This window comes from Vanellus vanellus (assembly GCF_965231255.1).
Source record: "Vanellus vanellus genome assembly, chromosome: 18".
In the NCBI taxonomy this organism is placed as follows: Eukaryota; Metazoa; Chordata; class Aves; order Charadriiformes; family Charadriidae; genus Vanellus; species Vanellus vanellus.
Genome location: NC_138923.1, coordinates 3,880,387 through 4,124,179, shown reverse-complemented (window position 1 = coordinate 4,124,179; position 243,793 = coordinate 3,880,387). Strand labels below are relative to the sequence as shown.

The 243,793-nt window shown below is 46.6% G+C and overlaps 1 protein-coding gene across 1 annotated transcript; it reads right to left on the bottom strand.

The window, feature by feature from the left end:
• Positions 1-389: 389 nt before the first annotated feature.
• PAPPA (pappalysin 1) lies at positions 390-182,574 on the bottom strand (the record flags this gene model as incomplete). The annotated part of the gene is made up of 22 exons (XM_082492634.1): positions 181,776-182,574; positions 155,314-156,382; positions 129,248-129,393; positions 124,701-124,994; positions 120,340-120,532; positions 113,694-113,815; positions 107,194-107,701; positions 88,901-89,029; positions 87,186-87,277; positions 73,759-73,955; positions 54,032-54,145; positions 53,485-53,620; positions 49,668-49,881; positions 40,159-40,327; positions 33,549-33,732; positions 30,754-30,964; positions 29,976-30,147; positions 26,474-26,621; positions 23,475-23,584; positions 16,627-16,698; positions 12,924-13,022; positions 390-497 (listed from the first exon to the last, which is right to left on the bottom strand). Exons 1-22 carry the CDS (start codon positions 182,170-182,172, stop codon positions 390-392), a joined length of 4,884 nt encoding a protein of 1,627 aa, XP_082348760.1. The 5' UTR covers positions 182,173-182,574.
• Positions 182,575-243,793: the final 61,219 nt, after the last annotated feature.

Here is a 243,793-nt window from a genome sequence, read left to right as displayed (position 1 = left end):
ATCATAATCTCTCACTCTTTCTCTCTTTCTCTACTTATTTCTATAAATATGTGTACATAAATAGCTTGTTTCTCGCCTTGAATCTAGATATGAACTGTTCAAATTAGGTGGGCATAACATGCTGTTTTGATACACGAAAATCTTCTCGACTTGACTCTTGGTTGTTTGTTTCTTGTCATCACTATTTAAGATATAGTTAATACATAAACCCCTACTTTGAGTTCTCCTTGGACAAAAATTAAAGGCAGACTGGTTGAATTCTAAGGGTCCCTGGTGCAGAAATGCCATCCAGTTGAGCAGCTAAATGTTAAAAACGATACCAAAAGGGATGTGGTGTCTCTCCTAGCCTGCCTTGAGCAATGTGGTCCTCCATTCCACGTCACTTGGCATTACCCAAGACTGAAGCCACGGAGGTCTTTCTGATTGTGTTCTTGGGCGTTGGGGTCCCGGCAAGCACACTCTCCTTGTAGGTCACAGGACATAGGGAAGGGAGTAACCTGGGGAAGGAAACCAAAGACACAAAGACATGAAGGAGGGAACACACTTACAGCACGCTGGAGAACAAACAAGACCTCTGGAGTGGTTCAGAGATCAGTTGCAGTCTTCAGCTGTGTTATTCTTCTTCTGTGATTTATTTTAGTGCTGAGCTGGTGGTGCACTGAGGCCCCAGGTGAGCTACCTGTCCATAAGAAAGGCTGTGAAAAATGTAAAGAAGGACCTGTTCAATTCATGCAGCTACTGGTCAGCAGATACTCCCTTAACAGTTCGTATCAAGCACATGAACATAGCTGGCTGGGGAGACATGTACTTCTCAGGCAACTCTGGGGCTTTTTGGGGTACTTACCATGATGCTTAGATCCCATTACGCTGCCAACCTCTTCTGAAAAGCTGTCATTACCCCAAAAGGCTACAAACACTAAATGACAGCAAAGTTACAAAACCCTCATCTCCCATGACCAACTCAAACGCTCACCAAACACAACTGGGTCCAGCAGGTCCCAACTCCAGCCTCCCTGTAGCACTCCTACACCCCTCCAGCTTCAGGGTTTTGGTTTTACTTCTGGACCACAATCTCCCCTCTGTAGGGTACCATTCTGCAGTAGGGGCCTATGGCTTGGGTGCTGCTGCCGTGCATTAAGTCCATTTGTGCACTTAATTAGGAATGCTCTTGGTTTCAATTCCTCGGGGCAGGAACTGAACCAAACACGACCAAGCAGGTCACCAGGAGAGAGACTTCTCTAAATACCCGTTGTGTTTAAGGTCAAGAGATGCAGCTAACGGGCACTGAGGAACAGCAAAGGAATGCAAGTAAGAGACTGCTACGTGCATGATCTGTCATCTGTCCACGATCTCTCTGGAGAAGCGTGGGAAGGAGCTGAAACAATAGCCTGCAGTGCCTGGCTAGCGGAAGTTGATTTTGGCCTATTGCATCACGGTATTTACATGAAGAAAGACGGGTGGCGGTGGAACAGCGTCTTGCTTGCCCTGAAGTGAATTCCCAAGAATTTCTCCCATCTGCACAGACTGAGCAAATGACCTCATTCCCCTCCTTTACACTCCTTCCGAGACAGTGCCACAACCTGTTCAAACGTTGCCGGCGCAGGCTGCACACGCGCGCTCCGTCTGCTTCCCTCGGCTTTGCTGCCACATGTTTGCTCTCTCTTTCATAAACACTTTTCTCCGGGCTATGAAGCCTGGGTCTGCCTGTTCCCTATGTATCAGCAACAGCACATCTAGGAATGTGGACCAAGCACTGTGCGTGAACACAAAGCTGTCATTTCCACCTAGAACTTCCACACGTGTCCTTGCACGTCCATCTCCAGCATGCCTTTCTCCTGACGCACACAAGAACGGGATGGAGGGGTGTGGATCTTTATTTCACAACTGGAGAGCCTAAGGCAGGGACATGCTGACAGAGACATTAAATAGCCAACGCTCATCACCAAATCGGGGTTTAGAGAGTCCCCTCCCCTTGCATTTGACTTCATTCCCAGAAGACCTGACGTTCCAGGTAGAATAGCGTGATGACTCTTCATCAAGCCATGGCCTTGCTGACTTACGAGCTGAATAACCAACCAGCAAATAATCTGAATCTACAATTGTGCAAATGTGGAGGCTGCAAAGAGAAGAAAGAGTCCAAAAAGTTAAAAGCAATCAATTCAAATAATTGGAAACTAAAGAAGTTTATAAACTGCAGAAAACAATAGGAGCTTAAGGGTCACTGGATCCAACAGAAGCCAGCCAGAGCAGGACTGTCTCATATCACAGCATTACAAATATTCTTAGATAGGAAAACAGAGACGTCTGCAAACAATGGGGTTTGGGGAGGAGGCTGAGGAGGGATTGTTTAATGACTGAATTAAAATACTGGAAAGGAAAAAAGACAAGACACATGAAGAAAAAGTTGACTTTTTGTGTCCATTGTAGAAGAAAACATTTTGGTTTTGATGATCTGCTACAGTTCAAGTCTGACCTTTCCCTCCAAGACATACAAATAAAAAAGACTATTTCAGAGCAAAAGTTGTGTTTTGAAAGAAAACCTTATTTCACTTACAAAATGCTCACACAAAACATTTAAATATGTCTGGAGTTTTCCCCTATCTTTATTTTTTATCCTGAATCATTCAGTTCAATCTGAATTTGGCAATGATTTTGACTTTAAGAATCCTCCCTGTTGTACAACAAAGCTACTGGTTGGAGGCGAGACCTGGGAACCTGATTCTTTCATTTGTCTTGATCAAGCTTTTTCCTCTCCCTGGCCTGGATTCACTGCGTTTGCCTGTAACAGTCTAACAAAGGTGCTTAAGTAGCCCCTGCATTTAAAGGAGAGAGATGGGCTCACACAGAAGGTGGATACACATTTTGCATCGAACACGGGACAACCACACACCCAACTCGGGCGTTTCAGTGAAGCGGTTGAAACGAGCTGTGACACCCTACTGCACTTTGTCTCTGCTGCTGTCCATGCATAAGTGGGACAGTGAAACTTGCTTCAGGCATGGAGATTCCATCAACGCTACCATTTCACTCATGGGAACATCAGAGCCAAGAGAAAAAGCCCCGTGTGACTGTGCCTCCAAACTACCAGCTCATGTTGCCCTAACCCACTCTGTGGACTGTGGCCTTAGGAACCCAAACTGGCATGAGTTTGATGTTGCCTTGAAGTGATCTACCTTCTTCATTCCCTCTTCTCCCATTCCTCCTTGTGAGTCCTTCGTCTTCCCTTTTGCTTTCTTACAGGTCACTGTAAGAGTGTGCTCAGCACTGGAGCAACCTGAACACGAGGTGCACGCAAGAGACTAGATCGCTACTACATTGCAGCCAATTTCTGGGAGAGGGAGCCACTGGAGAAGAAACGTCTTGCTGTGTGTTGTCCTCTAGAAGCCCACTGGTCTCCTAACAGCGGTCATGGACAAAAGGGCAGAAGCTTTCCCTCTGGGGCAGAGCTGTGGCCCCACGAGTAGACAGTTTTGTGGCTCTGCAGCAGTCACAGCAGTGGGTAGCCTGAGCATAAGAGGGTTTCTTCCTGATCAGATTAGCCTTATTCACTTTATGTCCCTTACAGAGGTTTTTTATGCAATTTGATTTTTACAGTGCTATTGTCCAGATAGATTAATTGTTTTGTCTTATGGCAGTGAGCTCCAGAGATCAGTTTTCTATTATGTGAAAAGGCAGAGGTTTCTATGGGTAATGAGCACATCCACAGTCATATTAGACAAGACAAAATTCTCCAAACACTTTGCAATAACACAGGGTTTCCACTTTAAACAACATCTACAACAAATACACATTTGAGTTCCCCAAGGACCTGATTTCCATAGGTATTTGGGGAGTCAAACCCACACATAGCATCTACTGGGATTATCACAAGTACCCAACTCAGATAAGCCATAAAACCCCTAAGAAAGAAGGACTGTCTTTTGCCTTGGGCTCGTACAGCGACAGCCCTCTGGAGTACAGAGCCATGAATAAAGCTGTTGGATGTGCTAGAAATAATAAATGCTGAACCTTTTTCTGGATGATAGCCCATTTAGGTGTGGAGCCCAGATATACATACTCCAAGATTAACTGCTTCTTTTCTTTTTAAATAGGTCTGTGAAAGCCCAGCTCATTAACAGAATATATGACCTGCACTGAAATTTCCAGATACACCCATTGTAAAGCCAGTATTAAAGAATCAGCTCTTCTTCCTTCCACCTGCCAAGTCCTGCATCCACCCTACATCCATCTCCCCTTGTAGGAAACCTGGCTAATATCTAGGAGGGCAGGGAGAAAAAGCTAAAAATTAAGCTGGCTCGGTCATTTGATGAAGTAGTGCAGGATATTGACTCCTCAGACTAACTAAAATAGGTTGAAAAAGGCACAACTGAAGAACACAGCTCCGCACGCCTACACGCCCCCCCTACACACACATATCTCCGGGAAATGATCCAGAACAGAGCCACGGTGTGGATCCACAGCACTTCAGGGGAATGTGGGTCACACCTGAACTGCACCAGACCACAGGCTATCTATCCAGCCCAGAAGGCCAACTGTATCCTGCCGTGCATCAGAAGTGTGGCCAGCAGGTCAAGGGAGGTGATTTTGCCCCTCTACTCCACTCTGGTGAAACCCCACCTGGAGTACTCCATCCAGCTCTGAAGTCCCCAACATAAGAAGGACATGGACCTGCTGGAGCGTGTCCAGAGGAGAGCCACAAAGATGATCTGAGGGCTGGAGCACCTCTCCTATAAGGACAGGCTGAGGGAGTTGGGGCTGTTCAGCCTGGAGAAGAGAAGGCTCCGGGGAGATCTTATTGCGGCCTTCCAGTCCCTAAAAGGGCTCCAGAAGAGCTGGGGAGGGACTTTTTCCAAGGGCATGTAGTGATGGGACAAGGGGGAATGGCTTCAAACTGGAAGAGGGGAGATTTAGATTAAATATTAGGAAGAAATTTTTCACTTTGAGGATGGTAAGGCACTTGAACAGGTTGCCCAGAGAAGTTGTGGAGGCCCCATCCCTGGAGGTGTTTAAGGCCAGGTTGGCTTGGAGCAACCTGGTCTGGTGGGAGGTGTCCCTGCAGGGGGTTGGTACTCAATGATTTTCAAGGTCCCTTCCAACTTTTCAAGGTCCCACTCCATGATTCCATGATTCTATCATCTTCAAGAGAAAACAGACACAACCTAAATCACATCTGTCACCCCAGGAGCGTGCACTGCATGACACACCATGCTCTGAACCAAAAGGAGGAATTGCAGCAGGCGTAGGCTTATGGTCTGGGCAGGAGGCTAGCATGGACATCTGGGGTGTAACGCACAGGAGATCTGAGAGACCTCCACCTCGACCAACTCACCACCCATGCTGCACAGCATATGAACCCATACTGCCATTCTCCACAAAGGGATGGGAGCTCAAAGCGTCCTCTCCCATTAGGTCATGAGACCTTGGATAAAACCCAAGCTGCCTCTTGGAAGCAGGGTGGCATTTGTCCCTGATGCCACGCTCCTGACTGTGGGAACAAAGACAACGATACCACAAACCAGTGCAGAACTGGGATCTCGGTCGTGAAACGAGTGAGAGGCCACAACTCCTCGCTACATGGCACCTATCTAAAGAGGCTGGTGACATCCCAAGACAGACCCCCGCTGAGAAAGGCCAGTCTACAGGGAACTGGTGGGAATGTTGACAGGAGAAATCCCAGACAGGTAGAGGGAGGGATGGGAAACAGCTCTGCAAAGGGCCGGAGCTCATCCCTCACACAGGCTCATATCGGGCTGACCCGGCTGTACCTCCCATCCAGCGCCCTTTGGGGGGGGCACAGCAGCACCGGGGCGGGCAGAACCAGGCCTGGGGAAGGGCCCGGCTTGGAGGCGGGTGGGAAAGCAGGGGAGGAGGGCTGCAAAGTGTTGGGAAACAGCCTGTTGTTAGATTTCAGCCTTGAAGTGTTTGCGAAATCTCCCAGACAAGCCTAACTGGAACGGGGAAGGCGGCGCTGCAGACAGAGCCGCTGCGGGCGAGCGCGGCCTGTCGAGATAAGCGCGGCCGGCCGTGCTGAGAGCCGCGGCCCCGCGCCTCCGAGACCCTCGCAGCTCAAACGCCGGGGAGTATTCTGTTCCCTGACAAGGCCCTTGTGGGACAAAAAACACATCTTGTAAGGGTCTTCTCAGTTGTTTTCGGCATTGAGGTCACCGGGGCTGTTTTGAGATAACGGGAGAAGAGCGAGCCCCCTTTTAACTCCGGGGGCTGGTATGCAGGTTCACACCTAGGGCACCGCTCCAGAGGGCCTGGGAAAGGCGAAGCTCGCAGGAAACCTCCTCTCTGTGCAGCACATACAGCTCTAAAAGTTTGAATTGTCATTAACTGCCCCGCCATAAAACAGGCTTTCCTCCATCGGAGCCAGCCAGCCCGGTGTAGCATGACACAGCTCCACTAAACCCAACAGATGCTCCTCTCCCTCCGTCGGGTATAAATTGGGAGCAGCCTCACCAGAACCGGGGGAAGCAGGATGGCCCAAAGCCAGCGGGGATCCCTGGGAAAGCCCTGCCCGCACGTATCCCCACCGGCCCACCGAGCCGAGCGGAGCGGAGCCGAGCGGAGGGAGCCCGTTTGCCAAACCACACCGAGCTCACTTGCTCAGCAATCAGCTGCGCTTCCTACCCTCGTGCTACCGATTGTGCAAACATGAATGTAATTAGTCTAAATAATCACCAAAGATTTAATAGGAGCCAGACCACCCAGAGGCCAAATAGCTGGCGGTGGAGCAGGGAAGGTTTGTTCGCCGGTTTTTGTAACACTTGCTAATGAAGTGAGGTCGGATAGCAAAGCAAACACCCTCCACTAGCACGTCCCCTGGGAACGCTGCATGTTGTGGGAAGCCCCACGTCCCTTGAAGCCAAGAACGTTCTCTCAGGACAGGCAACATGTGCTACTACCATCACTGCTTTTAATTTACCGCCGCCTGGAAAGCCTCTCTCAACGATTATGAAACCAAGAGCCCCAGAATAAGCTCCCACCCCAACCAACCATGACTGAAAACGCTCCTCACGTGGCAAACAGCGAGCTGCTCAGGCTGCGACCCACGGCTCATGGGTGAGCGAGTTCCCCCGCACGCCCGGGTGACCCAGCGCGCTTGGAGCACGCGGCAGCGCTCAGCCGCTTCCAGAGGCATGAAGCAACACTCCGCATTGTAGCCTGCCTTCCTCCGCGCTCACCCACCATTCATTGTATCTCGCCCGCTAATTACAGAGCTGACAAACACACCCAAGCTGGGGACATTCAAGTCGTTGGGAGCAGCATCGCGGCAGGAACATCAATTCTGGATAAGCAGAATTTCCTCAGCCAGGGAGGTCACTCAGACGGCTAATTGTGCGAACTGCTTCAAACCCACGTTCTGCCAACGGAGCAGGACCCGACATTCCCTGAGGCAGGTCTGAGGTGCAGTTAGAGAGCTGGGAGAAGACACCTATTTCTCCAAAATACCGCAAAGTTGTTACTTCTGTTTTCGTAGGGGTAAGAGTGCAGCAGACCCCCCCTTTCCGGGGAGACAGGGACAGCCTTTGGAAATCCCTGCTGGAGCCAGCAGCAGCCCCTCAGTTCAAAGCTCCTTTCTTTAGGCCTTGAATTCTCGGCCACAAAGTCTCTGAAGAGGTTTTGATAACTTGCCTATCTTTTAGATAAGCAAAGCTTTGGATGAATCCCACACAGTCCTCTATCTACTGCAAGTCCTCATTTGTTTTCCGCCGAGGCACTTGCTGGTTTTCCTCTCCAAGGTGTTGGACAGAAATGTCAAGAGGCTGAAGGGGCGGCATTCGAGATGGGAATTTTTGCCAGGATGATTTTTCTTTTTCTTTTCTAAGTGCTATGGGGCAAAGCCGTTGAGGGAAAACCCAAGTGATAACTGAATGAGATGGGGTTTTCTCACGGGAGCAGTAGGTTTACTCCTTATGTGATGAAAAGGAAAGGCAGAGAGGAAAGACAGATGACAGGTTGCCCTTTCAAACGGTTTACGTTGCGGGAATTTTAAAACGGCAAATTTTATTTAAATTTGCAGGGACAGGGTTGCGGGGTCTACAGCTAAGCAAATCTGCGAACGGAGCCTCAAGAGAGAGACATTTCGGATTTCTGCAAGGCCTTTCTAGACAGCCTTGTCCAGGGAAAACTTGTAAAAGGGAAGGGGAAGAGAAAAGGAGCGAAGGAGAACAGTGACTGGAGAGAAGACTTCCTGAAACAAATCAGAAAGAAAGAGCCATAGCCTCTCTCCCTGCAGCATCGCATGCCCCAGGCGTTTCTCACAGGCAGCCACCAGCCCAGAGACAGCCAGTTATGCCCAGGTTATTTATTTTTCTCACTTTGGCAGAGTCACGTATTTACTGTTTTAAAAAAGAGCATCTTCTTTTATCTGCGGCAGGATACAAAGCAAGAAGCAGCTTCCTAGAGCAGCCAGGCAGAAGGGAGCTGGCAACCTGTGCTGGGTCAGGAGGGTAGGAAGATTAAAAGGAGATGGGATTTTGCTTTGTCCTTCACGGAAGACTTTATCCCCTCCAGATACACAACAGAAGCTTTCCCTCCCTCGGAGGTTGGCCGGCAATGGCCTTCCTGTCTCTGAAAGCTGCTGCTGGGTCACGCACAGGGCAAGCCGCGAGCAGCGCAGCCCCGTCCTCTGCCCCAGCGGCAACCGCTGCCGCCGGCCCCCCGCTCCCCGGCACCCCAACCTGCCCGGGGCTGCCCCGTCGGGCGCCGCAGCACGCGCGGCGCTGCGTCCTTGGGTGGCACTCATCCCCACGCCAGCCCTGGCTTCTTGCCTGCTGCAGGGGGGACGCTGAGCAATTAGCGCACAACAAATAATTAAGCTGATGAATGTCGCTTTCTCCCGCTTGCTGACTGCAGTTGCCTCGAATTTATGCCCAGAATATGACTGCGTTTATTCGTTGCCGTTTGTAGCATTCAAAAGAGGTCTTTAATGATTTCTTTTAAGCTCTCTAGCCTGATTGTGAATAGTGTGGGGCAAATACTCATTATTTCCTATCTAAGCGGCAGCGCTGATTAGTCAGCGGTTGGTCAGATAAGTCACACCGCTCTGTTCCGCTCTCGCTGCAGAAATGCACAAGGTCGTTTGCTGCTAATGCTCAAATGCAAAGGCAAAATGTGGCCTAAGCAAATGCTGCATGGAAGTCTCTTGTGCATTTTCAGGGCAACAAAAAAGTCTCACGTTAAGTAAGAGGGCTCAGAATTAAAGTGAATATGGGTTGAATAATTTTGCTTTCATGTAGCCTGGTTCGCAGCACTGTGTGCAGCTGAAATTGCTTTTGGGAGGGTAGTGGGATTGCAGTGAAACTGAAGTCTTGACAGTTTGCGGACATTAAAGATCTGAAGCCAGCTCTTACTTGACTGTTAACTCCTGAATCTTCACATGATGCAATGTTAATCTTCAGCCCTTTCCTAAAATAATGTGCGGAGTTGCTATGTTCTGTTAAATGTGAACCATGTGTCACCTCAGCAATGGCTGCAACGGTGAAAAGATGATAAATCTAAAGCTTGTAAAATGTCCTGTGACATTTTGGGAGAAAAACAGGTGTTGCATAAATGTTAGACATTTATGGGTAAACTTGCAGGGGCTTTAAAAGACTGACACATCTGCCACATAGTATGTAACCCTGAAAGAAAAGGAGCAAAGCAGGCTCTTTCATGTGTCTCGCTCTTTCTACAACTGTATGAAAATACATCCTCATCTGGTATTGGAATTAACAGAGCTGGACTTGCCCCTCCCTATGTCTCCTCCAGGTTTTTGGCTTTTACACCCAATGTGTATTTTAAAACTGTGCCTTTTTAAGTAGGTGGCAAACTGTGCTGGAAGGATTTGGTATGTGGAGTATTTTTATTCAGCTCCCTTTTCTCTCACCTTTCATTGTTTTTCCCTTTGGAATATCTCCTGTAACGCTCCACTCATAAACCTCTTCAAAGGGAAGGCTCTATTTGAACAGCCTTGCCTGAAATCTGGTCCCAGTCAAAGGCCTCAGACGGGAAAATAACTCGCAGAGCCGAGACCCGCGGCCCCACGGCTGCTGCCGCAGGTGTCGGCAGCCGCTTTGCAGGCAGGGAGAGGTGCTGCCTGCCGCCTCTTTGCCTTTGACGCCGCAGCCCCGCCGGCTGCGTTATTAGTCCCCCCTTTACCCTATAAATGTAATAAAGTGGGACTTAGCGTCTTGCTTTTGGCACGGAAGGTCCAAGGAGAAGGTGGTTTTCTCACTCCTCCTGAGTGCCTTGTTCAGCCCCTGGGATGCTGTTGGTGTTTTGGGGGAGAGGAGAGGCTTTTGGAAGCTGAATGCCTGCCGAGGAAGCCATGGGGTCTGCGGTTCAGCCCTCGAACTGTGTGATGTCTAGGATGGGGGTTTCTAAAGAACAAACTAGGGCAAGTCTAATTCCCCCGGTCACAAAGATACAGCTCCCAGTGAAGTCAGTGGAAGCAGACTTCTCTTCAAAATGCTTCAGAACCTCCCTCTCCATGGGGGAAATGCATCAGGCGTGCGACCAGCTGCCCATCTCTGAACCACCTGCCCTTTGCGTCGGGCAGTTTTAGCACAGAAACCAGTAACTGACTGGGCTACAAAGCGCTTTCCCCCTCCTGGGTGGTCACTTCGTTTCTGGGTGGCAGCGAAGCAGCAGATATTTTGAGCGTGACTCGCCTGGCTGGTAAGTGCTCACGACTCTGTGCAGATCCCACTCTGTCTCAACTCCCTGCCCAGCAATAAATTCTGCTCCCAAACCTTAATCCTACCCCTCTCCCCCTCAATTCGGCACTCACATCCCTTGTGTTTCAGTCCTGTCCTCACTCCATCAATAAGTTGTGCCCTTAGCTCCTGTCCCGATAGTGCTGGTTTGGGTCGGTCCCCTCTTGGCCACCTCACTTCCATTCCTCTGGCGCCTCTTGGGATTTTTCATCCCCTCCTCTCAAGCCCGGAGGCAGTGAGATAAAGTTTCCCAGGCAGGCTGTTGTAGGAGGAGAATACCTGCGCCATGCTGAGCTACCGGGCACTTCCAGCTCTGCCCTCCCAGCAGAGGCCAACAAGCAAGCTGTGCCTGCCCTTGGGCCGCTCCTCCCAAGGAGGTGGAAAATCAGCCAGAAATTAGAATCTCTTCTTGGAGACACACTGAAGATGAGCCGCTGCCTCTCACCCCGCTCCTCTCTGCAGCGGTCGTTGCAGCAGGGAGCCCAGTACGGGCTCTCCATGCCCTGCTCCACCTCTGGGGACCAGAGGAGCTCACCTGCCCCTGCTTCCCTTCCAGCATGTGGCCCGCAGGGAGAATTGCAAAAGTAACACAGCAATACAGGGGGAAATTTGTCCAAAAAAGCACAGTTAGGAAAACTACCTCTTCCCCCACCTCCTACACAGCTGAGAAATGAACTCCTTCCACTTGCCAAGACATGTCCACTTCCCTTCCCCAATGTTCCCAGACGGGCCAGAGACAGCTCGCAGTGCTGTTCTGGTAAGAGATCGTTGGCTGAACCAAGGAAAAGGCGGCTCCAGCCAAGGCTGTTTTAGAAAGGACTGTTCCCTGCAGAGAGGTCTTCAGTGCCTCAGCTGCGGCAGAGAGAACCTTCTTCCTTGGACGGGTGAAATGGGTGATGCCATATGCTGAGCACAAGCTCCCTCTCTCTGTTCTCAAGTTTTGTTATTTATTAATATATATCAGATACTTAACATAGATGGGTTTTCTTCATTCTGATCTACGCTCAAATCTTGAAGACAAGCTAGAAATCTCACACGGCAGAGGCTAAAATTTCCTTTCCTTTCTTTGGGAAAAAAGTTCAGACTCAATCCTGGTTAGAAACATATGAAATGTTGTACTGCTTCAAACTGCAAGCTCCGTCGCTCACCTCCTGTCTCTAACAGTGGCCGGAAATGGGTGTTAAAGAAGCACACAAAAAGGGGCTGTGTGGAGAGATCCTTCCCCTGGTTCAAGCAGTCGATGGTTTAGATATTCCTGAGCCAGAAACTGCATCCAGATCACAGTGCTCAATAGCCACCGACGGAGCTAACCTCCACGAATATGCCTATTCTCTTTTTGACTTCAAATATATTTTTGTTCTTAATAATACCTTCTGGCAATACATCCTATCATTCAAACACACACTGTGCGAATAAGCACTTCCATTCACTGGTTTGGATCCTGCTTCCAGGTAATTACCATGTCACCCCTTCATTGCTGTGTGATAAGACACAGTGGATTTTATTTTCCCAAGCATCCTCCCTGCATTAAATAATGTTTTTATAAATCTCCGCACTAACCATGCCCACTGTCTCTTTGCAGGATTTGCAGGTGCTGATCTATGTGGTGTCTGTGCAGAAGGTATTTCACATCTCTCTCAGCCCTGCTGCCCTGCTCCGCACCTCTCTCTGTCCCGCTCTGTCCCTTTGGAGATGGCATGGGCGGTGAGCCACGCACACGTGGGTGAACACGCATCAAATAGGGACCTACAATGATGCTTTTGTTTTGCTCTCTGTTCTTTTCCTAATGACTCCCAACCTTTAAGAGTGTTGAGGGTGGATACCAGGACGGGCAAATATACCTTTCTCAGTGTTTCTGTGTGAAGGTCTCCTGAGCAGTAGGCGCAGCTTTTCTGATGAACATGCCTCGGGGTTTTGGAGGGAGCCAGCCTTTGCCTCTAGAGAAGCTAGGGTTTATTTACAATAAGAATTAACGAACGCCTCGGACTACTACTTGCACAGATCTAAGGCAGCTTATGATGGGAAACGCATGTGCATATCAAAAGAGGACTTAAAAATGAACCAACAACAACTCAGTGCCTATGGTGAGCTGATGCCTGGACTGAAGGTCCTTCTGAGACTTTGGACCTTCCCTATTCCAGCAAAAATAATTTTTTTTTCCAGGCACAAAGGAGCACTCACCAAGGAATTCCCAGTGAAAAGAGGAAGCGGCATCCCTACCTTTTTGGTCTTGACTGTTGAGGCACAGCAGTCCCCACCATCATAGTTGCAGAAGGCGCGGTTGTTGATGGAGTCACAGTAGTTGTCCCCCATGAAAGGCTGAAAAAGGCAAAAGCAGGAAAAGATTGAAAATATGGACATGGATAAAACCTGTAACAATATGTCAGAAGGAAGACATGGACACTTGAAGGAGCTGTGTAGTTTGTAACATTACTAACTGCCCTGAAAAGTAAGAGATAATTATTCCCCTCTCCCTTCAAAGCAGACAGAAATAAAAGGACACTAGAAGGAAGGGAAATGAGCCCTTGTTGGCTTTTCACATCCCACATAAGATGATGCTCCAGGAATATTAATTTGACTAGGCCCAGAGACAGCATCAAGGCATCTAAAACTGTGGCACCTTTTGATAATTTTAAGCTAACCTTCCAAAACTATGTGGGATAAGAAGGAGGTTACGTATAGCAGCAAAATCGGCTTGCTTTTAATAGCTGTACTTTCCACCACAGTTCTCCTAACTATGCAACAAGTGTCAGCAATGAGGGCACAAAACATATCACAGAGAGAAATGGAAAGGGTCTGAGCTCAGCACAGGGACCGCGAGCTCTCGTTCCCCGACCAGCAGCGACTGCGTGTGACCTTGTCCACGACACATAATCTCCCTCCACTCCACAGCTCAGATCTGGGATAATGGCAATTATTCAGAGGAACGTTGTAGAGTGCTATTAAGTAAAATTCATCAATCACCTTGAAAAAGAAAATGTGGTCACTAGTCTGTGCAATGTGATCACTAGTCCATGTGCTGCACAGGACCTGAATAATAATCACCTCTCTGAAGAAAAGGCTCGAAGTCTGGTTTTTCATTAAGTGTTGGAGCCCTCTTGGCCAGCAAGCACAAAAATCTTTCTTGGAAGTCAAAAATGTGCCTGATGCTGAAAAAGGCCCGTGCCAGGTATGAGAAACCCAGGCAGCACGGAAAGCTCAGAAAAAATGGACACTCAGCAGAGAGCGCAGTCATATCTCTGTAACACTTCTTACACGCACAGGCTCATGGGGCCATTCCCATTTTATCTGCTCTTTGGAAAATTCATTTATTCTGCACTGTGAAAAATACACCAGGGACTTTCCTACACGAAGGCATCATCGCAGAGCGGGTGGGGAGGCATGTGGAGGTTTCCTGGGAGGATTTTGCAGCAATTGCAGTACCGGAGTCTCCCTGATGATCGACACCTGACCGTGCTCTCCCCAGAGCGAGCCATGGCCACGCTCATCAGTGTTGAGATGGACACTGCGGAGTGGCGCAGACGCTGGATTCTACTGATGATGTTTTGCCAAATTTAAGTATTTCTATCAGAGTATAGGAAATCCAGGCAATGATGGCAATATCGGACCAGAGCAGGGCTACCGGGAGGTGACCCACTCATTGCGTGGCACTTGTTTAGCTACATGCAAATACTACAAATGCTGACAAGAAACCAGAGTTGCAGGGTGAGGCTCCTACCCCTGTAAACTGCCTTGACTCCATTGGCTTCCACAGAGATTAACTTATTTATACAGGCAAAGACTTTGACTTGCAACTGCCCTTCCAATTTAATTAATATGCTAAGACTTAAAAGGCAATCATCTATAAGTAGACGGAGAGATATTTTTTTATGCCAATCTGGTCATGTTCAAAAACGTGAACTTTGCCCAACCTCCCAAGACATTTTGTAGGCTTCTCCGTGTTTCCCTTGTATTGCCCGGCTCAAGAAAGGCTCGCCTGTCATTCCCCATGCCTATGCCTGTATTCTACCCCTATAAACACTGGAAACTCAGTAAAAGAAACTTGTGGAAAAATTTGCCATTCACTCGCTCTGGCACAGAGTAGGCAAGTCAGTCTTTTGGAGGAGAAGAATGGGACAAAGAGCACCTATTCTGATTTGGTACCACTATCCTCATGTCCCAAGGGAGACCTTGGAGGCCTGGCTGTGGAGGGTGAGGTCTCTAGAGGTCTTCATGCATATCTTAGTGCTCCTGTAATTTTGGAGGACTACATGGGTAGTCCAGAGGGACCAGTTTTCTACTGAAACACCTAAGGTAGCCGCCGCGAAGTACGGGGCTGACTCATAAACCTCTATTCCTGCCACTAGGGAGCGACAAAAAATCACATTGCAGCAGTAGTCTGGGTTACCTCTGTGATCACCAAGCGCAAAATAATGCCCCGCTTACAGCCTTCTATTCAGGGAATCCTCCCTAATGCCAAGGATATTAATACATTAGGGATTGTATCAGCTTAACGGGCCAGTATTATTGGCCTACTGGCTTATTAGCCCCAGTTTCCATAGTTTTGAAAAAAGGCTTGGTGAAGATGCTGTTTCTTCTTAAATCTTAATGTCAGAGAACAAGCACTGACCCATTCGTGGATCCTGGAAGCATCATGCTCTAAAAATGATGCTAGAGGCCATTATCAATTGTCTGGGCAAAGCCTTCCGAGATGATAGATTGCGATGCAGTGACACTGCTGAATGAATGATGAAAAGAAGAAAGTTCCTATTGATGCAGAGGGGTCTGGCAATTAACAATGATGGAAGGGAAGAAAATGCTGAGAAAAAGCATGTCAGTAATAATGGCTTCTGGTAAATTATTACATCATTGCAAAGTTTGCCTCAGTAACAACTGTCCTTAAACAGCAGGAGAATGGGTACCCAATGGTGCATCAGCACCTGAATGGCATTTCTTAATGGTCGCGGGATGTTATTTTAGCTCTCTTTGGAGAATAGGGGCGCCCAGCCAGCCTGCATGAATGTAATGCGTGAGATGGCTTATGACATTCAAAGCACTGACAGCAGAATGCTTTTCATTTAGGGAACAACTAGACAGAAACTATTACATTGTTGGAGAGTTATTACCCTCTTGGGCTCAACATTTGTATGCGAAGGAAACCTGTCTTTCACTTCAAGACAAATCACGTCGCACAGCAATGTGGTCTAGGGTTTCGTGTCAGATTTAGGAGTTCTGTGCCATGTTCTGCCACTCCGGGCAAATAACTTCAGTGCGCTTGTAAAATTGGGTTACTGGGTGCTGAGAGTGCAGTCAGCGCTGCAGAAAGTCAGGAGATGAGGGGTCAAGACACAGCTCTTCCACTGCCCGTCCACGTATCCAAAGCAGCCATCTATCCCTCTGCCTGTGAGCTACCTCATTTCTAAAATGGGCATGAAGCTTCCCGGCCTTACAGAGGCGCCAGAAGGATGAACTTCTTGACATGGCTGAGATACTCAAGGGCTGGCCTGATGGAAACCGCATGAGCACCATGACCCAGAGAGAGAGGTGCTCCAGCCCTGTGTAACCACTGGAAGCATCTTAAGACTTCTCAGACTTTTCAAAGACTGTTGCCAGCAGAAACAATGTCCTTCAAAATAATTGTTGTTTTTTTTTTTTTCAAACAACACACAAGACTGTAAAAATGTATTACAGATGAATACATCTTTTTTTTTTTTTCTGGTTCAGACAGTTGTGCACAGTGGAGGGATGTGCGAATTGCTCACTGTCCGGCTGTGCTGTTCGCCCAGTGGTTTCACTTCTGCCTCTGTTGGGATAGGATAAGCAGGGCAAAAGCCTGTTTGCCCCACTTGAAAAACAGCATTTACAACCCAGGTAACTGCAGTGACTGTTACCGTAACATTTAGGAGAGCAAGCACGGACCACCTGAGCTACCCCGAAAGCTCACCTCGCAGCCTTTGACACAATGAATCAGGGAAGGGTGAGGGTACCACTTGAGCCCCGCCGTGCAGACAACGCTCTGAAGAGGAGAAGAAAAAAAAAAAAAACACAACACAAAACAGGTTAAGACAAAGAAATCAGTGTACAGAAAGTCAGCGTGCTGGCTCCTATGGCTCTCCTGTACTTAACCAATGAAGTTCAGTTCCTAACACCTCTTGTGTTCTCAGGACCTGGCTGTCCTCCAGGTATTTACAAGAAGTGTTGGACTTGACACTTGCAATAACAGAACATTTGAGATTAAAATAATATTTAAGGTTCTCCTGAAATGTCATGTCCAATATTTCACTCATGGTGGGGGAACACGGCAGGGAAAGGCAAAGGCACAGGTCCACTGTCTTGCTCTTGGGTAGCGGGGAGACATTTTAGGAATTAATTGGGGGATTTCTTTGGTCCTGCAAAACGTTGTTCTCTTTTGCTACCCATCGTATCTGAGCTTCTTGAAGATGCTAAAGGTGGACTTGAAGGTACTTTTTTGCACCATCCTTTAGACCTTAAATGGAAGCACCTCCCACTACATGCCATCAGAATAACCCCCAGAAAGGACAGCATCGACTAATATGTTATATGAGCTTCATAATAATGTCTGTATTTATAATAAATTCTGGAGTGCCTACTTTGGGGTAAAAGTGATGATGAGCCTCCTCAATGATGACACACCCAGGGTAGCCATTGTTTGCTGTAGACATGGAAACTTAGATTTTAAGAGTGGTTGAAAAGTTTGGCCAGTCAGTGGAGATGGTAGTTCAATACCACGGAGGTCTAGGTGGTACGACTGCCATCCATTCACCAGGACATCAGGCACAGCGTTCATTTTTGGGTTGTCATCCATGGATGAAACACTACAAAGTCCAGTTGGGCAAAATGAACATAGAATCGTTATGGCTGGAAAAGACCTTTAAGATCATCAAGTCCAACCATTATCTAACTCTACCAGGCCCACACGTAGGCACTTGCCCAAGGGCAGGGGTCGGGGTTGGAGGGAGGCCTGGGGAAGGAAGGGATTAACATTTGGGAAGACCTGACGCACGAGCCATCCCTTCCCCTGTTTATTTGAGGGCTAATTTAATCCATCTGCAAGGGAACCTCAGCATGTTTTTACAGTTTCTGTCATTTGAGGCTTACCTGGCGTGTGCTAGAAAAAGGACTTTTATACTATCTGACTTGGGCTGTTTATCTTTCCGATGCTCTCGGATTTTCCACTATTAGTCAAGCCCGGCTTGCCCCACCTGCCTCGCAACAGGGCCCGTCTGTGTGAGCGGAGAAGCGGCCGGGCGAGGGGGGGGGACGTTGTTTATCCCCCGGGAGGAGGGAGGCTGCAAGGTGCGGGGGCCCTGCGGTGTCACACATTCCCCCAGAGCACTCTTGACAGACAGCTGGAGATTTCCAGGCTGTTGCCTGCCACAATGTGATGGTGAGATGTTTTAATTTTTTTTTTTTTTTCCCCTCTTCTGTTTATTGCACTTCTGAGGGAAAAGAAAGGAAACTTTTCTAGGTTTCAAAATAAACAAGGGCAGTCAAGAGACTGGGAGGGGGAAGAGTAAAGGAAGCAGTTCAAGAGCGTATGAACCCAACAATTAAACCAAAGTAGAAAAACTCAGGCATTTGCCTCCCGTAGCCAAGGCCAGCCAGACAATAAGTAGAAGCAGCGCACTTCCAAAGAGCATCTCACATTCCCCTGGTAAGAAGCAGCAATATTTACAAAACCTCTCGATACTGTGAATGTGTGTGAGCACGTGGAGCTGACAAAAGGAGCTGAACAGCTCTGAAACAGGCTTTTAAGAAAGGAGGTTTCCAAGTGAGAGAAGTCCCTTGCAGAAGATGCACTGACTACTTTCCAGGTATTAAAAACGCAGCACCCTCCCTTAGAGGAAGGGATGGAAGGTGAAGTCTCTGCTAGGACAGTGCTCTCCTCTCGCTCAAGGTCATCTCAATCCCAAGGGCTGCACCGCCTCCGGGGAAAGGGAGTGCAGCCCCCGGCCGCTCTCCGTAGCGCAGGAAAGCCAGCCGCCCTTGTGCTAGACCGATCACTGGGTCAGCGGGACGCCCACATTGCTCTTGAGCAGCACCTGCCCATGACTTAGTCCCAGTTCCTTCGTCCTCTCCTGAGATGATACCTTGCTAGGCTAGCGGAGACCATCAGCTACTCCAGCTGAATTCAATCCTTCTGCCATTCACGGAGCTGGAAGCAGAGTATGTTCAGGAAAGGGCCCTTGGCCACGGCCCTGACTTGGTCTTCCTAACCCCAAATTCCCACCACCCAGCCTGTTTGTACCCTCAAGCTGCTGCTGTGGGGTGCGTGGTGCAGCAGGACAGGAGAGGGGCTGTTCACAGAGGGAGCACCTGGGCTGGAAAATTAAGAAACTGGGGATGTTCCAGGTTGTTGGGCATCATTCCTGCCTCTTGCAGTGCTACCAGGCACAAAGGTGCCATAGGGCAACTGAGATAAACAAATGTATAAAAAGCAAGCAAGGAAGGATATGGGATATATGGGATACACTGCGGGATGTGACCAGGATCTGATGGCATCAGTGCGCGCGAAAAGGAAGGGGGACTTACAGGGCCAACAAAGGATGCAGTAAGAGGTGGATGGAAGGACCACATGCGACACCCGCCAGGCGGTGCACGGGGATAATGCCCATCTGGCCACTGCCTCTGTGAGCCCCATCCCTTCCCTGTGCCGCCACATGCTCCGAGCCGCTGCGGTGACATATGCCGCCCTCATGGCCCCGGCTCCCCTCGTCCATCAGCTCCTGCGGCACAGCTGCCCTCCCGCGCGGGCCGCGCTGCGCAGCCGGGCGCATTGACTTTGGTCCTGTCCCCATCCCAGAAATGCCATCCAGCTCCAGCTGCGGTTTGGTGGCTGTGACTCCATCTGCTGCGAAGGGAGAGGAAGCCGGGACGCACTCCCACAGTAGGTAACAAAGAGCCAAGAAAGCAAATCAAGCTGTCATTTTCTCCTTGTGAGGGAAGACCTAGTGCCTCCGGTCACGCGCTTCCCTCCCATGGTGGGACTAACACAATGATGTCAACCATTTGCGGGCTGCGGAGGGGATTAGGTTTCCCCAGGAGAGGTGGGTGGAGAGCTCTCCTCCACCTTAGATGGGTCGAGTGTCCCCCAGGGCTAAAGCCCAGGGACTGGCATTTACCGGTCTCAGCTAACTCTCTCCTCAGGCACTAAACGAACATGCCAATTAACCGTGGGCTTAATGCCGCGGTGGTGAGGGGATCGGCCGCTGCTGCCGAAGGAGGGGAGACACGGCGCTTTGGGGCTGTTTTCTCTGTAGCCACAGACGGGGTGGGAAGTCCTGCCTCCCCGGGCGCCGAGCCCCCGCACTGCAGTAAGTCACTCCACTGCTCCGTGACTCAGTTTCCCCACCTGCAAAATGAGCTCACGGAAAGAGGAGAGAGGAAGGAAGAAGGAAAACTGCAAAGCTTAAATGAATGGGGGAGTATTTAAGGAGAATTCCCCTTAATGACTTCTGGACATCCAAAATCCCAGGGCTTGCAATGCCTACAGGAAAACACGACGCCAGCGGTGGGGCAGCGTCCCAGGCGTGCGGAGGGGCCACGGCCACACTCAGCCCCACTGGTAGCCAGAGTCAGGGCATGCCGACCCTTTCAAGGCTATCCTGCGCTTGCACGTGTTTGCACAGCATTTGGCCCATTCCCGCTCAGCACAAAGGCAAGGACCCAAATTCAGACAACCTCAGAAATTAGGTGTCCGCCCTGTTTCTCTGCAGTCAAGGGGAAAGAGCTGTCAAGCCATCTTTCTGAGACATTTCACTTTTTTTTCTCTCCACTGCCCACATCGTCAGCCTCGGCAGCTCTATCTATAGGTGTCTTCCACAGCTCGCTGCCCCTTACCCGCGCACGGTAAATGGGAAATTGTGCGAAAAGCGATGGTGGCTCCCAACACGGTCCGCTGCAGAACAACAGACACACAGAAGATTTCAGGTGATTTCCCCCCCCCCCCCCCCCCCCCCCCCCGCCGAAAATACTGATTTGGAAGACACTGCCAACTTGCACTGATTTCAGCAAACTGTTTCAGACCCAACAAAGCGACTCAGCCTAAACCAGTTGTGAAAAACACAGTAACATTTAGGCATTATTCAAAATGAAATATCTGTTGTTGTTGTTCCTTTGAGAGGACACTTAATTTCTAAGTTTTGGTTTTTTTTTTTTTTTTCATTTTCATTAAACAAAAAGTTTTAAAAAATCCTTGGAAATGAAATGCCAAGTTATGTTCAAACCAACATGTTTTTTTCTCCAATTTTTTGGTTCACCAAAAATCACAGCAACAAAAAAGTCCCTTTGATTAGGAGAAAACTTTTTTTTTTTTTTATTTGACAGAACTTCCAGCGAACCAAAAAATCAAGTGATTTGCACAGCTCTGCTCTGAACAACCCTCAGAGGAGGGACGGCTCCCCCTTCCCACTTTGCTTCCATAATATCTGTTGCTTGAGCAGCCACACACAAATCCTTTCTATTTTTTTTCCCGGCTCTCCCTTTGTTTTATCTGCTCCTGTGCTCTCAAAGGTAAACTGCAGAGATCGCTCCTGCCTTTATCTGCTTCTCATCCTGCACTCATTTGTACATTATTTGTGCCTGAAATTAAGTAACTAAAAGTGTTTCCTTTGCGTCATTCAAGTACTTTGAGATCCACAAAGCCTCGCCGTGTAAATGCAACCAGCTGCTCCCTTTACTCGTATGGCACAACAGCAAGCTGTCACTGACCGTAATTAGAGACACATATTATTAATGATATATAACACATTGCCATGGGGACCTTCCCCAAAGGCATCCCAGTCCCTTCTCTCCAGGGTCTCCCCGGTCCCACCAGCAGCAGCGTTTCCCCCAGCGGCACCCCGCGAGGCACCGCTCCCTGTGGGTGACATCCCCTTATCTGGAGAGTTGAATAAGATGGATGTTTTACAGCTACCAAAAAAAAAGCCCCTCCGGCGTGTCTCGGCAGCATCCCGCTCGTCTCCTAAAGGCTCCCCTCCATCTCCCGACACAAGTTTTCAAGCCCAAATCTCACCCTCTAGTTACAAAGTGTTTGTGGCGTCGAACCCGTATCTGTTCACAGCCTAAAGCTCTTGCAAGATCCATCAGGGCAAAAAAGGTCTTATTTACCAGTGTACTCTTGGAAACCATGATTTCTCCTCCATCCCTCACTCCCCTCATCTCCCCCTTTACTACTATATGTTTTCCCTGCTGCCTAATGAGCCCTCCAGAGACCTGCAGGTATAAAACTCGTTACAGCTCCCTCTGTGTACCCGCATCAATAAACGAAGGAGCACAGCAGAGAACGGGAGGGAAGCTGTCACTTTATTTCACCATGAATTACAAACCCACTTTAAAGCCTAGCACTCGGGAAAGGGCCAGCGAGAAATCGCCCCTAACACAGAGACAGGGGGTTTCTTTATGTTTCATGCCAGAAACTTGGCAAAGCCGAGGCTTAGGCAGTAATATCATCTCCGTGTCTGGAGTGAATGGGAAGCTGGGAAGGACACTGACAGCTTGTCGTATTCCCTGGACTTAGGTCCCCCACCCCTTTCCAGGATTTATTCTATTGCTCCGTGTGAAATAGTGAAGTATAAAGCGGCGGAGATTTTTGGAGCGGCTCGCTATCCACAGCCAAGGCCAGATTTCAAAACCCCCAAACCCACGGTACGTATTTAGCCATGTAGAGAAGCAAATAAACTGTCAGAGCTGCTCAGGACATGCTGGGGCTGCGTTGGCTGCTTGTTCTCCTTCTAAATGGAGTTCAAGAGTGTAAAACGGACTCCTGCAAAGCCAGGGCCAAGTTTGGAAAAGCCAACAGTGTTAGCTCAAGCACCAGCAGCAGCCGGCAGCCCGGTGACATGCGACATGCCGGCGTCTTCCGACCGGCACTTGGGCACGTCCGGATAAACGCCTACACCCGCTGAAACACCGCATAGGCACAAGCGCCCGGTCACACACATTTCTAGGCAGGAGGGCGCAGTTGTGTAGATGGCACGAGGGTTTTCAGAAAGAGGGAGATGAGTGATGAGTGCGTCTCCCACCGGTACCCAAGCGCAGGCACGAAGCCAAGCGGCGCCTGCACGTGTGTGCAGGGGCGAGCGTGCGCGCGAGGTGCTGTACGCGGCACGTCCCCCGCCGCACAGACCGCCGCGGGTGTGCGCTGGAGGGTGCACAGGAGAGAGTGCCGTGAGCGGTTAATGCTGCCTGTGCGTTTGCAGCGGGCAGGAGGAAGAAGTGGTGACCTCTGGAAGGGGCTGTGCTGAGCCGGCATCTCTCGCATGCGGGCGAAGGGGCGGGGGGAGGACTCAGCCAGCTCTGCCGGTTCGGGAAATGAAATACCCTCTGTATCAGCTGCTTTTGTCATCCAAAAGCAGTGCAGAAAAAATCCAGCCCTGCCACCCAAAGAATGCAAAATACTGAATAGGAGGAAGAAAATAAAACCGGGCCAGTGCCCTTTCTCTCACTGTCCATCGCATCTTCCTGTGTAACGAATCGTGTTTCCAGATCAGACCCACTGTGGGTGCTGGGTGGATCTGAGCGCACCGATGTGGGGCCTTTACCTTGAACTAACTTTCACCGGTAAATCGCAAGAGAGAAAGCAACTTGGAGAGAAAGCCACCACGTTACCAGAACAACATGCAAAGACACGACAAAAATGAGGAATTCTTTTCTAAAGGGCAGAATTCCCCGGGTATTCGCCTCATTGAATGAACCCCGGGTAACGCCGTTCACTCACTGCACATGAACATGCAACAAGGGTTGTAGTTAGTGAAACCGTCAGGCACTGACCTTCACTCTTTGCGGGTTCATCCAGTGCTGGATGTCTTGCACAGTCTCGTTCACGCGCAGGAGGATGGGCTCGTGACTGTGATCCAGACATGAGGTGGTACACTCCGCGCCTGCACGGAACACAGAGAGGATAAAGCTAAAGCATAAAGCAAGCAGCTTCTGACCCTTTCAGCATCCTTCCAGCTGAAGGACAGGATTAGGGCTCGTTTTTCCTAAATTGCAATTAGCAGTCAACCGTAACTATCACATATCTTCTAGCCGCACTTAAAATGCTGAGTACAACCCTGCACCTCAGCAGGAGATCGTGGGGGTGGCGGATATTCCAGGGCCTTTTTGTACGAGCTGCATATCTAGGTATTTCTCTGGCTATTCACTCCAAGAAGGGGGTCAGGTTTTGCGCTTTCAGATCATCAAGAAAACGCGAAGGTTTTTCCACTTCAACTGCTCTTTCAAGCAATGGGCCTGATTAAGCAGAGGCTGTAGAACTCATCTCACCTATGACATGACAAAAACCTACCGTTTGATCTGTCAAATTTACAGACCTTCAATAATAATCTTTCGGAGGGTGACCAAACCTAATGATATTGCAGACGGGCTATCACCTAAGTCCCACAGTTGGTGAGATGTATGTAGAGAGGTAATGATGGCTTTGTTCACACATAAACCTGCTTTTTCTCTGATTAACTGTCATGCCCAGTGGGAATCCTGTCCTTTCTTTATTAAAACATGCTGTGATACTCTGCAGCAATATCCCAGAGCCCTGTGGTGACACAACCGTAAGCCCTAGCGTGTTGGACCATTACCATTTCCCCCCTGGAAAATCACTCTTGAATGGCACAGCTGCTGCAAACATGTCATTAGGATTTCTGCACTCCAATCAGCGCTGGGGGAGGAATTAATCTCCACACTGGTTTGGAGAGCTGAACCTTTGGCTCAACGCACACCTCAGCCTGGAAGGGCAGATTAGGTGTCTGAGGAATTACCGAAGGTGTGTGGGATTCATAGTGACCACGACTGGATGCTATTATTTTCTCCACCTGCTTCTGCCTTTTCACGTACTCCCACACGGAGGAGTCGGCGGAAGCAGAGCAGACCCGTGTTTTTGAGCCAACAAGACGGGGAGCGCTTGGGCTTTGTTTTGCTTTCCCAGCGCCCGTGGTAGCGGCTCCGTGGGACCTGCTGGATGAGGCCCGTTGACACCAGCCCCGTTGCGTGTGAGTGGAAGGAGAGTGCCTTCTCGGAGGGACATCCATCAGGCTTCCAAAACCATAAAGAAGAGAAGAAAATCCCAACAACCTGATCCCAAAAAGTGGTGCTGGGTGAGCCTAACAAAGTGTGTGGTATGTCTCCATCTGCTGAGGACAAGAGCCAACGGCCGCTGTGCCCTCGCCGAGCTCTTCCTCCCTCTCCAGCTAGAGCTGCACTCTCGTGGAGGATCTGACCCAGGAGTCCCTCGCCTCCATGACAGCTGCGTGGTCCCAGCCCAGGAGCGGGCCCACCGGACCTTGCATCTGGGATGGGCAGGGCTGGGAGAGGGCCGAGGCGCCCGCTGCGGGGGCAGCTGCAGACCCTCCTGCTGGCAGCACCGAGATGCTCCTCTCCGAACCAGGAATCGGTATTTCTCTCCTTGCAAAAATCTGGCCGGCCGCGGGATGTAACCTCGTCTCAAGGGTAAAACGCCTCGCCACATTAAGAGTCGCTGCAGCTCGCTCGCCGCTCGCTCTCCCGCGCGCCGCCACGCCATTTACGCTTACGGAAAGGAGCGGGTCGGAATTGTTTTGATATATGATCTGTAATTGGCATCATTACAGAGCGGTGATCTCATCCAGGTCGTGTTCTCCTCCCCGGGGAGGGAACACAAGGAGGCTCGTGGTCCCTCGCATGGCTGCGATATAATGAGGGAGCCGCGCAACGAGGAAATTTCTCCAAGTTCAAAGGGATGGGGCGGAGGGAGGAGGGGGTGGCAGGGGCTGGCAGCGGGGCTGCAGGAAGGGGCCTCGCAGGTCTGCGCGGGCTGCAGCCAGTGCAGCTCCTCCTGCAGCCCTTACAGCGGGGAGACCTCAAAAGCAGGGATTGAAAATACAATACAGCGTGTACAGTTCCGCGCGGAGTCTATCCCTCCCTCTGCCTGGGTGACACAGAGCAAAGCTGAGCGCGGGAAGCGCCCCAATGCTCATCACCCCCTGGAGAGTGACCAGGCACCCAAGAAAGAAGGGGGAAAACTTGGCAAAGCTGAGGCTTAGGCAGTAATATCATCTCCGTGTCTGGAGTGAATGGGAAGCTGGGAAGGACACTGACAGCTTGTCGTATTCCCTGGACTTAGGTCCCCCACCCCTTTCCAGGATTTATTCTATTCCTCTGTGTGAAACAGTGAAGTATAAAGTGGCGGAGACTTTTGGAGCGGCTCGTTATCCACAGCCAAGGCTTACAACAGCTCCTAAACAACCATCGTACCAAAGGGGATGCTCAGCTGGTGTCATATTCTTTCAGGAGAGACCTGAACTGTCCTGGTGCTGCACTTCCCTGCCAGGTTCCTGCCTTTCCGCCTCTGGGGGGGTCTGCGTGCGCGGATGGTTGAAGGAGAGGGACATTACAGAAGTGTAAGAGCAAACGCAGGTACAATCTCTCCCTATATTTCGAGGACTGGACGTGTCTCTGGCATAATCTGCCACACTGGCTGCCCACTGAAACCAGCCGGCCAAAAAGGGACACGATGAAACTGGAAGCGCTGCAAGGAGCAGGCGCTCAGAGCACGTTTCGTGATGCTTGGCCTCTCAAACCTTCATGTTTCCTAAAAGCAGTTCCCCGAAAAGCCTCCTGTAGCAGCCTCTCACTCAGGCAAACAGGTCCACGAGGAGAAAGTGACTTCAAGGACTGCAGGCTCCTTCCTTCCTCCCTCACATTCCCATCCTCTTCCTCGTCTCCCGTCCCACCCGCTCCCCGCTCCCGTCTGAGCTGCGTCCCCCCACGGCAGACGGCCGGGGCTGATGCTCACAAACCTATGCCGTAGCCGCCGGCGCACTGCAGCTTCAGGTGGCTGTTGAGCTGCGTGGGCAGTGCGCACTGGCCCTGCATCTCCCTGCAGAGATGAAAGGAGCCGCTCCAGGTGCCATCCTTCCGGCAGTGAATCACGTTGCTTCCACGGCCCTGGGAATGAGAGAAGGAGATAACGAGGATGGTCACAAAAACAACGGCAAGGACAGGCTGAGCGGGGAGAAACGGGCAGAGCTGAGCTGGGAGCAAAGTTCTGCTGGAGCTGGAGGAGCCGCCGGTTGGGACTGCCAGCCCCGGGGGCAAGGAGAAGTCTTCCAAAGAATAAAAAGAATGAAACCTGCCTTGCATACAAACACACTGTGTGCAACGCAATGTCTTTACAAGGCCCTTGCAAGGTCTCTTCCTTAAAATAAACCCACTCCGGTTGCGATAAAGGTGCATTCACCCCATTTGTCTTCTTTCTTGTTGTTGAGAGGTTTGTGTTGAATGCAGACAACCTTTTCCCTCTTCCCATTTTCTAACTAGTTGCATCATCTTTGTCTCGAAAAAGGAAGAATCCCCAATGGCCATCGGAAGGAGGAAGGAGAGCAGGGATGCTTAGCAGGGCAGAACGTGCTCTTTAGAGCTTGGCTGCCTTGAGTGACAGCGAGCGAAGAGGCTGAGACAGACACGCACGGAGGCAGGTGGAAAGGAGAAAAAAAAAAACCTCTGGTGTGAGAATGGGCAAGGAATAGAATATGACATTTCTCTTATAGAAAAGATTCTCTGTATGATACTGAAGAATGAATACCAAAGTCCGAGGGGAAATATCATGCCCTTTAGAAACAACAAAGGAGTGCACAGGCAATCTTTTGTCAGATCTATCCTCATGGCATTGGGGATTTCTGCGCAAGCTGTTCTGCAGGATCCGCGAGTCTAACTGCCATGGGGTAATGGGGGACATTCAACAGGAGGATGTCTGGTGTGGCCGGGCTCCAAACCTCCCGCCGGGGGCCGTGCTGGGTGGGGGAACCATGCAGGATCTCTGCTTCTCCTCGCCCGTTTTACATGCCAGGCACGTTGCCTGCAATCAACGCACCTTGCTCTCGGAGATTGCGCTGGATATCTTTGGGGATCCTTTACTGTGCTGTCTATGCTGGGCTCTCAGCAAGGCTGCCGAACTTTTCTTACGAGCTCTTCCCCACGACCCACACCCGTTCTTGCACAGCACAAGCCCCTGGTACTGGCGTGAAAAATTGCGCAGCCTTCAGTGTTAGTCTTGTCCTTAATATCCTAATGCTTTCTTTGCTCAGCTTTGTTGATGAACACGATGCAAAGTGAGATGCAAAGTGGTCTTATCAGCAGACTACTGCGTGGGACCTGCTTCCCCTTCTCTAGACATCTGGCCATTGCCAGAAGTAATAAGCAAATCATATGAAAGGATAATGGACCAGATGGACTCAGGGTGTGATCCAGCTTGGTGACTCTCACCTAAGGGCCAGTTTGGCAGAGACTGATTAATTTAGATCTGACTGTTCATATGATTTGTGCACAATATTCAGAAATGGAAGACCCTTGCTCTGGGTGCCAGGGGAGGTACCTGCTTAAATGACCATTACGTTCCTGGTGATTAAGAGATGCCATATGTACAGCTGAGTAATGATCTTTCAGCGTGGTGACAAATTCAGGAAGAGATCGCTAAGTGATAATTGAGCGCAATTTGCTGTTTTAGCAAGTGTGGTGCGCTTCCATTGCAATTTGCATGCCAGGGTTCAAACATGATTTTTAAAGGTGAGCCACAAAACCTGATTTATGTTCCTGGAGCTGACTCTGCCCAAGGGTACTACTGTATCGTTTCTGCAACATACTCAGAGATCCCAGGATATCCATTGCTATAGTAACATACTGTCCATCACTCCCTGACCTGCAAAATCTCCTGTGAAAATCCCCGCTGGGTTTCTTGCTTGGATGCAACGTGCATTATCACCTTATATAGCTGAGAGAGACTTAGTGGGGTTTAATCCTTAAATAATTAACACCTCTCAAGTGGTTCTGGCTTGTACCATGAGTCCTCCCTCTTCTTCTGTAGTCTATTTTCTGGGATATCTGGAAATACCTTTCTCTGCAAATCCCTTTCTCAAGATGTTATCTGCTCCTTTGCTCAAGGTGCTTTCGCAGCTGGACAGTCACTACACTCTTCCTTACAGTGAATAGAGACACAGCTGTATCTCTCACTTTCCAGAGCTCACTTCATTATTGCTGTAACCCCGACTCCACTGCTTGCTCCTCTTCACGTCCAGCTCATTTAAAAGCAAACACGATGCCGTTATACCAGTTCTCATTACCCCGGTGGCCCCAGTTTCCCTGCGTGTCAGCGATGGTACACGTCTTCAGCCCTGCTGACCACCCTGAGCAAGTGGTAGATGCACAAAGCCACAGACGCCGTACCCCAGAGCTCCCACCCAAACTGCACCCCCGTGTGCAACTTCTCATTTCACAAGGCTCGTAGCCTCATGTGAGTCTTATACAAGGAAACCTTTTCCAGATGCCCTGATACAAAACTCTGCCTGTGGTCCCCATGAAGAGGGTGGGCCAGCCTGGCAGGGAATGGGGACAGCAATTGGCTTTTAACGTTTGGAGCAGGTATCAGAGGTGTCTTTCAGATCACTGGCCCTAGGGCAGCGTTGGTCCCTTTTTAATATGTCCTCAGAATCTGGAATGATATTAAAAAGCCTTTGACAGAGCACTCTGCTCTCTGCAGTGCGTGTAGTAGCAGCAGCTTCTACATCCCCACTTTCTCTTCCCAAGCGTATTAAGCAGCAGCAGCACTTCTGGGAGAAGTTACTTATCTTACAAACTATAATTACCTTTGCTGAGGAAAACTAAGCATTTCAAACAAGATACCGAAGGCCAGACCTTCCCGTATCAGTGAACACAGCTCCTGGGAAGTCAAAGGCAACATGCTGATTTATGCCAGATGAGGATCTGACCCCTAATGCCAAATGACACCTTCACAGCCAGAAAAACATGAAAGGTTAGAGACAGTTCACCTGAATAGTTGCAATCCCTATCAAGTTAAATTATCATATGGCAAACATACATATAATGATAATGAGAAAAAGAACTGGGGAGAAAAGCAAGGTAAAATGAAATGAACAACCAGGACAAGAGCAAGTAACTCATACCCTACTTACTTTCATTCATTACTCCTTATTTTCTAGCTACATCATAAAGACACTGAGGCAGATTTTTCAGCCACTTATTGTCCGGAAACAGCAAGTTACTCACTGCTGGTCCTCTAGGGGTAATAGTTAATACCATTACTACTATCCTAAAAATAATATTTCCAGGCTCTTTGCAGTAGTTTCCTCCCTCTACTTTAATGATGTATTTCCCTTCTCCATTTCCCTGTCTCTGGTCTCAGAAGAGCTCAATGGCACTCAGCCCCTCCAAGATCAGGGCCCTTAGGGAGCATATGATAAAACCATGCTTGTATGGGCTGAGATAATTCGGGTAAGAGAGACTCACCGACTGATTGTCATCATCTTCGCACTTGATCCGGCATTCGCTGTTGAACTGGAAACCGTTGGAGCACTGGTAGAGCCCATGAAACTTGGAAGGTGGAGGGTCACAGGTAACGGGCACGCAAGCGCCCGGCAGCCACGTGCCGTCTTGCGTGCACTGGATCTTAAATGCTCGCCTTTTTGTGCAGAAAAAAACAAGACCATTTAGTGAGTGGCTGAGTCAGCTAAGAGCCCCCACAGCCTCTGAGCTCTGCTAGCAGGTTGCAGGGGATGGGTGTGCTTGAGCTTTTAACACTCGGGGAACAAGTCGTGAATCTGCGTCATGAGGTCTCTGAGCAAAAATAACAATTATTTGCAAAGCCAACATTGAGCTGCCCAGCCTAAACTCCTCTTTTGGCCTTGGACACGTCTCCTAAAAACTCAACTTCCCACGTTTGTGGGCTGTGGTTGGTTTGAAGTGGGTTTGTGCAGAGTCAGAAGTGTACGATAGCACTAACCCTTTCCTGCAGAGTTTCAAAGGGGACTCCCCAGGCTGCATATCAAAGGGGTATTTCTAAGGTAAGGTCTGTTTTTTGAGCACTGGTTAGGATTTTCAAGGAAGCCTAAGTGAGCTAGGTGCCTAAATCCCCTTGAAACCGCACAACTATCTGCATGAAGGAGTTGCTCAGTGATATTCATTACAGCACATAGAGTCTGTTATAAACAGCCCATCCCTTTCCCAAGATCAGTTTAACTCATGGCTCTCTGAATCATGCCGCCTGCACGGCATTACTTTCACGTACTTTCTTGCTCTTCTGGAGGATCCGGGGACATGGTAACCTGGTTTGCATTTGTACTTGCAAAACGAGCCCACTTTGTGCTTATCTTCTCGGCAACGAGTAGTCTGGAGATCCGCATTGGGGACGATGGATGGTGCTCGACACATCAGCTCACACAGGGCCTCCGGAAAGGACCACAGCCCATCCTCCATGCAGGTCAAGTTGCTGTTGTTTCCTGAGAAGAGCAGTGAGCAAAGTTAACAACATTCAGCAGGAATATTTTTTTTCAAAATGTCGTTACACCCATAATACACCAAAAGCCACCTCAGCTGGTTTGACAAATTCAACTGTGGATGTCCTATGCATTTTCTCTTTCTAGATGATGGCATTAAATCATTAAGGACTGTTTTCAGATGACAGGCAGACAGTGCTTATTTCAGGAAATGCTATAGCATAGGGAAAGCCACACTGGCTTTGTAATCTTTTGTATTTCTCTTACTTATTTTGTTCTTCTCTCAAAGGAAGCTTGGTTCATACATCAACCCCCTCCTCTCCAAAGTCATGGCATTAACAGAGGGTTTGGTGCCATTACATTCTTCATTCTGCTTCTGTGTTATATCTCTTCCCTGAATCTGTCTTTTTTTTTTTTTTTTCCCCGATTTTGAGCCTTTTGGAGCAGCATCTGTTAGCATTAGAGTCACTACTCCAGCACAATGAGGAGCCATTCTCAGCTGGGGACTCTCAGTCCTTGGGGACTAGTGTGATAAATACGATTCATAATACTCATTAGAGACCCATTTTCCTTAGGAAGCTTTCTTGGCCAGCACCTCAAAGGTAAAAGGTACAATAGATCTATTTGCCTCTGCTATGACCTACTTGACTTCAGAAGGTTAAGCTAAAAGTAGCCTAGTCTCAGTGTATTTTACATTCTTTGTTATTTTATGCTGTATGTTGAAAAGGAATAAGCTTTTCCTAAGAAACAAAGCACAGCTATGAGCCACTAACCCTTCAAAAATCCCTAATACTCTATTGAAATCCCCAAGCATTGCTGCAGGAACTCTTCTCAACCCACAAGGCATATTTTCAACAGTACGCCAACTTCGGAGTTATCCAAAATAATACTGACAAACTGCTAACCCCAGAGCAATGCCATCGCTCCGAGAGGGAAGGAAGAGAGCCGGGGCATGAGGCTGGAATTCAGAGAAGAAGAAAACAAAAGGCTCTGGAGGGCTCAGGAAGGTATGTGGAGGAGCCCTCCTGCCCTACCCACAAAGATAAGAGAAGCCACGTTAAATCAGCCCTGGCTTTCTCTCTGCCCTCCCCAACTGCAGATGATTGCAGAGGTATTTTGTGCAGAAGGGAGCTCTTTTCTAGAGCACCAGCATGCTCCTCTGCTCTGAGTCATGCAGCAGCTCTGCAGACCAGCCGTGGTGATATCATACTTGCCACTGCAAAGTGATAAGCTGTGACATTACCAACAGTGGCTGTCATGACGTCAGTGATTGAATTAGGCATGAGTCACTCGAACGCCGTTCTCCAGAAGCTTAGTGGCAACATCTATTAGTCATCACTGATGGCTGTACACCAAATGGTGCCTTTACCTCACAGAGCTTCTGGACAAAAGTGAAGTGCTACGCACCACAGCTGCACCCCCTGACCTGGGGGTTGGTTATCATCCCTCCAGTGACCCCCACCCGAGTCATCAGCTGAAGCTCATGCTGGTCATGATGAATACCACCATCTTCGCTGCCCCCTTAAAAACATTCCAGGCATTTTCAATGAAAACACATCTCTTGTTGAAGATGACCCTCTAGCGCATGAACAAAGAAAGGGAATTCTTTGACAAAAAACTGTGTGTTGGCTGTTTGTGGTTACCCTCCTAAGTCAGAGTTAAAAGAATTAAGCAATTTGGTTATACATGAAGAAATCAACGTATCCTTTCACTGAAATGAAGAATACTTCCCGTGCCTCACCCAAGGTTTGCAATGAATCCTTGCAGAAAAGGTGATACTACATGTACAAAAAAAGCTTATACAGCATTTTTACCCGAGTTGACAACAGCAGTTAAGATTACTCCACTGCAAGATGACACATTAATTTGGCTCTAATGTTCCTTCAAATTAACAATGAGATCCTTCCTTGTTTCCTGAGGATCAGATCAAAAAGGGTAATGTGCCAGTGAGCAGAAGAGTTGATGGTGCTGAGATGATGGGGATGCTGGCAGAAAAGCAGCAGGGAAAAAGATGGGTGAGAAAAGGAAAGAAGGCAGCAGAGTGTGTTATTTTTAAGAAAAAGATAATGTACAAAGTCCCAAACAAGAGGAGGAGAGAAAGGTCAGAGGTAGAGCAAGATGAGTGTGGAGAAGGAGAGAGGTGATGGGTGGATTAGGAAAAACAGTGATGGGGGACTGTGCCCCTGGGACATGGGACTTTTCAATCTTCTGCCTTTCCAAATACATGGAGGAGGCATGGAAAGGAGACAGACACAGAAAACAGAGAAGACATGGGAAAGAAGATGAGAGAGTTCAATTTGATTTATCCCCATGACTTTACCATGTTTTGGTTGTATGGAAGCAATATTCACTGTCATTACTGCCTGGCCAGCCATGATCAAGGAAAGGTCAAAGGAAGGTAATAGAGAGATGCAAAGGAACTTAACTTCTAACATAAATAAACCTTCCCATAGAGTCTCATAATTCTTCATACTTAAAATATCATGAATAATTCTAAAACAACAGCAACAGTAACATATATTACTAGGAACAGTCTGTGTTAGTTGTGCAGCTATCCCCAGGTCTCCGCACAGACACTGTCCAATACCTTTCAGAAGAGCAGGAGGTCGGCAAGTGAAGGAGCATTTCTTGCCAAAGGTGGTCCCCTCGCTGCAGTTGAAGGTGGCAGGGTAGACGTGGTACTGGTCTGGGACACCGCAGTCCACGGGCTCGCAGGTCACCTGCTTGTTCCACTTCCCATCCGCGCAGGTCATGGTGATGCTGGACTCCGTCTGGAAAAAGACACACGCCTACAGCCTCCACAGCCAGTGAGGGAGAGATCAAAACCATTTCAAGCCTAGTAACAGCCATTATTTTGGCTCACAAGTTAAGCAAAGCTGGGCCTGGTCACTACCATCATCATTTGGACAGCAGGTGTTAAAACCAGTAAGGTCCCACAAGAAACAGTGTCAGAGAACCATGATGTATTTCCATCACCTCTGGGGTGACACACCAAAGTGCTTCAATACAAAGAGTGGAGCACTACAAATAATCTGAACTCTTGTCTGCATCGCCTCCCGAGATGAGCCGGACGCCTGCTGCTCTGCCCTGTGGGCAGAAAGGAGTGGGCAGGGCTGAGCTGTCTGGAGCTGACGGCTACCCCCGATCCCTGTCACCTCTGCAGTGACACAGCCGCTCCAAGGGGACCCCCGTGTGCTTCTGAGCAGTCGAACTCACTCTTGGGTTGGAAGTAAGCGGCAACCTGACATGAACCCATTTGGGACTCCCATCCGAGGCTCTCCCAAGAGGTGTCAGTCACCCTCGGACTGGTACCACGGGAGGTGGCCTGGGCCATGTCAACCTCGTGTTCAGATACTGACAGCTGCTGCTGTGGCTTCTACTGTCAGAGTGCCCCGCGGCTCCGAATGAAATCAGGGCCCTGCTGCCCTGGCACCGGGGGCATGCACGCCTGAGAGACAGACTTTTTCCTGGAGGAGTTTGCAATGGACAGACCCAAGCGCATCCTGCCCATACGTTCACTTGGCACTTGAGAGGTCGAACACAGAGTCAGTGCCCGTGCTCTGACTTCCCCGATGTCACTCTACCGTCACAGCTACACCGAAGCTACCCTTCTATGGATTTGAGGAATAATCCAAACAATGCAGCAGATTGAAATCCTGAAGTGTTAGGGAGAGAGAAATAAAAGGGAGGAGGTAAAGGAGCCATCTGTCCAAAGCTAAGATGAAGAATTTACTGGGTGACCAAAGGACAAACAGATGTTGGCAAAGAGAAGAGAATAAACAATATATCCACTTTCTAATTAAAAAGGGAAAAATTTTAAAAACTTGAAGTGAAGAATCTTTAAGTAGGACTCTTCCCTCCATGCCAGAATAAAGAAAGGGACAGAGGAAAAAGAAATGTGAGAAACCCAAACAGGAAAAGGGGAAGATACCAGCGAGGAATCTGACCAAGCCGTACAGCAGCGCTCCTCTGCCTCCAGGGAATATTTTATTCAGGGCTGGTGCGCTCACAGGAGATCTGCACCGCCGACCATTGATCTGGGTTTATAAAAGGAAGGGGAATTTTTCTAGCACACATCAAAGGGACCTGGATTCCCTTTTTGCAAAAACACCCTAATGGTTTCAGCAGAAGTTCAGACCTGTCTCCCTTTGATATATGGTTGCATTCAGAATGGAAAAAGCAGTCCCAGAGCTGAGAAACTGGACACTTCCCAAGTGGGCACAAAACCCCTTTTCTAGACCGTAGAGTTTATTTAAACAGGGAGCACTGATGATGGAAAAAAATGACTTTTCTACAAATTTAGAGTAGCACATTCTGGGATTCTCAGACCGCTCAGGTGAAGTGACACTCTGTTCTCATTCCCAATCATTTTGCTCCTCAGTGGCTATTAATTCTGCCTTTGTTGCTTATCAGATTATCTGCTCCATTAAAAAGTATATGCATATTCTGTAGAGAGCTGATGAATGAAGATGCCTGTGCTTCCAGGAAGCTGCGGCGTGATGGCCACAGGAGAAGGGATGATACAGCGTATTTCCACGCCTTCACAACACATACACGCAGCAGCATCACCACCACACCTGCACTCCAGGCTGGGCTGCTCCAGCATTCTGCAAAGCCTCCGTTTCTCTTACCAGATGCTATCATCAAATAACAGCCCGGCACCATGGCTGCTGGGCACCTCGACAGCAGGACGGTAAACATAAAATCGAGCTACTGGTGTCAGGGGCTATCCAAAAGTTATGGAAAGGACGTGGGTCTTGCACTGTATCTTTCTGGATCCACGCCGAGCACAAGGAAGTTCTGTCAGTGATAGGAGATTCAACTCAAAGAATTCAGTTATTAGTGTTGGTGTGATCCAGTTTAGGAATGAATGATTGCTCCTACGAGCTGATACCGGCGGCTGAGACACAGTATGGTGCACAAGGGAGTTTCTCTAATGACAGGGTTCTACATCACATGTAGCTCTACATAAATAAACAGTGCAAATTCAGAATCTGGATAAAAATAAAACAGAAGCAGTATCTGTGTATGACAGTCACACCTTACAGGAAATGGGCAAGAACATTTTGCCCGAGCTAACGCTTGGGGGGGTATTTCAGCTGCCGCCGTGGTCTTTGTTAGCAGAAAGTTGCAGGACAGTACAGCCGCTGGAAATGCAGCGCGCCTGGGGTCACCCCTCCGGGGAAGGGATCTCTCGTTAGAGCCATACTACCACTGCACTTTATTTCTGCCCCTGTTCTAGACCTTTACGTGGAAAAAAAAAAAAAAAAAACCAACAAAAATTAGTCTCTCCAAGTTTTCATCTGTTTTTTTCCCCATGGAACTTTCCCAACAAAACCATTAGCCAAATCTGGAAGAGTCACCTCCTGCCAGACCCGTATGGCTTTTCCTCTCCCCGGCGCACCAGCGAGGCCATTCCTACACAGAGAAGCCGTGCCCACGTGGGTAAGACCCGGGCTGCTCAGCTTCTCCCGGCAATTTGTTCCACGATCTGCACGATGGAAGCTGAGGTTTTCAAGGTCAGACATAATAATGGCAGATTTTAAAGCGTGTCTATCACGCCACCACTTCAAGCAAGAGGAGCACGCGCATGTCTGCAGCAGAACGTAACAGAGAACATTCCCCGCAATGGAGGCAAAGACCAGTGCTTTGATTGAAAGCACAGAGGACAACCCTACCGTGGAAAGTACTGCAGATGGCACCCACCAGCTTTCAGCTTCTCCCTCTTGCAAGGTCCCAGCCGAAGGTGGACGGCTGCGGTGCGCGGGGGCAGGAGGACCCCAGGCTGCGGAGCAGGAGCTCGGCTCCCCCCAGCGCCACGCCGCACCTCGCCGGGGGGGGGGGGGTGCGGAATTCCTCTCGACTCAGCCTGAGCGGTGCTGCCTTCGGACCCAGCACTGGGTCTTTGTGGCAGCATCTGCGTCTGCCTTTGCAGATCTCCCACCCGGAGCCTGAGCAGGCACGTGCCTGTTTCGCCTGTCTGATCTGACAAGGTCACCCAGCTCACAGCACTCCATACCAAGCGCTTGGCTTTCTCATCTGGTTTATTAGCTGTCACTTTGGGCGCTTTGGGCTGCTTTGACTGGCATCACAGCAACCGCTTCCCTTCACGTCCTGCCTTCCAAAAGAGGCTTACGCAAGGAGGGAGGGCGGGCGAAGAGAAAAGAGGGGAAAAAACAGGGCCTCCAAAGATACAGTGCGCGGTACAGTGAAGAGGATGCACACTTAAACAAATCCGGTGCCAGAAAGATTTGTTTCTTGGGACTTTGAACAGCTTGGGAGAATCTGTGTCTCCTTCCTGCTGCCCAAGATCCCAGCCGGTTCCTTCTTCAAGCGATGCTTCACGTGTGAAGTTTCCTCTCCTTAAAAATGAACAGCTGTGCCCTCCCCTCTAAGTATTCTTCCACTTCTGCCCACTACTGTGTCTCTAATTGAACCCACATGAGCCGCGCTTTCTTTTCCTGGCATGATTGATGATGCCTTTGCACAACATTAGGGAGCTGCTGGGTTTTAAATAACACCTCTTGACCAGAGCAGCAGTGGTGGTAGCTTCAAGGAGAGATGACAACAAGTAACTGAATGAGCGGGGCTTTCAGCGAAGGACAAGGGGGAGGAACGCAGCGAAAGACAAAGGGGGAGAGGAGAAGAAAGAGCTACGGAGTTGTCGGGGGGGGGTGGTGGGAAGAAACCAGCGGAAAACGAAAACATCCCGAGATCTTCTTTGTGAGAAAGATACATGAAAGATTTTGCTCCATCACTACGCAAACCATTTTTGTTGTTGTTGTTGTTGCCGAGTTCTCAAGTGAGGATAAGAGAGAGCCCAAGAGTCTGTAAACAGCTCAGCTTATTTTTTTTTTTTTTCAAACGGCAGTTTCTACTGCACATAGTGCTGACGGTTTTAGGATTTGGTGATTTTATGGAGTTTTAACAGAATTTGGGAACGGGAGCTTCTCCGAGTGTGGAGATGAATGAACTTTTTGCCCTAAGACTGATTAAAATGGTGGCTTCAGAAGACACAGAGGCCAGAAAGTGCAGAAACTCTTACGAAGATTTTCAAAGACCCCTTAGATGTAAAAGATTGATTTGAAATGTGACTTGTGCTCTTACATCTCTGAGGTGCTTTTAAAAATTTTGCTTTTAATTTTCTGTTCACCCTTTTTTTCTGCCTTTCAGTGAAATACGGAAGACAAACGCGGTTCCGATGCTAAACCAAGGTGTTTCCACTGCTCCGTCGATCATCTTCATCAGCATGCAGTGGTCATGGGCCACCGATGTTCAGTCTGCTCTTTGAGACATTGCACCTCACCTCAGGCTCCTTCCTACCCAAGAGTGTGAAACATTGGCACGTGCAAAGCTGCTTTCCTTCCTCCTCTTCCTCGTGCAGCCCTCCCCACTGTCAGCTAAATGAGAAAAAAATAGCTCTAAACCCTGAAATCAGTCAATCAAGCCAAACGTCCAACTAAATGACAAGAGTGAAACAACCAACAGCTTTGTGCCAGGTTCCTCAATCGCGGCAGAAAGTCCCTCTGACCACAGATAACAACTCACATGCCCTATCTCATCTCCAATTCCTTGTGATCGGAAGAGGAGCTGAAGCTGGGAAGCAATTGTGGAAGGAGCACAATGTGATTCAATACAACACAATACAAGGAATCCAAACCACAGATTCGGGACTTTCTCGGATAATTCATTTCTTGCCTACATGTTCCACAAGTTCTGGCTTGAAGCACCTGACACAAAGAAATAAAACAAGACCATACCGAAAGAAACTGTCCGTTCCTTTTCAACAGATCTCCAAAGCACACGAATAAACTTTTAAAGTATGTGTTTAATGTGCTTAGCTGAACATGGATATCTTTAAGATGCTCCACTCCTTCCCTGATTTGAACAGTGAACGCACAGCACTGAGCCAAACAAAGCCATTGGCCTCAGGGGTTTTATCAGTGGAAAAAAGACGATGAAGTGCAATAGTAGACCAGGGCGAGAGGAAGCGTGTTGTAATAGGCAGTGAATCACGTTAGCTAAGGGTGCTAAAATCCTCCGCTCCTGTCATATGAGTCTGATCAAGGCTCTGAAACCAAACTTCTCAGAGCAAAACCATATACAGTTGGCTGAGTCTCCCCGAAAGGTACGTTTTGCGTTTAAATAACACAGCGCTGGCGAAACATGTTTAGGCTGTTTTATTTGGTTTGGGATTCCTGCGTGCTCAATGTACAGATCCCTTCCAACTATTTCCTGGTTCAGCCATTCAGGCTCGTTTGAGAACGTGTTTTGTGTTCTGTAAAAATGCTCAGCTGGAGCTGGGGTTCTGGTGCTGATGCCAATTAGGATGGAAGAGGCCCAGCTCGCGGGGTCCTGTATTTGTTTTGTAATTGAGTTGAAAGGGCTGACTCATTCCCCTCCGCTCTGTCTCCCCCCTCCGCGAGCTGATGAAGAACGCAGTATTTCCCAAATACGCGGCAGGCTGTGAGCGCGGCTGCCTGCCCCCGGCCCTCCCCGGCCCCGCACGCGTTGTGCCGCCCCGACAACACGCGAGAAGGTGCCGATGGGGGCAACCACCCCCCACGCCGCGCTCGCGGGATCGGGCAGCATTAGAGATGAGAGCACAAAGCGGGGTGCCTGCCCTGTACCCACATATCCCGTGCGCCCGGCTCCCAGCGGCGCGCCAAGGCTGGGCCACGCTGCACATACACCTTCTCCGCCTCCCCCAGCACAAAGGACCCGCGGTTTTTTAGTGTTTAAAGAAATTGATAGTTTTCCTCACTCCCCCACTCACTGGACTGGAACGCTGCAAAGGAGTTATGACACTGTTAGCCTCAACCCACGGAATACAAATGAGATATTTTGCCCAGAAACTGGTTGTGCAAAAAAAACCCAAACACCCCACCCCCAAAAAAACCAACCCAAGAAACACTGTTTGGCTGAGTAGAGCCAGTGAGATCAGAGAAGGCCTGAACACGTATTTAAACCTTTTGGGTTGAAAACATCTATATTTGGGGAACATCTGAGATTTGGTCACTGTCAGTACCTCGTCCTACAGCCCCAGACGGCTCCCATTCTGATGGGAAGTACTTGGATAAGGCCTCGTCCCCAGGCCGGGCTGAGATTTTGGGGTTTAGGCTAGGTTATTTCTCAATTTCTCCACATCTGTTTGCTCATCCCTGCCTTGTGGGTCATACAAAACCCACAGAACAAACCTGGCTCTTGCTGAGATCATCGTCTCGCTGGACTTGCAAAATGTAGCCCGTCTTGCAGCTCACGTTGCACTGGGCACCGTTGTACCACCCGCCGCCGGCGCAGTTCAGCAGCGCGTTCTCGATCTCCAGCTTTTGGCAGTCGGTGGCTTCGCAGGAGTAGTGGACACAGCTAAGTGGGAGACAAGAAGTGGTATTTTTATTCAATTCAATTCACTCCACAAGAGCGAGCGTGTCTGACTATCAAACTCATCACTTGTCAGGCAGCAGGCACACAGACTGCATACCAAACCCGACTCGGCGAAGGGCTCCTCACCAATGAGCGCACCCTCTAGTTATGTCTTCCGAAGGACAGGGACAGTAGTAAAGGTGATGACAATAAAAGCAAATTACAGGTTGTGTGGCAAAAGGGAAGAGCCTGCCAATTCTGCAGAATTACTTTCTCTTCTGCAACATTTGACTGCACTGTGGCCTTCTTACTCCTGTACCAACATCCATCCATCCATCCATCCATCCATCCATCCATCACATGAGAGCGCTCTCCCTCCAAGCGCAGTCCTTACGTCCCATCCAATTTTAAATCTCTGCTCTACACCGCTAGTGAAAAGTGTGCGTGTGTGTACATGTGAGGAGGGGTTTCTGTGATAAGACGCTCTTATCTTTGAGAAACTCGATTGAAATCAACACATTCATTTTATTCCACTTCACGAGGAACACTAAACATCAGCTGTGTAGCTGTGTTGATAAGCTCTTATCAAGCTCAGCCGCGTGCTGTCATTTCAGATCTCTCCAGTTGCTGTCCTGCCATCCATAAAATGTTTCCCTGGATAGAAACTGTCTGCTCTCCCCACAGTAAATTATTGTAACTGTTAGCACAACTTGTAAAAAGAGGGTTTTGTTTTATTTTCGTATACACAGAGATGTCTGGCTGACACAAAATCTTTCACCATCTCTGACGACGTTAGTCAAACATTATAGGACATGTTCAAATGTGAGTATGGGGCAGTCCCTCAGCTAAAGGGCAATGAAAACGCTGAGAGTCTTAAAGCACGAGGGTAGATTTAGACTAGATATAAGGAAGACATTTTTTAGAGTGAGGGTGGTGAGACACTGGCCCAGGTTGCGCAGAGAGGTGGTGGATGCCCCATCCCTGGAAATATTCAAGCTCAGGTTGGACGGGGCTCTGAGCAACCTGATCCAGTTGAAGCTGTCCCAGCTCGTGGCAGGGGCACTGGACTAGGTGGTCTTTAAAGGTCCCTTCAAACCCAAACCATTCTATGATTCTATGTGCAAAGACATTTTGCTGGATGAGAGACACAATTTCTGGGGATAAGGATTCCTACAAGGTGATATGACTCTGCTGAAAATTAAAATTAATTTAAATTAAATACAGTTAAATTAATTCTGAAAAACCTTGACTTATTTCACCACCTACGTGGGTAGGGAAGAGCCTGAAACACAGAAAATTACAGAAAATTACAGAAAGAAGGGAAAGCAATGCATCAATACACATATTTTGAAATGGATTACAGGCAAGCTATTCCCGTCTCCTAGAAAAAGGGTTAACAGCCAGCAAAACGCCATCCACTTTAGTAAGCACAGGACTTAGCATGTACATGGTGTTTTGCTGTGTTCAAAGCATTGTGCAGACATTATCTAATTAATTTTCATGACACCCCTGTGAGACACCTGGGCTGGTATTGTTATCCCCATGTTACTGATAGAGAAGCACATCTGCACATGTCTCTACTGAGCTCTAGATCAGATTAGACGACAGTATTATGTACCTCCACAACTCATTTCTCTGTCCCGGACTAGTGCTATATGGGAAGTGCCCGCTGCTTGTAATTTAAGGTTGCTCGTTCAGTGACGGCCCTTCCCTGGAGCGCGATGAGCCATAAACAATTTCTACATTCAGAAAGATCTTATTTCCTCATTGTGCACAAAGTATTGCCGTTGACAGGACCGAGGAAGGAGAATTCCACCTCTCTGTTGGCCAACTCCATGCCCTTGGATGCAGCAAACAGCACCCCGTCTATCAGCACTACAACTGTGACACTCGTTACTGCTGCAGGACGGGCGCTCCGCTGCCAGAGCTGGCCTACACCGAGTGATCCTGCCTTCAGGAGGACCCACCCCCTCCCACACCAAGGGTTTCACGCATGTTTTCCAGTCACCGCAACTCAAAGCCTGACAGACAAATTTAAACTGGCATCGATTTCACTTTGCACGGATCAATAACGCTACGGATGAGAGGGTGGAAGAACAAGTGGACAGTATATCCCAGTGCCCAGGGGGTCTCCTCTCGCAGAGAAATGAGGTGAGGAGAACAGCTATGTGCAATTGTCTTACAAATGCCCAACATGAATCACCCAGGAGCGTGAACCACAGACCACAGACGTACTGCGGCTGCCCGAGCGGAGCAGCACCTTACTGTTGACCTCACAGCACTGCCAGTTGACCAAGTCACCAATTAACATTAGCAAGAGTGTCTGAACATGGATGTTGAGTGAGAGTGTAAATGATGACGGACGTCTTGTCAAAGCCTCCCTAGGTGTCCCAGTTCCATGTACCCATGAAGGCAAACCGTCGGTTCTCCCCCCTCCGTGTTTCAGACGCTGAGGCTGCAATAGGAGTTCCTCCCGTGCCAGGGCTCCAGTGACGAGGAAGTTGACTCAGTGAGGAAAAAGCGAGCACCATTGCCAAGCCATTCTCAGAAGTACATACTGAGAACCTTGACTGCCCATTGCAAAACTCCCGCAAAATCTGAAAGCCGTTTTGCACTAAAGTCGGAAAAATAAAATAATAGCAGACCTATTTCATTTAATATCTTACGCGAATCAATGTGCTACACATCACTGCAGCACTGAATTCAGCCTTGAATGGCTTCAGAGGGAATGATGAGCCTAAGAAAACCTTTGCAATTTGCACAAAGGGAAATCTGGAGGAACGTCACCGCAGTAAGTGGCATCGCTTTTCATTTTCATCAATGTAAAGGAGAAAAAGAATCTGGTTTCTTGAGTTCATATCAGGACACCAGATGAGCAAGCCTGGGCTTAAAAGTCCTACAGAACTGAAACGCCACAGACAAAGGCATTAAGAAACACTTATTGTGATGTTCTTCTTTCTGTTTACAAGTCCCCTTGTGGTCTTCTTAAATGGCCAGGGAACATTTTTAGCCACCCCCTCCAGGCTCCAGATTATGCCTCGGTTAGCAGATCATCTGGGCAGCTCGCTCTGTCTGTAACTCTATATGAATGACTTCAGTGACAAACAATACAACCATTCACTTTTTGTAAAAAAACAACCACTGCCACCAAATGTTTCCAATTTAAATATTTCTGGTTCTCTAGCTACTGGTTCCAATTTGGTATCAGCTACTGTCAGCCGTAAATCCCAATGAATTTTGAAGTCACGATCCTGAATTGAGTTCTGCAAATGCAGAATTAAGAAGAAGAAATTAATATCTCCAAGTAGGAAGTTTAGACAAAGAACCCAACACATCCATATTACAGAATTGTGGGTTACAGAAGCTCTTAGCACGGGTACTGCCATTTAACAGCGGTTAATCATCACATGCTCCAGAAACTATGCATTCCTTGGGAAAGAAACAATATAGAGTATCTGAGAATGAAATCCTGGCATGGGACAGCTTATCCCATACTCTTGCAACCAAAATAGGGTGACTTCATCAAAACCACCTATTTCAAATCATCCCTGGTCTATCCTGCCTCCCCAAATGCACCTGGGAATTCCTTGCCAGAGGATGAGCTGGTCTCGACAAAAGCTACGCCAGGGACCCAAGGACCACTCTAATAATGTACTGATAGGCATGTAATGAACAAGTGTCGGTGCCTGGGATATTCCCTGCCCGTGTTTATTTTACCAAGTCCACCTCAGGATTCACCTGCTCCTGTTTTCGTGCCGGCAGCGTAGGATTTCCTAAAGCCACGTTTTCACACCAAGCTGAGTGCAAGGAGCAGTGGGTTTCTTGCACACTTTCCGCTGTCCGCAGCGTGTTAAAAATATAGACTAAGGCAGACCGTTTCGATGCCATAAAAAGCTCCGAAGTGAGTTAGTTTCACATGTAGGCTGAAGTTCTGAGCCAGTTTTTACTTTATTCAAATCCATTCTGCCCATCCCTAATCTAAATGAGCTCAGTCATTAGCCTCTAAATCTTTATTTCTCTGTGCCAATATTGGCCCCAATTCAGCAAGGCACTTAAAGATGTGCTTAACTTTAAAAGCACGGTTAAGTCCCACTGATAGATTTGACTACAGGGGGATGTAAGCAAATAGCTAAGGGCTTTGCTAAATTGGGGTCTTAGTGACACAATCCTAGAAACATTTGTATTTTAACATGTTTATAGAGAATTCTAACAATTAAGTGGAGCTCTTCCTTCCTCACATAAAAGCAATCCAGGACTTCCTCTTTCAAAAAGCTTACAGCAGCCAAACTTTCTTTTCCTAACCCTGGGGTCAAGCACTTTTCCAAGAAGTCATCTTAACACAGTGCCCTAATTATTTCTTTCCTTCGTGATAGCTCTGACACATATACATGCAGAGGTGAGCATAAAACCTCATGGTATACGCTTGTTATGAGAAGAGTCACAACATTATCTATCGTACATAGGAAAAATTTCCTTTTCCACCGTTCAAGCCAGCCTGGGCTGCAGATCCGAAGCACTTTGGTTTTGTTCTATGCCACCATACATACAACTCACACAGAGGTAACCTTCTGAGGGTGTTTCTAACACATTTACCCTTACAGTGGGTTCATCTTCTCCTCTGTAGAGATTCCCCTAAAGGCAAGAGCAGGTTCTCTCTCTCTCTAATCCAAAGATATATGCACCATATTGAAAAGCAAAGGCGGCATTCCTTGTTGTAGAAATAAGAAAGTATGAACTGCAAAGAAGAAGGTATCATCTTCTTCAGTCTTCAGCTAAAACACATTGGCCTCCTCGTACTAACACAACGTCTCAAAGAACACCCACCCCAGTCCTCAGGGCTCGATGGGGGCTGGTGAACCTGTGCTGACTGTGCCACGGGAAGACGGAGGAAGCCCCTTCCTCTTAAGTGTTTGCCTTCAAATCTGGTCCATGAGAGCTACCAAAGAGTAGCATCACCCATGGTCCCTTCGGCGATCTCACTGCCATACCGTTGGGCCTGACTCCGATAACGATCACAACAAAACCTTAATTCACACTGCTAGGGTGAGGAATGCGGCTAAACCCAGAGATTTACAGAAAACACTTGATCCAACCCCAGGATCAAGTTGTGGGGGAAGGAGAGGCACGAGCCAGCACGTCCCCTCCGCTGTCCCCACCACTGGCAGGACAACACTCTCCCTGGGGACTGGCTGTGCCTTCGGCCCGCCTGCACCCCGTTGTGTGAGATATCCCTGCCTGGGGGGGGGCATCTTGAGCCCATAAGGCTCTGAAAGCCCCTTGGCCGTGCCAGCCTGGCCGCGGGGCCGTGTGCCCGGGCGTTAGCAGCCCCGCGGGTCTCCCCGCCGCAGCCCGTCCAGGCAAAACAAAGCAAACGCATCGCCTTCCACTTTAATAAAAGCCAAATGATGCCGTTTGCCAATTACCAAAATGGGGCGAAGGTTAAAAACCCATTGAATTATAACACATGTCACGGACCAAAGCTTCTATGATTAACAGTTCTGTGAGAAATTCATTAATTTCACCAGAAGCAAACTGACAGAGATTGCGCTTAATGACAGAACGCAGGGCAGGGGAACGGCAGCTGAATCGGGAAAGAGAAAGCTGCATTAAATCACAAAAAAAAAGGAGACGAGGAGACCCTTTTCTTCCACCCTCCCCCTTATAAAAAGGAAAAAAATAACTGGAGTTATAAAGGGCGGTTGCATTTGTTCTGCTGCCGAAGATTTATCTTCATCAATTCTTGTTGGGGAAGCTGACAGCAGGAGAGAAGGAGACAAAGCGAAGAGCTGGAGCGGGCTACGTCTCCCTGGGGCTTGTGTGGGGCAGCAAAGGCGAAGCTCGGAGGAGGACGGCTCTCCGCAGAGGCCGGGGCGAGGACAGGCGGTGGCGGAGCGGCCAGGAGTGGGGTTTGGTCCCCAGTGCCGGTCCTCCCTGGCTGCCAAACGCCCAGATGTGCACGCTAACGGAGGAAGGTAAACCCCAAATCTCCCCTGCGGAAGCAATTTTGCAGCCCTAACGGTGAATTTGGACCAAGGTTTAACCAAACAAAGCAAAGGAAAATCTTTTTGCCACACCAACTGGAAAGCACGAGGAGCTGCACAACATGGGAGAGCATGGGCAGCCGGAGCCCGCGCCAGGGGAGGGGAGGCTTGTCTTCGTTATAAGCCTGGAGTTAATGGCGGATATGAAAGCTGGAAACTCCTGAAATCCACAATTCTGACAGCTGAATTGGGGCGTCTACCTGGGTTTTCACACCTCCTGCCTGCAGTCGCCAGGAGAGGAGCAAATGGCACCCGGTGGGACGGAGGAGGGGACAGGTCTCATGAGTGGGAAAAGCAGCACTTCACAAGGACTGCCTCGCCGGGGACGGCAGACCCCCCCAGCTGGTGTCTCCTGCACCCTAAAAAGGACAAAAACCTGATTTCTGAGGAAGCTCTGCCAAAGGCAGCCCCAACACACCAGGCTTTCTCGCTGCTCGAGTGGCTGCGGGGTGGGAAATCACACCTCTGCATCCGCACACCCCATTTCACCGTCCTCTCCACGAGGCCAAAGAGGAAATAATAAAAGTCTAATAATTTGAGCTATAAAGCGCAAGAGAAGAACTAACTGGGCCATTCTATCTGGTCTAAGGATGCAACGTGAAAATAAAGCGTGTCGCTTTTACAGCACATCTCCAGCAGTGAGGTAAACTTCTGCTGAAAACAAAAAAGAGCCTGTGGTCAGCTGCAGCAGAAAAAACAACAACTGGAAAAATACAACCGGAAAGTACAGAGGATTTTTTTTTTCAAACCCTCCATAAATGTCTTCAGAAGGATAGAACGGATTTTGAAAAGAGCTAACAATGACTGAAGACAACCACCTATAAAGTTCGATGGGACTTCTTCTCTTCTAAAATATTAACTGTAATACATATTTTAAGAGAGAAGAGTGAGTGTGTGTTTTATTTTCGGTTATTAAGTTGTCACTAACCCATGGGAGTGATCCACTCACCCTCAAAATAAGAGCTGTGTTAACTTTTAAGGGCCAATATATTTCTTTTCCCTCACTTATTTAAAGTCTGCACCCTTGCCTAGAAGTGCCTGTATCTGGCTGTAAATCCTCTCCAAACAAAATAATTCTCCTTAAAGAGAGAGAAATAATCTCTCTTGTAGAGAGAAGCCAAAAAGCAGGCAAAAATATCCATGTTTACCTAAGGAAAATGAAAGCGGTACAATTGATGCTTACACGTAGGAAGGAAAGTTCCTTTAAAGATCAAATAAATATTTTAAAAATCATATTAGGCATATGCAACCAGTGGGGAAAGGGGAGAAGGGAAGGATGGGCAGTGTGGGACTGGTGCTCAAAGAGGGTCTTGATGGGGAAACCGTGAGCATGAGAGGCAGAAAACCCACATCCAGCTTCTGAACTGGTTGAGAATAAATTTTAAAAATCCCTCTCTTCCTATGTTCTTCCTGGATTGGGTAAAATAACGGAGGAAAAAGATGGCTGGGGACAGCAAAGGCATCACCTATTCCTGGCCACACAGCTTAACGCACAACTTTCTCTACATCTTGGATACCTGAACTGCTTGGAGTTTCTTGTTCAGAAGAAGAAAGCGTATATGGTCACCTAAAACGATCCCACCACAAGGCAAATGGGAGATTTTCCATTATAGCACTGTCATCAATGGGGAAAATCCCACTGGTTTCAACTGGCTTTAGATCAGGGCCTTATTTCAGGGAGTTTCTAGTTCCTTGGCTGACATGGGAAACTTTATGATCAATCCCGTGTTGTAACCCGCAAGACCTAAAACGTTACCCTGAACGCGCGAGGCTCTGAGGGAAGTTTCTGAGAGCGAGGGGCTGAGATGGTTCAGTGCATCGCGAAAAGAAAACAATGCCAAAAAAAAAAAAAAAAGAAGAAAAAGAAGAGGCAAACGGCGGGTGCTTCTTCTTCAGGAGATTTCTAAAGGTTAGTTTGCCGGGCTGCAGAGGCGCACTGAAGCTTTGCCTAAGGGGAATGCATTTTTTATTAAGGAAATAACTTTCTAAACACAGAGCACTTCTAATTTCATAAGTGAACAAATGCTTCAATTCCTACTGAAAACTTGAGAGGGAGGAATGTGGTCCTGCGTCTCAGCCCTCTCGAGCTCCCTGTTGCTTCTCACCATCTCCTTCCAGTGGGTCTTTCTCGCTCTTTTTCTGTCCCGCTTCTGCATTGGGATTTGGCCAAACTTCCACAACTAGACTCCTCATCTGAAACCTGATCCTGCTGTCTTTGGGCCTCTGCATTTATACAACCTATTGCACAGAATGATCAGACTCCTTGAATCTAGGTCAGAACACACTGACTGGATTGATTTAGCTATAGATATGCGCCTTTCTTGGTTTTTTTTATCTTATTTTCCCTTCCCTCTCCCCCTTCTCACCCTCCTGCCTTTCCTGGAATAAAAGCAGCTCCTAAAACCAAGCCAGAACATTATCAAAAAACCTGACAGCTTGCTTAGGAGGCTGAGCAGAGGTTTGCTGGGATATGCAACTTGTTTTACTATTGCTGCTGCTACGGTATGACGACTGCTCACAACTTTGAATTCACAAAGGAAAAAAAAAAAAATGATTCTTTCAAGGGTTTTGCTAAATTCTCCCCTCTTCTTTTCACTGCCTCGCTGAAAGGATCCATGAAGCTGCCGCACCAGAGGCCACGAAAGGTCACAATCTCTGTGGGATGCTGTAAAGCAGAGGCTGCGAGGGGTTGGTGGTGATCTATTGATGTGTCTGTAATAACAACAAGAATAAAACGGTAGCCATAAACCTTTCATCCTGGGGGGTCCCACAGAGCTTTTCAGAATGTGGGCCGGATCCGGAGAGGTACTGAGGGCCCTCACGCAGCCCTAAAAGCACCACGACTGCCGGTGGCCAAGCACCCGCCGCACGGGGCCAAGCACCTTGCAGGATCCGGCCCTGCCGGGGCACAAGCATCACTTTGTCTCCGCGCAACCGCTTCCGTGGGAGGTCCCTGTAGCACTTCAGCAGCACAAAGCGGTTTAGATTGAAGCCGGTGTGTGAGTGGCGAAAACGACACCGTCCTGGGGAATGTACGGAGAGTTAACTGGCCCCAATTCCAAGCTTGGAATAAAGGAGGGAGGAGAAAGGAAGAGGAAATAATTCACTAACAGTATCCCATGCGGGTTAAATGTCCCATCCATCCTGATCAATGAGAACACTGCCGGTTTTTTACCAGCGACACAAAAGGGTCAGCAGGGTTCAGCTGCGGTGCCCCTCCTGCCTCCTCTTAACCCCCGGCGCAGGCGGCGGCGCGGGGGCGGTGGGTGGCGAGGCCGAAGGACGCAAGCTGACAGGCTCACCTCTGCTCCGCCGGGCTGTAGGTCTGTCCTCGCTGGCAGCTGCTGATGGTGATGGGGTCGAAGTTGTGGAAGGAACGCAGGGCCACCCCGGAGATGGCCACAAACTGGGAGCTGAAGCTAATGAGGACAGCCTGGGTGTGATAAAAAGGGTGACTGAGGTCATGGATGACGGGGATAATCAGGGGATTGTTCCTGCAGCTCAGGACGTGGACACCTGCCAGAGGAGAGACAAGATCAGAGGAAGGGTCAGACTTAACACAATCGCTTCCCGAAGCCGTGGGCACTTCAGAAGCATTTCACCCATAGGAACGGCCCTATAGAGCTGAAAAGTTACGGTAAGCTGCCTGGAGGGGCTTCCCAAATCGCTCCGGAGAGCTTAGCAGAGAAGTATATCCCTCCAGACAGCTGAAGAAAGGCGGCCATTCTCTCCGCAAGCGCGGCAGGCTCTCAGGGCCGTTTCTTTAGACCACAGCTACGTTTCTATTGTGCCCCGTTAAATCAGGAGCAACCATCACGGAGGAAGCGGAGTCGCACTATTGTAAAACCGGTCTGAGAGGACAGTCGGAGCCTTTATACCGCACATCAAATGGTGCCGGCAGGCTGGGTGGCTTTGTGCACCACGGGCAGGGCACCAGTGCCTTTTTTATAGCTGTGCATGTCATTAGCACTCAGCGTAAAACTTTTTTTGCATGAGCTTTACACTAAATGTGCCCAGTTTTGATATTTTTTTGATGGTTTTCAGCCTTAGGGTATCTTGTTCTTTGCTAAAAAAGGCAAAGATGGTCCTGGAGAGAGAAATGAGGGTGATGGACCCACTGAGGATTTTAGAGGTGATTTAATTTGAGAAGAAAATAATTGTGTCTTGGGAAAATAAAAGTGTTTGAAGAGGTTGAGGTGTACAGAAGCACTGGAGAGGTGACGAGGAGACGTCTTAATCCCTCTTCTTCAGCAGAGAAGGCACTCTGTGATAGTCGGGAAGAAATTCCCACTTTCGAGTAGAGACAACCTGAATTCAAATGGGCCAAATCCATCTCAGAGGTAACTCAAAGGACAGACAGCTGTCGGCTGCCCTCAAAATTCATTAATTGAGATTCCCGGGCTGACGGCTGCCTGCAAAGCCCTGCCTCCGCGGCTCCGTGGCATCGCTCCGAGGAGCAGCTTGGCCCCAGCTCCATTCGCTTCACTGGAGCTCCCCCAGCAACGGCTTTGGCCCAGGCCCTTTGGCTACCCCGATACACTTACGAATTTGAAAATAAAATAAATTCTATTTGCATGTTTAACTGGCTCGGGGATTTCTATTATTTTTTTTTTCCAGTTCAGGTTTCTTGACTCAAAAGGGAAGGAATAAAAAAGTTTTCATTTTTCTCCTTAGAAAGTGATTTCCTGTGAATTAAGACAGACTTCTGACCACTCTCTTTAAACAGTTATCTCCCACCCTGTACTTTAAAAAAATCTTCCTGTAATAAAAAAATAAAATAAAATAAAAAAGCAAACCTCGCTTTGTTTTGGTCTTTACCTGACCCTGAAATAACCTCCCTGTCTATTTGCCTCCCACAGGTCTTTTGATATCAGCTCCTTGTGGAACGGTGCACGTTTCTCACTTACAAACAGGTGCAGTTAATACTCGAAATCCCGGGTTCCCAAATTCCTTGGAAGTTTCTGCCTTCTCTGATGGAACGCCAAGAAAGACCTTATGGTATGAGGCTGTTTATTCACTTCAATTTCATTCCTTGCACTCAGGTGCTGTCCACAACAAAACAGACCCTCGGAGCTGTGCTGCAGTTGCTGGTGCTTTCTGACCCAGACGAGGTAAACGGGGCTGAACAGGTCACGTGCATTTAATTAACCTGCCTTCATACGCAAAAACCCACTCAAGATAGCCCAGGTGCCCACAGCAGGGGAATTAGAGCCATCTCCAGGCTCGCCCCCGTCTCTGCATCCACCTATTCCACGCTCAACAGCTCTTGCAAAGTTCCCAGCGGCTGAACCCCAGCGTCTACAAGGGCTCTGCACTAACAGCGTGGAGGCGTTTGGCATCCCAACCTCTCCATCTCCTACCGAGACTCAGAAGCAGCTTCTCATTATCTTCCGGGAGTCCACACGGTAAAAACGCGCTCTGATCAAGGTGGGAAACTGCACTTCTGGCCAGACTGCAGTTTGCTCATGGGAGTGTCTTTAGCACACCGGGGACCGATCAAGCTTTAATTTATTGCTACTTCCTTTTGGACGTGCTTTTAGTTTGCCACTGACTTCTGCTTAAGGCTGGCTGACCGTCTGCAGTCAATCCTGCACCCAGAGCATGCCAAAGTTTGCATCTCAGCTGCAGTTCCTAGCTTGCCATGGTGATAATTCAAACACACCGAATACGATATCCAGGAAAAGGACTTAATGCTGCACCCAGAACTCAGACAAAACAGGGACTGGGAGCTCTGCCTGAGTGAGAACTGCTGGGTAACCTACCTACACCTCTCCTCTGCTCCAGGCCAGCCTCTTCTGAAAGGGTCAGAGGGGCTTTTCCACGGTGAAGGCAGCATTTCAGCTGTGAAGATCTCCAGGCATCAGTCTGAGCCATGCCAAACTCATGTTGCAACTTCAGCGAGGATTTCAAAACCTAACCCTTGGTTTCCTCTTTGCTCCTCTTTCTTGTTCTCTTTCTCTCACAGTCTGTCTGTCTGTCTCTATAAAATGTCGCAGGAAGTATTTGTTGGCATGCCAGTGTCTCCATCATTTATTTCTCAGAGGGAAAGAGCTATGTGCCACTGTTTTGCGAAAGAAGGAGGATAAGACGAAGCCCAGGGCTCGGCCAAGCAGGGAACTATCCTGACTCAACCTGCACAACCTGCTATGAGTTTCGGTTCGTTCTCGGACAACAGACACCACGCACACTTCCTTTCTTTTCCTCCACACCCCACCAAATTCTCTATTACTCTGCAGAGTCATCCAACACCTGGCACTTGTGTGTGTCCCTACTCCTTCTCATCACTGGTAGGAAGTTCATTTGAGTTTCAGCTTGTCAAAATTGCAGAGTTACGGTAAAACAGAAAGCTGGGGGAAGGGGGTTATGTTTCCTTAAAGACTGCTCTCGGGACGACATGGCCAGCTTTCTTCCCAGTGGAAAAAAGGGCAGGGGACAGCTGGAAAGGGATTGTGCAAGTCCTATCCTGACACAGAGTTGGGAGCTAGGGTGAGCTCCTTGGTCCTGGAGCTTAAATGAAGCCAGAATCCAGTCACCAGACACAACTTCCCCTGGTTCAGGAACCTGTGCCCGGGGTAGAGGCAAAACCGGTCTACGCTGGTGCTTCAGCCCAAGTGGCACGTCCACAACCTCTGTCGAAAGCATCTGCAAGCAGCCCACAAGGGCCCTGGGGTTAGGCCCTCACCGAACTTTGCACGGAAAATTTTAGCCATTAAATAGCTGCGGAACCCCCCCTGCAAGCAGGACTACACCTCGCGAAGCAGAAGCGTTTGCTGCGCCAGCGGGGGCAGGTCCCCCTCTCCCTGCCCCCAGTGCTCCACCTCTATCACTGTCAATGTCTCTCCAGGGAGGTGCTGTGCGTGAAGCATTGACGTAGTGCTTATTTTAATGACTAAAGAGGAACTAATCGCTTCTGAACACATAGTGAACAGGTATGGAGAAATGTCTGTATAAAATTATGCATCATTTTCAATAAACTCTAGTGAAACTCAGGTCTTGGAGCATTAAGCAAGCACTTTTTTTCGTCTGATCCTGGAAAAACTGAGCAGGAGTATTGGTCAATTTGTGAATGAACAGATTAAGCGAGCAATAAGGAGGGAGTTGAATAAAATACAGTCTTACCAAGATCATGGCTTTGCTCTTTGGTGTCAAACAGCTGCACCCCGATGGTCTCCTGCTTCTGATCCAGGTAATAGGTCCCATCAGTGACCAAGTGAACTAGGACCGCTGCAGCGACCATAGGCTGGGAAAAATAAGCCTGGGAAAACAAAAGCCCCACAAAGGCTGAGGTGGAGAACTGTGGTGGGCTTTTAAAAAAACCCCCAAGAGTCAGCCCAGGACTTTTAAAATAACAATTCCCGTCCCAGGTCACACAGAAGTCTTCTCTTACAATCTCTCCTACACAAACTAGATAAACTCGAGGCAAACAGCCCTGCAGCTGGAGGCTGTAACCTCTCAGAAATTCAATAGCCTCGTCACAGGAGGGGACTTCACCATTGACTCTCCAGACAGTGCTCAGAGGCTTTGTTTTGATATTTTGCGCTAAACATACTTCAAAGAAAGGAGCAGCTTGGCCCGGGGAAGGCTGTCCCATGATATTTTGCCTGTTGGAGATACGTCGCACAGGCAGGCAAAGAGGAGACTTCTGAGGGACACGTGCACTTCCTACCTTCAGCCAGAAAACAGTCTGCGTCATGTGGGAGTACTGGAAGTTGGCCGTGCAGGGATACCAGGCATACTGAGAGACACCATCGTTCAAGTCAATCACCTTAGTTCGACACGTCTGTGGGAGAAAAAAGAAACACCAAAACAGATGTAGATGACAGTAAGGAAGGATTACGACTGTTTAAAGTGGGGAAGAAAGTCCAGGTGCGCTGCTATAATACACAGTAATGACGTTCCTAAATACCATGAGGTTATTCACAAGTTGAGTTTCCACCTCAATAAGAAAAATTGAAACACGAAAAGGAGCTAAAGACTCAGAGCAGCTGGATGGCCGCCAACAGTTTCCTCCTAATTTGGTACGAGGGCTTTGACAGCATTCAGAGCAACTTTGCTTCCACCCAAATGGACCACCCCTCTTCCCACTGGAGTCAAAGGGATGATCACTTCCAAACATACCAACTCAGAGCACAGACAGCCTGCAGATGCTCTCCACAGTACTCGAGCAATGTCCTATTTAAACCTGCGTGTTACTGTAACCCCAGGGAAGCCACAGATGGTCATGTAAACTTGGAAGCAAGTGCAGCCAGGAAAGGCCTGTCTCTACAACCCAATTTAAGCAAACTAGTTTCTTGTTTCGTTCACTGGTTTCTGTAAGTGGAATCACCCTCTTCCTACACCTACAGCACTTTCCATGGCAGGCGGCAGTGGGATTATAAGCGAACTGCTCTTTTCAATAAAGAACACGTAGATGAATCCCAAGTGCTGGCATGGATGAGAAGCTCAAAGAAGAAAATGCTCAAATTTAAGTACCAGAGAGCCTTGCAGTGCCATCAGTGTTAAAGACGTGAAAATGAAGCTGCAAGAAATGGCAGGATTTACCCTGAAACCACACTGCTCAGTAGAGCTGCTTCAAGAAAGAAGCATGCATGACCAGAGCCTTCATTCCCCCGACAAACCTGAGCTAGGAAATGCCCACCATGCAAAAGGCTACAACCGCGTTAGAAGGCTGCTCCCAGCTGAGGCTCTCGGGGCATGCGAAGGGTACCTGTTAAGGTTCGCAACACTTCGGTGAACTCAGTGACTGTCATTCAGAGTCACGGGGATAGAGGGAATTCCTTGTGGCCACGCGGTATAGGGGCAATGGAGCTACGAATGCGACCCAAGAGACCAAACCATCTCCAGCAGTCGTGCTAGCCACGGGACAGCCTAGGGCTCGTCACGCAGACCACCTGCGCTAGGTGCTAACCGGAGCCGTGTACTCCTGGGGACAGTATTAGATTTCGTTCCAAGACCAGAGCCTGAACTGAGCAATCAGGTGGTGACGTGCTGTCAGTAAAGCTGCTCCCATAAGCAATTTCCCTGATTATTAAAACAAAGAGAAAAGTCTGAAGCAAAACAAGAGAATTAACAGAGATGTTTTTAACCATTCAAAATCCTATGCCCACTCGGTAGCTCTGCGTGGAACTGCCCTGTGGGTCTCGGCAGACAAAGTCTGGGCAATGCAAAGAGAGCGCGGGATGCCTGGGAAGGAGAAACCAGATTGGCTAAAAGTGAGGTAATCACCTCTATAATCTGCGTCCCTCAAGATCCAGCACAGAGGAATCCATGGGCAAAACATAAATCAGCTTTAATGGGCTGGAAGAAGATTTTTAGTTTATTTATTTTTTAAAACAACTGGGACCAAGCTTCATTGAGGCTAGCCAGTGGATAGTGTTACATTTTACAGCAGAGCAAGGCTTTACATAAACTATCTTTGGCATTTGAAATCCAGGCCAGCAATTCGACATGTACCATTTCGCAATGCTCCCTTCTTGCATTTTCAGCAGCCTGTCTCTTGTTGGGAGCATGGTTTTTATTTTAATACCTCTCCAGCTAGGGAATTTATTTTACCCACATCTGCAATTTATATGGTCAGAGAGCTCTTTGACATGAACAAAGGTCTCATTACTTTTATATGATTTTGTTCTCATTCTTATATGTCCTCCTGCTCTGTTGGTCCAAAAAGGTGGTTGAAAGAAACAAAAGTACTGACGTTTGGTGCATTTTAAGTGCCACTTAATGGATGAGTGAAAACCTGTATTAAGAAATCACCCAGACCTTCACTGAGAGTTTGAATCAAACCCAAAATAAACCCCTGCTGAGGTGGGTTGGAAATGTCTGATAACTTTTAAATGCCTTGTTTGATTTGTGTGCGTGTGTGAACTCCAGCACTTTCTGCTTCTGCCTGAGAATATTAGCAAAAATCTTCACATTGCATAAAGAGCCTGTGGTCGGGACATGTGCAGCTGAGGTGTGCGGGCTCGGTCGACTGGTCTGGTTTGAACATGTTAGATAAGCTTCCTCCTGCTGAGGCTGATCCATCGCCACTCAGACAAGTGTTTCAAAGCCCTGCTGGGGTAAAAAGTTCCTTTAGGAGAAGAGTATAATTGAGAAGTGTGGGAGAAGTCTAACAGACACAACATTAGGAATGGCTCAAGAGCCTCTTCTACTCTAGCTGCTCTCTTGTCTACTCTGCTAATGGCAAAAAAAGTTCTTTAAGATTTTGTAATAACGATCTGATCAGATAAACAGTCCCTATCACCTACAGACTCCACCACCTCAATAGGCTCTAACGCACGTGGTAAATACATCCCCTTTTCAATTCTACCCAGTTATTGAGTGTCGCACCACAACTGCAAAGTCTGAGAACCATTTGCTGGGAGAGTCTTTCACACCTCTGCTTTTAAGGCATCCCTAGGAAATGACAGCAGCGTGAAGGCACTTATTACTGCAGTACCATCGCTTTTAAGCTTCCAAGTTCCAATGGCCTGGAAGGCAGAGCATCAACTCCCCTCGTGGCTACAAATTCATAGGAATTCATGCTTATGAGAAATAAATTATTTCCTAACAGCCTCCAGTTTGCTACAGTGATGCAAAACAGCAGCTAAAGCACCTGACAGCTGTGCAGGGAAGAAGGGAGAGATGTACTTTTCATTTCAGGGTGTTACCAGACACTAAAGTATTTGCTTTGAAGAATGACGGCATCACGCAGGACTCAAAACTGTGCTCACTGGGGCTCATCCAGGTTCTCAGACCCACACAGCAAGTGGGATCCGCAGGAGCTTAGTATCTGCTCCAAAGTATTTGGGGACTATTTGTGTCTACTTACTGGAAGCCCATGTCATACCCCTCCCTAGGAAGCTGCTTTCAATTAAAAGAGCTGATGTCTGTTCCTCTCGGAGGTTCTAATCCAGCTCGTCTCCCACCCACACGTTCTGTACACAAACATCGAGAGACAGAATGAACAAGGCCAGAGAGCACTGTGGGATCTTCCCACCAGAGGGAATGCCTGGAGGATTCCCTTTGACTGATTTATACAACCTCTTGTCAATCACAGGGACAACATGTTCTTCAAACCGCCTCTCCTGTTTCCCTTCTTTTACTCGAGGGGACCGAGGAATGTGTCAGCAGAAAGGGAAAAGTGATATATCGGGAGCGCGTAGTTCGTTGCCACATCTAAAACGCATTTACTATTGCAATCAACTCCATTTCCTCATAACGTTTTCCTTCAAAGTAATATGGGACAATTTGCTGAAGAGCAAATTTTGGAAGGCCCCCTCGTGAATGATTCCCAGCCATCCCATGACTCCGGGCAATGCTAAGTTGTGCTGATGGGGTCCTGTTCCAGACGAACTACAGCTTGAGGATCGCTGATCCTGTGGACCGGGCACCAGAATAGGTCTCAACCTGACTGTGCCCAGTGCATGGCCCCAGTACAATGTTCTGGGCAGCACTGGGCTCCTCCGGGCCTGAAGCCCCCATCTGTAAGACCAGGATGATATTCCCTCACGCCACACGGGTATCTCGAGGGTAAAAGCCATTAGCCACAAAAAGGTGCTCAGATGTTACAAAGAGGAGGGGCGAATGAGCACGCACACATGTGAAGGATATTCCTCCCCACGGGAGTGGGTTAAACACAACCAGATGCCATCCCGCTCCGTCCTTCCCATCGAGCAAGCACAGCCAGACACCACAGGCTTTGCATTCACTGGTGGTTCTCATCTCTCACATTGTAACATCAAAATAATTCTAAGCGCAGAGAGGCCAAGCTGCCACGTAAACGCGGCTGCTGCCCCGCTCAGCTCTGGCATAGGGCTGACGCCGCGGTCGGAGTGGCCGTGCCCGTCTGCATGCCCACGGGCGGCTGTAAACAGAGCAAATCTCCAGTGCGCGGATCTGTCTGCTCCCCAAATCCCATCTGTCATCCCGTGGTGGGGCTTCCTTCAGACCGTATCTTCAAGCCAAGTATGGCTGTGAAAAGCCATGGCGAGCACTTGTCCATCAGGCAGTAGGGAGCAAGCTCCTTCTGGGGGAGGAGGGTGGAAGCGGTTATCGCACCCCAACCGTGAGGCTCTCTACTGGGGACCATGCTGCTGCCGCTTCTGCACCGAGACAGACAACGCTGAGGGCTTCTGGGCCGAAACGGGCTATACCCTGTCCCATTTACAAAACAGCAACCACAGAACAAGCAGGTCTGGGATCTAATGGTAAAACCCACAGCACCATCTATTTGTGGAGCACACAACGTCCCAAGTGAGGTCGTGCAAGTGCACGGAAATACTCACGGACTGATATGAAACCTGTGGAGGCAAAAACAGGACATGGTCTGTTGGTTGAAGATCCAGCTAAAGAACAGATTTCCACCATAACACTGAAAGCTAATTAATCTACAATTTTTAGCCGACTGCTCTGCAGAATGTTATTTCTATTTAACTCAACACACGCCAGAGAATCCCAACCATGACATAAGCAGCACTTTAACACATCTCTTACAAATGAAAACTTTCTCTCTCCATTGCCAGACATGGGGTCTGGCAGTCACCCAGACCTTTTATTCTTCAATGTTATTGTTCTTGCAGACCTAAGGTTAATCTTACCCAAGGATGAGAAACTATGGTGCAGTTGCTAAATATCAGAAAGGTTCCTGCTTGTTTATTGCCCAATATTATAAGGCAGCTTGACTGCCACATGGACACCACCCAGTTTGCCGACTGTAGCACAGACCTCCAATCTGTTCTGAAAGCTGTTGCACTGCTCTTCTCATTTAGGCTGGGAATTGGGCTGGAGTTACAGACAAAATGAAATTGCCCACATTAGTGAGCGCTGAACCATTAAAAAGGGCATCATTTGCGTTCCAACAAACACCTCAAAAATCAGCCAATTTCTATGATCATTTCAAACCTCAGGAGCCCCCAGAGCTCAGACAGGAATTGTACGCACAGCCTCACTCAAGGGACATCAGAAATTCTGCTCTGGGTTTGCTTCTAGATTCTGGTCAGAAATGCTTCAGTGTCTTTACTGGATTTGTCCTGTCAGAAGGTGGGAGTCAACAGTTGCCTGCCCAACTATGAAAGTCAGCATTGGGTCATTTCAGGTTGGCTTCTAAAACTTAAGGAAAGCATTCAGAGCCGCTGCTTCCAAACTGGTACATATATTACATTTTTATGGGCACTAACAATGAGTTTAAAATGCCCCGATGTGTAAAAATAAAACCAAAACCCAAACCCGAGATTCAGCAGCACAGGCTGTAAGCATAAGATGATGACAGAAAGTTGTGTCCTCCCTCTTTCAGTAGCCTTCTTACCTTCTCGTCTGCTGCTTCTTCCTCAGCAGCAACTTTCCCTTACCCCTGATGCTCATAAACTGCAGCTTCTACTCCAAACCTCTCCTTGTCCTCTGTGTCTGCTCACACAGTTTTCCTGAGTTTCATGCTCTTCGTCTGCTTTTCCCTGTTTTCATTGGGGTACTTAAAGATCTGATGGCAAAAGATGAAAAACGGCAGCGCGTCCTGCTCCGGGACAAAGGCACACAGGCAGGTGATCAACAGTAAAGCTTTATCAACTGGAAGCTGATAAAACTTCTGGGGTCACACACTGATGCTATATTACTCCCAGATTCAGTTGGCTCAGAAGTAAGAGGAAATCTCATCTGTCAATTTTACCCGTGTAATGAAGAACAGGATTTGGCTGTGGGATTGGGAAGCAGATTACGTCTCCTGCAGGATGAAATAAAGCCCCGTTGCCAGTTGCTACGTCCACTCTCAGCACAGCCACTTCCCCTTTGACCCTGGAGCAGCCCATGGTGTCCGGACCTTGCCGCCAGCGTTCAATTAGCGTGTTCCTACAGCCCCCGTTTTCAGCTGAAGGTTGGGCTGGATTTTTTAGTAATTGGAAAGTGACCTTTATGGGTATGAAAACACCGCAGCTGGTATGACATGGCATCAATAGTTCGCTCGCAGTGTGACATGATGATCAATTCCTCTACTTTACAATAAAAATGATAGTGCTTATTTCCAAAGGGAAATTTCCTCGGGCAGAGTTTTGGATGTAACACTGGGCTGTGCTTCAGAAGTGAGTGGGAGATACAAGGGCTATTTTGTTTTGTCATCTAAGTTGGTTTAGTTTCAGGAAAGCGAATAGGAGCTACAGGGATTTCCACTAGATGATGGCCCAGATTGCATGTGCATTCAATGTGTGTTATTAACTTTAGCTTTCTCAAAAAATGCAGTTATTCCACTTCCAAAGAGTCTGCATGAACAATATATTTCAATTTTTAAATCATGCAGACCTGCATTCTTTGAGCTTTCTTTGAATTTCTGTTATCTCCAGATTCAAAGCAAACTTCATTTAAAACTGGTGAGTTCAAATACAAATCACATAAAACCATAAACTTCACATGGTATACCTGAAAAAACTGTAAATCAGTTCTGACTGGCCCTATCCCAAACCCACATCGGCTTTGACATCCAGCCAGGTGTAATCAAAATATCTAGGATGGACCTGTGGAAAAAACTATATGAAGTTTTGATTTTACAACAAAACCCTAACCAGATGATTTTTGCACGGTTCAAAGGATCGCCCCAAAGACATCAGTTGAGCCGGGGCCAGAAACTACAGAAAAAGAGTGAGAAAAAGAAGAAATAATTACGCTAGTGGGATTTAATAATCAACTTTTGCACAAGCCCACAAGTAAACACCAGCATTCGGAGCTCATGGTTGCAATTTGTACTTGCCCCTGCTTCTTCTGCCATTCAGCACCGCACGCCGAAAGGATGCGAAAGCAAACGATGGCTCCAAGTGCACAGCAACGCAGAACACAGTCTCATGTGAAGCACATGAAAGCGTAACTGAGCAATTTGCCATGTGCTCCTGTTTATCCACATCAGATGTTTGCTATTTCTTCAACACAGCGGTAGGACAAAGACGCTGCTCTCAAACAACAGCATCTTCCACCCCAGCACTGCCAGGAGCTTTCCGAGGAGGCAAAATTCTTAGAATTAGCCCTGAATCACATTCTGCTATCACGTTCAAACTCACAAATACATCTACCAGTAGAAACAGCTGCCGAATGCAACCCGCTAGACAGACAGCATAAAGCAACAGTGCCCAAACAACACCTTATACCTTCAGTTTTGCAAACATCAGCCTCATTAAAGCTAAAAGACATTTTCAATCCGCAGCAAAAGCTCCTGTCTACAACTTCCACGTTGCTGCTCACCAAAGTGTGAAGGCATTATAGACTGATAAGTGCTTTCACAGACTGTATATCCATCCACTGGAGAGCGAGGTTAAACAAATACAGTAGCCAGAACATTATTGTTGGCTGCGCACTCGGGTTCCCGAACTGCCTGTCTCTAACTTGAACCGGCGAGGTCCACTACAGCGAAGCTCGCACAGAACTGCGGGCCAAGGCTGGCCGTGGGGGTGCTGCGGCTAAGGAAAACAATCCCATCCCATAAGCTTTTACCGCTGATGAGTAGAGCAAAAGCTTCTTTTTTTTTTTTTCCCCCCTTTGACTGGAGCGTTTCATTTGGGAGGAGCTGGCATCAGAAAATCACACTGTCAAAGGCACAATGTGTGCCGTGCGTTAGGAGGACCTTAAATATATTTTTATTGTTATATTAGTGGATCCAACTCACTGGATTCATTGTAGTTTTGCTGCTTTGGCACTCCAGCAAGGCAAAGCAGGATTGGGCTTGTTACAATCCACTTGGTAACATCCCCTCCTTCCTTCCCAAAGCCGGTCCTATAAGTGTGCTTGGACAAAGAAAGCACACGGCTTGTTAGAGAAAGCCCCAAAGCAACAACAACAAATCCCTAAAGAACTTCAGCTCAATGAGGAGTTCTCCATCAGAATAACACACTGGCTGAGGTGGATAGAGATGCTTAGAAGCACTCGGGCAACACTTCTGATAGAAAGAGAAACAAATAGGGAAAAAAAATAAAGCCACATCTTTTTTAGCTATCAAGGAGAAAAAAAAAACCCACGATGCTTTCGTTTCCAGCACGGTAGGAGTAGACCCTAAAAGTCCCTGTACCAAACGCCACCTCCCCTGAAGCGCCCCAAGCGCACACGGGGCACAGGAGCAGCTTCCACGAGATGTGAGACAACGCAGGTGCTACCACGAGCTCTGAAGATCGCTCGCTAAGCTTCGCCTGCGGCTGAAGCAAACAGCCGTGCAGTGGTTAATGTCAGCTCTGACCACATGATCGCATTCAGGAAAGGTCAAAAGAGTGATTTTTCATTTAAAAACATCTGTGTGTTTAAAGAACAAAACTTTCTCATGTGCAGAAAACCAGGGGTTTCCAGCGCTTTTATTTCCAGAGTTAAAGTCATGCTTTTCAGCTTTGTTTAGGGTTACGGACCATGTAAACACGCTGTGTAAACCACACGCAACCCTCATCACACGGCGCTTCCGCATGCAAGGATAATTGGGGGTGCAAATCTCTCTCTCCCTGGCTCCTTTTCCCTCTCCAAGCAGCTCAGCTTCCCACTCCGCACTCCCAGCGAGCCGGCCAGACACCCCCTTCTTCTCCTTCCCTATATGAAGACGTACACATGCCTCTAATCCTAAGGGTACGAGTCTGCTTGGGGCTGTCAACAGGCCTTAATTGGATACATCCAGGGAGATGATGCATTGGGAAGAGGCCCTGAATTTAACAGCGAGAGGGAAGGCTGCGGCCGGGCTCCCGGGGAGTGCGGCAGGGGCAGCCCGGAGGAGAGCCACCATGAGCCGTCCTGGGGAGACGACTATGGTTACACCCCCGCTCTCAAAGCCTTTCCGTTTCCCATCCAACTAGTCGGCACTACGCCGGCGTGCATTAATTAAGATTAAACCCTGCGGCTTGTTTTTCTTAATACCTGAAGGCACGGCTTGTGGTATGCAAATTGGAAGGTTCCCCCTTGCTTCGCCGGGCTTTTCCCACTGAAACTGCAGAGTAACGAAACCACCGCCATGCAAACGATTCCTCTGAATGAGTTGCACCATCCAGGGAGAGTCCGTAGAGCAGCAGCCGGTCGCTTCCTCCAGCCCACGTACATCTGCACCCAAGCAAAGGTTTGGCTGCAGGTGTCTGGGGAAGCCCGTCGCTTCCCTCTAACCTCCTAACAGCCCTGGTTGCTCCAACAAATCTCAAACTCCAACAAATTAAGCCAAAAGATCACTTGAAGCCTTTCATCCTTGACGTCCCAGGCTAGTAGGGGAGCTCACAGAAACTCCCAGCTGCTCCCTGAAGAAATTACCGTGGGGACTGAATTATGAGCATCATCTGTGGGAGGAAGCTCATGGCTCCTTCAGCCTCACTGCATCCCGGGAGCAGGCTCCGGGAGGACAGACCGAAACACAGGGGATAGAGGAAATCACGGCTGCTCAGTCTCATCCTTTCCCACCACAAACTAGCACTGGGAAACAGTTAAATTTCCATACAGTGAGGCTTTCCTCTTCCAGCAGGTAAAGGTCACAGTGTAAACGCAGTGCAGTGCACCAGAACAGATCTGCTCTGCCAGAAGGGCAGAGTTTCCAAAGATATGTGGTTGGAGAAAGTTGGAAAGAAGGTCATCTCTGCCCTGTGCTTCAGCTTCTCCTCTCTACAAAGAGGCCTGTCTTCTCTGAGGGTGACGATGCAAAGGTTAATTACCAAAAACTGGGAAAGCAAGATCCACTGCCCAAAGTGCTAAGTGTAAGAATTTTGGTCCAATGACCAAAATGGATAAGCAGAACTTGATGTTCTCCTGAAAGGAGGGCTTCCCCCAGCGTGTAGGTACATGTGCCGGCAGATAATAGCACCGATCATGCAAATAACCATTTACTGGCACTAATTACAGTTTGCAGCCGGACCCTGAGGCTACGGTGGAAACCCAGGCCTGGGGGAGCCCACTTACCAGACGGGTGAATCATGTCTTCTTATCAGATTCACCAATGTAGTCACCTCAGAGGAACAGTGATCCTCCAACTTTACAGGCAGTATTTCCAAAAATGAGCACAGATTTGGGGTTCCTTGACAGTTATGGCTCCGACTAAGGCGGCAAGACTCAGGAGAGCTTTAGAGCAGCTCAAGAGTTGATCCAAGTGGTCCTCAGTTTTGTTTGTGTTCTTGTTGAAGCAGATACTTATTTGCAGGTGGGGACAGAGGGATTGACTCAAGAGACCTTCAGGACTCTGCTGGGTAAGCACCATCCTCCAAAAACCATGCCTTTTAGAGACATCTCAAGATGAAGACCCTAAAATTGACTGGCATTCAAAATACGAGGTCTCTTATGACAATGTGGGCTAAAATGCCTGAAGTACTCCGCACAAGTACTGCAGACAATCCTTCATTTAAAAGAAAAAATAAATTCTCCGCTCCTGGCATGAGAAAGTTTACTTTCAGGCTTAAAGAAATGATCGTGTGGTTTTGGGGATGGCATTCCGTTCTGCTGAAGAATAGCACCCTGCCTGCCTGTATATCTGTGGCTTTGTAGCTGCGTTACAATCCTGGAGAGCTCTGTTTACATATTTTACATGTTTTCTTGTGCAGAACATGAAACCAAATTATATAGTAAAGGCCATTACGGCTTCGCTCTCGCACCCTTTTCCGTCCTCTCCTTCCGATCACTTGTTTTAATTCCATCCAAAATAATCGACTGGGTATTTTTAACTGCGCTTGATTGCCCGGCAATGCTTCAGGCAGGTTCATTTGCTGTTGCACAGGGAAATCATGCAAAAGCTGGTGAAGCTACATGCCAGGGGGGTAGGGAGAAGAGGGCCGGGGCGGGGGTGGGATGAGAAATGCCGAGAACCCTTCATGCATGAACAAAGCAGACGTGTCGATGCATTTATGCAAAAATCATTCTGCTCTGAATGGAGAGGGACCCAAGACAAACAACCCGGATGGGATGCAGGAGAGCTATCCCACGCTCATGGCTGGACATGCTCTGCATCTAAAGGCTTGTGAGCAGCGACAGCAGACGGAGAGACTGGCAGGTTGAGGGGCAAGGGCCGAGGAGGGGGGTCTCCTTTCAGAAGAGTGCATGCTAACGAGCACCGCCGCTGCCGTGGGGTCCGGCTTTCCAGCTCGCTGACGCCGGGGGGTCCAAGCTGTTTCCTCTTACCGCGTGTAATCTGGGTGGGTGGCTGGGTGTACAGCAGATATTATCATAAAATGGTGAGTTACTTCCTAAAGAAGCACATAATCCGTATTATTATCCAAGACAATATTCCTTTCTTGCCTTTCTTCTCGCCTCTAGCAACAACAAATGGCATGGAATTCGGCTCTCATTTCATTAGTGGTAAATGTGTCCTGGTCCTAGGAAGATGGGACCAATTTCCGGCACCTGAGGATTTTTGGTTTGACCTTCATCTCTGAAAAGGTCAGACTGAACCTCTCTGAGACTACTGATGGCTGCTTTGCTCTCTGCATCATCCTTTGTTTCTTTTATCTATTTTCTCTACAGTACACAAAGGGAACACAGTGTACCAGCCCCTGGTACTCACTGTTCTGTTTCCCTTAGATGACTTGCATATGTGCTCTTGAAAAATTATTCTAAAAACTAAGGGGGGAGGGGAGTGGAAAGAAAAAAATATCCCTTGAGTGTTTGGCAAAATTGCTTGGAATCTCCTCTGACATCTCATTGTGTTCTCTCTGTCCTCCCCTTACACAAATCAGCCAGAGGCTACGACATCAGCCGTGGGGTCTGCTGGTTTACTACTGCCAGGAGCGGAGGAACACTGGGAGACGTGGGGATGGAGGGGTGAGAGGGAGGGAATCACCGTCCGTCCTAGCAGGGAGCAGGCAGCCAGGTGATGGGCAGCATCCCCTTTTCTCCAGCCAGCTCTGGATTGACTGTAAGGGTAATGCTCTTTCTTAGCCATCTCTCGGCCACTGAGTCGTCTTCAAGCCAGCCCTACCTAGAAATCCAATTTCTCGTTTTATTTTGCTTCAGAGACCTCCTCAGAACACTGAGATCATTCCTGAGCGGGAGCCGTGGCACTGATGTTAGCACACATCTTTGTAGCATCCCTCAACTCGGTGTGGACCCTTCACGTGGACCACCTCCTCCAACGAGGGAAAGCAGCAATGCAAACATGCGAATAAGGACCAGTGGAGTTCCTTTGGCAAAAAGGTTGCAAAATCCAGCTTTGCCACCAAGACAGGTGGGAAACAAGGTTTCTAGCCATTAAAGCAAGGAGTTGGTGGGACAGTGTTCCAGTCCTTTTGTACTGGGAATGAACAGCCAAACTGTGCTGGGATAAAGACTGATTAATTCATAAATGGGATGATGTGAGGTGGCTGACAGAGCTAAAATGCAGATTTAATGACCCCAAACCCCTTCCAGGTCTCTGCTCTCAGGCAGCGACTCTCAGCAGGTCCCGAACCGTGTTCCTTTTATCCAAGATATGAACATTTCCCTTTTGAGACGTCCTGAACTTCCTAGTCCTGAGGAGGTCTAGGCTCAATAATGCCCAGCGCCTGCCTGAAGGATACTGAGGTTTAATCCTCAAACAGTAGCTTTACCTTTCTGGGCTCTGGTTTCCACCTCTATTAAATGGGACAGAAACCAAGCAGCGTGGCTGTGATAAGGCTTAATTAATCCCTGTATGTTGAAAAAAACATGAAAAATATCATCACTTAAGCCAAGGAAGGAGCCTGCATTTGCCTGATGGTCAGGGCCAGGCTCATGATGCAATTCTCCAGCCTTCAGGCAAAAGACCAAATTGGCCAGTCTGTAGTATCCGGGGGAAGGCTGAAATAAAGACAGAGTTTTGGACCCTCTTGAACTAACTTTAGACTTGGAGACTCCGTAACCTAAGATGAAGCCTTTTGGTGGATCAGCCTGTACTGGAAATGAGCTCAGATGCATACAGCAAACCTACGTTCCTCTTGCGACAGCCTGCGCACAGTGTCCAGTTCATCTTTTTCCAGAACTGGTCTCCGATCACTCATGGTTCCTCCATTAATGGTTTTTCTTAGTGGGATTCTGCCCTCATCCTCCAGAGATTAGCGGTTCAAAGCCTGGCTCGGCCATAAATAACAAAGACATTTGCAAAGCAAATCATCTTATTAAAAATGGGGATTTTTTTATCCCTCCAACCACAACAAAACTCTTACCGTTGAAGAGCAACAGGACTTGGCTGTGAATTGGGAAGTTCAAAAAGGGCCACTTGCAGAGCCGACAGACAGACACCCTCCCTCTTCTCAGCAAGATCACCCCAAAGGGAAGGAATGGCTTCTCCATTAAAAGTTGCAGGTTTCCGCTCTTCCCACTCCTGTTCAAGATTACTCTATTTGTTGGCTTTGCTGGATCTTTGGGGAATTATCTTCAGCGTTATATTTATTAGACAGAATAAAACTGTGTGGCAGAGAACTTCATCATCTTTCTCTTCAATTTTCTTACGGTATTTTCTTACCACTCTTGGAGCCCTTGCTCTACCATGTCATTTCTTCTAGTATTCAGATTATTTTTGTGCTCCTGTCTTCTCCTTTTGTGGGCAACTTCAGACATACTGCAATTCTAGACATCTTTCTGCTGCTGGTGGAAGAATAGGTTAGTTGCACTGAGTATGGATGAGTGCAATTGTGGGAACTGTAATGGGGGCAGGAGGGGGCCTCTCTTTGTGGGAAAGATGTAATAAGAATCCTCTTCCACAACTTCTTACTCCATAGCAGCCCCTGTGGGGTACCCAGAGGAGAACAGGGTGTGTTCGTCAGTCCGGGAATGAAAACGAATCCCAGGATCTGTCTGTGCCCAACAGCCTTGGGAAAAAGTCCCCTTTCGGTTAACTGTGCCTGAGCTACACGCTTTTTTTCTGTACAGGGGAAAAAGCAAGCTCAAACAATGGCATAGGGAGAAGAAAAAAAATAGAATAGAATCATAGAACAGTTTGGGTTTGAAGGTTTAAAGATCACCTAGTCCAGTGCCCCTGCCACGAGCAGGGACAGCTTCAACTGGATCAGGTTGCTCAGAGCCCCGTCCAACCTGAGCTTGAATATTTCCAGGGATGGGGCATCCACCACCTCTCTGGGCAACCTGGGCTAGTGTCTCACCACTCTCACTGCAAAAAACTTTTTCTTTATGCCTAGTCTAAATCTACCCTCTTTTTGTTTAAAGCCATTACCCCTTGTCCTATCGCAACAGGCCCTACCAGAAAGTTTGTCCCCATCTTTCTTATAAGTGCCCTTTAAGTACTGAAAGGCCACAATAAGGTCTCCCCGGAGCCTTCTCTTCCCCAGGCTGAAAAACCCTAACTCCCTCAGCCTGTCCTCACAACAGAGATGCTCCAGCCCTTAGTTCATCTTTGTGGCCTCCTCTAGACTTGCTCCAACAGGTCCATGTCTTTCCTGTGCTGAGGCTCCAGAGCTGGATGCAGTACTCCAGGTGGGGTCTCCCCAGAGTGGAGCAGAGGGGCAGAAACCCCTCCCTCGCCCTGCTGGCCACACTTCTGATGCAGCCCAGGATGCGGTTGGCTTTCTGAGGTGCCAGCACACATTGCCGGCTCACACTCAGCTTTTCATCCACCAGTACCCTCAAGTCCTTCTTGACAGGACTGCTTTCAATCCCTTCATCCCCCAGCCTGTATTGATACTGGGGGTTGCCCCAACCCATCTGCAGGATCCTGCACTTGGCCTTGTTGAACCTCATGAGGTTCACAGGGCCCCACTTCTTGAGCTTGTACAGGTCCCTCTGGATTGCATCCCGTCCCTCAGGTGTGTAAACCGTACCACTCAGCTTGGTGTCGTCCGCAAACTTGCTGAGGGTGCACTCAATCCCACTGTCTATGTCACTGATGAAGACACCAAACGGTACTGGTCCCAGTATGGACCCCTGGGGGACACCACTCATCACAGATCTCCATCTGGACATTGAGCTGTTGACCACTATCCTCTGGATGCAACCCTCCAACCAATTTCTCATCCACCAAACAGTCTACCCATCAAATCCGTACCTCTCTAATTTAGAGAAAAGGATGTTGTAGGGGACTGTGTTAAAGGCCTTAGAGAAGTCCAGCTAGATCCGTTGCTCTTCCCTTGTCCACTGATGTAGTTGCTCCATCACAGAAGGCCACTAGGCTGGTCAGGCAGGACCTGCCCTTAGTGAAGCCATGCTGGCTGTCCGAATCACCTCCTCATCCTCCCTGTGCCTTAGCAGAGCTTCTAGGGGATCTGTTCCATGATCTTCCCAGGCACAGAGTTATATATGTAACCGTATATTTGTGGCTACTCGCTCAAAACAACTTCTGCACAACTGGGAGGAAATGCAATGAAAGACATATAGCCACCAGGGGACTGGCCCTCTAAATCACCAATGCACACACCAACTTCCAAGTCTTGAGCACCCATTGCTGTGACAGGTCACAACAAGGTCAGCAATAAGCCACCTAAAGATCCATTAGTCCCTTCTTAAAATTCTCTATTATAAAGGCCCAAAAGGAAACTCAGATGAATCAGTTTTCCAGTGCCACCAGCACGGGGATAGGAGAAATGGCATCTCCAGCTCCTGCGGTTGGTGTGCACCCATCTGCCTCTGCTCCTCTCGCCCAAGCCACGGAGCAACCCTCCTGAAACAGGCCTGTCAGAGGCTTCCTCCAAAGGCACATCTGTATAGAAAACACATTTTAGTGAAATATTCAAATCCTTCCTGCTCAGTACAACCTACTCTAGAAAGAGAGAGTAATATATAAGCTAATGCTCTCACCCAGTGTAAACTGTGATAAAAACAAAATTGGTGTGCAATAAGAGCATGGAGATTGAGTCGACTAAGGCCATTGCAAGACCCTGGATTCTTGAACCCTCCAGGACAGCCAACCTTTTACAGTGACCTAATCCACACTGCAAGTTCCTGCTTAAAAGTCCTCACTGATGCAGCCTCACCAGTGATGATACAATGGGGATTGTCAGGGCAGACCACAAGTTGGCTTTTTAAACTCATGTCTTGTCAAGCCCAGGTGACTTAACTTGGCATCAGGAGGCCATGCCCTACCCCCTCCTGCTGGTAATGAGGAGGTTGACCCTAGTTGGGTACAAACCAGTCAGGGAAATAAGTCTCTTGGGACTTCCAATAGAGAAAAAATTGCAGCTATTCACAAAAGAGATGAGCCGAAGCACCCTTTGTCTGTCTGTTTATGCCTACTGGATCTCTCCTTCAGCTAGTATGAATCTGCCCAGTGCTACTGCCTTTTTGTAGCCTTTGCCAGCACACACCAGCTGATGACTTAATGCTAGCATCAATAATCTTTAGCACAAGAAAGGCCCCGAGAAATAAACAGTGCTGTAGAAAACCGCACACAACCAGTACATCAACACTGATAATATTTCACAGACGGCGAATGGCAAGGAGAGGCTGTTTACAAACTCACAGCGAGAGCGGTAGGGAAAAGAGCAGCCCAAGAATAAGCAAAGCCCATCTTGCCGAATTCCTCCTGCAGTTTGACAACAGGTACCGAGCAGCATCTGCTTCAAGATCTGCGGAGGGCGCCAGATTAGAAATCAAACCGTAAAAATACCCTGCATCAGTGCTCGCATTGCTCTGCTGGTGCAATGTTGCTGACTGGTCCCCTTTGGCTCTAAATATGATGCTGTCAGTACTGAGAATATTTCTTAATCAGCACTGAAGAGTGGCTGCCAGGAAAGTAGAAGTGGCTGTCTATCAGTCTTGCTTCTGCAGAAAGAGCGATTGTTTAAAGGGGGGGGCTGTTTGACCTTTGCATTTTTCAAATGTGTATCTCTTCGCCAAGACTGTGTCATTCTTTGTAAGCATTTTGTTGTTCAAAACAAACCTTATACTGTGAACTTTTTTTTGCCTCCCTTAGCATGTTGCCATTCAGCAGCCTCATACTAACAAGTGAGGAACCAGCAAGTAAGATCCATCTCAAAATAACAAGCAAGCGTGGGCACCCTACTTCTAAGGAACAACCAACTCTGCGGAAACGGGCAATGTCTAAGGTGAACTCACCAAACAGGTGTGGGATGGTCAATTGGCAGAAGCAACCCTACAATAATAAGAGTGTTCTCTGGCTTGTGCTCATAAACAATCCTCCAAGAGCAAACAAGTGCCCGCAGGCAGATAATACTGAGAAATACCCCAAAACCGAACCAGCCTGCGATGCCTACTCCTCAGAAACAGCCTGGGCAAAACTATGACAGTCATGAGGAGAAACAGGTGTTGAGATACCTAAGGACGGGAAACATTTTAAATCAGGAAGGACACGCTTAAAATGCTTTAAAGCACCTTAAGGGCGCTGGGGCAATTATAAGAAACAGGGATGGCTAACAAACAGGCAGCCTATGTATTCTGTATATTGCCGTGCACCGCACTCAAACATATCTTTCATGGCATTCTTGATGAGAAGCCAACACAAATGCCACTCTGATTAATCAGGAAACTACCCAGCAACAACACGAAAAGTTTGCACAACGCCAGCAAGCACACAACCTACTCTGAAAGATATCTGGGTGAGGAAAGGTGCTCCTTTCATCAATACAAAACACCCCCAAGGCTCAATGCTTGTGCAGATAATGAAGCCAAACATGTTTACACACCAGTGATCATTACACGCAGTGATTAGAGGAGATCTGAGGTTAATTTTCATCTCTGCTAGCTAACAGACTGATGACCTGCTGCCCCATCTAACCTCTCCGAAGTGACAAGTCAGGTGCTTTCACGAGCCGAGGAGGCTCTCTTGTTCCTGGGGAAAACAAAGACTTTCTCAACATATATGATTAAAAAGGTCAATGAACCCCATGCACTCAAACTGGTGTAATGGGACCAGCTGAGCTAAAGCAAAAATTCCTTTTGCTGGAAGTAAATAGCACACTGTTATCTCCCCAGGGGCCAGGCAATAACAGGAGGCATGTTCCCATTCACTCTGCCAGTGTGCGATATGCTGGTGCTCTGCCTATAAATACAACAGCTTCTTTTTTTCCTCCCCCCCCTTTTTTTTTTTTAACAAGGCTGTGACAACTTCATCTCATCTGGGTACAACAGACATGCCTGCGTTGTGGCTACACAGCAGGGCGTTCTGCTGCGTGCACTCGTGGCGGTGTTTCTTCCACCGCAGGCCCATATGTCACCTACTGCACGGCGCGACTGGGCTTCCACCAGCGCGTTAGGAGAAAACCAGGGCAGCTCTGCGTAGCGGCTGCACGGGGACGGAGTGCTTGGGGACATCCACGTAAAGCAGCACCTGAACTGCAGATGGTGGGCTTTGGACCGTGCTACAGCCCAGGGAGCTCCAACGAGAAAGAAGTTACGGAGGCACTGGTAGGGGTCCAGAGGAAAGTTCCTTTTACAGTGTGAAATAATAAATGAGACCATGACAAAAAGGCAATGCTGGGCTCGGGATTCTGTCTTGGTACTATGCCAGCTAAGCACGCTTTGTGCATTTAAAACTGACCTGGTCATTAATTTGTTACAGACTTGTGCAATGTGAACAAGGCCAAGTCTCTTGGATAAAGACATTTTCTCTCGCAAGCCAACTGGAAATGCTTTGCGTTTACTATTCGCGGAGAAATCTGCTGGTCATATCTGTGACACGGCGTTCCTCTCGGCACTGCCCACTCAAGACACCTCCCAGATAATTAGACTGTAAGAACAACTTTGCTGCATCAAACCAGAAGTCCACCTAGTCCACTGCTCTGTCTCTAGCAAGGGACAACGGTGGATGCTGATGAAGGAATATATGAAGCAGCTCTTCTATACGATGATCCTTTCCCTGCTGTATCCACTGAAAACCCAACAATAAGCACTACGGGCTTTCCCGAGTCAGTGGGTTGCCTCTGGACTGTTGCATCTGCATCGTGTACAGCTCTGTTTTCCAGGAATTCTGTCTTTCTGAACTCATTTGGATCTAATTATCTCAGGGAGACAAAATGTAAAGTTATGGTAACTGGAGCTATTTACGCTATGAAGAAGATATGTAAGAAGCGGGTTAAAGCTAATGAATGGCTTCGCGAATGGATGGGACCTTTCTCAGAACAGAACGATAGGGTGCTTTTATGAAACTAGGAGACAGAAAACACAAAACTATTAAAAAAGAAAGAATACCCTTTTGTATTATTCGGCATTAGCCTTCAGAGTTCATTGCCACAAGATAGTACTAGCGGCAGAGAGCCTGTCTAGGCTTTTAGGTGATGAAAGTTAGTCGAGATGACTCCTACAAAGTAGGTAACTCCTACACTTCATTCAGTTTACTGAATAAAGCAGGCCAAGACTTCAGCCAGTTTTTAGTTGGATGATCGGAAATGAATTTCAACTTATCACTACTAACCAGGCTCAGAAAGAGGAAAAGTGCTGTCAGGAGCTTCCTTGGTGAAGTGGTGAGTTACCAGGCAGGGGTAACATCACACACGAACACTGACCATGTAGCTACGCTCGTGAACGTTGCTCCTTGCTGGACTTGGCTTCGCAAGAGAGGAAATGGAGTATGCCTTTCCTTACCTGGGTTGCTGCCGGCTGACCGATGACCACCCATCCGGGACACTGCTGGTCACTGTGATGTGAGACGGAGACATTGGAAGCCCACTGATCGAGGAAGCCTTTGGGAGTGTAAACGCCACAGTCTTTGATGCTGGTCATTCGCTCAAATTCCTCACATACTCCATCACCGTCATGGAAATAGCACCTGCTGGGTTCATCTGCCAGGAGAAAGCAGAGAAGAGAAATCGCAAAGGACTGGCTACACGTCAGCAATTTAGTTGCTAGGACCTGTTAATATCTGTGGTTGTGTATCTGCTGGACCAGGTCCCTGGGAAGTGAAAGCATTGGTCACTTCTAGGCAACAGCAAGGTGATTTTAAGAAAGCCAAGCAAGAACAGTCAACTTTTGTACTGGGCATCTCCCCCAGAATATTTCATAATGTAAGGGATTTTCTGCTTATTTTCATTTCTCTCCATTTAAAAGCATGGAAACAGAAGAAAGCGGGGATAGAAAATACATAGAGAGACAATGTGGGTGTTGGCATAATTCCACCAACTTGGATGGAAAAACGCCAACAGAGGGTCTGGTCTACAATATTTCCCTTTTTGTTTTTAAAAGATATCTGCAAAACAACAACAACAACAACAACAGCAACTGTGAATTTCGGGATTGCAAAACCTGCCAAGTTCACAGTTGTAGTGACCAAAGGGCCAAGCAGATCTGTTTATCCAAAGAGCAGATACAGTACACGCAGTGTGAGGGGAAGCTTCCCACATACACGCATAGCTTCAACCAACACGACTCCGATTTGACCTGAAAGGATCAAAAGCAGCAGGAGACTTTATTATCCTTGTCCATTTATTCTGTGGCTTCTCTAATGAGACTGCCAACAAAGATGCCAAATTTTTGAGGTTGTTTCTGTAACATTGGCCCATTAAAAACTGAACTGAGATCCATCTACTCTTTTCAAACAGACTGCATAGCAATAATGACTTTCAGTCATTAGAGTACTCTGTGAAATGGAAACCTTTGACCTGTTGGTATCCTATTTTGTATTGTATTATCATTGCCAGTCCCCAGAGGTATCCAGTTCTGACAGCCTGTTGTATTTTTGTCTGGCAAATAAGCCTGCTGAAAAAACGGTAGGAAATTAGCCAGAGCTGCTAGCTGGACCGATGGAAACGATCCCTAAGGAGAGTCCTGTCGGTAGCATTGGACTATCTCAAGCTAGGTGTCAGAAAATCCAACGGCTGCTCAATTTTGAGCTACTTCCAAACTACTAAATCCCCTGTTTATTTTTCCTCCTAGTTTACACAGTGAAATACCATCACGAGCCAGAAAAAAATAAGTTTATTGCAATTCAATTATTTAATGACTTTCACTCCTTTTCCCCTCCCTTCTTCCCAATTCCCCGTGCAAACTTCCAGGTCCTTAAGAGAGTGTGAGTTTGAAAGAATGGAGAAGTCTACCAGGGAAGAACATCGTTATGGTTTCATTTCACCACGACCTCTGCGGCCAACTTGTGTACGTGGATGAGTGTGGGGAACTGTGTATTTGCTGGGCCAGTACTCTGAGCTGGCGAAAAGGAGCCAGCACGAATCTGGAAGCCATTCAGCGGTATGAGTGCAGCGATTATTCCCGGGGTGGCCAAACTTCTTGACCCTACATGTCACATCTTAAAATCTTCATATGGCCGGGAGCCACCAAACATATACCACACACCTCGAGGAGCTGGGAGGAGGAGCGCTTGGGAGAGTGCTTCACAGACAAAAGATGACAATGGCTCCCCGGGGTGTCCCATTACTCGGGTGGATGTGCAGATGGGCCCTAAGGCAACCCAGCAGTGCTGGCCCCAGCGGCCCCACTGCCTTGCCTCCTCCCACGGCCGGATTGCCCAACAGCCCCGATGCCAGCAGAGCCCTGCTGCTCCTCATCTGATAGTCACCCAGCCGGGAACTGGTCATGAACCCTACGTGCCCCGAGAGCCCCAGTTCGGACATCCCTGTAACATACCTTGTTTCTCTGCAGGGATTACTAATGCCGGCACAGTGCTACACCAGCGCGGCTCCCTCGCCCCTGGGAGAGACACGCTCGAGGAAGGGGCAGAGCCAGCGTGTAACTGGGACAGGCGTGGAGACAAGCTCTTGGTTCCCTCACCTTATCCTTCTGCATCTCTCGTTCCGCTCCTCTCTCTGTAGAGAGGTACCAAAGCGTGGGCAAGCTCTCTGCTGAGCCCAGGAACAGCGGGATAAAGCGACGCGGCTCGCTCGCCTCAGAGAACTATGTCCCAGTTTGAGCGACAGTCTCAGCAGAAATCTCTGAGAAATATTCAGCTCTGGGAAGACTGTGGTCAGCAATCGAAAATCCTCAAAAACAAATCCCAAACACATGAAAATATGTATTTTTGGAAAAAGACTTTCCTTGTTGTTTTATGAAAAGGAGCTTATTTCTGTAAAAAGGGGGAAAAAAAAAAAAAAAAAAAGAAAAGACCTACCATATTAAAAAGACCCAACCTTCAGCCTATAAACACATGCACAGTCAGATATGCACTTACAGTGAAGCACCGGCACCCAAATGCATCCTGCTCCACACCCACGCCGACGGAAACACTGACACACAAACACATGTACGCTCTCTTTACACATCCCCAGTGCCGCCGCCCCACTGGTGCAGACTCATACCCAGAAACTCACAGCCCAGTTTTAGGCGCGTGTGTTTAGGCAGTGTTTCCCCAGCCTTCCTGAAGCACTGACTTATTTTCGCGACAGGCACTGAAGTAAGCACAACATTTATATAGCAGCATACTCCTGCACTGGCTCCAAATGTTCCCTCCTAATGCGATGATAAACGTAATGGGCTTCTGATAAGATCATGTATTTGGGATAAAAGAATACTCAAGACCTACTCCAATCCGATGACTTAATTCATACTCACATGGATGGGAAGGCAGCCTGTGACTTGCTGTGATCCAGGCCAGTGTGTGATCCTAACAGAGGCTAATTTGTTCCTGATTATGCTTAAGACCCCAATAAATCTGTCTGCTCGGAGTCTGCAAAACCCGAGGGAGGAACCGAATGGAGAGACTGAGATGTCTGAATTAAATGGAGACTGCCTAAATGATTAACAAAGTCTTACTGAACTGCACCGTCATGCGCCTTTCTGCCGTGCCGCTCCTGGAGTGCGGCAGCTCCCTGCCCTCCGTGGCAGCACCGCAGCACCCTGCCCTCCATGGCAGCACCGCAGCATCATGCCTTCCATGGCAGCGCCGCAGCACCCTGCCCTCCATGGCAGCGCCGCAGCACCCTGCCCTCCATGGCAGCACCGCAGCACCCTGCCCTCCATGGCAGCACCGCAGCATCATGCCTTCCATGGCAGCACCGCAGCACCCTGCCCTCCATGGCAGCACCGCAGCATCATGCCTTCCATGGCAGCACCGCAGCACCCTGCCCTCCATGGCAGCACCGCAGCATCATGCCTTCCATGGCAGCGCCGCAGCACCCTGCCCTCCATGGCAGCGCCGCAGCACCCTGCCCTCCATGGCAGCGCCGCAGCACCCTGCCCTCCATGGCAGCACCGCAGCACCCTGCCCTCCATGGCAGCACCGCAGCACCCTGCCCTCCATGGCAGCACCGCAGCATCATGCCTTCCATGGCAGCACCGCAGCACCCTGCCCTCCATGGCAGCACCGCAGCATCATGCCTTCCATGGCAGCACCGCAGCACCCTGCCCTCCATGGCAGCACCGCAGCATCATGCCCTCCATGGCAGCGCCGCAGCATCATGCCCTCCATGGCAGCACCGCAGCATCATGCCCTCCATGGCAGCGCCGCAGCACCCTGCCCTCCATGGCAGCACCGCAGCATCATGCCCTCCATGGCAGCACCGCAGCACCCTGCCCTCCATCACAGCACCGCTGCTCCCTGCCCTCCATCGCAGCGCAGGTTCGCTGGTGGGATGGCACCTTGCACAGAGGCTGAGAGATTCGGTACCCACTCGCTTTTGTGTGCTTTGAAAAACGACGGGGGAAAGTGGCTTTGCAACCCAAGTTTCATTTTAAGGAAGACCTGCAAGTCCTACTACTGACACGCCGCCCCGAAGCGTGCAACGCCATGCTCCGAGGGGAGCGCTGGTGAGAGGAGGGGAAGACTTTTCTTGCCCGTGAGCTTCCTCCTGCTGGGTGATGGCAAAAAGAGGGTCTTTTTTGAATCCTTCCCAGACACTGGTGAGGGGGCTGATGGAGGGCATCAACCTACAACAGCCAAATGTGGCGCATCACTGGGTGGGGTGCCGAAAAGAAGCAGAGGTTCTCCCTTCCAGCAGCAGCTCTGACTCCTGATCCTTCCTGCGATCTTGGATGCTCGGCAGGTTACACGTTAGGCTTTACATTTTCATGAGCAAAGTGAAGAACGACCAGATTGTTTCTTCCTACGATTGCCCTCACAAAATAAAAACTAACAGGCTTCTTCCCTTTCCACAGTGGTGTGAACACAGCTCAGTTAAATCAGTAGAGTCCTACAGGCTCAAAGCCGGGGAGGGCAGTGTCAGGAGCGGTATATTTCTAGGAAGCAGTAGCTAACATCTTTATTTCCATAATGGTGCAAAATGCCTTTTCCGCTCTCCTCTCAACTACTGTGACATGAAATGCATCCAGGGCCTCGGTAATGTGAGCTAAATTTTGTCTCCGCAGAGATTTATAGGCTCCCAAGACCTGGTGAAGGTCATAGCGATGCATTGGTCACATATGGCGTGCAGCATGGACTACGGTCCTCAACACCGTGGACTTCTCACTTCAAAGCTGAATCTGATTTGAAGGAGATATGGAAGAAGGGAACACGAAGGAAATCTGATTTGTCCTCAAGGAAAAATGCATTCAAAAAATTAAAAAGCCGTTGCCTGGAAATCCAGCTTCAATCTAGAACAGTAAAATGTCTGCAGGCGTAGCACCTGGCAGCAGGAGACAGCGTCTCTGGGGGACTGACAACAGATGCTGACGGATCCTGAGCTGAACTCGTGGAACACGTATTCATTCAGGCAGCCCAAGCTCCTTTTCCATGACAAAGTTCTTACTGAAGGCACAAAAATGTTGGGGTCAAACCAAAGTCCCTCTCTTGCCCTTGCTTTGGGAAAAGGCAGTCTCTGGTTCAGCGAAGGTTTCTGTGACGTCTGGGAATCCCTGAAAGCTCTGTGGCAGCCGTCAACCCGGAGAAGGGGAATTTGTTGGGGAAACAGACTGGAAAGCCGTGGTCTGCTTACTATCGCAGCTGGGCTTCAAGATCCAGAACGATCTTGGGGCTCTTGTGTGTTGCACCAGAAAATGACACAAACTCCATTTCTCTTTGCTTCTTCAGCTGTCCAAGCGCAGCAGCAAAAGGCAGCCTTTTGTATCGAAACACAACCCCCTCCTCTGGGGTTCAGAAATGAAAGGATGAACGAGGTAAGGCAGAGGATTTAGGGAGCACCTGGGAAGCGCCTGCCAGACCGGGTCTGGATGAGCAGGTACTCCCCATCACAGTCACCTGCTCAGAGCCAGGTTAGAAAATCACCGCTGAAATGAATGAAATCTGGTAGAGAACAGGAAGCAGACATGCAGGATATACACTTATCTGTGATAGGCAGCCTTCCACCTCATCAAAAAAAAAAAAAAAAAAAAAAAAAGAGAGAGAGAGAGAGATAAAGAGATCCAATTCAGAGCAGAGGGCTCATCCTCCAACGAGGCTTTTCGTGTCCGAGCCGCATGGTCAAAGTGCTGGGGACAGACACTCGGGGCGGCTTCCTGTTTTCAGCTACAACCCAGTGATTGGCATCGGCATAGTCTTCTTTTGTGCAATAACTACTATTTTTTTAAAAGGCCAGACCAAAAAAAAAAAAAAAAAAAAAGAGTATTTTTAAGCTCAGCTGTTTGCTTAGGGATGTTTCCAACTATAACAACCTCATGCCACATAACTATTTGTCCGAGAAAAAAAAAAAAAGAAAGAAAAAAAGGGGGGGACAAAAATGCAGAAGCATTGTCTCAGAGTAACAAATTCTTGGAACGGAGCAAGCTTTGCATTTTAACCCCTGGAAGGTCTGTCCAGAGGCGCGCAGGCCTTTTCGGCCACGGCGAGGACCACATCACAGCCTCACCGAAGTCAGCGACTTCTGCAGGAGCATGATTTTACCACCGCGTCACTGAATCGGCACCTCCAGCACCGCTGTTTGCATTCACAGATGAGAAGAAACGTATCCAGAGGTTTCTATCACAAAAGGAGAAACAATTCCACTGCAGATCACATGAACCCGGCGGCTGAGCGATCGCAGAACCTGCTCCATTTATTTCTATGGGAGTTTCACCTTTGGCTTCAGTGGGAAGAGAGTGAATAACATGGCCTGCTTCCAGGATATCTGCTAATCTCTTCTTTAATATTGAAGGAGCCAGAGACAGAGATATTTCCTGCTACAGTAAAATATTCGAGAGTTATTTTCCTTCCTGGATATGCTGATTTGAAAAGAGGAAAATCATTACACAGAGCTTGGGCAGACCTTTCCGAATAAAGTCGCATATCAATAAATTGTGACGTTTTCCTTCAATGAAATAAAACAGACACCTTGGAAATGAAGGCAACGCCGGTGTTGCAATCTACTGCGGAACATCCAGGGGCCTCCGCGCAGGAGGCTTTTTTCTGTACAATATGACAATCGCGTCTGAGCATCTCCTGAACCGAGCAGGCGGGCATAATGCATTTGCGGAGCGCGGCTCCCTGGTAATTCAGCTGCTCCGTGGAAATACATTCCTGGGCTTGTTCTTTGTCTGGCGTGACGCGGCTCATCGGTATGATATAGCGGTCGGCGCACAATAATTATGCAATTGATCTGCGTGCTGCAGACAGATACAATTACAACTCCCCGGCAGAGCCCGGCATGGAAATTTGATATTTCACCTCCAAGAACACGAGCCTCTGTCACTAAAGCGAAAGGATATTTTCCATCGCTGGCAGTGGTAGTCAGACCTTATCTGCTCTGCGGCTAGCCAACAGGAGCCAACGCGGCCGTCCCCCCGTCCCGGCAATCAGGCGTGTTATAAACGCACGACAACACGCGCCCTCTTCCCAACTAATCTCCTTTCCCTCCCTGGGTGGGAAAATAAATCAGAAAAGCCGTGCGGAGAAAATTTCAATATTCCCTCAGACTTACAGGGGTTTATCAGCTAAAATCGGAGACCGCTTGACTGAAAAGTCTCGAGGCTTCTGCCACACAAGGCAGACACCGCTACGGCCCCCTTACAGCCCTTCTGGACCCCCGGCCCCCGCGCTTGGGAGGCTGGGAAGGAACCCCAGAGAAAAATCCCAGTGGTGCCATTCCCCGAGGAAAACAAACTGCTTGTTTGTGCGTGTGGTCGGCTGGTATCGCAAAGGAAGGTCTTGTGCTCAGCATCACCTTCTAAGCACCGCGAGCTGCTGTTGAGTCACAGAGGATGCTCTAAGGAGGGAAGCACGCCCGGCCGTGGAAGCCTCTCTGATCCACGGAGAGTAATGCGCGAGGGATGCAACAAGCAAAGGAGTCATTCTTCTGTCGGGCTCTCATTGGAGCTGTGTCCTAAAAACCAAAGCTGGATTGAGCTGGGCTGGAGTCACTGGCCTAGGGAAAAATGCAGGCAAATACCACTCCAGCCCACATTCTCCCCCACAAAAAAGCATCTGTCCTTTGTGTTTCGCTGCCTGAGATGCCTGCGCTCCCCGCTCTGCGGCTCAGCTGGCCCTGCTAAGATTGCGCTATTAACGATGACAGTCTGAAAATCACTTTAAGAGACTTTATGACGATGCTGTGATTACTAACTTGCCAAATGAGTGCTTAGACATTTCAGAACATGTAGCCACACTCCCATGAGCTGCAGGAAACAGCTTCAAAGTATTTGCCTTAAGCTGAAGGACTCACACAAATATCATCCGAATAGCCCCGCTCGGTAAATTCATTGCTATTTGCTACGAAATTCGCCTCGAGAACCTCAGCTTCTTTATCAACAGCAATTCTCTTTCCCAAGCTCCTTGCTCCATGCTTTAGTCTTATTGCTGCCCTGTGAGGTGCCGAGTCTCTCTTGCAAGGTGGCTGGGTTTCTCCCGTGCCGTTGTTCTCCTGAAAGCCCTCGGCGGGGTCAGCCAAGGCCTATTTAACGTGGGTGAAAGGAGGCGAAACCACCATTAGCTGCTGTGTGGGGCCGCGGCTTCGGCAGTCAAAGCCGTGTTCCTGTGCCGGGGTATGAGGAAGGGAGGGGGAGAGGATGGGAGCGCGGCGCGCTCGCAAAGCATGCCCGCAATGAATATGGATGGTCATCCATCAATTTATTTTAAGCACATTACTCCTCTGTCAGAAAGGGGGAAAAAAGGAAAAAGAAAGAAAGGAAAGAAAAGACATATAAAATTAGGTTTGTGTCACTCATTTAACACTGCAATTTCCCTAGAGGATTATGCACCAAACAGAGATAGCAAGCTCATGAATATTAATCATTTCCCTGAATGCAATGCAGCCCGCCAAACAATAAGATTAGGAGAAAGTGCTATGCTTAATTTATGGATAATGGGAGAGGTAAAGGATAGAGCTCCCACAAAGGTAAGGCTCACAGCTGGAGGGAGAGGCCGAGGAGGAGGAGGAGGAGGAGGCGGACAGATCCAGATTTGTAAGGCAGCAAAAAAACACTTGAGGCCAAGCAGGGGCGAAAGACAAGGTGTTTAAGGACCATTGGCAAATTAAAATCATACCTCTCCCTGAACAACCACTGGCGACTAATGCTTCAAGCATGCCACAAACTGGTGGCAAATTCAAGAGCTAGATATACTTATTTTCTCTTTTCCTCTACTCTGTGCCTCTTCTTTGTATTTTACATCCCCGAGGCCCCGATGCAACAAACCACGGAGACGTGTCTCTAACCTGAAACATCCGCATTCTTCAGCGGGACCACTCGCACGTGGACGTCAGCGGGAGCGCTGCCCTGTTTTGCTGTGAAAAGGCTTTAGCGGAGAGTCCCTTATAAGCAACATAGATAAAGTGTAGCAATAATAACCCAAATAAGATGCGACTGCAAACCCCGTAAATTACCCGGCAAACTTAAGGGTAGATAGAAGTTCTCGAGCTACTTCCCAGCTGTGTTTCAATGTGTCTATCAGCCTTTACTCATCTCTTTTCATATTACCTTCTCTCCCCCTCCCTTCTTTTTTATTGATCTCTGCATCTTTTGTATTACATCCTTCTCTTTCTTCAGCACCGGCGAGCTAAATCAATGCATAATGCACATCACACTCAACAAAAGGAATGCAAATGAAAGCAGCGCTCTTTTTCAATGTCCGTACATATATCTCGACGCATGTGTACACCGTTGGTGTGCGGGAGAGCGCGTACCGAGGAGGAGGTGCTCAGCTGCTTGTTAGACACCCATTTCTCAACGCTCCGGTGGGAACGGATCAAGTCCTAAAAAGCTCTGGGTTCCCACAACTGCAAATCGTAACTCTTATGACTGGGGCCTGTTTTACACACGACACATCGGCTTGGACTTGGCCAAGATCCGCGGTAATCGCAAAAATCAGTTATCCCGGGAGTAATCAAGAGCAAGGTGAAAGAAAAGCAGCCAAGAGGTAGGAGAGGGGAGCATCAGTCACAGCGGACACGACTTTGACTCGCCCGTCTCCCACAAATCAAAAGGCAAAGTGAAACTTCCCCCGCGGGACCAAATTCTGTGCGGAGGAGATAAAATATGCAAAAGCCGCTACGCAAAAAAAGGGGGGGGGGAGGGGAGGGGGTGTTAAAAAAAAAAAGTAGAGATGATAAATTTCAGGATGGGGAAGGGAGAGTGTACCGCAGAACTTAAAAAAGGCGCACTGCCAGATGCTTTCATTAATTAATTAATTAATCTCACTGTCGCTCTTCAGCACGTTGCAGGAAGAAAACGCTATTAATCTTATCTGTTTTCTGTTACTCGGCTTTGTGTTCGGCGAAGGCCAGGACAGCCTGACAGTAAGACCACACAGTCTTCTCCCCTGCCTCCCTCCTTCCTTCCCCCGCGCCCCTCCTCCCGGGGCACAGCAGATTGATCCACTCTTATCTGATTAGAGAGGAAAGGAGGAGGGAAAACAAAACCGAGAAACCAAAAGGAAAAAAAGGGTCTAATTTTATTACAGGCACTAGCGCAAAGTGTCTTGAGAGCCTTGTGCCATGTATTCAAAGGGAAGTAGGACCAATTAAAAAAACCTCATAACCCTCATGATCCTAAAAGGCAAAGGGAGCAAGAGAGGCCGAGGGACACCTGCAAAGAGGCTGCCTCCGTCCTTGGAGACAGCCAGAACACGGCCCTGAGCAACATGCTCCAAATTTGAAGCGAGATCTAACTTTGAAGTTGGCCCTCCTTGGACCAGAGACCCCTTCCAACCTAAACGATGCTGTGATTCATGGCTCTAAATCTAAAGCTTGATGGTGTTTGTGGGCTCGGGTGTGTTTCTCTTCTACCAAGTGAGGCGAGTCGCGTGGTCTCTGCTTCAGAAGGAAGAAGCCCACTCGGGCTTCGCTATCAAAGCTCCTGCTATGGACACCCCCCCACCCCCCCGACACCCCTTCAGCCCTGCCTTCGCAAACAAAACGTTTAGTGATTATTTTCAGCCCCGTGGGACCCAATCCTGCAGACAATTTGTCGCAAGCGCTGCATTCACTGTTGCGGTTACATTTGCTGAAGTCTAAAGAATGCCTTGTGGTAGTTCCGAAACATGCCTGGAAGGAAGCATTCCCCAGATCAAACCCTGAGGCCCCCAATTCAGCAAAGCCTCCGAACATGTGTTTGAGGCTCTCTGAATTCTTCAGTGAAGGGGAGCGATTCCCGGGGCTCTAAAGAGCTACATAACACAACGAGAACATCACTGCAAAAATAACACTGTCTGAAATAATTACTTGTTGTCCTACAGGATTATAACATGTGTTAGCCTTGTAAACATGGAAATAAATTACACTTCTTGTTTTGTGCTCCTCAAAGAGGGACCCAAGCATTCTGTATTTTCCAAGAAAATTCCCCACCAGTCTCAAAGACGTCTTTTGTTTGGCTAAAGGCAGAGGATCCGGTCTTGATATTATTAGATTATGGAGAACGCTGAATTTCTGCTCTTTTTAATTGTTATTTATTAGATAATACGTACAGCCACAGCTGATATGTACAGCCACTTGCTTCCTCGACTTCTTTATGTTTTCTGGTGAGATTTTAATGCTTGGTATGTTAAAACAGAATACAAGTCAGCACCATTCATCCGTCTGAAAGCTTAGCCAGCAATTTCCCTTTTGCTCTTAACGTCCTAATTCTTGGGGGTGCAGCTCCCGTAAAAGCCAACAGGGCTTGTTTCACTGGTGTTACCTTCTCTGAACCTTTCCGAGGGACTCGATGAAGGCAGCGCTTGCCCCAAAACGCCCGCAGCCGATCCACCCTCGCAGACCCTGCGTGCACACAGAGGCCGTCACCGCCACAATTGTAAAGGCACACAAGAAACCCTTTTCTGAGGTCTGGGTCCACGCACCTTTCCACTGATTCAGTTCATTTGATTCACCTAAGTGAACCCCCACATTCAGTATTTCGTGAACGACTGAATTTGATTTCATTCGCTTTTGTAATCCAGGACCTGTGCAAAAACACGAACTTCCAAAGCCCATGACAACCAACCAACCTCTTACCTCTGGAATTCCCCTTTCCCTTTCAACACAGGCAAATCTGAAAAACCACTTCCTATGTAAGGGCGTAGAAAAATCTGTGTCTGTGTTTTAGTTGCTTCATTTTCTAATCATATCTCTGTCAGACAGGCTTTTTCCATGCTCTTAACCAGCCCTGCTGCTGACACCAGAGAGGAAGATGTACACAGGCTCCAGCGCTCACCTGGCAGGACACCGCAGTGCGGCCCAAGGCTTGGGACTCCCCGCTCTTAGTCCTGTCCATGGACTTACTTGGAGCATGATGCAGTTCCTGCCCAGCCCACACAATCCCGTTTCCTTGAGAACCAGTGTAGACAGGACCCGGGTCGTGTCCTAACGTAACACTGGGAAGTGGTCTACTTTGGTCCAGACCTGGACCAAGGAGCTCTGACCTGCTGCCGAGCAGGGCGACACAGATGCAGTCATACAGCTCCAACCCAAACCCTTGCTGGAACCGGCCTCGCATTATGCCTGAGTTTTGGAGAACCCAAAACATTTACATAAGTGTTTATCTCACTTTCAAAATATTATGACTAATATCTTCCAGTGCTGGAGGCTCAAAGGCAGCAAGGAACTTCAAACACAAATGTAACTTCAAGACCACCAATTAGCCTCAACCATAAACACGCTCAGATTTCAATAGAGCAATTTACATATGCAAATATGTAAATAAGTACATCGCCAAATCAGGCCTCAAGTCCCACAGCCTGGGATGCTGAAGTAAAAACGTAGCCATTACGACGAGACAAGCAGTCTTCAGCTCACCACCCATGGAAACATGGTCCCTGCGAGGTCCTTTATATGCTGCTCCAGGCACAAAAGATAATTGTCCATTTGCCAAAGAGAGTAAATTTCAGTCTCGCCAACGTTAACTTATCTGCTTAGGACTGATGCCCTGAGCTGAAGGCATGGGATCACTAGATGGGACAACGTATTTGCTTGGTCAGTCCAGATAAGGAATCTCATAAAATCTCTTGAGGAAAAGCTGACCCTTTGTAACCATTAACTTGGGTTTCAGAAGCTCTGCATGTTTCATCCTTCCCCAGACCTCACTGAGCCCCGTTTGGGAAATGCAACCCTGCAACGCAGGGCTACCCCACAGAAGGAGCAACATAAATCGGTCTCCTTTTCCCTCCTCTGCCCCCAGCATTCCTAGAGAGCTTAATAAATATGTAAAGCTCACAACTGCAGCCCTGCTATCCCCGATAGCTCGAGCATCTTCCGGCCATTGTGCTTACAGGTTTTGCTAATCAGAGCAAACCAGGCTTGCAAATGAAATCTGATTAAGTAGTTTTCACCTCTGAAAAAGGGGATTAGCTGGACCTTTGATCCTCAGATATTGATTTGCAACTCAAAGGAGGTGTGACCTCAGCTGGACTTGCTTCTGGTCTCAGTCCCTTCCCCTTTCACTCCTCCTCCTGTTTACCAGAAAAAATCAGTTCATGTCTTCTCACGTAGCCAGATCTAAAGCCTATTGAAGCCACTGGAAAACCACCCACTGACTTCAATGGGCTTCGGATCAGTCCCACAATGGCTGACTTAGCCCTAAGTCCCAGGCTGTTTCAAAGCCAGCAGAACCAATTTCCCATCCAAATGACCAGAAGCTGGGAAGATATGTTCGCCTTTCAAACCTACAAATTCCACCTTTTTTTCTCTCTTCCATGACAACTCTTCAGCTAGAAATGCTGAAAATACTGTTGATTTTTTCCTTACGCTCTACGTAGAGCTACTGCCCACCGTGAGTGGAAGGGCCAGACTTACCGATGCAATTAAAGGATAACTCCTGCAGGCAGAATAGGGAGCAGCCATCACCGTTGATCTTATTCATATCATCGCATTCTTCCCCCAAGTCTCTGTAGGCAGGGCACACACAGGCAAAAAGGAGTCAGATGGCAAATGGCATCACCCCAACAATCGCCGCAACCCCTCTGCAGAACCCCAAAGCCCCGAGATCCAGTACGGCGGGGCTTTGTGTGCTGACCCTTAAAATCCCTCTCCCCTTCTCCTCCAGCCCTGACTTTCATCATTGCTGGTTCACAAGCTTGCCTGGCCATCTCTCTCCTGCACATGTGGATACCGCTCGCTGTTCTCTGATGAGGATATGAGCAACTTCCTTCATAGCTGGTGTGGCTGCAACTCAGCAGGTGGGGAAAAAGAGAACAGGAACCTCCAAAACTCTTTGTATTAAATCTGGAAGGGCCAGACTGTGACCCCAGCATGGGAATAACGAGGCAGAAAGCCTGGCGCTGGCCCACTCCAGGTGACAGCACTCGGAGGAGAGCGGTCCACAGTGAGCAGGTGGTGTCGGGGACAGGGTCCTGCCTTGCGCCAGCCCGCATGGCCGCAGCGGCGTGTGGGGAGAAGAGTGCGAACCAGATGAGAAAGGGGCTGCCACAGCTGCAAATGGGGCCACAACCAACCAAGCTGTGTCACAGTCTGGTTCCTGCTCGCTCCTGAGGCAGCTCAGCTATTGTTCGACGCTTGCTGCAAAGCCACAAGTGATGTTTGAGGAATGTGCAAACATAACAGTAGGAGAAAAGTTATGGAAAGCAAAATTAATCTGTCTTTCTCCACCTCTCTCTCCAAGACTGCCCTGGATTCATATGTCGTTTGATTGTTCTCTTTGATTTCCCTCCCTATTGGGCCTCATCCTGCAAATACTTGCTGCCAGGTGTATCATCTGACAGAGCTGTACTATGTGATTGCTGATCAGCATTATTTCAAGAAAATAATACTGGCTGGATTAAGCACTTGCTTGTTGTTGCTTCCATAGTTTAAATAATTAAATTATCTAATGCCAGGAAGCTTTGAAGCAGGTGGCCTTCAGGGCCAACATAGTAAAAGAAGAAACCCGAACATCGCTGTGAATGATTGTTTTACATTCTCAGTGGTCTGGGGCTTGGCAGCCGGCGAGAGGGAGGAGCTGATTGAGAACGGGCGATTCCCAGCGCTCTCCCCTTTGAGTTCAAATCTGTCACCTCCAAACACATCCCAGCTCCGCTGGTCAGGCAAACCAGAGGCTGCAGCAGGAACCCGGCCCACCACGCGGCAGGGGTTCTACCCTCTCCGCCGGCTGCCAGGCACAGGGGACTCCACCTGCAAGGACAGCACCAAAGGCTGCCTGAATTCTTCCAGCACTTGCTTCAGCTCCATATAGGAAATGTCATATACATGTATAAAGATACGGATACACCAACAAACAGCACAAACAGCATATTGCGTGCTTTCACATCGATCCCGCTGTCTGGACTCCATTATCTGTATCTCTGTCTGTATCTACTGGTGCCAGGATAGCAGGGCCTAAGTTCCAATTAAATGTCATCATCCTGGTAATCATCAAGCACATGAGTCATTATCTACAGATGAGAGCCGGCCTAAACTAAGGAGACATCAGAGGTCATCAACTCCTTTCTAGTCTCAGATTCTGGCTGAGGAGATGTGCTCAGATTTATCTGTTTGCTCACTCCAAGACTTACGTTTGGATAATCCCGTCTCCACAGTATCCACTTCCAGAGATATACACGAGCGCGGGGGAAGGCTCGCTCTCCTCCGTCCCGGAAACAATGATGACCTGGTATGTGTACGTGGTCCTATCGCTCAGTTCCCTGCAAGACAAAAAATATTAAGTGATCGGTACAACAAAGGCAGTAGAAAAGGGCAGAGAAGAAAGTACTGAAATGGGGGTTAGCTGCCAAAAAAAGCAAGTTTTAGTTCAATCAGGTCCTCAGAATATTCCTACCTCATCTTGATGGGCTTAATTTTTGGTTGGGTGTCTTTTACTTGTGAGCGCAATCAGCGCTACCTACGTCCACACTTGATTTATGCCCAACCCTGAAAGAGGCGCAACTCTTGACTATTTGACAGCTAAACTGTTTGCTGCTGACCACAGTTTGGTGCGCTGCTGCTTACATCTATACCCGCTGGAGAGACGGCATTGCGCTGACGCCATGGCAGAGTATCATTCCTCACCACGTGCAGCGGGATATGGTCGGAGCATCACCGACAGTGACAGTGCTGCAGCACTTGAGAAACCAGCCCTGCGCTCCTCTGGGCTCACCCATGGATGCTCCTGCTCCATCCCTCCCCGGCAGGGACGGCGTTACCTGCAAGTTTGGGGCATAGCTCATTTAAGGAACTTAAAATACCCTGTAAACGCTGATTACTTCCCGAACAGCCCTGAGCTCAACCCAACTGCAGCTGGAGCCGGTGGGAATTTGCCTATTGATTTAAGACAGAGTTGGAGTGGGGATGTTTCAGGGAGAGATAAATAAATTATCCACTTTGCATATGGGTATTAAAATAGTAGAGTTAAAAAGAAGGTTTCTTCCTCTCCAGGAGAGCACAAAAAATAGGACCCATACCACAGCACGGGATTGCAGTATTAGCATCGAAATATTCACAGAAAGAATTAGCAAACTATTACATATTTATGCAAAGCCATAATTACCTAAATCCTGTGCATCTGTAAATGAGCAATAATTTTTTATATGCAATACAGAAATAATATAAGCCTAATATAAATGTTTAGCTCTTTTACAATGTCTTTTACATTATCAGAACGCAAAACGTTCCACAAAGAAACTCATTACCATTATCCTCATTGTGCCGATTTGTAAAGCCACGGAGCGGCGAAGGCAAAAGGATTTGCTCGAAGTCATCAATCAGGCTAATTGCAGAGCCCATAACGCAACCCAGCTCCTTCCTAACCCACGCCAGTCCTCTACTTACTACGCTCATATTGCCCCAATTACTGGCAGTAATATACCTGCCTTGTTGTCACAGGAACTTGGTCAAAAATCATGTATTAATGAAGTGTGTTCTACGAAGAGATCTGTCTGCTACACAGAGCAACAAGGCCATTGAAGTAGGTATCAATGGACCGTAGTTACCCAAATCTTCAAGTTCGCGAAATAAGTATCTCCTTACAACATTCATTAAATTAACAAGCATGACTTAAAACTCCAATATCACACATTCTGTTTTACAACAAAGCCGTTTCTCATGGACACCGTGCCTGCAAAATAACTGTCACTGGAAGAACTGCATGAGGACACCACTGGGATTTCACTCTTTGGTACCACACTTGAAGTGGGGAGGGAAACTCCGTGGGACGAAAACACAACGCAGCCGGCTTCCCCGTTGCTTCGTCACCTGATTCCTGTGGGCAACAGCCTGTAGCTCCTCTTAGCTACATTTCAGAGTTCATGTGGCACAAACAGTGAATTAATTCACCTACAGATTGGAGAGACATCTACCCAGATATTGGTAAGAGTGTTTATTCAATTAAAGTGAAAAATTGCAAATTTCTGCCTTGGGACCTGTATAAAAAAAAAAAAAAAAGAAAGAAAAAAGTAATAGGAAGTAACTTAAGTGGCCAAACACACACTGATGGTTTCCTCTAGATTTCATTCCCGGAAAATCCACTCATTAAGACAGGAAGTTTCTGATATATACTGATGAAATCAAGGCAGAGGGAAGCTTTGATTATTAAAGAGCAGTTATTTCTCAAGTTCTTTCTCAAAACCATTTGTAAAATATTTAAGATTAACAAGTATACTTGCAGAAATGTGGATTTTGTCACTGGGGATCTGCTAACCACAAAAAAGTTCAATTCTTAGAAAAGACTGTTAACAAATGAACAGCTTGGGCAGCTATAACAGCTACAAAATAAATAAATCCACGCTGCTTTCTGATGTGCCGAGATCATAAGCGCGAGTGAAAAATAGGAGTCTCCAGATTCTGATTTTTTTCTGTGATTTCCACCACCAGCTACAGGTGACGGGGAGGGATTGGGCTAAGAGCAGAAAGTGTGCCTCGGCAGCGTGTTGCAGCGTGGGGGAGTGTTTGTGTCTGCTTGTGTGCACATGTAAGCAAACGGAAAACAGGAAAAGTTCACATTTGTTTATGTACAGGGCGGGAAGTTGGCAGAACATAATGGAAGAAGGCATAGTACTAAATTAAGCACGGGAGAGAATATGGTGTTTTTGAATTATTAGGTGACTGGAGATGAATGTGTATGTGGGTGAATAAGACAGAAAACTGGACACGAAAGTTATTAGGTGGGGAGAACCCCGGTGTATTTAACGGTATGGATTGTGAATGCAAAACTGCGTATGGGGAGAGACACCGCGGACGTCGGAGAAGGGTGACCGCTGGCTTCGTGGCGGTGGGTTTTGGTCTAATCCTGTCACCTGCTACACACTGGCAAGAGGAGATTCCCAACTGCAGCCTGCTGCTCAAAAATGGAAAGCTTCTGGAAAAGTGGTACGTCCTAATGGGCACATGATCCTATAGTTTAGTGACAGGGGGGAAAAAAGGTCATTTCTTCCTAAAATAGGTGGTGAGCAAAATACCTGACTTCTTACACATCCATTTAGGTATTTGCACCGCCTGTCATCCCTTACTTCGGTGCAGCTTGGGTACAAAATAGCTATTAAGTTATTTATGCTCACAATACCCCATGAGCTATGAACATAATATCCATGTCTTAGGTTAAAACACAGAGAAAGGGCAGAGAAATGCCTGGAGACATACGGTTCCTGTAACGCAACGCCAGGACCAGGGGCGAGCTCTCCAGTCCCACACCGCAGCCACGGGGCCAATCCTCCCCATCCTCACCTCGCCTCCCCTTTCGGACAGCCCAGCGAGAGCGACCTGGAGACTCACAACCTTCCCCGCGCTGGGGACGGCAGAGAAGCCCCGGGCTGTCACAAAGCCCCAGGCTGTCACCCCCAGGGCAGCACCGACAAACCAGCTACGCCCAAAGGAGATCAGGAATGGGAGCCCGTGTGCTCCAGAGGTGTTCTCCAGCGTCACGCAATCAGGGCCGGAGATGTGCCTCGACTGAAGCACCAGAAAGCCTCCTTAGAAACTCAAAACTCAAGCCATCACGCTTTCAGCTCACCCCGGCTCGATGCAACTCATGGCAAAAACCTGATTGCAGCCGACTGTCTGGATGTGGCGTTTCACAAGTCTCAACAACTGGAACTTGAGATACTTCTGTCCTCCTGAACTGTTAAATATATCATATCGGCAGCAACCGAGAGCTTTAGCATTCCTTCACAGTACCCAGATTTCGGAAAAATACAGCTGCTAAAAGGATGGTATGTGCAATACTTTGAGCAGTAATCCAGTACCATAGTGAGGGAGGGAGGCAGGAACGCAGGAACAAGGGGGAAAAAAAAACCTAAAAAAAGGATTTATTCTCTCCTATTTAGTTATGGGGCACCAAGGTCGATATTACAGACTGTATCTGGAGATGTTGGCAAGACAAGCTCAGCTCGGAGTGGTGATAAAAGTGAGATTTTTGACCATTTATTTTCTCTCCTGCCTTGCCTCAGAGCTGGTGGCACACTCCCAGCAATAACGTGCTCTTCCCGCTCTGCTGTCAGGCAGGTCCGACGCATGCCGGCTTCATACGATGCTACTTAAGGAAGTGAGACCGAAGAACATCTTTAACATTAAGGATGTGAACAAACACTCCTTTAAATTTATATCTATGGTCTTTTAATGACCTTTTCGAGAACTGAGTAAGCCGCATTGATCGCTGCAGCTTCCGCCCGTGGGGAGGCAGTCTTATTAAAAAGCAATGACTCAAGCCCTCTGCTTAGAGGGGGAATTAGGACGTGCCGTGTGAAATACCACGAGGGCAACTTTCCTGTCTGCTGTGGCGAGTGACGGATCCAGGGTCAGAAATATAAAACCCTCTAATTCTTTTCCTGTTTTTACTGGGGAGGCTGGGCAGTTGAGTTAATCTTGCTGCGGCCCCCAGGCAAGGGACCTCTGCTTTCAGTTTGGGTGTTCCCGGTAAAACTTACGGGAAAAATTATACCTCTGGGAAGTTGTTTTCTACTCGGACCAAGGTGGGTTTAATGGATCATTGAATTTACAGTAGCACCGCGCACGCCCTTGAGTGCCAGCAGACCTGCAAGGGCTGACGCTGCCCCAACCACATCTGCTCTGTGCCCACGGAGGGGCTTCAGCAGCTGAGGACACGGAACACGCTCGAGATGCAGTGAAAGCACCGAGGGAAAGCAAACATCTCTCCCTATGACAATGGCACGGACGGTTTTCCTGTTACAAATAACAGCAGGGAGGGGTTTTATGCAGTGAAGACTTGTTTCCAACAAAATGGAAAATATCCTTAAGGCTGATCCCAGCTTCTGCCCTACGAAAACATAAATGGCCAGAAAGCAACGAAAGCAGACAGCGTTCCTGTTATTTAAGGACGAGATGACAGAGTCTCAGGCATCCCCAATTAAATTACGGCTGTCACAGGCACTGTCATGTGAAACAGGTGAATTCCACACCTCAAACCTCCTCACCCATCTTCCTTTGACCTTAAACAGCCACCAAACTCTCGAGCCAGAAGACAACATTTCCCGGTCAGCTCTCCGTGGCCCAGAATGAGCCCCAGTCTGCCTGCAACGTCCCCGTTTCCCTCTAACACTGTCACCTTTGCTCTTCTTCCCTAGCAAGGAAGCCTTGCCAAGCAACACAGGAAATCTGCTGGCAGCGAACAGCAGCGACCCGGTATCTTGACTTGTTGCAATGCTCCGGATCAGCTGCGCAAGGTGGACTGAATACAACCACATGCGGAAGAGCTGAAGGTCTACACCATCTCCTGTCCCGTCCTCCACAGCCTGGAGCTGTCCAGTCCATCCCATGGGCCGCTCACAGCCACCGAAACACCCAACATTACTTAAAGAGGTCCTGAAATACCCCAATTATCCACCAACTCAGTGAAGAAGCGCCGCACTGCTCAGACATGTTTAGAGCCTTCCAGTGCTGAGCACTGAACCGGGGCTCAACGTTTCTACATGGGAGGAACAACCACTGCTCTCTTCATTGCTGCTTCGAGAGCGGGTCATTAAACTGCACTGGGTTTTACCTCTCGGCAATGCCACTGGGATGTTTCCCCCATTCTCAGGTGTTCCAAAAGCAATTGATAAAGAGCAACCCAGGGGATGAGGTCGCTTGAGGACAAGCTGAATAGATCTGCTCCCCAACTCCCATCCTTTTTCCTGCATCGCCGTTGACTGTACAAATATGAGCGTTTTCTACTTTTATCTCCTCTCTCGCACACGCTCCCCCTCGCCTTGCCTTTCCTTCTTTTAATAAAAATGGCATGAGAAGCACGGCAGAAGATAATGAAGAGAATTCCTGCCCAGCTCTGCAGTCGGGAGAGAGGAGGGGCGGGATGCTGTAAACAAAAGAAGGACGTCAAAAATCCCGGGCTCTTGCGACGGGCTGTTTTTTCAGCTGCGGTCCGATCTCTCGCTGTTTGGATAAGCCCAGCGACATGGCAGGTGCAAAGGCCTCAAAACAAGTCTCCTGCCTCTCTCTCAGATGCCGAGCTGACTCAGAAGACATCAATGCCGAGGAAGCGGCCTTGGAGAGGTTCTTCTCTCTGTCCATGACGAGATAGGTCCCAACAGGGGCGGTGGGTTTGCTCTGTGCCCTCCGGCTTTTTTATGATTTGTTTACAAGCAAATCGGAACGGGGTAGTTGAAGTTGGATGAGAGAGCAGGGACTGTACGGCGGATTTCTGCTCCCAAACCCCACTTAAACCTGAACTGGGTATTTCTGAGGAAGAACAACAGAGCAGCCAATGACCAGAACAGATCATCCCAGCTGAACACCTGGTGGGGTACGGGTTGTACCGTGAGGTGGCTCTGCTCTCTGAAGCCCAGTGTCACCAATCAAAGTGGTGGCACCAAGACAATGCCCACACTCAACTTTTGCTTCTGACTGTATCAGGAAGGGATTTCTACCTGCACCTAAACCAACCACATTACCCCCTTACGCAACACCATGGAGGCCCCATGTATTTGAGACTGAAGTCAAAGGTTGAGGGATCCAACCTATTAGCAAAAGGAAAAAAAAACTTTCAGAGAATCCCAGACCAGTCAGGGTTGGAAGGGCCCTCTGGAGCTCCCCCAGTGCCACCCCCCGCCAGAGCAGGGGCACCTCCAGCAGTGGCACAGGACACATCCAGGCGGGTTTGGAATGGCTCCAGAGGGGGAGACTCCCCCCCTCTCTGGGCAGCTGTGCCAGTGCTCTGCCGCCCCCACAGGAGGGAAGTCCCTCCTCAGGCTGAGATGGAACTGCCTATGGTCAAGTTTGTGCCCGTTCCCTCTTGTTCTGTCACTGGGCACCACTGAGAAAAGCCTGTTCCCATCCCCCCGGCACCCACCCTTGAAGGATTGATAAGCATTGATAAGATCCCCCCTCAGTCTTCTCTTCTCCAGACTCAAGAGCCCCAACTCCCTCAGCCTTTCCTCATCAGAAAGATGCTCCAGTGCCCCCATCATCTCTGTAGCCCTTTGCTGGACCCTCTCCAGCAGTTCCCTGTCCTTCTGGACCTGGGGAGCCCCGAACTGGACACAGTGCTCCAGATGTGGCCTCCCCGGGGCAGAGCGGAGTGGGAGGATGACCTCCCTCCACCTGCTGGCCACACTCTTCTTGATGCCCCCCAGGATGCCATTGGCCTTCTTGACCACCAGGGCACATTGCTGGCTCATGGGCATCCTGTTGGCCACCAAGACTCCCAGGGCCCTTTCCACAGAGCTGCTCTCCAGCAGGTCAGCCCCTAACCTTTGCTCCATGAAATACTTCTACGAACCTAAGTCACCACCAACTCGCATAATCACCATAAAACCAAAACAGGCAATTGGTCTACAGCTCTGCTCTCGCTTACGCTGGTGTAAATCTCAAGTAACTTTAGAGGCTTCAGCAAAATACTCCAGGTTTAAACCACTGCAACTCGGCTGCTTGTGTGTTCCTCTGAATTGCAAACGTGTGCGCCGGCTGCTCAGACCAGCTCCCTGCCTGCACACGACGGGCTGGCGCAGGACTACCCGCCTGGCTCCAGCATCCCTGCTCTGGAACACCGGTCCTGCTGAGGACCTTAAACACATTTTGTTTTGAACATTTGTTTTTTACACAGACTGCTCTCTTCTGTCCTTCGTGCAAGAAGGTTTTCAAGTAGCAAACATATAGATATATATGCAACTGATCATCTCCAGCAGACTTTGATATAATCATTCAAGTATTTGCCCTGGTACCAATTTAAAACACGGTAGCACATTTAATAAAAAACAAAGTTTGCAGCTAAGGCCTTAAAGATATTTCTTGTTTTTTTTTTCTCAAAAGAAAAGGAAAATTAAATGTCAAGAGTCAATTTTCTACTTTCATGTTTAAACAAAAAAACCCAAAAATAATGAATTTTTAAGGTGGATGATATAAATGGAGTATCTAAATGAGATTGGGTTCCAAATCCTGGGATAAAGTAAATCCTAGAGGCCCAGGGCCTCATGGGGGCATTTGCACTAGACAGGCAATTTCACGGCAGCGCACAGGTTATGTGTCAGAGCACCTGGTTGCCATTAGAAGCAGAGAAGGAGGGGGAAAATCCGTTGTGTTTGCTTCTGCACCGCCGTGATCGGACCTGAAGCTGAGACGGGAGCGCTTCTCAACACGAAGCCCAGATGCGGCCACCAGAGGAGGGGAGGCTCTTAGCTCTGACTGAGGAAGGAAAGATCTGGGATATGAGATGCAGAAAGCCCCATTCCCAACCGCTGGAAGCCAGCACTTCTCCATTGATTTCATGGGAATGGTGTCAGTATCCACCACCTGAGGACAGTGCTCCGGTGTACCGGCATGGCAGGGAGAAAACAGGCAGGCAGGTTAGGACAGGTTAATTGCTTTAAAGGCCATCATCATCACTGGCGAACCTTTGCCTGTTGCATTGCGCCTCTCGATGAGCACTGCCTGATTACTCACACTGTTAACGACATCCCGGTTGTGCCATGGCTTCTCCGCGCAGGACCACTGGTGGCAGCATCCACGTGGGCTCCAGCGCTGGCTCGGACCACACTGCAGGAGAAACGCCTGCACAGGGTCTCGGACCCCAACAACCATCCCTCACCCTTTGCATGGCGATTATTCATTGCTGGGACTGGGAGCACTTTGGCTGCTGCTCTCTTCGCCAGGCTCGGCTCTCCCCGCGGGCAGAAGGCTCTTCCCAATTTAGGGTCATCAACTTGGCAGAATAACGTTCTTCAGCTTCTCCAAATCCAGACCCGACCTCTAGGATTTCCTTTCAACAGGCCTGAGCCAAGACTCGATTTTCAGAACTTAATACCATCCCACTTCCATGTAATCCCACCAAAATGGTAAACAGAGCCATGGGAGCAGACGCTCGCAGCGCCCAATCCAAAGGCTCCCGAAGCCAGTGGAAGTTATTATGTACATTTTCAGTAGGGCTTAGATTGGGCCCCAAGTGAACACAGATGTTTGCAGATTTCTCTGGTTTCACCTCTACCATCCCTCCTCGCCGAAGCTCCCCTTTGGAGGGTAAGGGCACGGGGGCTGCGGCCGTCCCGGGGCACTGCGGTCGTCCCGGGGAGCTGCTCCTCGGGAGGAGGGAGGGAGCCTGTACGTCCACGTTGCATACGCAGGAGAGAGACGTATGTGCTCTCACGCACGCCGTGCAGCGAGATGGGCGAGGAGATGAGGTGACTATTCCAAAGGAACATTTTGTCATTTCCCTCCTTAGGGGCTCTGTGTTTTGCCTTAAGCCACTTCAGATTATGAGAAATCCTACTAGCTGGTCTCTAGTGGGATCTTTAATGGTTTAATAACTGAACATTACTGAACATATTTCCACTAGCCTCTTTCTAAAATCCCATCATGAGCTAATTTCCTCTATTGTCATTACATCTGCAACTGGTCTTACATTTTAAAAAAAATCTGTACCACTGTGAATAAATTATCTGGTTTACTGCACTGAGCTCTCAAGGCCACTATTTTTAGTAATGGCTGATAATTTGGGGTGTCCAATTCCAGGAACCCTCTCTGGGGCACAATTTGCAGAGAAGAACGAGCTTTGTTTCCACCTTGCCCCTCCTCTCACAAAATGCTCCAGGAAAATGCTGGAATCGGGGCATCAGCGCGGAGATGCCCAATGTCACCATACATTTAAGAAGATCCCAGCCAGAAAGACTAAGTTTGGATGAAGCAATCCCACAATGGGTGCCACGCAACGCTGCACCTAAAAGGCTTCTGTCTTGTCTGTCGCTGTATCCAACAAGGTCTTAAAGACAGCACAGGCATCTTAGCGTTACTGCAGCGTTGTTTTCAAAGACTTGCCTGTTCAAGTGTAGCTCCAAATTTAACAGAGACTTGGAATTTATTTCCTAGGAAAGTATATTAAAATAAAATGCCCAGGAAATGATCAGGCCAATAGTTCAGTAAAAGTAGCTGAAGAAAGCTGTACTGGCTGACACTGCTGATAAAAAGGTAGGTAACACATTTCTGCTTCTTCTGCGGTATTTGAGGCTCCCTCCAAGTTTTACAAGAGAGTTATTTTTAAATTGTTGCATAACACATGTCTGTCCAATATTTCTTTCCTCAATCAAGCAAAGAAAATGCATTTGTTATTCCTGGGAGATTTCTGGTGCTTCTTATCTTATTTAGAGCCCAAAATAAAGATGCACACAAGAAGGCAAACATCAGAGGGAAATTATTATCCGTGAGATAATGCACAGCCTAATTTACCACATATCTGAGACTGTCTCACCTGCAATAAATTATTTTGCACAGCAGGAAAAGTCCCATTTGACCTTCTTTTTTTTTTTTTTATCCTGCAGCGTAAAACTCTGCTACAACTTCTAGGTCGCGAGTTCAAATTCCACCCTGGCTGGGAGTGATTAAATATATCAATTTCTAATAGTATCTATTTGGTTAATAATAGGACAGCAGTTAATGTTCAGTTTTTCAGGGACACTCGCATATGGCTAAATTGTAGTGTATGGTTCTGATCTCTCTACAGCCTCTGCGTATGACTCCAGAGGTACATTGGAGGTGTGAATCCCATGTAGCGGCAGTCCCGGGGGAGTCCCCGCCTGGGGCAGAGCCGATCCCGAAGCAAACTGTCATTCCCCAAAAGGAGCAGTCCCCCTTTCCTGGCTCTTCCCATGCTCTCCGAGTCATGTCTGAGAGAGGCAGCCGGGGCTCACCCAGAGCAATGCCACCCTCCAAAGATGGCTGAAAAATGCCTCTGGGCTGCCCCGTGTCAGGATCACAAACCCATGAAGAGAGAAACCCGCCCTTACTACCTTAGTCTTGCATCATGTGCGGCCGAGCCAGAACAGGAGCTACGCATTTTGTCAAGTGCCAGCTATAGTTACGGCATTACATAAGAAACCGCAACAGTGAAGAATCACATATCTATCACTACAGCTGGCACCAAATGGCATCTTTGCTCAGGCTTAGCAGCAAAGCTGCCTACTGAATGGGCACGGACCGTCAAATTGTTCTTTCTTTTCTCCAGGGCAGGGTTAAGGCAATTTGGCAGAGGTTGGCAAGGGAAAAAATTGCTCTATCTGTTCTGTGTGGGGGGTCAGGAAGCAGGTTTTATTCTTTCGCAAAGATAACCTGGCACCTTTAACGAAGAAAGCACGAAAGAAGGAAAGCCATCAGAATGTGGCTTCCAGCTGTCAAGTCACATCAGCCAAGTGGAGATGCATAACCCCTGAGAGCGGCGGCACCGCTAGCCTCTAACATCTCATTGTGAGCTCTTTGACAGAAGGCACCTGGCGTATTCCTTCTGTAGAGCGCCCGGCACGCTACTGGCGGCTATAAATAATAACAACCGCTACCTTGGTATTTAGCAGCACAACATATGTGAAGGAAAGATGCAGGAACAGTAGATGGAGGAGAAGCAGTTTTTCTCTTCCTGGCTACCCAAGCTCTTGGCGTAGAGTAGGGGTACACATTCCTACCTGGCACAGGGAGCAGAATCGTCTTCCCCGCTGCCACACAAGCTGGAGGTGAGGCCACACTGTTTGGGAGAGGGAAGAACTTCCCCAGGGTGACGTTAGCGATGAAGATGCTGCTGGGTGGAGAACTCTCCATCCCACCAGCACTTCACCTCAATTAGGGTCAGATCATAGAATCATAGAATCGCTGACGTTGGAATGGACCTTTAAGATCACCAAGTCCAACCATTAACCCACCCTGACAAAACCACTTCTAAGCCATGTCCCCAAGTACCACGTCCACCCTTTTTTTAAACACCTCCAGCGATGGCGAATCCACCCCCTCCCTGGGCAGCCTCTTCCAGTGTTTGATAACCCTTTCAGTGAAAAAATTTTTCCTAATATCCAATCTAAACCTCACCTGGCATGACTTTGAACCCATTTCCTCTTGTCCTATCGCTTGTCACCAGGGAGAAGAGGTCAGCTCCCACCTCACTACAACCTCCTTTCAGGCAGCTATAGAGAGAGATAAGGTCTCCCCTCAGCCTCCTCTTCTCCAGGCTGAACACCCCCAATTCCCTCAGCTGTTCCGATGAGTCATTCAGATGAGCCTATGACCAGCTTCCCCCTCCTGGAATGAAAGGTGTGGGACAGGCAATCATCCCGTATTTTTCTGTTCTTTCATCATGGGAGGTTTCCAGGTTCATTAAGCAGGAACAGGGCAATCAACACTGGCTGCATGAGGAAGGAGCTGACATAGACAAGGCCAGAGAGGGCCTCAGAGAGGTCTGAAGATGGATGATGCTTGCTAGTGGGTCACCAGCACCTCCACTGAGCTGCAGGAAGGCTACACCGTCCTACACCAGCTGAACATTAAACTTTGCCAAAACTGACCACAGGAAGCTCCGATACACTCAAAGCTCTTCACTGACGCGCAGAGGCTTTCAGGCAGTGCCAGTGCCAGTGCCAGCACCAGCACGGCCGCTAATCCAGCTGGGACACGAGGGTCAGGGAGGAACAACTGAAACTTTACTCCTTAATGCAAGGACTCTGGATGAAAAACTAGGCAAGAACTAGCAGTGCTAGTACTGTACCTGAAACTGGAAATTCTAGGGGTAAGAGAAACCCGGTGGGACAGAAGGGTGTTTGCTTCTTGGGAAAGCTCCAAATAGCTTTGTCCACACAGAACTGCAAACTAATGAGAGGGAAGCTCTTAGGAATGAGCAAGAAAGCATGAATAAGAGTAAATCTGTTCATGTTGAAGCTTGGTAAAAGTGGTTTTACTGGAGATGAGCTGTAAACTTTCATATGGATACAGATAGGGATCTCTAATATATTACTAGAGAGAAATAATATGCAGAATTGTGTAATTATGGGAAAGAAACCTAGTTGCAGACTGGAGAACAAATGCTTTTAATAGTGGCAGGTCTCTGGTACTGCTAGGCGTGAGAGCAGGCACTAAAAACTAAGGGATTCAACAAGACATAACACTATTTTGCATTTATTTCTAGTAGCTGTAATAGGTAGGATTGAAAGAGAAATTTGAATGGAAACGGAATTTTGTCTTTCACTTCAAGGTTAACTAACGAATATTTCCTGTAAAGAAAGATCTAAACTCCAAAAGTCCAAGTATCCACAGACAACAAAGAATTGGTAAATAGGCTCAGTCAGTGCAGAGAAAGATGGAACTATAATGTAAAAATGACTCATTTACAGGACTAGATGTCTTGAAATGGTGCATATGTTGGTATAAGACAATATTATGCACGTAGGATCAAGAAATTCAGAACAAGCTTTTCATTGTAAGTGAGAGGGGAAGCAGCAGTTGGTTGTATTTATTCAATTGCAAGACAACTAGGAACCGTCAGTGGGATGTATCCACATAAAAAGCATACAATGTCCCTGCCGCATCAAGGCAAGGCATTTCCAGGGTAGCTGGATAAGTATTCGTGCACAAGGACATCTGGAATACCATATACAGTTCTAAAGCCTGTTGGGAATCCAGATGCGTAGCATGCCGATATCACACGGACAACCCAGCAGCTCTCGCAGATAAATCTGGGCATGTAAAGTGCTTTCTTTACATTTCTGTCCTATCTTAGATACTCCCCAGTATTTCCTGGCATATCAAGAGAGATTTGGCATGGTAACTGTGGAGGAGGGGTGAGCAGAAGATGGTGATAATATGGGCTTCAGCTTTTGGTGTCAGGAGAACATCCACCCAGAGATCTGTATCTTGTTTGGGTGGAAATATGGTGTTAATTATCTTCATGACAGATGGATCTGGCAATTCATTTCAGCTGCTTTAGATCATACATTCCTCTGGCTGGTAGACCTTCAGAAAATAGAGAAATAGATCTTCAAGATGAAGGAAGGAATGCCATAATAAGGACAGATGTTGCCATGAAATTTTAGTGTTGCATTCAGCAGGGACTTCGGTTTACATATCATCATTGTGATATTCACAGTTTTCCAGTCCTGTGTTCAGCTGGGCCTGTGTCATGTAAACACAGTCTTCCTGTTGAGTTCAGGGGCTAAAAGGCACACCAATAATTGGCTGTAATGAATTATTGCTCATTATGAATAGCCACTGCAGATTCCCCAGCCTCTCCGATTGTTTGTATTTGTAGGAATTTACCGAATATTTCATATACAGACTAAGAACTGTTTTCCATCTCCTTCAACTGCTCATCATCTGGGGTTTCTGACAAGTCACTCATCATATGGCCTTCTGATTGGATACCAGTAACAAAAGACAAATGCATCAGTAACGCCAATTTTGAAACAAACAATTGTTTTGGATCAAGTACATGAAACGCTAAGGCCCCACGAACAGTGCCAGAGCAGCCCTCCAACCACCTGCAGTCTTGATGATGGCAATTTCTCAGTCATTCTGCAATCACCCCGAGAAGCCCCCGTGAGATCTGCACTGAATGGAACTCCTGATTCGAAGAAAATATTTTAAAATGTGGTACTTACTTAAATAACAACTTAAACAACAACTGTACGCATATGACGACCAGTGCCTTCCAACCATTACCAAGCAACATAAAAGGTTTAGCCATAGAACGTAGGTGTAAAATAGCCAAAACTGGAAAGAAAACCATACTCCCTACAGGAGAAAATGCAGATTTCTCTCTCAGTCTCTCTTTTTTTTCTTTCTGTTTCAAGTACGAACACAGTATCTCTAGGCGTCGTTCAGGTACTAAAGGTCTAGTCGGTGTAGGAACGGCTCAGATGTACATATCACAGGAGAGCGTACTTGCTTCTCTCACTGATGTTCCGCTCTGCAAAACCAAAACTCGTCCCAGGGCTCCGTGCTGGGATTCTTTCTAAGGCTATTTCAGTCAATGCCTTTGTCTTGAAAAAGCCTACAGGTTAACACCACAAAGATGACCTGATCCATCGCCGTCCATGACGTTTTGAGGTTTCCTACAAAGTTTGTGGCAGAAAAGTTGGGAAGGTTTCCAATTCTACGAAACTTTTCCAGTTATTCTGACAACTTTCCAAAACTAACCTCGGCGTCTCTCGGCTCAGCCGGCCAGAGGGGTGAGCGCAGATCTCGCCAGCACAGCCGGCTGCTCACCGCTCGCAATTTGGCTGCCGAGAGTGCAACAGGGAACACGGGCTGCTCACCCCAGGCTGTCCCCGTGGGAGTGACACCTTAACTGTCCCTGTGACATTCTCAGGAGAGCACCTCGTTGCGGGCGCTCTCTTCTCACTGAGCTCTTAAAGAATCAGTAGTTGCTACAAAGGAATGCAAAGGCAACGACTACTTTCCAACTGCAATGACGTGAGCGTAAAAGCACGATAGTAAGGGCAAAGTGAGGGCAAAACAATTACCACATTCACCGTCGTGGCTATCTCGCACATTATTTCTAGAGAGCAGCCAGAGTGAAACCCTCTACGTAGGAGCAGAATCCAACCTTTGGATTAAATTGTGAGCTGAGACTTTGAGATTTCCAGATGAGGCTCTTTCCTTATCGCTCGCTGCGGTGTGAAGACTCAGCAGTTCTGTGCTGCACCTGGCCTGACCTCTTTTTTTTTTTTTTCCCCTGATTTATTTAGCTTTCTGCTCTCTTCCTAGGCTCTGACTCTATTTCGTATCACAGCTACCAGCAGTTCTGGCTGATCACACTCAGTAGAACTGAGTGTATCTTGCCTGGTTTCTGTAAGGTCCAAGGATAAGGTCCTGTCCCTTAGAGATGTTTGCTAGCCTCAGCTTGAGCCAAGAGCTGAGATTAAAACCCAGCTTGAGAACAGAAGGTCTGGCGTTATTTTGCATTTCTTAATAAAAGGTTTCCACTGTTCTGGTTATTTACTCTCCTCTGCGGAGCACCCAGTGCTGAGTAGGCACGGGCTATCCATTAAAGGCTGTCTCTCCTCTCAGCTTAAAGAGAAGTTCCCTCTCTTTGATGGGAAGAAGGTAGGAGAAATTAATTTTTCTTTCAGCATCGCCACACCTGGGGAAAGGATCTTGCTCACAGATAACAGTGCAAGCAAATATTTTCTTTGGGAGAAAAAGAGAAAGCGAAGATCAAGGTCAGAGGAGGCAAGAGTAAAGATATGCGACTGCCTTCAAAATAACCTTCCATAGAACATGTGGGGGGGTCATTTTATTTAATACGGAAAACATGCAAAAGCCTAAAGGAGGGGTAACTGGCTTGGGGCTTACAGAGAGATAAAGGGGCTGCAAAGTCTGGTTGCACAGATATGCCGAATTCCAGCTGTACAGAATGAGACAGGCAGATGCGAACAGGTCGAGAGAGAGACTGCATTTACCTCTACACCTACACATCCCCAGGATCACAGCCCAACACCTCTGTCCCTAGCTTCCCGGGAGCATCCGCCCTTCCTTCCTGCTTACGGAGTATAAGAACTGTAGCTACTCTTTGCACAAGGTGCTAACGGAAAACTCATCTTGCTTTTGCCTCTACCACATAACCACAACCCCATGCAGATTTTCGGCGAGTTTGCTGTGTCTCAAGGTACGGCCCAGCCACAGCCTGGACGTACCCATCAGCCTACCAGTCTGCGCGGCCCCCATCACCAGAGCGGGGATCGGTCTTGTGCACGTAGGCATATTAGGATAAAAAAACCACCCCGCTTTTCAAGATTTCAAACGCGCGCCAAAGCCCTGAATCAAACCCAACTCCAAGCGCTTAAGAATCTGCATCTTTGACTCCTCATCCAGTGACTACAAACTTCATTTTAGTTTTTCAAGCATCTCATCGAAGCTCTCTGGCCGGATTTTCCCTATAGTTCCTGGGAAGACACAGATGGCCTGTGGCCAGCTAGATGAGAAGGTTGGGTTAGGTTGGCCGTGCCAGCCTCCAGGAGCATCCCTGTCTGTCTACTGATCACAGGTAGAGCCCAGAAAGACTAACGTAAATTTTATGTCTGATTTTTAGCTGGCTGTGTAACTAGGTGAGACATACCGAGAGGTACAGTAACGTTATCCCACGTGATTTATTCAATGACGCACAGGAAAATTCTCATTAATCCCTGGGTACTGATTTAATTATTAGAGCACCCTTTTGCTACAGCTGGCTATAGGCGAGAAGTCACCCACAAAATCATAATAAAGGACAAGGGAATAGAATTCAGAATACAAGTTATGGTTTGGGGCTTTTTATTTTTCTCCCCTTTTTGTTATGAACTCAAAACTGGACCTGTGTCTGTGGGAACTTGTGCCAAGGTATGCAAATATTTCAAACCAAACCAGTCCCATTTTCCAACGAGAGTGGGCCAGGTTTCAGGCAAAGATGCTTTCACAGCAAAACCATGGGAAAATTCACCATTTTCCACGTTCCCAATATGCCAATATTCATCCCATGTTAATTGCCGGCGATTGTTGGAACAAGGCTACAACCCCAGAAAGCACTTAGGCACATGCTTAACTTTCAGCACACGAGTAACCTCAGTGATGTCCTGGGGTTTTGTTTTTATATTCACTATTGTTAGTTACCTTGAATTTTTAAATCCGTAGGGACATTTTTCATCTTCTGAGCTGTATAATTGGGCCATGAAAGGGATGGTAGCTCATGATTACTGAATTGTTAATTAATCATTTTTATTATATTTAAATATGCTTTAGAAGACCATAATGATGTATGCTTCCTTGATATTAGCTGTACTAATTAGATCATCTTTTCTAAATTAGAGTGTAGTTTTCTTAGCAGGTTTCCTTTTATCTGGTGTTCATTTTTCAAAAGAGCTTCATGTTGTTCCCACAGATGAGTGAATCATTTCCAGGGAATCACGTTATGCAAAAGATGTTTTTCTTGCTGCTGTAGAATGCCTATGGGTAGATCATGGATCTCCTGAAATCGTTAAATATTTTGAAGTTGGACTTTCCTCAGCAATCACGCGTTCCTTGACTAGATGAGCATAACCGCAGCTGGGACGAAACTCAGCCCCTACATCCAACTAGCGCATCCGGCACGTTCGCTCTGTCAGAACAATGCCACTCCAACACAACTTGTTTTAGTGACACACGAAAGCAGAAAACGAAAGTGGTTGAAATACATTTATATACCTGAATGTGCAACTGTATTTTTTACATCGTTTCTTTAGTAGTTAATTGGTGCTCCAGCACTGAAAGCCATTCTGTCTCCCTCTCCACTGAAACATGACTTTCAAAAGATTTCTAAGGAAATGATGACTATGTTACTCTAGAGGTTATCTTAAACATTTAACTTATCATACCTCAGGTAGCTTGCAATACCCTTTCTGGTTAAGGAAAGCCGGAATTTCATGTCTCTACACAACTAGTCCAGAAATTTCTCAAAAATTACCCATGAAATCCCAGGCTGTATCCCCTCAGTGTGATGCTCCTGGTTCCAGAGAGAAACTATGGGATACTCTCTCTTGGTAATACTTGGTATGTCTCTCTAGTTCAAAATCCTAACAACCAATTGTGATGCTGGACATTAACAGGATGAGATGAACGGGTTATTGTTTTTCTCTGAACAAGTCTATTCAGCTCTCTGGAAAGCAGTACTTACGTGTCGACGAATCTCCTGCTGAGGTTTGAGATGACAACTGGAGATCCAGACTGGAAAGGAGGGTCCCGAACTACTTTGTACTGGATGGGTTTGCAGTCCGCGCAGAGCGCGCTGTGGGGGACGGAGCTCAGCATGGCGGCATCAATTTCCAGGTGCTCATCCAGAGTGTAGATCTGGATCCCATACACCTCCTCGCCCACTTGTCCCGCATCCAGCTTTATGGTCAACGGGATGTCGCAGAAGACGTTCTGCGGACCGAGAGAAATGTTCTTCCCGCTGATGGTGAGCAACTTGATGTCATTCACCGCTCCGCTGGAGTCCCAGTCTGGGGAAACAAATGTCACCCAGACTGTGAGGGACTCTGGAGTCAGGGGATAACGAAACTCCAGCTGCAGGTAGCAGCCCTGAGGCTCGGGACAGGCCGGGGGCACCGTGTGTTGGTTGACGGCCGAGTTGGGACTCCATGTCCTGACGCTGGATTTACAAGGCTGCTCAACGTCAGGGTGCCCTGGGAAGAGAGAAAGAAGCGAAGACAGGGCCCAAAAAAGTTAGAGGACATGCGCTATCCATGGCATCAGTCTTGAAAGACAAATTAGTGGCGGAGAGCATATCTGTCCAGGAAACTCTTTACTTGAGCAGAACAGGCATGGCCAGCACGGAGATGGGGGATATAACTCCAGCGTCTCCTGGCTGGGTGAGAGAGATGCAAACCCAGTTTAAGTGCTGGACGGGACAATACACATTGTGCCAGTGCGTCTGGTCCTGTATTTCCTATTTCTAGTGCCTTCCCCTGTGCCAAGCGATGATATTTTCTACCCTTTCCACTCAGTACTTTACCTGATAAACAGAGTCCCTTTGCCTTCAATTCACCTCCTATTTATTCCCTCACCTCTCACACTAAAATACAACATTTTTCTCTTTAACAAGGACAAGAAAAGAGCTTTTGTCGATTCCAAGAAGCTGCTGCACTGTGCTGTTGGGGGGCAACTCCTATACCATTTACAGGCTAATCTAGCACGTTGTGTAAGACCCCTTTTTTTGGAGGCACATGGAGCACAGGTCTGAGCTGGCTCTTTGCGCTTCTTGTGATGAAACAACAGGCACTTGTACTTTTACATTTCTCACCGTTGGCTATGTTCAACTACATGGGAGGTATTACTAAAAACTAATGAAAGCCACAATGCTTGCTGGGTTCCCAAATACTATGGTAACATTACAATTTGGCACGGAGTCACGGACTGCAAGATCCAGAGAGGTCAGATGGGTGGAACAGTTGGTAACAGAAACCAGTGAGAGCTGTAAATTCCCTCTTCCTTCCCAAATAATGACACGAAAAGGGAGCAAGCAGGACAGAGAGAAGGCAAAGTACAAGGAAGAAGAAAGGGAAAAGTAAAGATAAAGAAAGGTAATGAGGGGAGAGGAATGGAGAAGGCAGAGGAAAAAAAAAAGAGAGAGCGCAGCTGTTTGCAACCAAGGGAGAAGGCAAGATAAAGCACTGGGCAAACATGAACAAACAGGGCATCACTACTAATTTAAAGAGAAAAGGGCAATGTGTGAAGGTTATTCTTATTGTCTGTGATCCAATGAAGTGTTAGAAATGTGCCTCTTTTGTCAAGGATAAACAGCACAGGGAATTCTCCCGTTCACACCAAACGCAGCCAGATGCAGAAGAGATTTCCTGCTCTCTCAGGCAGTCCTCCCCGCGATCTGACGCGATTGTCCTGCAGATGCACAACTTCTAATGCCTCTCCCTCACCCGCGCATACCCCATAGCCCTCCTCTCCTCCTCGCATGCCACGGAGCACCGGGAATGCCACTAACCTCAGCATCTGGAGAGACCGCAGCAGCGATATGCTGTGAAGAAAGCCAGAGTTTTCATCTAACACGCTCAAGTTTTTTTCCCCCCTGGCAAGACTGCAAGTACTGTGTGTAATCATTTTGAGTAGCGAATACCCTGTTTGACTCACGTTATCTCACAACATTCGCTGCCGTCCACATGCGCTTGGCCGGGCCCTGCGATGACTTTCTCACAGACTCACAGCGAGCTCCTGCCTGCAGCCCTAAGAAGGTGGTTTTAACCCTGGTATCTGAGAGAGCTTTGGAAAGATGTGTGAATCTTATCGCTGCCATCTTGCAGATAGGAAAATGGAGTCGATTAATGGCTCGCAGCTTAGTACGTTTTCAAAAGTGATCTCCACTTGGGTTCCTGCAAATTCACCTCTGCCAGTTCAAGGCCTCTGTAAGACTTAAATAGTGAACAAACCCACACGTTTTGGTAGACCAGGGTGTGCTCCCTGGGGTCACATGAATTGAACCCAGCCTCCAGGGAGTTTAATGCACATCATCGCCCCAAAATGGGAGCTTGATTGTAGTCATCCAGAGACCAAAAACCTCAATGAAGTTGAAATAGAGAGTCCCTTTCTTGAATATCATCAGACACTTAGACCTGGGCAAGACACATTCATTTAATTGTGGAAGAGGATGGAGACCTTATTCCATGGAACTCTAGATTTCTAGAGATGGGTAAACACTATGAAACACTATGAAAATGACGAATATTTGTATATAAAAAGTAATGGTGTAGCAGTCATTCTGTCCCTGCGCACTCAGGTTCTGAAATCCTTAAGCTTATGAGATCAGCAAGATGGGTTATAGAACAGCACCTCATACAACACTGTGCCTTGCCTAACGCAAAATGCAAATGTGAGGTTTGGGAGGAGCAGTCAAATCCCAACTCCTGGTTAGAGAGCGAGGATGGTAGGCTGGGAGGGAGGTTACCCCAAAACGTCGGCCACAGCCACGGCCACAGCCTGGTGTGTCACACAGTCAAGCGAAGTGGCAGGGACGAATGCCCTGATACACGGACAGGGACGTGACCCGCTTGTGGCCAGCTGGGATCAGCAGCCTCTCGGGATGCGGTCGCTGTCACAACTACAACTCACCTGCCACATTTCTTATGTGGTCAAGACAAAGGGACCATCCAGTGGGACTCTAATGTCCAACTGAGACAATTCCACTTGCAAATATGGAATGTATCACTCTCGAGTGAAATGTTGGCCACCGGGAAAGGCAGGGCACTAGAGCAGCTTAAGGCAGCAACATTTTTTATTATATTCTCACACTTCTTTTAGTCAATAGTGTGTCAGGCGGTAGGAACTGCCTGATATATGCATATATTGCATAGTAAGCAAAGGTACTTACTTGGGTTTGAGCCAAAAAACACCTTTAATATATAAAAGCCCCCTTTGGCCGAGTTGCGGAGGTGCTGTAAGGTTTGTTTATCTAGCTGGTGTTGCTGGTGACAATCCAGGTAGGTTAGAGCTGCCTTGCTCTGTGGTGAAGGCAAAGAGTAAATCAGAACTGCCTGATCGCCAGCGCCTTCCCACAACGGCTGCCGAGGAGCCGACAGCCACTCACGCAAAGGGCACAACCGGCTGGGAAAGGGTCACAAAATATGTCAGCCCGGGGGGTCGGACCCCACCATGCTGGGCACAAGCAGGACACTAGGAATCGCGGAATCACGGAGTTTTCAGAGTTGGAAGGGACCTCTAGAGATCATCTCGTCCCACTCCCCTGCCAAAGCAGGATTGCCCGGAGCACATTACTCAGGACTGCATCCAGGCGGGGCTTGAAAATCTCCAGGGAAGGGGACTCCACCACCTCCCTGGGCAGCCTGTGCCGGTGCTCTGGCACCCTCACCATAAGGAAGTTTTTCCATGTATTTGAACGGAACTATGTTCTAACTTGTGCCCGTTGCCCCTCGTGCTGTCACTGGGAACCACTGGAAAGAGCCTGGCTCCATCCTCCTTCAGCCCACCCTTTAGATACTTGTACGCCATAATAAGGTCTCCCCTCAGCCTTCTCTCCTCCAGGCTAAAGAGTCCCAGCGCTCTCAGCCTTTCCTCATAAGGGAGATGCTCCAAGCCCTTAATCATCTTAGTCGCCCTACTAAGGATAGGAAGGACACTGTCCCCGTCCCCACGGCAGAGTTTCGCAATGGGCACGGCTCACACGTAGCTCGGACCACAGCTGGCGTCAGCTACCTGGGGGAACTGTGCGGCGTAACAGTGCTGTGAGACCTCAGGAGAATGAAATCAGAGCAACCAGGTTCAGCGTTGCTTCAGAGACACATGAGAAATGTGGTTTTCTGGTAAGAAGCTGGACGAGTACTATGAAACATTTTCCATGAGTGTCGTCTCAAATTTTAAAATGAGTTCATTTTGGCCATGCTTATGCCTCTTTTGTATTCACTTTCCACGAACATTCAAGCAGTGGAGATTTACACACATGAACGCCTGCAGAAAGTGAATTTAAAGCTTGCATGCTTGAGTACTCACAGATAGACAATTAAAAGAGCCAGACAATGATCTAACTGTGCTATTTGTAACTCAGACCAAGCGCAAGTAGGCAGAGATCCTGAATGTCAGGGAGCGTGGTAGCAATGACAGAAAATTACGGAGCAACAAATACCATACGCTTGGTATATTTTCTACCCTAAAGTGGAGACAACTTATTAACGTAGTAAGAGGATAGGATTCCCAAATTTTCGTTCCAGAGAAATGGCACAACAGCAACCAAATGAGGCAGATAAGGATCAGACTGCACCCTTCACAGTTAAGAACATGCAGGCACATACTGTAAGAAGAGGAAATTAAATGCAAAATGCAGCCGAGTAATAAATCTTAGAGTAGCTTAGTTTCTCTAGGAATGATGCCGCTGGCAAGACGTGTGAGATCTAGAAGTTTTCAAATCGGAGCTCGTTGGAGAAATTTTGATGGAACTGCATATCTCAATGGAATATGCAGTTCGTTCAAAATCAAAACACTTTGCAAAATTGGGTTGATTTGTCCAAAATTTTATTCTGGAGAGAAAATGGGAAGAAAGTTCTAACAATATCGGAACATTGCGTTTTGACATTTTTGGAAGAAATCATTTCACTTTTGCACTTTGAAACACTTTTCAGTTTGATATTAAAAGTTGCTCTTGCCCTAGATTATATACTAAAAGGGGATATTTTAAAATGTCATAATTTAACCGAAGTTCATGAAAGAGGAATTATATGAGCTAAACAAAACATTCTGGCCAGCCTCAAACACTTCTTGTTTTTTAATTTTCCTTTGTGGAGAATTTCAAAAGTTTGGGGTTTTGTTCCAAATGAAACCAGGTTTCAAAGTCTTGTAACCCTTGGCTAAGGGGAAATTCCACCTTCCACCCTGCACTACTACTGCAAGCGATCCAAACTTCACCAATCCAGTCTATTGATAATCCACTCATAGCCGGAGCGCTGCTTCCCAGGATGGAGCTCTTCAACACCATCCACCCAAGGGGTGGGCGCCCTCTGCCCCGTGCCCGGCAGCCTTGGCCCTTGGATGCCCCAACTGATGGGGTGAGTTGGAGTGAACCGCAGCTTCTCTTGGGCTGATGGGTGCGCGGGGCAGAGGACGCTTGACTACACGTCTTGTCCCATCGCGCAGTGGGGACGCAGCTTGATGCACACGCTGACCTTGGGACTAGGGAGGGCTCCAGGGTGCCAGCACTGCATAAGTCACCGTATTAGCTCACGATCTTCCTTGTAGAATAACTCCCACGTACTCTAGCCACAGGACATGGAAGTCCTTAATGTAACGAGTTATTTGTATATAAGTTTGCAAAATCCAGGGATTGGCCTTTGAGTTCACTGAGCCCACCTGCATGTTCACAGTGAAGTCTGTGCCCGGAGTGTGCTGCTGTCAAAGGAACAGCTCGTGAGACACAGCCTGAAATAATATTCTGCTCTTTCCTAACCGTAATTTGTGATTACTGACCTCTGCCTGGCATAATCTTAAATATGCTCTACCACATCCACCTGCTTACGTAATGGAAGGTACATATGGAGGAGAGTTAATGATGGAGATCTAATGGCACTGTACGAGCAGCTCTGCAGGCCGTGCTCCCTCCAACGTGCTCTGGAGAGGAGCAGTAAGTACGACTTTGCAAAACACCCTGAACTAGACTGGGCTTGACGTAGTCACCTGCGTTCATGCTGCAGAGTACTTGCCCAAAGGGCAATCTCCTTTCAGCCTGTCTGCTGGAGCAGCCCGTTACTATTCAATGAAAGCGAAGGCAGCAGAAATCAGGCCCAAATAAATAACATGCAATTCTTCACTTTTGGAGTTGGAGTAGAAGGAGTAAACAGCTCCCCCGAGGAGTTCATCTGGCAGATGTGAATGGTCAGCGTTTCTTGGCACTCTGCTGCTTTCTGAAATTCAGGTTCAGCTCCCGGAATTCTTTTAACTCATGGGCAGGGTCAGGACACGGGGGCCAAAACACAGGTATTCCGGCCAGCGGCATGACTTCAGGGCACGGTGCACTCATCTGCCCTCTAGTTTTGTTCGTGCCACATACAGGTATAATCGGTCACTCTTTCCCAGATTTTCCCACTGTCTTTGTGGCTCTCCTTTTGCTCTGGCCCCTCTTCCCTCCCCCCCAGCCCCGTGTTTGTCCCCAGCCCTGTGACTCACCTTCTGCTTCCCGCGGGCTCCAGTGCCCGGAGGGATCGCAGGGCATCGGGGAAGAGGCGCTGAAGGCGTATTGCACCAGGACTCTTCCTTCCGCGCACAGATCACATGCTGATCCCACTTCTCTAGGAGGCCAGGAAAACAGGAAAACACACCAACTTAGTAACAGCTGAATGAGCTGCTTATTCAACTATATTAAAAGCAATAAGACTTAGAATTCAGTTCCACTTAACCCTCTTCTGCCAGCACTGACAAGAGTGCTTTCTGATGCTGACCGTCTGTAGGTCCGGGCTAACGGCCTGCGAGGACAGCGTCTGTGAGCCCACCACCCACCACAGAACGACAGCAACCCGTGAAACCACGCTCAGCTGTATCTCCCCGCTCCCCGCCCCGCACTACAGCTGGATCTAACCCCCACAAAAGAAAATACACATTGCCTAGTGGTCAGAACAGAGAAACCGGCCTCAGGAGATTTCAGATCTATTTCGTCTCCCACCATGGATTTATCGCTGGAACTTGTAGTATCTTAAGGACTGTGAAGGCCTTGGGCTCAGTGGTGATTAGAGGAGAGGGTAAAGTCCTGGGCTCTGAGAACATCAGCCAGAGCTGCTCTGCGAAGCACGGCTTTGCTGAGTACACAAGGACCGGCTTTGGGAGGTGTATCACAGCCCAGATCATTACAAGCCTGGAAAAAGGGTGGGTTATGCACATACAGAAAAGAACGCGCCCCAGATCCTGTTCGCAGGGGAAACTGGATTCGATACAGAGCAGCTTTGGCACCAGCGGATGGCTCTTTCTGAACTGGAACGTCTTATGGCTCCACGCCATCAGACGGCATGACGTGGCATTGAGAAAGGCACTTCGCTGCCCAACGCCAACACCGCTTCACCTCCACAATACATCTAATACCATCCACTGTCAATAACGTACTATCAGCAGAAGTGGTTGAATGGGAAAACCCAATTAAACACTGATTCACAAATATTTTCGCTAATACATTCACGAGATCAGGGTTTAGGCTGATCTAGACTGGAGTAACTCTAATAACTTCCATAACATTGAGCTGATTTATATCAGCTGAGAATGCAACTCGCACGGTTCAGCCCTCCGCTCCTTGGGGTCACAAAATTTGGAACCGTGTATGACACAGAACGTGTGGTTATTCATCCCAGTAAGTTACTTATTATTCAGAATTCATTGTTCTGCTTTAAAGAGCTCTGCCCACTCAAAATGAAAGGAAAACATTAATTATCTTAATGATTAAATGCACCTAGGAAAGGACAGAAGTTTTAAGCAGACAATTTGTGTGTAACAGTGCACTCCCTAAGCTACCCAAGTAAGTACAGATTGAGTCATCAATTATTATAATCAGCTATGCAAATTTTAACCATCTCCCCTTGCGCGATTTATTTCAGCACTGCTTTGCGAAGGGCACTGTGATCCTCAGGCAGGAGTTATTTTGGCTCCTCGGGGAGGACCCCGGGACTGTGAATTTCCCCTCCCAAGCTGCACCCTCTCCTCTCCCTTTGGCGTCAGGGCCGACACACGCTCAGCTGTTCCACAGCTCAGCACCTCCTATTTGTTGACAGGGATCTATGTGAAAGTCAACTTTCTGTTGGCTTAATTAGGCGGAAGCAGGGATCGTCGACGGGGGGGACTTGGAATGAAATCAGTGGTAAAACTCGTATCCCTTTCGGTACGGCCCACAGCCACCGCTCCACAAAGAGACGGTGGACGATTGAACCCGCAATCAGTGCAGAAAGAGATGCACCTGCCGAAAACATCTAAGGAATAAAATGTGGCAATGGGATAGAACAGAGGAGAGGAAGGCAAAGTGCCCTCGTCTGCCTTGCACGATCTGTAGCGCCGGTAATGAACGAATTGGGGCGTGTTGGGAGTAACTTCTCTCCCCGTCTCACTTCACCCACCTGCGCTATCGGCACGACGCTGCCTCCCTGCTGCATTCCTCAGCTGTCTTTTCGGCAGCGGTTTAGGCGTCTAACTCAGCTTGCCTCAATAATATATGCAAACAAATTCAAGAATCCAGAATAAAAGGCACTGAGAAATCAAAGTGTGGAATTATTACTGTGCAGTTGTTTTTCGGACACATGCATCAACCGGCAGGAGAGAAGTCCCTGCAATAATAATCTTTCAGTTTCTCTACAAAGAGACTCCTGCATTAGCGCTTGGTCCTGGATGAGGACAGGGCTTTGAAAGCCAAGTTTCCACAATTAGGACCGCTTTTTACTCAAATTAGCAGCTATACGATTTCATCACAGGCTGCCATGGTGGAAAAAACTGTAGGCTTTATGGACAAACATTTCCTTTTACCAGCAAGGACTTGGAGGTAAGAGAAATCACAAGGAGCATCATGTGGGAAAGGCTATGAGCAAACTTTCTCTTTTTACTTTTCCAGTTTGGGAGCCAAACTCAACCCTGATGTAACTCCACTGCCTGAAAGGAGTTACACAGGGGATGACTCCTGGGTTAAAGTTTTTGGTCTGCAGACTCTCGCACACAAATCCTACAAACAGCCACGAACGTCAAAACTAATTATGGAATCGCATTTACAGGCTTATGAAAATCTGCGCCAGATCCTTACACCTTATGTAGCCATTGACATCAAGACAAAATGAGCGTAAATTGGTTCAAAACACTATTAATTAGGAACGATAGCGTATCTGACACATTATACACTGGTGCACATGACTCCCCAAAGTGCAGGGTAATGGAAAATCTAGACTTCTCTGTTTTCTAATAAGCCAAGTACTGGGGAAATTCCAGCTTATGAAGTTCAGAGTGCAGGAGGAATTCATTCCTGCAGCATGATATTTCAGAAGTGTATTCAAAATCTAAAGATTACTAGTGAAAAACAGACAATTCTCTTGGGGGCCAGCGCCAGTTCAGCGGGCAACTCAAAACCACGAAAAATCTGTCATTCCTTTCAGTAGAGAGTGCCTGTTTTCAAGCTGTAAGTATCTCCTTACTTGAAATTCAGAATTGGTGCTCTCCCCTCCGAGGCACTGAAACTTTCCAGCAGGGTTTAAGCAAGCGAATATCAAGCCCAGCCATCTAGACCTGGGACACCATACTGACCAAAATATTTGCTTGCTAAGAAGGAGATAGCATCAGATTCATGGAAATTAATGCAGTCACCTCAATGAAAACTTGGAAGAGCAGATGCATTCAAAGTTTTCTGTCCAAGCAGAATTTGCCGCCGAGCCCTATTACAATAACTGTTTACATCCTGCCTACGCATATCAAACAGGCGGCGCATGAATGGATGCTTAGCGACAGCAGATGAACGCATCTAATAGATGCAGCCAGGAAATGAATAGAGTTTTCTTTTTCTCACTTGTTTTCACTTGTTTTGTTGGCTCTATTATTATTTTATTATTACATGTTATTATATGCGCATGCAACATTTTTTACGCTTCTTTTTTTTTTAATGGGAGGATGGAGAATGGGAAGTATTCCAATGCCGTGTGCAGTAGCTACAAGAAGAAATGGTGGTTCTCGCTACATTTGGTTATTAGAGATGTTTAGAAGCTCAAACAGCTGTTGGAGTTTAGGGTCAAACACACGTTGGCAAATTTATGTGCAGGTAAATGACTCTCTAGAGCAATATAGCAGTCATCAATTAAACACACTAAATAGACAAGGAGGGTCTGACAGGAAGAAGAGTTTACTTCTGTGCAGCTCACGCAGCTACTCTTGCCAAGGTGTGAGGACGCTGGAGAGCCAACCCCAAATTTACAAGAACTATGAGTTCGCTTTACTCTCTGTCCCCAAATCCACATAATTAATCACGTAATTCCTAGAACCGAGGGCCTAAAGGAAAACCAGCTAATACTGTGGCACCTGTGACGAAGTTGCATCTAAGCAGGGAAAAGGCACGTGGTCTTTACTGCCATGCTTCACCTCCCTCCGACCGCAGACCTGTCCGGACCTCACCCTCAGGTGCAGCCAGCCCGGAGTTACAGTTTTAAACACAAGGCTAAATTTTTCCCTTCCCAATGTTCATGAAGCGGAGGTCACTGCCTATGCACAGCTCTAGGGAATAAAAGGGACAGAAAAGGAACTTGCGTTACACCGAGCATGTCCACAGTAGCACTGGAATTTGGAGCAGGAGCCAGCTTTTGAAGTGAAACTCTTCATCTTCCCCACTTGGAGCACTCGGAGCAGTGCTGGAGCGTGGAAACTGGACCCTGTTTTGCCCGAAACCAGAGCGGAGACGTGTCCCAGGACCACACCTGATGTGCTCCGACAGCTGATGCCATGAGGCCAGGCTAGAGCTAGGCTGGAACAACCCCCCAAAACCCCTACAGTGTTGACGTCAGGTCTTCATTAACAACTGTTTTGCGCCAGAGATCTACTTATATTGGGCCACAATACTTGCTAATGTAGCCAGAGCCATTCATCCTTTGAAGGCCCTTTTACACTGTCAAAACAGCATGGAAGGGGCCTCTGTGCATTAGAAACCAGGCCCAAGGCACTCAGCGGTTGAGTATCAGTCTTCTGTTCTTTACATGAATAGTCCCATTGAAGTGAATGAGTTTATTCATTCAAGTGAGGCAAGTAAAATTTGGGCCATGGTGTGCACTTTGTGTAAAAATATCTGCAAAGATTTACAGTATTCCCACACACAGATAAGATTATCCCTGGCCAATTTTACCTCCTACTTGTCTTGCACAGTGACCCAATTTTACAAATTGATACAGGCATGTATCTCTAACCGAGCAGCGCTGGACACACGGGTACTGGAAGTTCAGCACACCAGCTTTTCCAGTATCGGTCACTATAATACTACCATCACGCTTGTTTTGATTAATATTTCAGAAATGCGGGCATGTTTTAGACGGGATCATTTATATGTTTCAGTGATGTTCTTAAATGGTCACAGCATCATTTCTGTATCCGTTAGCACTGGGAATCTCATTTTAACAAGGAATTGGACTCAAAGTATTTGAAGCTGTCTCTTTAAATCTCTTCAGTAATACTGAGCGCACAGATTTGAAAACCCAAAGGACTTTTTTTTCCTAGAAAATCACTATTTATTTAACATATGATAACTCTGTTATGAAATTTTAGATTTAGCAGGCTATCCCCTGTACGTCATTTAAGAAGCAACTAACTAGGGGTTATTACGAACATATTGATTGAGTTATAAGAAATATGTAATAAAGACATATTTGGTTACATCACAATTAACTCTGAATCAATGTGTTTTAAGAAGCAGATGGTATTTATTTAACACATAATACGTATCTTCTGAAATCTAAATTAAATTGGAGAATCTTAATTTACCTAAAAATGATTATGGGCTAAAAAAATCTGAATTAATTTTCAGAACTTCACGTAAGTCCTCTTCACATGTAGGGAACAAAAGGATTCAGTTGCAAAACTGCAACTAAGGCAAACACTGCTCAGAGCACAAGACTTTATCAACTCCTAATATGATTTGATTACCCTCCCCGTATTAATCTGCAGTAAAGGTGGAGAATCTCATCTGAGGAGAAAACAACAGCTATCTGCCTACTCAGATAAAGTGCAAGCTGGCCACCGCGATGGCCACGGTGTCCTAGCAGTGCTGGAAGGAGCTTCAGCCCTGAGGGAGGCAATGGTTTTCAAGGTGCTCCCACTGAACAAAGCAGCGGTTGCTGAGACAGCTCTTTGGGTGCTAATATGCTTGTAAATTCAGCCTCCTGTGATATGCACTGCTACGGTCCTGAAGGGCACTGGAAGTTTGTTCTCTCTAAAATAGCAAAGCAAAAAGGGGAGAAGAAATGCAAACGGGGAAGGTGAGTTAACGGTAATGCGAGAAGGTCAATCATTTAGGAAGTTCTCTGCTGGGACTCCCACAGCTCCGGCGGCTCATCCAAGTGCTGCATAAGAGTATTTAGATGAACTACCCAGCTGCTCAGGTCATCCTGGGGGAGAGCTGCTCCAGCTATGAACTGCAAAGTGGTGCAACTCGTGTCCAGAGCCCTGTGTTCATGTAATCGTTATTGATACCACGCAGCTGTATGCCTACCAGACACGAGCACACACATACTCTGACCTACACACTCTACTCAGGGTGCAGTAAGATGCCCCTGCGTGATACTCAGAGTTTGGGGTCTTTGCCTTGCTCAGCTCCCATCTCAGACCTGCAGCTCAGGGCAGGAGGCAGCACTGGTCCCTCTCCTCGCACATGCCACCTCCTCACCCTGGGAGACTCCGCTGCCCCTGAGCTCTGTGTCGCTAGAGGAGTAGAAACAAGATTCGCCTTGTCCTTGCAAAAGAAACGTGCGGGACAAGGAGGGGGAACGTGCGGGCAGAGCCGAAGCCCACAGGTATTCCTGCAATAACAGCAGGAATCACAGGACCAGAATCGTTGATTGAAAATTCCTTCCATAACATATGGAAAAAGATTTGCCCTTTACATGGCAAATCAATGGCCCTCAACCGAGTGCTACGGTCTGAGAAAGGAAAAGCAGAAAACAGATCGATAACCTCCTCAGTATGAACCAACGCAGGGAGGAGCCTTAACCCAGGCTGAGCACAGCACATGGTAAATCTGCGCTCCTGGAGTGGGGCCCCGGGCTGTTCCCCTATTTCTCCCCTTTCATTCAATTCGGTGCCGGAGTACAGAGCAGCGCGCGATCACCTTTCAAAGAAGTGGCCATCAATGGGCGGAAACCACTCCAGGGTGACAGAGGCGGAGGTCCGAGCCACAATCTGGGGGGCAATTGCAATAGGAGCCGGTTTCTTCACAGGCTGCCAGCTCTGATAGACGAGGTCCAAGTAGCAGTGCATCCTGGCCACTTGGTTGGGCGTGAAGGAGTCGGTGCAGTCATCGTCTGGAATTAAAACAGAGGCCACAACAGATCAGGTGGGAGCAAGAGGGAGAATTACGACCCCGTGAACCGCAGCTCCTCACAAGGGCCGGGATGGGTTCTCGCGGCACTCCAAAGTTAATGGCCTGTGAACAAATCAGTGCAGTCATCACTTGCGGAGGCAGGTGGAAGGAAGCAAAAGTTAAAAAGGAAAAAGTAAATCAATAAACATTCTCTGCCTCTGGTGTGGGGTACATATGAAGCACCTAGAGATCATCCCGAGATGAGACCGAGACACGTGGAGGTGAAGAAACAGAAAGCCTCAGTGCAGCACCTTCTGGTCAGAATTGGGGCTACCAGTGGACCTTTGGGCTTAAAGGAATTTCATGTCTAAAAGAGTATCTCTGAGAGAGGACAAAAGGGCAAAGGACAGCTACTGTCAGGATAAAGCATTGACTGAGATTCATGCAAACTGTGTGCAATAGACTTTGACAGGTTTCTTAATTAAAGGTGTTGAGGGATATTAGTTGTTTAGCATAAAAATGTAAGTTTTAAGTAGAATAAATTACTTAGGATTGTAATACGGTGCTCTTTGCTTAGCTAGGGATACGGAATTTTAAAAATGCGTAATTTTTTTAAAGTTCTTAAATTTTCTAATGAAGAAACAAAAATGTTCTGAAAGACCAATTTAAAAAAAATCCTTACAAACACTGACTAAAATGTAAATTCTAGTGCAGGAAAATAGCTTTATTTCTATTAAAAATCTCCCCCATTACCATTATGAATCTAACCCCTCTCTGAACTTTTCATAAACATTTTTGATGTTTCAATTTTCCTTTTCATTCAAGATGGAGAAAGATTTTTGCTGGATAATTTCCCACAAATATCCATTTCTCATTTCATCTGTTTTCCACAAACATGATTTGGCAATAAGAACGCATCTAGTGCCCTCTGAACACCACACAACTTTACAACTCCAATGCCCCGGAGAAGTAGAAAATGACTATTTCTCTATTGTGTAGATCACAGAAGGAATAAATATGTTGTGCAAAGTCACCCAGAAAAGCTATGCTGAGGAACTTATTGCTAGCGCTTTAACCATCTTCCTGGTACTCTTCCCATCAGATGAAAAGCTCTTGAAAACACAGAGTGTTTCTTCACATGTGCCTGCAGAGTTCCTAGCCCAGTAAAGCTCAGCCCCAGATGGGACCTCTGCACGCTGCTGCCATACAAACAACGACAGTTTTGCACAGGTCAAGTAATACACTTTTCTGGGAGGACGCAGGTCACCGAAGGCTGTTCAGAGAGACGCTTGCGTGCAAATTGGCAGTTCAATATTGTAGCAGCGTTACTAGATGCTCTGATGTCTTCAAGTCCGTGCCCTGTGGAACTCAAGAGGAACGAGAAAATATGAATTCGTTCTAAAGAGAAGTGTGAATTTGCTAGCTAATTTAAAACCTTCCCACATCTTCCCTGAGATGCAAGCAAAAGGAGACAGCTTCGGTGGGGATCCTGATCCTGCTTATGTTACAGCCCCAAATACGGTCCTACCACAGTAAGGACGCGTCAGTTCTCATGTTCTCCTGTGTCTCTCCTAATTCCAGTGAGCAGTGAACCTCTCCTCATCAAACATGCGCAGCAGATAGACAGACACCACCAGCTTGGAAATATCTACAAATCCCCGTGGGTATGCAAAAAGCTGCTTTAATATGACATCTCTGGATTTCCTCAATAATTATCGAGGGTCTATCCCTGAGCACGCTGTAAAAGCCATAAATATTCTTCACGGAAGCCCAGAAGGAGACAAAGACCCTTAATAGCCATCATAAAGGAACAATAAAATATATTTAGGACAAAGCAGTGAGACAATGGCACAGGAGAAAGATGACCTGCATTCCCAATCTGTTTGAACATCAGCACAGGCTGTGTGCTGGGGGAGGGGACGGGGGGAGAGGCGAGGGAGTCTCACTTGATCGCTCCGTTTCAAGACAGATGCAAGATCCTCAGATGAAGTAATAATTGGAGAAATCCAAGAGACTTTGCTGGGAGGATTATTCCGACAGAATTCAGTGGCAGAATTCCTGCTGATTTCATGAAGAGTCGTCTAAACGACTAACTTGCCTTTTTATTTGGGAACCCCATGACTATTTGGAGTTGTAAAAATAATTTACAAGTCCAATTGCTCACACTTATCGACCTTCTAGACATAGTAACTTGTTATTTCAGGGAAAGAAAAGTTACCCTTTAAGTCAGTGCTTTGCTACAGAGCTGGGGATAACTGGACAGGTGGATGTTAGACACAGACAGACAAACACAGTATCATCAAGCTGTATGCAAGCAGCAAAACAGAAAGGAAAGAAAGGCAATGTTTGGAGCTGCATGACCTCAACCTAGATGTTTCAAAGGTATTTCTACAGCAATTTGATATCCTGATATATTTTTATTCCACTGGCAACAACAGAAAAGCAAACAGATTCATGCATGAGCTCTAGAGATGCCTATCATGTCGCTTCGCTTAATTTTTCAAGAAAATAATAAAAAAAAAAGGTTTCTGCTCAGAACACCAGCACATATGTGGCTCCCAAGAGGAGACGGGTATCTCGGTGGTCTGCGTCCCTCCCTCAGCTCTTGAGAGAATTGGCAAGGCCAGTTCTCTTTGGAAGAGACCTCAGCGTCTCGAAACAAGCATGCTCCAACCCTCGTCACACACATGCAAGCAGATTTGGTGGAGGGATGTTGTCATCTGAAGTGGCACTGAGTCACTGGTGTGACGTTACCAGGAGGCTGTATCAGGCAGTAAGACTCTCTGCCCTACCGCATGCACAGGAGCGCACGACACGTTGCGGAGCTGACTCAGTGCGTGTATGCTTGTCCCTGAAAACACCCTCTAAACAAATCAAAAAATGAAGAGAAAACTAAGCATCATTTTTAGCTAGTGCCACGAAGGGCATACAAGCAGTTCTGTTATGAATCACTTCAATCTGTGCCCCAGATGACATTAAACACTTTGCTTCTCTACAGTTTTATTACAGAATAAGCACTCCTATGGCCTTCTGAGTGGGCAATCTGTGTTTTTGCCTGAAGTATAAAGGTGCCCTTCAGTTGCTATAAGTATATTAGTCACCTTTAAAATGTTGTTGATGCTGTCAGCTCAATGTCACAGACCTTCATCACGGCTAGACCCTGTGACCCAAAATAAGGGGAAAGATGAGCCAAGGTGTTCCCTGTTCTTTCTGGGAAATAACAGAGGATCCTTCAACTCCCCTTGAACTTCCAGGGGTGCAGCAAGGACCCCACGTCACCCTCCTCTGATGGGCAAGGGTCACAGGAGCTCATGCCCTCTTTGCGTTACGCTCTGTCGGTAGGAGGGCCACGAACCAGCACCCCTGAGGAACACAGCGGTGCCTGCAGGAGCCTGCAGAGTTATAACCGCAAAATCAGGCTGTGGCTTAAGCAGCTTATTGCCCTTGGAGGGGTGGTTTTCCCACACTGATACGGAGCCTTTGTAGTTGGGCTCCCAGCACAAACCAGCACAGCGCACTGGTGGTCTTTGACCAGAAAAGCAATCCTGATCCAGGTACTATCCCAGTATTCAGTATTCACACTCTAAGGGTGAAACTCAGATGTGAGTGATTCTAGCTGAACCACGCTGACTCCGAATCAAACAATAAACAATAAACAAGGTGCTTGAACAGACACCTGGAGGCATGAGCGGTGTCTCATTAGATGTCTCCCTACCACAGATTTATCGTACAGCCTCGGTGGTATCAATATTCACCTGACGTTCAATATCTCCTTGGGAGAGGGTAAGCAATCTCTGAATTTGGGTTTTTTCAAAGAAGATCTCATAGATCAGGCATCCAGATCCCCAGGAAATAGGGTGCCAATTTTGCTGTAGAGCCTATAGAAGCTGCTTTCTTAATGCTTATCTCATTTCTTCCCTCCCCCAAACCGTCTGCCTGGTCATCACTTGAAACTACATAAAGTTGGGGAAAACTGTGAAAAAAAGAACAGGAGAACTGGAAGGGATTTCTGAGGCCATCAAGTCTGATCCCTCATCAAGCCTGGTCCTAGACCACATGGCAGCATAAAGCCCCACGTGAAAGAGACTGTAGAAATCAGGGGTGATACTGCTACACTTTGCTCTTGCCCAACCACAGACACCGCCGGCAAACCGAGGAAACCCAATTACCTGCGTAGCTCATGAAGTTACTGAACGGCGTGTTTAGGAAACTGTGAAAACCACACGTGTCATTGCCAGGTCCAGGATCCCCACAGAGCTTGTGCTTAGGAGCAGGGTTGGTGTCACTGCAGAGGTCTCCGGTCTCGAAGGAGGGCTCCGTTTCCATGCACGGGTCGCTGCAGGAGAGGATCTCTGAGATTCCCCGGAAGACGTGATAGAGCCCCAGGCTGTGTCCAATTTCATGGATCATTGTGTGCGTGTGGCCAGGGATTCCATAGAAAGAGGGATTCAGCACAATGCCTCCTGCGAGGGGGAAAGAGAACAGCTTCTATGTTTGCCTCAGAACAGCAGGAGAAAGAGAAAGGAGGACAATCCTAAGGGCAGATCCACTATATTGGACCCTCTATAACATAGACTGGCTTTCTGCACAGTCAGGCACATTGCCTGCTCAGAGAAACTGCATAGCAAGCTTTAATTTCACCCTAAATCTGGGGGTCTAAGGATGAGGAATTGTGGGACAAAGACCAATGTCCTAAACCAACAACACAGTGACAATCAGTCTTTCAACTGAATATGCTCAATTTGCTTTGTTTGTTAACTTAGAGAAAAATCCTACATGCAATTATGCAATCCACTATGCAATTTCAAATAATTTAATGTGCTTACAGAGACTGATTCTGCCCTGGTAGGTGTAAGCAACGTATTTGATACCAAGAGTCAAACAAAACACACCTGGAGCACTCTCTGTGTACTATTCCACAGGGTAAAGATATTATAGAAGCCTATCAACTTCTGAAACACCCTAAAAATTGCAGTAGGTTGCAGCAATATTTGCAAACTAATAGCTGGACAAAGAAAACAGAATACACCCGAGGCTGGAACCGTTTTTGCGGGGTGTGCTCTGATCACAGAGACAGCTTTGAAGTAACTGTCAGAAACACACTCTGCTCACAGACTCAGACAAGCCTAGTTTCATCTGAACCGCACAGTCCACTAATGAATATGCATGTCTAATGTGTCAAAAAATATGAAATCCTGGAATGTGATAATACTAAAAGAACTGCATGGTTGTTAAATGTGCACAAAGAAAACCAACGGTGATTTTTTTTATTTGTTGTACGAATTATGGGATGTGTAGATAAGCATATAGTAAATTAGTGAGGCTTTACAGTATATTGAATTAATCATAAGAATTATATTTTTAGCTCAGCTAGATAGATGTACCTTTGGATTTACGATACGCTTCATATTTTCTTTATTTAGCTTGTTGACCTCAGCTTTTCCAAGCCTTTTATTTAAAACTGTTTGTGTACACTGCCTACCATGAGAACGGGAGACTGCTTTGTAAAAGTTATAGTGGGAAAATAAATCTTGGATATGGTATACTAATAATTTGGTGACAATGAGGAGAGAAAAGGTTTTGGCAGGAGGAACTTTATCAGCGACTGTAGCGCAGGGAAGATGAGATCACCAGGTTCTGACGCACCAGAGAATCTTCCTTCTCCTCTGCCTGGAGACTTGGTTGCAATAACCATGGAATTAGAGGAAAATAAGACTGAGAAGATCTTAAGAAGTCATCTAAATTCCACTCTCAAACAAGGCAGGACCAATTAGGTCTATATCGTCCCTCACACATGTTGGCCTAACGTCTCCTCACAACCCCTGATGACACGCCTGCCCCAGCAATCGATTTCAGCACTCGGTATCCTTACGGCTCCAAGGATTTAACTCACATCTAATCTGAATTGATTTTTTTGGCAATTTAAGTTCATGATTTCAAGTCCTGCCTCACACGGATACGAAGAACAGAAGATTCTCCTCCTCTTTCATCAGCTTTTATGAGATTGTCATCATCTCCACTTTAGGCTCTTTTTCTTCACTCTGAGTAACTGTAATCCATTCAACCTGGCCTTGCAGCCCAATCCTTTTTCTCAGCCTCCCTGACTGTTGTTCTCCTTTGGTTTTCACCAGTTGTCTCACGTTTTCCTCTAAGCACAGAGTCCAAACGCAACACAGTATTACAGCCGAAATTTTATCAATGCTCTCCACAAGCTCAATTAATTGTCTACAGACCTTCCAGTATTGCAGCCGCTGCAACCCCCGTGTTCCTCACATCCCTCTCTCCCCTTTCACACAATACGTGCTCTGAGTCCTCCAGTGCTTGGGCTCTACCCACGAGGAGCCATTTACACCCAGAGAGCACCCCGGTATATTTTTTTCCTGGGGGTCTCTTTCCCAAAGATAATGCCAGGGTTTGTTTTCCAACGGCAGGAGTATTGGTGAAATTCCTCAGCAGGACGTGCCTTCAAAATAAAGGCTGAGTAAATGGTTCTGGCGTTGGACAGCCCTGAGGCAGCTGGAGAGGGAGATTTTATTTTTGCCTTTGTTGAAAATTTATATTTTTCACAGCTGTCAAGAATCTAAATCAATTGCAGTTTTACAGAAAAGATAAACTCCCTCACCCAGACAATCTCTATCCCAGCCTTTAGATCTGCACCACAGGACATATTTCATATTTTTTATTAAGTACATATTGGATTTATAGAAGAGAGTAAAAAAGATTAAAGATGAATTCTTACAGACCAAGCGCAGGTCTGGGAGGGCTATTATGACAGGAAATTATGACCATTATTTATTTATTTTTACTTTTTTCCACGGCAAGTCAACTTTAAACTGTTGGCTAATGTCTTTTTTTCTCGTGAGATCTTTTTTTGGTCAATGAATTCTGTCAATACACTGCAGGAGCTGAATTTAAATTGTTTTGCTCAGGCATGATGTTGACAATTAGCTTAACGAAGTGACAGAAGAACTCATCAGGGCTTTGGGCGAGCCCCAGCCCTCTTGCAGAAGGTTCTTCTTGGCGCTCTGGAGCTCTCCCCTTGTTCTCTGCTCCCTCCCATGGCAACACCAAGGGAAGCCGTGAAAATACTCATTTAGGGAATCAGCTATATTGCAGCCTTATTTCACTCCAGCAGTGGCACTGGGGCTTGTGTTTCCCACCAGCAACCCGTTCTGTTGCACAATCAGAAGCAAACAGAGTTACTGTGGGGCAAGTGCAGGAGAAGGAGGTTGCGGTACTACAAAGTGATAGAAATCACATCGGCGTGGGTGCTGGTCGAGGCTGGGGTTAGTACCTATCATTGCTTTTGCCGGAAGATGTTGCCACGGGGGATGCTCACTGGCAGGCATTTACAGCATCTTCTGGTTTGGGTGCTCCCAGCAGGAGCCCACGGAGGTGGGGCTGGAGGCAAGGCGGCGTGGAAGTGGCTCCACTTCCAGCCTAGCTCGGGCAGGAGACTGCATGTGTGTGAGTGCTGGTCCTTGGGAAGGGAAGTTTGCTCACACTTTGTCCAGAGCAGCCGCGGAGCTGGCTGTCGTAACAAAACGGTTACTAACTGCAGTAGGGCAGCCAGCCCCAGCTGCCTGGTCTGACCACGGAGCCTCTCGCAGCTGTGGGGACAGGTGACTATAAAGAGATGTTAACATCTAGGTTTTGGGGCAATGCATTTTTGAACATGGAAAAGCCTCCCTGACTGACGGTTCGAGTTGTAGCCCAGCTCTTACAGTAGGCTTTAGAATAATAAACACCATATTTTGCTCTCCTCGTCTACGTTTACATTTGCCACATCTTTTCGCTTTTGCTCAACGTGGGGTTGGGTAATATAAAAACTGGCTGAAACAGCCTTTCACAAAGACTGAACTTGGCTGAGACCGGACTTCACTTCTAGCCTAGGAAGGTCTGGACAAGTTGGAGAAATATCTGGAAAACTTGTGAGAATCCCTGCTCTTATAAGAAGACCAGATCAGGTTTGCAGCCCGAGGGAGGTTTGCGCAGTTAAGAGAAGCACATACAGACTCAGGCGGTGCCTTCTGAACCTTTTGAGGTTCATCTGACATTTCGCAAGGAACACCGGTCCAGTGGCACCGCAGGTGTCAGCGCAATGAGTCACTGGGGAGGCTGCAGAGCTCTGTCTGGTTCCCCGGGTTGCAGCAGCCACACTCAGCAATCTAGTTATGAAACATGCAGGGCAATCTGCGGGGTAGTGAACTCTTTCCAGTTCCACTCAAATGAACATTAGAAACACAATCTCTCAGCAGTCTGCTCTTTTGCACATCGGTAGAGAAAAATAGCAGCAAATGTTAGCTATAGTCTGTGAGGACAATTAATTGAGCACTTACTAAGTAACGGACAAAGGATCAGAACGTAACGGGATAAGGTTAAAAATTCACTTCTGCCTAGCATCCCCCCACCTATCCCCCCAATCTTCTTCGCAAAGTGCTCCCATGGAGCGAATGCCCTGTAAAGTAGCTTCACTTAAAAGGTGAAATACTTTCAGCTTGACATCATCTACAAATACCATAATATGCTTTGGGTTTATAACCTAATATTTTCCTGGTTGTGAGCCAGTATCTGGGAATCGTGAAATACTTTTTTTCCCCTGACTATATATTAGAGGAATGATAAGAAATCAGAACAGAGCTTAACGCATATTTGTCTTTCCTTCTTAGCGCCTCAAAAGAATGCCTTACAAAGAAGAAACATCTTTATCACTCACCTAGATGCATCAAGGCTTCCTTGTCCCAGGGCCAAGTTGCCACTCCAGCCAGCTCTTCCTCGGAGGAATTGGCAAAGAAGATGTTGAGGTGTGTGGATCCATCCAGTTTGAGTATGTTCTTTAGTTCATTGACATCTAAGTATGCTCTGCAGAAAAAGAAAAGCTTTTTTTTTTCTAAGGGTGACATGAAAAGCAACAAAGTATTGAAGAAGTGCTGCAATCCAGGCAAAGATCTTACAATATCCTGCGTATCAGTCACCTGAAATATTTTAATAACCCACTCCCAAACTTCAATTACTTCCCATTCATATAGTGAATCTCATCTAAGGACTTAAGGCCATTCATTAACTCAGGCCACAAAATCCAGAGTAAATACATAAAGCTGTCCACATTCCTAAGATAAGTATAGGAATCTATTTATTATGAACGTAATTAACCACGTATTATGGTCAGTAAATCTTTTTGTACCAGCAGTTACCTTGCACATTTCCTCTAAGCTGTTTATTATTGTTACCTCTGATTTTCCTTCACAACAGCAAGTTTCACATCTTCAGGCTGGCGCAACAACTAACGCCAGCTCACCACGTTCCTCCTTGAGCACCAGTGGCAGCCACTTCTGCTGAGATGCACATGGTCTAATCCTGACATAGAACAGTTGTTTGGGAATTTGTATTTCCAGCAAGCAAAGTTGTGCCAAGAGATGTCCGTGCAAGAGATGTCTGCAGGAGTGGTACCACACCAGGACATACATTCCTAAGGCTCCTTAGGTTGACACCCCCCCCCCCCCCCCCCCAGGTGAACAGTATTTCTTCTTAGCTTTTGGGATGTCTCGCTCCCAATCTGCTCGCAGGCAAGCGAAGCCAATCCCTTAAGCTTGATGGCTTTTGGAAGTACGTTTTGCACTCCTTTAAAGGAGTAGACTCTGTCAGTACTGGACTACAGGAGCTACTCGCCAAAGTGCGTACCATGGTGCCGGAGCGCTTTCAGTGGCCCTGCGATGCTCAACTCAGAGTAAAGCCGGAGAAAGTGAAGCAGAGGAGCAAAACCATCGATTCTCTGCTTTGATATGAAGTGTTGTGCAAACACAAGATCTAAAACACAGACAGGTTTCACCTGATCTTCACCTGACAGGTGGAAACGACAGATGGAGAGATCACCCTGAGTCAAGCACGGTTGACTACTTTGTAAGGGAAGGACACCATGATGGTCCTGAGCAGGTTGATTCCTGCTTCCTAAACTCCATATGTGCCTGGGCGTGCATAGGGCGCCTGTAGCTCTCACAAACCAAACGCACTCCCACTTAGCAAGTAGGGTTCCCTGCATACTTTGCAAGGCTTTCGTTCCCAGAAGGGTGAAGAAAAAATAGGGGAGTTGGCTCAGCACCAAGATCTTTCTGTCCTTCCCTGGAGGACTCCCCAATGGAAAACACATTCATATTTCCACAATAGCTTCCCCTGCCACTTGCTGAAGTCATTGCCTCCAAAATAGTTCATGGCTGGGTGTCCCCAGGCCCTCGCTGACTCATGGAGGAAGACGTGCTCTTTGGGGACACCAGTGGAAGGGTATGTTTCCATTCCATACAGTGTTTATCTTCCGATCAAATGCGGATGACATCCTGAAGGACAGGTCAGCGCTGTGACCCTTTACACATTTCTCATCTCTCCACTGTTCCCAACACATCTATGGAAAATACACTCCTCAAGCTTGTTCTGCGTGTGTCCGCTCAGTGTTCTGAGGCTGTGCGTAATCTATTTCCAGGATCTTCTTTGGGCCTTTGAAAATATCTTTTCCAAACATGGGCTCATACTCACACATGTCCATGAGCAATAATTTTAAATTACATATGAAAGGTAATACGTGTTTCCAAATGAAAGTGTAAGCGCGTTGGGGGAATATGTGACGGAGGACGCATGCATGTGAAGGGGACAATGTGTATGTCTGCACGTGTGGCAGCATCAGCAAAAGACAGTGAGTGAAAGTGTAAGAGAGAAGGTGGGAGTGATGTGATACTTTGTGCAAGAGAGCAAAGGACAGAAACAGAAGCGTTGTGTGCCCCCAAGTAGAAAAATGTTTGCGTGTTTTGTATCACAGTGGGAAGGAAAGGACCACTGTCTGTACTGAGACTGCGGTTGTTGACTCTGGATGCAGATGCTTTATGGACTATGCAAATCCCTGTAGGAGGAACTATAATCAAACTCCCCTCCTGAGATTACCATTTTTATCCTCGCTCTTCTCTTATGGTTTCAAATAATCTAAACTAATATTTCTTTATTCTCAGCTGTCTCTTTGCTTATTGTTTACGCAGTCCAATCCCCATTTATATCCTCAGCGCGTGGCCACAGTCACTCTCTCACTCGCATACAGGCTATGCGCTTCGACATTTAGGGCTGTTTTGTACATGGATTATTACTGCAGACAACATCCAGAGCAGACAGCATTTAACTAATTGGCCAGTGATGTCAGTGCACCACCGCGACTGAACTCCTGTCTTACGTAAATCCACCGTCCTAAGTCAATTGGCCGCGGTTTTATACTATTGCTCTGACTGCTAATTCTCTGCTAGCCAACAAAAGTCCGCGAATGAGCAGAATGTGTTCGAACGGCGTAAGAGCAGAATGCTGAGAGGATTTTTAGCAAAGGGTCTGTACAGGAGTAGGTGTAAACAGATCATGCTTGGGAGGAAGTAAATGCGAACGCCTTCATAAAAGCAGCTGGCAACCCCCAACACATGGATGGGCTCAAGCTTTTAGCTCAGGCAAAGCCCTTGCAAGCGCGTGAACACGTGCCTGCACGTGCGTGCGTGACCAGAGGCGCGAGTGTGTAAGCAAGGGTTTGGATTGTGCACTCAGGCAAGACAGCCAAGAGTCTGTATGCGAAGGAACCAGCGCGCGCGTGTGTGTAAGAGATAAAAACACGAGCTGGAAGGAATTCCATCCTCTCCTTCCTCCCCATGTTTCTAATAACCTCCCATCCCTATCCATCATCACCACATTCCTACACTCAAGGAGGCATAAATTAACTACTTTTGCAGTTCATGTCCAACGCCGTAGCCGCAGGCAGCAGACCCAACAGTTACCAGGTCAAAATAGTTTTCAGTTATTGCGTTGGACTAGGCTGACTCCCCCCTGCTGCCGCGGCTGCTTTGTTATCAGCCCAGACTATCTGACCCATCGCAATCTGCGAGCATTGCTTACACTTCTCAAGGTTATGTGGGTCCCCTGATAGAGGACATAATGTCTGTCACATGGGCTCGTGCCAGAGAGAGCCAAAGAGCCCAGCCTTTCCAGCACTGCCAAACTCGCATTTCAAAGACATGAGTGCAGTCTTGGAAAGGGATCAAAGCCTTTCCAACTGTCATTAGAATATTTCCTTTATGCATCTCGCCGTGAGTGCCAGCAACATATTTCATAAAATTCATTGGCTCGAGATGGTACCTCCAATACAAACCTGAATGGGGGAACTGTCAGGGCAAGTCTATGTGGAAAACAAAACAAAACCCAAAGCACAACAAAACGTGTAATTCCTGTAATGGAAAAAACATACGATGCTGTGAGCGTGCCTTGCTCAAGAAAGCCTAATGAGCCTATTAGTGCATCATAAAAGGTCTCTTTTGCTGGAATCTGTTTTAGACATAGAAATTCTATGGGCTGTTTAAGGCCATTTGGGACACCAAATCATATCAGGCAATGTGCACATTCCCACCCAGATCTTTTCATCGACTTATTTGTCCAATGCACAGCTTCGGTTTGCTTTTTTCCTCCACTGCAGCATAAACAGCCCTCTGAAACTGCACCATACAGCAGCTCGCCCTCGTCCAGTAAGCCCCAGACCTCGATCAGTAATATGCCTCCCGCACGGTGCTCCAGTTTCAGCCTAATGGAGTCTCTACCTCATCCAGCCGTGTCTCGCGACCGCCCCATCAGTCACCGAGGAGCCATTATCCCCGTGCCTGTCTCCTCTCTCAAGCCCGTCTCCTGTCCATTTGGGCTGTGGCTTCACCGCAGCAGGACCTGCCCCCAGATGGCGAGGTGAGGTCCCCAACCAGTAGCCCCCTCTGCCTGCAGGGGCCACCGTGAGGAGGTCCCTTCTGCCCGCCCTCAGCCCCACAGCCGACCCCAGCCACAAATCTCTGCCGCTTCGCTGGAAACCCATTTGACAGTGGCTTTTAAACTCGGTTGGTATCAGGTCTAATCATATGAAATCCAGCCTTGGTGACCAGAGTGGAGCAGCTCTGTAACTGGGTTGCGAACCCCTCCTCCCCTGTTTTCTCCCAGGTCGGAAAGCAGCTTTCCCGTGTTTCCCTAATGGGGTTGGGCTGCAGCCTCTTGCACTAGTGGTTGTTTTTGCAAGGAACACAGAGCCTTCCAGCCCTTATTGTTAGGAAATGTTTTCTACTGTTTGCTCTGAGTTATTCTCTATTTGACTTTGTTTTGTTTTTTTCCTTCAAAGACAAGTGTCACTTTACAGCAAGAAAACAAACAGGGTACTTAAGGGATTATTTGCAAGACCCCACCCAAACACAGAGTAGGAACTTTGCTATCTGCTCACTGGGGAGTATGGTCTCCAACTGCCTGATGAGTTTGTTAGTATTAAACGTCACTGCATTTCATCATTAAAAAAAACCAAAACCAAAACCAAAAACAGAAACAAAAAAAACCCAAAACAAAAACCCCCAAACCAAACCAGAAACACCGGCATCTTCTGAATTGGGAAATCAGCCTCAAAAAGTCTCCATCTTCTCTCTTGACATACAACGTCCCATCCTTTACCTAGCGGCTTCAGCATATGGCAGGACAGAGTAAATCTGGTGGAATCACAGGGATCCAGTATGTCACTCTCCTTCCCAAGACTCCTCATTTCTGCTTTCATTTGGTGCTGGGGGTCAGCCCAGCTTCAACCATGGCACACAGTTTAGCAAACAAAGAGCAAGCTTTTCTGGAGAGCCCTGGAACACTCGCTGGCAGCCTGTGACAGATCTATGGGGGTTCCCAACGCGGTGTGGCCGATACGTCTCAGTGGTGTTCGCTTGGTTCCTCCAGCTGTGATCTTGGCCCCAGGACTGACACTCACCCATTAGAGCAGCGAAGACCACAGCAGGCGGGATGCGGACGGGCACTCACCAACCGTCTGTCCCATTTGTTCAAGCAACACAGGGGACCCAAGGTTTTTAGGGTGCAGTGTCCACCTAGACATTTTCAATATCTGCAGTGAACAGCGAGGACAGTTGTGAGCTAAATGATGTTTTTCCTGAAGATAATGGCAAGAGCCGTGGCTTCCACAGCACTGAAAGCTGACCTTGAAATGGGGCCATTTGGCAGACGCGCACAATTGTAATTTAGCTTTTCCCCCGGTGATTTCTCAGTCTTGGGTGGTTAGACATGGAACTCTCCTTTTAGAGATGCAGCGCTGATGCCAGTTTATAAGCCGCCTTTTGCCTCCTGTCATAGAGTCACAGGCTGGAAAGGATGCCCAGAGACCATCGCTGCGAGCCCTCCACCCCAAAGCGGGGGCATCTCCGCATGTCACACCAAGCAAATTTTCATCTAGCTTATATTTATGACCACACACGCCGAGGACTCTGCCACTGCCCCGGCAACCTCCAGCCCATGTTTCAATACCTTTACCGTCAGGAAGTTTTTCCGAAGGCCCACCTGAATCTTTTTTGCCGCAACAGATGTGCCTGACCATTTGTGCCCCTCCTCAGAGACAGGGAGATTAGATGATTCCCTTTTGCTTCACCAAACCTATTACTTATTTGAAAGGTTATTCTCTTTCCTGTAAACCACCTCATTTTTAGGCTAAAACCACCTTATTTCTTCAGCCTCTCCCCACTGGTTATATTTTTTAAGACCTCTGGTCATTTCTGATGCTCTCATCTGCGCTCTCCACATCTTTCTCAAAGGCAGGTCATCAAAAGAGGACACAGTCCTCAAGCTGGGAGCTTATCAGTGCCATGGAACTGCTACATTCACCCCGTCTGTCACCTCCAACCCGACATAAAGTACACAGCAGAGATTTCAGACCTACAAACATTTCTAACATTTTTTTTCTTCTCTTTTAGCCTAAAGTGCTACAGGTCTATCAAAAACCTCAACAAAAAAAGACAACCTCCAAACCCTCTGAAGCAGTGCGCTTGCAATAAAATTTTTGTCTGACCTGATGTTAAAGATCTGCCTGCGCTGGCAAATTTAATTTTGCTCCTCATTTCAGACGGATTACCATAAATCATGTGAAGCAGGAAGCATGCCTCATCTACATTTAGTTTAGTGTTAATTTAAGACACTGGTGTAAGTGTAGTAAAAGTCATGATAATTTATTGATAAAGGTATAAATCTTTCAGTGATTGGGACAGAGCCTGAAATAGAGCGGAGCCAGAATATTACAAGTGAAAGGCTTCAGGTCCCAATTTAGATCCAGATCACTGCCTGTGTTCACACTGAAATCCAAATGTATAACTGTAATTCCGACCGCATCCAAACCAGGCAGTCACTAGGTCATGTCCACAAGCATAAATTGCAAGCACTGTCAGCACATGGAGGCTTGGCAGCTTTTAAAGAATTTTGGTTTATCCGTTGCAGCAAAATGTCCTCTACAGCCCCCAAATCTGATCTCCCGTTACAAGAAAGGAGGAATGTTTTGGCAAAAAAAAAAAAATAATGATAAGGATCCAAGAAGAGACACTTAGGATAATTGTTCAAATACAAACCCAGCTCCTTGGGTAGGTTTGGTAGGTTTCAGGTTGCCTGGTTGAAGCTGGATGAGGTTTTTTACATCAGTAGCAGGTCCTACAGTTAAGAGCAACACACGTTACAAAACAAAAGCCCACGTGGGTACAAAAGTCTGGGTGTTCATTTGCCCCTGGGTGCCCTTTTTCCCAAACTGAATTAATTCTACCATTACGCTAGTGATTCAGGCTCCTCCCACCCCATGAAAAAAAATTATATAAAAAAAAAAGTAGAGAAAGAAAGTAAGGGTTTTACTGTGCAAACTATGGGAATCCTTTGGGTCTGGGTTTTCTTTATCCTGCAGCAGAGAGTGAGAGCAGCTCCTTGATCTAAATTTTTACAATTGTCATCAGTTTCATTCCATTTGCTCTGAAATGCTGGCTTTCCAGCAGGACAGTCCTAGAAATACACACGTTTAGACTGTAACATTTTGCACCGTAAATCTATAGGACTGCAAGGAAAAAAACCACCCCATTCAATAAAGGAAATGATTTGCTACTAAGTTCTAAAAATCAGCATTATCATCTATAGAGCCCTAATGGCGCACCTCTGCTCAGCCCTATCTGACTTTCTCATAAAAGACCCCTAATAAATGATACAGCTTTATTTTATGCAATTGCTCTTCGATAACTTCTGGATGCTGTAAATGCAGTATCTACTTAATGGGTTGAACCACAGCAACAGGTTGGAATAAACCTGACGGTTGGACTACTCCAAAGGCAGCTCTGGGTCCTCTCCTGGTTTGGTTGTGCTTTGAGCCAACTTCTGCTCTCACTGGGCTGCACACAAGTATCAGCTCTGACTGTGATGTATTTGCTCCAGTGTAAATCTAGAGTTAGTCAGAGTAAAATTTGATTCTCAAAGTGCAGCTTCAGGTTCAAATCCAAAATCTCAAAGGAAACCTCAGCTGAAACGACCAATTTTTGCCCAATTTCTGGCCAACGCAACTTGCTTTTTTAAGGAGGGAGGCGGGTTTCCTCAGATCTCCGCACGGATTCTCTCAAAGGTTTGTAAATCCTTGCCAAATCCTTCACAAACCTGGGCTGAGATTCAGAAATACAGTGAAAACAGATTTTTTTTTTTTTCCGGCACTTTTGCTGCTGGTTCTGGCCAGCATAAGAAAGAGTAGAGGCTCAGGGAAAAAGAATGGGGAAAAAGATGATGCAAATGTCAAACATGTTCTCTATGAGCTCTGGACAAAAATTTGGGGTGGCTGTTAATGTACACAAAATTATTTGTTCCGTCTCTCCCCTGATCCTCCCAGGCTTTACTGCCCAATTCTTATACCGGAGCGCCCACCTTTATCTAACCCTTCCGTAGGTTTACGAAGAGTTGCAGCGCTACAGACCGTACGTAGGCGATCGCTGAGCCTTCCTCCTTTGCGAGGTCTATGGCCAAGAGGGGAGCAACGCTGGAGTTCGCTCGTGCAGCAGGGACTGAAAAACCCCATTTCCTCGCACGACCATAAAAAATAATTAAGCTGAGCAGCTACACAGAACTAGGAAAAGATACGCTGGCTGGCCAACTTGCAGGAAGGAAAAAGAAAACAAAGGGAAAGCCTTGGCAAAGAGAATTGTGATCTTACTGTACAATTAACTTCTGAGACAGTGAGTATGGAACGTTTCAAGCATTTTAAGACGCATCGCTTTAAAACAGCAAAGCATTATGAAGCATATACGCACATTTCACAGACCTTTGAAATCAGCAACACTGGCAGGTTTATTTGTTTTGATTGTCTCTTTTTCTTTCTTTTACTACTTTGGGATTTTTTTCTCTCTCCTTTTCAAGACTAGAGCCAAATGACCCATGAGAAATGTACTGTAATTTGTCTCTTATCCATCCCTCATCTCCATCTGATATTCCCTCTGCCCTGGTTACCCTGATGTTTTTCCAGACTCTACAGGCTGAACCACTGTAACAAGGAGAAAAGTCAAACGATAAAGAAAGAAGTGGCATAAAGATATTTTCAGGAACCCGTTCTGTTAAAAAAGATTTCCTTTGCCGCTTTATGAAAACCCTTTTTGGCTGCAGCAAACCTCATTCACGTATACGTGAGAATTTAAATCCGTATAGAAAGGTATATATATTTTAGGCTATTTTAACCATCAGTTATACTGCTTGGCACTTCCACAGTGCTTCCCCTCTGGGCCTCAAAATGCTTCCTAAACATGAAGAGAGAAATTCCACTCTGGTCAAAGCCCTGACACAAGTCCTCTGCACCGCTCCAAACCCCGTCCAAGGGCTTAAGTGATACTAAAGTGGGACAAGAACCCTCGCGCTGGGCCTCCCCTCAAGAAATTTTACCATGACGGAAGAAGCCATGAAACAGGCAAACGGAAATCATTTTCCTTCTCCTCTGAATAGGAAAACCGAGGGAGAGAAATGCAATAATTTGTGCAAAGTAACAAAATCATTCGGGGTGACAGCTAGGATTAGAAACTCACTCTCTTGAGCTTACGCCCTGTGATAATATGGATCATCTTTCTTTCAAATAAGCGGTGGCTTGTGTTACTGATCCGGTTAGTTTTCTGCTGGTGGCCACTAATCACATTTTACAAGCCTTCACTCTTATTTTACAGTCTTTTACTCATATTTTACAATCGCCAAAGAAGTCCTAAAGGTCCGGTGCTCAGCAGATGGAAAGTCAGAGCTCCCTACAATAAGCTGGTCCCTCCTGAATCCCGCGGCCACCCTGCTTCCGAAGACAACGTAGCACATTTACTACAGCAACAGATTTTCTCGTGGAACCAGGGCTCTGCTTTCAATGAGCGAGCAGCCACCGTTCTAATAATATTTGGCATTTACATACCACCTCTCATCCCAAAGCTTCCAAGAACAACCAACAGATACGTGCACAGCACACTGCACAATAGTTCAAGTAAAGGACATTTTGGTTTCAGTCACCAGAACAAACCTGATTTTTTCCTGAGCAGCACCAGAGCCCAGGAACGCAGCCTGTCCTCACTCCCTTGAACCAGGTCAAGAGTTAGGTAGAGCCTCTGTTAATCAGACGGGAAGTTAGAGATCAGGAGGAGACTTGAAGCTTTGACACAGAATTTGCTTTAATTACTGGAGGGGCTCATAGCAGCTCTCTCTATCAAAGTTGTCTAACAATTTCCACTACTAATATTCAACTCCAGCCTTGCCTTTCTCTTCTCCATCCCAGTGGCTGTGGGGTCAGGCTTGAGGTCACGTTTGCAGCCTGCCCAAAGAAGTGCCTTGGCCGGCGCGACCCTTGGGAGTCACAGCTGGAGCGACCCAGGTTTTGGCATTTTGGAGCACTGGGAAAGGCTTTGTGTCCCCTCCTTAGAGTCCCCGGAAAGCACGGGGTTACCCTGCTGTGGGGATACTGCTCTGTCCTGCGCTCCATCTACCTGTGCCACCTTACAGCAGGCGACCGCAGGCAGGCTGGGTCGGGACCCCGCCTGGGCGGGCACCGGTGGGTCACCTACCGTGGAAATATTTGGGATTCTAAGGAAGCCGAACGCAGGTCAGGGTAGGGAGCGCTGTGGCCTTGAGGTGCTCGCTGTTAGATTGCAATTAGCCACAGCTCCTGCAGAAGGGTGACACGCGGCACCGTCCCTGCCGGCGTGTGCAGCTGGAACTTTAAGGTGCTGGTCCTTAAGCATCTTCCCTAATTAACACACAGTAAAAAATGCAGGATGAAAAACGAACGAGATCAAATTCTTTGCTCCTTTCATCTCACTTTTTGACACTAATCCTCCCTGCACATAAACCCCGTGCCACAAAGTGAGACATACATTGCTATTGGAATGAAGAGCGACTTGGAATCGGGCCGACATCAGCAAAAAAATAAAATAAAATCATATACAACCACAAAGGACCTAGCATGTTTATTACAGATACTTCTGCAGTTGATGGGCCAAAATAACCAGTCCAAGTATGCATCTTGCAAAACATCACTTGTGCTTTGGACATGCCGCTTCTTTTCTGTTTTTGTTTTTACAACTCACGGACTTCCAAATCTCCTATCTTAACCTCCTGGCAGGGTTGTGTGTAAAGCTGGTCCTGCTGCAGTGGGCAGATCATCAATGGCTTATGGTTAGGATAATCCCAATTTTCCTCTTTTCTGAGAAAGAAATGAAAACCTGATTCAAATGAGACTGGTTGAAATTTCCTCTTATTTAATCTTATGCAGGAAAGGGCAGGAGACACCAAAGTGAGATCACAAAGAACGAAGTCTGGTGATGGAGACTTCAATTCAGGGAAACCAAGAAAAACCTTGTGCCCTGGCACAAAAAGCCTCACATTTTCAATTTTCGTATGATTTTCTTCTCCCTGTTACAACAAAGGACTGATATTTAGCTCTTTGTGTTTTCTGCTTTTTTTCAGGGGGTATTGATGGATCATACCAGTAAGTCTTTATCTTCAACAGTGAAGTCTTGAACACATTTTTTAAAGGGGGAAAAAAAAAGAAGATTGAATAGTCAGATTCAAAGAACCACTAAATATTATGAGATCTACGAAAGCTGGTTACTCTTGTTCTTTCCCAGCAGTGAAGAAATTACAAGGAAACAGAAAATGTCAGTTGCTGAAACAGAAATTTCACATAAGAACATTTAGCTTTGAAGTTCCCAGAATCACGGTAAACTGCCAGGTGATCTGGCAGAAACACCAACACACCTGCAATGAAAATAGTTGCAGGAAGAAAATAATGTGGATAGCGTATTTTCTAGATCCAACATTTTTATATATATATTTTTTTTAAATCTATTTCTGTTCACTAGGAAGACAGAAAGAAAGGAAAAGAAAGAGCAGGAGAGAGGACTGAATAGATCATGACTTTGTCAAGTAACTACTATTGGGGGACAAAACGTGGCAGCAGTGGCTGTAACAGATACTGCGAACAGAATTAACTCCCGAGCCTCAATATCCCACCCCTCATTTCTCTCTGTTGAGCCAGAACCGAGCAGCAGGAGGAAAGATGTAAACGTGCCTTTTTCAAACACTCTAGAACCTTTCACACTTTCTGGTTTTTAAACCTGTGCAGGACCTGCAACTCCTGCGTAGATACAAGGTAGAGCAAATACCGTTGTACCTGTGCGCTTCTGAGAGCGGATGTTTTCTTGAACTGAAGAATGTATCAAGCAGAAAAGGTCCTCTACCCCTTAAGTAAGCAGCGGGCAGCAGACACACCAAACGCCCAGGTTATTGGTCGGACGGCAGGACGTTTGGGTTGCCTCACATATGGATCTGCTAACATGTGTACCGGAAAACAGGCACTATCAGTCCAAAACATAAGGCTGATTGTAAGCATTCCCTGGAGGACACATTTCCCAAAACCCTACAAAATTGGACTGGCAGCTTATGAAACGTACAATCCTGATCCAGCATGTAACAGTAAACTATAGGAAATCATACCCATATATTTGGCCTTCGGACACGAGTGCAGAAATTGCCTGTTTTGGCACCAGAAGCCTGTGGATCCACTGGAATCAAACCCAGACCTCTAGCAAAGGGCTACGAGAAGGCAAAGATCTGTTCTCCAATGTCAAATACTAACACAAGAGGGGGAAAACTCTAATCTTCCTTTATGGCAAATTTTTTCATCAACCTTTGCCACGAGTACGGCCGCTGCAGACGGGCCACGCAGTGTGACTCTCCCCCAGCGTTTGCACCCTCTGTCCCTGTTTGCGTATCTCAACCAGACACCAACTTCTGCTCTGGTTTGCTGCCGTAATTTATTGGCTACATGTCACTAACAACTACTACAGGACTTAAGATCCTGAGGTCTACAAAACCGGCTTCGCCAAAGGGTCCGGCAGAAATCGCAGGGTGTCCTTTTTGTCCACCGTTTCCCACACGTAGACCCCAAATTATACAAACCCGCATTTATAAAAGGTATGCTAGCACGAAACGTCTCACAGCTCCCTGTCAAAGACAGGGGGGAAGCTGCTATGAATTCCCTCACTGCCACAACTCCTCTGCTGCCAGCTCGAGAACATCTCAAGAACTTTGCAGAACCTGACATCCTGCTTATTCACTTGCGGGGGAAGAGAAGGTCCCCTGGAACCCCCTTCGGGACTATCTCCTCCTGATGGTTTTCGAGATCAAAAACTGGAAATGCTTCAGGTATTGTTCCCAGATGGATAAAAAGAGAACTTTGCATCTGATCAAGATGAGGATAGCTAAAGGTTTGAGCCTGCCTTTTTAAGACAAAATAAGACATTTTGAAGCAAAAACACACGAATAAATCTATCCCCAGAAGTACAACTATTAGAGGAATTCTGAGCGCATGAGGAGGACGCCAGGAACTCCCAGCCCTTTTCCAAATCCAACTGGGTACAGGGGGGAATCAAACGGCACACATTTCTTCAGGCAAACTGGGAGAAACACTCTGATGTGTCTGACGGAAGCATTTTACTCTGTGTTTGGAAGTTTATCATGACCGATCAATTCTGGAAGAATTAGTGAGTGAGTGCTGGTTTTTGGCACTGACACAGCAGTGGTAAAAAGGCTGGAGGCAAAAGGGAAGTAATTTTCATAACGCTGTGAACTGTTGCCATCAATCCTTACCCAAAACATTTCTTCTACTCACTGTAGCGCAGTGCTGTTCCGTAGGAGCTCTCCTCTTCGCTACGGCCCTTCGTCTCAGGAAGGCTCTCGACCTCACTCGTGCTCTGGATGTAGAGATCCAAGCCAAAGACCAAAGTCTTTGGGAGTTCAATCTTTTTACGGACTTCAAAGAGCTTGGGATATGTAACTTAGTCCAGACAGAAAGCATAACATACATTTGGAACAACATTATATACGTAAAAATAGAAAAGATTGAATGACTGTTAAGGAATGCAGTGTGATGGGGAAGCCCGGTGTAAACTGTGCGTGGCGTTTACACAGCTATTTTCAGCCTCTAACCTAGGTGCTCTGGATCCTAGCGGAAGAACCTACCTTTTCTCCAGCAGTTATAAAGACTTTAAGATTTAATTCTCTGAATCATGCCTATGCTGTGTGTCTATACCCGCTGCGAGCAGATGGCGCGACTGTTCCCCTAAGGAACTAACTGAGCAGCAACTACAAATAGCCAATGCTTATCCTCAGCACTTCGTGCAATAATGTTGAGACTACACATTTTGGGAGGAATCAGCAACTCGCAGAATTAGTCCTTAGCAGAAAGGAAGACAAACGTGAAGGCAAAATGAAAACCCTTAACCAGAAATGCCAAGCCCAAACCTATTCAGGTGTTTCGAATAATATAAGCCTATGTAATGCTTAATATTTCTCAGGCATGCCTATGTTTGTCTCCATTCGCGCTCGCTGGGATTGAAGACAGGAACAGAGCATCATCAAGCTCGTGGAAATCAGGAGATCACAGAAAAAATGCTGTTTTGTAATTGTTCTCCGCCAGTTCTGCAAACCTAAGCAGCTGAGAGAGTTAGGAAACATTTCCATACTCTCTGATGCTCACGTGAAGCAAACTAAGCTCTGGCCTTTTTGAGGTCTACCCACGTTCTCTAAATGAGCGTATCGTATTTCTTTATTTACTTCGAAGTTTTCACCAGTTAATCTCTCCCTGTCTCGTTTTTAATTAAACAAAACAAATAAATGAATCGAGGAAGCACAAAACAACTTAAGGCAAAGCTTTTCCAAGTGTAAAGGGGATTTTGACACCCACACGCTACTGATAGTCAGCGGGTCTTGTCTTGGGAATATAATTCCCTTTTGTGCCTTTGGAAGGTGCACAACAGAACGTGTCGATGATTACAGTGATGGGTCTATTAATTGATATCATTTGGATTTTATGCTATTTAATCAATGTCTGAGCTCTGACTGCAAAAGAAGCTTAAATTGTCACTCTCGCTCCTTTCTGCTGAATGCTCCCTAACCTGTCTTCTTCGATATACGAATACAATTTGAGTCTGACAAGGCCACAAGTCTCATTACATCGTATCATGGAAATTAGAAATGAATCAATAAACAAAGAGGCAAACTCCCGATTGGCTTGTTCCTACCACACAATGTGGAATTCTTCACATTTTACCCCTAATCCCACGTCTGATCAAACTGAAATGTCTTCAGGGTCAGGAATGCCTCCGCTTCCTTTTGGTATTTCTTTCGCAGTCTAATCACATCTCAGAAAAGCTGGTATTTTCTGTCTATGTGTCTTATCTTTATCTTTGGTACAATTTGTGCTGTTTAACGCTGAAGAAATAATTCAGCAACGTACTTCATGCGATGGGGCAGACCCTTAATGGAGGAGAAATGCTGGCACGGCCCGACTGACAGATTAAATCCCCGTCTTGGCAGATTCATTTTTACTGTGTCTTTCAGTATAATTTCGACATGGAATTTTCCTGGCATAAATCACACAGGTTCCCCTCTTCCCCTCCACACCACGCTGCGTAGCTCTGTGTTTTGGTAAATCTCATCTATTAATAGTTGCCCTCTGTGGCTATAAAAAAATACCTCAGTAGTCAAAAGCCAGCCCTTGCGAGGGAACAGCTGTGGATGCCTGAACGCACGCAGGACCCGGCACCACACAGCAAAGCCCTTTCTTGGCTCCATGTCAGAGCAAACCGATTAAATAAGGCCATAGTCAAGCGAACGGAAAAGGAGCCCCTTCCCTGCAACGGAGGGAGAGAGAGGCCGACTCCAGCGCGAGGCTGGAGAAACACATCAGGGTATTTCCATTTTCTCACTGACATTTTCTTTTTCCTTTTTTAACTCAGCAAACCCCCCTCCCGTGTCTTCCTCGCTCAACCCTTCTGCCAAGTCCCAGTAAAATCTCGCGCTTAAAGAAATAGGACAAAGACGTCATCGCAGTGAGTATCAAAGGTCGTGGGGTAAATTTTAAGGTCTAGTCTACTTTTTTTTGTTGTTGTTTGATTGATTTAACTGATTAAAGCATTTCTGCTCTTCCTGTGCTTTCAGCAGCATCCTGGGTAACTCAGGGGAAATTCAAACCAACCAGCTGTGATCTGTATTACAAAGTCAGGGCTGGAAATACAACACAAGGAGGAGGACGGGGCTGTACTGGAGAGGGTGAAAGGAGAGGAATATTGTCTCCTGGTAAAGTGACAAAGTGTTTTTATGTGTCAGAATGAGAAATACTCAGCTTAGCAGAGGATACAGGGAGTTCCTCATCCTCCCAGCGCCGCAGGGGAGCAGTCCCGTCGCAGAGGGGTTGGTCGGTAACTACGTGCCTGGCTGCCGGCAGCGGGAACCCTCCCCGATTTCACTTGGAATTTTCATTTGCATGAACTAAAGTTCTTGAAAATCCTCAAGAATTGCTGAGTTTAAGGGACTTTCACGCAAAGCGTACAATGCCAGAGCCATCGCGAGGGTCGGTAGGGGAACGGAACGAGAGCCTCGAGTCCTCTGGAAACCAGGCGCGGGCTCTCGGCACCGCCGGCACACCTGGTCTGAGGCTGCAGGCACTTACAAAGCCAATGCCACGGAACTTCAGCAGTTTTCACATTTCCCTAGGGACGTTTCAGGAAGATAAATTCTCCTTGCAAAGCTGATGGGAATGATTTGAAAAACCAACAGTCTTGGGCTGGGGAAACCAGCTACCACAGCTTCTCACTGAAGTCCTCAATTTATTGACACAATGTGGACATAGCATGAGAAGCAAATTTATTCCATATTATCTACTGGCAGTATAGCTCAAAAGATGCATTTTGAGGTGGTAGAAAGAATTTTATTCTCCAAAGCCTTGTAATTCAACCCTGCTGAAGCTGCCCTCACACAAATCAGCGATGACACATCTTTTCAACGTCTGGGGCCAAAATTATTTTTAAAAGCATTGCAGGTAATTGCCGTTGCTGTCATTCCAAACCACTGCTCTTTCCACTACTTTACCATCACTGATGTAACCCCACAAGTGTCAACAGCAAACACGGGCTGCTTCTGCAATTATTGAATTGACGGAAATAATACATTTCACAATGAAGGGCTCACACGTATCGATGGCCATGACCAGATCTTCAACTCGAATTTACATGAGATGTCCTATGTTTCCAAGGTTTGTTACATACTACTCAAACATCTGGGTACCTTCGAAAATAATTGGTCTGCAGGGTGCAGATTTTATCAATCTTTTTCACCGGGGTGGATTGGCCACAGGAGTCTTTAAAACAACGGTAGATAAAAAGTTTGCTGAAACTAGTTCTCCTGAAGAATTTCAGAAAGATCAAATTGGGCCAAAACCGCTAATCTTCGTTTCAGTGGGGTCCCTTTTTAGCAGGGGTCCCACTAGCAGGGTCCCTCCTTTAAAAGAAAAAGGAAATTGAAAATGAAAAACTGCACCGGGGAAAAGTTAAGCACGTACTTCAAACTCACACATGCCAGGAAATTTAGAGTTAAAGGTGAAACTCCACCCGAAAGAGCTCCATACTGGAGATATTTCGGTGAACAAACATAACGTGTTCTGAAATACAAAGACCCAGTAGGGTGCACAAGGCATGGAGTTTCAGCCTTCGCTCCAAATTTCCTGGCCTTTTGGAGCTTTATTAGAGTTTCATACCCCAAACATTTAAGTACTCCAAGAAGTTTCCTCAGTGCAGCTCACCCCGATCCTTTTGGAAGCTGAGAACAAGCACTCCGGTGGTGCAGCCACCCATCCATTATTAACGAACCTGAAAACACTTTCTTGCAAATTTATGTTAATTTGGAGCGCTGAAATTATGTGCAAACTAGGTAGTTTCTCTGAACTGAAGTTGAGTTACCCCGAGAAACTTCAAAATTGCAAGTCTATTCAGAAGAAAATTGAAGGAGAGGATTTCATTGCCCCCAGCAGAGCACATGCTCCTAATCTTCCTCCACCGTACGTGGCTGTCATGGTTTTGGTGTAGTGCTGTGTTTTGGATTTGGGATGAGGGTGTTGTTGCTAGCACACCGATGGTTTTGGTTGTTGCTGAGCAGTCAAGGCCTTTTCTGCTCCTCACACCACCCACCAGCGAGGGATGAGGGGGCACAAAAAGTTGGGAGGAGACACGGCCGGGACAGCTGACCCCAACTGATCAAAGGGCTATTCCATACCACATGTCATGGTTTGGGCATCATATATGATGTCATGCTCGGCGTAAGACGCTGCAGGAAGAAGAAAGAAGGCGGGGGGATGTTTAGAGTTCTGGCATTCATCTTCCCAAGTCACCGTTACACGTGCTGCAGCCCGGCTGTCCTGGGGACGGCTGAACCCTGCCTGCTCACGGGAAGCGGTGAATGAGTTCCTTGTTTTGCTTTGCTTGTGCGCACGGCTTTTGCTTTACTTATTAAACTGTCTTTATCTAAACCCATGCGTTTTCCTTATTTTTTCCAATTCTTCTCCCCATCCCACTGGGGAGGGGGAGAAGTGAGCGAGCGGCTGAGCGGTCCTAATTGCCGGCTGGGGTTAAACCAGGACAGCGGGTCCCATAGCTCTGCTTCAGCCAGGGCTACAATCAAGCAAGCACCAAATTGCTTTTGACAGTAGTGGTTTGTATTCTTCTTTTTGTACCACTCGACCAGGTTGTGGGGTGGGGATACATCCACCCTACTTCTCAACGAATCTGGCCCTAATGGATGAAAAATGACTACGGCTATCAGCAGCACACTTTTTTTACAACACAGCTTTATGAACATGTGTTACAAATACTGGAGTGGTTCCAGAGTATCTCAGTAATCCTAAAAGATCTATTGTGAGGCTCTGCATCCTTGCATTTCCTGAGAGCTCTAAGGAAATTATTACCAGCAACTCTCTGTAGCCCTTCGGATCACCCACACTCTTCATCCTTCCCAAATATGCACACAGAGAAAGTTTTAGGACTATATGACTATTTTAGTGGGTGTCTCGACATATAGCTAATGGAGAAGACATCACAGGTACTCTGAAAGCGGCCTGGTCTATCACTCTGAACGAGCATCTCCTAGTGCTGGACAGGTCCAAAGTAATGGGACAGCTCCACGCTGTCCTGCTCCTGGGGTGTTTGAGGGACAATGAATTCTTCTCGCTGCAGTTAAGAGGAAGATAAACCAAGACATCCGCTTCTTGGGTTTCCCCAAGGAAGAGCCTATACCGAAGGGGTGACCTGCCTTGGGGAAAGAAGGAAGAAAGAACAGGGAGGAGGCAGACGGGGACTTAAAACATCAGGAACTGGTGCCAAAGAAGTTCAAACAGGGGCCAATAGACACAGACTGTGCCTCATGCTGTTGCCTACAGATCTGCCTCTGCATCCTTTCTCCTTCAGTCTTTTCCAGGACCTTCCTCTTTTCCATCACCTTTCCATTTAGTTAATCCCCTCCTCACTCTGTTCCAGCTATCAAATTTAAACATACATACATACCCAAATCCCCTGACATACACTCCTCATACCTCTGAAATCCCCCAACAGGCTGACAAATTAAAAAAAGAAAGATGACAAAAAAAATCACAAGTGATTATTTCTTGGGAGAAACCTTAACAGTTTTTTTTTTTACCGGATCAACTGATTAATTTGGGGGGGGGGGGAAGAGGACAAGTTTTCAAGATCATAAACCCTTCTTTGTATTATTCTTATCTTTTTTCGCTAATACTATTAATTGGCTTAAGAAAAGACATCCCCCCTGCTGCTGAAACCTGCCTTACTTGTAAGCTTCAGCTCTTCCAGCTACATCAGGAACATAATTGCTCTGAAAATCGTAGCACTGGCACACTATTATCTGTTTCTTCTGCTCAGAACTTGCACCTCTTTTCCCAGTCTTTCCATCACATCGGCTGAGGCTGCAGGCAAGTCCTCTGTGGCATAAAGGTATTTTTCTACCCCAAAATATAAACTACTTACAGAAACTACTATTTTTTGAATAATCACACTTTTGGGTTGGCTTTCTCCCCTGGCATTAAGCTCACAGATATCGGGCAAAGGCAGCGCTGCTAGGCCAGTATTCATGCCTCTGCTCACATCGACATTTTCAGCTGAGACTATATAAAGAAAATTCACCTTATCCTTCTCACCCCTTCTCCTGAACCCTGCGAACCCACTACACGAAGGAACCAGTAATGCCGAGGGTTTGAAGTGTGGCTGTACAGAGCAAACTCCCCCAGGACATAGCACAAGTCAGCATCATCTCTTCGGAAAGATTTCTGTACATTTCCACTGGCAGCAACAGCAAAGGGAACGTTAGGGAAAAAAAAAAACCCTCAACCGAAGCACTGTTTGCCCAAGTCCATCAATCCACGTGAGAGGCAAAGGCAAAACGCCTTGAGCTCATGGATGCTGTAAATGGAGCATGGTGGAGGTGGCTGCTCCATGTTTCCCCAGGGGGCAGCTATTGCTTGCAAGAATTGGACTTAAATTCCTATCAGAAAACAAATCTGAAAGATAGAATGGGAATTGCAGATGGAAGTACTGCACCAGGTTAAGCTTGCCACAGAAGTAGCCTGTGCTTTGCATCTTTCTCTTTGTGAAAGGTGCAACCTCCTGAATTTAAAGAAGGTTTCAGCTGCCGCTAATTAAAAACGCGAGGGGCACCTCACACCCACTCCTGACGAGAGATTGTACACAAACGGATGTGGGAGAAAATCAGGAGGACGAGTGCAAAGCCCCACAGCACTCGGAAGAGCCACGTTGGACGTGATCAAACTATAGGTCTGTGTGTAAGACAGTATAATTTGAATTGATCAGCAAAGAGAATAAAACAGCTTATAGACACCGCTGCTTTTCAGCACATGGGAGGGGATGAGCTCCACCTTGTTCGCCGGAGCAGAGGCTGATCGGGGAGTGCCGGAGAGCATCGGCGGGGCAGCGGGGCCTGGAGGACGCAGCGCTGCAGAGCAGCCAGGGGCACATTCAGCCCTTGCCAAACCTGCAGGCTCTGCGCTTGCAAATCTGCCATGGGGGTTCCACAGCCAGAGCCCAGTGGGTCTGCATTAGCAACGGAGAGTATAATAATACTTTAATCTATTGTCTCCCACAAGGATTCTTAACGAACTCTGATAGTTTACTCCATAGATTTTATAGGCTGTCTTCAGTCCAAGCATCCTGCAGTTTGACCAGACAGTGATCTTTTAACATAATGGATAACGTCCATGAGAGAAACCATGAGTCCTATGAGTCTTGGGGAAAAAATGTTTCTTAAAAAAAAAACTGTTGGAAAAGATGACTGTGGGTCAACCTAAATCGAGCAAACTCCTACTGTTTCTAGGGTGTGCAATCATATACATAGAAATAGTTTCTTTAGTACCGAAGTCCTGTCTATATCAGAATTCAATACTAGACTTATAAATGTCAGTGACTCGCATGGGAACAGACGCAACTCCTCCCAGCTGATTAACGTCCCTGACATCTGGAATAGAGGACAGCATAAACAGAGAGAACAGAGGATTTCCTGTTGGGACTTGGCTTTTGGGTGACAACTACCGAGATACAGCAACTCCGTCCTTGAGAGCGTTACCTCTCCACCTTCTAAACAGCCCTGGGGCTGGTAATTAAAGAACGGAACATTTAACGCGAATCCCTAGACAAAACCTCAGGTATTTGCTATACGTTTGTCTGATACCTGTGTGAATGCAGGAATCCTCGATGTCAAGAGCTGCACAATGGTCTCTTCCAGGCAGGGGATTAAGTTCTCAAGCTTCCTGAATTGAAGAGCTTTGATGAATTTCTTCTGTTCTTTTTAGCGTTTAGGATTAGGTGGAAATTAATCCTTTATTGGAAATCAAGGAGTATTTCTTACAACTCTTCTAGCTCCTAGAAAAGGGCATTAAGTACGCCTCCCTCCTCTGGAGTAATTTGACCATATTTTGCAAAGAAGCCTCATGCAAAGATTTCCAGTGGAAGAGAAGGAAAAAGAGCTAAGAGGCTGATCTGATCAGAAACTCCACGGAGGAGCCCTGAAGTGCAGCCACAGCTCAGTTATCTGTAGGAGGCTGAGCGAGGCTGCAGATCAGCCAGCCACCTCCCGCTTGCAACGCTCCTGCTGCCATCCCCATGGCATAGCACGGAGCGCTCTTCAGAAAAGGCTCTGCCATACCCGTTTCTGCTCAAAACCACTATGGAAATTTCTACAAATTGTTCGAACGTGTATTCAGAGTCTAATTTCCGTCTGACTGGAAGGTGCCGATGCCCTTCATCTCGTGCAAGCCGATGTGACACAATGCTAAGCTTTGCCAAACTGCACAATACAAGCGTCTGAGAAGGTTTGGGTGGTCCCACAGAGAAGGGTGGGATCAGCAGGGCACCGCACTCCAGCTCTTCGGTTTGGTATCACCCCGAGCCTGCAGGAGGGTGCTGGATGTGGACGCTGAAGCGTGTACAGCTCATCCCAGCCCCTTGTTTAGGCAGAGCGGAAGGGTTACAGGAGCCTTCAGGGCACACGTGGATGTTGAGAAAGCCTGTCCCCAGGGTCAGTTATTCTGAGGGGATTTCCAGCAAGCATTCAGTAGACTGCATGAATCGAGGGAGTTTGAAGACACTCCAGTAGCTTTTACTGTTTCAGGAATTTCATCAGCATTTTCCTAAGGGGGAATGCTTTCTTATCTGTCCATGCGATCCTGTGGTGAAGCCTGATGTGCAAGCCCAATATTACATAAAAGGAACGGCTCAGCTAACCAGAATATGGTGCAAGAATTTGCCACATCAAATGGCACTCACAGAGCATGATTTCCTATGATCCCTTGCTGTTTGTTTCATGTTTTTTGAAAAGGAGCCATGGTAGGTGTCATGAGCTCAAAGTCTTCCCTATTTTGTAACCAGCAATATCCCAAATAACACAAGGAATGTGTCTTTCTGGCCACTGTGTTTATCCTTGCTCCTTCTTTTTGTACTGGGCCGGACTGTATGATCTTAGCATGTTCTAATTTCCCAGAACTGCAGAAATAAAGAAAACCCAAACAATATTTGCAACTCTTGTGCTGGGACGAAATACATTTTGTCCCACTCTCATGAAATTAATAAAAAGAAGCGAGGCAGATATTCTTGGATAAAGCCTACTGTGTGGCTAATGATAACCAGTCCTTTGTTTTTTCCCCGTAGGCTATTATAAAAGAGGAGAGATGATCTAGTTGGTACCACAATGTTTACAGCTTTTCTGCTGAGCAGCTCTGAGAGCAGAGTCCCCGTCCAGCAGTGCTGTCTCTCTGAACCGTCCCTCTGGAGAACTTCTTTACGGATATGCCACTGTACTCAAATCTCTGTGCGCCAACATCCCCGCTACCTGACCATGGTACAGAATTTCAGCTCTTTGGAGGAAAATATTTTTGGAGAGGTGGCAGAAAGACAGGTTGGAGACAAACAAAAACAAACCCAAACAGCTCTGCTATTGGGATCAACCCTAAAGTCACCATGGTTGCACCACAACAGTGACTGAAGGACACTATCAAAGTACCTGAGCGCTTTGTCCAAGGTGCCAAAAGGATCACAGGGAACTTACAATGCAGATCGGAGATGTCTTGAAATTGTTCTGGTGCTATCACATCTGTGGGTGCACTTAGTCAAGAAGCACCCACAGCGTTTTTGTAACAAGACTCATAGCAACTTTGTCCCAGGATGGAGGTCCGATGGACTGGGACTGAAACCGTCAGAAGAAGGAAAGTGACTGGAAAACGGATACATCTTCTGGAGATGAAGAGGTACTGAAGAGGTTTCCTGTTTACAGCAGCATTAATCAAGCATTAGCACTTTTTGGTTGGTTCCAAAGGACCAAAGTATTTCAGGAATAAACTCTGACATGGTGAACAGCTGGCTACAACTGCTGACACTAAGGAGGAACAAAACCCAGCAGCCTCGGAGGGCCCCCTGGTACCCGGGAAGGCTGTGAAGAGTCTTTACAGTACAAAGCTCAGGAAACTTTCTACTGGTACCGTTTCATCTTTTTTCCCCCTTTTATTTGATACCTCACCAGACTGAGGGCTCTTTTCCCTTTCTTCTGCTATTGTTAGACTGAACTTTGGCAGAGGAAATACCTGGAATTAGATGTGAGCTCGCAGTGGCTGTGGAGATGTGGTGCAAGGCCTGCACTAGAGGGGACTGAGGACTCTTTGCCAATGAAAGTGATGACAAGAGGGGCTGGTGATGCAAAATGGGCACAGATGGTGCCAACTGAGTCACAGATTTTGACTGAGTCACTAATTGGCATGGAAATCTCTCTCAGGGGATGATGCGGAGGGCAATACCAAAGCCAAACATAGGGTTTGAATCTTCACCCTTTTAGTCAATGAAGGGTTTGCTGCCAAAGCCACTGACCGAAACCTGTATTTGTTACCCGAAATACTCAAAGCAGTGCTCAGCCTCACAAACCTCAGTGACCAAGTCCACAAGCCTAACTGCAGTATTTTGCCATACTGAGTGCAAACAGCCATCATAGTGGTGGGTATGAGCTCAGCCTAAGCACGTCAGCCACCAAATAAAGGCTCCAGAGAGATGGAATATCTTCTACTGCCCTTCTTGGTTTCACTGCCACTGAACAATGCTTCATTAAAATGTCTGTGCAAAGACAAATAAATGAAAACTAACAGTTGTAAAATAACCTTTGGAGGATCTATGGATTCCAACCTAGACAATTCTATGATTCTATGATTTTCTCAGGCTCTACACTGTGGAAGAGGACCTTCAGGCCTCCCGCACTGACCTCAGTGTGTCAGTCAAGGAGGTGCTTCTCAAGCCAAACTGAACATGTAGAACACCTGTGAGCTCAATGCCATGACATGCAAATCCTCCAGACAAGTTCAACAAGGTGGTTGACTTCACAAGGAACATGCAACTGTGTATGAAAAGCAACTGTGCTGTGTTAAGGTAATTTCAGATTTTGGAACTGAATTTTTTGCTTGGGCTTGTGCAAGTACAATCTGTGCAGCAAAAAGACTTCATTTGAAATAGAAACATCTCTGTATGTCAGAATAACATTAAGGCACAGTCTTAAATCTGTCAACTAAAATTTACAAGGCTTTTCTTGTTTCATTTTGTAAGGGTATTATGCTGGTCACAGAACAAGTGATAAAAGGGTACTATCAGATTAAAAATAATGTATTTTTCTAAAAATTGTCATAGCTTTTATAACTAACACCTCGAGATCTCAGAACTACGGTGTTAAAACAATCCAATTTGCATTATGCCTTTGACGATACTTGCTTAGTCGTGTTCCTCTCCAGTTGAACAGCATTAAAACATTGGTCTTTTTCCTTTCAATATTTTCAATCATTAGTATTTAAAGTATTTCCTCGTTTGAGCTTTGTTCACTGGTAACTGACTGAATTCAAGCTGAGCTATAAGGATTTTTTAAAAAACCACCTCACTGGAGTTTAAAAAAAAACACAACACAACTGGAAAGGAAGCATTTCTTTGCAGCTTAATTATGTGTATTTAAAGCTCCAGTAGAGCTGATAATGTTGTTTAAAAACTTCTCTCTACCAAGGAAGTTACAAATATAGCCTGAATTGCTGTAATGGAAAGGACTCCAGAAGAAGCTTATACTTTCCTTCTTAACCTGAACTTACACGTTGACAACAAAGGGTGTTCTGACCATCTAGGGGTTTTGCCCCATCACTCCATGAATAGCCCTAAAAAAACTGTAACATGGGATACAGACAACAGTATTTCAGCTTTAACCTTGATCTTCTGTGTGTTTCCATTTCTAACTCGTTCACTGGGAACACTTTTTTACTTCAACATACTAACTCTGATCTGAAGATGACCAAAAGCAAGTTGGAGGAATTGTAGGTATGCGGTACTCAACCGATGCAAGTTATTCAGGGATGTCCTTCTTCAAAGTACGACACAAGGAAGCCTTTAGCTGAGGATCTCCGGTTTTTATAAACTCACACCCACCCACTACCTCCATTTTCATATATATAAAAAGGGGCGCAGAAGAGCCCAGTTACCCACAGGCTCAGCTGCCCCGCTACAGCAGCGCTGACAGAAAGCTGTACTCGCAGCATTACAAACACGGAATAACCTACCTACCTTCAAAGAAGCCTTACAGAATTAAAATCTACCTACGACTATTTATGTTCTGTTCCATGCCCAAGGGGGCTCTTCTCTCTCCAAATACATACGAGCTTTCTGTGACATCCAATCCCTACTCCTAAGAGTCTGTGGTTAAAATAAACTGTGCAATGCTACAATATACTGCTCATAACCAACAACTAATGGGTCTCCCAAAGTCGACTGCTTCAATCTTTAGCACTAAGTTTCTTTAGCTTAGATGGGGAATACCGATTCCATGTTAAGATGCTGCTGAGACCATTACTGAAATTGCATTTGGATAACTGTAATGTGAGCTAAATACTAAGAAAAGAATACATTAATTAAAAACTCCAAAGCCCATAATGTCAACAGCACAAGTGTTCAACAGCCAGCAGGCTGATCAATACCTAGACAAATATTCATTAATGTGATCATAAAAAGCTTGTTTGTTTAAGAAATTGCCTACCTGTAAGGAGAATATGGGTCAAAGCACGTCTTAGTGACTTCTGTTATCTCTGGGTTACAGCACTCCCCACCATCAAAGTTGTATCTCTCGTAATTACAATCCATGTCACACACACCGTTCTGCTTCTTCTTGTTGAAGAGCGTGTGGCGTACGTGTCGGCAGTCTCCACCGTCATACCCAGTCAAGGTGTGGTTGCACTCAGGATCACAGTTCTCGTCCCCGATCTTGCTGATATCACAGTTGGCGAGGATGAGTCGGTGGCGAAGGGAAGAGTTCTTCACCTCCAGCACCTCCAGCTCCCAGGTGATGTTGTAGCGGCTGAAAGCCTCATTTAAATGCTGATGCTGGAACTCAATCTGTTGTCGGCTGACGGTGGGGTTCTGGTGCTTGTCATCATAGAGATTTACCACACGGTAGCGAACGATTTTGTTGCGGCGGAAGCTAGGGAGCTTGTTGTAGCTGGCGATTACGTCCGTGTTGTCGCAGACTGTCTGTCCGCAGAGAGGAGGGTCTAGGCTGGTATCCAGCAAATAGCCATGATGATAGCTGAACTTGCTCTGAGGATTGCTGCCATCCTTCATGGGAGACCAGGTGTTTTTCACATTCAGTAAACTGTCTTGAAGAACTAGCTGAGGTAGAGGCATGTCTTGTCTGTGAATTGCCTGGCCCATGTCCAACAAGATCTCCTTCTGAGACCGGGCTGTCCTCCAGAGGCTGAAGTGCTCTATGTAACCCCGATAGTTCTGGTTCAGGGCATTTCCTCCAACCATGAGCACCTTGCACTTCAAGGTCAGAAGACTGAAGATGCTGCCCACTTGCTCTCCGCTTGTGGCCACCTGGGCACCGTTCACATAGAGTTTCATCAGATGCCCATCATACGTGGCAGCCAGATGCACCCACTGGTTGGGGAGGTAGCTGCGATGTGCTGCAATGGTGGTTACTTTGCGAGCACGGTCCGTCTTCAGAGAGAAGAAATAGCGGGGGTCTCTATTCCCCTGGTCACTGACGGTGTTAATCCCCAGGACCCATCCTCGGTCACGGGAGGTGTAAGAACATTTGTCATACAGTCCTATGTGCCCCCAAAAAAGAAATACGAATAAATAAGGATGACAGAATAAAGAAATCAGTCTTTCAATTGTATAAATACGTCTCTCTATATGTATATACACACTCACCTATGTATGTTAGAAAGTTAGTGTACAAGAAATACATTAAATCTCCTTGTGCATGATTGTGGGAGGTCATGTTAAGATTTGCTATTAAAGGTCAAGATTTGCCAGTGGCGTGTACGAATGGGATTCTCCTTATCCTGACCAAAGACCAAAACCCTTTTGCAAAATGCTGTACTGTGCATTTGGTTCCTACCTTCACTCAAGACATACGTTACTAGCTGACAAAAAGCACAGTCTTGAGAAGCAATCCTCGTCGACTTCACTCCTACCCTGAACCCTGCATCTAATAAGGTCCAGAGGAGAAACAGGTATAAAATCTAAGTACTACACAGTTTGAGAAACACCGCGCAGCTGCAATCATCTTGGTAGGATCAAGCATCCAAATCCTACAGAGAGTGAAAAGGGATGTGTTCAGGCTACCTTCAAATTCATAGCCAATAAAACCCAGTAAGGAAATGGCACACATTGGTATGCTGGATGTGCTGAACAAGGTATACACCACATCAGGAAAGGCCAAGAAACATGCACGGATGGACACACACATTCAGAAAGATTCCTGCCCCCTCACACACACACTTCATAACGATTTGGTGCACCACAGGGAACGCACACTAACGATTTCTCTCATAGATGAAGTGCGAATCCACACCAAAAGCTCTCCCCACCAGTCTCCAGGCAGCTCCAAGCGGTGGGAAGAGCTCACTCCTCCTCAGTATGGGACACGAGGTTTGGCAAGTTAGAGACACACATTTCCATCTTTCAGTTCTCAAAGGCCAAGGGTTGCGGGGACACCCCTCAACTGAAAAAAATAATCGTTAGAGCCTTCAGCACCGAACGGCCTTTCTACTATCAGCACACCAAAAACAATCCTTCCCCCAAGCCTTCACTTCCAAAAGCCTTAGCGAAAATGATAAATCTCTGACAGTTCAGTCCTCATGAAAAGACTAAATATCCCCTTACCTCACCCCTGCACCCTAACCTTCCCAGCACTACAACCGAATAACATCTTCTGCTTCTGACTAAGTTGCTCAACAGCCATCTGTTAACAATCACTCATTAACAGTGCAGTCTTGTCTAGTATCAACAGAGCAAAGGTTACAGGAGCATTCACTGTATTTTTCCTCCCCGCTCCCAGCACCCACCTTCCCCCTCTCCTCACACCCTTCCCCTCCCCTCCCCTCCCTCCTCCCCCCGTGAAAAAAGTCTTCTGATGGGAAAGTTAAAAAAATTTAAACAGGCCTTTTTTTCTGCACGCTGGTATTTTGCTAGGGACTCTGAGCTCCCCCTTTTCCTGTTGCCTTTGGAAGAGAGATCCCAGGGTTCGGAAGGTAATGTGTTTATTCATCTGTAGGGCGCACTCAGTTCAAAACCTTTTGGAGACCAGCTTCTAGTTTATACTGCTACTTCTGATCACGAGAAAGGAGAGGAGGAGAACCAGGGAAGGAAAAAACAAACACGCTAAAAAAAAAATGACATTTGCTGGGATGGATATTTACCCGAGAAATTCATGATATAAAAGCCAAAGCTACCAATGACCTTCTGGAGTGTGTTTTGTAAGTGTTTTTTAATTTTTCTTCATGGAATAAACACTTTTACAAAACATTTGTTTTCAGATACATGAGAGTCCATAAACGTCTGCATTTTTATGAATCTCAAATGAAGGTATTGTCCAACGATAGTGGGTGGATAATTCTGCAATGAATGAGAAGACAGCTGGCAAGAGAAGTCCCTCTTCCAAATAAGTCATAAAAAAATAAGATAAAAAAATCTCAACTTATTGTAGTAAGACCATTAGAGCTGGTCAGACATTTTGTAAGAGAGTTTTTGCCTGCCAAGAAATGCCAACACGGTGAGAGCAGAAGCAGCGATGCAGAAATGGGCCAGCCCCAACAAATCTCTCACAGAAGGTGTGGGTCTTCAACATGGCCAGAGGAACCCCAGGGACTCCCTCGGCTGTTTTGACTGCAAGCATAAAAGGTCAACCCATCCCAGCCATGCCCCCCACCGGCTCCTGCCACCTTTGCCCCCCAGTGACTGGACCCTCCAGGCCTGCGGACCACAGGGCAGCTGCACACGCAGTAGCTGCTCCACCTGTTCCTTAAGGCATCCAAGATCCTTGCGGTTGGACGGACGGCTGGAAGTCCTGGAATAGGCTTCTGGGGTCTCCAGCTCCAGGGAAGTCCACCACACAGTCTTTAAGGGTCAGGTTTTTTGGCTTTTCGTACTCACCGGGGCTGGAAATATTCCCCCAAAGAACTAATAAATTATTGTGGAATGGAAATTCAGTTTCCTAGCCAGCATTAAAGAACATCTTCCTCTCTCTCTGAAGTGCTGCATGATGCTAGTGATTGACCTCAGCTGAACAGATGGAGCTGCTGGAGGAACGGTACAGAATAGTAGCAATCCTCCCTTGCCTTTCAGCATTTAAACCCTGATGTGATGCAACGTGTCTTGAGTTTGGCTCAAACAGCTGCCATCAATTCAAGATTTACAGGGAGCCAAAGGAGGGCAGAAAAAGAAAAAAACCAGTGACAATAGGGACATCACTGAACATGCCAGTATGAAAGCCGCTGAACTAAAACAGTCTACTATGCCAGTTCCTTACATTTTCTAGTTTAGGGCAAAGGTCATTACTGAATCCATCTGCCACGTACAGTATTCTTTTCTCAAACTTTTACTATTACAGACATCCAACTCTTGATGAAAAGATGGATTGAACACAATCCCTTCAGCAGCAAGACTTGTTTTATTCTTAAGAGAAAGGAAAAAGAGTAAGAAAAAGGATAAGAAACCCACACTCCCTATAACTTGCAAAGTCGCACCAGTTCTTTATGACCTTCTTTTGCTCGTATGCTGTACCTACTTTCCCAATCCTTCACTTACTTTTGGCTTTAGACTAAGAATCCTCCGGCTAAGGGAGTGTCACTTTTCCGTTTTGTCCCCAGCACAATGAAACTAATTTCAGCTGGGACTTTAGATGTCATAATAAAAGAATTTATTACTTCTTCTATGACAACTAATAAGGGCAAAGCCATTGGAAGAGGGACATGTGAAATAATTGCCAGAACTTCTGAAAACTGAATAATTTGATGTTTTCACAATTTATTTCAATTTAGTAAAAGGTTCCATAGCCATGAGTTATTTCTCAGACATAATTAAGAACATTTTAAACAAGAGGCCTCTTTTACCCCAAACAAGGCTGGTTTTGAGCAAAATCACCCCTCACAATGGTTGACACTCCAAATTTCAAAATTCAGCTGTGACCACAACCAACATTTACATGAAAAACATACAGAGTTTAGATTCTCATTTACACTGAGAATTCTTTACAATAATGTGGTAAAGGACATTTTTAGCTACTTAATATCCCTTTACAAACCAAGAGTGGTGTAAAGAGGCCTCATGGTAAATGAGACTCAAGCCAATGACTGCAAAACCACAATTTGGCGAATATGCCTGAAGTTTCCGAGCCAAGAAATGGTGCGAAATAAAACTGATGTTTGTTTTCCCCACAGCAATTAGATTAAAAAAATATGTACAAGTTTCATACAGCAGCAAACAGTTTTCCTCACTTCTGCTTGCCCTGAGTTGCTAGAAAGGGATGGAGCTACAGCTGAGAAGAATACTGACAGCCCTTCTAACTCCTTGGTCTGAATGATTTGTTCCCCATAAAGCTCCTGGTCCTGAAACCCAAGGGATTAAGACGGAATTTTATCTTTTATGAAAAAAAATTAAAAAGAAGAGGCGCTAGTTCAGCTTTCCAGTAAGAGTCAGTGGTAACCTTCCTTCCCCACAAAGGAGTGAGTCACTTTTCAGACAACTCCAGAGAAGAGCAGGAACAGAGTGAGATGCCACGTTCCTGTACGCTTGGCCAAAGACAGACTTTGATGGCCCACAAGGCTCCTTGCAGTCCCATGATGTTTGTCCCTTATAGGAAAAGTAAATTCCTAGGCATCAAAAGCGTGGGGAAGGCTGGAAAATTAAGCTCCAAAGCCCCAACACCAAAAGCCAAACATGGAAAACCAGAAATATAGTCTCCCTTTTTTTTTTTTATGAGTGAAATCTCAGTTTCCTCGCTACTGACCCACAATTGCTCCAGTATACGACTGTCCATCTGACCTCTCCCAGGAGGCCCTAACCAAGGCCGGCGCATGGTCGATAACCCACTTTGTTTTCAGGACTTGGCCGGGGACTTAAATAGAGCCACGTCCTCGCGCGGGCCCTGTGCGCTGGGTGGGGTTTGGCAGCAGGAGCGCAGCGTGTAGCATCGGCTGCCGAACTTCTGGAAGAAAGTCCTGGGTAAGGACAGGAGGCATTGCTGTAACCAAGCTCGCGATGCGGAGATTGGAGCAGATGTTTATCAGCAGCAGCCACAGAGAAACGGGAACTCACAGCTAGAGGCTGTGGCTGCTGGAGTCATAAGCAGCTCTCTCTGTGGGCAGAGTTTGAAAGAAGAGAGGCCGAAGTGGCCCATGCGAGCTGCTGTAATCCACTTTAATATTATCAATAACAGACTCTCGGCCTCCCTCCCTCACTGCTGCGCAGTTTCTTGCATCTTGCTAACAGCAATCTTCCCGTTAATCAGCCCAGCCGTAGAATTACCTAAGAATTTAGTTCTTTATGCAGAAAAAGTTTCTTCACTTTGCTGAGCAACGGGAAGCACGGGAAAAAAATAATAATAAAAAAAAAAGGACTTGTTATGCTTTCCTTTCCAGGAGCCGAGAGGTGGGGGAAGGGGAAGAAGGAGGTCAGTCTGACTTTGAACACATCAGGTGAGCTGCGGAGCCCGTCACAGCCACGCGAGGCAGAACAGAAAACAGTGCCCCGCACTTCTGAAAGTTGGCCGTGCCTGTTTTGCTGGGAGACTACAACCAGAGGTGACAGGACTCCGTTATGAAAGGGGAATTTAGGTCAACAATCAAAGCTGCAGTCAGGGGGCCCAAGAACAGGGAGCTAAAGGTTGGGGCTGTTTTTTTCTTTAGCATGCTTTAATCGTTTAGTATCAAAGCACAGAGGAACGCTTGAAAGAGCAAATATTCTACAGGAACCTATAGAAAGCTTTTATCTGTCCAGAGGAAAATAATTAAACCCGACAGATTTGGGTTAAGTATCCCCATGTTCCATGCAATTGGATAAGTCAGCGAAGATCCACTGGAGCAGTTCTTGAGTTCTGCACTGGATATTTCGTGGTATGACGTTGAACCCAATATAGTTTTACAAAGGGGAGAAATAATCTCTCCTTTCCTTTGCCATGCCTACCCCAGCCCCCACTTCCTTCCACAATAGTTAAATAATTCAGAGTCCAGAGTACTTAAGGCAACATCTCTGTCTATACCATTTCCAACACAGCTAAGAGGCCTCCTGAGGTCGCCCCCTGAGACGAGGAGTGGCTCAAGCAATCCGCCCGAGACCTGCTCAGGTGGCAACATACTACTTAAGTGAGCAAAAAAGGGATGTTTGCTGTTGCTATCAGTCTAGCTGAATTCACACCAGATATTCTAATTTACAAGCTACGCGATAGGATTCAGATCTGAGACAGAAGGATGGAGTTCTTTTTGTTTTGACGTGAAAGACAAGTTCTTCATCATGTAGAAATCCAGTCTAATGCAGCTATGGCTATTTAATGTTGAGAATTTGGCCCAAGGCGCTTTGCAATACCAAAATCTTTGTATCATTGCCATTTAACATTAAATTAAGCCTATATTCATACTGCTTCTCAAATTCCCAGTCACTCATAACACTCAATGAGATACCTCGGAGCCTGAAAACAGGGAGGTGAGAATGGCTAAAACAGCAAAACATGAATTTGTAGTGGCTGGTTAGTTATGAACATTACATAAATCCTTCCCTACTGATAACAAAATCGTGTAGGCTGCAACAGAGCAGCCACTGGCATGGACAATCATATTAGTGACACTTCAGTGAGCCTATTGTGAGAATATACCCGCAAACAGTATATAAGAGCTTACTGCAGATAGATCTGGTAGGCTGGGGTTAGCGAGAAATTATTAGATTGTGAGGATTTTGAGATGGAAGTGAACGCACAACACTGCATAACCAGATGGCACAGGGGAGCGAGCTTCGGTCCTTGCAGTATTCTAACAGGCTCATCCTTGGAGTGGGTATTGCTTTTGTAAGGGCTGCTTTGTATCCAGCAACAGCGTAAACAAGTATGACTGGGAAGGTTGGCTTCTTATCTAGATCTCCCTAAGCATTGCACAATAAAGCTGCAGAACCAGTGGGGACTGGTACTTGGTTAACAAACTGTAGCTGTTTGTGATCTAATAACTAGGTTTAGGTGGGCTTTTAGGTGGATAGCAAAAAGCACATCCTTTGCAAGGGTCAAACTTCAGTCCCTGCTGTAAAGTCTAAGGCTACGGCAACATTCCAGAGAACAAGGGTACAGATTTTCTAATATCTACAAAACAATTTATTCCTCCTGTCTAGTTCTCAGAAACAACCAAATATTTTTGGTTGAAGCTTGGAAAACCAGTATATGTCTGTGTTATTAGAGATGATCGTAACCCGTGCTGACATAGAGACAGCATTAAGGTAGCACCGGCAGGCTTCGTTTGGCTACTGCTTAACTTAAAGTCATAAATTCTGCAGCCATCAGTGTGTTCCTCCAGAGTCTTGTTGGTGTATGTCATAACTATGGGAGGCTTTGCTTCAGGCTTGATTCAGACAAGAATTCGGGTTGGTGGCTGCCAGTTTTAGATGCTCTAGTGTGGTCTGCTGATAATAAAGCAGTGTTTAGTGTTTATGAAAACCCAGATATCCTTCAAATATAAGGCATGGAAAGCCCTCAATAAGTTTGTTAGTTTGGCTCAAAGGGGCCTTAACACACCTCTCAACTTCTAAGCTTATCTGTGCTCACTGATCAGCAGAACCAGGTTACGCATTAACCATCCTATTGTAGCTGAGGCAGTGTATTCATCTTCAGAGAAACCCAGCACTAACATCATTCTCACCTTAAAAGCAGATGTTGCAAAACACACAGACACCTATCAAGAGGCATGCATGAAAATCATCCGTCTGTCACAGGCGCACGCACAACACTCACAAAATTGGAAGCACACCCAAACCTGCAAAGAAGGACATGAAGAAGGACGACAGCACACCAGCAGAAGGGTCGCTCTACGCACCCAGACGAATGTACCCAGCAACATGCTTGGTGGAACATACATTACCTCTCCTGCCACGTCTCCTCCTCCCCGCACTATTAGCCAAACGCTGATTAGCGATCAAAGCTCTACAGAGAAATTTACTCTTGTGCATCCTAACACGGAGCGGCTTTCCTCCCTTTTGTAAGAGTTAATGCTTGAGAGCAAACACAGAGAGTTTCTCCTACGGAAAGAACAGACAGGTAAGCACCACAACTTCCAGGCAATCTAAATGATAAAGTGGTATTTCTGGGCTCCTTTTAGAAAACAGCAGAGAGAATTGATCATAAACTGGGTCACGATAGGTCAGCATACCTCAGAGCAGATCAGATGGCCAGAGCATCCCAGGAGGAAACGTTCTCCTGGAAGGATTATTAGGGGCACATCTGTGCCATCAGATGACCGTGCACAATACCCATCAGCTCGCTGGGAGTTCAATATGGCATTTCCTTTCGAAATGTGCTTTGTGCCTGACAAGCACTGCAAGTCAATCAGCGGCGGCGGCGGCCGAGCCCGGAGTCGTGCTGGAAAGACGCCCAACATGCTGCCCCGCGGAACCCCCGCGATGGCCAGAAACGCCGAGCAGCGAGAAGAGGAGCTCTACGCGTGAGATCGCTTGTGGTGCTGATCAAAATACACAGCCAGGAATGAAGGGGGGGACAACAACACAGCTTGTTTTGCTTTTTAGAATTCCCTCGTCTCTGACCTTTACAGCAGCTTTAGGGCAGCACTGGAACCAGCTGAGCAGTTACTACTCCCAGCTGCAGAGAGAAGAGCTTTTACACCATTGCACAATGCATGCGTGGCTGGGGGGGGAGGTTAGGGCTAGAGAACAAAGAAGGAAATCTAGTGGCACCTAAATCAAACGTTATGATCAATGAGGGAGCGGGAAGAGGACCTGGGGTGCGGGGACAACCTTACAACCTCTCCAGGATCAGACAGATGGCCAACATCCACATTATTGCAAAAACAAAACAAAAACAAAAAATTCCATGAATGCAAACCAGGGCACCCTGCAAGGAGACTGTAAAAATCACATCATGATAGCTGAGCCTTGTCTTTGTAATTGAGGGGCATTTCCACATGAAACAGTTCTAGTTATTTAATTGGATTTTGAGAACATTCTTGGGCAGATAGCTTTGAGTGCAAAACTGAGTAGTTCCAGTGCATTTACACTGATTTATACCATGCAAGGGCTTTGCCTCTGTGAGAATCAAATATCTTATTGTAAAAATATCTTAGATCTTATCCAGACTCAAATATCTTATTGCATCTGGCTTTCCCATATGACTGCATCTTTCCTGTACGAATAGAAACAACCCAGGAATTTACCAACCTTAAAAGAAGCGTCTCCGACGCAATACGCAGAACAGCATGCAGTAACAGCAGGCAGAACAGAGCCCATTGTGCCTGTTTTCTGCCGTCGCTTTTGAAAGGGATCCGGGCCTTCTCTAATCATGACTATTTCATGCCTCAAATTCCCCGCTCCATACTTGCATACAAGTTCCAAACCCATACACAAACCACAGAGATATTTCTGCTTTCTAGGAAACATCCTGCTGAAAAAAACCTGCCTCTCTAACATGATATAACTATTATAGTATGCATTCCAGATAGGCTGTAGTCACCACGTACTAACCTAAGTATATAATTTTAGAGCTCTATTTTTCTGCTCGGTTTGAATCCAATTTCATTTGTTTTGCTATGACTTTCCTCCTGGAAATACCTGAGCCTGTATTTCTGCTCTACAAATATCAGCAGTCACTTGACATCTAAAAGAAAATTCTCACACAGATACTCATGATGCCTTAGAAGTGTACAGAAACAAATTCACACCTATTAAACCGAAGGCTGTAGCTGAAAATTCAGCCTTTAGTTCTTAAAGGACAAGACGGGACAGCGATGGGCAGCCCGCCAAAAGGTCATAATTCTACTTCGCTTTCCATAAGCATTGCCAAAGTCAAATGCTTCTCAAAAGTAATTGACCTTCTCAAGTCTGCAGAACTGGGAGAAAAATGTAAAAGAAACATGCTACCTTGGAAGATTTTTGGCAATTCCTGTGTTTAGCTGAGCAGCAGGAAATATCGTATGTCGAACCTTTCTTATGTTATTTCAGCCCTTCCACTTCTGGTTAAATTTGGAACCAAAGAAATGAAGAGTAACAAAATAGCGTCTACATGTTCGACTTTCGCTGTGCACAGGCCTATATATACACGTGCACATGGCTTTGAGGGAGCAGACCGGGGCATTTTGAGCACTTGGCTCAAATGTGAATTTTGAGGAATGGTCTCCAGCTGGGGATGGCTCAAATGAAACGAAATCCTGTCTCAGAACACTAATTCCCTCCGATAGGTCTTTGGTCGGTATTTTTTGTTTGCAACTCGGCCAAAGTCACAGGAATAGGTCATTTCAGCATCCAGCCTACATACCCTTCTGGCCCGCTGGTCTGCCCTGAGACTCAGACAATGACCACCCAGCAAGGAGATGACAAGCAAAAGACACCCCAAGCTAATTCTCTGCTCTCTCGTTCCCTTCTTTGTTTTTAACGGATGTCTGCTGCGTTAGCTTCACAGTCCTGACGTTGTCAATGCTGCAGTTTCCAGAGGGAAACCTTGACTTTGCTCCCCCAAGGTTGTATTCTGGAGGTCAATTCTCGGCTTCCTTGAAGTCAACAGTAAAACTCTTACTACCTTCAATGAGAAAAGCTTTCAGTCTTGTTTTCTGCTTGTCCTCAGACTAGCACTGGACTGTTTTGAAGGGGAAAAGCGAGGTCATTGCTAAGCACAGCATCCTGGTCAAAAGTGACAAAAGTCTAAGTAAGATTAACAACATCATATGAAACAGCCTGACAAATCAACTATAGTGATGCTCAGGAGACCCTACAAAGAGCTGGGAATATTACGGTGATCAGAAATATCCTACCAGTGTCAAGAAGAATCCATGGAAATACTGTAAAATTAAAGGATTTGAAATTAGCATCCTAGTGCTACCTGTGCTTCACTTTTGGCTTCGATTCTCTTTGCAGTAGTAGCTGAAAATGCCAGAATGATCTGACATTAGAAGCACTCAGACACAATATGGGTGAGGACTGAATCAACTCCTCTATAAAGAACTTGTAATTTCAAAAAACACTGAATTTTAATCTGCAAGTTATGGTGACAGATATTCCACCATTCTACTCAGAATGGCTTTTCAATGATTGACTATTCTCAAGACTGAAATACTGCATTTCGTCTCTGTTCTGAAGTTGCTTAGTCTCCATGTGCATCCATTGGATTTGCTCATATCCTCTACTATTAGATTTCCAACCTCCAATTATCAGATTAATATTCCCCCAGCATATACTTAAAGATCACGATGATCAAGTCACCTCTTAATCTTCTTGAGTCAAATACTTTAAGACTTGTTACAAATCCTATAATTATTGTCACGGTTAATTTTTTTTTTTTCCCTAAATCCACTTTGGTACAACATCCTTCTCAAGCTGTGGACACCAGAACTGGACAAAGTACCTCAGCAGCAGCTACTCCAGTGTCAGTACAAGGATAACACAACCTCCCCCGTCCTGTTCAGCGCTTCCTTGTTTACATAGCCAACGATGACTCTAAACCTTTGGCCACAGCATCGCATTGGCAGCTCACGTTTACATGCTTTATCTATTCCAACACGCAGTTACTCCTACACATTTAGCTTCCAGGTGAAAGACCCTTCCCCCACCATCCATCCTTTATGTATGATCTGCCCTCCATCTTTCTATATGTATGACTTCACATTTGGCTTTATTCTAATGCATACTGTTTGCATGTACTCAATTTTTGAAAACACCCAAAAGAGAGTCCTGTTTTGGTCATTGTTTACCACTCCCTGAACTCTGCAACATCTGCAAATTTTATCAGCGCTGATTTTATGTTTTCTTGCAGGTTGTTGACAGAAAATATTAACTAGTGAAGAGCCAAGATTGCATTGTGCTGAATAGGAGGGAATGTGGCCAGAGTCACACTGCTCAGGCAACAGCTCTGTTTTTCAGTAGGGGAAAATAAATACCTGTGATACTCATGAATACGAGCTTACACAAGTCAAGAGAAAAAAGATGGGACAAATAGATAAGTATGAGATTGGCAAGATATACCACTGTCTTTTTGCCTCTTCGGCATTCCACAACCTCAGTCTTCTGTTCATGGCAGCACAGCGTTGCGGGGACCTAGCGCGACCCTGGCCAACGGGACTTCTTGGATGAGCATTTTAGTACAATGGAGTGGCATTTGCCATTTGCAGCATCATACGGGATCAAAGCGCCACACTGATGCTATTACCTCACCCTTACCAACAGCATCTCTCTGCGGGCTCCAGAGAACCATTATCCCACTTTCACAGATGGAAAGGACAGAGCTGAAGGCACCTCAGAGCAATTGCAAAGTAGGAACTAAAGTCCCAGAGCAAGCTTTGCACCTCCAAACACTCTGCCACAAAATAAGCAGCTTGAATTAGCAGAAGAGGGATCCTGCTTCTCTCTCACGCAGTAGTTTCATCACTGCTGAAACAAACACACTTTCTTTCTCCCAAAGCATCTAATTTATCACTGAAGGAAATCTCTGTTCTCTTCCCGAAACCACCAGTCAAAAAGAAACCTCTACCCTTTGCAACGGCCTCTGTTTTCTTCTCTGCCAGCTAGTCTCCGTCTCTCCTTTCCTTACAGAACATCTTGTCACAACGCCCTTTTATAATAATTTTCACATAAAAACATGTGCCTCGTCAAGCTTGCCCTGTCACCAGTGTTTGACAAGTATCAGAGAAAGCCCATAAAAGCCAGGCTGCGAGCTCGTCAGTGCAAAGGACACCATGTGTTGAACACATTGACAGTTCTCAATAAATAACATCCCTGCTGAACAGCTGGTTGGATTGCTTGGGTTTGGAAGAATGTTGGCCACATTGCCTACTTACGTGCATCCTCCTCAGTGATGCACAGAAGATCCTGTGCATGGGGAGCGGAAGTACATCACTTCCAGAAGACACCAAAGTATTTTTTAAAAAACCTGCATTTGAACACAAGTTTAGATCCTGACTCAAGGTTTATGGCCCATTTCAGACATACAGATGTGTAATAAAGTGTCGGTTTCTTAATATAGGTGCAAGCGACGTTCATCCTGAGGGAGGGGAGAGGTGAGTGATGGTAGGAAAAGCCGTCCTAATCTCATTTCCTTCTTCCCTCTCTCTCATAGAAATAGAAAGCTCCCGTTTCATTTTGTGCCTTCTTAAGAGCGCAGAAACTGTTAGAGGGGATGTTCACCAAAACAGTTTGGCCATCACAGCGTGACACAAAACACACGGCTGTGACAGAAAGGCCCTTGCTCCTGTGGCTCTGCCATCAGCACTTGAGGCAGAGGGAAGAGTCTGGTCCGGTGCTCAGCCTCCCACCACTGCAAGGTGCCTCCATGAGCGCAAGTGCTCCCGGCACACTCTGCTGCCAAATCCCAACCTGGCAGAAACCTTCGGAGAAGAAACACAGACCCCTCGCAGTATCATTTTGCCTCTGTGAGATGCAGTAGCTGTTGCTTCCCTCTCTGGCCTGTTCCATGGAACCTGCCATTTCCCAGTAAAACCAGTGGTATGCTGATGTTTAAAATAAGATAAAATAAACCCCTAGTATTACAGCGTATAGCTGAAGACCACCCCTGTTTAAGCATTGCCTCTGGTGAGCCACACAATGTAAACAGTCTGTTTGATTAAACCATCTCTAGCAAGAGGACTTTGGGGAATTCCAGTCTTTCCCAGCGCAAAGAAGAGCAGAAGATACTCTGCTCTTCATTAAATCGGAGCTCTTCAAAGGGCAAGAATGAATCGCTCAACTTTCCTCCTAGGAGAAACTGTTGATAGTTACCCTGGAATTCTTGGAGGAAGCTCACCAGTATAAATCAGGTCCACTTCTGCCCCCCTCCCATAATTTAATCTGTTCACAAGCAAAGGGATTGTGCAACAACTGATAAACTCTGTCCACGCTGCAATATGAAATGCTCATTTCTGATTGTCTTTCCCCCCGTTGGGGTGGGAGGTGGAGAGACCACACTGGAATAGTCTTACAGATAAGGCTATTAAATACATGCCAGAAAATATTTGTACAATAAGAGAAACTGCTCTTTCAACAAAAAGCAATAGATAAGACTATTTTAAACCATCCCATTTTAAAGTACGGAGATTCTGCCAGAACTGGAAACCTTTCGTAATACATCTAAACCATCAAGGCTCTTAGGACTAGAAGTGGGACCACAACTTTCACATGTATTATATCTGTAAAAGCTCCCTTATTCCCAATTTCAAAAGACACTCCTTATGGAAGAGGGGGAGCCTGGGATGGTGACATGAGCACTGCGTTCAGACCACGACTCTGCACAGGTGAGGAACCACAGCCCTGACCAGTGCTGCCTCCCTCACTCCCAGAGCTTTTCTTGATTTTATGATCTTACCCATGCATTTTGAAGAGCCAGAAAGGCTTTTTAGAGCATCCCAGTGTCTCCTGGAAGGAAACAAACATGTATTTCCCTCACCTCCTACCTGAGACCACCAATGTGCAGTACTAAAGGCACAACGTAGGAGCAGTCACAAGAAGATGGACTATTTCTTGGGTTCCCCCTGTGCTGTAGGGAGTTTGGGGGATCTCTGTGTTTTCCAGCTGACAGCACCATTACGATACCTGTCCGTCCCTTGCTCCAGAGCTCACGGTGACTCCACAGCCCCGTGTTACCTGCTTCCTTGGGTCCTGCTCGCTCCTACCTCCTTAAGCTGGTGGTTCTGTGAGAGCGATGTGCAACACCAGATGCATCGGCCTCGTGCTCAGACCATAGTAGGGCAATTATCCTTTGGGCTATTTTAGTCCTTTTACAGCCTTTGCGCAACTCAAGAGCAACAGTTTTGCCAGGAGCCAGGATCTAGATTTCAGTCTTTAAGAAGACAAAATCAGTGGATTTATCAAGAAGAAATTCTCCAAGTTCACTGAAGCTAGCCTCCCGCTCCGGCTTCCCGAATACCGTCCATGCAGATTTTAAGGCAAATCGAGACTATAATTTTACTCCCTTTTTTTTCATATTTTCCGTGATGAAGGGAAAAGTAGAGAAAGATGCATAGTTAGACAGACAGGCAGACATCTCATCAAAGAAACTCCTACAAGCAGATGCAGAGTAGGAAACATCCAGCAACGCTGCTGGCTCCAACCCACAGCCTGGACCCGAGTGCATGGTTGATTCTCATTAACTAACTCTTCTTCCTGTGAACTTCCTCTGAGGGTGTTTGTTTATAAACAGAGGAGGGGATATTATTGCTGGAGATGGGATGGTATGGGAGGGGGTGAAGGAGTTTGGGGCCACAAGACTGGAGAGCAGAGTTCAGAAGTGTTTGTTGCCGGAAACACAAAGGGCTCACTGTAAAAACGGTATACGGCCTAATTTCACAGTCTGGAGGGATTACGGTAGGTATACGCAGAAAATGCTCCAAAAAGTAAAAACAACCCCACATTGTACAAATGTTTCCCACTGCATCACCGTAACCATTACACACCCAAATTAAACCATCGACAGCGGTGACGGTGGTTGTTCTCCATGACATCCACTTCTCAGCTTGTTCATATTCCCCATTGCATACACTCTTGTCTCTGCCTCAAATTCGACATGTTCATCGGTCTGGAGCAGCCCCGATTTCCTCTCCAAAGGAGTTACTCTAGGTTTACATTGGTGTGTTCAACAGCAGAATCTGGCTTGTACTGCTCACCCTTCCCTCTGCCAAGTACATGTTTCAAAATCATGTGCGTAATGCATTTAGTTAACATTTGCTTTTTCTCCCAGTACTCCTTTTCTCCCTGAACATCTCCATTCATGAGCTACAGCACAGGAGGCTTCCAATTCTTGTCTAGTTTACACTGAAAATAATTCCCATTAAATTATCACTGGTGAAAGGTGCTGTTCTGACCTCAGAGAGGCCGCTCTGTTTCTCCACAAGACAGATGCAATGTAAGACAGTAGTAATGTGAGCTCCAGATTTCAGCCTTAGCCCCTCACTCTGTACAAGCACAGATGCTGCCGAATTGAGAACAAAATTGCGTGGATTGTATGATGTACAGCCTCCCCCTTGACGCTCCCGACAGAAACACGGGTTGTTTAGCCATGGAAGTGTGTGCTCCATGATGACCCTCCCCAAAACAGCCTGGGGCACTAACACGCTGTGTGCAAAGCCCCTTCCGCAACCACTCACCTGCTCCGTATTTAAGTGTAGGGGAAATGAGTTATTTTTGCCTGTAATTAATAACCCGAGATACCCAGAGACAGATTTCCAGCATTTCCAAGGAACATGCTTAGCGGTTCCAACTTACATGTTTTACAAGCTGTTTCGGCAAGTCAATATATTAATCCATGTACAGATGTATCAAAAACATCAAAGTATTCAAATTTAAATAAGAGCACTCTGAACTAAGGGGCTTCAGTGATATTTGCTTTTCTCTCCCATTATGGGCTGCATACGCTGTTCCACTTGAGACATATGATAATTCATGCTGATTCCAACCTCACCAGCACGTCTAGGTGAGACCGTCTGATTTTCTGCCATCTTCAAAGAGCTCATGTCACAAATGCCTTCTTCACCCGTCCCCTCGTGTTACCGGTGCTTTCCACAGTGGGACAGCAGGTGAAAGACTTCATAACCACCATCAGCTCAGTACAACAGTTACCCAGTGAAGAATCGGCAGCAGCTCCAAGGAAACATCCTAGAGGAATTAGGGTGTATTGACTTCACATGGAAAACAACCCAGGCTGAGGAATAACTATCATCATCCCTAAAAAACCCCAAGAGTTTAACAAAAGGCCAAGCCTGCTGGGATTTGTTTCTAGCTCTGTCACCAACAGACTTCCAAATCTTGGACAAATCAGAGCATCCCTCCGTTCCTCAGTTTCCCCAATTTTAAGGGCAATGTTCTCTCACGCCTGAGAAACTTACCACCACCAGCAGCAGGATGTTTTGGGGCAGTTATCAGGACTACAAAATTGCAATCTTACTGCAACAATAAACAAAAAGAACTGTACTAGGATACATTAGAACAGGAGAAAAAAAAACCAACAACCTACATTGAAAACTAAGTAACACTGGTAACAGTGAAGGCCTTTCCTTTCCATTTCTTTCCCCGTCTTAAATAAAACAAACAAAATTATGGTGATAAGATCTCTTTCCTCAATCCAATGGATGATCTTTGTGAATATGCTTCCAACACTAACAGCAGAGAATAGGCAAGGAAGAAAGCGAAGCAGGAAAGAAGCCTGCAGCTGATGCTCGGTGTCAGGAACAGGGCTGCTCTTCTCCCAATTCCATGACGACAGAAGACTCCCGGGAATCAGATGAGGGAGGGGAAGATGGGTCAGAGGAGAGAAATCCATATGGGAAAGCAAATAAAGAGACAATAAATTAGATAAGGAAAAGGAGGAAAAACACAGCAGAGGGGAGGAAGGAGAAGAGATAAAAGAGCCCAAAGTATCACTCAAAGGGAAGACTCAAGGAAAGCCTACCAGACCCCAGGAGTTAATCAGCAAAGAACAGAGTGGTTTTCTTCTCTAACACAGCAATCCTTTTGCTTTCACGAGCTGGTATCATATCTCTCAGATGCTGCTTCACCAGGCCAGTTCCAGATGCTTCTCAGTTTCACTTCACCCTCACTCCCTAATTGTGAGAACAACCGCTCGCTCCTTGTTTGTGTACCGCTAGGATGGATATTAAACAGAACAATATCAATAATTCCCGGAAAATATGCATGAGCATATGCCTGACTGAGCACACAAACACACAGCCTGCTTACCCTCTGTTCCCACAGCAGTTGGCTGAAGCCACCAACCTGGTGGCCACCCTTGGTCTGCAAGGAGGGGACGCCACCCTCCCGCGGCAAAAGAAGATGAGAACTAGAGAGAGCACAAGGTTACCCGCGGCACAGGCATGCTAGGGAGGAGGAAACCGGCAACGGTGCGGAGCAGGAAGAAGGGAAAGACGGGGGAATCGAGGACACCAGATAGGAGAGAAAGAACTGAGACTAGGATGGTGATAAGAGAGGGTGGAGGGATTGGATGGGAAAGTTACACACTTACATCACCCAGCAAAACAGAAAACCGGACAGCATGTTTTGAGTAAGAGCTCGGTTTAATACTGGGAAGGAAAAAAAAAAAAAAATAAAAAAAAAGAAGAGAAAGGTTGAAAGAGACAGAGGCCAAAGTGGGATTTGGAGTATAGCAAAACCAACTAAAATAAACACGTCCCCTTCCCCTGGCCAACTTCTCTGACGTTACAGCTTTGCAATTTTTCTTCTCTTGTATCCAAAGCAAGAAAGGACAGCAAAATAAAGGATGTTAAAGCAAGGCCCATGGAAGGCTCCAGGCTGCAGTGGAGGGATGCTCTGAAATCAGAGCATAAGCCAGAGTCAGCCGAGGTCAATGGTATCTTTTCATGATCTTAACAGGTTTAGGATCAAATCCATGCTGCCTGCCTAAATCTAACACCGTGAATGAGTCCCCATTCCCACCAAGGGACAATCTGACTTGCATTTGTTCACAGTTTTAACCATGATACATACTGCACTCTCACTTGGCGCTGGCAACCTTATGGACGTGGAACAACCCTCAACTAAGCAAACTGTTCCGATCACTGTGAACAAGGACAGCAGAAACCAAAATTCTGGGATAAGATATTCACTCTTGTTCTCTTTTTAACTCGCCTTTTTGAGTTCTGCTCTGCTCGTGTTTAGAGTAAGAGTACTTTGACTTCATGGATGGCTTTGGGGAGAGTAAACTTTATAATAGGCACTAACATCAAATCAAAGCAGTTTACAAGATCTGCCACTTGTGTCAGAGTATGTAGGGAAATAAACAAGCTGCTCTTCCTTGATCACTGGAGTTTAAATGCTCTATTGATCTGGGAAAAAATCAAAGGTGCTTTGGAAATTGTGTGTGTATGTGCATGCATGCTCACACCAGAGAAAATGAAGAGAAATGTAGGGACAAGTAGAAATTAGCAGAACAATCAAGCATTTCTTCTCTACAGAAAGCCGAAATAAAACTAAGAATCATATCCAGATGTCAGCTACCCCAAGGAAGGGAAATGCCCATAGAGCAACACAAGGTCAGAAGAAAGGTACACCTTCATTTTTAGAAGTCTCGTTTTGGGGAAAAAAAACCAAAGAAACAAAAAGGACAGCACAGTCAATTGTTCTGTGCTCAGAACAATGCATGAAGCAACTACCCAGAGCCTTGGAAATAAAAAAGTCCAATATATTTTGCATATTTGAAATAGAAAGAGTAATATGCACTGATTGTGTAAAGACAGTGTTAGATGAAAAATTTGGTATTACTGAGAGAGGAGACTAAATGAAGGAAAAGATTATATTAGACCAGCTGATATACTTGAGAGAAAAACGTAGGTGGTTTTGGTCAAACAAGACTTTTCTGATCCATTTTCAAAATAATCTGGAATACAAAATTTGAAGAAGTAACAAGTGTAATAAAGCAAATGTGTTCATTCTTACTACGACGGGACGTAGGAACTGCCACACAGACTAAGACCAGAGAAGGGTGGGAAATGTTTGATAAAATATTTTTCTCAGGAAAAAGGGAAATTAATCAAAACAGACTATCTGTGGGAAAGGATCAGTTTTGGCAAATATTCTAACTTAAATTTTCAATAGAAGTTTCATAACTGTCAAAACACCTGATTCTTTTTTAACTTTCTGAAAATAAGAAAGCTGATATCTTTCACCAGCAAATGGTTTTCTTTCTCATAGTTAGCACTGTTCTAAACCGATGCTTTGGATCTTAGGTACTTAAGATGATGTCAATCTGTCCTTTTCCTGTCTTATATTATAGTGGTGACTCTTGGTCTTAGCTAAAGATCTTTGGTTTATAGTAGAGCACTGGGAAATTTTCTGTGGCCTGTGCTATATCAGAACCTACAAAGTGGATATTCTGTGAATGTTTGGACTAATTATCTGCTGTTATATTCCTGACACTGCAGGGGACTGAATTTGGCAACCCAGGTGGTCCCTTCTCTGCTTCTGCTCCTATAATTTCTATCAGAGAACAGAAAAGAGGAGCTGAAAAAACAATGGCTAAAATTGGAAGCAAAACTATTATACGGGAACATTTCAGCTGACCCCAGTCATAGAAGGGTTTATTTTTGTTTTTTCAATATGTCATTTTGAAAAAAGCCACTATATTTTGGCTCTTTTTTCTGGCTCAGGCCAGCGTGAGCAATGGAAATCCAAGGTGAAAGCGCTCAGTTAATCCCCCGGTCTTAAGAGCACCTAAAACCCGTTGGTCCCGCAGTATTTTTGTGTTAAAGCCGCTCAGGCAGGCATCGGGGTTGCACCTCTCTTGTGACAGACCCGAGGAGCCTGGCACCTCAGCCAGCCAGACCTGGGCTCCAAAGACGGCATTTCTCCACCAAAAATCCCTGCTCCACCCAGCTGGCGGGCCCCTGCTGTGTTTAGCCGGGGTCAGGCCCCTGTGACCAGGGAGGTGCCCGCCGGCGCTTCGGCTCTTTGCTGTTCGACGCACCCGGCCAAGGATCCCTCCCGCCCTTGGCAAAGGCTAACGAGCACACGAAGCTCCTGGGAGCAGCACCACCAGACTCCGAGGGCTTCTTTGAAAGCAGAGACCTGTCCTGTTCTTCACGAGAAAGGTGAGAGGCACCTACCTTCTTGGGGGTGTTTGGGGTTAGGGTCCCCAGGGAGCCAGCGTCACTCCTCCCAGCTGCTCCAGCGCTCAGCGAGACCTCTGGGATTTGGGACTCAAGAGCATCCCTCACTATGCCACGTGTGGCTGTGGGCACCTCCGCCTCCGTTCAACGCGGCCGTGGCCTCGGGATCCCCTTGGCCATCTGCAACGTTCCCCTGGTGCCATGCGGAGAGGCGACGTGGGGACCCGGAGAGCGGCTTCAACCTGATGCGGTAACTTTCCGGCATCCGAATCACCGACCAGGTCTGTGTTTCCGTGATGGCTTAGCGTGCGAAGGTTCTCCGAGGGCTGCTTCTCGCCCTCACCGAGGCCCTCCCGCCGCAGCTCTGCTCTGTGCTTCTCCAGACGTCTCCACAAATCCCTGCGGAGAGCCCCGCTCCCGCTCGCTCTCCAAACACCATCCCCTCCGCTTGCTTTCTGCCTCACGCGAGTTTTCCTAACTGAAACAGGCTGGCTTGAAATAAATCAGGCTGAAACGAAGCTTGGAGAGGTGAGCTCAGCCCGGGACACATCTCAGTGCCTGCAGGAGACAGCCATACCTCATTTAGGAATCTAAATTTACCATCCTTCACGCACACAGTCAAATTTCCCTCTTTCTTTTATTACCATTTTATTAATCAGAGCAGCCTACATGTAAGTCCTTTAAGAAAAGAAAAAGAACAACAACTCTCTTCTAATTGCTGTTCTGACTCCAGTGTGTAGCTGGTCAAAAGACCAGTTAAAATTGGAAGTCTTGCGGAAAGAAAAATTCTTTTTCTCTTCCAGCTTCTGACTCTTGTCCCAGCTTCTGCAGGCTGAAGGAAATGTGCCGTTCACATGCAAATATTTAGTAAATGACAAGCTATTAGTGGCCTATTAGTCATGCCTTATCCAGAGCCGTAACTGTGAGGTGGCTAAAACCGTTTGAACCCGTCTCCAGGGAAGCCAACACCACACAGCTACCTGTAGCCTCCAGCAAGGGCGCATTGGAGGCTTGTCACCCTGAAGGAGCATCTGGGCAGGTGTTCAAGCTCCTGTCACTTTGGTCCAGCCGTTAACGCCACTCCACCCATCACGTCCATAACCATGGGACCTGGCACACGCCAGCACTAATTAAACGACAGAACTACAAGCTTTACGTTTGACTTTATAGTCCTTCACTGCAGTACTTCACTACAGATCAAACCAAGAAAATTCATGCAATTAAAAGAGAACAGGCTGTTGAAGACAAGAAAATGCCGCACTATCTACCTACCGATTATGTTAATGCCGGTGAAACTCAGAATAAACCCTCTATTGAAGATGTCCTCAAGTTCCTAACACATCCTCTGCAAGGATCAGCTCCGGGGACAGGACCCAGCTCACCAATTCTACCTGAAGCGTATTAATTCACTATCAGACTCCAAAACTTCGGAAGGGAACCAAATTAACCCCCAAAAGTAAACATATATTTTTAAACCCTGTGGAGGGAGCAGACCTACGCAGTGTCAATTACATATCTTTATAATTGCCCAATTATTGGACCCCGACACAGATGTTTCTCAGTCTCTGACATGCAAGAGCTGTGGCTTTCAGTGAGCTCCACTGTGCTGATTTTGGCATTTCTTTCTCTTTGGATTCTGCTGCAGTTTTATGTTCACCAAGGACTGAAGTTGGGAAAACATAGGCACTCCCTTACATATGAAGCTTTCTTAAGTTGGGATCATGCTCTCTGTTGGCAGGCAGAGGAACAGAGACAGAGAAGAATGAAACCGGGAAGGGAAAAAAAAAAAACCCAAAACAAAACACAAATAACTTTCACTCTTCAGAGCAGGCACGCCTTCTTACTCCGGCTCCCGCTGCCGATCATTCATCCCACTCCTCTCCGCTCCCAGCCAGGAAAGAGTCAACATCTCATTCCTGTGAAAACATGAGCTATCCCGCTCCTGAGCCATATACCAGAAAACACAACTGACAGGGACTCAGGAGGATCCTGTTTCTTAGGATGGAGTTGCATTTCCACAGTAGAACTGAAATATCTTTGGTTACAACAGAAGCAAGGTCAACGGTGCTCTGAAGCGTCTTATTTTGCATGGCACAACTTGACTACAGTCTGGACCTTAACTCCTTCGTTCACAACTAGAGATGCATTCAACAACTCTACAGGGGAAAGCGCACAAACTTGAATGATTAATACCATGCGCACGTGTGTGTGTTTGTAAGAGGGATGTACTGTGCTGTGTGGTAGGTACGCACATCCAAGGAGGGTTTGTCCAAGAACTATGCGGCCCGGGGAGGGAGGCAAGTACGCACGAGCCGAGAGCTGCCTCCGCTGGAGAGCCGCACGGCGGGAGCCGCACAAACGGAGCACAGCCCAGCTCCGAAAACGCTTCTGAGCTTTTGCGTAACACAGATCAATGGGTCAGACTTCTAGTTTCCCAACAGCTTTCCCTGACAAATGCCAGAACAGATATCAGCGAAGTCAAACAGGGCGGCAATAACATCACTGCCAACCAGCGTGAAAATTGGCAGAGCCTGGCACCGAGGACTGCCTATCATCAGAGACAGGGCATGGCCCGGCACAATGACGAACCCACTTAACAGCGCTGTAAAATTAGCCATTTATGAAAACAAATTGAATACTGCAGCAGAGGGTGACGTAAGGAGAGTTGGCTCCAGACAGAAACAGAAACTCCTGTAGCCTGGATTAGCAGAAGAGCTCCGTTACATCAGGGCTCAGGCGTAGAAGCTGATAACAACTTGGGTCCTACATGAGATTTTTAACAGACACAAACAGGCTTCCCCTATAGGCACACATGTAGCTCCTATATGGTTTGCAGTGACTACTTATATGCCAGCAAGGGGGGCTGGAAGGGGAGCAGTCAACGCAGGCAGAGGGTGGGGGCAGAAAGTAGATGAAGATACAAGGACGACTCCAAAAAAGAGGTGTCTTCCAGTCAGTCCGGCCCTCTGCCTCAGATATACACAGTTTCCCACATTGCGGCTGGGATGGAAGTTGGGGAGAAACTCACTTCTGGCACTGTCAGCAAATTTAACCCAGTCCTTGCCCCCCCCAAACACCCAGAAGGGCTCTTGATTTCAGTGGGGTCCTACAGATGCAACTTCAACAGCAGAACAGGGCTCCCGAGTCTGTCACATCCCCAAACAGTGAAAATGAGAAAGCCAAGAGTTTTGGCAGCCAGAACCCTTGATTTCCTCATTGAGGGAAGCGTAATCTCTCCCTAAGCTTGCTGCAGGTCTGGGAGGCTGTGGTGTGCGGAGGATACTCCGAGTGAGTTCCTCTTGGACCTCTTCCAGGTGTTTACACACAGAGCCAAACCTGGCTCCTCTTCAAGAGTGCGTGCGAGGGGGGGAAGGGGAGCTTAAAAATAAAATAAAAATCACAAAGTCCTCCCGAGCTAAGCTGCAAGCTCTGCGGTGCTAAACTGGGGCATTTCTTTTCATTTTTCACAGCAGAATGTTATTTCCATGCATAAAATGGGTCAAGTGTTTTATACAGGCAACAACCCAACCTCCCCCGTCCAATTAAAGTATTTTACTACAAATGATCTTTGTGTGTGTTTGTCTGGGTTCCCTATTGCGTGAATTAGAGATACTTGCACCAAAGACAAACACGGAGTCTTAGGTGTTGGATTAAACACATTAAAAAACACACTGACCGCGTTTTGCCACTGATGAGATCCGTGTAAACCCAAATTCTGCCTTTCCTAACTTGAAAGAGAAGCACTTTGAGCCCTGGGGTTTAAGTTAAGACTGGGAACCAGAAGAGTGGAGTATGAGACAGCCAGGGGAAATAAAGCGAGTAGTAATCTATTTCACTTATGAAATTACTCATCTGCCTGTCCTACTGAAGGCAAAAGGGACCAGCCCATGCCCCGCGTCCCCTGCCCGCCCCGGCAGCCCCGCACACACCGCGTCCCCCTCCGCACGAGCGCGCAGAGCCGCTGGCACTGGGGAAAGTTAAGGAAACGCACTGCTGAGTTCATCTTAGTTTTTTGTTTTCCTTAGGACAAAGCAACTTTCTTGCGAGAGGTCAGTCGCGCAGGGACGGGGCAGCGGCGATGGAGATGGCGATGGAGAAGGAGAAGACGGCCGGGTGGCAGGGAGAGGCGAGCTGGGCTGGGGGAGCAGCCGCCGTACCAGCGGCACCAGCAGCCGCTGCCTTCTGGTAGGAAGTGACTCCAGTTAAAGGGAAAGGGGAAATCCTCCCTGTCTCTTTAAGGCATCCTAGGACATGGAAACTTTGTACTTTCAGGGAATCTCCTTGCCAAAAGAACTGTAAAACATGTCTTCCTCCCACCCCCCCCCACCCCCCCGCTTCTCTTTCTGACTTGTTTTCTTTTTTTTTTTTAAGGGCATTTCCATTTTCTATGACTTCCTTCAGAGCAAAGATGGATGTGGCGACATTTATAAGGGTTTGTAACCCTCCGAAAAGTATCCGATTTCACCACAACTTCACTGCACTTTATCACTAAAGCGGGGAAAGGGCGGGAGGTGGTGGGAGGGAGGGGGAGAGGGAGCGACCGGAGGGGGGGAAAGGACCCAAATTCATGATGGGCTCATAAAATTTAAATAAGAAAAGTGCAATATTCCTCATTATTGTTCAGCTCAGACAGCTTAGACTGGTAGCTGCTTTGAGTACTAAATGATTTTATGGAGCTATTTGACCTTACAATCATTTGTGTTACACTTGCCATTGCTAAGGGGAGACAAAAATACTCAACACATCCTCTAGCTGCAGTGCTAGTCCCAGCCCGAGCCCAGTGCCGAGGGGCTGGGAACTTCATAAACTCATTTGATTCATTTGAGGTTTCACAATAGCCAAAAGTTCCTTTATAGCTTTTTGGAAACCACATGCTAACGTTGCATCTAAGAAGGTAACAGAGAAGTACAGTAAAAAGCTAATAAAACTAAGGAAATCACATAAGGACCTTAGATATGCATTTCTTTGCAGCCACACACTAGACACATGCATTTGTTTTCATACATACGTACGAGCTACTTTCAAATGCTCTATTTACAGTTTTCCAACCTGAAAACTAGGTAAAAACCCACCATAAGAGCTCCCTCTCCTCTCCACACCTTAATCCGTACACACAGAAACAGAGAAACTCCCCAGGATACTGCCATTTCCCTATGTAAAAGTTTACATAACTTTTTCTGCGAGCAAACACTTTCAGACAGTTTGCCCGGCTCCAGGATTTCACCAAACATATACATAATAAACGCAGTCGAGCACGTTTCCACATGCACTGACATACAAATGTACATTGCAAGGCACACACGCACATTTAAATGTACACACACATATACTACACAGACGCACGCCTACAGCTGGCTGTTCTGCCGGCTCCCGAAACGTAAAAGGGATGCTGCAGCCACAGGCACGACGAACTACCTACCTGCAATGACAGCCGGAGATCTCTGTCCTCCTTCAGCTTTCAGCCACACTTGCAAAGTGAAGGCATCTCGGGGCAGCTCAATATCTGCCTTCAGCCGCAGCTGATCACCTTGTCCACTGAAATAGAGCGCCCTGCTCGGGGTAAGGGACTCCTCTTCGTCCTTTACCTCCCGCTGTTGCCTCCTGCGGGGGACATGCCCAGGCTCCAGCCCAGCAGTGGAGCGCCTTCCTCGGGCTAACCTGGTGGCACAGGTGCCCGGGGCCGTGTAGCGGAGCTGGCGGCTGTGCCTGGTGTCCCTTCTTGCCCTGCGGGAGCGCTCGTCCATCCCACATTCGGGTCCACTGGCTAGGGCTGTACAGAGAAGCGCAAGAGGCAGCAGCAAACTCCAGAGCTGCATTTCCAATCTTCCCCCCCCTTCTCCCCTGCAAATCCTCCCGATCTGCCAGCTTTGGGCTCCTCCTTGCCTTGACTTTCTTCTCTTGTTCACCCTTCTTGGTATTTGCTCTTTTTATAACCCTTCTCAGTTGCTTTTTCTTTTCTTTTTTTCTTTTTCTTTCTTTCTTTTTCCTGCTTATAGATTTTTTTTCCCCTTAAAACAAATAAAAATAAAATAAATCAAAACTCCTTCTTGGTTGAAATGTATTTCTCTGTTCTTCCTCCTCTATCTGTCTTCTTCTCCTCTATTCCTCCACAGCTGGAATTCCTCTCTCTCTTCTTTTCTCTGCTGGATTTTCTTCCCTTTATTTTTTTCTTCTTAAAAAAAACACACACACACACTCTCTCACACACACAAAACAAAACAAAAAAACAAAACACCCCCCCCAGCTTTCTCCAAGACTCAGACCCACTGATTTCCCTCCCCCCAAAAGATGCTCTAATCTATTTATTTTTTTGGCCTCCTTTATAACATAAGCCACAACCCCCTCCTTCCCCCCAACCTCCCCCCCTCCCTTCTTCTCCACAAAATGAAAGAAAAGAGAAAAAGCCCCTCAGAAGATGAGTAAACAAGAATATGCTAATCTACTCTAGGGTGCTCCACCTTCCCAATTGAATGATTCCCATTAAAACTGCAGGGATCATGACTAATCAATCAGCTTGAAGGAGCAGATAGCTCCAGAGGTTCAAACACTTTTGCTGTTTTCTTTTCCCCCCTTCTTTTCCTCTCTTCCTCTTCCCCCCTATCACTTTCCCCCCTCTTATTTATTTTTTAAAGACAATCGAGATGAATGGATCAATGTGACAAAAATCCTGCACCCCCCTTTTTGCAATCTCCCCAGCTTTCTTTCTCAGTCCAGTCCAAAACACACATTCCTTTTTTTTTTTTTTTCTTGGCAAAAGAGAAAGCTATTTCTCCTCTCAGACTCCCCGTTGCACTTTGCTGGTAAACCTTATGCTCCTCTGCAGCACATAAAGAGTCTTGAAACTTGAGTCTCAGATATTTTTTTAATTGCTTGCTTTCTTTCTTTCTCTCTTTTTCACTCTCTCTCTCTCTCTCTTTTTCTAATTCTTTCTTTTCCTCTTATTATTTTCTTAAAGTTATGCAATCAGCCGGGCTCCCCCTTTTGTGGTCCCCCTCAGTGCAGTTGTGTGCAGCTAATCCAAATGTTGCATCAAAGGTCCCCATCGAATCATCAGAAGCTAAAAGGAGAGAAGCTTTTTGAAGAGCATTTGCCTTCCAGAAGCTGTAGCAACAGAGCAGGATTTGGCTTTTGAATGCTCCAAAGACTCCTGGGTTTTTTGAAATAATAATAAGAATAAAAAAAAAAAATATTAATTTTATTGGTGGATTGAGTCAAAAAATCCTCTCTCAATATTGCTAATTTTTCAGTCTAAGGAATTCAGCTCCCCTGGTTTCCTTGGCTTAGTTGTAGCCACAGGTAAGGTTCTGGCTGCTTGCTGGTTTGTAGATCTCTGTTTCTGAGCTGGGACGTTTCTTTTTTTTCGCCTTTCTTTTTTTTTTTTTTAATATTTTTTTTCACTCTTGAAAGATCTCAAAAGCTCCCCCTGATGGCAACAAAAAGGATTTTTCTAAGTACTTAATAAGTGGAAATGACTTAGCAGTAGCACGCTCTGAATCTACAGACCACTGTTCCGCTCAGAAGTCCAGTAGAACCAAGTGAAATCGCACCAACTTCAGGCCCAAACCCTGTAACCCACATCATCCTCTTCTTCCATCTCAGAATTAACGACTGTCACACCTTACCTTCCTATTAACTTTTAACAGCAATCACGCAAGCGAGTTTTCCTGGGACTGTAATCTTTCTGCTTTTGCGGATTACCCTATTAGTACAAGTTTGTTATGACTACATACACTTAAAATATACACGATAAAATTAATGAAAGTAAATTTTTCAATGAGAAAGAGTTGTTGCATGCTTGCAAAGCATCGGAGAGATATTTTTCCAGTTTCTTACTAATTTGCAAACAGTCAAGAATGTACAATTGGCATTTTCAGAGATGTGGGATATATCCACAAAGTCCCCCCAGAAGCCCACAAGAACTCCAGCTGACCACCGCCTCTCTGACCATACAGACCGTCCCTCCGTGACAGCTCCACTTACAAGAAAGACCCAAAATACTGGCAACCTCTACAAAGTTTTTAACAGAAGACCTCAAAGCAATTAAGCCTCTCAACAACCAAGAGGAAATTGTCGGTTAGGAAACAAACTATACCACGGTATAAACTCCCATAAATGTCCCCAAGACCTCAGAGGGATGCAAAAAAAGATACTTCTGCGGACGTGCCTGCTCGGCAGAAACAATTTAAGATCAGAGCTCAAGTACTGCACTTTACTATTCTAATCTAATACACAGAGGACAGTGCAAATCAGACAAAAAATTCAAAAATGTAAAGCGAATCTGTTCAACTTCAAATAAGAGCTACACCAGGAAGAGCCCTGCTGCCGGGTATACTGCTTTCTCCACCGACAACTCCCCCAAAGTCCCCGGGAACTTTGCCCACGTCCAGTCTGGAAGAGCAGGCTCTTTAACTTCAATAATGCGGGTTCCAGTTTTGCCAGGGGAAAAAGCTAATTCTGTGAAATCACCATGTTACTTAAGGACATTAAGATTTGGCTGAAATCATCAAAGAAAATGATTGAAACATTTCCATTTGATGGCACTGCACCATTTCATTCTGAACATCTTTGACCTTCTATCTCTTACAATATTACTGGCAAAAGAAAGAGTTTCGCTGTGACCAAAACGCAACACTTCGATGCATCGGACTGCAACTCCAGTAACGAGTTCTGGGCTATTCTCGCTCCAAAGGAAGAGCCCAAAGCTCAGCTTTCTGTACTCAGGGAAGACAGAAGAAAGTACAAAAAGATGGAATTTACCTCCTGAGCACGAATTACATGTTCAATTGGTTTTATTTCTAAGACACAGCAAAAGCATAAAGAAAACGCGATACGTAAACTCTTGAGTCCTGAGTGACAAAGAGCAGAGAGTGGAAGAGATGTGATTTTAGGAATAGCGAGTAAATCTGGGATTCCTTAAGTCTGTGGGTCAGATCTAACTTCCCTGACAACAGATGAAATTCTACCCTGCACAGATGGACATTTATTCTCTGCTTAAGCCAGTACTTAAGTGATGTACGGGCCTTCTGGCAGGGGGGCTTCCACCCAAGGAGAATAATCCTCCTGTTGAACTCGAGCGGAGTATTCTCCTAAGTAAAGGGAGCAGGATATTGTCCTGCATTTAGAGGTATTTTCACAAGTAAAAGGAAAAAAGTACCAAACCCTAGATACATATAGAGAGACAAGAATTAAAATAGATATTTATGATATTATGCCAAAAAAATAGCATTGAGCTACATGCTGTATGCAGTCATTATAAGTAGAAATACTCAGCAGGAATCTTAGCCGAAGCTGCCAATAACTCCCAGGTTCAAGACTAGAGCTGAGTGAATAAATCATAACAAATAATGGTTTTGTCAAATTTCGACTTTTTTTCCCCCTATTTGCAAGCAGACTGCAAAACCTCTCAAATATGTTTGAAATTATATGCCCAATTCTTTCTTGTACTTAGTATTTCTCTAAGGCCAATTAGCACACAATTTACTGTAATGTACACATTTTCACATTTGTTCTGTGTTAATTAGGCAAGGAAGTCACACAGCGTTATTTTTGACTCCCTGGGGGTCAGGTTTAATCACTCATGGTATAGCAAAATTACTAATTTTACATATGATGGGAGATTCCACCGCTTGCAACTCTCCTTGTGAAAAGCAGCGTTGGCTCTTCAGATTACTCATATGAAGGTCAATTAAAAACAATGTTTCTTGAAAGTCGAGCTGCAAAGTCTGCCAGTTGCAGCTGAATTGAGGCCCTACTATTTCGGGCAAGTATTTGTACATATTTGTCCTCGCTGTGCACAACTCCATCAATCACAGCAGAGGTTTACATGGTTTTTACCCCTCACCGATATCCCAATCAAGTCTCTCCGAACTTGGCTTGGGTTGAGGATCACTGAAACGCAATCCAACAGCTACTCTGTTCAGAATCAGACAGGGCCCAGACACCAGATTTTAATGCAACGTGTTGGATTCGGGGAATATTTTATGCAATCAACAATGGTATGATAGGAATCACGCTGCCTCCACAGAACAGTGAGGAATGAAACCCAAAGAGCCGAGAATAGCTTCAAAGAAAAAAGGGATTTGGGCATTCTGGGTTGCGAATCCCATGAAGTCCAGCACCTCTTCGGAGACAGATAGAACCACTCGCTTGGTGTCACGACAGTGGGACAGGGCTTGTGTTGGGTGGAACGTGGCTACAGCTCCTCGCGAGCCCAAGAAAACGCAGAAATGCTAATAACTGAAAAGCCAACAATAAAAAAATGTTCTGTCTTGGAAAAGGTTTAACAGAAGGCCTAATTTGGACTCAGTGTAAATTCGCCAGTTTTTTAAGTGTTTTCTCTGTCTGTCCTTCCTCCTATTTTAAGAAGGACAAAAGATTAGAAGTCTGTGCTGCCTTTACTGTTGCGCTCCATACAACAACAATCCTGATTTTAAGGGTCCTTTATAACTACTGCCTGCACACTCATAAATCCATACAATTCCGCTAACTGGAGCAGCAATCAGAACAGCAGCACTACATTGCCTTTATTAGTGGATAAGAGACTCTTCTACTGCTGGTCCCCCAGTTGTCCCATACATAAAACACACACTACGCTAATTTACATCAATAAAACAGCTTCACGTCAATTTGAAATACACCATTTAATCCAGAAAAGTTTACTGAACAATTAAGAAGTGCAATAAATGACAATCAAGACTAAACATGTAATTGATGACTTTATGAAGGTATCAGTAATTTTATAAGGTAATTTGCAGTCAGCAGCTATAAATTCCTATTTAAACCTGGCATACCACTCTTTTTTGCCCTGCAGAGAGCTATATTTCCTAACAATACTGATGCCTGTTCGCCTGGAATTCTGTTACTTTATCCTTCAAATTTCCCTCATGAAATATCGTATTTCCAGAAAAGTTACATATTCTTTGTATTTTTCACCACATTCTTGAAATACATTCTTGGGGGTGGGGCAATAATCTCTGTTCTACAACACTGTGGTGAGAGCAAAAGGACATGGCAGATGATGTAAGCAATGGGGCACGTTCTTCCTCTTCAATTAAAACATGTAAATGCTAATTAATTCAGCGGGTCCATTTTAATTTGGGCTGTGTACTGTAATTCTGGGTGCTCCAGATGGACCGTCCAGATGAAATCCTTGCTAAAGTGTGAAGAGAAGACCAACCACAGAGCTCACCTACGTGGTGCCCAGCCGCCACTCCAAGCCCACCTCCCTGCGACCCAAGATGCAGCCGTGAGGACGCACGAGGCTTACGGCACCAGCCCCAGTGGGTCCCACGGGGCAACTTTTGGGGCCAGACCCTTTACCCCTCACTTCTGCGGGGCCACATCCCCATGCGGGAGAGCACCGCGCAGGCAAAGGAGGCAGGTTCCTAAACCAGCAGACTGATGGGGGCAGCAAAATCACAGCCTAAAGCAAAAGATACTGAGAGGAGGAAGGACCTCCTGGGTCTCAGCAAGTGCCCACAGCACCATGTCCAGCCGGCCCCACACCGTCAGGGCGGCCGAGGGGCTCTCCTCTGTGCCCACGGCAGGAGCGAGCTCCCAGCAGCCTCCCCACACCCTCCTGGCATTGCCCCTCTTTGGGGCAAAGTCCTGCTTGGAGACCCCTGCCCCTTTTGGACAGGCTTAAAACCCCAACAAGAACACAAACACTCTTTGTCCCACTTTCCCCTCTCATTTAAGGAGACTGAAATGATGCCTGTTTTAAAAGTCTGTTTGCCCAGAGATTCCAGACCCTCAGATGAAAGCAGGATGCTAAACCCTAGAACTGCAGAACACTATTTCTATCGCTTCCGCGCTTCTTACCCAATGACGAATTTCTGAGGGGCCGAGAGGAGAAACTATCAAATGTTGCTCCTGAAAAAACAGGTAAAACCCAGGACAGTGCATGAGGTGATACCCTGATTTTCCAGAATGCCAGATGTGTTATGGGGTTCCCAAACCATATCGCCCAAAGGTTATACGCCCTCCAGTATTTCTGGGGTTGGGACAAATGCTGGGGAAGAGCAATAGACCTGGTTGGGAAGGAAAAGTGAACAAGACAAGCAGTCAACTGGCCAGGAAGGGAAAAACTTGTGATTTGCATCTCCTAGTGATTGCAGATACTGGGAGTTGGTTTATGACCTGCAGGAGGAGGACTGCACAGGGCCAGTGCTTTATTCATCCCTGAGCATTTTCAGTTTGTTCCGGCTGCCTCACTGCAGTCTGTAACTCAGGAGAACTGTATCCATGACGGGACCCACAAGCCCACCCTGACATCCTCAAATCCATCTCCGGGATGCACAGGAGTACTCAGGCTCCCAAAACAGCCAAGACCAAATCCGGAGGGTGACGGGGCAGGAGAAAAGACTATTTCACTGAACCAAAGACTTACTGGATAGCACCAGACAGTCAAACAACTCTAAGACAGAAAAGACGGGGGCCGCTTGTCACGCAGGGTCCCCTGCCTCTGTAAACATATGGTACATTAGCAAATACCTTCCACCCAAGGAGGCACATATCCACAACACAAAACACACCACTGCAGTTGCTGTTAATTAGTCACCGCCCCATTGGCAAGTCTCAGCCAAGAGGTCAAGGACTGGGTGAGCTCTGGAGCCTAAACTATCCTCTTAGGCCTACTAATGCTTTCCCCACAAGATAAATAGCATGCATGGGTGCAGAGAGGGGCGGGGGCTGCCTTGGAACAGCATCTGGGGCCTCTGCTAGCTGGGTACCTGCTCAGAAGATACATGGGAGGTCATCAGTCTTCCACTACTCTGCTCTGACATTTTCCTCTAGCCATACATCACTTTTAAAACATTAAAGAGAGAGAGGTCATTATCAGCTGTCCCAGAGGAGGAACACAGGAGAAGCGGCGGGGTGGCCCTCCAGTCCCACGCGCTGGGGTGGTCTCCCTCGGGCAGGGTGGCATCGGCCACTGGAGCAGAGGTGGGCCCAGGAGGTGGGCATGGAGAAGAGGGCTCCGCTTGCTGCTCTCGCAGCTCCCCCAAAGCGCAGCCAGCACACGGTGGTACTGCACCAGAAGAGCCACACAAGCTGCGCTGAAAGCCAGAAGGGAAGTGTGGTGCTGGCAGTAAGTATGCATGGGGAGAGACAAGGAGCAGGACTCAGACAGACAGATGGAAATACATGGCTCAGGAATCATCTAGAAAATTCAAACATATCAGGCCATGCTCTAGTATTCACAGGCATCATCTACAAGAAAGTTTAACATACCCAGGTTTTTCCTAAACTAAATTTCTGCTCCAACGCCAGTACTAACAGGATTAACAAGAGAAACCTGTCGTGTCTTGCTATTGAAGAAGATAATCAAGCAAATGATAAACAAATTGATCAAGAGAAAGACACTGTGTGTCATTCTGCAGCAAGAAAGCCAAAAGACAGAATTCAGAGGAAAAGCTTCTCTCTGCGTTTGAGAGCTATTCCCAGTGAAACGGGATTTCCCCTTTCTGCTTTCATTTGAATGGCATTTGAAAAACACAGCTGCAGAGTCCCATGCACACAAGGTATGGAGCCAAGTGGGGAACCCTCCCAGCCAGGCCGTCACAGCCTTCAGCGGCAGATCGGAATTTAGCAGTTTGTCCTGTCTTCACAGCACACAGCACCCAAGTCAAGTCCTCAACTCAACTGCTCGCAAGCCTCAACAGGCTTCTTCTGATCCTCAGCCAGACCTGGGTCCTCGAGATCACCCACAGATCAGCGGTCAAAGGCGAACTTCTACCCCAGGTTGACACCGGGGCCTACCTCAGTCCAAAGGCAACAGCATCCGAACCAACTTCTGCCAAACTGCGGATTATACCTTAAATCTGAAGTTCAGAGCAAGGCAGGCAGGATCTGGCAGCGCAGAGCAAGGTGACCGCCTGCCATATCTAGTCTTTCCAGTCGTGTGCTTAGCTTCAGAATTTGAAAAATCTCCTAACTTTATCTGTCATCCCCTTGCACCTGAAGCAAGTGCTCCAGAGTCTTCCCTCCCTGATCCCAGCCGTGCCATCACGCTTCCCCATCCTTATACCACCAGCCTTGCACCCCAGCTGCTTCATCCTCCCATACCCCCCCAGTACTCTGACCCCAGAATCCACAGATATTAATTGATTTGTCAAAAGAAAGTTCAGGCAAGGATGTATTAAATCAAAACATTCCACTCATACCTCCCAGGCTTCTCAGTGCAACTGAGATTCCTCAAATACGGTAAAAAAACAAAACAAGACAAAACAAAACGGAGGGGGAAAGAACAGAAAGAGTGGAAATAGAAACCAGACAGATGAAAAGCAGAAGGAAAAAGAAAACCAACAACAAAACACAAATAAATTGGAGGACAGCCCTCACTAAAAGCTACAGGTTGGTTTTTTTGTTTTTTTTTTGTTAAGAATTTGGCATCGGTGGCTTTCTGTGATATGTCACTGTGTGAAATAAATACAATATAGCAAGCATTATAGGAAACAATTGCCATATGTGAGGGTGGTGGCAGCCTGTGCTTTCCCCGCCACCCCCTACTGCTTTTGTCTGCACTGAAGCTGCGTTTAAACTAGTGAAATCCATCTCTATCTGTCTTAATGTATAAATACATCTTCAGCCAAGACCCACCACTGTCTACAGTTGTATGGCAACTCTCAATCGAAATGTCTAAGCAGGGTTTTGAGTTTATCCCCAGCTCATTGTTAATGCATTTAGCAGGATTTTCAAAAATTCCCTTTGCTCTTTGAGGTGATACCCGGTTCTCCAGTGATAAGTAGCAGATCTCTCTGATGCAGTACAGCTCACTATTGAGTGTCAAACCCTGTTTGCCCACGAGCATAGAAAAACAGAAAACATCATATGGACAGCTATAAAAGCTGCAGAGAACTGGATCTGAGAAAACTATAACCTTGTTTGTACTGGAGGATATTTCACGTATCCTAGTTTTAAAACCGCTTGTTACTGCACGAGTACATCTGTGCGCAGATTTGGACCCACCAAATGGACTGGACTGTTGAAATGGCAGCTCAGACATGCTGCTAAGGCAGGTAATTAAACCGATGAGTACGTGAATGACCTGGTTAAGAATCTCAAGAAAATAGAAAATTCCTCAGGAGGCAAAAACTAGAATTGAAATATCAAAATTTATCCTGTAGCAAAAATAGCCTCCTTTCATTCCTTTGCCACCAATGCTTTAAAAAAGAACGAGGAAAAAGAAAAGTGCATCAAATGAAAACCCAAATAATACATGAAAACATCCTCCAAAACTAAATAGGCATAGAAGCACAAAGCCCTGTACATATTCAATACTATTTTTAGAATGAATTTAAACCTACAGACTTCAAAATTAATTCTCTAAAGTACATTTCTATAGCGCAATACAAAGCTCATTAAATTCCATAGTTCACAATATTTATACAAGAAGGTACCCTTTGCTATTAAATGCTGTAGGACCTGCCCAGAAAGGTTAGCAACTCTTTCTAGGATACCAAAATCCTTTCAGTTCAGTCCATCACTAAAAAAAGGTTGGACTGATATTAATTTGATCAGACTTGAGTTGTTGTCAGAACAGTTTACTGAAGAGCTACTATGAAAAATAGGGAGGCTTTTTGTTCATAAATGAAATCAACTTTGTTAGGAGTATTCACAATATTTCAGCCTTCAAAATGTCATGTGCTCCAAAACAGTGCATGCTTTGTGGCAAGTAACGTATTGCCAACTTTTAATAGGAAAAGTTGTACGTAGAGTTTACAGCAATTACTTTGGGGGGAATGCGGGCAGCTTTCTCGCTAAAGGTGAGTGGGGTGATGAGCCCCATTGTATAGGTTGGGGAAAATCAACCAAAATCAAGAGCTATATAGGCATGTTGGTGCCTCCCTTTCCAATCATGTCAGTAGAAGTGAAGGATTTAAATAGGAGTTGATGTTCATATGTTCAACTGCGAAGTTTCTACCAGGTTGCAGTGATCGCTGTTCTTTTTCCAACTATGTCAAGGATGGCCAAGATTATCAAGTTGACCTGGTCCTTTCTGATTGCCTTCTGTGACAGGATTTGTTGGAGGACCTCATGAACCTTCACTCCTCAAAACCTCACCTAGAATCCACCTGAAGGTACCAGGAGGTAGCAGAGGGACCAGGGCAGAGGTGCAGCAGACAAAAACATGTGCTGACATATATTAAACAAGTTCAAGCCTCCATCCTTCTACATCTAGCATCTTTTGCCAACGCTAAATTCACCGAGATTGCCATCAGAAAAATGCAATTGAAAAACGAGAAATATTATCAGGCTCAAGAACCAGTGCTTTAAACCGCATCCTATATAGGGGTTTTGTTTCCTTGTTACACTAACTTACTTTTAAATATGACTGATTGTAACAATGGCATGAAATTAAGAGAGAGAGGGGAAAAGAAAAAAAAAAGGGAAGAAAAACACTCTCTGTTTGTTTAGATTGGGTCACATTGTGAATTTAGGTTTCATTTTTCTCTTAATTTTGTGCAAAGATTGGCCTTAAGAAGAAACACATTTCTGGAACTGGGAACCTACAGCATGGTACAGCTTTCAAGACACCATGCCAAAGTGTCTCTTTAATTATTTTTTAGATGAATTTTCCTTGTTGTGAGCTAATGGGTAACAGACCATGTCACAAAAATATTCCACATCCCTATTTATTCAGCAGAGAAGAGCTTTTTCTAAGAGTTTTTAAGCGGTTTAAAAACTATAGGCAGACAGTCCGCAGAACCGGTGCCTACAGGCTGTAGGCATCTAGTTCAGGTTCACTGGAGCCACGTTCAGCCAAGGACTTCCAGTTTCAGCTGCAATTTAAGATTAAACTCAGGATGCTCACGAGGCAACAGACCCATTTGCTTTCCTCTGTTCCCTCACTGGCTTTCACACCCCCCAGTAAAACCCTAAAAGAGCTCTCAGAAACTACAGGTACAGCTTCAACAGCCCTTTAAAATGTACAAAATAAACCTGCTTGAGCGATTAAGATGTTTTTAATGTTGAAGATTACTGAATGCATGAAAATTACCAGATACCCCTGAGTCATCTTCAGCCAGAAAAGCCATAAGGAACCCTGGAGCAAGCCATTTTCGGCTCTAAAAGGCGCCGAAGTCCATGGCAGGAGTCCCCGTGGGAAGCCGGCTGAGAAGCCTGGCTCTGGGGAGCCCTCAGCCCCTCCAGGTTCAGCCTGACTCTTCAGAGCCACTGGCAGAGCGGCGTGTTGGCTTGGGGCACCTCAAGGAAGGGAGATGGCCAAATCTGAGGTAGGATGCTGATGCTGGGGAGAGGGCGGCCACCCAGTGCCCCAGCCAGCCCGGCTCTGGGGGCCCGGGTAGAATCCTCTTTCTGGAGGAGATCACACTTTTTTCTAACCTAAGTCCTTCTCAGAAGGGCTGCTGAAGCCAGCCTGCTTTTTGTTCTCAGTAATCACTTTACCAATATTTCAAAGGCATTATGTAACTGAAACAGTGTAAAGTTATTGCTACCGACATTGTCAATAAATCATTAACATTTCTTAACAGGAACAGCACAACTGTTCATGTCATGGCTGTCTCATTCACTTTCAAATCAAAGCTTTCAAATTAAATATTCATTTAATATTAAAATATTAATGCAGTCCCACTGTTTCTGTAACAAATATTAATTTCTTATGGCATTTCCAGGCAAATGCATACATTATAAACTTCATCTCCCACAGGAGGTCCCTCAGCCTTCCCTTTCCCTCTTTCAGCATTCCCCTGATCCCGGGCCAGGAAGGGACTCTGAGAGAAGGAGGGGCTGCCTGATGAAGGGGAAGCAAGGTGGATAATTCAACTTAAAGTGTACCCCATCCCTCCCCTCCCACACAACCTCCCCACCCTTAGATCAGGATATCGGAGGCTGCCATTATATCTCCCGCCTACAGAATGAGTCATTCATACATTCAGCAATTCCTGTTGGAAAAACAGTGAATGCCTCTGTCACCAGAGCCCATTACAGAAATTAAACTTTGCAAATCATCAGGGAGGGGCAAGATTTAAAGTCTTTCAAGGCGCACGCCTGGTCTCTCCGGTCTGGGTAAGAGCGGAATTGATTTGACAATAAGCTTTTACAGCCTTAATGCCTACGGTAGGCAGCACGCACATACCCGGGTCGGAAGCAGGTCAGAGGAGTACAGTACTTCTCTCTCGGATATTTTGGGTTTTTTTCAGTGGTTCATCTCGGGCAGAAAGGCACTGAATGGAAATCCGCAGTGGCATTTCCATTCTGTACCCCAGCTCGACACGTAAGGCTCGCACGAAGAGCACCCCTTGTCCATCCACCTCTGGCTGGTGCGGGGTGGCCCCGCGCGAGGCTCCTCGAGGCAGCGCGCCGGGGAGGGCAGCGAGCCCGCGGGAACCTGCGGCACCCTAAGGGAAGCTTCAGGCTTTCAAGGATTTCACTCTACAGGAAATGCTGATTGGGAGGATCCAAAGGAAGAGCTAAGATTATTCACTGACAAATGGTCAAGACATAACCCCATTCAGAAAGGCTAATTTTCTGCACAGTTTACTATAATTACTTCTGTTGCTTGTAGCCTCCTTATCCCTCCTCCTGAGACCATTAAATCTACGCTACTCTTCTTCAGAGTGAGGAATAAAAGCTCTTCAGCCTTCAGGCTCTTTGGTATTTCCTCTTACTATTTCCTTCTCCAGTCATGAAATATCCTGGGGTTTTGGGGGGGATTTGTTTGTTTGGGTTTTTTTTGTGTTTGTTTGTTTGTTTGTTTGTTTTTTTAAACCAAGTACTTCATCTGTATGAAATTCAACCACTTGAGTTGTTCAGGGGAAGGGAAATTATTTCTTGTCTAATTTGCCAATGGCTCCAGACCTTCCTATCCCTACATCTCCCAAAGGCCTGTGAGGTCTTTGAGACGGGGATAGCATTATCAAGGCTTAACATCGAGCTTCTGACAGGAGGGGACGCAGGTTGAAACTGCGTGCTGGATTTCAGATAGGCTGTTGGATGCTGACTTTAAAATGATGTTGGGAGATTCCTTCCTCCATAGGAAGAGCAGGAGATGCCACCCTGGAGGTACCATGTCTCTTTATGCCCTTCTAATCCTGCGGCATGCCAAGCCGTGGTGTCTGGGTATTCATGCCCTGAGTGCTCAATGGCATTATGAGAGATACTTTCTCAGTTTATTCTGAAGACAAGAAGTCAAGAGAGCTTAGGTGAAAATCTGTTAGCTCAAATGGGTTCTTGCTTTTCTTTGAGGTTTGCCATCACAGGGCATGTTGCAGAAGCCATATAATCACTTAGAATTAAAATCATAAAGGACTCTATTTGACAGTGCTAGCTTCAGGTACTCTTATCACAGAGAGAGGAGTTTGAATGCTCAGTCTACCTGAGGGTGCTCCTGCTTAGCAATTTTTCTTTCTACGCAAATCCCATACAGAGACTGTCTTTGGAAAGAGTGTTCCTGTGCAGAAACTAGTGGCGTGACCGGTGAACCTAATATTGGAATCATGTTTCCCTAAATTCCCAGAAATCACATACCAGGGTGCAACCATCACCTCCAGGAGAAGCACAGAATCCCACTGATTCGGTCAGGAAAACATCTCTCCCAGCCATCGCCCCTCCTCTCACGGCCCTCGCCCCTCTCAGCAGCCGCCTCCCACTGAACCCATTGCTCCCCCTCCTGCCAAAAATTGTTTCCTTTGCATCTAGCCCCAAATGTAACATTCACCTCCCCTCTTCTTTCCCTGTCTATAATTGCATCCTTCCCCTCTCGTACTGTCCAACTCCTCCACGTTGATTTTCCTTCTCCCATTACTCTCACTTTCCATTCTCTCCCCTCGTCCTTCCCACTTGTAAATGGTACCTTGCTCTTCTTTATATACCACTTTGCCCTTTCTCCCTCCAAAGCAGCATCCAGCTCCTGGAAGCATTCACTGCCTATTTTACCTCCTCCCTGTAAAATACTTCCTGACTTTTTTTTCTTGTTTTTTTAAAGGATGATACATAAAAATAAATCGTATTCTTTTTTGAAAGTCCCCGTGACCATTAAACCACCACACTCAGCGGTAAGTTTTTACAGCTTATCATAAAGCCTCCTGCAGTCCCATTATAGTTGACTAAGGGAATAAAACATCGTTCAAAAATAATCCTAACAGTCTACGATTACTGATTTCCTCCTGTGCTTCTTAACCGATTAAAAAAAAAATCAACATACGAGTAGAAATACTCTGTCCCCAGGTTTTCAGAGCGACACCCAAAGGAGACAGAGGAAGGGAGAGCGCGCAGGGCAGCTCCTGCTGAATCCACCACATTGCTTACCAGTCCCCACTCGAAATGGAGTGGATGCAACGCTCCCAACCACTCGCCTTGCCCTGCACCGAAGAGCCACACGGCCACACATCTGCTGCCGATTAGGACACCTTTGAGCGGCACTGGTCTGGTTGTTTGACCAGGGACTATAGAAGGTGTACCGAGGCCTCCAGAAAGGACATAAGAAACCAAAAAGGAAAAAGCACAGGAGCAGCCTCAGAAGCAGACAGCAAGGCTGGAGTGGGCCCCGGGCTTGGCTGCAGGACCGAGTGGACGCAGGCAGTGTGGGGCCCTGCTCCACGGACGCGTTTTGGGGTGGGTGTGCAGGAGGAAGCGGTGCAAACATGAAGCCTGAGTCAGAGCCACACCTCGCAAGTGGCTGTCACCAACCTCTGTTATTATTATGCAGGAGACTCCGGCTTTAGTGGGAAGGTTTTCTGGGCTGTGGCCAGTGAAGCGATTGCTGTAGACGACATTAGGCGACCAGGATATTTTTCTAGCACAGACTAAAGGCAGAAGCTATGTCGTTGCTTTGGCTTCCCTTCTTCCATAGCTTCACTAGGGATGAAAGTGGATCCCTTGGTGGGGGAAAAACTTTGAACGTGCAGTCAGCAACTCACTCTTTTTTTGAACAAGTTATTTAAAAGTACTAATAATCGCATTAGGGGTGAGCACATTTTCCGGCTCTCCAGCTCACTCACTCTCCCTAACGCTGACATTTCAAATAGACTGTTATAGAGTTACACCATTACCAGATCAAAAGGATGACACAGGTAGCCTCAATTATAAATTCAAGTGGTCGTATTAAGTGAAAAAAATCTCATGAAAATAATAGTGTTAGGTTTATAACATTACTCTCTGCAGTTGTAGCATGCTCTGTGAGCAGTAGGGAGAATTAGAAAAGCACTACACCCTGGCCCAAAGTTTCTCTTACCTCTACGTGATGATTCTCAAAAAACTTTCATATGAGAAACGCAAGATGACCAGCAAAATCTATAGTAGCACAGACCTGCAAGTTTTCTCAGTTGATATATGGATTCTGTTCCTTTTAAAAACAAAACAGCAAAAAAATCTGCCACTAAACCACCAAATCCCCAAATAACTACCAGCGATACAGAGTCCAAAGGATCGTGCTACAGCATCACAGCACAGAGCGAAGCAGGGCAGGTGCGTGGGTACGTAGATTTGCCCTTCTCGGTCTCTCACCAAGGCCTCTTTTGCTGCCTGCACTCCCTCTCAATCTGCCACTATCTTGAGCTCGGACCAGACAAAACTTTTCACCTGCCTTCCCATTGAGCTGGGTTCAGCATGTCACATTCTGTGAACAGCTCTGGTTTTGCTTTTAATATTGGTAATATTCTCCCTCAGCTATTAATTGTATACAGACACTCATTTCCCTATGTGCTCCACTATCCCATGTAGTGTCTACCTAGAAGACTTTGGAATAACTGGAGGCACAAAGACAACATTCATAGAATCACAGAATGGTTTGGGTTGGAAGGGACCTTGAAGATCATCCAGTTCCACCCCCCTGCCCTGGGCAGGGACCCCTCCCCCTAGCCCAGGTTGCTCCAAGCCCCGTCCAACCCGGCCTTGAACACCTCCAGGGATGGGGCAGCCACAGCTTCTCTGGGCAACATTGATTAACAATGAGCAAAAAGTAACTTTAAACAATGCATCATTGCTCTGTAAAGCTAAAATGCACTCCCTTTCTGCATAACTTGCAAAGTGTGTTTTAGTGATAATTATGATGGGCAGACATCATTTGGAGCAGGAACATTTCTTCCCAACATGGGGGAGTGAGGGGTTTTCCCCGCCTTCATTCTTTATTTTTCTCCAGTATGCTTATCCCAATATCAAATTAGGTAAACTCTGGTATTTTCCTGAGATAACTTATGATCCCCCCCAAAAGTTCCAAGGTTTGTTTGAAGGACTCTCCCAAAAACTTGAGACGTGTTGCTGCCTCTGCTCTAGGCTCTCCAAATTCTTCAAAATTCAAAGGAGGGCAGAAGACCTTTCCTGGGATTTACATCTTGCACCTGACCGAACTATGATGCCATCAAAACAGCCCCTGACGTGACATTTTGACAAACCGGGTGCTGTGAAGCCAGGAATTGCAGAGGTCTACAGAAACTGAAGCTTTCCGAAAAGGTAACTTGAATGTCCTCTAAAACACCAGGCTCACAATGTACATTGACTTAAGCCTAAGATTTGGGGGAAAAGTTGCATTTCCTTTCTCCAAACTTGTATCTATCCTTAGCTTGCAGCCTGCAAGACAGAGAGGATTATACCTTCCTATCGTTTGTGCTCTGTCTCAGCTCCGTGCAGGTAGGCTAAGGATGATGATGCATCCAGACCACGCTGCCATGGCAGAGCTAGAAGAGTTATTACAGTGACAAGTGGCTACTACCCGACCACTACCCAGGAGAAAGTAGCGTTATCTTGAGCTACCAAAAACTACAAGCAGGGATTTTTGTAACATCGATTAGGAAAGCTGCATTTTGTAGCCCGGGAATGCCAAATGGATATTCATGTCAGAACCTGACACTTCACACAGTGTACAACGTCATAGACGCCAAGACTCTCAATTTTTTACTATTTCAGTTTTTTGCAGTATCATGGTTTAAAAAAAACACCCAGCCATCTGTTGCAATTATAGCAATGAATTACACCACCACAGATGGAAGAAAATTCATAAGGTTGCAGAGTCAAGATTTCGGTGATTAGGAAATCCCTGAATTATGCTTGATTGTGCAATCAAAATTTGTTCCCCATGTGCACACGCACTACAACAATGTCCCCAACACGACGATCACATGCTCCTTTATCACATGCTGCTGAGGGCTGCCTCACTCGGGGCACAGATCCTGGCTCCAGAAATGAACTGGGGTGGAGAGCAAACAAAGCTCTAGTTTTGGCACGTGAGCATGGACAGCAGTCTCTTCCTCTCCCATGCACTGAGAGTTCAGAAGTGGGGGCTCCAAAACTGAGCCACATGCACAGCTGGAGGCAGAATTAGCTGCAAATTTAGGACCAGAAAAATGCACATCAGCAGAGCGAGACCTCCATGTCCTATCAACAAATATCAAGTCTTTCTGTGTGGATGTTTGAGAGTTTCACATTGAAACAGCTGTGAGTTTGTTTGGTTTTTTTAATGGGTAATACAACATAATTTCCTCCCAATTTGTTCCTGGAAAGAGAAAACTACTTTGGCTCAAATGTTTTAAGAGATGAACCAGCAGGAAAAATTTCAGCCTGCTGAAATTTTTTTCAGTAACTGAAAAAAAAAATCCTAGTTTCATATTGAAAGCACTAGAAAATCGTAACCTTGGCTGTTATCTCTCACATGGCCTATTCTCAGAAGCAGCTACACCTGAGGGCATTTGTTTTAAGGTAGGTTTGGTGGTTTGATTTGGTTTGGTTGGGGTTTTTTAAGCTGCAAGTTAAATTCTGGACCATTCAACAATTTCTCTTGAAGCTATGTAAAATTCAGCTAATAGTTTTGGCCAAAAGAGATGAAAAAGAACAGAAAACCAAAGCTTTTGAAAGAGTCCAAATGTTTCAGTTCCAACTTTTCAAAATGATGGGATTCAATTTTTCACTCCGTGTGAAGTTTTGAGAGCAAATTCACCTCCATTTAATTTTCAAGCACGGAACGCCTATATTCAATGCTTTATTTCAAGCCAAACAAAAGTTGCTGTCTAATCTGATGCCCTCCACGTCTTGAGGAGAAGGCACTTCATGAGGTGGCAGTGACAAGAAGCTGTGCAACGAATGTCAGCACAGCTTTTCCACAGGCTGAAATCTTGTCTATGCAAGATCCACAAGAGTCTCTTTCCAGGAGTTTTTGGACATGTGCTAAGCAGAGAAACATATTTCCAAGACTCTCGTTATCTGAGACTCTGCTTTCCCTCTCTGGGTGGGGTTTGGAAGATGCTTTCCAGAGACACCCTCCGCAATCATGCAGTCACTGTTAACTGCATTAACACCTCCATATTTGGCTAAATTGTTGGTTTGAGGTACCTTCTGGTAATTAGTTGTCCAGTGCTGACCTCCATTTGCAGCGCTCGCTTAGTTGGGACAGCCCTCTGCAAAGGCATTTTGGTTCACCTCCGGAAAGCTTGCAGGAGACTGGCAAAAAGCTGTTCATTGAAAATATTTCACTGTGGTGTTTTGCCTGTCCTTGGAGCAGCTCAGGGATCGCTTCTTCCAAGGGTAACTTATTATCCTCCACAAGTTATTTCAGAAGATGCATTTCTTCCCTCTGGGAGGGGAGGAATTTCCCAAATTCACTGTATAGCTCTATCATCCTGATTCTAATTGGGCCTATTTATAACTGAAGGCATCTGTCACCTGGCAGAAGAGAGGGCAGCTCTAGACTTAGGGAGGATGCTCGTTGCCTTTGTCACGCAGGAGGCACGAGTCAGATTCTGCTATGCTATCAACGGACTCAGTCTTTTTTTCAGGAACAAACGATAATTTTGTCCAGCTAGTGCACTTACTACAAGTTTGTTTGCCAAGTGGAGTGGTGTCGCCTCCCTCCTTGATTATGGTTAAGTAAAAGTGGTTTTGTTTTAAATGGAAAAACAAATGGAACAGATTCTCTGGCCTTCCAACCCTCACAGGCACCTTTGGTATGAGGTTTATCACTCAACAAGGGGGAGGGGGATGAAATAACTTTTTTGGACGCCCCTTGTTACAATATGGACAGCTGATCATAATACAAGATAATCCACAGCGAATTATCTTTGACAATGTTTTACAAAACCGTCACAATGGTATGCAAGTTAGAGAAAAAAGCTCTAGGCCAAATCCCTAGAAAACATAAATCGATTTATACTGGAGAATATGCCCCTTTGTCTATAGCTTACAGATTTATTCATGCCAAATCACTTCATAGAGAAGTCTGGGCTTTTTTTGTTGTTGCTGGACAAGTTACTTAGGAACGCAGTTTTGCTGGTTCCTGCATAAGAACAACCTCACGATCAGGCTCAGTCTCCATCTCGTTCAGTATCCTGCCTCTCTGTCCAGGGGCAAAAGGCAGCGCCTGAACCAGAACATCCTTCATGCATATGACAGAACAACAGATGAGACCTGAAGGTAAACCGAAGCTTCGTTAACCCAGCGGAAAAAGCAGCCAAGTACCTGCATCACTGTGAGGCTTTTGGTATCATAGTCCACAGGTAACTGATTTCACGGTTCCCTGACAACTCACAACTTCTGAGCCATGCATTCATTTCTACCTGCCACCTTCTGCTAGATCAATGCTAAACGCATGTGCGCTGCTGAGCTACCGGCACCACGCTTCTGGCTTTCTAGATGAAACAACTACGTTTCGCTGGCAGACTTAAAAGCAAGCATTACCTATTTCTCTCATCTGAGGCTGTAAGAAACATTCAGAGTGGGATTTCTTATCTACTAAACCTTCTGAGGGCTGGCCTGAAGGACATGGACTCTGTTTCCTTGAAATAGCACACAGCGTATTACATCAAGCTCGTGTCTGTCCCAAGCTGAACTACAGAGTAACTGGAGAATGGAAAAACGCTGCCAGCGCCCAAGTTTCCTGTTGCCACCTCCCACTGTAAACTCCTTATCTGGGAAATGCCTCGTGAATCGGATGGCAGAGTTTTGAGCCAAGAGCCACTGCCTCTTCTGGTGCCCATCCTGCCCGAAAGAGCCCAGCGCGCCTGCAGAGCTGATCCCGGGCAGGACAGCCCTCGCCCCACCACGCAGGAGGAGGGACAGGGGGAACGGCCGAGCACACCGAGGAGGATCGCCCTTTCCAGGCTTGCGTAGCATTGCGTATAACGCAACGGGATGCTGATAAGGAGGGAGGGGGAACGACCAATTTTGCCATCGGATGGAATAAAATTAGCTTAGGTGAGTAAGGGTGTCTGGCTGGCAGACAGCCTATTTCGAGTACAGCCCAGCGCGCTCAGCTCCACGGCCAAGAAAACAGTGGGATTTGTATTTTAAAGTGCTTCGTTAGACTAAGTGCTCGTAGCCAAAGCTGAGAGCAAGTCGTAGGGGGAGGAATGGGGTGGTGGCAGCTGGGAGTCTGGCAGCTGTGTGATCTCTGGGGGCGACAAATGAACATGTAAATTTCTATATTAAGCAGCAAAAGCATCTATTAGAGTAAAATTGCTCCAGCTTAATTGTTAGATAGGCATGTTTGTTAAAATACAATTTAAGCAAGATCGTATCGTTCTTCCTCACTCAAGAGTGTATGCTCGATAACGTCGTTTGTCAGCAACTGCCTATTATGTTAAATAGCTGAGGAATTGCTGGATATCTTTCTGCTTAGATAATAACATTAAAGTTTCTTGAAGCATTTTAGAAGTCTGACTAATCTCTCTGTCTCTATTTTATTTTTCTAAAGTGAATTTAGGGCTGGTGAAAGGTTCCAGATTGACAGCCCTGGAGACAGGAGCTGATTGCTTATCCACATAATAGGTACAGTCCAGACAGCTGGAGTGTGCGTTCCGCTCCCGCGCAGCCACCGGGTCTGGGTCCTGCACCTTGCACTGTCACTTTGAACACCGAAGAGTGGCTGGAAGGCTTTGCTGCACGTGTGATGGTGGTGGGCATTCACGCAGGTGATCCACGGGTTCGCCAGGTAAACCTTCTCGGGTTCCCTTCATAGCCAGAGAGGAGGTTATGATAAATCACCCTCAAGAAAAACCAGCAGGAGCCAAACTTCGTCTTATCTACCTCCTGACTACGAAGGCAGCCTTGGGACTCCAGGCTCAGGGAGGCGCAGTTAACAGGGAGTCTATGCGGCTCACTGATCTCCTGGGAAGCAACAGCTTTTGTGCAGGTGCCTTTCACAACACGCAAGCAAATACCCACAGCCTCAAGCCAAGCTTGAAGTCCAGGCCTTGAGAAACGCCTGCAGCTGAGAACTGGCAAAGACACGGAAAATAGGCTTTGGCTGAAACTGCCTAAAAGCGCAACAACCGGAGCCAGCCAAACAACAGAGGATTTGTTTGTTTGCTTCTGACACATCCAGAGCTGAAACCACCTGGATGCCTGGACAATCATCAGCTGGCAGCAACGTTCAGACACCAACAACCCAAGATGCATTTGAACGACAACTTAGTTACAGGAAAGCTAATGATACAGGGTACTAAAGCTATCCAAGTCCCTGACTCACAACTTCACTCTCCATTCAGCTCTCATTACTGGGCATTCCCACATACTGAAAGATATATGCATTTGTAGGAAGAATTTCATACTGCAGGAGACATGACGACTTGTGGGAAAGTACTTTGTTGAGGACGCAAGTAGAAAAGGTACCTCTGGAAAATGCATCAAGCCAGACAAGTCCTTTTGAGTTCTTTACATATTGCACTGTCAGATTTTCTCCTGCTGGCAGCACTTGAAGGTCTGCTTTGGCAAATCCTACTAAATCTGTGCGGCGCATGGAGCAAACAGGTAAAAAAGCAGCAAATCGAACCAAAGCAGGTAGATCTGGATGCTATCTTAAACAAATAAGGAGAATATTTTATTTGGCTGTCACACCTTTTTTCATCTGTAGAAATGTTATTGCTCTTTGGATACCAATATGGCGAGCAAGAAGGTAACAAATTAAAACCGGGTATTACTTTTTCATAGCGGACAAAGCCCTTCCTTTCTCCAGCCAACTGCCTCCAAACATCCGCATTCAAGCTCTGTATTAGCCAGCTTATTTCTATAATGAATTGGGGCAGTTTCCGGCATCAAATCTTTGTGACAGCCAGAGCGAAAAGCAATCCTAGGGAAAACCATACGAGATAAATGACCTTTACTCAACAATTCTTAGGTTGCTCTTGGGAAACTGTAATTGTTGGAGGAGGGAGGAGGATCAACCACAAGCCTCAACAAGAAGAAAGGTTTTACACAATAGTTCCTTGTTTTCCAAAATTTCCCCAAACAAACATCACAGTAGCAAATTCTATATTTTTATTTCATTCTGGTTCGGCTCTCAGAAGAATATCTACATCTCCAGTCCTGTAAAGACACATGTACGTTATTAATATACACCTTACAAATGCTGCTTCATGCAGCTACTCCCGGAATGCAAAGTATTGTTTACACACAAAAGCCTTTACAGAATTGGAGGTTTGTCCTCTTATATGCTTATTCAAATGCAATCAGACATTATCAATTTCATTTCCTACCAGTGGAATATTACAATTGCAAATAATTTCTCTTTTATCCCAAATAGTCACTATTCCAAGGCACAGTGTGAAATTGCACACATTTTGGTTATAGCTCTAAGCAATACACACATCATAAGTGCAATGAGCTGAGCTCACTCCAGTCCCAAAATTGATTTGGCTTCCACACCTCTGCAAATTAGGTTACATATTTCCATGCTCAAGTGAAAAAGCCAACCTGCAACTTTAATGCTTAATATTTAAACAAAGTGCTTAATGTTTACACACGAAGTTCTTTTTCTAAATTTAAGCCTTTGCCTAAGTTAGACAGAAAATAGTAACAGGTGAACCTCAAACCATTGGAAGGTTGGGTCCAGTTCAGAAGCTTATCCAAAGCCCTTCTGTGTTTAAAACACATCGGCTTAGAGGCTTGCAAGGACATGAGTCATTTGGATGCCACTCTGACTTATTATAGGCCATCAAACTTTGAGTGATGGTTCCCAAGTTCTCTTTCTGATCACCAATTTGGCTATTGCTTTCAAGTTTAATGATGCTGAGTCACACCGATGATAAAATCTTTTGGAAAACCAGTTTAATCTGTCGGCAGAGCCACAGCAAAATGCAGGTCTGTCTGAGCCATGCCCCGATTTGCTCCCATCTCAGCTTATTCCAGTCCACCCTGGAACATTCCTCAAGGCCACAGCTGATGCAAAGGTGATATAAAATTAATAGATCTGCATTTGACTCCTCAGTCCTCCTATTACCAGGGGTATTCCAGAAAGGCCCTAAGATTTCACCTGCAGCACCTCTCTGTCAGTTCGGTTTATGTTAAGAGCCACAGAAAAACGTCAGATCAAACCCTGTGGCTAACGCAAGATGTAAATAGTTGATGCAGGAGAGTTATATAAACTCACGACAGCTGCATTCACCCCAACTACACCCCAGAGCTGGGCACTGCACCACAGGAAGAGCAGTTTTTCTGCAGACTGAACATAATAAGTCCACAGTTGAGAGAAAGTTGCGTGCTCTGCAGCCATCCTTAGTGCCTTGTCTCTAGAGACTGTCCAAAGCCTTAAAAGGCAGCCGTGGCCAGGTCTGGGTGAACCCAGGGGCCTTCAGAACATCCCATGGAACTCTTCTTCTGGTAAAACTCACCATTAATCCACCAGGTTGAGGCATCCCATCTCGCTTTATCTAACTGTTTATTGTAGGATGATATGATCCACCACAAAAATCACAACAGCCTTTATATACCAATAAACAATTTAAATATTCTTAGCTTCACGGTCCAGAAATAATAACCATTTTTATCATTGAGAGATAAAGGGAGCCAAGAAAAGTTAATAAAAAGGGAATAACCAAGCTTTCTGGAGCCTAAGCAAAACTTGATACAGCTCAGAGTTTCACTTAAGTCATGTTCTTCTTCAGCTTCAGTCTTAGTAGAAATAAACCTACATAGTTAGCTGGTGCCATTGAGTTTATAAAAAAAAACCCAACGGTGTTTGCAGACAACAGTGAGCTGGTAAAGCACGATTCTTAAAAGAAAAAAAAAAAAAACCACCACAGCAAAAAATCCTGTTTAAGCTCCTCCGAGGCTCTACTCAAGGCCACTGACATTGACAGAACTCTTCACTGACTTTATCATCTTCTCCATCAAAATTGCTCTTCCTTCCTGGAATTACCTAATCGACGTCTCAGCCAGCCTCACCTCTCTGCTGTCGTTCATTTTAGGGCAGAGGACTGCGATCACACACATGCTTGCTGAAGCAGAAGACTGTGTCCACTGGCAGAGCATGGGGTGGCTGTGACACGGTGAACCAGCGGGAAGGAAGTCCACCCTAGTGGGAATTGGTCCTTAGGGATTTATGTGTACAGTCATATCATTACAAACAGAAACAGAAGAAACCAACAGAGAGAGCCAGAATTTAAGAAAAAATTACTACCCTTAAGTAATGGCAGTAACTTACACCAAAATTATGCATCATCTATGACGCTTCTCCAGGAATTTCTGGACCCGTTCCTGTCACAACTTCAGAGAAGAAACCTGGGCTATAACAGGGCCTAAGTTGTGCCCGCTGATGGCGACATCACAGAGATCAAATTCAATCAAGGGAACCCAAATAATCTATTTTTATTCCTGCAACTTCTGGTAAATTTTATTTCTGTGACTTGAGGTGATTATTTTTCCCTTTTGATACCATTTTCAGTGTATGCCCTTCATCTCCCCTGTGGAGCCAGCCCAAATGTCACAGAGACTATTAATGGTGTATACTTAACACACATACTTACAGTATGTTCATTCTCGGGGAGACTAAACATTATTGAAAGGTTACAGCATTTATTTTGATGTGTGTCTGTTTAACCAATTCTAGCAAATGTTACACAAACACAAAATGGGCTTTCCTCCCCTGTTCCTCACAAGCCACCCCGAGCCGGTGATTTTTAAACAGAAATCCTCCCTCACATCAATGAAGAATTAAAAAACCTGATACCACAATATGGCCCATGGAGATAGTTCAAACGTACAGCAAACAGACACGTAAAGGAGAAAGAAACATTTCATCCTCACTCCCCGCAGCCCTACTCCAGCCAGTTGGCAGCTTCCAGTCCGCGGGTTTCTATCCCTTTCTGGCTGATTTCAGGGACCACCTCTCCAGCAGGAACGCGTTCTTAGGAAGAATCAGCAGTTTGATTCCTCGCTATTTTCATTCTCAGTTAATGGCCGAGATTTGGATGGATTTCTTGTGATTCCTAAGGATTTCCTGTTTTCATTGGGACTGGACATAACAGTCAATAAATACAGCCCTTCCTGTGGCCAAGTCCCTAGCAAGGAGCACAAGCATGGAGCAAACACCAACCCTGTAAACCACTGGTTAGAATTTAAATTTTCATATTATCCCAGCTGTTTAGAGAGGATCTAACCATGCATCCATCCTTAACAGTCACCACTCATCTGCAAAAGTGGGATTAATAATCCCCACTGTATCTACTAACAACTCTATTGACTCTCAGGTGTTATTTCAAGAGAGTTAGACCTTTAGGAAAAAAAAAAAAACAAAACAACAAAAACCAAACAAAACCAACCAGTAGTTTCCCCCTCTTGCCTCAAACTGTATAAAATCAGGAAGACTTAGTGCTCGGAAAACCCCACCTCACACCTCCACTGACTGCAGAGAGAGTCAAGGGCATATGAGGCCACAGCAAAGGCAGGCAGTGCTGTTTCTCGTGTGCCGGTCCCACCTTGTTTCACCATACCTTAGGAGTCGCTCCTGGGGAACGCATCCAATGCCATCAAAGCAGAGCGCTAGTACGGACACTGCGCATGAAGCCAGAGTCATAAAGCAGTAGCAGCAGCTAATATTCAGAATATTAGGAAAGCTAATGAATACATTCCCTTAGTCCACATCCCCAGCCCAAAAATACAAACTCCCACTGCCAGTCACCGATTAAATTCAGTGTCTTGTCTTTATGCTGGAAGAAATTAGGCTGACAGGACTCCTTCACCAAAAGGTCAAATGTGAAAATAAACTAAGAAAAACCAGGCTGTCCTTTCCTCAAGCATCGCACCGCTCTGACACCTCGTCCTTGGACACTAAGCTGCCTTTTTTCTCCGAAACTCATCTTCAAGCAACCAACGTTTCACCCTCTGCTTCTCACCTACCTTCCAGCCGCCAGCCAGCGCAGGCCCTGCCCGGGCGCTGCCCGCAGCCGGAGCAGCGAGGAGGTTTGCTGCTGCGGGCAACTGGGAAGTGGTGTCAGAGGCCTCATGGCCGGCCTCTAATTGCTCCCAGAGCCCTGTAATCCTACCTGCGCCGTCTCCAAATGGACCAGAGCCGTATCTCGGGTGGTATTATGGGGTAAAGGAGGAGCTTGGAGTTAGGCCAGTAGAAGCAGAATAAAAGAGCAGCCGGTTCTCCACCTCAGCCTGCTCACCATAGCGTCCTTGCCTTCACACCCGTCGTGTCCCTGCGTTCACACCCGTCGTGTCCCTGCGTTCACACCCGTCGTGTCCCTGCCTTCACACCCGTTGTGTCCCTGCCTTCACACCCGTCGTGTCCCAGCCCTCCCAGTTCAGTCAGACTGGGAAGCTCCCAGTGCACTGCTTCCAGCCAAGCAACCTTGGAGGAGAGAAGAGGAGAGACTCTGTCCCCCAACTCAACACAGCAAGCCTTGGTCCTCAGAAGATGACCTTGAAAGAAATGCCCTTCTCAGGGCAGACAGCCCAGCGATGCTGTGGAAGGGAGCTTAGCGGCTCTTGCACAAATAGCCATTGGCATTTGCCTATTGCCAAGACTGCAGACTTAAAAATAAGTAAACAAAATAGAAATCTAAGACTGGCAATATCTCCATTCCTTTGCCAGTCCTCAGAGCAACATGGAAGGTTGCACTCTACTACTGCAGACGAGGGTCACTGGGGCAATAGTTTCTAAACGTTTGACCATTGGCTTTGCTTCCACCTGGAGGCATCATCTCACGTGAACTTGCTGCAGGCTCACGAGCCCCCGTTGTGCCAGACCTACCAAGAACACGGCAACCTCCTGGGGGACCAGTGCACAGGGGGTCACAGTCACCCTTTGCTATCATGGCAGCCCATGTTTCCCCCGTTCCCTACGTGGGGACCGCCCCAGCACAGAGAAATGTCCTTCCCTCACCTCAAAAGATGAATGAACCAGAAAAGTACAAAAACGTCAACCCAGCCGGAATAAAACAGCAACTATTCCCAAACACGACACCAAAGCTCTTACTGAAAGTTAAAAAGCAAATATTTTCATAATTCATTTTTCAATTTCATGCCACCTCTGCACTAATTATTTGCGGCCAGGATTCTGCCTGCCAAAACATTACAAAATGCTAGCAAGCAATGCTACAAGAGCAATCTTTTGGGGGGACTTCTCACACAACAGTCCCACAGTCACAAGAAACGACGGAGGCAGGTAAGCTTCGAAAGAGCCACCCGGAGCAACTCGTCGACGCTTCCCTGAAACAGCTCTGCAGCCCCCGCAGTGCCCTCCCTCCTCCACCCCTCCCCGCGTGTGCAGCGGGACTGGTCCCTGGCAGAGCCCGCGTTACAGGGTATATAGGGCCCTACGGTGTAGAGGGCCCTACAGGGTGTTAGGCGGCTGTACATGTGCAGAGCCGTGGAAGCAGAGGAATCAAACAGCTGCATAGTTTCTGACCATCTCAGCACAACAAGCCCGTGTCGATATGCGGAGAGGAATGCGGAGACCTCAACGGTGCCTCTCGACACCCATCTGTTTTTTAGAGTCAACTTCCCTGAACTCCTCTGCAAACTATTAGCGCGCTGAATGTCCAGTCGAGGGCTGCGTTTTGTGTGTGTGCTTTAATTCCAAAGTAAACTCTTTTGCCTCGAGAAACATGCAACACAATAAACTAATTTGAGTTGAGCTTAGTTTAATCTTTCTGGGCTTTTTGTTGTTTTGATCTGATCCCAGAAGTGGAAGTCTGGTTTAGGTATCGTGTTTTTGTTTTGTTTTGGGGTTGAGGAGTTTTTTTTCCTCTTTCTGGGATTTGCTCTCCACAAGCCAGATTCCTGGATTTGACAAGTTCTGTTTTATGCTACTTACACTGCCACCTGCACAGCCGGAGAGAGATTTAAAAGGCCGACTTCCCTGTTGGTAAAAGCAACAACAAGCAAACAGAGAGCCGTGTTCAGAACAGCCCGAAAGGAAATTTGCTTCCTTTCTTCACATTAATTTACAGATGTGTTCTTCCCCATTTTCCTACGCTCCATCCTTGTACCTGGCCAATGCTTTTCCTCCTTTTCAGTGTGCCGACTTCAGCCCATAGAAGTTCTCCTGCCACATTAGTTTTGTTTAATAACCCTCTTTTCTTACACTTACTAATTTTGCCACCGCCTGAAGACGAAGCGACAGGGAGCCACACAGGTACACAGGCTGCCTCAGGGCCGCTGCCGTGGCAGTTTCTGCTGAGCAGCGTCACCTCCGTCTCATCTCATTGCTGCTCTCACCAGGCCAGGAAGACCCGGAGACCACAGCTGTCCCTTCAAGAGCCCAGTGATGTCATTTGCCCGATATTCAGGCCAAACGAGGCTAAACGTCGCTGACTGGTGAAGTGATTCACGTTGTACAGAGTCCTGCACGGGGTCGAGAGGAGGTTCAGGAGTCCTGACTCAAAATCTCTTGCGTGGCTGAAGAGACCACAGCTCAAACAGGAAGGGTGGGGAGCAAAAGCGACGGAGCAGAGAAGAAGGAGGTTCACTGCAGCCCAAACCCGGCAGCATCAGCCTGGATATTAAGGCGATAAGCCTAACGTACACACTTCTGCTGCAAATTTTAATTTTGGAAAACCAAAGGTCAAGGGATTGGAAGTTTTGCTCAGTTCCTAGCGAGGTCTGCCAAGCACTACTGTAACAACCCAGCTTTCTGAGTACGTTACAGGCACAGTAACGGAAAAGGAAAAATAATAATAATAAAAAAGGAACAAGTAATCCCTTTGTATAAAATGAAAGCAAATAATGCACTGTAAATATAAAAGCTATTTGGAGAGGTGAGACCTGACGTTACAACTCAATGTGATTCTCTAATGCAGCGCACAACTCAGAAAGCTGTCTCAGAAACAACAGTGTTTTTCTGAACTTCTTTCTTTCACAATTGTATCACTATTTAGAGCAAGTCAATGGAATAAAAATAATTAAAAAACAAAAAGTAAAGGCCAACTATTTCTAAACATAAGTGGGACATTTCCTTCAATCTGTGTACCCTTCACACTCTCTCCAGTTCCCTCCCTCCCTATTCAGATAAACCAAAGTGAATAAGCACACCAGGATGCGAGAGCAGAACAAAATGACTAAGACCTCGATGCGTAATAATATGTCTGTACTGTAACCAGACATAAGCCTTTTAAAAATTCAAAATAGGTGACTCAAAGCTATGGAGACTTTTCCAAACTCCAGACAGAACAAAAAAAAAAAAAAAAACAACGCATTAGGATATTTTCAGTTAAAGCAATTACATTTAAATAAAGCTGCTTATTATTGTAATTGCAGAAAAGCTCTACAATTCAGTTTGGCTTTGATAAGGAGGCATGGATGGAGAAGCATCCAGGACACACACTGCCTTGATTTGACATCTGTCTCCCTCCAAGTCACTTATCTTCACCCACTGGAGGTATAAGGACAGGCTGTTATCTCAAGCAACTGCAAATTAGATGCTGTTTCAAAAGAACCTTGATTTTGTGCATAAATCACAGCTTCTTGTAAACATTAGAGTGCTCCTTGGTCTGCAGAAAAGGAGGGAGTGCCACAGGCAGGAGGGGATACGGTGATTCCTGTGCTGCAGATACCGCATAAACCAGGCACTAAAAGCACGAGCTGCTGCTCTGAGCTCAGCGTGGGACTGAGCCCCGTAACCTGTGCGCCAGACCCGAGCAGAGTGCCGCAGCTTCGACAGCGATGAACTGCACCCAATCCCTCAGTCCCGCAGAGAGGCAGCTTCACAAACCAAATTCTTCTTCAACTATCAACTTTCAGCTAATGAACTTGTAAGAAGACCCACATCCACGAAATGCGGTGCAGAGAATAACTGTATTCAGTACCAGTTGATCAGATAGGCCCTAAAATACCTTTTTAAAAAAAAAAAAAAAAAAGAGTAGTGTAATTGAATATTCAATCTACAGTTGACAAAAGATAACTCCACATCAAGGTACTCCTGGAACGCAAGAATGCAAAATATTCTGCTCCGGGCCTAATCCTGATTAGGTGCCTTGGGCTAAAAGGAAATACTTATTATTTCTGTTACAAAACATGAATAAACAGAAGCCCTGGGTAACACGAAGTGAAAACTGACTAGGGATTCCAAGATTTACCCCATTAATCATAAATTACTAAGAAAAACAAGATATAAAATAGCTCGCTTTGTTTTCTTCGGCTTTTGAAAGAAGCAGCAGCCACAAAAAAAATGTACGAACGGATGATAAAATAGCAACGATTGTGTAGAAATTGCATCTCGGGTGTGCACGGTTAGTTGTTCATTCGGATGGCTCACTTCCTAATGGAGGGGCCAGGTTGTGCAACAACTTCTTACGCAGGGAAGGATTACGGACACAGCAGTCCCACTGGCATTGGTGGAGCCGGGAGACGCCCGTTGTGGCCGTAGGGGGCTGTGGGTCTGACCCAGGCGCTGCAGTGACTCCGGCAGCAGGGCTCCAGCGTTCCTCCTGGGAAGCCACGCTCGGATCGCCAGAGCTGGAGGGGGAGAAGTCCGGTCGGATCATCCAGCTCGTTTCCCTGCCAGCGCAGGTTTGTCTTCAAGGACGTTTTCTAGGATTTTGTCCAGATCACTTTTAAAAAAGCCCTAAACAATGGGATTCCACCATCGTGCTGCAGCGACTATTTCATAGCCCAGTGCCCTTCACTTAGAAACGTTTCCCGATAACCACGTTTACTGTGTTTCTTTCCTATGTTATTCCATGATTTGTAGCCCCAGACTGCTCCCTCTCTGGCAAGGGCATGGCATAGAATTAAAATTTAGAAGGATACACCTTGTTGGGATTGCAGTGGTTTATCCTGTGGTGACAAAGTTTCTCTTTTAAGGAAATAAGTACAGGATTTTGCTCCAGGAAAATGGATGTCCCCTGGATCTTTATGATCTTTATGATCTTTTTATGATCTGGTCTTTATGATGACCAGGGCTTGGTCATCAGCTCAGCAGATCTGGAAAGGGTCCCTGCAATTTCTGGGTTTTTTTCCAGTCCTTCTCTACATACTGCCCCCTTGATTTAGGAACATTTGGGAGATGCTGCCCTCTCCCTGCTCCCTCTCTTTTTTATTTATAGGCTGTATATTCCACGGTGACATTAAACCCTCACCTTGTATTTCTTGCTTTCTTTACTCTACAAAGTCTCATTTGGCCATGTCAATACAGAACTATTCTTCTCTTCTTTTGTTTTGTTCTGGACTTAGGGTTTATACCCAAAAAATCAGTGCACACAGTGTAGCTGACTCAGCCCATTTAGGCTCTCTTTATCAAGCACTTCTCACCACAACACTGTACGAATCCTAAAACTCTTACTGATAAATAATGCATTCTAGCAAAATATAAATCCATTTCCTTCTATTAGCTACAATTACAGCCTAAAATAGTAATGGAGGTATTGGGTTACTAAAGCAGCCATGCTTTCAATTAAGAGCATTCACCATTCAGATCGCACTTTGAGCCCAAATAGGATAATTTCACATTCACCTTTCCTTTGGTCATTGTCTCCTTCCACTTATTGGCACTGAGCGGTTTACCCGATTTGCTCCTGCACTCCTTCCAGATCCTCGCCAGGGCTAATGACTGAATCAAGCCTGCCTTTGCCTGGGTTATTTAATCCCACCTGGGCATAATAAATAGGAAATCCCCAGCACTCTTTACAATATTTGTAGCACTGGGACACTTTTACGACATTATTACAACTGGAGCATTGTTGTACCTTGAGATTTTTAGAGAGGTCTCACTACTAGGAATTTTCTCTTGATACTCAACCCGAGTTTTACTTATTTTCCTTCCACTGCCTACAGGTTTGCCTCTGTGGCTCAAACCAGACATTTCTGTTTCTCTCTAATATTTATCTGTTTGGAGATAGCAATCGTATACCTACTTAGTTATTTCAAACCAAGCAGCCACATTTAGCTCTTTTTAATCTTCTACTCGTAAATCATCCCACCCTGGTCTCCTTTGCCAACGTCAGGAATGTTTTCCTATAGCTCCAAAAGTGAAATATGCCTCTATTACTAAATAGCTTGTATCTGATTGCAGAGAGAAGAAAAAATGGATTCAGAAATTACAAGAAAAGGAAAGCTGAATATCCTCTGGCAGATAAAATTCTTATGAGTCCAGAGTCTCATGCCTTACGTTCCCTGCTTCAGAATCCTTACAGAACCTCAGAACTAAGCAACAGCATATCAAAATACCCAATAACGCACCTAATCATTCATGTCACTTCTGACCCTTGTCACTTGGGATCAGGGCATTTCCTTCCTTGCACTTTGTTAAACGTGTTTTTAATCTGCTTAAATTGCAGGACAACATGGCACAGTATAAATGGGCGCTTGACCCAAGTGATTTTTAAAAGACCTTATTACAAAAGTGGTTCTTTCCCATTCGGTCAGTGAAAAAGGACTGGGCCACATCTTGCCTTGACCTTGTTTAGGCTCTGAGGGAAGGAAAGACGAGCATCCCAAAGTCCTTTTCCCACGTTGCTGGCCACGCGCTCCCTCCACCTACCTTAAGACGTCTGCAGGAGCAACAAGACCGTCTGTCCTGCCATTTGAGCAAGGGCAGCGTTGCCCCAGGACAGTGCTGCTGTCCCTTCCACTGATGTACAAAACATGTTTCTCTGGGAGGCAGAAATGCTTCTGCATCGCTCTGCCCAAGTCTGGCCCCAAGGATGCGCACATATCCCTACATATGCCCACATGCCCAGCTGCTGCTTGGGTCCCCTTCCTGACCTTTCGTTCTCACTTTTCTAATGGCATGGCAGGTAGGGAGCAGAGTTCCCAGGGTAATTATCCTGTAAAACAAACCACTCTATATTTCCTTTTTTCCTTTCTTTCCTTTTCTCTTCTTTAAAAGAGTTGATACACTGGATTTCCGTACACAATCAGCCAAACATTGCAGTACAACTCTAAAAGACAAAACAAGGGCTTTTTTTCTTAATACGTTTCTCCCACTGTTCACTTGTTTATAGGATTCAGTCATTCTCATCAAGCCAACCCTGGCACGACTAGCTCTGATCCCACGTTCAGCAAAATCACTGCTGTGTTTATATATCCAGGGGGACTTTTCAGAGGGGGAGAAAAGCACCTCCAGTATGTTAATTCCCAAGGACCTGACGATTAATGAACTAATCTTATTACACGTGCCGGGGGCGGAATCCTGGTAGATGAAACCTGAGCTAATGAATTAAAGCCCAAAAACTCCTTTGGCTGCATAAACGTGCTTTTAATTTCAGCTAACCTTTCAATAATAATCCTTCAGGATTTTTTTCCATGATGCTTATACTTTCTGAAGATATGTGACTCCTCTTGGATACAAGCTCCTTTGTTATTTTATTTCTTGGAAATATTTAGCAATGTCCCAATAACTTTCTTGTTAAAAGTGTATTTGCTTTTCCTGTCCTGAAGGTTGTAGCTGAGTTTCCCCCTCCCTATGGAAGGCCCTTGGCTTTTTACTGAATTTTTACTGCTGGGAGTAAACACAGAATAGGAGAAATGTTTGCCATATGTTGATATAATGGTCACATTGTGGGAGGGGAGCAGAGAGGAAGGCTGGCCCCCTGACATCATGGTAGAAGTGCCCTTTTTTCACAGTTATAAGTAGGTAAATAAATTATGGTAAATAAAAACCAACTTGAACTTTCACTAAGGACTTCAAAGGAAACCCAAATCCCATGTGATTACAGACGTTGAAAAAAGATCAATTACCATTCCACATGTTTAGAGACATTGGTCAGAAAGACACATTATGAGCAACTTATGCTTACACAAGGACTCCCCAAAAAAGTCACTTTTTCCTGTGAATACCCTAGATGCCATAATGGACAGCAGTAGAGGAACCACAGAGGTAGGGATCTTCGAAAATCTTTCAAACCTATTCCTATAACTCTGCGCTTTCTGTTGAGTTTAGATCCTCATCAGTCTCCTTTTATTTACTGTTCGTGTGTTGTCCGTGATAATGTACACAATACTCTCTTAGCCCTTCTGTATGTTTCCATAATAAATAATGATTGATCTAAGAACTTGTACCAGAATATATCGGTTGAGTTGCTCATTAACCTGCTGCCATAGTCTCTATTTTAAACGGTTTGGAAGTTTATTCTGGGAGCATCAAAGAGATTTTCGTGTCTTTCTATGCCATACAAGTTGTGGATGAATAGTAAACACAAACAATCCTCTACCTCAACTTGATGCATCCAAAGGAGTGGCAAAGGACTGGTAATTTTACCTCACCTGAGTGGAAAAAAAAAAAACCAATCCAAAAATTCCTTTGTGATTTTATACCAAGATGAGTGCTACCATGTAAAACAGCAGGTGGACCGGAGGATCATTACTATCGTATCCACCCATCTGACTATGAGAAATCTGCTTCAGAAGAATCAGTGGATAGATCTTGTCAAACTCTGGAAAGAAAATTTTTCCTTGTGCTCTGTGTATGCTACAGTTTCACCATGAGATAACCAACTCCATGTAAGATGTTTCCTATTTCTTTTTCAAACAAAGACAGCGAAACTTTTCCCCATGAACACAGCTCACCTTTCTGAGACCCACTCTGATGAGATGGACACACATCCACCCACCATCTTCATTCCATTTTTATTTGGTTAATACCTTTTGATAGCTTGCATTTGTTTTACGCATCTTGGCCCCATGTCTTTCAGCCATGATTTTAAAACACTTTTTGAGTTCTGCAGCCCCATTTTTCAAGACTGGGAGACAGGTAGGCAACTTTTGGTCAGCCATAAGATAATCAAAATGCCAACCTTTCAAAAACGCAGAAAATTAAGAATTAAATCCTATGACAACAGGGAAGCACCTGACAGAGGGAGGAGGGATGCACCAGGGAAACAGATACACGAGTGATAAGTGCATTCAGTGAGATCCTGCTGGCATACCCATACGCACACCTCGACTGCTTTCATGCGGTTTAAGTCCCTAAAATATAACTCTTTCAAGAGGAAAAAGCAGAACAAAGCACTCATCACTGTGAGAATGGGGCAGAAACAGCCAGACAGAAAATGGCCAATATACAAATCCCCCGGGCAGGCTCTGGGCCCCAGGCTGGCTGTGGAGCAGACATGACTTTGCCACCGAGCTCCAGCGTGACCCTCAGCCACGCCGCCTCCCCGCACGGTGTGTCTGTCCTGCCCACGTAGACCTGAATGTCAGTCCAGCACTACCGACCCAAGGCCCACATGTCCACAGGGACTTCAAGATAATACCGTAACATCAGCATTCATGGCTTAAAAAAGCCGTGCTTTGGACCAAACGCTACCCCACAGACCTGAGAATAATGGGGGCTGTTTCCTCACGGCTTCTCTGCCTCTCACTGTACAGCAAAAGACTTTGACGAAGTATTAAACACATGCTAAAAGGAAACGAAGGGGATGTTGTGAGGGATTCCTCTGACATACAAGAAACCAAAATGCCGTTGAGCGTCTTGGAAGGGCAGAGGTGGGGAGGCCCCACGTCCCAAGGCCGGGCAAACCCTGCGGCAGAGTGGGACGGCCGCGCCGGACCGAGCAGCTCCGGCGGCACCGAGGGAACTGCCTCAGCGCATTTGATACCCCTCTTCCAACACACACACACACACACACACTCTTCTTTTTCCAGGCGTGTCACTAGAAAATATCACTTCCAATGATATGCCTGCGCTGGTGAAGTTTACAAATAATTCTTTCAGGCGGGACGGTGGGGGCACCCACCCTGAGCCCTTCTCGTGGGCACTGCGTGGGGAAATGGTGTTTTTTGTTGGCAGAAACATGTTGGGTTTTGTTTTCCCCGAGCCCCTCGTGCCGGGGAGCCGCGGGAGGAGGACGGTGGGCTAACATAAAAGCAAGCGCAGGCTTTGTCAGGCTGGCAGCGGCCGACCTTCCCCCCGAGATACGCACACGGGGGCTTATTGCACACACTGCTGTTGGCTATTCCAGCTATTTTTTCCCTCTGGACTCTCGCTCTGTCAGCTCCGTAAAATAATACATAAGTATGCGATACCTCAGAAGTCGGATGGGGCGGTCGCGAGCAGAAAACCCGCTATTTTAAATTCTCTGGAAAAAGGGGTTATAGATTCTATATTTAAATAAAGGTTAGAACAATAAAGCGGCAGGGCTTTTTCACAGCAAGTCTCACCTCCTCAGACAGCAAACGCTGCGTAACCGCTCGGCCCTCCTCGCCCCGGCCACGGGGCTCCGGCTTCCCTCGTGTTTACCCAACGTCTGCAGCGACGTCAGGGCAAGCCACAAGGCCGCTCTTTTTCAGAGACCGTTCCACTTGTCACCACGTTAGAGAAAAAAAAAAAGAAAACAAAACCCATAAAAATAAAAAGGGGGAGGGAGGCCAGTGCGGCTGCCCGAGCGTGGGCCGGAGCAGGGGAGGGCTGGCGGCACTTCCACCCGCCTCCGGGCCGGCCCGGCCACGGCTGCGCCGACAGCCCTCAGCGCAGCGAAGGATCTGTGCGGACGCGAGAGGGGCACTGCCTATTTTTAGGCAGCTGGAGTTTCCACGAGGATTCCTAAATCTCTAGTTTCATTAGGGCGTGTGTGCTTTTTTAAGAACAGGTCATTTAAAATTGTGGTTGCGTTGCTCTACTCCTTTCCCTTCCCCAGCGCGAGGCTCGTGGTATAAATAACCAACCTATTAAGCAAACGTGCAAGTGGTCCGTAAGACCCAAATAAGGCCCAGGCAAAAGGCTGGAGCCGGGGTGGTGAAGGAGGGCAATGGCGGGGTATGGCCTGGTGAGGGCCGGTGGCAAGTGGCCAGTGCGGTCACTGGCCATGGCTGGCTGGTTCAGCAACGGCCTTTGCCTGCTCTGGGCTATTTTTCCCAGGCTACACCAAAATCGGATTTACCCGCTCGAGCCACTCACAGTCCGAACCTGACCGTTTCCCATATGCACGCAATTTCTACACACTTTGAAATAAACAATATACATTAGAGTCAAGCTCTCACGCCAAGTCCTGTGATGCTCTCACTGGGGTCTTCCAGTTTTGAGCCTCACACGGCACTTACAACTGTCCGGTGATTTGGCTTGTCAGCTCACTGGCATAGGCACTTGTGCACATTACCCTCCTGACCTCACAATGACAATCCAGCCCCCCCACCCCCCTTTCTAATTTTTATGTTGTTTTTTTTTTTCCTCCGCCTGACAAGGCTAAACTGTCGACTTACCGTTCCCCACGCAGCAGCAGCAGCAGCTGGGAGCATCTGGCATGGGACATATGGAATTTAATTTCCCAATATTTACATAGATTGAAACAATTCCGACTCCAGACTTCAGAAGGGCCTGTTGCACCAGACCTCAAGGCAAAAGCTTTCAGTTCATTCCATTTTCCTCCTCTTCTTTTGGCGAATGAGCTGGGAATACCAGTTTAAAGTCTGCACGGGCTTTAGGATGTTGAAAGATACTCAAGTCCTTGATCTATAAGGCTTACGGGGTAAATGCTGCTTTTTTGCTTCTGGGGAATCCAAAAGGACTTTTAAGAGCCCCAGCCACTTTAAAAATATCTTTTTTCAATGACCTTGACTAGATTTGAAACAGCCCATTTGAGAGTTTTGCACATGTGGCTACAGATAAAAGTTTCTTTGTAAAAAATAAAATAGCTAAAGGGAAATATTCGGTCATAGAAAGGAGAATGAAAAGGGACATGCTTAGTGCTGACTGCAGGACCAGCGCTGCTGCTGTTGAGCAGAGAGTTAAACCAGGACACGCTCCTGAGCAAGACAGATGCTATATGAAAATGGCAAAGCGAAATGTGGCTGAAACACTTCACTCCTCCAAAACAGTTGGTTGTCTTTGCTTTGCTGGTCAGTTACCATCCATGACATTTCCAATAATTACAGAAACAGAGACTTTAAAGGTGACGGAGTCCATTATCAACAAAGGATTGCCAGGGATGGCAACACACCAGTCCAGCTTCGCAAAATCCCTCCAAAAATCCCTCTTGTAACAACACATGAAGAGAACAGCTCAAAAATCCCACCTTATTTTAAGGACGTTCTCAACAGATTCATCCATTAGAAAAGCAGATAGGATGCTCATCCTCTTTACGGCTCTAAGTGACCAGATTCTTCAAAGGCACTGGTGCAAATGCGAATACCAGCAATATCAGTCATGGAACTCCTCCAACACACAGCATCTGAGGACCTCACACATTGACGTGCAATTTGCCAGTAAAATCCCAGTGGCTGAGCTAGAAAGATACTATGGTTTCCTGGGAGAGTTCATTCAACAGAAAATATGCCTGCTGCTTGGTGTATACATATTTTTTAAGACAAAGGCAATTTTTTTTGAGAGTGTGTCAGGACGAGGCCAAAATAGGACTTGGATCTTCAGATTTAGATTCCTATGGTCAAAATGACAACCTGAAAACTTCCACCAACCCTAAAGGCACCTCACTTGGTTCCTTTGAACTCCCCAAGCTCCTCCGGTTTTGCTTCTTTGCTTGCTCAGCTGTTCCATGAAAAACGCTTAAACAACCTCGGAGTTACAGCTGGAACTCAGGTCTCCTACCACTGGCAAAGGCACTTTTTACAAGGCCTCAGATTTTTTTCCCTCTTCCTTATCCAATGACTCCTGCATTCTTATTAAGAGACCAGTAAAACTAACTGCAGTGTTGGAAAAAGCACTTGGTGCAGAGCAACCACCTCCCTGGGCAGAGATATTTCTGGAGAGAAGGAGATCTTGGTCTGAATTCTCCCAGGCAGAAGAGAAAACTGAATCTGGGCCTCCAACATCCTGGGTGAGCATTCAGACACAAGGCCGGCATGTGAGAAAAGGTCAGTTTGGGGAATCTGACCCACCGTGAGAATCAGGGCTTCAATCTTTTTCTAAAAATGCCAGTCTCTGATAATGCCACTGTTCAGGGACGGCCATCGCCAGAGAGGGTTCGCGATACACAAGGCAGATCTCCACTTGAGCAATTGAGACTGGAAAGAAGTTTAAAATCTCCACTCCTAATTGCTTATTTAACTTGCTTGTTAAATTTGATTTTATACTGGCATGCCAAAGGATCTCCTTGTTACAGACTTTTAAAAAAATCTAATAATATATAGTGTTTTAATACTGGGTTCATTCAACTTTTGTTACTCTATTTAGAGGACCTTATTATAATTTTATTGCTATTAAAGAACTGTATTCTCCTTATGATTATTTTACAGGGCTCTAGACAGTTGATCTGGATGCTGTCTTATTAACTGTACCAGGTGGTAGAAATGCCAATTATCCTCTTTAATATCAGTAATTCCGACTACATGGCAAGGCTGACCTCAGCATCTCTCATGCCCCAGGAGGAACCACATTATATCACTGCATAAGGGGTCAGAGATGAGAGAGCTTTTGGCAAGAGACTTGCACTGTGTAGATGAAAGCATCCTGATTAGAAATGATGCTTCCTGCATAACACTGCTGTTCTCACACTTTCCAAACCCACAAGAGGCTGCTTTCTAAAGATGGGTAAAATGATCCCTGTATGGTTTATGTAATATATTTGCTGTGTAGTTTCTGGGGTTTTCAGGATGAAAGATACTGTAGTACAGTCAGGCTCCAGGACAGGTTGTTTAGCATCCAAAAGTAATTGGTACTGAGAAGGAATAAAAAGATGGTGAGATGCCCCCAGGCTGCTCTAAATTGGGCTTCAGAATCAGTACATGGGATTTACACTGTCTCTATTAGCTTCCTTCCCAAACACTTTTTATAGCGTTAATGCATTTGTCCTCACAAATCCCAAGGAGGCAAGAATTTTAAAAAGCAAACAAACAAACCAAGAAGTCAGAGCATACCAACCGAGAACGAAACTGAGTGACGACTGCGAGTGCCTCTGCTCTCCCCACCTAATTTGGCCTATATATTAAAGAGCAGAGGTAAGTCTCAAAATCAGGTCCTTTCAAAGTATCTTATTTTGGGGACTCAAAAGCTGAATCGCTCCCTTTTGACCCTCAATCATCCATTAAACAGCCCGAAAATCCCAGCCAAAGACCCCGAAGGCCATCTGTGGCGGAGCAGGGAATGAAATGCCCATCTCCCGTATCGGAGGCCCCTTACCACTTCCTCCCATAGCATCCCACAGGATGTCACGCCAGCCCGGCCGCTCACACTGGATGGCGTCACACCACTGGAAACCCCAGGGCAAGGAAGGCAGAATGAACCCCAAGGTATCCCCAACCATTCATTGTTTGTCCAAGAACAAGAAATTTGAGGCCAGCTTTCTGAAAGCCTTGAGCCCCAGAGTAGACATGAAATGTAGACTCTATTTTCACAAGTGTTCAGCACGCAATCTATTGAGCTCTTCCGAAAATCTGGACCTTATTTAGACCAGCAAATGAGAGCCAAGCTCTTTTTAAAAAAGAGGGTTTAATAGAAATGTCTGCTGCCTCCTATTCTTAGGCCCCTAAGTAAGTGGTGCTGGCTGTGGTGGGAGCTGCTGGTGCACGGATGGTGATGGGCTTTGTCATCCCAGGAGATCCTACGGGTTGCTAAAATGTTCGTGAAAAGCCAACAGAAAAATGTGCACAAACACAGCAGACAGGAGAAGAAAAAAAAAAAAAAAAAAAATCAGCTTCACGCTACAGCAAATACTCAGGGAAAATGTTTGCATAGGTCTAGTGTGAACTGGTTAAAAGTCAAATCCGAGTGCTGGTCTCCTGGCAGCTAAACCCGTATTACAAAATCCCATTGCCTGAGTTCACTTCAGAATTGTCTCAGCTACTCATTCCTATATCAGTGGGAAATTTGGAAGTGACTTTGGATTTGCAGTTTCCTTTTGATAAATGTATTAAAAATACCAATATAACAGCTTTTTATATCATAATAAAAACACATGGAGGATTAAATCCTGCCTAACTCTTGCTGACTTGGAAGCAAGTTTGCATGCTTTCCTCACATCCAGATTCGATTACACTAACTCTTAATGTACAGCTTTGCCAGAAATGTTTTTATTAGAAGAAATTGCGCTTGGTCCAGAATGTGGCAGCAGGAATGATCTCTGGCATGCATGGTAACAGGCTTTTTTCACCAATCTGAGATCTCTACATGGGTTTTTAATTTCAGCCGGAATTGAGTTGAAAAATTGGCTTTTGGATCAGCAAGAGATTGGACACGATTATAGTTAATGCTGGACTTTGGAAGTCTTGGAGAAAAACTTTTGGCCAATAGGCTTTTTGCATTATATTCCTCAGCTGGGAAGCTCTCTGCCAGAGTGTACTCGCATTCACTCCTGACTTGCCTCCTCTTGTTACTAGTGTGTATTTTATTCCTTAAACCAACTTTTTTAAACCCTTTCTTTCCCGAAATAATTTAGCTGCACCTGGAATTGTACTATCTATCCCACACAGCTTTTAAAAATATTGATAATTTTGTGAAGGGCTTTGAAGTAGCAGCTGTGAAAGATACTGCGATGATGAAAAGAGATGGAATGGTTGACCGTCTTGCTGCTTTTTTATTGGCTCACTTTGTAGTACTACTCGATTTAGTCAATCAACCAGATACCCTTCCAAAGTGGTTTTTGTGCCTTTGGCATTATTCACAGCCAACATAAAGTGAACCAACGGTGGGTTTGAACAGTGAACGATGATCATTGCATTCATATTTGCATCAGATGTATAATGTTAAATAAAAAGTACTAGAATCATTCCCATTGCTTTGCTGGAAGTCAATAGAGGGCAAGGGAAGGTATCTCCATGCATCTGCACAGTGATTCCTTGTGGCTTCCTTGGGGTCTTTGGACAGAAGTATATCACCACTAAAACGAGACAGCTGCGATGCAAGACTGGAACTAACACAGTGCAGGACTGAGAGCCATCTACATCTTCCACTTGACTGAATTCTGCACGGTTGAAGGCTCTGAGGAGCACAGACTGTGAGATCTGTAAGTCCCTGCAAGAATCAGGTTGGAAGTTGAGATTAAAATGAAGGACAGACTGAGGTTTCTGAAACCAGCTGAGAAAGCCTAGGTCTCAATCTTGCTAGATTCCTGAGGCGGTCGGAAGACACTTTAATTACACGATCAATACAGTTTCAAAGTAAGCGCAGAAGCCACAATGACTCTGAGGGCACAAACATTATTTGAAGGGTAAAGTGAAATCCCGTTGAAGAAAAACGTGAGATCTCTGCTTAAGAGAAACCAATCAATGCCGCTCACTCTCCTTAGTGTTAAGTTTGGAAACATTTGAAGACATCTGAAACGGAAGGGTAAAAGACAATTATGCGAATTATGCGAATTATTAAAAGACAATTATGCGATCCTGGGACAAGAGCTAGCAGGGCTCATCTACAGGGCTTTAAACTAGGTTTGAAGGGGGACGGGGATGAGACCAGGATTACAAAAGTGGTGCCTGGGAGAAGCGTACCAGTGCTTCTGGGTAAAAGTGTTAGCAAGGTCTTGCAGCCTGTCCCAGTGGTGGTGGGGGATGGTGAATTGTGTGACAGCCAAGGCACGAGGGGTAGTGATAATTTGGTAGCTACAGTAGTGCCTAAGTATGATCAGGTGCGAATTAGGGCTTGTCCCCCCAAGAAAGTGGCAGGGCAATCAGCCCAGCTGAAGTGCATCTATACTAATGCACGCAGCATGGGAAATAAACAAGAGGAGCTGGAGGCCATTGTACAGCAAGGAAACTATGATATAGTCGCCATCACAGAAACGTGGTGGGAGGACACACACAAGTGGAGTGCTGTAATGGATGGCTACCAACTCTTCAAAAAGGATAGGCAAGGAAGAAGAGGTGGTGGGGTGGCCCTCTATGTTAGGGGCAGTTTTGAATGCCAGGAACTTAACAGTGTGGATGACAACACTGAGTGTGTATGGATAAAAATTAAGGGGAAGGCTAATAAGGCAGACATCGTGATGGGAGTTTGTTATAGACCTCCTAATCAGGATGTAGAAGCCGATGAAGTATTCTACAAGCAGCTGGCAGAGGTCTCACAATCATCTGCCCTTGTTCTTGTGGGGGACTTCAACTTCCCAGACGTCTGCTGGAAATACAATGCAGCAGAGAGGGAACAGTCATGGAGGTTCCTGGAGTGTGTGGAAGACAACTTCCTAACACAGCTGGTGAAGGAACCAACTAGGGGAAGTGCCCTACTGGACCTACTGTTTGTTAACAGAGAAGGTCTTGTGGAGGATGTAAAGGTTGGAGGTCGCCTTGGGCACAGTGATCACGAAATGATAGAATTTTCAATTCTTGATCACGTAAGGCGGGGAGCCAGCAGAACTGCCACCTTGGATTTCCGAAGGGCAGACTTTAGCCTGTTTAGGAGCATGGTCGAGAGTGTCCCTTGGGAGGCAGTTTTGAAGAGCAAAGGTGCCCAGGAAGGCTGGGCATACTTCAAGCAGGTGCTCTTAAAAGCTCAGGAGAAGGCCATCCCCTTGTCTCGAAAAACGAGCAGACGGGGAAGACGACCAGCCTGGCTAAATAGAGAACTTTGGCTGGACCTCAGGAAAAAAAGAAAAGTTTACATTCTCTGGAAAAGGGGGTTGGCAACTTATGAGGATTATCAAGATATAACAAAGCTATGTAGGGGGAAAATGAGAAGGGCCAAAGCTCAATCAGAACTCAGCTTGGCCACTGCAGTCAAAGACAATAAGAAAAGGTTCTTTGAATATATCAATAGAAAAAGGAAGACTATGGAAAATGTAGGCCCGCTGGTGAACGAGACAGGTGCCCTAGTGGTGGAGGACGCAGAGAAGGCAGAGTTACTGAATGCCTTCTTTTCTTCGGTCTTCACTGCTAAAGCTGTCCCTCATGAATCCCACCCTCTGAAGGCAAAAGGGGAGGTCTGGAGAGTGGAAGATTTTCCCTCAGTTGAGGAGGACCGGGTCAGAGACCACTTGGCCAAGCTGGACATTCATAAGTCCATGGGCCCTGATGGCATGCATCCGCGAGTGCTGAGAGAGCTGGCGGATGTTATTGCTAGACCACTCTCCATCGTCTTTGAACGGTCATGGAGAACAGGAGAGGTGCCTGAGGACTGGAGGAAGGCCGACATCACTCCAATCTTCAAAAAAGGCAAGAAGGAGGACCCAGGGAACTACAGACCGGTTAGTCTCACCTCTGTCCCTGGGAAGGTATTGGAGCGACTCATTCTGGATGTCATCTCCAATCACGTTGAGGAACAGGAAGTTATTGGAAGTGGTCAACATGGATTTACCAAGGGTAAATCGTGCTTGACCAATCTGATAGCTTTCTATGATGTTATAACTGGTTGGCTGGATGAGGGGAAAGTCGTGGATGTCATCTACCTTGACTTTAGCAAGGCTTTTGACACTGTCTCCCATGACATCCTTATTAGGAAGCTGAGGAAGTATGGGCTAGATGAGGTGACAGTGAGGTGGATTGAGAGTTGGCTGCGGGACAGGACTCAGAGGGTTGTGATCAGCGGCACAGAGTCTAGTTGGAGGCCTGTAACCAGTGGTGTCCCCCAGGGATCAATACTCGGTCCTATTTTGTTTAATATATTCATTAATGACCTGGATGAGGGGACAGAGTGTATCCTCAGCAAGTTTGCTGATGATACCAAACTGGGTGGGGTGGCTGACACCCCAGAGGGCTGTGCTGCCATCCAGCGTGACCTGGACAGGCTGGAGAGCTGGGCAGAGAAGAACCTAATGAGGTTCAACAAAACCAAGTGCAAGGTCCTGCACCTGGGGAGGAAGAATGCTAGGCACCAGTACAGGTTAGGGGCTTACCTGCTGGGAGATAGCTTGGAGGAGAAGGATCTGGGGGTTGTGGTAGACAGTAAATTATCCATGGCCCAGCAATGTGCCCTTGTCGCCAAAAAGGCCAATGGAATCCTGGGCTGCATAGGGAAGAGTGTGGCCAGTAGGTCGAGGGAGGTCATTCTCCCCCTCTACTCGGCACTGGTGAGGCCACAACTGGAGTACTGTGTCCAGTTTTGGGCTCCCCAGTTCAAGAGGGACAGGGAACTGCTGGAGCGAGTCCAGCGAAGGGCAACTAAGATGATTAAGGGCTTGGAGCACCTCCCTTATGAGGAAAGGCTGAGAGAGCTGGGACTCTTTAGCCTGGAGAAGAGAGGGCTGAGGGGAGACCTGATTATGGCATACAAGTATCTAAAGGGTGGGTTGAAGAAGGATGGAGCCAGGCTCTTTTCATTGGTTCCAAGTGACAGGACGAGGGGCAATGGGCACAAGTTAGAACACAGGAAGTTCCGTTCAAATACACGGAAACAGTTCTTTACGGTTCGGGTGACAGAGCACTGGAACAGGCTGCCCAGGGAGGTTGTGGAGTCCCCTTCCCTGGAGATTTTCAAGACCCGCCTGGATGCAGTCCTGAGAAATGTGCTCTAGGCAATCCTGCTTTAGCAGGAGAGTTGGACTAGATGATCTCTAGAGGTCCCTTCCAACTCTGATAATTCTGTGATTCTGTGATTCTGTGAACCTGTGATTCTGTGATTCTGTGAACATTCAGCAGTTTCCCAGATCCGTGGGACACCACACAGTGGAACGGACAATCACCAGCAATGAATTCATCCTGTCGAAGCAAAGCAGATGCCTGAAACGTGGCATTGCTTGTTGCAAAATCATGGGACTCCCGTCACACAGAAGTAGCTTGTCCCCTTCTTCACAGGCTGTTGCTTCCTTAGACAAATTAATGAAAGTTTCCTTTTTCACTGAGAAAACTCTGGAGCCAATAGCCCAAAGGAGACATTAGACTGAGATGCTGCAGCAGTAAATACATAATCTACCCTTGTCTTCACTAATTAAGGTAGTATTCCATAATTACAGCACATAAAGCAAAGAATATAAAGGAACAATAGGAATAATCACTATTTATATTTGTTTTTAAAGAAAATGATGATTTGTTGAACCAAACACTGTAGCGATACATTTAATTGCACTATTGTTTTCAAAGAAGATCAAGACGGGGTTCATGAATCTATTCCAGAATGCTCTCTAATATGATTAAGGTACCCACCTAGAATTGACTTAAGGCCCAAATAAAGAAAAGAAGGACTCTGAACCTGAGTCATCTCAATCCAAGCCACTGGACAGTGATGGTTTGGGAGGGATGTAATCATATCCTTCCATCTCCCCCATCCTGAAAAATGTTAAAAGTTTTAAATCTGAGAAAAAATGAAAACAAACATTAGAAAGTCAAAAAATGTTTTCTGTCGAATTGAGTTCTCATTTTCAGGCCAACTGTAACAAAAACATTGTAGAAGTACATGAGCAAAGCCCAGACTTTCCAGGCTGGAACACAGCACTGGTCCATCAAATCAAGGCCATCACAGTCGGGTCCCTCCTGCCACAGACAACTGCATCATTTAATCACTTGCAGAAATCTATCACTCTCCAGCCTAAAACCACTGTCATTTTCAGCAATTCAGTAACGCCATCACAGTATAATGCAGAAGAGCGGTGTCAGAAGGAACAATTCTGCAAAGTAAATATAAGCTTGAGAATCGGAGAAATTTAGTTGATAAGGTTAAAAAAAGACACACCGGTAAAGAAGAGCTTTTTCTGGTATGCAAGACCCTCCGTCTCTGCATTCCCTCTTCCAGTCCTTTTTCTGTTCTGCCTACTTGAGAAAGAAAGTCTATGTGGCAGGAAGAATATCAGACTATATAGAGCAACCAACTCCATCCGACACGACTCTCTACATCAGTCCAACTAAGTCCTTACACAGAACACCCAAAAAGAATTACGCTCATCCTTGGTCATGCCCCATAGGGTTTTGCTGAGGCTTTGAACAGAGCAAAAGGCAGTGGAACTTCCACTGAAATTCAACAGGACACAGGTGCCAGCTCTTCTAGGTTCCTCAAAATATCCCCACTAGTATAAAAAATTCAAAGTATTTTTCCCTTCACAGTTAATTTCTCTTGCCCAGAACTAGTCCAGAGTTAAATTTTATAGACTACAGATTTAAGGGCAGACACATTCAACAGAATGATAAAACATGTCCCTCCCAAGGTGTCCCTAATTCCCTGCGATTACAGAATGAGGACACTGCAGGTTTTTATTGCTGATGAACTCCAAGAGCAAGAAATTTTCTCTGTACTTATTGAGAATGATAAAGATGCAAGAGTGATTATTAATGTGCATCTCATGCATTTGCAATTATGCAAATGAACATGCAAATGAAGCGCAACCTTTGGGCTCCTGTCATGTTGCCAATGCTTCCCTCTGTGGCACAAATTTTGGATACACTCCTTGCTTTAATATCAGGTCTTACACACAGGGCCCAGATGCTGTAGGATTCTGAGCATCTTCCAGCCAGCCCTTAACGACATGGGGCTCCCTCCGACTTCAACAGATGCTCAAGGCTCTTCATACCATCCCCAAGACTCAAAACCTCTCTGAGGCAGGTTAGGAGGACACCAAACTCACCACTCACAGGGAACTCTTTGAGGTAGATCACCAGTATGTGAAGAAAGGCAGCGAGCAGTGCCCCAGTTTGCTGGGTCTGTAATCATTCAAGAGATTATTTAACGCTGTGGCTCACAGTGAAGCTGAAGCGTATGCCCACCTTTCTGTTTAATTAAAGCACAAAATGTAATTGGTAATTTGTTTTGGGGTTCTCTTGGGATGCTGAAGAGCAAACCTGCTAAGGAAGCCAAGGCGATGCAGTGTGCGTGCCGAGGCGAAACTCATCTGACTGCACCGCACAGCGTGCTGCCTTGGACATACAGAAGCAGTTCTCCCTCTCCCGCTACTCACCCCCGCCCAGGAACTGCTGCAACGGGATTAACCCACCTCCTAAAGGAATAAATCTGTTGCTTTCATTTCTCTCCAGCCGTGCACACATTGAAAAACTTGATAAATGAACAGGTTATAAACTTTCTACTAGAACTCCTGACCACACATCAAAGCTGTTGTACTTCCCCCACACTGGTGGTGGAGGGAACCACTGCCGGGACAGACTGTGATCCTCTACATCCGAGAGCCAACAGGGGCTGGAAGCTAGTCCCAAGCACGTTTCTCAGCCCCTGAAGGTGAGGGCTTGATTAAGTGACTTGGGCTGAGCCTGAAGCTGCACCCTGCCCTCTCTTCCACTTGTCTTCAACAGGGAAGCGCAGGAAGACCCAACACAGGGATCCCACAGCATCATGCTGCAGATACAATGAACGCAGAAGCCCACTGTTTCTTCGAAAAGTCATGCAAAGCACAAAAAAGCAGAAGCAAAAGGCTATCTCTTGGTATGTAGAAACAAGAACTCATCTGCCTTCTAATCAGCCTTCGGGTTCAGAGACTTTACTCCTGAAGAGGGGCAAATAGAGGTTGATCCCTCAACTCAAAGAACAGAGTGAAGAACGAGGAGTGAGCAGGCACATGACGTGCTGGGTATTTTTCCCTGCAATGCAGTCTGTGCCGTGCGTTCCCTCTCTTCAAGAGATGTTGAAATCCAACCCTGACTTGATTCCCATCAAAAAGTGCTAAATAAAACTCTCAGATAACAAATGTGTGCAGAGAAAAGCATCGCATGGGAGTACTTGCAAGGTGACTACTGCTAAGGCAGTCTCTGTACGAGTCTCCTACACATCCAACTCCTAAGGATCATCCCCCCAAAAGGAAACTTTAAGCGAAGACAGGAGCAAAAAAAAATCAAGAATCAAATCAGGGGTTACATACAAAAAGGCCTTAAAAATTTAACTGAGCAAACATTTGGCAGAATATTTTTAAACTTTCTTTGGTGACTCTGGGACTTCAAGTGTGGGTGGAGGTGGAGTATAAGCCCTGAAGAAATCCTTTCCCAGCCAGTTATCTGCAAGGCAACGGCAGCGTGCAGAGTTTTCTAGTATGCTCAGGACAGCAAGGGACTTCGAGTCCTAGCCAGGGCCAGGAAGGATTGTGCAAGCGTCTTCTGGACTGTGCTCTCATTGTCCCTCTCATCACAGCAGTGGTGGACCAGTCCCCTAATTCTGTGGGGTCGGAAACATGCTAAAGCTTTCTATTTAAAGGGACCTGGATCTGGGAAAATCTCTGCTCTCAAAATATGCCCCACAATTATGCCTGGTTCCTAATTCATGCATTTCTGGAAATCTTGCTGTGCTTCTTAAAGCCTGTAAAGCCATTTTTCCCCTCATAGCGGTGGGGTGTCTAGGAAGAGTCTTCCTCGCTCCCCCCATCCCACCAGCTCAGGTAAAACCAAAGCAACAAACCCAGTGGCAAACAGAAGAAGATAATCCACATCCTTTTCATAACCTTCCCAGTCATTCACCTTCTAGTGCAGTTAAAGAGTGAGGGCTGTGAAATCCCTGCTGAACCGCAACTCCTTTCTCTTGCCTTCCACCGGGACTGCCGCAGCGCATATTGCTCCTGCAACACTGCCACCACCAGTGACGGCCCCACCTTGCATGCTGGGCAATGCACACAGGGGAAGAAGAAAAACGGAGAAAAGTAAGCAAAGATTAAAGAAGCCCTTCTCACAGCAAAGAGCAGACACGCTGCTGCAAACTGCACTGACTCAGTCAGGATGGTGTCTTCCTCAGCTATGCAAAACAGTCGAAAGGAGAACACCGTGCACCAGCCAAAATTCTTCATGTAACAGGATGTCACCACTAAAGCCAGAGACATCAGAAATGTGCCAGATGACACCAGAATTTGAACTCTGAAGCACTGCTGCGCTGGAACGCACCCACCAAGATAGCCCCTTGGATCAACGTAGACCAGTGTGTGTTGGGAAAGTTGTCGTAGATTGAAATTCAGAAGAAACTGTCTCCGTCTGCTGATATACTTTGTTGAGTCTACACTTCACAAAAAATGCAGTGGCACCATTCAGAGCATGAGCAGCATAATTCATCATCAGCTAGATACCATATATGCTCAAGTAATGGACACAGTTTTGCCCTCAAAAACCCAGGTGCAGCAGTGGTACATGCTTGCTTAAAATTGTCAGAAACCTATTGCTTGCTATAAATCAGGGCTTGAATTCTATAAAGAAAAATATCTTACTCTTACCCTGAGCATCTAAGTACCCATGTCTATTGCAGCTCCTGTTTTGCCTGTGTCCCTTAAAAACATATCAAGATCAGTAGAGCAAAAACGGGTCATAAACCAAGATTTTCAAAGCAACTACAGCTCTAATTCTCAAACCCTTAAAATCATTGTCTGAAACAGCATTTCGAAAGATCTCAGAGACAGAACCAACCAGATATCATTTCATTGGTCCCATGCAACCAATTCAATTAGTCAACCATTTTTCTTGTCCCGACAAATGGGATAGAGTGCTAAAATCATGAAAACATACAGAGGGTTTCAAAACCTGGGACTGGGAAACGCTGAACATATTTTCATCAAAGAGAAGTTGTACTTTTACAATTTTCCATTAAAAAAATCAGAACATTTAATGGAAACAGACAATCTTCCTTCCGTTTCAGATGCGTTCAATTTGGTCCAAAGCCCAACATGTTCTCAGGACACGCGTCTAAAATGGTTCAACCAAAGTCTATTCAAACACCTTGGATGGGGAGCGTTCGGCTCCTACCATCTCCTGTTGAGACACGACCTCACCGTTCATAAAGAGCCTCACAACACGCACCGCCACATGGATTTTGTTGGGAAAGAAATAAAACTCCAGGAACCAGAACAATGGCAACTTCAGTCTTGCAGCTCTTTCACGTTCACTTTCATAAAGGATAAGTAACAAGCCTGGGAGGCTGCATTACCGCAGGCACCGATCCCTCAATATGCATGCGAACTCAAGTAACCTCCTATTCATCCAGGCCCTAAAATAGGAAGGCACAGTTCTGGACAAGCATATTGATCTGGATTCCTGTAACTATCCCTTTGAAACACAAATAAACTATTGTTAAAAAAACCCCAACAGATCTCAGTGTGTGCTCTGGTTCCTTTGCAATGTGTACTATCTGACTACAATCCATTTTGGCAGTGGAACAGCTACGCAGACGTTCTTCTGAGCCAGCTCTAATGTAAAGGGATGCCAAGTATGTCTTCCCTTTTGTATTTACAGTAATAGTTTCAGCTTTCCCCACCACTGGGAGTGCTGTTGGGGATCAGCTGGCAAAAATACACTTATCTAAAAGGACCACTGTAATTCCACTTGAAGCTGAACTGTTTTGCAGGGGTTGTCGGCAAGGACCTTCTCCCACATTAATCTCCAGTAAATAACGTCGCGGTGCTGTCACTGGCACGAAGCTGACAGCAAATCCTGTTTCTGCCTCCTCCCAAGCCGGACTATCTGCTGACAGACCACTGGCCCCAGTTTGGCTCTCTTACACGGGGCTCTGTTTGGAGTGAGGCTCTCTTTGGTGTGTCTGAGCTGCGCTGTCTGCTCTGCAAGTGGAAAAACAAGGGTGATCTATCACAGGAGCGGGTGCGTCAGAGGGACAGGTATGCAGATGTTTGAATCAAACGCTGCTAAAATGCAGGCGGGGTATCCTAGCCTCCAGGAACCATCAAGGAGTGGGGTGGGGAAATGGGATGCCCACCACATCACTGCGCTGAGCAACCTGCAAATAGGGCTGTTTGGGAGCAGTAAAATTTGCCAACTTTAGGGCTGCTTCGCACTGCAGAGCCTAGAACACAACGCCTCCAGCTGACCCGACAACACAGCGGGCAGGTCACCGCAAAGAAGCCAGTGCGACACTGGCAGACAGACAAACTGACCACTAACTTTCATGAGGATTTCCAACATCCGAGCAATAGAAAGTTTTGCTGATGATGATCTTAACCACGCTAAAAACAAGATAGACACCAGTTTTCCACTAGCTTAAACTATGGATGGACACACAGGCCCCAGCGCTGCCCTCAGCAAAGCACCAAAAAGGACGCAGGCACCAGGCTGAGGGTTTGCAGGTGGGAGAATGGCGTACTGGCGAAGGCTCGGACCCGGCAGATTGCTGAGCGGGACTAAGATTACCTTTTGTCACACAACGTAGATGAGTAAATCTGCTCTGGATTTTAAGGACTCCCACTATTCTACACATCTTTTCTGAGCTCCTACACATGCACGAGAAGCCTGGATCCCAAGGTCTTACCATTTGTGCCCTTATTTGCACTCATATGAAGGAAAGGTGCAAATCCTGCACCAGTGTGACACCCCATCACGCTTGCCATAGTTCTTCCGCACTCTTCCACCCTGTCACATCTGCCCAGCGTAGCATTACACTCTCTCTTAGCCAAACAGACAGGGAATGCCTTGAAGATCCCTTTGCACAGAAGCTGAAGGAGGGAGAAATTATTTTATCTTTCCAGGATATATTCCTGGGTGTCGAAGCTCTGCCCAAGGCACTGTGCAACACAAAGCAATCACTGAAGGCTGTGGAAAGGAATTGCAGGGAGTAATTTCCCACTGCTAACAGCAGACTCAGCTTAGAGAATTTTGGGGTACAGGAAGCCTGAAACCAGCCCGTGTCCTCTCCATTAAAACGGGGTTCAACCACCACATGACTGCCCTCTCTTCTCAATACTGTAGAATAATGCACAGTTTCTGCCACAAAGCTACGACTCCCACCAGGACTTCAGAAGGGCTTTTTTGTTGGTTTGTGTTCTGTTTTTCTTTTTTTAAGGTGATAATTCATGTAAATAAACTACCCCCCACAACCATTTAACATTTAACTTATTATGCCATTATCCTAATTTATATTTTGTTAAGCCTTAGGGGATTTAGCTGAGAGCACAGATCCATTGCAGCAAGTGCTATAAAGACACACAGTAGAAAGCAGTCCCTGCTTCAATGAATTTACAGTCTGAATAGACAAAAGGCAGGAGAAAGGCAGAACTATTCTCCAGGCCCCACCAAAACAGCCAATAAACTTACCCCCACTTCCTGCTGACTTGTGCTCCAGAACGTCAGCTTTCATTAAAAAAAGCAACAACAACAAAAGACATTTCTAGCTCCTGTGGTCGTAAAAAGACTCTTGAAGACACGCTAAATCAATGCAATCACATTTACCCAGCTATGCAGATGACTTCGGAAAGAGACACAGCCATTCATCTCTGACAGGGCCCAAATAATTACAAATCTCTGCAGCCGCAGACCTCTCCATTTCAGTGCAGTGACTTTTAGTCTGTATCTCCCTGTCTTACTTCATCCTACCTGAAGCTGTGACTTAGTCTCCAGTTTTCCCACCCCAAATCCACATTAACGTGCGTATTTCTATCACTATTGCAGGCAGGCAGTGACTAAAAATCTCGGCTGCGGTAGCTGGTGTCCTTCTTACGTTCAGCAGTAGGAGAAGCCCAGCATGGGTAAAAGATATGAGTCTGAAGTGAACCGCACTGGAACCAGGACGCAGAGAAACAGACCAACGGGAAGGAGCAGAGAGACAGAAAAAAAAAACCAAAGCAGCCCATCATCCACAGCAATACCTCCTCCTGAAGGCATATGACCATGAAACATCCATAGTCTGGGGGACAAAGGGAATTTCATGATAAGGAAACAAAGCAACCCTTACTGCATTGCTTAGGTTTGTATCACAGAACATGGGAATCAGCAGCGAACATCCCCACCGCCCAGACAGTGAGCTCGTGTGGCTTCAGAGTCAGCCCTTGAGCCAAAACTACATCTTCTGGAGTGAAACCAGTAGTGTACCCACTACCTTATCCTTCTTTTCCAATAGGACATGTTGTGCGCTAGTAAACCTTCCTCCCCATATACAATTACATGTGTTGAAAGCCCAGACAGGTCTTCAACAAAAAAAACCCAACCCAGTCCTGTCTTCTCTTCTCATCTTGAAAGGACGTGGCCAACCAAGGTGATGTTGAGAACACACCGGTGCTTTCACCACCTGCTGGCACGCTCGAGACAGATCTAGCTCTGTGAACTTCACCTCCCCTGCCAGCAGGAAATAAATCTTGTGGTTTTAGAGTTGGAGAGTGAATCCATATTCAGTTAGGAATTTATGGTGACTTTATGGATCCCACAAATGCTTCACTACCACCATTTGCTGGAAACTGTACAATTCCTGCAGTTCATTCACTGCATTCAATTGCCTTTTTTCAGGGAAGCACTTCTAATTGCTTTTTTACAGATATGGGTTTCTGTAAAGAATAGAACACGGCTCAGACCATATAAAATGTTACCATAGCCTTTTCAACTATACATAGCTTTTATAGCTAGTTTTAATTTCCCTAGAGTATTCATCCCAAAGGGTCAAATCTGTCCCTCGTGTAACTCCCTTGGATACACACCAGCCTGTATTTGACACAATAATCACAGTGCTACAATTCAAGCAAAGTTTTCTCATACAATTTCTACCGTCTCATAAGGGCCCTTTCCTTTCAGCTGCAATGAAATGTATAGCAGTAAGTAAATACCTGTGCAGTCTGTGCTGATTTACAGATAGCCAAACACCGTTACCAGCCCCTGTATCCCCATGGCTGTTTGTTTGTTGTTGGGTAGGTATTTTTTGTTTTTAATATTGCATTGGATTGTTCCACTCTTTCCCTGGGAAACATTTGTACACATTTCTGCACCGCAAACACTGCAAAGCCAGTATCAATTTTCTTCCTTTATATTAGCCCCTCTAGTACCTTTACATTAACCCAGAATGAATCACTGCCCTCCCAGTCATTTCTTGCTACATACAGTTTTGAGAAATGGCGTAACTCACATTTCGGAGAAGGCCTGGTTTCTGCAGACGGGTTCCTCGACTGCCAAATAGCCGGTGTGATGGCTCACGCTTCCGCTCTACACGCATCCCCTCCAGACAGCCCCTGGCAACTCCTTCACTTTTTCTCCCAGCTCTGCATCCAGTGTGCCGGCAAAGAAACTCCACTGCAGCCGGTGCGACGCACACGAGGAATGGCGCGGTGACTCCCGTCCTCCCACCAGCATTATTTGTTTTCACCAAACAGGGTCAGCTTGTACTGTCAGTTTTCACTGCCAACTCGGTGTCCCTTTTCCAGCCAAATTGCTCATCTTTTTCATGCGCTGCCTCTGTTGCCCTGTACAAAAAGAGACACGTTTAACCTGTGTGCTCCTCACTGACAGAGCACCCAGCTCTACCAAAACAGACAGAAGAAAGACACCAGCACACACAAGCTGAGCCAACATTTAACAAACTGTCCATCCACGGCAAACTCCAGGCAAGCTAATAATAAAAAAGAGCCCGTAAGTGTCTCTAGGAAGTGTCCAGTGAAATGCGAGTTGTGTTTTAGATTGCAGCAGACCCAGACGGATGAGAGTGTCTTCAGCCCAGTGTAAAAGCCGAAGCTCAAGGTATCCTTCAGAGTGGCGGAAGAAATATGGGAATACAAAGGACATAGCAGTGAAGTAGATGATCTTTAAGGTCCCTTCCAACTGTAACCATTCTATGACCTGAGGATTTAAGTCCCGCTTGGTGCCCTCCTCCCCGTCCAGCAGAAAAGACAAACCCAGCCCTGAGTGCTGCAGTACCTCCTCTTCCCACGGGGGACCCAGAGCAGACAGAAGTTCTTGACAGTCATGTTCCTCTGCCTTTACCACCAGCTAACTGTAGAAAGACCCACGTCGAATTTGCTAACTTCAGCATCTCTGCTGAGCCCTCAAACCCCAAAAATAGTTTCCAAGGTGTCTTTTTCCCTCACTAAGGGAATAGTAGCAGCAACAGGGAGAGACACCAAATGACCTGCAAAGCCGAAGGGCGTCTGAACGGTGTGCCTTTGGCGTACTAGAACAAAACAGAAAGGAAATTGAAGTGACTATTTAAGGCGCAATGAAAGCAGCAAAAAGGAAAGAATTCATTTAAACAAAATAATAAGTCCTAGCAAAGACTTTTTTTTTTTCATCTTCCGGTCAGAAGGCTCCTTTTTTCATCCGTCTTATTCACTGCGCTCTCAGAAGTGTTGTTATCCCCATTTAACTCATGAGAAACTGAGACATAATAGAAGTAAGTTGTTTTTGAAAGGCCATGCCAGGTTTGTATAGCAGAGCAAGAATAAAACACTCAGAGTGTTAAACGCCCAGCCCTTTTTTCCTTAAGGCACCGGTGGGCCAAGGTATTGACTTCTCCAGCAAATCTGTCTTGACAACTACAGTAAATCTGTCTCACGACAAGGGTATTAGGATCAGCCCACTACAAAACATGACATAAATCTGTCCCTTATAGTTTGAGAAGAAGGTGTAGATTTGGGTATTAAAACCATTGAAGTCTCCCATGACAAAACCCCAAACCTCATGAAACACATCTGTTCCTTTCAAGGCCTGACTTTCAGACAGCTGAGATCCATGAAAACTTTGGTTGGGGTTAATGCATTTAGTTGGGAAAATACAAAACTGAGATTCAAGAAATGCAGTTTTGGTCCATAGCTTCGACATGAATTTTTTGTTGCTTTTGGACAACCCAGCCCGCTTGCCTGCCAGGCTGGAATCGCTGCCGTCTTGTCTCCTTAGCTTCTAAGTTCTTCACGGCGAGGGTCATCTCTACAGAATACAGTGTCCTCTGGAGCTCAAGGCCTGAACAGGATCTGGAAGTCAGATCACTTAAAATGCAGCTTAAAATGATATCAGACGCATTCTAATATCCCGCACAATTCCGGTGTTAGCTAAGGTTTGGTTTGGGTTTTTTTTTTTTTTTTGTGAGAATTCTGGCTGGGATCTCATGGAAAATGCCCGAGGGCTCCCCACGATGGGGAGTCAGCGTGAAGTGAAAAAACAAAATCATTCAGTCCACGCTGGTGCCACGACCCCCCGCCAAAGCCCCACTGCTCATGCCTGCCCAGCTCGCCCCGACCCCGGCTCTCGGAGCCCTCCTGGCCCGCACAACGCGCTGGCGGCCGTGGGCAACACTCTTCCAGGGGGGTAGTAGGAAACAAAACTGAGCGCCTTTAAAAATGAACGTGTCGCTAGTAATTTAAGCTGCATTAAAGAGCCAGTGTGAGCACTCCATTGGTAATATACTGCATACATTTGTCAACCAAACACAAATCCATTTGAATAGATTTCTTGTGGCCTGTTATTTATGAGGGGAAAATATCCCCTAGTCTCCGGGCTGATGAGAGCCCACACTTTCCCTTCTAATCTTAACTGCCTATTATTAGCATCCCCGTTTATAGAATGCCCCTCTGCCTTATATATCCCGAGTACCCCAATTTTCCACTCTGCATGGGTATGCGGCAGAGGAAGACACAGAGCAGTCAATTACGGGCATTTCAATGTGCCTTTTGCAGCACACTCCTACACTTGGGATAATCTAATTACACAGGGCAGAAACCTCACCCAACCATATATTTTCCTTAGACCCTGTTGCCACCAGCTACTTTTACTCCTCATTGAAACAGAGTCCCCCTCTTTTTTTATTTCCTCTTTTTTTTTTTTTTCCTTTTTTTCCACATCGTTAAAAATTTATTATTTAGACTGATGATGACATCATCTGGAAAGGGACCCAGGCTGTGGTCATCGGGGCCTTTTTCTGCATTACAGAGAAGCAGTTTCTCCTCTCTCCCTTGCAGATCATTAATTTTTAAAATAGAGCTATGCTTTAAATACATACAGCTCATTTTGCTTTCAGCTGATGAGTCAGAGGAGCTGTCTTTCAACCAGGTCGGGTGCCCCCCGTGCCATGCCTCCTGCCCAAAGCAGCACGCGCGCTCCCCGAGGAAGCAATGGCTTCAGGGCTATGCGAGGAACAGGAGGGAGTTTCTGCATAAATAAACAAATAATCACGTTCGTGGGCTGACCAGCATTGCTCCGCCACGCATCCTGAAATGGCTCGGAGAGTACAGGCCTGGCCCTGCAGGTGCTCCTCAGGGGTAGGATCTCATCGGCTTTGCCTGCAGATATTTTGTTTAAGGGAAGACTCTGTAATACGGCTCTTCCAAGGGGAACGTGAGCACGTTTCAGCCTAGTAGGGGCATATTTCACCATGTTTCAGCATACCACGTTGTGTTTTTATGGTGACTATCCCATGAATCCTGACACCACCCTCTTGAGAGCTGTGGCTTCCTCTCCCCAGTAGACACCAAGTCAGGTTGCCGCATTATCTGTAGGATTACACAAGGGATTAACAAAGCAAATGCTAATTGTGGGTATTCACTGCTTGCACCCTAGACCTGAAGGGCTGGACCACATCACTGTCGACCAGGCGGAGCGGGCAGATGTGTGTGTGAGCACCACAGCTCTGCGGGCCAGCTGACCGCGGGAGGACCAGCACCCCAGGCAGCACACAGAGCTCTCCGAGAGGTGTCAACGCTACCTGTCACACGCGCCTCACAGCCGGATCCAGGACGGAGCAGATAGAGCATAGCAGTGGAGAAGCTGCAGAGAAGCATAAGCCTGTAGTGTCCATGCTTGCAGGGAAAGACCTCCGTCCCCGCAGAGCCCATCATCCAGATCTCACCTTGTTGGGAGCAGGAGCTCTGGGTAGTGCAGTTCTGCATTCATCCACTTAAACTTTAATCCAGCCCTAGTCTACAGGTAGTGGCTGCTAATTGTATTACCTGGGGGGGAACCATGATTTTCCTCAACTGCATGTATTTCTTCATCCTTTAGTATGCGCAAATCCTTGGAAGCATTTCTCTTATGTAAGGCAGTATTTTACTGCTTGCAAGTCCCTTCAGATAAAATAGATTTTATCACCCCCATAACATGTCTGGATATTCACAGAAGCACATGGGATCACATGTGATGTGCAGCCACCTTGGAAATGCTTTAATATAACACAGCAATTTAGGGGGAAGGGACAAGGCATATCTTATCTGAATGAGGATGCAGGACACACTTAGAGAACAGGGGTGTAAACACCACTTACTTTGATATATCTATCTTAGCCTACTTTCTGAGACTAATCTCTCTAGACTTCTCATATACTTCGTAAGGGGAAAAAAAAAACATACCTCCAGAAAGCAAGTAAGAGAAGAAACTTAATTTAGATGCACTCTGCCTTCATTGACTCAATGGAGAAAGAAAGTGATGGAGAGAGCCTCCTAAATAAGGTGTTATAAATAGCCGCAATCAACATGTAGAAGAGACTCACTCAAGTAAGTGGCTGACCAGGGCAAGGTGTTGCTCATCCAGCACAGTGAAAGCTGCCACGGGTTCTTTAATGAGCAAAAGTGGCTTCAGCTTTGGTTTTAGGTTTACTCCAAGCACAACACCAGTCCTCAAACTGTGCTGGGGCACGAGTTCAGGACAGGTCCATGAAGAACAGTGCTCCTCATTCAATCGTGTCCAGCTATTACTTTCTGTAATGCCTTGTTTTTCACTGAATTTTCCACATCCTAGAACAGGCCCATCCCTCAGCTTATGAGCACTCAGAAGCTACTGAAACCCTAGCACAGTATGCATGGATTCAGGTTTAAGAAAAATAATTTGATAGTCCTTTATTATGTTATCATATTATTATTACACTATTTTCCGTAACTCTCTAGCAGATAGGGAGGGCCGTCAAAGGATGTACATAGAAAACAGTGTCATACATAGCTTCTGAGAAGAATATGAAAAGGTCAGAAGCCTGAACTGGCTGTTACATGGACATATGCTGTAATATTTTCTTGGAGTCAGTAATCCAGTAGCACAGTTCAACAAAATCTGTCCGATCAATCCACAATGCCTTGCTCACTCTCAAAATCACTGCCTTCCCCTCCAGCTCCTCAACCTGACTGCTTGCAGCTCCCTCCCCGCCCTCCAAGCTTCCAAGGGATGATCTATTGAGTCCTCAATAATCCTTCCTTTTTGGCTGAAACAAACAAAACAGATGGGAGATGGAGATGAAACAAAGAACAAAAGTAGACAGCACAATCAAATACATTTCACTGCACTTAAATAGAGTTATAACTACAAGAAGTATTCTCCTAACACAGTTTCTCCAGGGAATGGCAAGGGCAGAGAAAGGAGGGTAAAATGCTATACGGTCATAAATAGAAAGGAGTAGCCTGAAAGACAATCTCTGCAAGTACGCTGTACACTATGGAAATTTTTAAGAAAAAAAAAAATAAATCTCTATTTCAAATTACAGCAGCGAGCCTGCTTCAAAACTCACTACTTTATCTACACCTCCTGGCTCTGATTCTTCTATTCACTCCTCAAACTCCAAATCCTCCTTTTCTAGACCTCCCGTTGCCCTCCACAGAAGACCTCTGCCACCTCTCCCATCGCTACTCTGCCCTTGCCAAGGGCCCCCTGTTCAAAACCTGAGTCTCAGCCCCACTGTGCGGGAATCTTCCCATTATCTGCCACGAGCCTGTGAAATGGGCCCTAAGTATGCTGCTGGAGGAGAGAGGAAGGTTTTATACACAGCAAAAAAGAAGTTAAAATGAATTAGATTATAGCCATATTAATTCAGGGCACCCACCCAATCCTTTCATTAGCTTGATTCTCCTGCTACTGGAGCAATCTATAAATGTTATAAGCTTTAAATGCTCTATGTACTTTAAGTTTCATAGGAGAGTACTACTATTAACAGTTACACAAGTTGGGAGGGAAGGGGGATGCTATACAGGGTTATATATGAGCCTGTCAAGGCCACGAATACACAATCTTATGCTAAACATTCCCAGAACTTGGGATGAGACTTCCAGATACTTCGCATCGAGCAGCTCCCAAAGTGACATCTAAGGCTGCACTTACAAGAGCGCTCAGGTCGCACCAGCAGCGTGTGAAGCCTTCCACCTTTCTGGCCATTCATTGACTCAAAAGAAGACGTTACATGACTGTGACCAGGTCCGAAACACTGAGCGATTCAGCCTAACCCTTTACCCTGCAGCCCAGACAACCACAAGCGTGTGGTTAGCAAAAGAGTTCCTTGAACTTCTGAACTCTACTTTTTTCTCTTAGGTGGGGAATTAAGTGAACTTAGTCACACAGGGCTTCAGTCAGGGGTCTTTGAAGACGAGGAGCTGGCAGCGATAATGCTTTGTGCGTATGTGTGGGGAGGCATTTTTTCCTCTTAGTCCTGAATACCACGTTCAGCTTCTCAATGAGAAAAAATCCAGGGATGAGGGCAGCAGCCTTCATATGGCGATGAAATCACTTCTTCCTAATCACCATTGGAGCCTCAGCAGCAGGAGACCATCGGGTCACAACCTAATACCTTTTCCAGTCATAAATTTCTAGATATCTCCAGTAATAGGTCTGATCTCAGTTACTGGAGCTGGGCTTTTTTCGTTCGTTTTTCTCAGAATAGCCTTATGGAAGAACAGCTGCTTTACAGGCAGTACCCCGAATTTATAGAGCTTTATCTCAGCCACTGACCCTGACCGACCATTAAATTCCATATTTACATCTATAGCCAAATAGGTAAACAAGTAAGTACAGTAATTTCAAAAGTCAAATCTCCATTAACTTTTATGTAACCGACGACGAGATGAAAGCACACAGGCACCAAGCCTAGCGTCGGCACGCTTTCCAGGAACAAAACTATGCTGCTTTGCTACCTTCCATAAAGAGGTCGGGGCGAGATATGAATCGGCA